The 275,141-nt window shown below is 38.1% G+C and overlaps 6 protein-coding genes and 1 long non-coding RNA gene across 48 annotated transcripts; 6 read left to right on the top strand and 1 right to left on the bottom strand.

The window, feature by feature from the left end:
* Nucleotides 1–9,305: 9,305 nt before the first annotated feature.
* On the top strand, nt 9,306–16,682 carry lactbl1a (lactamase, beta-like 1a). The gene is made up of 6 exons (XM_053240865.1): nt 9,306–9,946; nt 11,188–11,297; nt 13,137–13,294; nt 13,531–13,766; nt 14,358–14,463; nt 14,897–16,682. The coding sequence occupies exons 1-6, from the start codon at nt 9,841–9,843 to the stop codon at nt 15,873–15,875; spliced, it is 1,695 nt and encodes a 564-aa protein (XP_053096840.1). The 5' UTR covers nt 9,306–9,840; the 3' UTR covers nt 15,876–16,682.
* A 2,242-nt stretch (nt 16,683–18,924) lies between these two features.
* LOC117599234 (guanylin) lies at nt 18,925–21,401 on the top strand. Its single transcript, XM_034311714.2, has 3 exons — nt 18,925–19,080; nt 19,925–20,117; nt 21,014–21,401. The coding sequence occupies exons 1-3, from the start codon at nt 19,012–19,014 to the stop codon at nt 21,076–21,078; spliced, it is 327 nt and encodes a 108-aa protein (XP_034167605.1). The 5' UTR covers nt 18,925–19,011; the 3' UTR covers nt 21,079–21,401.
* A 3,269-nt stretch (nt 21,402–24,670) lies between these two features.
* On the top strand, nt 24,671–60,928 carry eif4g3b (eukaryotic translation initiation factor 4 gamma, 3b). 12 transcript variants are annotated; one of them, XM_053241007.1, is made up of 35 exons: nt 24,674–25,317; nt 31,180–31,252; nt 37,205–37,381; nt 39,713–39,805; nt 40,148–40,180; nt 41,687–41,707; nt 44,337–44,516; nt 44,980–45,094; nt 45,218–45,324; nt 45,418–45,543; nt 46,473–46,611; nt 46,985–47,728; nt 47,815–47,894; nt 48,315–48,531; nt 48,615–48,739; nt 48,836–48,955; nt 51,438–51,593; nt 51,734–51,931; nt 52,145–52,291; nt 52,524–52,760; nt 53,635–53,739; nt 53,844–53,979; nt 54,108–54,196; nt 55,197–55,299; nt 55,414–55,525; nt 55,651–55,865; nt 56,051–56,166; nt 56,269–56,441; nt 56,834–56,959; nt 57,073–57,154; nt 57,237–57,335; nt 57,845–57,991; nt 58,116–58,197; nt 58,355–58,501; nt 60,239–60,928. In XM_053241007.1, the coding sequence occupies exons 1-35, from the start codon at nt 25,157–25,159 to the stop codon at nt 60,418–60,420; spliced, it is 5,163 nt and encodes a 1,720-aa protein (XP_053096982.1). In that variant the 5' UTR covers nt 24,674–25,156; the 3' UTR covers nt 60,421–60,928. The 12 variants fall into 12 exon arrangements, 11 of the variants coding, with proteins under 11 accessions (XP_053096982.1, XP_053096985.1, XP_053096984.1 ...); XM_053241010.1 differs by having other exon boundaries at nt 31,153–31,252; nt 37,205–37,312; XM_053241009.1 differs by having other exon boundaries at nt 31,153–31,252; nt 46,527–46,611.
* A 608-nt stretch (nt 60,929–61,536) lies between these two features.
* Nucleotides 61,537–107,905, bottom strand: phc2a (polyhomeotic homolog 2a (Drosophila)). 8 transcript variants are annotated; one of them, XM_026921022.3, is made up of 15 exons: nt 107,731–107,905; nt 93,315–93,577; nt 90,177–90,317; nt 88,784–88,861; nt 87,080–87,244; nt 85,744–85,896; nt 85,337–85,652; nt 71,443–71,771; nt 71,189–71,357; nt 66,370–66,584; nt 64,706–64,835; nt 64,437–64,551; nt 64,219–64,342; nt 63,848–64,133; nt 61,537–62,664 (listed from the first exon to the last, which is right to left on the bottom strand). In XM_026921022.3, exons 1-15 carry the CDS (start codon nt 107,903–107,905, stop codon nt 62,510–62,512), a joined length of 2,814 nt encoding a protein of 937 aa, XP_026776823.3. In that variant the 3' UTR covers nt 61,537–62,509. The 8 variants fall into 8 exon arrangements, with proteins under 8 accessions (XP_026776823.3, XP_026776824.3, XP_026776825.3 ...); XM_026921023.3 differs by having other exon boundaries at nt 71,452–71,771; XM_026921024.3 differs by having other exon boundaries at nt 85,744–85,830.
* Nucleotides 85,649–87,625, top strand: LOC128320758 (uncharacterized). Its single transcript, XR_008304341.1, has 2 exons — nt 85,649–85,819; nt 87,095–87,625. It is a non-coding gene; the product is annotated as an uncharacterized LOC128320758 (long non-coding RNA).
* Nucleotides 107,906–126,333: 18,428 nt separating the features above from the next.
* On the top strand, nt 126,334–139,641 carry slc2a1a (solute carrier family 2 member 1a). The gene is made up of 10 exons (XM_026921248.3): nt 126,334–126,598; nt 131,566–131,661; nt 133,858–134,018; nt 134,127–134,367; nt 134,524–134,686; nt 134,797–134,984; nt 135,429–135,533; nt 135,759–135,860; nt 136,521–136,724; nt 136,829–139,641. The coding sequence occupies exons 1-10, from the start codon at nt 126,581–126,583 to the stop codon at nt 137,027–137,029; spliced, it is 1,479 nt and encodes a 492-aa protein (XP_026777049.1). The 5' UTR covers nt 126,334–126,580; the 3' UTR covers nt 137,030–139,641.
* An 11,881-nt stretch (nt 139,642–151,522) lies between these two features.
* On the top strand, nt 151,523–274,935 carry rap1gapa (RAP1 GTPase activating protein a). Of its 24 annotated transcripts, none has more exons than XM_053240592.1 (28): nt 188,426–188,594; nt 207,789–207,824; nt 215,968–216,036; nt 238,653–238,746; nt 249,937–249,972; nt 251,679–251,726; nt 252,104–252,142; nt 252,235–252,420; nt 252,842–252,945; nt 253,433–253,511; nt 253,700–253,753; nt 255,195–255,278; nt 256,414–256,514; nt 257,896–258,025; nt 260,225–260,380; nt 260,684–260,755; nt 260,887–260,973; nt 261,631–261,771; nt 263,916–264,065; nt 265,875–265,952; nt 267,642–267,751; nt 268,630–268,725; nt 269,966–270,082; nt 270,569–270,704; nt 270,864–270,975; nt 271,113–271,210; nt 272,034–272,078; nt 272,798–274,935. In XM_053240592.1, the coding sequence occupies exons 1-27, from the start codon at nt 188,548–188,550 to the stop codon at nt 272,040–272,042; spliced, it is 2,469 nt and encodes an 822-aa protein (XP_053096567.1). In that variant the 5' UTR covers nt 188,426–188,547; the 3' UTR covers nt 272,043–272,078; nt 272,798–274,935. The 24 variants fall into 24 exon arrangements, with proteins under 24 accessions (XP_053096582.1, XP_053096586.1, XP_053096567.1 ...); XM_026920399.3 differs by having other exon boundaries at nt 188,427–188,594; nt 269,963–270,082; XM_053240607.1 differs by lacking the exons at nt 188,426–188,594; nt 215,968–216,036 and adding an exon at nt 151,523–151,750 and having other exon boundaries at nt 269,963–270,082.
* The last annotated feature ends 206 nt before the right edge of the window (nt 274,936–275,141 follow it).

Below are 275,141 nucleotides of genomic sequence, written 5' to 3'. Positions count from 1 at the left end.
GAAATTTGTGATTAGAGATTGGTCCAGGAAGTCCTCAGTAGTGACCCATGATCATTCTTCAGGACCATATCCCTCCCAGTCGACTAGATACCACAGTCGCAGGTCCTGGCATCTAGAATCAAGCAGCCTCCATACAGGGTATGCAGGTCCACCCTCAAGGACTAGAGGGAAGAAGGCTCAGCTCGAGATGTCTGCCCCTATGATGAAGAAAAAGCTGGTTTCTGCAATGGGATATGGAAGGTGGGTGTAATTCTATAAACAGTGGGAAATTTTAATAAGAAACAGGGTTACATTTTCTGAGAATCTTAAAAGGACCAGTGTATCATGGACTTAGATTTTTCAAGGGAAGTCAAAGTTTGAAATCTTTTGTAGATAGCCAGACTACTAGGGTGTATTGGCAGGTGAGCTCTACGACATTGACCTGCATGGAGCTTCTGGCACCTGATGGTGCTCTGTAGTCATACGTGTGCCAGTTCTGAGGGTTGTTCACTCCTCCTTATCCATTCATCAACTGGGAGTACCTCTGCAATTCAACAGACCATGGGAATAGGGAAGTCAAAGTCTGGTATACTGTAGTTATCCTTGTACACACTGAAATGGAGTCAGCCATGTGGGTGAATGTGTCAATCAATTTTGTGCATATGTGGCCCATGGCAGATATCATCTCCAGTCCTGTTGCTTGAGTGAGCAGTAGGATCTCAGGAATCTTCCTATTTCCTGATTGACTCTGTCTATTGGTCATTTGATTGCGAGCAATACCCGGAGGGAACTCTAGCTGTTGACAGAACCCTCTACAGAATTGTGACATGAAATGAATACCATCCCTCCCCCCACCTGACACCATAGTAGCTGAACACTTCAGCAGTGTAAGACCAGGGTCACTGTGGCATAGCCAGGGCCTCCAGTAAGGCTCTAGGTAGCTATTGAGGGGTTCTAGATTGTGCACCAACTTGACAAGACTGTACAAAAGGTGTCACACCATTATTATGGAAGGCCACCACAGTTTGGTTTTTACAAGATGAATGACTCTTTGAATACCAGGATGTCAAGAGCTTATTGAAGTGTGTACACACTGGATAAGTTGATCTTTCATGTTACTTGGAACAAAGAACATCTTGGAAGTGCAGGTTCATCTGGCTGTGTACAGGTGATATCATCCATGATTTCACATCTTATGGATGCAACAATGCTCAGACAGGATAGTTTGTCCAGTGGGAGTTTGAAGGTCTCCATAATAAATACTGGATAGTGCATCAACTGCAGTGTTGAGAAAGGGGCGTTCAGCACCCTCTAGCCAAGCCTCCATTCCTTAAAGGCTGCTTTGATGGCTAGTAATTCCTGCTTTCAAATTCAGTGGGGTTGAGTATCCAGGAGGAGAATGTGAAGGGATACAGTTGGTGGTTTTCCATGGCATTGTGATAGGACGGATCCTATACCAGTTTCAGATGCATCCACCCCCACAGTGAAGGGCAGCAATGGATCTTGTGCTGAAAAATGGATGCACTAGTGAATTGATTATGGGGGCTTGGAATGCTTGCAAGGCTGGTTCTGTCCATTTCATTGTCTTGGGTTTACTGTTTAGCACAGAGGTGAGTGGTGCAGTGACTGAACTGAAACCTTGCATGAATCTCCTATCGAAGTTTGCAAATCCTGGGAAACTAGAAAGTACCATTACCTTGGCAAACTCTGACTTATTCTTTCATCATGGAAGTGATGAGGTGTAGTTTTTGCACATGGGATCCCAACTATGCACTGCATAGTTCCTGCACTTGGACTCGATCCACAGGTAGAGGCAAAACCATCTGTAACGTGGGAGGCTCAGACAACAGATGAGGACCCATAAGCAACCAGGTACCAGATAGTAGAGAGATCAAGGCCAGAGGATAACCCAGAACACAAACCAGGAAAACAAGAGTCATACACAATGAGGCTAGATAAAATAATCAGCTCAAAATTTACACAATAGGTAATATTGAACAAAGCTTGACAATGACTGGCAGTTCATGAACTGCTTATGTAGTGGCAAACCAGAAAATGACCTGGAAGTGTGTGCAAGTGTCAGAGGTCCTGCTCCCCGAAATATGGCCTCTGACACTTCCGGGTCACTTCTTCATTTACCTTCATAGAAACAGTTTATGCTGTTGGGGAGGGGAAATGTCCATTGTCCTTAACACAAACAATCAAAAGCATGTAAAATGTAGAATAAAAGTACAACAAATAAAATTATAAAATGATAACATTCCAGTAAAAGTAAGGAACATAATAAAAGCTAGTTAAATTCTAAATTGTAAAACCATGTCTTATCTGTTTAATGTCACAGATTTAGTAGAGGCAGTGGATGCAAATGCAGATTTTATTGTAGAAGGTGCAATACAAACACCCAGAACAGTGAAAACAAGAACTAAAAGCATAAACAATGACTACAAGGGAAAAACAGGCAGATTATGATCAAGGCTGTGGAACACACAACAATGCATACACACAACAACGACAAAAGCTTGACAATGACAATGTGAAATATGTGACATTTTGTATGTAGTTTATCAGGCATTCAGAGATGTATGAAGGTCCTACATCATTAAGAGTTTTAAAACTAGTAATAAGATTGTATAGTTAATTCTAAAGGAAACAGGCAGCCAGTGAAGTGATGCGAAGTCACATTTTCTAGTATGTATAAAATTCTTGCTGCTGCATTTTGCACAAGTTTGTTTGTTGTAGTTGAAGGATATTCTACGAGCAATGCAGGTGAGAAAAACAAGATATGGGTCAATTTCTTGCCATCTTGTAACCAGAAGTAGAGTGGCATCTGTGTTATATTCCTTAGATAATAGAATTCACTTTCAGTAACATTAATAATGTGTGGTTTAAAAATTAAATCAGAGTCCAGAATTATACCAAGATTTCTTTATAAAGCTTTTGTAGAATCATTTGAAGCAATTGCGATACTTTTTAAACACTTTGTTGAATACTACTACTAGTACTCTTCATGCTCGTGTTGCGATCTTGCATCAACAGTGCCATCTGGAGTTTACAGAAGAAACATTTTGATTGACGGAGAAGAGGAGGGTATTCTGTGTTGCTTAATCAACCATTAAATCGTCATTTCATCCTCTTTCGCCCCTTATCACAGTGAGGATTGCAGATGACTGACAGACCACTCAAAGCAATGATATGAGGAAGAAAATTGGCCTACTTCTTTGTATCTGTTCACACGGTCTTTGACCCCTATGTGTGAGGCTTTTACATGGTGAACACTTGGACGTGAAGACCTTAATACTTGGCTTGGTGCATTTTGTTAACCATGCCAGCACCCAAAGGCCGGAAACATTTATTCAGTCTAGTTGTGTTATTTCATAGTCAGCCACTGGGCATGGTAGGGCCTGAAAAGGTCATGGATGAAAAATCTTTATGGACAATCTTTATGGGCCTCACCGCACAAGCACAATTTCTGCATACAACAATGCTTTACAATTTGTTTTTCTAAGCTGCTATATATATATATATAAAGTAAACATATGGGGTATGGGTGACAAGGCACATATGTGGTTGATTTTTTTAATCTAAAACATATTTTTTGCAGAATTTTATAAGGGTCTGTAAAGCTGGGGCTGATGTTTAATTGGGAGGAAAATTCTTGATGTCTGATGCAGAAGTACATCATAAATATATGCCACACCAAAGCAATATGCAAAGCTATGAGCAAGAGGTCAGAAAAACTAGGCAGAAAGATAGAGAGACAGGAGGAAATAGAGCAGAAGGATATGGAGCTGACATAAAGGAATCTAGGATAATTCAGCCTCAAGATGAGTGATGGCTGAAAACCAGCAGACTACAAGATATGGGGTCGTTGCCATGGAAACCTTTGCCCAGAGAGATCGGCGACCCTCCTGTCCCCTAATGTGAGCACAGTACAAATTGTAGGTCACATATGCCACCAGCAACCCAATCAGGTCTAATCTGTCTTGACTCGTGGGTCATGGATTGTACCACGAATCTGGTCTATTCTGACATGTAACACAGATTAATTCATGTAAAGCAACATGTTTCTATTTATTTATTTTTTTTGCATTTGTAATATTATAAATATAATAATACAGATGGTTCACAACAAAATGAGATGATTCTTAGGATTAATCATTTAATTATTAGACTTGTTAGGAAACAGACTACTCTTTTCACATTGATGTGTGTGTGTGTGTGTTTTGTGTCAGTGGTGTGCTCATAGGTCAGCCCTGGAGACTGGAGAGGTGGACTGGACATCAGCGCAGCTCTTATACTCAGGTGCTCATGGGAACAGCAACCTCCAGTGTTGAGTCATGTCATGGCAGGAGGGTGGTGCAGAGCAGTCTGCTTTAACATGCAAACATCAGAGCAGATAAATGATTGTTTATGCTCTTATATAGGCTGCCAACAGGGGGCAGGGGTCAAGGAATAATTGGAGTCTTCAACACTGGCTCGGGAGGAGGCGAGTACATATGTGCACCTGTATATACATATAAATATAGTATATATTCATATTTTGTTTTGTATGTTTATAAAATAAGGAGAGATTGTGAGGAATAGTCAGAAATCAACCTCTTATATCCATATAACATAAAATTTGCATTTACACTGCTTTTCAAATTAATAGATAATAAGCCTTCATGGAAATATAAAGAAGAAAAAGAGGTTAACTGAGTGGAAATCGAGGTACTGATTTCTCAATTTAAAACTATTTGGAAGGCAAAATGTCAAAAATAGTGCCAGAAAAGTGTCCATTAATATGTTGGCTAAACCATTTTGTGTCTTGTCTAGTAACATGTGGGCTTCCAAACTGAAACTTCTTTAGATGTGATAGATGTGCAGTGAGATTGATTTTGTACTAAACCAGTTCAAAATAGTCATGTATTAACAATGCTTTGCTGCTATTTTGCAGAGTTTTTTCCCCCCGTATCTTTTATTGCAGGAAGAACAGAAAAATTTACAGTATACAATATGTGGTGATAAACACCTGAAGATTCATACTCCTTATAGCCCAGGTGAGGGAGTCGTAGAGTATCGACGATCTAACCTTCTGACAGATTCAATTAAATCATCCTGTTTCTGTTTATGTAGCTTACAAAGAGTTGAACTATATGAAATTATTTCTCCTCTGATAGTCACTTTAAGTGTCTCCTACAGTGTGGATGCTGACACTGATTCTGACCTGTTGTTTAGTAGGAAATTATCTATAGCTGTTGATATGAATGTACAAGATGCAGGATCTGATAACAAGGCTGTGTTTAGTCTCCACATGGAACGTTGATTATACCTCAGATTACAGATAAGATCAGGTTGCGAGGGGGCGTGGTCTGATTCCACAATAGGTAAATATTCTATTTTTCCAACAAAGGGAAGAAGAAGTTTATCTATAAAAAAAAAATCAATTCTTGGGCCATCTTAGAGATGGATAAAAGATTTGGGATTAGAATGATCAAGGGCTGGATCCATAACACAATTTGGTCTATTGTGCAGTTTTTAAAGAACCCTGACTGTGGATTGATTCACTAATTAAAAAAGGCTCAGGAGTAACTGTCCTTATGCTTGCAAATTCATAACAATTCACACGACTATACAATTTGTCACCTCAGCATAACTTGTTGCTATTGGTAGGTTGCATCACAGTAACTTTCAAGTATTTCTCACGTAGATCTGAAAGGCTGAACTTCCCACTTCAGAAACCTTTATTTGCTGAGGAGAAACACACTTGACACCCAACTCTACCTGCCTCCTACAGGCCTTTGATATTAACACATTGTGAGATGTGGCTTGTCTTCTTTTGCTGCTGATGTAAATTGGAAAAATTGACCTTGCACAAAGAGGTGACATGGGGTCGCTCTGTCTGACATTTCCAGGCCGTGGCGTAGTTTTCTGTTAAGACTGCTAAGATGCCTGGAGGACATGCAACTATTTCATGAGTAATTTAATATGTGGAGCATGGACATGCCCCCGTGTGAATAAGACCCTGGAAATAGCAACTGATATGGAAGACTGCACAGCACCTCTAGAGTCTTAAAGGCGGGCCAGGGTCATCAACACAAATAGACATGAGTGGGGGATAGAGGCAAAAAAAAAAAAAAAAAAATAGGGTCGCTAAAAATGAGAAAAATAAGTATGGCTGGTTTGTATTAGTGCCCCTTGGTGCACTTCATCCATTTGGAAATGACAAACTCTGCTGCTCACCTCATTCATCACACTTGGGTACAACAAAAGAATCAGTGCTCTAAGGATATGAAAAATGGAAAATTTTGGTCAGAGCATTATTTTAATTATAACAAGCACAGATGGTGCAAGACTATCACTGTCTTGAACATATGCTTTGCTGAGCTTTGGCCTTCCATGTCTTTTCAATACATTATACTTATTTGTGTTCAGTGTAACATTTTAAATCCAGTGCTGTTGAATTGTCGAATCTGATTGGTCAGAAGGTGTTAATTAATTTTCTATAACAGCTAGGCTGTGGGAGAGCGACTTCTATAAGACTAAAAAATAAGTAGATTTAAAAACATGTTATTTAACAAAGATAAAGTTTAATGGTACATGTGCTGAAAGTTCCTGTAAGAAGATATATATTTAACATTTAACATCCAGTACATTTTCTGCCATGCAAAAGTCTTCAGGATAGAGGAATTTGTACTTTCAAGAGAGAAAATGAAAGAGAGGCTCAGGAATGACTGTTTATAGCTGCTATAATGTAAGTGTAGACATTCCACAACATTAAATGTAACTGTAAACAGATAAAAAGTATGATGTATTGTTCACTGATAAATAAAAAAAATGGCAATTTTTGCCAAATGGCTGCAGTATAAGAGGAATAAAACACTTCGGGACATGTTGCTATAGGAAGATAGTCTACTTTGGGCACATCATTCAACCCCAGATTGATTATTTTAGAGTGTTAGTAGATTATTTTCAGTAGATTATTATTTCGGTAGATTATTTTCCTGTAACAGCATACCCCATCATGTTTCATTCCTTACCTAACAGGCACAAAGGCTGCAACATGAGTTTTACTATGTATATAAGGTATGATGCAAAGCTTTGGCCTTCTAAGTCTTTTCAATACATTACACTAATTTGGGTTAAACTAGTCAAATGTTATTTAAGCAACCATAACTCTCTTGAATCCCATTTGTTGCCTGACATTTTGTGGCATTCTTTGTATTTCGTGGTGCATCAATAAAGCTTCAACATTAGGAGCTTCACAAGGCTTGTATTTTACATTTAGATGAAGGAAGTATGCAGAAGAATCTGGTGCCCTCTTGTGCTGTTTGCTGTATCATTGTATGAATGCCTAGTGATCAAAAAATGTACGAAAAATATCCATGAAATAAAGTATACAGCTTGGATAACAGAGCAGTGGTGCATGAAATTATGTAATAAAATATAATTAAACAAAATGCACCAATGTAATCTAATTCTTCTAATAAAGACTGATTTTTCAAGCATGATTAGTCAGGAAATGAAGATTAGGGCTGCCAGAGCAACTCCCTACTGTACAAAGACACTGAGATGTTTTCTAAATAAATGAAATAAAAGAACAAGCTGCCATTATTTCATCTTCTTCAAATCCTGTGCGCATTTTTGCCCTGTCCAAGCAGCCATCTGTTAGAGATGACAGCTTTATACCAGTGTTGTGTTCAGAGATCAGGAGGTACAAGTACACATTTAAACTTATGTACACAGGTGACTCGTGAATAATGTGTAGGATGAGTGCATATTGTATTTCAAACCTGACACTTTGATAGCTTCTTTGATGGTAGGGGAAGTAACAGAAAAAGGGAACAGATTTATCTGAAAGAACAGATAAAACATATTTTTTGTCTTTGTTTGTCAGCAGTACACCAGAGCAGATCCAGATTAAGAGTGCACATGAGCTTTTTATTTAGACTTGTGTCTTTGGCACGCTAGTCAGTCAGTAATGTAAAACTTTTCAAAACAAATAACTTGACAGCTTTCCAGCTTGCTCACTGCTTTCTGCTTTGCTCTGCACTGCTCATGACCACGTACACACACGATCAGCTCACTGCTCATAAAAGAGCTATCACATTCATATACAGTACAGTGGAAAAAAGCACTTAGGTGTGCCATGTTAGTCAGTTAGGGCTGCCAAAGGAACTACTACTACTTGTTAGCTTGTGCCCCAGTCACCACCCTCATGCTAAACCATACCCTCCCACCTGCTACATATACATATTTGTAAGAACTAAATGCTCCACTTCTTGCAAAAATTATGGAAGCCTCAGTAAAATCTGGTATGGTTTTAAAAGCCGCCTTATGGTATTTAGTACAATATTATAAAAATGAAACAAAACCTATAGAATTGCAACATGTAAAAAAAAAAAAAAGAATAAACAAAAAATAAACTGGCTGGTTTAAATGCAGGGCTAAGCAATGCTAAGCACCCTTGTCTTTCAAAACAAAAATACATCCATATAAGGTTTCATTCTTGGCATCTACTTCTGATTATTTTATTCATTCATTCATCTTCATTAACCACTTTATCCTTATCAAGGTAGCCGGAGCTGATCCTGGGAACAAGGCACATTATGTGCTGTGACAAATATTTTAAGGAGGATTATTTGTGGAACCAAGCACTATAGCACCTCTAATAGTTGTAAGAAAAATATACATAATGTTATGAGGAAGTAAGGCTGGGGCTGATTTCTTTCTAGCCCAGACTGTAGATTCATGCAGTCATCAGTGACATTTGAATTAGGTCAGGTGTTTACACAGAGTGATACTCCCCCTAGATTTGATCAACATTTGGGCTGATATTTTTCGACCCACTTCTCTGACACATCTGTAACACATAGAATGCAGTAGAGCATTCCCAACCTGAAAAACTGAAATCACGAATGCAGCTGTCTATCTGCCTTTAAGTGTGTAATCATTCTTCTTGCACTTAGAACTTATGATATAATGCATTGCTCAACCCTAATAGTTTCATTGTTAAGCTACTGCTAGATATTGATAGACATTGTAGCCCTACCATCTAACCCCTCAACCAGACTGCCAATTAGAAAGCTGAAATACAGCAGACACACTTAAAAACTGCTGTATCAATAAAGCACTTTCATGGTTTTAATTCACAAATGATCCAAAAGTATGAATATTGGTGTTCTGTGCACAATTTATCAGTCACATATCATCCCTTCAATCTTAACATCTAATATTTCATATTTCAGTGATGTACAAGGTTGTAGGCTTCAGTGTCTGTCTTATTACAGATATAAGATTAAAAAGATCTCTTTAATTTGTAAAATGCAGCTTATATTAAACAGACATTGTATACATAAGCCATATAGGAGTAAGCTGAATGGACAGAATTCATTTGTATAAAGGATTCCCCCATGGGTGAAAAGTGTGAGGACTTAGACGAGGATATCTCCAGATTATGACGTGGAGTGGATAGTGAGAAGACAGAGAAAGGTTGGGATTACATGACTGATGAGCAGACGCTAGCCACAGTTGTACCTCCTGCCTGGTAGCTTAAATCTTGAAAATTTCTGACTGGAGCAACAGAGTAGCAAGAAGATCCTGAGTGGTACTGCATCATGAGGTTGAATCTCTGACATTGAGTACCTCAGCAAATCATACTTTGAGGTAAGGTACACTAAAGGTTAGCTGATGGTAAAGAATAATGGATCACTGAGTTTGGAAACTTAACAATACCATTACTTGACTAGTGGAAAAAAATAATCATACAATAAAAATTGCTGTCATGACAACATAACACTACTTGGATATTGCTAACTACAGTCTTGATCTCTTTAACTTCTCACGCTTGCTATACCAGTGGAGACAAATTCAACCTTCAGTATGAAGCTGAAGTGGACTAATCTAGCCATCCTCTTCTTCTTCATCCTCTCTCTCATCATGACTGGTTGTTTTATATGGCAATATAGGCTTCCCAAGGCCAAACCAGGTAAGAGAGTAAATAATTGCAGAATCACATTTGGAAAAAGGTCTTTTCAGTAATGTCTGGAGGTCCATTTGAATGTTTGACTTTCTGATCTCCTTATGCTTAACTGATTGCTTGTGGGGGGAAGCCAGAGGATTACACAGAGCTTGACATGGAGGATCACAGATTACTTAGGACAGTAAAGCCTGATATTCACTTGGAGGTGGTGCTGTCAAAGGAACTGAAACACTCTATAATAAATGAGTACATCACCCTAATGCAGCCCATTTCACATTCACACTGCATTACATTCAACTGCAGATGCATATGAATATTTTATGATAATAGCCCGGGGTGAATAATGTGACCAACAGTCCAGATTGTATTTCGGTGATAGATGTCATTTTAGAATAACTGACATTTTATGTTATATCTCAACCAATAGAATAAAAGTGCTGTCTGTAATCTGTAAATGTAAGGATTAAAACACAATGTGGCATGCTGTTTTAGGAAACTAACCAATGATAGGGTGGCGTGAAGGTCATTACCACCCTGAAGAATAGTGATTATTTTCCTATAACTGCACATTCATAAGTTATTTATTCCTCTTATGCTACAGCAATCTGACAATACATTTTTTAGATTAATGAACATCATACTTTTTAACCATGGAGTTTCATTTAATGTTGTAGAACATCCAAGCAAAAACTTAGTTCCTGTTATCACTTATGTTATAACAGCTATTAACATTCTCTTACCAGCCTCTCTTGTTCCACACTTTTGAAGCTAATAAGACAAAAATCGCAAGAAACTGGAAAACACAAAATTGTCCATCCTGAAGACTCTCCCAGGACAGAAAATGTACTGACTGTTAGAAAGCTCTGATACATGAGACTCCTTCCATATATTATTTATTATGGTTATATATTATGGAGACTCCTTCCATAAATGTTATATAAATGTTTCCTTACAGAAAACCTCACAACATCAATGATTATATGGTTTTCTTTGTTAAAATTAAAAAAAAAAAAGTTATTAGCTGTAGATTATATGGAGCATCCACCATTCAAGTCTCTGTGAATGAGCTGTTACTATAGAAACGATAATGTAATAGAACAAGTGCGTTAATATAAATTTATGTTTAAATTTGTCCTTACAAAAACATATATAGTCCTTGTTTTACCTATCAGCATTACAGAAGTAAAGCATGTTTTTTTCTTTCAATAGGTACCTCACTCATGTCCTGCAATTTTCCCTTGTTTTAGTGGCTGAAATAAAAGTCCAAGAGGTGAATGAAGAGAAAATGTGCCCACGTTTCCCAGAGCCTGTGCCTCTGAAGCATCCCATACCTGTCCTAATGGATGCTCTGGAAAAGGTTGGTCCAGCTATGAAAAAGAAGTAATAATGGATGACAGGATCAATAATATGCTCCGCAGTACTTTGTCATGGTGCGTCATGCGTGATCTATTTTGTTAATTTAACCCCAATACAATATTATTAATATAACAGTACACCATAGCTGCACTCTGTAGATATACTATTTCAACCTCTACCCCATTGCTATTCACAAACCAATCCTCTTCCACATCCAGCATAGGACCGCTGCAGGTTATCAGCTCACTCTCATGTTTGTGCTTTGCTTATTTGTATGTTTCTTCATGGTCATCTGATTCTTTCCAATTTAAATGTCATCTCATAAATTACTTATTAGTTCCTTTAACAGGTGTTTATGTCATTAACATAGTAATAGGATTGTAACATATCAGAGCCAGAAAGAGAGAGAGAAAGAGACAGAGTTAGGATCCATGGACAAAGCCACTTTACTACAAAAATCCAAACATAGAAAAACAAAATTACAATCCAGATGAAATTCAGTAACAAGGAAGTGGCCAGGACACAGGAAATCACAGGGCAATCAGGCCAGAGGATAATACAAAAAAGAAAGGGTCAAACAGCATAAATGATCAGGAGAATAACAAGGCTCAGAACCTCACAACTGTAATGTTTGGCAAGACGTCTCAATGAATTAATGTTCTTTGCGTATATATTTACTAGATCAATGCACTAACTCAAAAACAAGTTGGCTTACAAATAATGTCACCTGGATTTACTGTGTTCTGTTGGTGGAAAGTCCAGGATTAGAACCACAGAAACACTGCTCTGCATCATACCAGCACCACATACACCACCACACCACTGTCAGTGATGAGCAGAGAATGGTCCAATATCTAAATATTTGGTCAGTGGTGGTCCTATGATGGTCACTTTACATCAGTTGATGAAATAGATGGGGTCTGATCATTTGAGTAGAGCAGCAGGGCTACAGTCATTATCTGGATGGGTGATTATACGATTAGGGTGCCACTTGTGTCTCACTGATATTACATTTACCAACATGTATGTAAATTAAAAGACATTTTAAACATAAGTAAAGTGTCCTTCATAGCAACCTATGTGCAAATTTACTTAAAACATTAATAAACCCTCTACAGCACTTACAGAACAGAATTTTTGTCTCCCCAGCCCATTACAGCTATACTTTACCTTGAAATTTAATCATTAAAGTACTTCAAAAATCTTTTCTTTTTTTTTTTTTTTTGCATTAATGTTTAAATCCATTTAACAGCTCATGGTTGCAACATCCGTTTCCATGAGTCCATTATGGGTTATGAAAAATGTACATTTTAGCCCCCACAACATTCACAAATTCTTTTCTAATTATTTTCAGTGATATTGTATGATGAGGTCACTTTGAAAGTTCAACCATGTTATCCAAATTAAAGATTTAAAGTAATGTATTAATTAAAAAATCTATTTTAAGTAAATCATTAAGTCCTTAATGTGTTCATGCCATTAGTATGGATGCTAGTTAACCACATTTGGTGTATTTGATAATTTTATCAATTTTAAGAGCAAAAGGCAATGACTGTCAGGAAAGAAACCTTGTTAAAAAAATTAGATATTGTTACCTGAGATGGTGTAACATATTTTTGAATAGTTAAATTCACGCTTCCCTATTAGATTCAATGATTAAAAAAATAGATTAAATGTTTTTAAGTGCTAAATGGAAGCCAAATCATATAATCATATAATCACCCATACTGTATATCTACATAGTGTGCTTAAGTATATCTGATAACATGGCCAAAAATTGTAAATACAAGTAAGGTGTACCTAATAAGCCGTATGCCTATAACAACAAAATATTTTTTAGGTGGATTCTCTTTTGAGGACCAGAATTGATGCAACAACACTGCCAGCAATTTCATGCATTGTCATCTATAATGACTCAGTGCTGTGGAATGGGAACTTTGGCAGAAGAAATGGGAGTGACCCAAAGTCTTCACCACCAAACGAGTACACAGTGTATAGGTGAGGAAATGACAGCCTACACTCTCTTTATCTACAGTGGCTTTGCATGTTTGTATGTCTCATAATCTCATAAATTACATATCTACATCCAGGATGATACCCTTTCACATGTATCCAACCCAGTGACTTTTGTACAAAGCAATATCTCTAGAATATACACAATATTCGGCATGTCTTATTGAGCCTGTTGTTATGATGGTTATAGAAAATACCACTCATTCACATTTTTACACCAGAATTGCCACTTTATCTAAGATCTTCCCCACTCTGATGCTATACAAGTTGTGGGAGGATGGTAAAGTGAACTCCTTGGATGACCCTCTAGAGAAGTATGTAAAGAACTTCACCATAAAGAACCCTCTGAGAAAACAGATGGACAGAGAACCAAAGTCTGGGGCAGCATTTACAAGAAATGGCAGAAGACAATTCCATTCCTCTATCACTCTCAGAAGAATGGCCAGTCAACTATCAGGTACTGAGATCTAGATATGGGAGGCCAGATCACTGTCACGTTTAGTTTTAGCGTTTGTTTTGACCGATGTAATTTAGCTTGATAATTAACTGATTCGTTGAATTGGGTATGTCAGTTGAAAAGAAATGTTAAAGTATAAAATGGAAAAGTCCACAAAGGAGGAGCTTGATTATCTATGACTTGTACTGATCATAAAACTTCAGTCAAAATTTACACTAGACACAAAATAGCTAATTGACCTTGATGACATTATGCAAGTGTGTTTTTACTTACTGAAATTCTAAATAAGCTGAGACTATAATTTGGTAAATTGTGTCTAAATAGGGAATTGCCTTGCTGTAATACGTTTCCACCTGTAAATGCAATTCAGAACATTAATCATCTCAGACTCGTTCAGCCTATGATTCAGTATTTGACTGACATTATCCTTAAATGACTATTTGGTGAGAGTATTTTGGATTGATGCCCGAAAAAAATGGAATAAAGACACTCCGGACTAGATGCACCATGCCGTTTAACTCAGTGATAAAGTAATAGTAATAATTATATCATTGTTTATTGTCTAACATAATTTAATATTATTGACTGCAGGATTGCCCAGGCGACTTAGAGGAACCAGCCTACTCTGGAATGGCCAGACTCAAGAGGCAATTGATTTACTGCAAGATGATATTCTTGTGGCAGACCCTGGAACAAAGTAAGATAACTAATTGTATGACAGAGTGATTTTGAGCCCCAGATCTGGGGACAATATGTACTGCACATTGTTTGTCCTTTAACACAGCTCCTAAAAGGCTCAATATCAGCTCTTAAAGTGTTTGTTCATTACCTGGTGAGAATATTCTGGCATGTCCAAGTACGAAGTACATGAAACACAGTAAAATCACCTTGCTTCAGCAGCCCAACAAATATATCTGGCCATAATGGGACATAATGACTAGTGAATGTGTAAATAAATGCTAAGTAAATGCTAGATAAATGCCAGCATAGACAAGATTAACTAGATCAAGTGCCTGAGATTAAATTAGGGATGATGCAAAATCTCTTAGGACATCAATCTCCAGGGCAAGGTTGGATATCCATGCAAAAGACTTTCCCAGACAAGTATTCTTCCACCTCTCTGTCCCCAGATGCCACTACAGTAACCTGGCCTTCTCCCTGCTGGCCCACGTCATGGCAGACAAAGTGACAGGAACTGATTACGAGAGCTGGGTATCCAAAAACATCCTCCAACCAGTAGGCATGGAGGACACTGGCTTTGACATCACCGCAGAGATTAAGAAAAAGATGGCAGTGGGGGTTTACCCAAGTGGCCAGCCCACGCCTCTTTATGATCTTGGCTGGTACCGACCCTCGGGACAGATGTACTCCACTACGGCGGACATGGCCAAGCTGATGATGGTTCTCCTGGGGGCATATAACCATGGAGTGGTCCGGGTGGACACACTGAAAACCCTGCTGACGCCTATTTTCCACTGTGACACCAGCTACTTCTCAAACCAAACAGGCACACCTTGGGAAGTGTACGAACAGCTGGAATATGAGATTATCCGTAAAGATGGAGATCTGGATGGGTATTCGGCTGTGCTCTCACTTGTGCCGCACCTTAAGCTGGGGTTGGTCATTCTGATGGCTGGAACTAAGCCTGCTGATGAAGATCTTGTAACCAAATCCTACAGTTATCTCATCCCTGCTATGGAGAGGGCCTTTAGAGATGCACCTCCTGTCCTTGTACCTCCTCCTGATCCAGCTCCTTATATGGGCCTCTTCACCTACAGTAACATGACCTTCTATGAAATCAAAGCAGGCTCAGATGGCATACTGTCAATGCAGCAGTTTGGGCCACCTGTGGATGAAATGGTCCCTTTGGAGTATAGCACTTGGAGGCTGAGTTATTTAGAGAAGAGGGTGTTCAAGGTGGTGTTTGAGAAGGAGTATCCATGTCATCTGAAGATCAGGAACACTTCTGTTTCAATGGAGTCTCAGGATAGGCAGCTGTTTAACTTTTACACATTCAATGAGAATGGCCTTGCACCTGGATTTGATGTGCCAGGCCTGAACACTTACAATGTGATGCGAATATCACGCAGACCGATTTTCACCAACTGAGGAGGTACTTGAAAAAAGAAACTAATAACAAACAATTTCTCTTCTCTTGTATTCTTAATTGTGAAGCCTACAAATGAAAAAAGACTGTGTTTTTTTTTTTTTTTTTGCCAACTAACTTGGTACATGAGTGAATGAATATTATGTAAGGAAGAAAACTCTAGGCTCCCACTGGTGGAACAGAAAAGCGTTTGGAAGATTGGCACCGTTTGGAAGATCATTGGAAGATTGTTTGATTACCAACGATGCTCCAGCCGCTGGGAGACCAAGAGAGCAAAATTGATCATGCACTCTTGGTGGGAGTGATGGAATATTCTCTCCCCCCGTCAATCAGAGTGACAGTAAACAATCATGGCCGTCTGTGAGCTCATGTATGTGGAAGAGGGTAGTTGGCACTTTCCTCCAAGTGTGTTAAGCTGACCTGTGACATGAGCATGAGCAACAGTGCAAAGAGATGCATGGCTAGCTTTACTGGTCTTGGAGGACATCCTAACTGGTAGCAGGCATGTGATAGGAGAGAGCTGGTTAGTGGGTGGGAACTGGTAAATGTGTAAATTATTGCAAATCTGTGCTTTGTCTTGCTGTCAAAGCTGCTGTTATAAAATGAATCAGCACCTTGTGACCAATCAGAATCGAGAATTCAACAGCACTCTGGCATAATTCAAAGAAACATATTTTATACTGAATGTCTTTATTGTAAGATAAATTATAAGTGCCTTAAGGATATGGCTACACATCTACACAAAAAAACTACATTTACATACAAAATACATTTTCCAACAATTTTTTTGTTTGTCCATATACATTTATTATTTGTCCATTTATTATTTGTTTTTTGTTTCAGTATCTATTTGAGCAATTAAATTACTATATTATAAATTAAATGATTACACAGTCTGCTCACTACTGAAAAACTATACACATATGAAAATCTATACTTTCTTACAGGTATTGTTAATTCATGACAAATTACAAACAAACAAATAAAAATGTATATTTAAAGTTCTGTTAAATGCAAAAGTTTGTGCACCTCCCTTTTTTAATGAAGAACTCAACAAAGACATTTAATGCAAGTTTTACAAGTGTTCCTTCATTATCAGTTACAGTGTCACAAGTGGATAAGTACTTCACTAGCTGTGCGAAAGGGGTGTGAAAGGTTTTCTGTTTTAGGTTTTGTGATTGCTGTATTCTTGATCCTGTTAACTGCTGATAGTAACAGGCTTAGAGCTTTGAGCCTGCTTGAATTTTTCATGCCTTATCAAATTAAAATAAATTGTTTTGTAACTGTAAAAAAATAAACACAGAAATAAAAGGGTGTGCAAACTTTTGCTCTCATTTCTATGCATGCTCCATATATTTTGATAGCCAGGTATTTGGTTGCAATTATTTTCTTTAATTAGAAATAGAGTAGGAATCACCATGTGTAGACTTAAGTCTCACTGTAGGGCAAAAACTTTCTGGAACATATGCTTTGCAAGAGTCCTGACTGAACTAACTAAAGTGTAGTGTTGATACTGCATGTCCTGTGGGAACCCAGTGAAATCCACCATAAAAAGTTAATTCATACTGCCTTTAGCGAAATAAACTCCTATACACGTAATCATTAACATGCGCAACCATCATTAGCCTATTTTGAGCTATATTGTGCAACACTAACACTCTGCTGATATAAAAACAAATGATTTATCAAGGTTATCAGAGTTTACATTAGTTATCTTTGTTATTAAAGAACATGTCATAAATATCAGGGTGAAACAGGGCATTACACATGAAGACACACACGTAGCATATGTGTAGCATGTGTAAAGCTGAGTCTGGGCGAAAAAAATCTTTTTCAGCAGTATTTATACTTAAATTAAAGTGTATTATGTGCATAGAGCCTACTGACAAGCACAGCCTGCGAATCATCCATGATCAAGACATCCACAGCATTATTGGTAATAAGAAGAAAAATAAGATTAAGATTAATACAGGTGAGCATACAGATTTTCACACTCTGCAGACAAAATGAAGAAGACAAGGAAATTTAATTTATACCAACAAGACACGTTTCACACATGATGTTCCTACACTATCAGCTAATTTAAAGAAATGGTCATACAGTGTACTGTATTTTAATATTAACTAACACACCAGAGATTTCTGGAGACTAAGAGGGTCAGGACAAACATTTTCAATTTTTTTTTCACTTCATTTTCAACATCCTGGAATTCTATTTTTGGAAATAAATGATAAAAAGAAGTTTCCCTTTTAAATGTTTTCCCTTTTATAACTACAAAAAACATGAAGGATTTGCCCACAACTGTAATAATAATAATAATAATAATAATATACATTGTAATAAGACAAAGAATAATAATTAAAAGAAAAAAATATATAAAATTAATTTCCAACAAAAACTAAAAATACATCAAACAACAGAGAACAATCAATATAGAAGTAATAGGAATAAAATTTATGAAATAGAAATATACACAGTGAGTGGAGTTTGTATGTTCTCCCCGTGCTTCGGGAGTTTCCTCTGGGTACTCTGGTTTCCTCCCTCAGGCCAAAGACATGCAATGTAGGCTGACTGGCATTTACAAATCGTCCATAGTGTGTGAATGGGTTTGTGCGTGTGTGTGCGTGTGTGTGATTGTGCCACATTCAGGGCGTCCCCTGCCTTGAGCCTGAGTCCCCTGGGATAGGCTCCAGGCTCCCCTGTGACTCTGTGTGGGATAAGTGCTACAGAAAATGGATGGATGGATGGAAATGTACATATCTATAAAAGTATGATTATAAAATGTGACCATAAATAATACCTGCTTTATAAAAAAAAGTAAATACACATGTACATCTATCATTTTTTTCTAAACAAATGCTTTAAAAAAGTCACATATCCATGTTTTCTCACTGAAAGCTACTGAAATACAGCTGTGATACTGAATTGTTTGTCTTCGCACTGTTACGCAGAGCAATAAAAAGATGTTTTCATCACTACCGTGCCAGTCAACCTGCAGTTTATTAACTAACATATCCACAGGGTGGAGATGACAAAGGGCTGTAATTATCTTTGAAGTTGTGTTTTAAAAGGAACAGCAGAGGCACGGGATACAAGAACGTCAGAAGACAGTACATATAGCCCAGGGTTCAGCTGAAGATGAAGGTCTTGCCAGTCGTTCTACTGATTTTGGCCTTTGGCCTAATCTCAGATGCTGTGATTGTTCATGTAAGTGTGTTTACTTTTATATTTATTATTTAGAAGATGCTTTTAACAAGTGAGACAGTATCCAGTGCAGCCATGTATCTGAGTTGAAGGACCAGGGTCTGGTTTCAGGGCAGAACAGTTGCTCTGTGGCAGTCGTGGGATTTAAACTCAAAATACTATGGTGACTGAGCTAGCACTGTTAAATTATTATCCTCAAATTGAACTACTATTTCAGTTATAATATAATATAGAATTAATAATAGATAATAGTAGAGTAATAAATGTACTAACTCACAGAGAAGGAGAAGGAGAATGTACAGGAAAAAATGTTAGAAATGTTAGAAAAATGTTAGAAATAGAAATATGCTTAAGAATATAAATGCAATTTGTTTTAAACTATTTGAGCAGAACTTCTTTGTGTTTGGCAGATATATTACACTCTTATGAAAAGAAATATAAATGTAGTTTTGCCTTATTCTACTTGAGGAAGCCTTTATGTTTCTATGCAGAAACTTACAACAGAATGTTTCCTTATTGAAGGAGGTTTCAAGAGGAACCGTTTTACATCCCTTAAATAAACATTTTTAAGGGTGTACTATAATTCCTGCTGGTGATTTTTTTTTATCTGCTCACGACCTACAACTGGGATCAATGTACACATTGCACAACAAAATGGCAAATATTCTGGAACTATATATAGGGTGTGGTGCCTGACTCCAAAGTGTCCGTAGTACTGTGTCTAAATTACAGCATGTGTTCATTTTACTATGTTTAGCAAAACAGTTTTAAACATATTTTGCAATTTGGTGGAAGACTGCTCTTGTTATACCAGTAGAACTGACTATTTTTATTTTTTTTTATTCAGGAAGGAGAATTTTCTTTCTCACTCGAATCAGTAAAAAAGGTTTGGGACATCCTGGCTAATGAAGAGTCAACCAAACAGACCAATCCCTTAAGCGTGTTCAGCGCTGTGACAGTGTGTGAAAACCCACTCCTTCCTGAGGAATTTCAGCCTCTGTGCCAAAGCAAAAATGCACAATTTCATTTTTCCAGACTTGGTAAGCAATGTAGAATAGAATAGAATAGTTTGGTTTGCAACTCCAGGAGTATAGAAAAGACTTAAAATACACAAATCTAGCTATAAAAATAAAGGAATATACACTCACCAGCCAATTTAATAGGAACATCTTTACACTTCGTCATTCATGTATTTATCCAATCAGCCATTCATGTGGCAGCAGCACAATGCATGAGAATGGCCAGACTGGTTAGAGCTAACAGAAAAGCTCTGGTAATGCACATAACCCCATTTTCAAATCTTTGGTAAGCAGAAAAGCATCTCAGAACGCAAACTACATCAAACCTTGAGGCAGATGGGCTTTAACAGCAGAAGACTACATCGGGTAGGAATCCAAGTGGGCACAGGCTCACCGAAACTGGGCAGTTTTAAATTGTGTAAAGACCAGGCAATGTTTTTCCAATCTTCAACTGTCCAGTTTCTGGTTTTTGCACCAGTCTGTGTAAATTATATTGTTGTGTGTGAAAATCCCAGGAGATTATCAATTTCTGAAATACTCAAACCAGCCCGTCTGGCACAACCATCCATGCCATGGTCAAAGTCACTAAGTTCACATTTTTTCCCCATTCTGAGGTTTGGTACAAACATTAACTGAAGCTCTTGACTTGTATCTGCAGGATTTTATGTATTGTATTGCTGCCGCATGATTGGCTGACTAGATCGCATGAATGAGCAGTTATACAGGTGTTCCTATTAAAGTGGCCGGTGAGAGTATATGATAAATCACAGGGTGGAGGGGTGTGATGTGAAGGAGTTAAAGTTATATTGAAAGTCACTGAAAGTTGATGTGAGGTTTCAATTACACTGAACTACTTTCTTATCCTCTGAAATTACTAGTGTGAACTGAAAAGACATTTCTTTTTGTGTTACCTGCAGCACTTCTCTCCGGGAAAAAGGATGTATGTGAGATCTGTGCATTTGCTGCTTGCACTGGTTGCTGAACATGACTCAGCATTATACTGATACTTCAAGATCTAAAATCTTACTCTTTTTAAATTCCACTTATTTTTATTAGTTTGACAAATTCATTATGCATACTTGTATGTAATCTGTCTCTGTGTTGTAATCATTTTTATCTCCAATCACTATTTTAAAAGAACTTCAAATTCACCTGGATTAAAACTCTGTTATGATAGCTTTAAGATCTAACACTTTGTGGTAGAATTTATGTACAAGTTGTTTCCTATTTTCTATGTGTTACTTACTATCAGCATTTATTATATAGTACAAACCCAAGGCAAAATTAAATATAATAGAAATCTCACTAACTAGTCTTGATCATTGATATGCTGTGTCAAAGCATTTGAAAATGTGGTAATGTAAGTGTGAAAATTTTAGATACAACATATCTAAAGGTATATACACTCACCAGACAATTTAATAGGCTGGTGAGTGTATATACATTTCGTCATTCATGTATTTATCCAATCAGCCATTCATGTGGCAGCAGCACAATGCATGAGAATGGCCAGACTGGTTAGAGCTAACAGAAAAGCTCTGGTAATGCACATAATCTCATTTCTACAACACTGATAAGCAGAAAAGCATCTCAGAACGCAAACTACATCAAACCTTGAGGCAGATGGGCTTTAACAGCAGAAGACTACATCGGGGAGGAATCCAAGTGGGCACGGGCTCACCGAAACTGGGCAGTTTTAAATTGCGTAAAGACCAGGCAATGTTTTTCCAATCTTCAACTGTCCAGTTTCTGTCTTTTTGTTTTTCGCACCATTCTGTAAGAATTATATTGTTGAGTGTGAAAATCCCAGGAGATTAACAATTTCTGAAATACTCAAACCAGCCCATCTGGCACAACCAACCATGCCATGGTTAAAGTCACTAAGTTCACATTTCACATTTCAATTTCACATTTCACAATCCCTTTAACATTTCCACATTTTGTGGTGTTACAATCTGGAAATAAAAATGGTCTTAATTTGGTTTATACATCACCAATCCTCACAAAATAGCCCATAATATTGTAGTGCGTAGGGACGTCTATATGTTTTGAAAAATGATTTACAAATTAGACAAATTTTATTCAGATAAATAGGTGACTTCTGATGGTTGCACCAGAACTAATATACAGGTTTTGCAGCAACAGGGATGAGTACTTATGCAATATATAATTATGTCTTGTATGTTTTATTTGTAAGTAGTTTGCAAATTATACTGATCCCCCGACATACACACACATTAAGATTATGGGATATTTGGTATAGATTCTTGATTTCCAGGTTGAAACCCCTGCTGGAAAAAAAAAAACAACAACCAGGGAAAGTTAGCTGGTCTTAGCTGGTCACTAGCCTCAGAAGGTCAGGCTGGTCAGGTTTTATGGTTTTAGAGGCCTTTTGGTCACTTTCAAGATGTTTCTAGTTGGTCAGGCTGGTTCCAGCTGGTCATGTTTAATGGTTTTGGTCACTTTCAAGATGTTTCTAGTTGGTCAGGCTGGTTCCAGCTGGTCATGTTTAATGGTTTTGGTCACTTTCAGGCTGGTTATAACTGGTCAGTCCGGTCAGTTGTGATCATTTAAGAAGGCAGACTACACAATTTGTAAAAGTTAAATACTTGTGCAAACCACTGTATGTATATAAACAGTGTGCATAATATTTTACAACTCTAACCGCTCATCATTTACACTGCATGTACAATTATTAGGCAAGTCAGTATTATGATCTGAATATTATTTCTATGCATATTATCCAACTATTAACCATATAAATCTGAATGCTAACTGAGTATAATTATTTTCATGTGAAGTTTAATTGTTTAATGGGTGTGGCTTAAAGTGATTAACATGCTGTATAAGGTGCGCATCATTATTAGGCAGCTTCTCTACGTCGGGAAAATGGGACAAAAAGAGATTTAACTGAGACTGAAAAGTCAAAAATTGTAGAATGCCTATCAGAGGGATGCAGCACACTGTTATGAATACTTCGTTATGAATATTCAACAGGGTCGCAAAAACGTGTGGAGAAGAAAAGGCGCAGATTGACTGCAAGACTTAAGAAGAATAAAACGTGAGGTTACCAGGAACCAGTTTGCCTCCCGTGCCACCCCTGATTTCAGAAGTGCAACCTTCCAGGAGTGTCCAGAAGTACAAGGTGTCAAGTGCTCCGAGACATGGCTAAGGTATGGAAGGCTGAAACACGACCACCACTGAATAAGATTCACAAGCTGAAGCGCTATAACTGGGCCAAGAAATACCTAAAGACTGATTTCAAATGTTTTATGGACAGATGAAATGAGAGTGACTCTAGATGGACCAGATGGGTGGACCCATGTGTGGATCACTAATGAATACAGAGTAGCAGTTTGAGCAAAGCACCAGCAAGGTGGAAGTGGTCCTGCTGTGGGCTGGTATCATTAATGAAGAGCTAGTTGGACTCTTTTGGGTGGAAGATGGACTTGCTGAATGTTTATGACTTCTTCCTGTACGACTGCTTGAAGAAAGAACCTTCTAGTAACTGGTAGTAGGTTTGGGTGTTGATTTTCAGTCCTTCTTCAACCCCCAAACCTACTGCCAGTTACTAGAAGGCACTTTCTTCAAGCAGTGATACAGGAAACAGTCAGAAACATTCAGGAAGGCCATGATTTTTATGCAGGACAATGCTCCATCGCATACAGCAAGGTACATAACTTCTTGGTCAACCAGAAAAGGCATCAAAGATGACAGAATGATGACTTGGCCCCTTTCCTTACCTGACGTAAATCCTATTTGAGAACTTCTGGGCCATTTTTGTGAGAGAAGCGTGAGATCTACAGTGAAGGAAGACAATTCACGTCTTTGAACAGCATTTGGGGGGCTGTGGTGGCTGCGTCAGCTAAAACTGATCATGATCAGATCGAGAAAGTGACAGATTCTGACAGATGGATGGAAGGCTCATGGCAGTTATTGAAAAGAAAGGAGGCTACAAGTATATTCATCACTGAATAGTTTTGAAGGGCCAAAATAGTTTTTTGTTAATTGGTATAAGTTATTTTATGTTATGTTAGTTATCTGTTAAATAATACTTTAAGACTGAACAATAAACAAGTCAAAAAAATGAATTGAAATTTAGTTGCCTAATAAATGTGCATGCTGATAATTTCCCCTGAGAAAGACAAATCTCATTTTTTCTTTGTTAAACATTCTATAGTGATGTGAAATAAACATCAAATGAGGGATCAGCTGAGACCATTGCATTTGTTCACCAATAAAATGAATCTGGAGAAATACCATGTGCCTAATAATTGTGCACGCAGTGAACGCATGAACTGCACAGTTTAATAAATCACGCAAGATGTCAGTGTAACATCATAAAACAATTCAGAGACGCGCTTCACTTAGAAATTACGTCCGAAACAACATCCTACCGCACTAAACAGGGTGTTAAAACCACTGGTAATTAATATTGGTGTAATGTTTTGAGATGTTAAGTGTGATAGTATGTTTGCGCTTTTGGCGTGTAGCCTGTACCTTACTGTTTTGATCGCCACTTAGGCTCGTTTAAATTCCATTGTCCGAAAGTTGCCGGAAATCTCCGATGTAAGCCGAAACGTCAGTCCTGTAGGACTGCTGGAGGCGGCCACATCGCCATGTTGAACGAAGTCATCCTACTCAGTAGAGAGCTACTCGTGAAATAGCAGTTCTAAAGATCAGATATTATTAATTTAAGAAAGGGCACGTCGTCGAGATCGCCCTGGCAAGCAGAGACGAACTGGATCCTCGGACACCCCGAGCGGGGAGGGGGAACAACCCCCCTACCTTCAGCAATGAAGACAAACCCCAATAAGCGCTAGCTAGCTAACGTTAGCTTGCTACTGTATCAATAAGCTAGCTAGACTGTTAGCTAGCTAGCTAAAGCTTTCTGTCTGAACTAGCTTTTCCGCCACCGGCAACTTGCTCGTTTAGGGCCTGCTGCTGGCGCAACTTGCTGGCTAGCTACATTTTATACGCGTTATTTTTAAGCTACCAGTCTACATAGCTAGCTATTTCTGTAAATAGTCGCCTTTGGTTTTTCTTTCTTTTTTTTTGCAATGAGTTTGCCGCAGAAAGCGGTGCCGAAGTCAGCCGCTCCCGCCGTCGCCGGACCTGGACCCGGGCCGGCTAACTCCTCTCAGCTGCGGACTCCGCTAGCCACAGTGCCGCTGCCGGGGCCGCCGCTCGCCCAGCAGCCTCCCCCGGTACCACCAACGCAGTATCCTTCACTGAAAACATACCTCTGTCACTTAGAGCTAAAGAATTCTCCTGTTTGTATGCTGTGGCTTTGTTGGGCTTTTTGTTTGTGTGGTGCCGGCTGTTTGAGTAACATCATGAACTGTGGTTGTTGTCAGTTTGACCACAGCAAGTATATAGAAATGTTGTCTGCTTTGTGTTAACTGTTAACAAAAAATATTTAACTATTTAATTTAATTAGTTTTTTTTTTTTTAGAGTGTCAGTTGCCGAAGTACAAAGCTTGTCAACACAAGGCTAGCAACTATCTCTCATGCTAGGTGGCTAGGGGTGTTGTTAGCTAGCTAACTAAGATGAGTAGCATTCGAAGCTGTATGTTGTGTATTTAGCTTTTGCTGTGATATCGTGTTTGGTTTGGTTGTTTCGTGTGTTCTCACGAAACCAGTCGGCTTTTAAACAATAACCGTTAAAAGTCGTCGTTAGAGAGTTTGTAAAGGCATACAAGTAATAAGAAGTCGGCAGCGTATACCGGCTGCTGCTGTGGGTTAGCTAGCTGTGCTAGGCGGGTGGGTGTTGTGGATGTGGACGGTATTCTGAGGGCCCCTGTAGTTTGACATCTCTCAGTTGATATCCACATCTTTCCAACGTTTTCCATAAAACAATTGCTCAGCCCCTTTCAGCGTAGAGTCCTGGCCTAATTTTATGGAAATGTCTTTCAGTTCTTTCGCAGGGTTTCCAGTCTGCTGTACCGCAGTGCGTATGACACTTGTACACATGCTATTTGCGGATGTATATGTAGTACATCGTGATATTTGTATGGGTGGCCTGGGAAAAACCCTTCACACTGGCAAAACTGGGACATTTTCTCCTATGGTTCTGAAAACTACAGACTTTTCTACTCTCCTTTTTTGCATCTACCTCAACCAGAAGTAAAGTTGTAACATTTTAAACACTGGTTACCTGCAGAAGTAGATAGATAGATAGATAGATAGATCACTTTATTCATCCCAGGGTGAAATTCACCCATTTCAGCAGCACAGAGAGTTAAAAGAGAGAGTTAAAAGTAAAAAAGGAGAGAACTACATTTCAAGATTCTACTCAAATTTCTACCAAAAGATGCCACATCTAAATAAAACACCCCAGGACATAATGTTTTATAGGAAAATAATCAATGCTGGGGTGGTGTGGATGCAAAGCAGAGGTTTGTTACCATCACAAAGTTGATTATTGTCCAATAACAGCAGGTCCTGAAGTGTTTTGTTGCGCTTATACCACAAGAATTTCCCAGCAATTTCAGTTTTTTTTTAGTTCTTTATTGTTACTTATATAATTATAGTTACCTTTGACGTTCTGAAATGTTCTGCAATACAAGTGGTAGCAGCTATAAACATTCGTTCCTTCACCAGCCTCTCTTTTCTCTTTGTCTTTGTTAATAAGACAAAAAATTGGAGCTTGTCGTGTTACCGAGAAACGAGAAAGTGTAAACATATTTGTCCTGAAGACTTCCCCACGGTGGAAAACATACTGACGGTTACAGCACACTGACACTTCCATAAAAGTTAAATAAGGATCTGTTTACAGAAAGCGTGACCATATTACTGATTATACATTTATCTTTGTTAAATAACAACAAGTTTGTTAAACAGTTAGTTAATATTGTTTGATTATGTGGAGCGTCTGCCATACAAGTCCCTGTGAATGAGTTGCTACTATAGCAAGGATAAGCTCATTAATATAAACCTGTCGTTAGCATTACATCGTGAACATTTTAACAGCCGATATGTGGTTACAAACAGAATTCTTTAGGCTTATGTCACTTTTCTCTATGGCACATAGCTATTCAAGAACAATTGATTGTGACATTTAATCAAGTCAGCAATTGCTTGTTAAACTAGATTTGTATCCTTTATGATTTTTGTAGGCAGTCGGCCAAGGCAAGGTTATTAAGTAGCTTAACTTTAAAATATTTTTTGGCTGTTTATATGGCAAAATAACCGGTCTGGCTTGGTCAAAACTTTTTTTTTTTTTTTTTTTTTTCCTTTTTTTCCCCCCCATTTTGGTCATTGTTGGCTGTTATCCAGATTTCAGCCATACTGACATTCGATGGGTTTTCTCAGACAGCCACACATTTGTTGTGTCAGTGCATCACAACTGGGATTAGTTTGAGCTAATTTTCTCCTAGATGCAGTGTCATTATGTCTCGGTGGATCAACCAATACATTGCTCATCATTTATGCTGTTAGCGCTGAGCCACGTCCACCGACACGTTAGGGTTTTTGTGGTAGGATTATGTTTCTTTGCCTGCTAGGACTTTCTTACTATCAGTGTTGGTAGCTCTGATAAAGTGATTTTTTAAAGTGCCCTTTCAGTTTCTGTTTATATATCATCCTGCTTGGCAAACTTTTATTTTATCTTCATGCTGTAAATGCCAAGCACCTGTAAATGAATGACACCATATTGAAGAAAAGTTGTCAAGTTTCATGATGGAAGCGTTGACCTATTTTCAGCAGTACTATAGTGACATGTTTCTTTAATTTTCACGGAGCTCCAGGGCGGGGTATTGCTCAGGAATTAGCCGGTTGAAATCTGATAACCTGTCATATAGGGTCACAGGGTAACGTGAGAGTGTAGATCCTATTTCTTTTAAAGACGCCACTTTGTATCTATTGATGAATATATTGTACATATGTTACACAGTGAGTCTCTCAGGGTTAAGTTCTCAGTCTCTTTCTCTTTGTGTTGTGTATTTTAACCCTTGATTAGATAATGCAGTGACACAATAAATTTCATTGTTATTCAGATGCCATTAGTTACTTTCTAGGTCTGTCATAGATCATTAACTGAATTTTCCAGGATTTAAACTCCAACTTTTAAGTTAAATCCTCATGAAATCTTGCTCTCATTGAGCCCAAAACCCTGCCTTTCAAATTTCCTGTTTTTTTTGTTATTAGTATATCTGGATTACACCTTAATAAATTGCGACTAATTTAGCAGCTAGGGTCTTTGCTACCACCCAGTGTGTTCATTCATGGGTCTGTTCTTCATCAGTTGCACTTGACCCACTTTATCTATGAGCTACTGCACCATGATACATGCAAACTAAGGTCTTCCAGTACAGATCTACTGCTGGACCCTAAGGCCAGACTAGCCACTGACAAGGCGCTGGTTTCTACTATATTCTTAGCTTTGGGTGTTTCCTGAGCGCAGCATAAATATAACAACCATGAACAAAAGTTGTACTTGTAGTATTGAACATATATTACAACTTTCACCTGTGTTTTCTGATCATATAACTTCGCAGTGGATGTTAGCTAATACTGTAATTTGTTGCAGATGCTTAGTTCACGTTTTCATTGTAGTGATGGAATAACACGTTTTTTTTTTTATCATGGAGGTGGGCGGTACAGTGGAATGAATGTGAAACTGATACAACCACTTCTTAGTTCCAGATCAGCAGCTTTTTGTGGTATGTGACAATTTGAGTTTAGGCACCGGCACCTTGTCAGTGGAACATGCTTATGTGGACTTGCGTTTCCCAGACTTTGGAATTCGCCCACTCCTGTTGAATAGTATTTTCTACCTGCGACACGAGGACAGAACACCTCAGCTCATCTAACGATCTGCTTTGCAAATGCAATGTGCTAATAATAGACTAGTTTGTTTCCATTTGTTGTTATATTGAATTATCTGCTACATTTTAGCCTAGTGAGTTTCCAAGCAACCAAAACATGGGACTGGGCAGCACACTGGAGCTTTTATTTGTCTGGTGGGCCAAATAATGAATTTATCGTTTGTCCACTCCTGCTGTTTCAAGTCTCAGCTGAAAACCTACCTTTTACTTCATCATAATCACGCCTCATTCTCCATTTGTTTTCTTTTTTGTATTTTTTTTGAAGCTCCCAAACCACCTTGAGTGTGAGAATTTTTTAATAGGGCAGCTGTGCAATACAAAACAAGGTGTGCAGATCCACATCCAGCAGGTTAATATAAGGACAAAGAGTTGCCCGGGTGTCATGTTGACTTTAGCGTCTGCAGTTTGATCATCAGTTTCCTTGTAAACCCTGCTGATTGACATTGGCCTTCCTGCCAGCACTGCTGTAGGTTTGCAGCAGAAGGGCAGGGGATTCCCCAAAACTATTTACAATTGTCTTTAATTTTTCTTTCTCTTGTTTGCAGTGCCTTATGAATCTGTACAAGCTTACTGATGGCACCATGTGCTGATATATATCATCAGGCAAGTAACCGGCTTGCGTTGAGGGATTCTGTTGGTGTTGAAAGCTGATGGCGCTGTGTGTTCAGCCTCCACTTTGTTCCATTGACAAAGACAGTGCTGTTTAGCATGCTGGCCTGAGATTCAGGGAGTGCGCTCAATCATAATTCTCAGTCTACTTCTTCAACCCATTCATCTCAAGAGTTGTAAAACAGTGCTGTTTTACAAGTGGTTCGTTTCTTTTTTTATATAGCTGTTTTTTTTTATTCTGCAGAGTACATTTTGTACATTTACGTAAACCAGTGCAATATATAACTTCTGTATTATAACTCTAAAGAAACGGTATGTAGTCATCCTTCTGTGCAGTGTTAGAAGTGAGTTCAATTGGGTTATTAACTAGACCATAGCACTAAAAATAACCTTTAACCTAGTGACTGTACTTTATCATTGACGTTTTCATGGCACTGCACCAAAAGGAAGTTGAAACCAGTGGCTCTGAGCTGTTCTATTAATCTACTTACTGTAAATCCTTTATATTATGAGAATACTGTCTGAATCTGATTGAAGTGCAGCAGTGGAGGAAGGATTCCTCCACCCTTCTAACAATAGCCTTGTTTGTGCTGCGCCCAGGCTTTTCTGCACTGCTGCTGGCGTGGAGATGGGAGAGGCGTCTCCGTCCATAGGAACTCCGCTGCATTAAGAGCCACACATTCAGTCACCAGTGCTCCATTTCACACGCACCACCATTCATCGAGATATTGCAAAGACCTGCTAACTTTTGTACATTTTGCGTAGGAGCTCCATTGGTGTACACTGTTAGGAGTTAACACTCAAAAATACTCCAAAAGATCAGTCTTCTTTCCCCCAAATAAAAACCGCAGATGAGCCCACTGACATACGAATGCGGATTGAGCGGGTGTTTTGAACTCTCCGATATTAACTGACCCCCTGGAAGTCCCGCTCCCTTCCCCCATCTTGCATTAGTAGCCTAATGTTTTTGGTCATTACGCTCGTTTTTACGTGATTTTTTTCCCACTTGACTTTGGCCCCTTCGCTTTCTGTTAAGATAAATAGAGAATGTTTTGACTTCACTAATGTGAAATAAAATGTGTCACTATGGAGTTAAAAGATTTGATGTGTTTTAGCTCATTATCTGAACCTATTATTAGTCCTGACATAACAGGTGATTATTTAGAAATGAATCTTAAAATGCTTTGAGTGCTGCATGATTACATGGAGTTTCTTGCCTGCTGCACCTCAAAAGAGCAGCGGTGTGGTTCTCTTAGTTTATATACTAATGGGAACAGGCATGTCTTGACAACATTTTGAATTCCAGTCTGCGCAGCACACACAGCTGCCTGTCTCGTGTCTGCAGCTCTCTAGAACTGTCTGTGCCCAGCCACAGAGTGAGAGTGGAAAGTAAAACAAAAGTTTCCTCTTTTCTTTTTGTAAGAGCTGATGACTTGTCATTTCTCTCTAAACAGGAGATCCCTTTCTAAGTAATGGAAAAACACTATGACAGATTTCCTTCAAAACCTGTGATCATGATGATGTTTTTGTGCATGAGCAGCTTTATCTGTCACCTGCCTGTGTCTTGTTTGTCCTTCCACCTTGGTGATGTGTTTAGCCTTAAATGGTTGCTTCTCCAGAGTTTTCCTTAATGCGTTGCACCCCAGGATCCCCAGAGTGCAGCCGCCGCTGGACGAGCGAATCTTCTCCACACAGCCCGGCGTTGCTGCCGTCTACAGTGTGAGTGACACGCTTCTCTTTTGTCCTTATTCTTATGCAGATCACAAATCGTTACTCTTAAACATGGTTTATACTTTGTCTGAAGTGTGTCTAAGAACCAATGGGAAAGAACTTCTGTATGTCTGAAGCATTTATGGTTTTCACAACAGTAGGTGAATTTTAGCTATATGAAGGCTGCTCATTAAAGAAGAGCAAAGAAAACAGTGCACCTTGTTTCTAATTTGGCTATGACATGACTGAAGCTCAGGGTTAGGGAGAGGAGGAATGAGAGAGAGAAAGAGAGAAGGAGGCAGAGGCCTCTTTATAGTTTTGTCAGCACTGCTTCTGAGAGTCAGCTGAAGCAAAACTTAGGAGGACTTAGCTGTCCATCAAAGAAGGGGCCTGATAGTAAACACTGAGGCCTGATTTGGGAAAGCACATGTTTTATTGTTGTCCACTGAAATAAAATGGCAGCACTTTGACTGATGAGCATGTTGCTGTTTTTGCTGCAGCCTCACCTGAGGATGATTATAGAGAATAATAGGAATGATTCTAGACATATGAACATTTCTCAGAGTGCTGTTAAAGTGAAGTTTTCTGTATGATTTGTCTCCAGCTGTCCCCTTAAATTTGTGGAAAAGACTTAGATTCGACTTAGATTTTGGCAGGTTAGATGGCTAAATGTTTCATTGAGAGTTTAATTCAGCCGTATGATTAACTGCCTTTGTGGTGACTCATGATGCTTGTTACAGTGTAGTCGCTTTTTCACAAATTATTTTTCTAATTTTTACATTCTTTATCTTCACAAATAGACAATAGAAAACATTGGTATTCAAAACAGAAATAAATGTTAAACCTGCAAAACACTGTAGCCTCATGAATTGCTGTTTAATGGTACACTGCACAGCGAGTGTCTCCCTCTGCACCCTGCGCATTCAGACGCTGCTAGAGATGCTCTATTTTTAGCTTAATAACAGTGCAATTTGGGGTTATCCATTATTGCTCTAACAATTTTGTGCATGTTTTTGGAGAGAACCTGTGATGTTATTGCATAGGCAATACCGACTTGCCTCCCAAGTCCCAACTGGTTAGTACTGTGAGGCTTAAACACATGATTTCAGAATAGATTAAATGGAAACATGTTTGAATTATTTACTTAATTGTTTTATTTATTAAAAGTTTTGTATTCATAAAAAGGAGGGCCTATAGCACTAACAAAATTTGTGTGTTTGTGTTTTCCCATTTTGTTTAATTGATTGTGATACTTGATAATTAAGTGTCACTTTGTTAGAAAGTGTCACAGTACTACAGTGATACCACAGTGTTGAGAGTGAAGTCACAATTTTGGTATCCTGACAGGTGTGAGCATAGACGCCAGCTTATGAAATTCATTGGGGGGTAGAGGTGTTTTTAATCCCACTCACGCCTCCCACTCAATCCTGTCCACTCCTGTAGAAAGTTTGACCAATCAATCCCACAATCTCCTGCACAAAGTTTGATCAATCCCACCTTCACCTGCAGATAGTTTGACAAATCCCACCTGCAGAAAGCTTAATTAGTTCTCTCAAGTTTTGTTTGTACCTGATAACAATAGTGTCAGACTGATTTGAAAACCTTTGCTCTTTGCTGCCGCTTGTTAGTGGCAAAAACACAGGTGCTCTTCTTTTGGGGTAATCAACACATCAGGCTCATAGCAGCACAGTTTCAGTAGCTGATGTAGGCCAAACTGCATACCAGTGTACTGAATAGTATGTCAAAATTGTATGGTACTGCATGGTGTTTTTGTGGGGCAGTTGTGGCCTAATGGATAGAGAGTCGGACTTGCAACCCGAAGGTGAACCTGAAGGTCGTGGGTTCGAGTCTCAGGTCCGGCAGGGATTGTAGGTGGGGGGAGTGAATGACCGGTGCTCTCTCCCACCCTCAATACCATGACTGAGGTGAGCATGGCACCTTGAGCAAGGCACCGAACCCCCAACTGCTCCCTGGGTGCCGCAGCAAAAAAGGCTGCCCACTGCTCTGGGTGTGTGTTCACGGTGTGTGTGTGTGTGTGCGCACTTGGATGGGTTAAATGCAGAGCACAAATTCACACAAGTCCACAAGTCACTTCACTTTACAGTATATAGTATGCTAGTTTGTGTTTTGGCAGCATTTAAATCAGTATAGCTGCTTTGTCACGTCACGCTGCTCACGTGAATGAGTAGTATACAAGATTTGGCCTAAGTGGACCTAAAAATAGTAATTGTTAATTGAAATATTGGGCTTCTTGAGCTCCAGAGCACCCACAGATCTGGTGCTTATGGGTGTGAGGCAGATGCCCGAGCTCCCACTGGTTTCCACCACCATTTCATTCACACGTCTCTATGAGAAAATCAAAGTGGAGGTGGGCAGGCAGTTCAGACTCATCAGATTTGAAGAGCAACCTTTCTGATCTTCCGATCTACTCCGACCTATCCGTAGTGTACTTTCAATACTCCAAAGGTGCTGAAAGCCTATTCGGATAGAAGTATAAATGAAGTGCTCTTAGAGAGAGAGCAACGCAGCAGAAGCAGCACACTATATGTTCATTACACTGGGTGCGGCTCATCTGTTTCGGTTATGACTGAGAGTGGAGAGTTTGTTTGTGCTTTCTTGCATGGTTTAATAAATATAATGTGCAGATATTTGTACTAAGCGTCAGACTGCTATAAACATGCGTTAATACTGTATATGATCACAAAGTTTGTTAATTCAACAAGATTTTCACCCACGTTGTAACTTTGACAGTTAGAATTTTCACAAGGGTTTTATTCGGAGCCAGGTCGGACTCTGTTGTGGTAGTACTACAGCTCCCTCAGACTCAGATTCAGACTGTTTATGACTGACCGGTGCTTGAGTTTTTAGTGTGGAGCTGCACGCGTCGGCCCAAAAAGTACTACTGATAAATCTGTTTTTCTTTCCCTGCAGTGGTCTTTCCTCTTGTATGAGAGTCATGTGAATTTTCTTACTACAACACACTTGTATTCAGTGTTTTACCAAGAGTACCTGATGGTTGTGAGACCTGTATGATTTCAACTTGCATCCACAAAGCAGTCTTTGCCCTGCAGTCTGTATGCTAAATCAAATATGAAATGTGTTTAGAAGGAATACTTATTTGTGAGACAGATGTTTGAATTAATCTGGATCAGTCATATGTCCAGAGATTGTAGCTTTAATGAGCATGAATTAATCTGGAAAGCTGTAAATTAACACAGAAGATTATAACAAAAATAGTTAAGTAAATATTTTGATGAAATAAATGGAACAGTTCTTTCAACAATCAGAGGAAATGCATACAAACATTTTAAGAGGCGTTTCAGGAGTCAGTCAAGGAGACTGGTGGCATGAAAAATGAGAGAGAGATGAGTGTGTGGAGATGAGGCATTAGACCCCAGTACAGTCAGTCTGATGCAGGTGATGAGAGACATTAAATCGGACATTAAATTAAATAGTGTTAGTCATTGTTATTTGTAATATCTACTCAATATTCATTGTACTGAACCCACCTCCTTTTCCTTGGAAATGGAATTACATTAACGGCTCGACATTGGGTCTTGGACAGCTGCTCCTCAGAAAGGCTCATCTCGTCCCAGCGTTGTCTGAGTTGAACATCCTGTCCATGAGAGTGACATCCCAACTACCTCTGAAGTGCCTTTACAGCCTTTCCTCGAAAAGGTTTGGAAGAGACTGTTCAGAAGCAAGCATGAACCAGTCTTTGATTACCTTGTTTATAATGATTTCCCTTTGGTCACATTTAAAATAGAGTACCATCCAGTAAATGTTACATTTAAACCAGCTCCGTGTCTAATGCAGAGAGAAGCAGAGGACAGGTGTGTTGTGTAACAGTTGTGAGGACCAAAGCAACCAAGTTGTGAGGACCAAGTGTCTTGTGGCTGTAGAACACCTGAAAGAAGAGGGTCAGTAGTGTTTGGGTACTGAGGGGGAGAGGACAAACTGGATACTTCTGTGTCGATCTGTACTTTGCAGTTGTATCAGTGTCCTGCTGCTGGCCTTGTGATGCTCTGGCTGCAGGGCTGCAATTAGGTTCATATTTGTATGCACTTTATTCATCTCTCACTTTTTAACACAAGCCCCCACCCTGGAGGAATAAGAGCGGTTAAATAAGCTACGTAATCCCTATTCAAGCTGTATAAAATGAGTTACTTTGCACGTGTGAATACAGCTTGGGAAAGTACAGTTACTGTTGTGTAAAAGGGCAAAAGCAGAGCTTGCAAGTGTTGTATGCAGTTTAGCAACCAGGTGGAATGACTGTTATTGCATTTTTGTGGTATGTAACTAGGTCCAGCTATTTGTTAGGACAGTCCAAGCCAGGGCAAGCACAGCACTTAAACGTAGTTAAGGAGGTAAAACTGGTGAGTGTAATTTGTAGATTTGATTTGTTACACAGAATACAGGACCTCACGTCATGTTTTTACCAGGTTACCGAGACATGCATGCTGCAGCATCTCCCGGTGCAGCCAAGTTAATCTCATTATCAGTTACACTGGTGCCTCTCCAAATCCAGCTTCCACTGGCCGTAGTGCAGGACTGTTCCACATTACCTTTCCAGTACAATGTGCTGTGGCAGGCCTGGTCGTAAAAGTAATTCACTAGACACTTGGTTTGAGTCTCAGGCAACTGATACTTCAGTTTACAGTGTTTGCCCGGAACATAGTTATGTTTGGGTGGGATTAGGGGTTGACAATACACAAACGCAAGTTCGATACAATTTCAATACAGTGGTTTCTCAATATGACAAATTTGATGCAACAAAAATAAGGCACATATTCCAGCAAAGCTTTGGTTTCCATTTTCAATTGATTAGAACATTCAACATTGGTTCAATACAGAACAATTACAAAACAAATGATGTGTATTCGAAAGAAATGGAATTAAACAGGGGTGGGCTGTGTTTGTGTGTTTTTCTTTTTTTGGGGGGTGAATCCTCCCAAACACCAAACCTTAAAGATCTGGGGGAATCCTCTAGCTTCTGCTTGTTGCTGAAGGTAGGCTCTAGTATGTTAGTATGCTGGCATATTCACTCATGAAAAAAACAGTGAATTTATTCAATTCTTACTTTACTGTAGCAGACTGTGGTTGCTCTGTTTCCTAATGGATGTTTGTGAAAGGTTACTTGTCTGCATTTTGAATTTGTACTCTTGAGCAAAAATAGCTGCCAATTTGTATAAAACCGTAATCATATTAAGGTCCAAAAAGCAAGTCAAAATGAAAACAGCAATATTACCATTAAATAATCAGTTGTGGCAATGTGTCTGTTTTACTGCTTATGCAAGTCATAAGCCTCTTGTGGGTGAAAATGGGTCTTGACAGACATTCTCACAGAGCGTAATTTGAGTGAGACGACACATGCAGCCATGACTCACTGGCTTCATTCATTCATTTAAAGCTTTTTTAGTTATTATTTGTTTAGTAATAGATATTTTGATATTCTGTATATAATATTAAACAAATCTATTGCCAAACAATCTTTCCATATTAGTAACATTGCCGTGAAATACATTTATGACACTGAAAAAGATTAAAATAACATGCTAATAATAAAAATTACACCTTATATTATAAATCCTGATCTGCATTATTGCAGTGGTATGGTTTGTTGTCATTACAAAATGTATCTATTAAAATTTTGTAGTTTATTTGTGTCGATGTTATCTTGTGAATCCTGTTTTGTGATGTCTCGTATCATGGCTTTAGTGTATTGTCTCATGCCAGTCCCTAACCAGTGTTTGACCCCAAGAACTGACTTCTTCATCCTGAGAGAAGTTGCTACACTTGACTAATAATAAAGATGCTGTTTTCTGTGGTTTTGCTTCTTCTCCATGAAGACGGACTACATTGCTTCCGTTCGTGGAAACACAGGGTGAACGGGGTGTTGTGGTGTTTTATTCATTCCATACCTTGTTTTTGAATTTGTGCTTTCCATTTGGTGGGTTTCAGGTCCAGAGACCCCCTGGCCCTCCCTACACAGCCCATGAAATCAGCAAGGGACACCCGAACCTTGCGGCCACACCGCCGGGCCACGCCTCCTCGCCCGGCCTTTCTCAGGTATCAGTTTCCACAGTATCCACTGCGCATCTGTATGGCCACCCTAAAGCCTGGGAGGCAGGAGGAGGGGTGAGTGCACCCATGCAGCTGCCTGACTGAATGTGTGTGTGTGAGCGCGTATGTTCGTGTGTGTGTGTGTGCGCACTGCTTATTACGAAGGGCGCTACATTCAGTTATATTTTGCTGTTTGAACATAAGCCTGTCAATGCTTGCTGCATTAAAATCAAGTTTGGTATTAAAACTGCCTCAAATCAAATGAGCCGCAGAAATTTCCATCGCGCATGCTCAGATGCTCCCAGTCTGATGAGTCACAGGTGTTCCCTCAGAGAAAGCAGTAATTTGAAATCTCTGTTCATTAAAATTAATCATCACAGTCGCAGTGTGATTCAGAATAGTGAACCCTATTTTTGTCATGCCTGTTCTCTAATATTAGCAACGTTCAAAGCTTCCTGTCTTTTCGTTTGGGAGGGTGGTGATGAGTAAAACCCTTTCTTAAGGAGCTGGCAAGTTCAGTGTTTGTAATACATACATTGGGCCTCATTTATCAAGTTGAATATGAACGGCTTTATTCATAAATCATTCGTACGAGCATATGCCCAAGAAATTTGGTATTCATGAAAGTGACATAAATTCAGAAAAATGTTTGTGCTCCTGAGTGTGTGTAAATTTATGCGTAAGAACGCTAACTAATGTAAATGGCTTCAAATCATATTATTTGTGATGAATTACTCCATTTTTGTATATGAATGTATATTTTATGCTGTCAGGTTTACATACCTTGTGTATTTCAGTTACACACACAAATGTAGTGAAACTTTTGTGAACGCTAATTGTAATATTTAATGTGAAATATTTAATGCGGTAAAAAAAAAATTAAAGAAAGCAAGTCAACATAAATTTGTAAATAAGATCAGTCATTCAATTAAGAATGCCAACGTATAAAAGGAGGATACACTGCAATGACTCAGCGTCTAAGCTGGTTCCGTTTGCCACGGCATCTTCGTTTAACACTGTGCAACACTTTTAGAGCCAGATCTAAGTGACCGATCTGATATGTCTCAAGCTGCAATGTGTCGTATACTCCCTAGTGTGTTGCTTGACTTCCTGTGACGCCCTCCTGCTCTTCCATCACTGCATCAGGGAGGGCGCACTAGAGTGCAAGAAATTTCTGGCTGAGAGTTGTCGAGACACATGGCTTTGAATGAGAAAAAAAAAAAAAGCACACGAAAGCAGTTTCCCTGTGTGATGTGCTTGGTGTCCACGATCACCTGGGTACGGTCTTTTTTTTTCTCTCTCCGTTTTTATGTGAAACCATTTTCTTTTCACCTCTCTTTATTCACATCTAATTCACATTTTCCGTTATTTGGCATAATTTGAGTTTTGTGGGCGTCGACTAAATGTAAATCAGCTGTTCCGTGCACACACGTGGTAATTTATGGAAAATCAACCTTTCGGAAACTTGTAAATCCGGAGGAAAGTTTTTGTTCGGTTTGGCTTACAAAAAAACATTTGCATACAACTTTAATAAAAGATTGAAAAATCAGGCCCATTTTTGCTAAATAATGAGTTTTAGTGCAGGAATTGCTTTTCATGGATCGTTATTAAGCTCAAAACAGCAGTGCATTTGAAAATGGCCTTGAATTTGCTTGCTTTGTTTGCACTGGGGTTTTTAACTGCGCTTGTGCATGCTGTGTGTCCTGTCGAATAATTTACTTTAGTTTATCTAAAAACAAGTTGTCGTGTACCAGGTCTGCCTATTCTTATTACTGATGTTTCTGTGTACACTGTCTGCTCGCAAACATACACTCAAGCATAAATACTCGGTACGCCCAGCTGATTGTCACTAAAATAGAAAGTCAGTCATGGTGACTCAGCTGTTCTGGAGCTTGTTCTGCTTCTGAGCCGAGTGCTCGGATTTCCACACTCTACGCCTGCACAGCTCTGCCCGCAAACTCTGCTATTAATAGTAAGTCCAGTTTACATGCTCCAGAGGCTAAACTTTGATCATGCAGAGCCACCTCTGAATGGAGAGATGAGGAGTGATTGAGGGTTACGCTTACCTCTGTTGCTCGTCTGCCTCTGTAAGCCCTGTGACTCCACTGTCTGCGCCTCTCACTCTGTCTCTCCCCCTCTCACTCACTCGCTCTCTACTGAAGGCAGAGCTGAGGAGATGGCAGATTTGTCAGTGTCAGCAGACCGCAGTGTACTCGGAGGCAGGGAGTGGGCTTTCTTGCGCCGTCACCTGCACACTCAGAAGCTTGCACAAAATCAGGCCAAACGTGGTCTGCTGTCAAAATTCTCACAGAGACTGATTTTTCTCTGTTTTCTAACCACTCTGTTCTGTGCTTCTTCTATCATCCTTTTCCACGTCCTTCGTATTGGACCCCTGTGACGCTGCAGTCGCCATACACGGCGGGTCAGAATGCCGGTACAGCCCCGCTGGTCTACTCACCACAGACGCAACCAATGAACGTCCCACCTCAAAGCCGCCCGGTGAGTATGTCCATTCCAGCAACATTTAAAAAAAAAAATAAAAAATAACTCTCTTTACCTTCAGTTAACTCAGAAAGGCCTGAATACCTCTGAATACCAAAGATTTTCTCCTACTGCTTTAGCCTGTTGCTATTGCTAACAGCGCAGTTAGTCACAGTGTTGTGATGCAAGTGAAAACATGCTATGCTTTAGCTTTAGGCTTCAGCTCAGACAACTTGGCCGTTAGGAACTACCTGCCTCTCACAGCTTGTGGTTTTAAAGTGTTTGTCAGTGTGTTTTCATCTTTCTCTTTCTCTCTCTTCCTTCCTGCCTCTGCTCTCTGCCATGCTCACCCCTGCTCAGTTTGCCCCAGGGCCTCGTCCTACCCATCACCAGGTAACGTACGCCGTTGCAGCGCAGCACCTCACACTATAAACTATGCTATGTTTTTGTAGCTAAAGCTCACTAAAGCATTGTGCTGTTGCCAAACTTCCCTTCTTCCCTTTACTGATATTGATTGTTCAAAGCTGAATATTTGTTCTCATTCTCTGACCTGCATGCACCCACTTAGATCAGTGTCTTTTGTGAATGACTGTAGCTTCGTAGAGGTGCCTGAACTTTGTGTATGAAGATGAAGCCTGGTTGAAGTAGATGAGACAGAATGGCTGACTGCACTCTAATTTAAGACTAGATCAGTATAAATCTTGCTCACTAGCACATGCACAGGATCTGCACAAGTCCTTTCAGAAGCAGGAACCTGTAGGTATGTGTAGACACTGATGAAAGTGCAGCACAAAGCCTTAAATAAATCGCCTGTTAGCACAATAAGCGGTCACCTCATGGTTCAACATATCGAGAGGGAAGTTGCTAGCTACACGCTGGTCAGCGACTTGCTGAATTTTTGTTGAGGGTGTAGCCACGATGTGCTACATCAGAAACTTTGTTAGAAGAGAATAGTCCATGGGTAAGTAAAGTCATCTCCCTGTACTTGTTTGTTTCCCGTAGTGTGTATTCATTCACCAAACTAGCTAACTAGCTCCCCATACATTACTACCTTACGTTAGCTGCCACTTTGTTAGGCTGGTCAGTTAGGTTTCCAGGCAATCAAAACATAGGACTGTGCAGCACATTGGAGCTTCCACTTGCCTTCTGTGTTAGCTGAAGAATTTATCATTAGCCCACCCTTGGGGTTGTAATACTTGATATTGTTTTCTACATTGGATGCATGGCTGCACTATGAAATCAAGAGTAACATGCTGTAGTATTTGTTTAGTTCCTTTCTGTAGTGAAGGTTACTTACTGGCTCTGGCATTTCCTTTGAGAAGGGCAACATGGTTCATTCAGTTGTTCTGTGAGTGGATTAGTCAAGACGAGCACTGGAAAAATGTGAGCACTGATTTCTGTACGATAGCGGGCTTCTTTGCCACTGCCTTTTCTTTTTGTGTATGTTGATGTTCCAGTGAATTATGGTGTGATTTTATATCGAGAAGCATGCCATCAGTGTAGTCGCCCTTCTTGTAGAAATGTGAAAAGTGACTTAAACGTCCCTGTCTACACTTTGCTCTCTTGCACTCCAGTTGGAGAAGTTTCAGTGAGGAAGTAGCATGCTTAGTTGGCGGTGTTTATTCTGAATGGGGTTAGTGGAGCACATTTGCTCGAGGCCTCATGCGGATGATGACGCACTGCTTCCTTAACAGCACACTGCCTGGTTGTGTAATAAAAAAAAAAGAAGAAGAAGCCTTTTCCTGAAAGCAGAGCTGATCAGATTGCAGACTCTGTGCATGCTTTTAATGCTACTGAGCTCCTTTGTATGTGTGTGAGTGTCTTAGTCTCTCTGTCCCTCCATACCGAATAGTGCACAGTCCCATTAGACTCTCTCTTTTTCCTGCTTCAATTTTCAAGGGAGGATTCAGACCCATTCAGGTAAATTGCAGTCTTAAAGAAATGCATGGCATGAAGTCCCTATTCCACAGTGAAGCTTAGTTATCTGCTCCCCTACCTGTGCACTGCAGATGTGCTCGTTCCTTTTCCCCTACCCTAGAGGAAGCCATTTTATAGGGCTGCAACAAATATTCAATAAATCAGATCATTAAATTATTTTGAAAATGGGAAAATAATTTGAATTCTTAATAGTTTGCTTTTAAACCACTAAATTCCATAGACTCAAATGGTTGCCAAACAGTGTGTTCTACCTTCTCAAAGTGGCGTGGCGCCATCAAAGTCTTTTTCCTCACAGCACTTAAGTTTTTATGTTCCACTGTAGAAGAGTAGTTACATCTAACTCTCAGCATGGAACAAAATCAAGTCAGCTTGCAAAACCTCATGAAAATATCCAAAATTTGTAAAATGGTAATGTTAAGCATAGTCTGTGCCAGGATTTCTCAGACTTTTTTCAGCAAAGGAGCCATTTATTAAATTCCACAAACCCCCTCAGCACAGTTTTATTAAAGAAATATAAAACTATTCAAATATTTGGCTCATATTTGGCTCAAGTGTGAACAGTAATAACCTGTTTTTTTTTGTTGTTTTTTTTTCTTTTTTCTCCTCTCGAGCCATAGAGTTTTAATGCCTGAACCTTGCACTGACAGAACACCTTAGTTCCAAGGGGACATTATTTATAGGCCTACATTAATCCTACTGGATTAAACCCATTTTATTCAGGTTAGCAGTCAAACAGGCTAATGACTATAAGAACGCAAAAGTTGATAATGATGGGTTGTGATTTCCACCACTGTAGTGCGCGCACAAAAAAAACTCAACATGATATGCTTCATGGACCACTGGAGGTTCACGAACCTGAGAATCACTGGTCTTTGTAAACATGAATTAGCCTGGCAAAACTACACAACCTGCTTGTGTAAACACCTGAAGAGGAAACATTCCTGGTTTAATGGAAATAGTTGCTGTATGACAAAATAATGACAGTTTAGGGTTTTCACAGTTTCTGTTATAGCAGCTGTGATACGTCAGCTTTAAATAAACATAGCCATTAGTAAAACTAAGTTTAACCGTATTGAAGGCTTGTGCAATATAAATTTTTCTCTGCTATTATTATTACTACAATTATTTATACGACAAATCTGCCATTAATGTGCAAGGTACTCACCACATAAGGATGTAAGTAACAGATATTCTGAGCGGTCCAAAAAAAATGTAAATTTAAAACTGTCATTAGAAAGTAATTTGATTATTCTCTATAATTTTTTTGTAATATTTGTTACCTCTGTCATTTTCTTACTTAGTAACAATTATCAGCTATTTCAAATTGTAAGAGGTTCTGAAGTGTGAATTTTTCTAGGCAGCTCTTACTCCTTAAAGATGGATGAGGGCAAAGACATGAAATAAAACATATAGTCTGCTGGAAACAAATTAATTGTTTAAACTAATTGTTTAAGTTGATTACAGAAATTAATTTTTTATTTATTTATTTTTTTAAGATTTAGGATTTAAACCTTTATCTTTTAGATAAAAGATTTAAGCATTTCACTTGGCTTTAATGAGGTGATATTCCACACAGAATTTTGTATCCTGCTGCTGTTAATTTTTTTAAGTCATTAAAATAAACTAAATCTTGAATATTTCTTACTATTATACAATATTCGGAGCAGTATTCGGCAGAACATTTGAATAACAATATAACGGTTGCAGCCCTACCATTTTGTGGTGTTTTTTTTTTTTTTTCTCTTTATTTCCTCCAGCCTCCAATGCTTCATAATTATTTTAGACATGTTATGGCTTCTCCATTAACCCTTCCTACCTACATTCAGAGAGCATTAAGAGAGTGTAACCGTCTTTTTCCTACTTTGCCAAACGCAAAGTAAGACAGTATTGTTCCTCCAGTTCTTGGGGGAATATCCATAAAAAAGCCTCGTCTCTGCTCACCAGCTATGTTATAATTTTGACCCCGGAACTAAAAGTGAGTCTGACATCAGACAAGGAGCCTAGCAATAGAGGGGATTCTCCATTAACAGTACCTGTCAGAACAGAAAAATAGAAATTGCCCTTTTACCCAAAGCCACATTTAAAGATGATTAAATGGACATTCACCACTGTACTTTTCACATGAGAACAGCCAAACAAAGTGCATTGTGTCTGCAGTGCAGTGGCCGATTTTCTAATAGCTCTGTCATATCAGTAAAATGAGTCTGAAAAACAGTGCAGTGACAGTCACGATTTATAGTGAATATTCTCATCACTCATGTTTGTAATATTGGCTAATGCAAACACATCAGACATTTGTTTTGTCCACTTCTCATCCTAGTTTAATTGCCCCTATAAGTTTTAGTGCATGTCAGTTAGAATATATGAAATTTTTTATTTTGTATCTTGCATGCCTTAAGCACCTGGTAAAAAGAATTTTTAAAAAGTGGTACAATTGTCTCCCAGCACATTCTCAGAACAGCTGGGTTGGTTTCGCTCTAGTGTCTACAACATGTAAATGAACCACTGATGATGACCAGGTCCTGCAAATTGTTGTAATTCACAGTTTGTTCACTGTCCATGGGTGAGTGTGTCTGTACCTGACTGTTCCACTTGCTTTCATCTCTCCCAGTTTTTCCAGAGGACTCAGATGCAGCCTCCACGGCCCACCATTCCAAGCAACAGCCCTTCAATTCGACCTGCCTCTCAGGCCCCAAATGCCACTGTATACTCGCCAAGCCCGCCCATCATGATGTCCATGACGCCGATGCCCTTCGCTTCCCCCCAGGCTGCCCAGTACTACATACCCCAGGTCTCACACAGACGCATACACCAGATAGATATTACTTTGCAGTTGCACGAGTATAAACAGGGTGGATGCAGGGCACTGAAAATACCAAGCTGAACTTTATGCTGTTCCTTGGGGATGGTAATAAAATGAACACTAGCAAGAGTAACAACAGAATGCTGAACATAAGGCAGTCAGTAAGACCCATTTAACAGTGCAGCAAACGTGACACACAGCAGCATTGTGTCCAATATTCTTCTATGTTAATCAATATGGCCTTTTAGCAAAGCTTATTTTTCCTCAGTTTACCTCTGTACCTGAGGTCAGGGGTCATGTATGTACCATGGTGCTTTGCATCAGTAACACTGTATGTCCTTTTATTTCAAAACAGCAATAGGTACCAAACGTAACCATATCAACCTTAAAAATAGCTATACGAGTCGTTTTGTGCCACGCTTATAATTGCTCTTTGCTGTATCTATTACAGTATCGCCACAGTGCTCCTCCATATGTGGGGCCTCCTCAGCAGTACTCAGTCCAACCCACTGGACCCAGTACCTTCTACCCCGGACCTACTCCTGGAGAGTTTCCTCCAGCATATCGTAAGTTCATCCTGCTTTTTCACTCATACTTACAAAAAGCGTCTTTCTTCTGGTTGGTTGTTAATCCTGACTGTGTACATGTTGGTCTCTAACTGAAACTGATACTGTTTTCATTACCGCTAGCTGCGGGGACTCCATACTATCCTGGTCAGACCATGTACCCCCCGTCTCCATCCATAATAGTGCCTACACCGCAGCAACCTCCACCTGCCAAGAGGGAGAAGAAAACAGTGCGTGTGCTTACTCATTGCTTCAGTACTGATTCATTTACTGAGTAACGAGCTCGTTTGTGTTTGACTCTGTGCTATTTATTTCCCATTAAGATCCGTATCCGAGACCCTAACCAGGGCGGCAAGGACATCACCGAGGAGATCATGTCAGGAGTGGGTGGGAGTCGGAACCCCACTCCGCCAGTGGGACGGCCCTCCTCCACCCCTACTCCTCCACAGGTAACATATCCAATCACACACATGCAGAGATGAAGCAGCTTCTTCACGCTAATAGCTCAGCCATAAAACATTGATGCAGTAGCTCTTTTGTCCTTATAGTAGTCTTCACCACAGATATTATTTATTACTGAACGTGATAATGGCCCCATGTCTGTGGCCTGATTTTAACTTGCTTGTACTTTATTTGCTTACCAGTCAATGAGTAAATCAACCTTCTGTTACTTAGCTACAGATAACCTTTCTCCTGTGAAACAGAATGAATTGATGCAATTTATCTGGTGCCATCTTTGTCAGTTTTCCAGTAAATGTGGCCATTATACCACTTTAAAATATCTTTTTGGATTTGTTTGATATTTGACTTGCCTTACCTATTCTTTCATCTGCCTTCATCTTAGTTCTGCCTCACAGCTGTTTGTCTCATTCTGATTTCCCATGCTGTTCTCTATACAGAGATAGCCCAAGCAAATGCTGTGTAATAATGATGCTGCACAAGCTTAGAATCACAGCTACTCAGAGGGAAATCTCTCTCTGTAAAGGGAACACTCACTATTGCGTTGTTACTCTTACTTTGTGTCTTCTCTCCCTAAATGTTAACAGTGTTCGTCTCTCCTCTCTTTCCCCATTTCTCTTGTCTGTTTGTCTAATCCCCCAACCCACCCCTTGTGTGTGGTGTCTTTGTCCCGTCACACCACCGCCCTCCCCAATTTATGCCTGGTGCTTGTCTCTTGCTTTTACCCTCTTGTGGCTGTGTCCCTTCATTTTCTCTTTCTCTGCAACTCTTTTTCTACCCACTCCTCTATTTATGCTGCTTTTGCCTTCTCTCCGCTATTTGCCCGTATTACCATTTTCTCTCTTCCACTATGTCTGTTTCACATGTGTGCAATCTCGTTTTCCTTCTTTCTCCCTTCTTTCTATTTCTCTTTTGCTAGTTTTTATGTCCACACCCTCATTATCCTCACATTTTCTACCTCAAATCCCAGCAGCTGAACCAGGTAGTGGAACATGGGCATGTCATCTATAATGTGGACAGTGCCCAGGTCCTCCCTGCTCCTGTCGACTTGAAACCAGGTCAGTCCCTTCCTTGCTGTTCCTTTTACCCCTTACATGCATGACCATTCATCTTGCAAATGGTCAGTGATCTTGCACTTCCCTTCCTCTTTTTCTTCTTTTTCACTGACCTAATAATTGTCCCTGTGCACATCTGTACAGATTGTGCCATATACATTCTCATATATATGTATATCACAAATATATATATATATATATATATATATATATCATATACATGCATACTCTTTTTTTCATAATAGTAATACTAACACTAATAATTAGATGATGATCGAGTGCTTGATTTTTTTTCTCATTCTGTATCTTGACACTTCGTTTTTAATTAACAGTGTCTCTTCTGTGATTTACCTCTCTGTGTCTATGCTGGCTACAGATGACAAGCCAAAGCTTGAGAGTGCTGTACTAAAATCTTCATCACCAGGACTGCGTGCTGTGGAGCCTCCCGTGCAAAGGCGAGAGCCTAGCAGCCCTGCCCCTGACCCACATCCCCCAGAGAAATCAGAGCTTCCTCCCTCAGACCCAGAAGTGGCCCAGAGTGTAGTTCCAGCCTCAGTTCCCTCTCTCAGCCCCTCCAAGCCCATCTCAGCAGTGGATACAGCAGAAAAGCCCACACCTCCAGCAGAGCCCAGTCCTGCACAAGCTGTCACACCAGAGCCAGATAAACCAGAGCCTGAGCAAGTGCTACCAGAGGTGCCAGCTTCTGCTGCACAGGCTGTAAAAGCCGTCAATGGGTTGGCTGAAACAGACACCGCTCCTCCTCATGACGACTCAGATTTTCTACCCCTGTCCCAATCATCCACAGAGCCCAGTACTATCGTGGAGACATACAGTTTGGATGTGAAGGCTGCAAGTCCTCCAGCTTTGGAAATTGTTTCTTCAGGCACTATGACCCCTTCCCTGCCCACCACCATCGCTGCTGCTGCTGCTGCCGTTAGTGCTGTTCCCGCACCTCCTCCAGGTCTCACTCACCCAGGCCAGGCTCCTGTAGAGGCAGGTCCAGCCCAGACAGCCTCGACTGGGCCAGAGCTCAGAGATGCTGAAAAAGAGGTAGAGGTTGCCCTGGAAGAGAAGGTGGAGCCCACATTACAATCCAACCTTAGACAAAGTTCAAGTCAAGGTACATACCAAATTCATGAGACATGGTAATAGGATAGTAACCATAAAGGCTTGCAGAGTGGGTGATTATCTGTTATGTTTCTGCAGTTACATCTAGTGTACCAAAGACCTGGAAAAAGCCAAAAGAGGATGCTCTTGTGGAGCAGGCCCAGTGTCCTGACAAAGAGGTGAGTTTAGGACACTTTGTTGGCCCTGCATTGCATTTTTATTGGACAAATTCATTTACAATTTACTGACTAAATTAAAGGAGTACTCCAGCATTTTCCAGTGTGTTTCTAATTAAGAATGTGTCTTCTGTCTAATTTTAATGTTCAGATATCTGTAAGTGTTGCACGCCATGGCAGTGCTGTTCTCTGCATCAAAATATTGTCAGATGTGGCTTTTTATCCAACCTACAGGAACTGTAGGTAGAGATCGGGTCAAAAACACTGTAGTGCTCCTTTAATTAGCTTTATATTTAGATAAATGTTGTCCCTCAACTCAAGTGGAAGTATGGAACCTAGCTTTAGATTAGAACTTAATAGTAGTCCCAGATGGTTTTATTCCAATATAGACAAGCTTAAAGTAAGTGTGTGTGTGTGTGTTAGGATAAGCCTGAACCAACTGTAGAAGCTACAGTTGAGAATTCCAGCCTGTCGTCTGTGGCTGTGGAGCATCGGGCTTCAGCTGAAACACCAGTAGAAGAGAATGGAGAGCAGGAAGCAGAGCCGCTGAAGAATGGACCCGAGCACAGCTCTGAGGCTGAAAGCAGCGATGGAGTCCTCACACCTGCACTCGAAGAGCCCAATAGCAACACAATTCAGAGTGAGACCCACTTCTTCTGATAGCTCACTTAAGAATTCTTTTCCCTAATTTTCACCTCTGCTTTTGCTCACTTCCTCCCTCAGAGCCGGAGCTGAAGAATGGGAAGAGGCAATACAATAGAGACTTTTTGTTGGGCTTCCAGTTCATGCCTGCCTGTGTGCAGAAGCCAGAGGGGCTTCCACCCATATCTGATGTGGTACTGGACAAGGTAAAACTCCTGTGACATGGGCTTTATTCAAAACTTCAAAACTGTGTATAGCGAATAGGGTTTGACAGATTGTTGCTTGAATCTCTGCTTTTACAGATAAACCAAAATAAGCTGCCCCTACGGCCGGACCCACGGGGGCTCATCTCCAGAGGCCCAGACTTCACCCCAGCCTTCGCAGACTTTAGTAGGCTGATTCCTGCAGGGAGAGGAGCACCGGTGAGTTTCTGCTCTCCCCTTCCCCCCTTCCTTTTTTTCTTCCACAAATACATGAGTGATGTATTAGTATAATATTAGTGATGAGTACATCTAACTAATCAAATACTTGTTATATAACAACTTAATTGATTGCTAAGAGAACTCTCTCTCTCTCTCTATCTATATATCTATATATCTATATATATATATATATATATATATATATATATATATACACACACACACACACACACACAAATAGTTTGTTACTGTTGAAATGTGTGTCTTTGGCATAGCCTGGTCACTATTACTTTATAGAGCAAACTATATACCATGAGAGAAACTGATGTTATAAATAGTATGCCTCATGTGCCAATATTTTAGTCTTAGTGTATATAGAATGTTGAGTGTAAATTTTATTAAACAATGTTAAAATACAAGCTTGCACTACAGCACACTGTCACCAGAGTCCTATTAGTAAATTCTGTCCACTCTACGGCCAACTTGGCAATGTTCCCAGGCAGTTATTTTCAGTCATACAAAACCAGGGTCCTTTCTACTTGAATGAAGAATTAAAAGGTTACGTTTCAAGCACAGATTTGAAATGGATGTTAACAATGTGATTCTTTTTACTGAGATTCAGGACTTATAGTGGATATTAAAAGTCTACACACCTCTGTTAAAATTGCAGGTTTTTGTGATGTAAAAAAAATGAAACCAAGATAAATCATGTCAGAACCTTTTCTACCTTTACTGTGAAATTGCAACATATAAAAATCAAATGAAAAACACCCAGAAGTTTTAGGGCAAAAAAAAGAAAAACAAAAAACTTCCAATACCCAGCTTGTGTAAGTGTGCACACCCAACTAGAAAAGCCATGGGCCGCAAAGAGCTTACAAAGCAGGTACGGGATCTCATTGTTGAAAAAGATCAATCAAAACGTTTTACAAAAACATTTTCCAAGGCATTGTATACACCATGGAGCACTGTAAAGACAGTAATCAAAGTGGAGAAAATATGGCATGACAGTGACATTCCAAGAACAATAGATCCATCTAAAATTGATGAGTAGACCATGAGAAAACTGGTCAGGGAGGCTGCCAAAAAGCTTACAGCAGCAAGTACTGGTTGCTCCCTACATGTGACGGCAGTCTCCCGAATTCTTCATATGTCTGGGCTATGGGGTAGGGTGACAAGACGGAAGCCTTTTGTTACCAAGAAAAAAAGAAAAACATCCAATCTCCCAAAACTGCGTGGCATAATGTGTTATGGTCTGATAAAGTTTTTGGCCATAACACCAAAAGATGTGTTTGGCTCAAAAAAAAAAAAACAAACAAAAAACACAGCACATCACCAAAAGAAGACCATTCCATAGTGCAGCATGGAGGCAGCAGCATCATGCTTTGGGGCTGTTTTTTTCCCAGCTGGAACGGGGGCTTTAATCAGGGTGGAGGGAATAATGAATAGCTCCAAATACCGGTCAATTTTGGTACAAAACCTTAAGTTTTCTGCTAAAACACTAAAACACAAGATGATGAGGAATTTTACCTTTCAGCATGAAAACGACCCAAATCAAACCTCCAAGTCAACAAAGAAATTCACCAAAACAAGATCAAGGTTTTGGAATGGCCCAGCCGGAATCCAGATCTACATCTAATCAGAAAGCTGTGGGGTGACCTGGAGAGGGCTGTGCACAGGAGATGCCCAGCCAATTTGTCAGAGTTAGAATGCTTTTCCTAGGAGGAATGGCAAAATATTGCTAAGTCAAAATATGCCAAACTGATTGACTCCAAACCAAAAAGATTGAATGGTTTCATAAAATCTCAGGGTGCTTCAACTAACTATTAGTTTAGTTGTGTGCACACTTCTGCAACCAGGTTATTGTACTTTTTTTTTTTTATTTTTCACTTTTTTCTCTAAAATGCTGCTTATTGTTTTTCACTTTAATGTATAGGTTAAAATATCACAATAAAGGTAGAAAAGGTTGACATGTTTTATCTTGGTTTCATTTTCTTACATCACAAAAACCTGTCATTTTAACAGGGGTGTATAGACTTTTTATATCCACTGTATGTCATAGCAGCTATGCTGAGCATTACTCACTGCCCCATTCATATTTTAAGCAGTGGTCTCTCTCTTCTCATACAATCTCTGCTGTCACTTTGCAAGCTGACTTAAAGGCATGCCTACCACACAAATCTCAATCGTCATTGTTCTGCTGGGCCTGTAGTGCCGTATGCGCAATATAAAAAGACAGCAGACTGTCTTGCAATATTTCTGATACTATGACACTACATTTATTTGGCTGTCTGATTTTTTTCCTAAAAAGAGATATGTCCTCCTGTTATTAACTTGTGTCACGCATGTGTCAGACTCTTTATTTTAAAATTAAGTAATCGATTACTTAATTTTTATGTTTCTTCAAGCAGTAGACCACAATTAAGTGCCACTTACTAATATAAAATATTTTGTTTAGCCATAATTGCCATATTTGCTCTTTTAGCTACTGAATGTAGGTCTGAGACGGCCTCCTCCACGCAAGATCATCATGAATGTGTCTGTGAATGATGAGGTACAGCTGAAGAAGGCTGAGAATGCCTGGAAGCCTGGCATGAAGAGAGAGAACACCACAGAGGACCCCGAGACCCAGAAAACTCAGGTTAGCGCATTACTCTGCAGTTGCATGTTGTTGTGGCAGAAAAACATATTTCACACTCACTGTCTGTGGAATAGATTGATCTATTGGACGCAGATATTGCCTTGGATGCAGTCATGCTGATTTCCATATGTGTTCTTCAGGAGCTTTTCCGGAAGGTGCGGAGTATCCTTAATAAACTGACGCCACAGATGTTTAGTCAGCTGTTGAAGCAGGTGACAGACCTCACCATCGACACAGAGGAGCGCCTTAAGGGCGTCATCGACCTGGTTTTTGAGAAAGCCATTGATGAGCCCAGCTTCTCTGTGGCATATGGCAATATGTGTAGCTGTCTGGCTACGGTAAGTAACACATTACACCACCTTATTGTTGCTATTTCACATGTATACCAAACCATCAGTGCAATTTGTGGTTCAGATACAATTAATGTCTGTGATTAAGGCGTGCTACAACCCTAAACTAGACTGGAGCTTTGTTCCAGAGTTTGGTTTATTGTGCATTTAATCCTAGTTGTGATTATAACTGTGAATTTATTTATTTATTTATTTTTTTAGTTAAAAGTGCCCATGGCAGACAAGCCCACCAGCACTGTGAATTTCCGAAAGCTGCTGCTAAACCGCTGTCAAAAAGAGTTTGAGAAGGACAAAGCAAACGATGATGTCTTTGAAAAGAAACAGCGGGAACTGGAAGCAGCTGCCTCAGTAAGCACAGTTCCTCTCACTTGAGGCTTTCCCTTCATTTTTCAATTTCCATATCTCACAGATAACAAAAAAACTGCTGAAATTGCAAATGATGCTTCAAGTCAATAATCTGTTATCAGGCGTGAACCAGTCCCTCTGCGGAATTTGTCTTTGGTATATTTATGTGGAATATTTATTCCTTCAGTACATGGATTGGCTCTTTTTTTTTTTTGACTCTGATTTACCTTTTCAGACCAGTGAGCGTGAGAGGCTACAGGAGGAGCTGGAGGAGGCTAAGGACAAAGCCCGCAGAAGATCCATTGGTAACATCAAGTTCATCGGGGAGCTATTTAAGCTGCGAATGTTGACCGAGGCCATCATGCATGACTGCGTGGTGAAACTGCTGAAGAACCATGATGAGGAAAGTCTCGAGTGCCTCTGTAGGCTCCTCACGACCATCGGCAAAGATCTGGACTTCGAGAAGGCCAAGGTAAACAAACCCAAACCCGGCTTTTAAGAGGATTTTCATTATTTGGGATTGTTATAATTACCATCCTGCAAGAGTTGTGCACCATTCTACCTTTAATCTACCATTTTGATTATGGATTCCATCTTTTGTTTTAGGTCTGGCATTTATCAATTAATCATGATAATCAAATTTTTGATAATTATTTATGTTACATGTCCGATTTCAAATATTTGTTTTTATATATGGTTAGAAATAATGGCTTTTCCTAGGTTTACTTGACTGAATCATGAATCAAAAAAACCATGGTCAAAGTAGTAGAAGGTGTTATATTTGATACAGCTAGCAGGCTGTGCCATGTCAGTGGGATTTAGCAGTAGTAGTAACATTAAAGTTTGTGTGGTTTAGTGAACTTGTTCCACTGCTTGTGTAATACTGCTGCTTGCGTAATGTTTCGTAAAGGTTTCATGTAGCCAAGTTAAAGCCCTTAATCTTTAACTGACCATGTGTTAAGAGGGCACTTGCTTATGATTTATAGACTAATCTAAAGAGGCTTGGAGAAATTGCTGTAGCTGTATTACTCATAAAGTCTGTCTCCTGATGTTTAATGTTGGAACTAGCTGTGCCAAGTGTAAGTGATGATAATGTTCATGAGTATGTAACTACAGTGAACAAATAGGTGCTTTTTAACACTTGTATGTGTCTGGCAGCTGTATTCTCAAAAGACCAGTAAATGTCTTCTACTGACCATGATTCCTAAAAAGTTTGACTGAGGACTTCACTGAAACTTCAGGGTAGCGACAGAAAGGCGCAAACCAAAATAAATAAAAACTGTCAGCAGGATAGGTATTGGAGCATTGGAGGTATTCTGTGTCTGATCTGCTTTTCTTTCCATTAGCCACGAATGGATCAGTACTTTAACCAGATGGAAAAAATAGTGAAGGAGAGGAAGACTTCATCACGCATTCGCTTTATGCTCCAGGACGTAATTGACCTGCGCCTGGTTAGTAAATTTGTCTGTTTGTGTGCTAGATGTGCATCTCTGTGCTTATATACATATGAAAATTGTTGAAACAAATGGATAATATGTATGAGTCCTTGTTTCAGCACAACTGGGTATCACGGAGAGCTGATCTGGGGCCCAAAACCATTGAGCAGATCCACAAGGAGGCCAAAATCGAGGAGCAGGAAGAGCAGAGGAAAGTTCACCAACAGCTGCTATCCAAGGACAAGAGGAGACCAGGTCAGAGAAGGCATATGTGTTATAGGCTAATCCTCTTTACAGCTTAGTCTCCTTTCTCTGTGAGATGTGTGTTACAGCACTTACCCAGTGCACTGTGTCCATTGTTCTTTTATTTGTTTATTCTACAGTAATTCCAAGAGAGGAGACCTGGAACACTGTGCCTGTGCCTAAAAACAGCAGAACAATAGACCCCAACAAGATCCCCAAAATCACTAAGGTAGTGAGTTTACATGTGGAAGGACATGTTTTTGGCTGCCTTACTGTCTTAAATGATGAAACTATGCTTGATCATCTTTACTCAACATTTAAAGCTCTAGATGTAGATTAACTAAAAGATTTCCATCACAGATATGTTCATTATTTGTTTTACCAAACAGGCCCAAAAGCCCCACCTGCTGGTGAAAGTTTTTTGCTTCACTGACTAGTATATATCTAAGAGTCGTCCGAAAACTTCAAAAAGCCCTAAGTGTCTATGGGTTTTCAGAGCCATAGGTGGACTTGATTTGTCTATTAAACAACAAGGCAGTAAATAGCAATGAGTGATGGTGAAAATGCTGTGGCATCTTATGAGGAAGACTGCACAGAGTCTAATGGGAAACATTCATGTGAAAGCATGTTCTCGTTAAACTGTTGACATAACGTACAACAGTTTTACTTATTAGCTAGGCTATTACTTGACTTGAGGCTTTTGAATTTCGCTCAGACTTCCTTTAAAGTGGAATTACAGTCCCTAAACATTTATAATAAACTGTTGTGTTGGCATTGACTTGAAAGAAAAAGGTAGCTCTAATGTACCGACAAAAAATAGAAAACATTTTTATTAGCTGAGTAGTGGAGAAACAATGATTAACCCAGTTGCATGTTTATAATTGCTGGTGTTTATTTAAATAAACTAGAATAAAAATATACTACAGACTACTTGACTTAAAAATGAACAGTGCTTTCACTTTCCTGTGTGAAATGCAAGTGAAATAAATTCAATATTGCACAGCATTGCTCTGTGTTAAAATAAACGTGTTTGAGAAGAAGAAGGTTTCAGACATGCAGAGTCATGCTGCTGCAAGGTTCCTCCTTCACACGAGGAGGGAGACCAGTTCATTTCGGTTTCAAAAGGGGCACTATGAAGGATTGAGAAGCATGTTCAAAAGGATGCATATAATCAGGCATATGGCATATCTAGTAAACCCGATTTAACGACACCCTATTTGTGTGTGTAGTCAACAATAGATGATAAGATTCAGTTGGGACCGTTGGGACGAGCACAGCTCAACTGGATGAAGGGCAGCAGTGGAGGAGCTGGAGCCAAGGCCAGTGAATCAGGTTAGAAGTAAATACATTATACAGTAGTCTGTGTCCTTTCCTGGCTCTGTCATGTGCTTGTCCTTTCCGTGAAAAATAAAAAGCAAGTTATGATTGTAGGTGTTGTTCTCGCAGATATCTTGCGCCCCAGCAGCCTGAACCGTTACTCACCGCTTCAGCCCTCAGTTTCAGCCTCTGCCTCCACTCCATCTGCCTCCCCTGACATTGACTCTAGAGGAGGCCTGAGGTACTGTGCAACACTTTCAACATCCATTGTTTGCTAATGTAGCCTGTGAAGTCCCATTAAAAACAGTGCATCTATTTTAATGGTGATTACTCATTCACATTGTGTGTTCATTGTGTGTTTCCCAGTCGTGGAAGCTCAGGACGCGAGCGCAGTGATAAACCATTGACTTTAGGTCCTTCGCGGTCTGGCCCTCTGTCTTTGGGCGGGCCAGGGAAGGAGGCCGCTGAGGAGCCTCTGCAAGAAGAAGTTCACAAGGACACGCACATCCCCGACACACCCAAACTGCAGCCCAGTGCAGCTAGCAGAAGCAAACTGGAGCGCAGCCAATCCAGGGAATCTGGTGAGCCACTGATTTGGACCCACACAACCTTAATACGTTCACTCACAAAAACAGACAAAGCACCTGCTCCCTTATTCATTCAGAAAAATAACACATCCATACACTGATCCAAATTTGTATGTTGGCTGTAACTCAGTTTAATGCATGAGCATTATTTGTGATGAAACTTGTCCCCTGTGTGGCAGTAAAACTTGAAGCAGTGCCAGGCCCTACTACAGACAAGCCTGCGTTATCAGAGGAGGAGATGGAGAAACGGTCCAAGTCCATTATTGACGAGTTTTTGCACATTAATGATTACAAGGTTGTTCCCTCATGCAATGTCTTTAACGTGGATCACATTCTTTTATTACACGTTGCTATTATATTGTTACTGCGTCACATCATTGGGTGTGTCCGTGTGCAGGAGGCCATGCAGTGCGTAGAGGAACTGGAACAGGCCACAATGCTATATGTTTTTGTGCGGGTGGGTGTGGAGTCCACGCTGGAGAGGAGCCAGATCACGCGCGACCATATGGGCCAGCTGTTCCATCAGCTGCTGCAGGCTGGGAGCCTCTCCAAATCTCAGTTCTTTAAAGGGTGAGTGTCATTCCTTACCACACAGCTCTGTCTAATTGTGCCTCCCACTAGCACTAGAGGCACAACTGTCTGATTCATGAGATGTTGACAGCTTGATGGCATATTTATGTCCACAGTGATTTTTGGTAGTATTATTATTAATGGGGTTGTTTTTACAGTTGCCCATCTTTATTATTTGTGTAAAGATAAATAGTTGAACGTGAGCATCATCTTTCACTGCTGACTACTAATCTGTTTTTTTTTTTTCCTTAACCTGGAACTATTAGAGAATCATAATCCTCATCAAAACATGTTGTTTCCTGTCTCTTTTTTTCTCTTCTTTTCCCTCTTCTTCATTCTTTTCCTTTTTTTCTTTCCTTATCCCATTTTCTTGCCTTTCCTTGTTTACACAGGTTTTCAGAAACCCTTGAGATAGCAGATGATATGGCCATTGACATTCCTCATATATGGCTGTACTTAGCGGAGCTAGTTAATCCTGTGCTCCGGGAAGGAGGAATCTCTATGAGAGAATTATTTAGGTATGGTTTTGTTTATTTGGATCTCTTTGGAACATAATGGTGTCTGGTTCTATTAAACCATAGTCATTTTTGCTGTAAGGGATGTTAGTGTTTTCTTTATTGCTTTTTTGCAGTGAATTTAGCAAACCATTACTCCCTGTGGGAAGAGCTGGCATATTATTTTCTGAAATATTGCACCTTCTATGCAAACAAATGGTAAGCTAAAAGTTAAACATGTGGTCAGTAATCGAATACTGTGGTGATCTTATAGTAATAGCTGTGTTTTTCTGTGCTTTAGAGCCATAGGAAAGTGGGGGCCTTATGGAGGGACTCTGGACTGAGCTGGGCTGATTTCCTCCCTGAAACAGAGGACGTGCACAGCTTCATTTCTGAGCAGGTGAGCTGTTGCCTGTGCTCTAGATGTTTACTCCACCGGAATATTTGAACTAAACAGGATCCAGTGGAACATGGGGCTGTAGCTGATTTTCTAAAAGCAACTTTAGTTGTAATAGTAAAGATGATTAAAAGCGACATCCTTATTTCTCGAAAGGCTTGAAAGAAGTGCTTGGATTACTATTGTTCTTTTGTCTGATCAGATCATTTGGCTAACCATATATTTGGCTGACTGTTAATGAAGGGTTTTAAAATTTTATCAGCAGTATGAGGAAAAATCTGTACTGTGAAGAAATTAATTTACAATTGTAAGAGCATTGTCAGCGCACCTCAAGTGGCAACTCGTCTGAAAACAAAGTATTTCTGGTTGTGCTGGATAGTCAGACTCTTATTTCTAAACCAGCACAAATGTTGCCTTTTGATGACACCAAGAGCATCAAATAATTCTTACATATTCTTACATATAAAACTGTTCCAAATTTTTACAACACTTAATTTTTTCACTTTCGCCAGAAACTAGACTTCACTCTTTCTGATTGCTCGAGTCCACCCGACATGGCCTCTACGAGAACACTCTCACCCGAAGAGCTGAACAAGCAACTTGAAAAACTTCTCCTGGAGGATGTGGCTAGCGATGAACAAATCTTCGACTGGGTAGAGGTACAAGGCCGTTGAAGTAATTTCATGCAGGGTTGTGGTGCTAACCTCTTACGTTACGGTGCGTTTTTAAAATGATATTGTTTTGTTATGCTCTGGTTTACTTTACGTGTGAATTCTCCATCAGGCAAACCTAGATGAGTCGGAAATGAGTTCACCACCCTTCCTCAGAGCTCTGATGACTGCTGTGTGTAAAGCAGCAGTCAAATGTAAGTGTCTATGTCTACGGAATAGTCCCTTTACTACATTCACACACACATAATGGCACAAATACCTTTCATCTCATTTCGCCTCTGATGCCACCAGTCTAAATGTGCTCTCTGTGTGTGTGTGTGTGTGTGTGTGTGTGTGTGTGTGTGCACACAGGGGAGAGCTCCTCCTGTAGAGTGGACACGGCCATTATCCAAAAGCGTTTGCCTGTATTACACAAGTACCTTAACTCGGACACGGAGAGACAGTTGCAAGCACTTTATGCACTTCAAGCTTTGATAGTGAAACTGGACCAGCCTCCGAGTGAGTACCAACTGTCTTTTCAGCTTTGTAGCATTCTAAGCCTGCGTTCACACTACCAATCGACAGGCGATCATTCGTTTTCTGTGTACATGCAAAACACAGAGCCATGATTTCCTTGGCAAGCAACATTTGAATTTATGGAAATCAGGTATGATCGGCTCAAATGATTTTTGGACCAATCCAATGACGCGTATGGTTTTTCATTTCATTTCTTTACTCACAGCGTTAGTTCCTCCCTGCTATTAGTTCCCATTTACTGTTTGATGCTCAAAAATGGAAGGAAAACCTACAACCGTGGTTTCATCTTATCTTGTCATATACGACCCTTCATTATAAGTGCATAGACATTACAAAGAATAATAAAGCTTGTAAGGAAGTTGCAGAGATCATGGGGCTGATGGTCAGTGTACACTATATTGCCAAAAGTATTGGGACACCCCTACAAACATTTGTGAAAGAATGGGTCGTACCATGATAGGTTGCCACCTGTGCAATAAGTCCATTCGTGAAATTTCCTCACTAATAAATATTCCACGGTCAACTGTTAGTGGTATTATAACAAAGTGGAAGCAATTGGGAACAACAGCAACTCAGCCACGAAGTGGCAGGCCACGTAAAATCACAGAGCGGGGTCAGGCCATGCTGAGGCGCACAGTGAGCAGAAGTCGCCAACTTTCTGCAGAGTCAATAGCTACAGACCTCCAAACTTCGTGTGGCCTTCAGATTAGCTCAAGAACAGTGCGTAGAGAGCTTCATGGAATGGGTTTCCATGGCCGAGCAGCTGCGTCCAAGCCTTACATCACCAAGTGCAATGCAAAGCGTCGGACGCAGTGGTGTAAAGCACGCCGCCACTGGACTCTAGAGCAGTGGAGACGTGTTCTCTGGCGTGATGAATCACACTTCTCTGTCTGGCAATCCGATGGACGAGTCTGGGTTTGGTGGTTGCCAGGAGAACCAGGTACTTGCCTGACTGCATTGTGCCAAGTGTAAAGTTTGGTGGAGGGGGATTATGGTTTGGGGTTGTTTTTCAGGAGTTGGGCTTGGCCCCTTAGTTCCAGTGAAAGGAACTTTTAATGCTTCAGGATACCAAAACATTTTGGACAATTTTATGCTCCCAACTTTGTGGGAACAGTTTGGGGATGGCCCCTTCCTGTTCCAACATGACTGCGTTCCAGTGCACAAAGCAAGGTCCATAAAGACATGGATGAGTGAGTTTGGTGAGGAGGAACTTGACTGGCCTGCACAGAGTCCTGACCTCAACCCGATAGAACATCTTTGGGATGAATTAGAGCGGAGACTGCGAGCCAAGCCTTCTCGACCAACATTAGCGCCTGACCTCACAAATTCCCTTCTAGAAGAATGATCAAAAACTCCCATAAACACACTCCTAAACCTTGTCTTTCCAGAAGAGTTGAAACTGTTACAGCTGCAAAGGGTGGGCCAACTCCATATTAAACCTTACGGATTAAGAATGGGATGTCATTAAAGTTCATGTGCATGTAAAGGCAGACGTCCCAAAACTTTTGGCAATATGGTGTATGTAGCTAGTATACTTTATAGCTACAAACATTTCTCATTTGAACTAAAAAAAAAGAGTGCAGGCCCACAAGAGATTGCAAACGACATGAGAGACTTGTCTTGGACTAGTGTGAACACAGGGTAATGTACAGATGAAAACTGAACTGTTCTTCAACCTGTAAATGTTAAGTACTTTGTTTCTTCTATTTCTTTCCTCAGACTTGCTCCGTATGTTCTTTGACTGTTTGTATGATGAGGACGTAATATCGGAGGACGCGTTCTACAAGTGGGAGGCCAGCAAAGACCCAGCTGAACAACAGGGCAAAGGGGTAGCGCTCAAATCCGTGACGGCCTTCTTCACATGGCTCCGAGAGGCTGAGGAGGAGTCAGAGGACAATTGACGAAAGGGGAAAAAAGGACACGTTTGTGGGCGTGTGCTGAAAAAGACAATAGTCGCTGAAATAATAACTGCATCTTCTAAAATGAAATACAGGCAAACTTTATGTATCAATGGGAAGAATGGAGCGCACCAGTGCAAATGGTACAGTTCACTGACATAAAGCGACGTGATGACTTACAATTGCTGGAGCACTAAAAAATACATGTATTATTTATAGTAATATTTCATTTAAGTTTTTAATTTCCTCTTTTGTTACTTTTTAAGGAAAAAAGACTTTAATAATACATTTATGTGCTATAATGAAACAGAAGCTCAGTTCAGACTCTAATTTATGATTTTTCCCCCCCTTTTTCTTTTCTTTTTTTTTTTCTATTTTAAAGACCTGCAGTTGTATTTAACATTTTGCAGATGGTCAAAATGAGGCATTGGTGGATATAGAAATAAATGAATGAATAAATAAATAAATAATGTTAATAATGATATTGTTAATATAATAACTGTTAAAGTTGTTTGAAAGGCTCCCTGACTTTCAGATTGTTCGGTTAAGGACAATAGCGTTTATTGGGGAAATGACAGGGATCTAGAGAGGATTGACATAGATTTACATCAGATTTTTAAGGTTATTATTGACATAGCCTTTCCCGATTTCCTTCTGCTTTAGCTTACTCTACATGGAAACGTCGAATCCAGCAGAACTATGCATTCAGAAGACTGCTGTGATTACGATCAAAACAAGACCTTTGAATGGAATCAAATGAGCAAATGGCAACTTGTACAAAGACACTAGAGATGTTGCTAAACCTAAAGTGCTTGTAATTCTTAATACTGATAGAGCAAATTTAAAACATGTAAATAAATTAAAACGCAAAAAAAAAATAATAATAATGTTAAAAAAGCAAATCATGGTAGAGTGCTATTTCTATGCATTCAGTGGTGTCAGAGTGGTCTGTTTGTGCAGCTGGAAACTTAACACTGAAATTCAGTTCAATTGTGAGGTCTGAAATCTAAGGAGTTTTTTTTTTTAAATTATTTTTTATGATAAATGTCATAATGATGAATGTCTGACTACTTCAAGATGCCTTCGTTTGTCTGAACGGCCCACAGAAAACAGATTGAGATCCTTCCCTTCCAGGTCAAATCGGACAGAAAAACTGTCCAATACTGACAAAGTTTAATTCTTCCCAAATACAAAACTCTACCACACACACTTTCTCTTAATAAATAGAATACTGATCATGTGAAAATTAGAATACTAACAACTTTGCAAAGAAATTAATTTTGGGCCACATTCATTTTAAAACAAGCAAAAGGTCAATGTGATCAGTAAGATCCTGTATCCTGACTGGTGCAGGCTGTAACACAGCTGTTCCTCAACTAGCAGTGAGCAAAAGCTGTGTCCATCTGTATGCTGAAATATTGTGTGGCTGATGCAGAAGGGTTGAAATTTAAGTCTTTGGGATGATAGGAACATGGCAGGCACATATTGATTATTTTTTCCTTTTTATCTACACACACTATCTCACATGTACTTACTCACACTGGTCATAATCCCAGCACTGTCAGTATAAATATAAGCAATGAACAGAGCACATGTTGATCTTTCAGATATCTTGTTCACTGTTTGCTACCACACAAGTTTCATTTTCATATTTAAAACAAATCTGTAAAGAAACTAAACTCATTGAACATCTGAACAAGTCCTTGGCATGTAAAATGTAAAAAAAAAAAAAGAAGAAGAAGAATCCAGTTCTAAAATGTAAACCTGAAATGAAATGTAAACCTGTTGCAATGATGCATTTTATTAACTTTTCCTGGTGTGCAGAATCAGCCACTTGTGAACATAATTTAAATCAGTTGCCTAGATATTTGTGCTTGCATTCCAGCAAGCTGATTGTTCCTCTATGGGGTCATGACTAGGCTAACCAGACTGAACGTCACATCTCGCATCCCTGCAAGCTGTGAAGAAAAGACCAGCCTTAAGCTCTTGGGGCTCTGAGCTATAGCACAGGTCCCCTGGATTCATAACCATAATGGGATATGAAGATAAATCAGTGCAGGTGTTTTGGGTGTATTCAGTCCCAAAGGAGAGGCTAGGAGTCTTTGAGCATACTGATGCGGGCGAAGATTTTCAGTGCAGGCCCCAGTTTGATGTTCATGGTGCTCATGAGATGGTCTTCTTTCAGTAGCAGCAAGGCCTGGCCATCGATCTCCTGAGCACGGAACTCCTCAGCTATCTCCTGGCAGCCTGGGAATGAAAAATTATCTCGATTAGCAAAAAGACTTCAGCAACCACACACTGCTGTTAAGGTCTTCATTATCAAGGGTAGACAAAAATACATTTATTACTAGTAGACTGGTAGAAGTTTCAGTGTGTTCCCATGTTTTGTTGCCCGGAAACCTAACTGACAAGACTAAAAAGTGGTAGCTAATATAATGTAACAACACAGTGAGCTAGTTAAGTGCACTAAGTAAGAACTATTGAAGATATGAATTCTTGTGAAGGGGGTGACTGTATAGCCATCGAGTTTACATGTAACACATCGTATTTGCGTCCTCGACAAAAAGACAGTGTGTGAATGTTTCAGCTATGAGCTGTGATCTCTCCTCACGCCACACATAAAAATATTATTCGAGTCTGGCTAGCATCTTTATTTTAGCTCGTTCTGTGTAACTGTCAAGAGACTGCATGCTGTGCTAGTGAGTTCTATGACAGCTTTGCACTGCAGGGCAGTTTTTTCAGTGTTTCCACATACCACTGTTCCTAATTTCGAAGAAAAAAAAAATCATCAGTCATCCATGCATAGTAATTAAACCACCTAGTAAAAATAATCCGACCCACCTCCAGATTGTGCCTGTTTGGGGGCCGTGGTGGCTCAGCAGTTACGGCTCTGGACTACTGATCAGTATGAGAGTTTGTATCCCAGTACTGCCAAGCTGCCACTGTTGGCCCTTAACCCTCATCTGCTCAGCTCAATTTTAAGTCGCTTTGGATAAAAGCATCTGCTAAATGAATAAACGTAAATGTTTGTAATGTAGCAGGTGGTGGGATTTGGAATGAGTAATATGCGCTATAGATGCAGCATCAAGGTGCATCACACCACTGTGATGCGATTTAAGTTTAAACAAATGAAAAAAAATGAAAACTTTCGTTTTGTGAAAGTTAATCAAGAGTATGGGTCATTTTCTTTCTCCACTGGGCAATTTAATAAAAAAAACAAAACAACAACTAATAGCCTGCACATTAACTCTGCTTGTCTCAGATGCCTGTGCTACTTATTTATCTCCTCTGTATAAATTAATGAAGGTTTGTGAACTTTTGCTGATTGCTGACACCCCACAGTGTGTTTGTTTTAATTTCACACAAAGCCTGTGAAACATAATAGCTTGCTTGTACTGACACTCCACACTTCAAGAGTGCCACACCCTACCTGGTAGTGAGCAGATAAACTCATAAACGTCCTCCACGTTCCATTTGGCGGGGTCGCTGGGCATGAAGTGCTGCGTGAGGAGGGGCAGCTCCCTGCTGTGGTTCTCGCCATGATCTCCTCCTCTCTCCTTTCGCAGCCTCCGAGCTCCAGAGCTGGCTATGGACACGGGAGATGGAGGTTCTTCATAACTCGACATGTCTGAACACTGGCTGGACTCTCCGTGACCCAGCTGTGAGAGACGTGGGGAGGGTCCTGAGCCCACTGCGCCCGTCTGACTGCTGGGATTCTGAACAAAAACAACAGAAAGTGAAAATCAGTTCATGCAGATAACAAAATGAAGCTGCTAAGAAAGAAACTTCTCTATACATTACTTGTTTTTTGGCCTCTGAACTAGTGTTGTGATGATGGTTACTGGAGGCTCTCTGCTTCTTGGGGTTCTCTGGCGTTGGCCGTCTTGGAAAAAGACCCATTCGTTTTGTGCATCCCACATTATATCTACAAATTTGAAGACATACATTAGTTAAGAGCCACATTTATTGAAAACACTTTCTAATTATCAGGATTTACAGAATAGATATAGTCTTAATACCTTTTTGCACATACTGTAGAACAGAACCGCTTTGATCTCTTGAAGTTGTAAGCGAAGTCGACTTTCCCACACAGTTCACACGAGAGCGTTGGTTCCTTCTCCCTGTTCTTTAACTCTAAAATGGGGGTGTACAAATGTGTTTTTACCATGAAGAAAAATAACAGCAGTCAAAACCATTTTGTTTGGAATTACCTGTTTAGACTGAATACTCAAATACAAGCTGTGTAGCCAAAAACGTTGGCACATAAGTCTATAATGCCTGTCCATACCTTGCTGTGAGAGATCCTCCATCTCTGAGTCTGCTGTGTGAGAGTCTTGAACCTTCTTCTCCATGTCTGAGTGAGACTGCTGCTGTTTGTGCTTTTTGACGTTCTCGAGGAGTAACGATGGCCGCTCCACCTGGAATTAACATGCAAAGAAGTGAAGACATGCACAACAAACTTTACACTGTACTTTTTTTTTTATATATATATATATATATTTGTAAGGGGAAAAGTCACTAGTGATCGGCACTTTTAGTAAAATACTATTCAGTGCCACGATATTATACACTATGAAGTGAGCAAACACAGTCAATAGGAAGCCATCTAGGATTCAACCTAACTAAAACACAAAAGGTGGATTTTTTTTTTTAACATGGATCACTAGAAACAGGTAAAACCTATCAAAATAAGTGGTAAGAAAATGTCTTACTGTGACAACATAAATACATAAACTTTTACCGCTTTTTTTTTTTTTTTTTCCCCATATACACTCACCATACACTTTATAAGGAACACATGTCCACCAGCTCATTCATGCAATTATCCAATCAGCCAATCATGGATATAGATCATGTGATATTTTCCAATTTTCAACTGTCCAGTTTTGTTGATCCTGTGCCTACTGTAGCCTCACATTAATGTTCTTGGTTGACAGGAGTGGAACCTGATGTGGTCTTCTGCTGTTGTAGCGCATCTGCCTCAAGGTTTAACATGCTGTGCTTCTGAGATGCTTTTCTGCTCACCACGGTTGTAAAGAGTGCATATTTAAATTACTGCAGCCTTCCTGTCAGCTCGAACCAGTTCTCCTCGGACCTCTCTCATCATCAAGGTGGCTCTGCCTGAAGAACTGCTGCTCACTGCATGTTTATCATTTTCTGCACCATTCTGTATAAACTCTGGCAAATCCCAGCCAAAGTCACAGAGACCACATTTTTCCTCATTCTGATGTTTAACTGAAGCTTATGATATGTATCTGCATTAATTTATGCATTGCACTGCTGCCACAATTGGGTGATTGAATAACTGCATAAATGTGCAGGTGTACAGGTGTTCCCCATGAAGTGAACAGTATGTGTATATACTTTATAAAATTAAAAAAAAAAAAATTTAACAAAATAAATAGGTGTCGGTGGGAATGCTGTACTCTCTGGTAGAAAAAAAACTAAAGCGTATAGAGTAAGAGGGGAAATTGCTAAGACTTTGGGTGACATTACTAATTAACATTAACCTAAACTAAAGGAGCAAACAACAAACATGTCTTAGCTGATTAATTATGCTTGGGGTAAATGACATTATTAGCTGAACTATTCCTTTGACTGCTGAGCTAGACTGTCCTAGATGTTACCCATGTCCATGGTCAGCTCAGGAGCTCACTAAAATACTTTATCTTATTTTTTCCTTCTGTCACTCACTCCAAACTTCTACAGATCTAGCAGTAAACATTTAATCTGTGGTTTAACACGTCCACTAGAGGGAAGCATGCTTCTATTGATATCTAGCTTTCAGGCAAAAATAGCAATCATGTGATATAGGAAACGCTTGACTTGTTATATTCTTTTGAGCAGGAAGGATGAAGACTTCGTCGATGGGGGAAAAAAAAAAAAAACACTAGACATTTAAACGTTAAACGTGACTTAAGCGATAGGAAAGTCCTAAAGTCAGGCACTCACGGGGAATGGCTCTGCTCCCTCCTGGATAACAAATCCCTCGATCACATGAGTGAGGATCTGGGGCTTGACGATGGCTTGTGGGGTTTTGCTGTGGCCGTTGTGCGGGGTGCTGCCAGTCACGGTGGGCGCGTTGTTCCCGCTGCCCGACGTCATGGCTGGGTTACCATTCACACACACCAGTGCAGCCGCAGGAACAGGAACTGCAGTGTCTGGGCCTGCGGGGTGACAGCGTGCATTACTCAATCAAACTGACAGGAGACTTCCGTAGTAATTGCTCACACAGCAACACTGCAAAGGATGAATTACTGACTAAGCCAGGTTGCACGCAAACTTGAAACGTATGAAACCGTACTTTTGGAGTTTTTCGGTTTTGTATCCAATCCAGAAAGGACTGTGGTTTATATTCAATGCACTGCAATAGGTTGAAACTATGTCCATAAACCACACCTCATTTACTATATAATATACTATTTGGAGACACTGAACATTTTATGGTTTTATATACAGTCGGGTCCAAAAGTCTGAGACCCCACTGTATGAGTCTGAGTAAAAGTTCTTCTAATTTGCATTCTTTTCTAATTTAATACAATTTTCATTACAAAGTATATTACTGAAGACAACTTGAGTGAACAGTAGAATCTCTGAAATTTTTACAGGAATTTCAGAGTTTCTTATTATTTGCTTTATCCTCTTTTTTGCTTTAATGTCAGTGCGCACTCGAGCTGGCATGGACTTTATGATCCATTTTGAGTCAAAACCTTATGATCCATTTTAAGACAAATCCATCAGAGTGTCGTCTGAACACATGCTTCAATAGAAGAGATTAGACATGAGGAAAATCTAACCTTTTGTACAAAACAGTAAACATGGTCAATATCACACATTTGCTTACATTTAAATAGGGACCTATAAATAGTGCTGAATCTTGAATATTAAATATTCAAAAAATTGAACATTTACTTTCTTTGTTTTAAATATTTAGAAATTCCAGAACCTTAGGTTTATATCTAATTTTAAATGGGGGGAAAAAAACAAACAAACAGATTTTCAATGTGGTCTCAGACCTTTGGACCCCACTGTGTATATCTATATCTATCTATCACTCTCTCTCATATTCACACTCATGGAGTGTATCTGATGCACTCATGATTTCCTGCAGTATGACTGGCCACACATGCAGTTCCCTAGCAGTTATATATGCTCATAATGCACTAAATATTTGGAGGGAATAAGGAGTGAAGCACCATTTCAGACAAGACCACTGAACTATAATTTAAGAAGATGTCTCACTGTTATGATCAGGATTATCTGGATACATTTACAGCTTTTTATGTCTAGAAACATTCCTGATTTCACAGGTGCAGATTGTGCAGAATTCCCATAATGCTGTTAATGTTTGTAGGGAATAAAAAATAAGGACTGGAGCACCATTTCAGTCAAAACCTATGGACTGTAATCTAAGATTAGGATTAAAAAAAAGGTATGATTAGGAATATTTAGATACAGTTACAGAATTTTAGGTCTATAAACATTTTGATTCTACAGGTTGTGCATAATATATATATATATAAAATGCAGCAGTTTAGAGGAGCAGGCTGCTAGAGAATTATTCTCTCCACCTTCGAGTTTTCTCACATGCATATCATGCCAGTCTGATCTGAGTACTTCTGCGACACTTCACAGACATGATCGATTTCCTTGAGATTAAAAAGAGCTAAGACAGCAACAGATGCACAAGTTGAGCGCGTGAGGTTTCTGGATTGCCACGCTTCCTCGTTCGGCTCGTGTGTTTACGCTAAGTGCGCTAGCGACTCCACTGTAAACAACACTAAAAACACAAACACCACGGCTAGCTAACGTCAGCGTTTTCAAGTTACGCGTATAAAATGAATAACTTCGTCCATTTTTCCTTCACACAAGCGTGTAGTAGAGCCAAACGCTCACATACAGCGTCTCCTCACAATAGTGAACAGCGTCCAGAAGCCACACGCCTTTGTTCCGCTCGGAGACTCCGGGTAACACTCCTCTTCCTTACAGCAGCTCGTAAAAACCAGCACAGTAAAGCTGGAAAGCCTCAAACATTCCCAAAACTTCCAGATATTCCACAGAGGTGCAGGCTCCCTCTGTAAAGCGCAGTAGGACTCGCAGGGTGATCCGCCTCAAACTTTTTTTTTTTTTTTTTTTTTTTTTTTTTTTTTTTTAAAAGGATTTGTTTGGTTCAAGCGACTCAGTGTGCGCGAGCGGCGTGCGCGCTCTAATCCTCTTTGTATATGGGGGAAGTGAAAAGGGAGCGCGCGCGCCCGAGAACGGGGTCGCGCACTTGGAATTTCAGCCAATGGGAAAGTGTATTTACAAGCGAGCGAGTCTCTGATTGGCTGAAATAATTAAGCGGCTCCAAAATGAAGGCACGGGAGCAGAAAAAAAGGATTAAAAGGCGTCTAGTCAGGTCTCGGATTAATCTTGATCTTGGGGGAAGTTTTAGCTATGTCTGGAAGGCTTAATTATTTCCCAAATACTCAAAAGGGAATAACCATACACTATGTACAACTATGTACCAGTACTAAAATAATCTTTGGTACTATGTAGCAAAATAAATTTTTGTTGTTGTTGTTGTTATTGTTTGTTTTTTTTAATCATAGCTATATGAGATTACACAGCCACATGACTATTCCAGTATGTTTTTTTTTTTTTTTTTATAACACCAGTCAAATTAGTTAACTGTGATGCTCATTAACAAACAAAACACAGCTGATTATAGAGCTGAGTGCAAAAGTTTGCATACTCTCAGGAAAAGTGAAAACAAAGCAATGTGATTTATACAAAGACACTTCGTATGTTAGATTTCATACATTTTCCTTCACTATTATAAGTAAAAAATAATTTAAAAAAGGGATTATAGTATATGTTACAATAATGACAGTGAAAATTCAAAAAGATATTAGTTTAAAAGTCATCCCAAAATCTCCCTGCTGTAAGTGATCACATCTTACCATCAATCCTACACTCATTCATTTTTATTCATTCGCTTTATGCTGGTCAGGGTCTCAGAGTCTATCCCTGGAACGCTGGGTGGGAGGCAGAGACACACCCTGGATGTCTATCCACCAGTCTGTCAAACACACATTTACACCTAGGGGCAATTTAGTGTAGCCGATTTGCCTACTAGCATGTTTTTGGGAGGTGGGAAGAACTCAAGAGAACTCATACGGACATGGGGAGAACATGTGAAACTCTGTAAATACAGTGAGCCAACCTCAGGGTCAAACCAGGGACCCTTGAGGTGTGAGGTGACAACACTACCTGCTTCACCACTGCACTGCCCCAGTCCTACACTCGTCTTCAAATCAGGTCTGGACACCAAGAGGGCTATGGCAAAATCTTTATTTCTACTGAATTCTTTCCAAATTTATTCTTAAAGACTGTTTGATACGTAGTTGCAGGATGCACCCACATTTCATTTCCTTGCAGATCCTTTAATCTGTACATAAACGGTTATATAAAGTTTGTAACATTTTCTTTTTTCACTCAGAAACAATGGGTCGAGCAAACTGTTGCACTCAACTGAAGCTACACTGGAAACAATACAGGAGCCGTAACTGTACACAGTATAGGCTGCAAAAGGTTATCAGATAGCCTAATCTATTGTCCACTTTAAGTAATAAGAGACCTGAAACAACTGTTCTGATAAGGGGTCTTGGCTTCCCCATTCAAAAAGAGAAAGCAATGGTGACACAGTATATGTATGGAAATCCTATCTCCCAGTAGATATGGAAGGCTATCTAATCCCACAGTCAGCAGGTGGGAGTCGAAACAGCACAGCTTGAGTTCGTGGGATTTAATGTGGCATGTTTTAACTATTAGTGAGCCTAGATCTTTACACCTGAATTAGTATTTTCTTATTATTGCTTTATTCAGACAATCTTTGCTGTAAAAAAAAATCTGTTTCGGTTTATCTCTTCAGATTAAAGTTTTAGTTGCAACAATAAAGCCATTTTCTGTATGCCTTATCTTCTTTAAACCTGAACTTGATCCCCCTCCCCCCAGGCTTAAATCTTTTACACACACAGCTTTGGCTGCACATTTCCAATCTTAATGTGTATCCAGGAAACATAACAGTATTCAAATAACAATGATATGTAATAAAGACATATATCGATATTTCAAACACAGCTTCCCTGACCCATGCCGGCCAGCTTGACATGATTAATGATATTAATCTTTTAACTGAATACACAAAAAAGGCCTTTTCAGACTATGTCCTAAAACAATTAGGGCTCCTTGCTTTCATAAAAGAGCAATTACTCATCATTCATAATTGAATGTCTGAATGCACAGGCCTCAGCTACACCTGCCAGACAGATAAAGTGTGTCCACCTTTATTCCCAGAGCCCACTGGGAATAACAAAGCTGCGCCCCTCACCCTAATTATGGCAAAAGCTGTCACATTCTAGCAAGTGCCCTGACTGGACAATAGACACTGGGGCGTGACAGATCTACTCTTCCACTTGAGAGGAGAGACAGAGCAGGGAGGGCTTTTTTGTTTCGCATGGCAAGCCTACAGATGGCAGTGACATAGTAGCCACCGTGCCTCCTGGCCATTTAGACCAATCTTGGCAGTGTCGTGATTTTAGTCTGGGCTTTTTCTTACCCAGATTAATGTGCTGTATCGGTTTTTTTTTGTTGTGACTTTATGATATGCATCAGGAATTGACGAAATCCAGGTTAATATGGCTGTTCCATCTTCATCTAATCAATTTCAAGTAAAAGTTTCATTTAATTCATAGATGATACTGGGCAGTAACTGAGAATATGGGACTACCTTCTGCGTTCACTGTCAGCTGGTTGTGATCATACAAGCATTGTTCAGTCCTGGCTGGCTCTTGCGTTGGTTGGGTTAGCATCTGCTGCCCACTTTGGCCAAGGCAGTCATCTCTAATGGCAGGAGGAACAGCGTTGCCCTTATCAGCATTATCCTGTGTCACTGCAGTCTGGAATTCAGCATCAGAAAAGTTAGCTCAGAGAGGAACACTAAATCATTGCAACATGTAAAAGTAGTCAGAAATATGTTTGAACCTGTCTCACTTGGGTTGGCGGAGCCTGGAAATGGAGGTTGACGGCTGTTAGCTGCACCTGTTTGACTTTGCTGGGATTTAACAAGGGAGACTGACCATTGAGCATCCTAGGACTCACAGTCGAATGGAAGATGGCGGCTTGCTGAGCGGGTGGTTTGGGCAGCACAGGGATGGCACACGGTTGGCCTGCTAAAGCAGGTTGGATGGCCACGGGTTGCGCAGCTTGGCCTTGGGGCTGGACGCTGGGCTGAGACACCTGGGATTGTTGCTGGATCACAAACTGCTGCTTGTGTTGCTGGAGCAGTTGATGGGTCTGAATTTGTGCATATGCTAAAAAATATAAAGGAATTAAAAATAGGCATTTATGTAAAATGAATTTTCATGTTCAAGACAAGAATTAAATTCTATTGAATGGTAACAAATACATAGTGAAGCCTTTTCAGATACAGTAGAAACTAAACAAATATAGTTAGTGTACCAGTGGAAGTTGTAGAATGTTCTTTAACTTGTAAAATGAATAAGACAAAGAAATTTAATTTATAGCAACAAGATATTTAGTATGTTCATTGTTAAAATTGATCAAATAAAATATTAATAATGAAAAAAGTTAAATGATGAAGCTGAATGACTAAAATGATTTTGCCTTTGTAACTGTCACCAAATCTGGTCTGGAGACCAAGTGGGCTGTTATGAAACTGATTTTTAAAAATATATTTCTCTTTATTTTGCCTCGTTTTTTTTTAAATCTTTGTCTTGTTGCACGATATACTCACATTTAATTTTTCCATTTTTTTCTGGAATTAATTTTTTTGTAGTTAAATTGTAAAACAGAGATGCATTTTCCTTTTTTCATTCAAAAACCATGGGGGGTGCAAACATTTGCACTCAACTGTAGCTCATTAGCCTTTGTAGTTTACCCCACCCTCCATTACTCAAAGTTGGATTTCCTCCTGAGGTTCATAAATAAATCTGATACTGAGGCCACTGCCACACACTAATCTCAGTCTTTCTCTGGGTGTACTAGCTGAAAGCAATGTACACCCTACTGCTTTCTAAACGATTTGGTTTCATTATGAGAGTGGTGTTTTAAGATCTATTCCTGCAGTGCTGAAAACTAGCTAACTAGTTACAACGGTAGAGATTTTAATGGAAGTCAAAAGGGCAAAGTTGCATTATGCTATAAAACTTATTCTTTGCTTTTCTTGTTGCCGTTCACTTAAAGCAAAGAAATCTCACTTTGAGAAAACAAGAAAAATACGTTAAAGGAGCAAGAAAAATATGTAATAACAAGAAAAATACGAGGTCTTTTTTTCTTTTTTTACCTGAGATGCTAGCCTTTGATGCGGCAAGTGAGAGCTTTGAATCAATATGAACAGGGATAAATTAAAAACGAGACAGAGCACTTAGTGCTGTGTTTTGGACCTGATGCCTGAGGGATCCCCTGAGGTGGTGCTTTCATTTTTCAGCAGTGTTGACTTTAGGTTAATGGGTTCATTTGGCAGAGTTTAGCTCTCTATACTGTCAGCTTTCTAAAGAATATCACATCCAAACACAAAGCACCAGGTGTATTGATTACTGTATTCGCCAATAGCACATTATCACTTCTTTTATTGTGGTATGTCAATCACATGGAATGTCAATCACTTTTGAATCACCTTAAGAGATAAATCTATCATATTCAAAATTATATTTAATTTACCCTTTGATTTAACCAGGCAAATAAAACCAATTATTATTTACAATGTTTGCCTGGTAGACAGCAAATCACAAAGAGGAAGGCACTAAACGAAAACAAATACATTATTCAGAATGAACAGATAAATAGTTCTTAAAAAAAAAAAAAAAAGTCACATGAGCTGGAAGCTTTAACTTTCAGATATGAAGCTCGCAGGACAAAGAAAAACCATGTACATTAACAAACAGTGCTCATTCATTCATCCTTAGTAACTGCCTGGTCAGGGTTACAGTGGTTTAAATTAGGCTACTAGTTTGTTTATATTTTAGAAAATAAAACCGACTAAATTCATTAGAAAATATCACATATTCTAGTGTATTGAAGCAGCAGTCAGAAATAACCACTTCTCTTGGTTTGTCGAAAGACACCTAGCTTGTGAAGATATACATGAATTAGCTTCAATTTGCACTCATTTGCAGACATAAAGCCTTCTAAATATCCTCCTCTGAGATGCTAGCTGTGTTTATACATGCCTCATACCTTTGATACAGGATGCGCATGATGTTCTAGATAGGATGTGATGTATCTTTGGACATGGAAGGCTTAAGTTGCATGAATGTTAATAAATAATTGCCTCCTGTTCTTTAGGCACCCAGCCTGGAGCCTTTTAATGAAAAAAAAAAAGAAAAGTCTGTAGGACTTCCTGATTCTGAAGAAAGATGCCAGAGAATAGAAATTAATTTTCGTTATATGCGTTATGTTTCAGCAAAGGTAGAAACAGTAGCAGTACAAAAAAAAAGTCTAGCCTTATAGTTTACCCTTGCAGTTGCACTAAGGGTCACGCTAGATTTCTTTACTAGTAATGCAACTAAAGATTAACACTGTTATTCACTGAGTACACAATGAGACTTTTAAGGGTAAAAATAAATATTGTTTTCATATAGACTTGATTGGGGCTCCTGAAGGTCTTGTGCTTCTATATAGTATATGGCACTGTAGTATATGAGTATACAGTATTTGATATGCTCAGCCCTTCCAACCCACTAAGCATGTTCACTCTATAGAAGTGTTCTAATATCTAGGCTTAGCGGGAATCAGTGCCAAAAACGTCTGGTCCTGCTTAGAGTTCACTCCAATCATAGTCCAAATGCTATAGTGTGGTTCATGCTGCTGGCTAAGTGCTTTTCATGTTTAATGAGTTCCTCATGAAGAAAATATGGGTTGGACAAAATGCCCCTTTCCACACACATCCCTGTAGATTCACTGTTTTAGTGTTTCTGAAGGCACTTTAAACTTAGTATGTGCACTATACTAACAGTCTACTTTTTTTGGTGCTACTATGAGCCAGGAAGGAACTGGCCTGAATGTATAATAAGTGTGGCTATGATATTGTAATGTAATTCACAAAACTACCTACTATACACTTTGTTTCTTTAACAAGTTAAATGATTATACATGATGACCATCCTTAAGGAAAAATCACATATTTCACATGACCATATGTTCAAATCGTATGTGATCATATGTTTTTCTCATGTTTCACAAATCGAAATGCTATTAATTTAACACTATTCATTTGTTTTACTTCATACTTTAAATATATATATATATATATATATATATATATATATATATATATATATATATATATATATATATATAACTCAATAAATGAATCACGTGGAAAAAAAAATCACATGTAAAAATAAATGTCCACTTGTGAAAATATATGAAATATGTCAATATGTTGATATGAAATGTCTAAAATGTGTACATTTCACATGTGAATCATGTGATTATTATTAACATGTGAAGTTCGTTTGACAGTAAGGATAAATGCACTCCTGAAATGCTGCTTTTGTTAAGAATCAATAAAGAGTATAACTGTCTAATCTTTTTAAATGTAGTAATCTGTCAGTCTGTAACTCATTAAGTTGAAATACTGTGCTCTTCCCTTTTTAAGTTTATTCAGCAGGAAATATGTCAGCATGATCCAGTACTTGCCACATGATCTGTAATGCTCACTCAAAAATAACACCTCAAGCCTGCTAGTGGTTCCCGTTTAGACTTGTTTGGTGGAGTGTAATTGAGGCCTGGATTGTGTTGAGTGGCAGCTCACTTCTATTAATATGACTGTGACTGATGATGTGTTATGAAGGTAATGGGGAGAGCTTATGAAGCAGGAAGCAAGGCTGTGGGATATATGAGTTTCAGGCTTTAGCTTAGTTTGCTTTGAGTTTCTGCTCTCAAGATATGATTGAGCTTGTTATGAGTTGGCCAGTTTTTATTACCCTTGAACTACATAAACCAATGTAGCTATTAACCTTAGAGTTTATTCCCTAAGTAAGTATTTCAGCTTATACTTATTAGATATTGCAAACTACATCTACACTTATACACACATCATTCAATATGTATATTTGGCACACACTTCTGAATGCTTCGGGATTATTTCCACAGTTTCAAGATATGCCTTTATTTGAGACAAGATTCCAATAGCTCCTTTCCAAGGGTTCTCGAACTTTCTGCAGCCAAGGACCCCTTTAATTATAAAATAAATTTCACAGACCCCTACATACAGATTTATTTTATGAAACAAATCCAATTATTCAAATTCAAACAGTATTTTCATTACATAAATGTGTACAATAATATTTTTGGCCTTTTTTATGAATAATGTTCCACATTAGGTTCAAGTCACATTATTTATAGGATTTATTTTGGTTTGGATTAAACAATTTCCAATAGTCAATTCAACTGACCACACAAACAGGCTAATAAATAACATGAAGAACTCAATAATAAGTATAACAAATGAGCAGCCCGTAACCTTAGTTTCTGGTGGGGCAGAACGACATTAAATAATGACATAGCCTCAAAGAAAATTTAGTTGAGAAGCTATCACACTTGACTATAGGCTGTGGTAGTGTAAGGGGGGAGCATATATGACAAATAATTAATTTTGGGAAGAATTATCATTTTAACAAGATTAATTCGACCCAAAATAGACATTGTACATTTGCTCCAATTCTGTAACAAGTTTTGGATCTCTTGAATAACTGGTTGAAAGTTAACCTGCATAATTTTTTCTAATCCAGGTACAAGTTTGATTCCCAGATAAACTAATCCAGATGAGACCCATTTAAATGGCCATTGCACTTCTAACATATTATTAAGGTTTTTAGAGAGAGGCATTACTTCTGATTTACTCCAATTAATTTTATATCCTGATATTTGAGAAAAGTCATCAATTAAAGAGCACATTGTGGGTACTGTTATTTGTGGGTTACTAGAGATAAGTAAAATATCATCAGCGTACAGAAGTATTTTATGCTCCTGCTGACCTGCCATAACACCTTTAATATTTGGGTTGCTGCGTATAGCTATAGCCAATGGCTCTAAGACCAACACAAAAATGAGGGGCGAAAGGGGGCACCCCTGTTTTGTGCCCCTATGTAATTCGAATCGCGATGACACTATGCCATTACACAACACTGAAGCTTGGGGTCCAGTGTATAGTAATTTAACGCATTTAGTAAATATTGACCCAAAGCCAAATCTTCTAAGGGTCTGGAATAAGAAACCCCACTCAACCCTGTCAAAGGCCTTCTCCACATCGACACCTCTAGAGTTCCACATGAGATGTAAAAGTCTTCTCATGTTATCCGTCGAAGACCTAGCCCTAATAAACCCAACTTGATGTATAATAGTAGGTAATAAGTTTTCTAATCTACATTGCTGAGTGAGATGGGCCTGTAATTTGCACAATGTTGCGGGTCTTTACCTTTCTTGTGAATAAGAGTGATTATGCTGGTTCTCATACTCTCCGGAAGTTTACCAGTTATCAATGCATTCTGAAAGATCATGAGTAATTTAGGTGCTAGAATTTTTTTTTTTATAAAAGTCAGAGGGGAAGCTATCTTCCCCTGGGGCACGACCCGATTTGAGATCACGTATGGCATCCTTAATTTCCTCTAATGTGATGTCACTTTCTAGAGAGTCCCTATCAAATGTAGATAAACAAGGAATCTGAAGGGAAGAGAAGAATCATCATATTTTTCAATGGGTACTTCCCGTTGTGATGTATATAGCTCTTGATAGAAATGTGTAAAAACCTTATTAATTTCCTTTCCATCTGTAATCAGTTTATCTTTATCATCAAAGATAGAAGGAATAAAGTTCTGCATGCTGAGCTGTTTGACTCTATGTGCCAAGTATTTACCTGCTCTCTCACCTTTTTCATAATAGTTTTGTTTTGTACAAAATAGGGCGTATTCAGCTTTTTTTCTGTATAATATCATTTAGCTCCAAACGCTTATGTAGCGAAAAATGCTGAATAAGCCTACCCATCAAGAAAGCCTTAAAAGCATCCCATGTTATACCAGGGTCAGAGACAGAGCCCTCATTATATAAGCAGTATTCATCCATTGCTGTTTGTATAAAGGAACGAGAACACCTTGTGTTTTTTCTATTGTTCGCGGTCATAATGACTACATCCACTGGAGCGTGATCTGAGAGAACAATATTCCCGATTGAAGCAGACTGAACCTGACTCACCAGTTGTTTTGAGGTTAAAATATAGTCAATCCTTGTGTATGACTGATGAGGATGGGAGAAGAATGTAAAATCTTTCTCTAGGGGATGCAGTGTATGCCATATATCTATCAGGCCACATTTATCCATCATAGTGTCTATTGCTGAGTGTAATATTGAGGTGATCTGTTTGTTACTAGACTTATCAAGGTCTATATTTCTAACTTGATTAAAATCACCACCTAGTATTATGTTATAATTGCCAATATTTCTAATAATATTGCAGATTTCATTAAAGAAATCTGGAGACATCACATTAGGGGCGTAGATATTCATAATAGTATATTTCTGTCCTTCTAGGCTAGAGTCCAGAGCTATCCATCTGCCTTCCTGGACATTATATGTTTTGTGGACTTTAAAGTCTAAGCCTTTCCTGATCAAAATAGCGACACCTCTACTCCTAGTATTAAATGTGCTTGAGTAGTGCTCCCCATTTAAATTTCTCAGATTCCTCAGCACTGAGGTGGGTTTCTTGCAGCATAGCTATATCGGATTTGTTTTGCTTGAGATATGTGAGAATCTTCTTACGTTTAATTACGTATTTAGCTATAGGCAAGAGGAAAATAACAAATTCCTTGACTCACAAAAGTATAGCATAAGATTACTTCAGATATATTCTGTCCAAGTTATCTGCAAACTGCAGGCAGATCAAACTAAAACTGAAACAGCCTGAAGGACTCCCAGAATCCAGGCATAGCTGACATTCCTTCGGTTAACAGCAATAGTCCTTATGTGATCTTCATGTCGAGGTTACACACCTGAAAAGTTCTTGACATTTAAATGCTATTGCAAGTGTCACTTTTCCTTCTGAGCAAGCACTTGTTTCTCATAAAGGTCATTTGCGTCGTCCGGAGTCTCGAAGATGAAGCTCTTTTCCTTGAACGTGACTTTAAGGCGTGCGGGGTACAGCAGCCGAAACCGAATGCCCTCCTCATACAACGCTTGTTTCACTGGGTTAAACGCAGCACGCTTCTTAGCAAGGGGATTACTCAGATCTGGATATACCCTCAGCGTAATCCCCTTGAACTTCACCTCATGTAGCCTGACCCATCGCAAGGTGAGCTCCCGGTCACGATAGCGATGAAAACACAGCACGAATGTGTGCGCGGGTTTACCCGCCGCAGGTTTAGGACCGAGAGAGCGGTGTGCTCTCTCTAAGGGTGGTGGACTTGTGAATACCTCAGGCATAACTTCAGCCAACATCTCCGAGGTGAATACAGTGGGATCTTTGTCCTTCTCGCTCCCCTCAGGGACGTTCAAGATACGCAGGTTAGAGCGGCGGGACCTGTTCTCCAGATCGTTCAAACGCTCCATTAATAAGCTGTTTTGAGCTTTAAGGGAGTTGATGGTAGATTCCGCCGCCACAAGATGTTCGAAGTTTTCACCAACAATGATTTCTGTTGATGTTAGCTGACTCTGGAAAGAATTTACCATGTCGTGCAAGGCATCCACCGACGTTTGCAGAGGTTTGACTGAATTTAGTATCAGGGTAGCCATGTCCTCCTTCAGGACTTCTCGTTGCTTGGCTAGTTCAGAAACAAGTTGTGTCATTGACAAGGAATCATCGACCATTCCCTCCGCAACTTGATTTTCTTCTTGAGACGATGTCGCCACCATGCTCGCTAATTTACTAGCCACGCTAGCCTTTTTAGACTGCGATGCAGCGCTTTTCTGTTTAGCGTTCCTCATTGTGCACAGGTTAATTTGGAACCTCTTCTTTATTTGTTTAATCGAATTTACCCCGTCTTATAACATAAAATTCACTGCAAAAGGTATATATAACGTGAAATGATCGGGAGACTATCCACTCTGCTGCCTATCACTTTCGTCACACCGGAAGTCCCAAATGGATTTTTTTTAAAAATTCACCTGTTTTCGATACCGCAGGTGTGTTTCCCATTGCCATTGTCACAGTGTGTGACACAATCACAGAAGAGGTAATATCATTAGCAGCCCTGTCTGCTGCCCCTTCCCCAGTCATAAACAAAACATGGGTCAGAGTGATTCCTACCCCAGTGGGCCTCTGTTAGTGTTTGTTGCAGTTCCTATTTTTTGACCATGTGATCAAAACAGGGCACTGACAGTGCTGCCCCACAATTGTGGAACATCTAGAAAGGTGACCAAATCAATGGGACATTGGCTTATATCTGTCGAATAGCAACACTTCTTAAAATTGTTGGTCACTCGGAAAAGGCAATTAGTATTTCAGCAGAATTTAAAATGTATGGGGTTGTGAATGAGGGCTTTATGAAGATCAATATTTGTTGAACAGCTGATACACAGAACTGGGGAAAAATCTTAGGCACATGCAAAGAAATGCTGTAGACCAAAGATGCCTTCAAAAATAATGAAATTAAATGTTTCTACATTAAAAAATACTATAAAGAGCAGTAAACAGTAATAAATGAAACAAAGTCAATATTTGGTGTGAAGACCCTTTGCTTTATAAAAATAGTAGTCTCAGGTACAATTAGTGCAGTTTTATAAGGAAATTTTTAGAATAAGTTTTACTGAGCATCTTGCAGAAGCAGCCACAGTTCTACTGGAGACTTTGACTGCCACACTTGCTTCTTATTTTTGCAGCAAAACCCAGCAGCCTTCATGTTTTTTTTGTCTGAAAAGTGGTCTTTTATGTAATATGCTGCTTTTTGCTGACAAACAAACTTTTCTTCTGTAACATTTAATTTTGTGCTGGAAAGCTAATGTTTGGAAAATGTTTTTGTACTGACTTGATAATGTAGAAGTCATAAAATATAAATCTATAATGAAGTTTGTACTAAAAAAATAAGACTTGCACATTACTGTGTATGGTTGAGCTCTGTGTCACATGCCCCAATGGGGCGAACTGCCACTTGTGGTTTGTGATTTCCCCAACTGCAAAAGACCAGAGACCCCCAGCTATGCTTAACAGACCCCTGGGAGTATCTAAACCCACTCTGACAACCACCGACATATACTATAGAGTTTATATTTAGGGCATTTGGCAGACACCCTTATCCAGAGCGACTTACATTTATCTCACTTATGCAACTGAGGGTTAAGGGCCTTGCTCAAGGGCCCAGCAGTGGCAGCTTGGTGGTGCTGGGGATTGAACTCATGACCTTCTGATTAGTATCCTAACATCTTAACCACTGGGCTACCACTTTAAAGAGATTATGTTCTATAAAATAAAAGGCATTTTAGTATTGCACACAAACACACAGCAGACATAAAAATCATTTTCACTGCAGACTAAATCTAATTTTCATTTCATTTTCATTACTCATTACTCCCTACACCTCTACTTCAGAAAACGAGGACAAGTCAACTCTAAAAGGCTGTTGGTGGCATGACTGTTCTCCCCTGACAGCGCTTTGCATGCTGAGGAAATAGAGAATGACGCAGCCCATGGCCACATATGCTGCTCCTTTTCTTGTAATGAAACATAGCATGGGTGTCAAAGTGACTCATGCTCAGTGGTGTAAAGTAACGACTTACAAATTCTCTCGTTACTGTAACTGAGTAGTTATTCTCAGGAATTGTACTTTATTAAGTAGTTTAAAAACAGTGTACTTTTATTTGAGTACATTTTTAGCGCTGTATCGGTACTTTTACTGCGCTACTTTCCCTCAACCTGCCGTCGCTACTTTATATGTTTATGTTTTTTCCTGTCAACGGTGATTGGCTAAGGAGAACAATCAGTCCCGTGATTCTCGTCGAATCAAATCGCGCATAGAAAACGTGCGTCAGACAGACTTCAAGTCAGGGAGGAAGTGTGGTGGATGCTTCAACATGCAGCAGCTCAAATATAGCACTTCAGCATCCTAGGCCACACCTGAAGCAGCTTTTTGTAGTGAAGGCGAAGAAGGGCAATTGTGTCATTATGTTATGTCAACTTTGCCTGCCTAGACCAGTTGAAATATCGGCATTCAAGAGTTCTTCCTCTAATTAAAAAAAAACACATCGAGGTAAGTTTTGAATATCTGCTAAATATCATGTCTTAAATATGTTCAATGGTATAATAAAAGTCACAACCAATATAGTGCTGGGGGCGTAAATGCGCAATTTTTCTGAGAAAGTGTATTCATGTAGAGGTTTTATGAGCCAATGTGAATTAGGGATGCACCGAACATTTAGCAAACAAAAACTAGCACAAAAACTGCTGGACACCCTTAGCTTGTTAGCCAGGGTTCAAAGTGCACCTGTCGTTAACCTCTCGTCACAGCTGTGTTTTAGCCTCTTACACAGGTTTCTCTCAGCATATAAACACATTAACCTGCTTTCTGTCGGCTTATTATAGGTGCATATATTAATGTAATGTGTTCTCACATGGCGATTTAAAATTGTAGTCCATGAATAGCAAGTAACTTTTTTATATTTTATAGTTTTATAGTTAAATCATGTTTGTTTGTTTTTAAATGATGCAAGCAAAAGTTTTTATCAGTGTTTTCAAATGTGAGTTACTCAGTTTTGAAGTGTATTCTTTTTTTACAGAGAAAACATCCATTGAAATTAAAGTAGTACAATGAATGTGTCTTGAAAAGAAAAACCTCAGAAGAACAGTGGTGTAATTCAGCTGTGAAAAAGATGAAGATTAAAGACTACTCCATGTCATGCAGGCAGGTTACTCAGTCCACAATTGACAGGCTTGTAGCTGAGTTTGTCTGTGAAAGCCTTCAGCCATTAACCATCAAAAATCTAATCCATACAATGCAGCCTAGCTGTACAGTTATGTCCAGACCAACTGTGAAGTTGAGAATCGAGGAAGCAGCCGCAAAGGTAAAAAAAAAAATCATTGCTGAAATGGCAAAAGTCAGCTCTATAGGTACTACTACTGATTGTTGGACAGCTCGACGATGGAGTTACATCGGTGTAACCGCACACTGGATCGATGAATCTACACTGGAAAGAAGGTCTGCTTCGATTGCCTTTAGACGCTTGAAAGGATCACATACGTTTGATTTGCTTGCAGCGGCCCTGGATGACATCCACTCGGAATATGGCATCTCAGGAAAAATAGTCAGAACAACAACTGATAGTGGATCAAATTTTATTAAAGCATTTAAGGTGTATGGTGAACAGAGTCAAGAGTTGATTGGTGCTGACTCTGCTGAGGCAGTGACACTGGAGAGTGAGGGAGATGCAGAACGAGTTGAGGTTCAGGACACCTGTTCTATTTTAAACACTAACAGTGGGTTGGAGTATCATCTACCCAAGCACCAGTGTTGCGTGTGTCATCTTCTTAATTTGGTGGCTACTGTGGATGCTTCCAAGGCAGAGGACAGCAGTGAGGTATATAAGAAGCTTACCCGTTCAACGTTTGCGAAATGCCAGGCATTATACGATAAAAACAGCTGGTCTGCCATCAATGCTGAGATCGTCCAAGAAGAATGTAAGCTGCAGTTCATTCAGCCCAACCACACAAGATGGAATTTGGTGGCAGTGCTGCAGAGAGGGTAATGTGGATCCTAAAGGAGCAGGGAGAAGCATCCCTATGTATGTGCAGCATTCAAAATGAAAATGTAAGTCTGTTTGCTCAATCTCACATTGTTCAAGTACTCCAATTAGAACATCCTTCAGTCTGAAACAAACACTCAGATGGGGTGGCTGCTTCCCACCATCTACCTTCTTGATTCCAAGCTCAAAAAGATGGAGGCTTCAGTCAGGTATGTCTTCCTCCCGCTTTGGGGAGTTTATGGAAGATCAGGAACTCATCAGTGCTGCAATTCTTCTTCCAAAATTCAAAACGTCATCGACAGACAAGGCCCACATCATAAAAGCAGGTAAGATGTTCCTAATTTGTACATGAATACAGATTGTCTGATGAAATGGATATTATGCCAATTTCTGTTAAAGAGTGAGAACATGCAGCATTTTTTTTTTTTTCCAGGAATCATGGGTACATTTTGCTTATCCCACTTGTAACTGTTCCACTACTGTGTATGGGTTTGTGTGGAGTTAAGCTATTGGTTCAATATTTATTTACATGCCTGCTGTAGCACAGTCAGACTGTGGAACAGTGTTAGAAAAGACAAGGGTATTGAGGGGTTATAGGGTAGTAAATGCAGCAGGGCTTATGTAGCAAGTGAACGGTTTTATTTAATTTCTAAACTATCCATGACAACCGCAATAGTTGGTCCATAACACACTAGTAAACATGCCATAATTTGTCTATCAGCATTATCCACAATTATTATTAATGTTTGTGTGTATGGTAGGTATGGATTACATCATGCATTATCTTGATGCCAGTAAGGGCACCCAGCAAAACGAATCACAACGTGATGCCTCTGACGAGGATGACGTCTTTTCTTCCATTAAGACTGTTCCATCCCCAACTGCATCTGAATTGGATGGATACTTGGCTTGTGCCTCAGAAGAGATGGGACTGCTTCAGTCATTTCCTTCGGTGAAAAAGCTAAGCCTCAAACTGAACACACCCTTGCCTGCCTCTGCAGCATGTGAGCGCCTTTTTAGTTGTGCTGGGCAGCTGTTTATACCTAAACGAGCAAGTCTGGACAGTACAAATTTTGAGAATCAGCTCATTGTAAAACTGAACAGCAAATTCAAAATATAGGCTCGTTGTTGACCCCTACGCTAAAATCGCTGCAAGCCTGCATTCATGTTCAGAGACTTGTCAGTTAATGCATGTTATATTCACTTCAGTGTAATTTTCTAATTTGTGCTACAGGCTCATCTTTTTATGTTAAATTGTTAATGTACAATGCTTTGCAACCTTTATTAACCTGCAAGAAGACCTCTACAGAATGGTTGTCATAAATGTTACCTGATTATTGGTTGCTTTATCAAATATTACATGCCTGGATTTACAAAAATAAAACTGTTAGAGAAATATATATATATAAAAATTTAAACTGAGAAACATCCATAAAAGAGTGACACTGTAAGCTACACTTTTAATTTGCAGGGTATAATGTGGATTTTATATATATATATAATAATTACATTTTTTGGAAAGTAATAGTACTTTTACTTGAGTATGCTTTTTCAGTACTCTTTCCACCATTGCTCATGACATAAATTCAGAATACAATCCCTTAACACCTATACATCTAGAGTAGGTCTAAAGTCAAACATCAAGAAGTCTTTGGTGTGTCTACTCATGACAGCTCATGCATTGTTTGTAAATGTGGAGGCTCGTCTTTTCCAAATGGCATGTGGGGGGAGATTTGTTCTCAAAGGTCACATAAGGCGGTACATCTGTCTCAGTGTTAAATGATATCCTTAGAGTGAGGATTGAGAGCCTCTCTCTCTCTCTCTCTCTCAGAGCAAATGTGCTGACATACAGCTATTGCTGCCCACCATGTCCTCATTCTCCTTCAACTCAGACCTCAATGCCAGCTGCTTTCCCACTCAGAGATTTTTCCTTCTTTTCCCTACTCTGTTGTTTCTCAGAGCTAGATATCTAAAACATGCCATCTTTTACTAGAAGGTCAAAGACTACTAGAATACTGGAGATTCCCTCTAATACAATATTCTTGCCAACAAATCATGTACCATAAAACTACTTCTTATGACATAGTGTACTTTCCCAAAAACTACTAATTTAGTTTAATTTAGCAGTAACTAGCAAAAAGAATCAGGATTGTAATTCTGCTTACTAAATATGAGTCAATATCTTTCTTACCAGTATTGATGAGGGGATGGTTGGTTGCTGTGCCCATGTTGTGGCTCACACTGATCACACGTGCACTCATCTCACTGACACCATCACTCGTCTTCACTGGCTCTGATGAAGCATCTGCCAGGCTGGTCTTCACTCCCTGCTGACCCAGAGCCTGAGAGCTGGGACTCTTTAGCTGGGGCACAGGCAAGCTGGGAAGAGCCATCTGAGTTGCTCCTCCACTACTTTGCTTTACACTGAGCCCGTGTAGTTGGGGCTGAGGGGTGGAGGAGGAGGAGGCCACTGCCCCCTGCTGGCTACACAACACCAGGTTCTGCATCTGAGATCAGTGTAAGAAAACACTTCAGCTTTGACACATGTTGTGTAGATATTTGGTGTAGTTGTGTGACGTCAACACAAGTTTCAGGTACCTGTGGGCTGGTTGACTGGAGGTTGACTGACTGCGATGAGGCCTCAGGCTGGACGGCAGTGACTGTGGCGGTCGGAGTGAGTATGAGCTGGGGGGACAAAGGAACAGCACGGCCTAGGCTCCTAGCTACTTGCACAAGGCTATTTTGCTGTGCCTGAAAATCATACCAAAAATGTGCTGTTTTTGTCTCTATATGAAAACGCCACAGGACTATTGTGTTTGGCGCCTGTAGAATAGAGTGGTGCAAATATTTTCTCAGTCTCGCCTTAATATTATGGAAAACATGGAATTATACCTGCTAAACTAGCATACACTATATAGTCATTAAAGAATAAGACCATCTATTTTAAAGATGCTATTTAAAGTGAACCACATCATAAAGTCAATAATAAACTGATGGGATTCCATTGCACATTCTGCCATTACCTATTCAGCCTTCATCCTCTGGGATAATTTTCCAAAACCTTGTATATTTTATTTCCTGGGACAATTTTCCCACCATCCAGGTTCTCATTTATTTTCTAAAATAGCTATGAGAAAGTGCTGGATTGAGTCAATGTGGTAAATGTGGTTGGCCAGCCCAGCTACATGTCATGGCTAAATTTCCACTATAAAATCAGAACATGCCTCATGGTACTTCTATTTCTACTCTCTGAGCTAAAAAAAAGTAGATTTACACACAGTAGATACTGTAATTTAACAAAAAAATATAAATGATAAATATCCACATCTACTATAACCTTATTGTTTAATAGTAAACCCTGGAATAATTCATATAATGAATCGCTATCTGCCTGATTATAAAGTACTTTAAAAACCTGATTTACTGAAGGCATGTGTAAAAATGCACAAGCTGATTTACTAACATGATTGATTGAATCTTTCATGTAAGCAGAATAGCATGTGTTGCCAATTATGTGTGTTTGCCTATGCAATGTAATTTACTAAACCTGAATGGTGACGGTAAGGGCACAGGATTACAACCAAGGGACAGGTATTAAATTTGTGGAAGCCTGTTTTCACCAGTTTAGACAAAATTACACCAAATTATGCTCATTATATTAAGTTTCCTAAAATGGTGACTTATTATAACACACAAAACCTCATTTAAATATTGATTCTGATGTCATTCACACAGTTTTTCTGTGTAAATAGATCTGAAATAAACACTAACTGCGCGCACCTGACTACGCATTCAAATTCACCTCATTTTTTTGGGCTCTTAGTAAATCAGGGCCTAAACATGCATGCCCTATCACCACATCTGTATGTTTCAGTGGGTTACAATAATATTATTAAGGTTACGTTTATGTAGGTTTGTGTGTGAATTGACCTACCATCTGTGCACGCAGGTACATCTGTGCTTGGCTGGCGGTGAGAGTAGGGGTGGATGAGTTCCCAAGGAGCACAGCCTGCTGGGTAATGCTGACCGGAGAGGGGTTCACCCCCTGGGCCCTGCTGATCAACTGAGCTGCCGCTGCAGGAGAGCTAGCCAGTTTGATCTGGGGAAAAAGATGAGTGGAAGCTTAGTGTGTCAGCATAGATCACATAGACAACATGTTAAGGTCCATCATTTCTAAGTAGTACCCTTGAGATTGAGTCTTGTTCTTAACTGTAGCCAGTTGTTATCTTCCTACAAATGGTTAGTTCTGCAGCACTTTGTATTCATGATGGCTCCTTTAACATCAAGCAAGTTGGGCTGTATTCCGCCTCACTAATAATTTGTTTGAGATCAGTGGAACATTTTTTTCCATCTGATGTCTATCTAGCATCACTTGTAAAAATTTTAAAAGTTTCTCTTTAATGAGAAAAACCAGTGAACACACTTAGAATGGAAGTCTAAGGTTATGTTGGGGCAATCAATAAATTATGCAAAAGAACAACACTTTCATAAATTCTTCAATCAAATGTATCTGTGAGTTTTAAAAATGTATAATTCAGTAATTTCTGAGACGGTCATGCATTAACAGCATATTTAACATGAAATATTTCAAACTAAACAAGAAATCCCTCAGTATCCATCTGAACACATAAACACAAAACCTCAAAAAAACTACATAAGAACATCTTTGGTAAGACTTTCTCTCTGTCGCATCCTAACTCCTTTATTGTTAGAATGTAACAGCTACAGTTTTGAATTGGCATTATAGAGTTGAACGTACCAAACAACTGCCCCATAACTGCCTTTGGTCTTCCATTAAAAAAGTGTTACTTTCAAGTCAACAAGTCAACACTAGAATATTCCGTGAAAATACCAAACATCACAAACTGTCTGGGTCTAACTGAAAGAACCAGAAATACCACGAATCAAAAACTACATTCTTCTCCTGTGTTTTCTCTGACTAATGTCCTCCTTATTTACTTTTGGTGGACGGCCTTCTCTACGCAGAGTCACAGTTGTGCCATATTCTTTCCATTTTTTAATAATGGATTTAATGGTGCTCTGTGTGATAGTCAAAGTTTTGGACATTGTTTAAAACCAATCCCTGATTAATACTTTTACAGAACTTTGTCCTGGAATTATTTTGATAGCTCCTTGGTCTTCATGATGCTGTTTAGGTATTTTCTCCAAAAATCTCTGGGTTCCTCTAGGAACAAGTGTATTTATATTGAGATTATGTGACACCTTAACTGCATACAGGTTGACTCTGTTCAACCTGTTATGTGATATGTAATGGCAACTGCTAGCAACAAAGCTAATTTAGGGGTTTCACACCAATGCAGGGTGAATACTTCAACCACAACTTTTGCACACTACATTTCCTTTCCCCCCCACTTCTATACTCTGGCCTATTTTGTATAGATTCATGGCATATAATCCCAATAAATCCATTTCAGTTCCAGGTTATATCACTGCAAAATGTGGAAAAGTTCAACGGGGGTGAATACTTAGGCAAGGCACTATATCATGTGTGGGCTTTGTACAGCTGAAATATATGGTTACAGAGCAGTGTGCTGGAATGGTATTGTTATTGTCATTTGCTCCAGGGAACTGAAAACTTGTTGAATGAAACATTAGTGGCAGGATTTATGATGCTTACAGTGGTCTGAGAGGATAAGGCCTGCTGAGATGCAGCTCCGCTCTGACTGCAGTTCTGTCTTCCTGCTACAATGCTGGCCTGAATACGAGAGAGAGAGGGTCATAAGTCAACTCCAGCCCTCATTAATCAACATAAAGGCACCACACACAAAGTAAACAAGCATGGCAGGAAACAGATCTCTTTTTCTCACGGCCTGGCATGCTAATCTACAGATCAAGCTAAATGTGAAATGTGTGATTATACAATATTGACCAGCTAAACCAATAAACTGACATTTTAGTACTAGATTTTAGAAACGGCAACATAATCTGTGGTGCCTGCGGCTTTACTTGTGCTTGATGATCTTACAGTAGCAGCAAATGTGAAGGAAACAATTCCGTTTGTACGTCATGGTAACTGTCTTGTTTTAATTCCAGAAGTACAAGATGTGGTTTTGCTAATACTAGTTGAATTTTTTATGTATTGGGTGAGGGAGAGGCTTTGGGCAATACACTTAGTGTGATAAACATCCTAAGTTGGCACAGAAAATATCTAAATGTATCAGTAAGAGCATTATAAATTTTCTTCAAAGGAGTTGTAATTAAACTGTATAACAGAGTCTTCCAAATATATAATTTATCTGTAGGGTTCAGCCCTGCTTTAAGCACTCTTTCAAGCTCAAACACATTCAGCTCCTCATTAATTGACTTCCTGTTTGGCAATCGCAGCAACTCGCAAGCTGTTTGATAGACCTTTGAGTAAAGATCCTACATGCTGAGTGGAGGTTAAAGGGAATTACTGATGGACTTCATCTGTTTGGGTTTCCTAAGTATAAGAGAGGGAATCATTGACTTTAGGAACATAATGGAAACATGTTCAGTGTAGTAATATTTCTCATGCTGGACTATGTTCATGTATGGAACATTTGCTGGAAAAATCAAATACTTGTGGGGATGTTTAGCTCCCCTCCTTAGGAAATTGCTTTTTTATTTCAGTTTATTTCAAATAGAAGGAAAAAACAATTAAAGTAGAACAAGGTTCTACTTGGAACCCTATCTCAGAGGAACAAATCTGGAAATTCTTTGGTTCCTTATTAGATAGGATTCCTAGGATAGGAAGACCTTAACTATCCACAGACCCTGTAAGGGACCCGTTTGTGTAGAAGTGTACGGTAATATATAGGTGAACTACAGTAAAACAACAACAATGCCATCATCATCTTTATGTAGCCAGTATTTTACATATAGAAGATCGCAAGATTTAACAAAGTATTTATAAAAAGCACATTAGTTTTTAGTAATTTCTACACATTATAAAAAGTATATAATACAGTTTAAGAGCTGAGATCTGAGTACATTTGAATCTTTATTTAAGTGTGTGTACGTGTGTGTGTGTGTGTGTGTCAGTGTGTGACCTGTTGCACCGCAGCTAAACTCAGGTGCTGTTGCTGGAGAGCGGCGGTCTGCAGCATGAGGTGCTGCTGCTGTGCTGCGTACATCTGCTGCAAGTACTGAGCTGCAGTACTGGGCTGCCTGTGCAGGGCCTGCTGAATCACCTGACATACAAACACACAAACACACACACAGAGAAGAAGACAAGCCCACATTCATTCCTCATATGACTCTCATAATGTGCTATAAATAATTGACAATGCATATCATGTTGTAATGCAAGTGTCACTATTCATATAATTCATTCTACAGTATGTTCTGTATTCATGCAGTATAATGCCACCTGGTGTACTGCACAATGTATAACTAAAATACCACGTGAATAATTATAAAGCAACTGTTATAATTGTTAACAATCATAATTTTTTTAACCTTTTTTTTTTTAACCATCATTGAGTGCTTCCAAAAATGACAAGTATGTGGCACTTAGCTTCCTGTCCCTCCAAGGTTAAGTACGTGCTACATACTGCATGTGTGTTCTTGTCATGTTTGGGTGTATTAGAACAAAACAGCCATAATTTTTTGTAATGTGCCTTTATTATTTAAATTTTCCAACTTCAATAATGTGTCTGTATGTGGTTTTGTAATTAATGTGGAATTAAGTGTTAAATTCCAAAATACAAAAATAAAGTCAATAGTGTCTTACAAATGACTAATAATGAGGAATAATTAACGTTCACTTTACATGAATGTTCACTTTACATGAAGTACGTGATGTCATTTTAAATGTTCATAATGTTTTTATAATTGTTGGTAAATATTACAGTTGCTTATTAAATTATTCGCAGATCTTTATGAGTTATAAAATTGTGCAATACACAGCATGGCATTAAATTGAATAGTGTTACTTGCATTGCAACATGATTATAAGTTATCAGTGAATTGTTTATAGCACAGTACTAGAGCTTTGTGAGGCATTATTAAAGTTTATAAAATGCTTACAAGGAACCTCTAATGACTTGCAAAGAATTGTATCATAGTTACGCTGATTCGTGAATATGGGCTTCATAGGAAGTATTACTGTTTTTTTAATTATTAATGATCAAGTATGCATAAGGATATAAGGTCTAGTACAGAGGTGCTGCATTGTACCACCGCTGGTCTAGTAACTGAAAAATTCTGAGAGAAACCATTTAAGCACTAGAACTTTTCTATTTTCTTTCCCTTAGGAAGTAATCAATCAAAGCTTTCATGTATACTACTTGGTAAGCTTTAGGAAATGCCTTCATTGCTGGAGAACTCAATGTTGAAACAATGAACTCTAGACACAGACACAGTTACAGATATGCAACTCTGTGGCATGCGGGGTCACTGCCATCCTTCACAACAGATCATCAGTCAGAGTAGACACAACAAGCCTCTGCACTCCAAAACACACAGACAGCTGTTTAAACTGTAGTGAAACTGTTCACTTTTCAATTTAACATTATCAGATCAGATTGTTGAACAGTAGCACAGAGTGTGCAATATGATCATCTAAAAATCTACTCAATAATAATTACCTTAATATATTAAATATGAATTTAACATTACATGAAATGTGATGTGGCCTTTTATTTTGCACCATTAAGCAATAAAAAATATTGCATGCAGGCACAATTTTGCGTGCATTTTCTTTAAATTTCCTGTAAATTTTTCAGAAATAAGTTGTACTTAATAAAAAGACTATTGTGTTATCACTAAACTGGAAAATATGAAAAATAAATAGAGAGTTCTCCAAATTACACTCAATACCTTTTGGAAATAAAGCAATATAGCTGCACTATAGTATATACTATATTACTTGATAAGCTACTTGAATTCAGATGTTTCAGATATAAAAGACAGCCCAAATCAATTCTACAAGTCAATCTCAGCATCACAGTAACATATAATTTTCTTCAAAACTGGCTCAATGGGTCACCCAAACAACCAGAACTGAAACCTGTGATGCCAGAATACATTTCCCACTGAATATCTTTAATAATAGAACAAATACCTGGAGCTTGATGCATGACCTGAAATAGCTCAGCAATCTGTTATGGCTCTTGTTCAAAATCCCCATAACGGTATCTGAATGCAAAGCCACTTCCTTAAGGCATACTGAACTGATCTTAATATTTTACAGAGAAATGTCCAGGCTCAACCCAACATTCAGTTTCAATCTCAAAAAGTCTAAGATTTGTGATTATTAAAAGTAAGGCAAAATTCAGATATCTTAATAATGATCAGAGCAATTCCACTTTAATAAAAAGAAAAGAATGATCAATTAAATGTAAAGAGAAAAATACTATGAATTGTATAATTTGTCATATTATTTGACTATTATTATTTTACTTGTCTTATTCTTTGATTATTATTATTTGACTTATAATCTTATAATTTGACCATTACCTGACTTGTCTTATCATTGGACTAACATTTGACTTGTATTTTTATTTGACTACAATCTGATTTGTCTCATTATTTGACTTATGTTATTATTTGAGAATAATTTTACTTGTATTATTATTTGAGTTGTCTTACACTGATGTCTGCACACTCTTTATAAGTTTATATATCTGTTTATAAGGTGCTTGATAGGTGGACCTAATAAATCTAATGCTGCATTATTAACACAGACTAATTATAAAAATAACAAAAGGGAAGAGTTGTGAAAAAGTAACCTGCTCATATATTTTTTTCCCTAATACTTGCTGTCGTCTGATGCTCCACTAACATTAAGAGATGGAAAACTAAAGAGTAATGTTGGTTGTCTGCCTGTAGAGGGCAGTAGAGGAGCATAGCATAATGTTGGTTACTTGCAGCATCCTTCCTTCCTAAAAGCAAACCTTTTTTCTGACAAATATAAATGCTTGATGTTGTCTTACGAGTAGTGTTGGAAAAGAAATACAAGTTCAGACACAAAGTTGCAGCACCTACATGGAGAAATAAGAGGAACATGCATACAGCTGAACTTGAGGCTGAGAATTTAACCTAAAAGCATTCAGCTTCCCATTTTGAACAAACCACAAGACCAAGGTTCAGAACCATGGTTCTAACATGAAACAACTGCCTGTACTATTGGGAAATCTTTCACTCATGAGTTTAGCTGAAACTTAAGTGAGTATAGTGCACCCTACCTGTACTGTCTGCCTGTCAGGGATTCCCCCATACACTGATATCTGTGGCAGAGTCTGCTGTCTGCTGCTGGCACTGACACTGGAGCTGACACTGGAGCTGACACTGGTCATTCCCTGGCTGTTGCTGTTGGAGCTGGAAGTGATGATGGGGTTGCTGGGGGCAGGTGCACTAGAGCCGGAGCTCACAGAGGCCTGCGCCCTCTCCATGGCAGCTCTACGCCCTCCTGGGCTCGATCCACGACTGCTGCTTCTCTGTACAACACCTGACACACACACAGAAGAGACACAAGCATGAGTGGAGACCTTGCACTTGGGCAACTGCTGCATGAAACATTGACTGGCTTTTGATTAAAACCCAAATTCGTCAAGCAACACACTAAATGAACAGAATGAATGGTGTGTCCTCTGGGACGCAATTTAACTTAACAATTTAACCAGGCACAAAGGCAAGTTGTTTTGCGAATGTAGTATCCAGTCAACATTTTCTTTATAGAAAAACATCACCACCCCAAATTTAACTGTATTGTACTGTAGGTGTTAAATTTCTAGAATATAAAAATAAATAAATGCATGTATCAATTCATTCATTCATTCATTTATATTCAGTAACCGCTTTGTCCTGGTCAGTGATTAAGTTTGTGGAATCCAGAGTCTATCCCAGGAATAGTGGCTGTGAGGCAGGAATACACTCCAGTCCACCATGCACACACACACACATTTACGTACTCATTTACACCTAGAGGCAACTTAGCATAGGCAATATGCCAACATGTGTTTGGAAGTGTGACACAGGGAGAACATGTCAAACTCCACACAGACAGTAACCTGAGCTCGAGATCAAATCATGGACCCAAGAGTTGTGAGACAGCAATGCTACCTGCTGTTCTACCGTGCCACCTTTAACATGCAAGAAGACTACTATAGCCATGTATAAATAGTCTACATTTATAGACTACACAACACTATGTAGTATGCATTCTACTGATTTTAACTTCCTCATTTTCACCAACAGTCTTGACAAACCTTTAGCTTGTTAGCTGGGCTCTTCACAACTTTTCACTGAAGCATCTTGGGATTTTTTCCCCCTTTTGCTCCTCATTAAACATTTCACACTCATGCTGTTTTTTTCTGTCACTGCTTGACCTGGTATTTTCACACCAAATGGTTAAGCTAAACTAAGCGAAACTAAGAACAGATGAGCCAGATAAATCACTTTATAGCTATGAGATAAACCAGTAGGTAAACTTAGCCAAATAAACAAAACACACAAGACAATTGCTATAAGAAGCAGACTGGTTAAAATAGTATAGTGTGTACAGACTCATTTACTGAACAGGCAAGAATGTAAAAATTCTAGCCAATGTAGTTAAATTAATAGTTAATATTCCTAAATGTATCCACATCTGGCATGCATTATAGTGCTACTTTCAAACTCTACGAGTGAGTATCAGTTTTGTAAAGCCCACATGAACCATAGTAAATACATATACGTAACAAACTTATTGTAAATTTGCAAAAAGTCATATTTACAGGTGCACAATTCACATCCTGGATAATTTTGTTCATATTCCCGCACAGTTTGTTGACTTCAACAGACTACACTTCTGATCAAGCAACAATAATTTATTATCAGTTAAGTGGTTGTGGACTCTGTGTCTCCAGATCTGCACTTGAGTCTGCCTGATTTAAGTACAAGTATGGTTTCTTTTCTGCCATCTGGCTGTTTAGGCTCAAAGGAGCTGTTTTCCTGCCATAAAACACAGCAAGTGTGTTAATGCTTTGACTGTGAGAGTGCTAACCCCTACTCTCCAGGCTGACACCTGAGATGAGAGAACCCAGACTCAGGTTACCAGCAAATCAGATGTTCTGCTGTCACTAGAAGGAAACTTGAGCTGCATGAATCACAGGTCTCTACCACCTCTGAATCACGAAACTCACACAGTGAAAGGGGTGATAGACAGCAAACAAGCAGTTTCATTTAAACCAGGGGTTCTCAAACTTTTTGCAGTCAGGGGCCCTTTAACTCTAAAATAAATTCAACTGACCTCCTCAGTACAGATTTATTTCATGGATGTAATCCATTTACTCAATGTGTACACATAAAATCCATGGAGCTATGGAGTTTTTTAATTCATGAACTTTTTAACCTACAGAACACATTATGTCTAAGATGAAAATATTTATTGGCTGCTTGTTTTTGAGTTCTAAACTTTAATAATGGCAGCTTGTGATTTCCACCCACACCTTGTTCTGGTGCTTTTCTCTTGTATCATAATGTGACAAATACATGCCTTGGGTTGCTTAAATCATAATCAATTAACATAGTTCTATAGAAGTGTTTGTATCCAAGCCAAATCCAAGCTGAATTAAATTGTTCAAATACAGGTGCAATACAGGTGCTAGGTCAAGAAACCAAAATGATGCAAATTTCATACGATTTGAACGAGTGATGGCAATGGTGTTTGTTACACTATCAGAAAATAAAGTGTTCCTCAAGGGTTTTTTTGTATAGTTAATGGTTCTTTGTTTCCTAAAGTGGTTCTACTTGGACACCTCTCTGAAATAATATCTCTGTTGTTGAGTTCTACATAGAGCCATTAAGGGTTCCCAGAGAGTAATACCAAAAAAAACTATATATAGCTCTAGATTTAGATTTTTTCTAAAATTATAGAAAGTCCAAAATACCCATAATGCACTTAACCACTTGTAGGGCATATGGAATGAATTGTTACAGTTATGTGTAACAATTATGTGAAAGATGATAGATTGCTTTTAGCTGTTTATTCTGAATATGTAACTACATTCTGAAGGTTTTGTTCACAGTAACATAAACATTAGTAATGTAGCTCCTACTTGGCTCTGGATTCAGCACAGACGACTCGCCAAATGAAGTTGCAACAAAATGTACGACTCCTAACCCCACCCCTAACCCTACACTGAGGCAGGATACAACTGAGCAGTGTAAGGGTCTTGCTCAAGGATCCAACCACACCAGGTTGGGATTTAAACTCATAACCTTCTTATCTGTAGCTCAAAGCCTTAAACTTAGCCTTAGCCATTAGATATCCCAATAAGCATTGGGTTATTGTGGTTATTGGGTGGTATTTTACTGTAAGTCAATGCACTGCCCAATCATTTACAGTGCAATCCTGTAAAATAAAAAAAAATTACTGGAAAATAAATACTGCAACCTTCCAGCAATTTTTACAGTATATCCTCAAAACCTTTGTAACCCTTGCAACCTTTCACTCAAACTGAATTCCTACAAATTTTTACTTCTACTATTTCTACCATGTTGACTTCCGCTCTTCGGCGCAATCATCTAGCTCACCAACACTGAAGGTTGCATGTACACTAAAGAGGCTTTTGATGGAGTAGCAACAACTGTGATCGCATTTGGGCTGCTTTATGATGTATATACAGCCTTCACTATCACCCCGAAGGTCCTGATCAAAAGTGAACTCTGACAGGTGCAAACAGGACCATTTCTTTGCCTTGATTTGTCAAGACTTCTCAGAAGACGCTTGAGTCAACAGGATTCGTGACTCAGTCTTGTCTGAAAGGCAGTAGTGCATACTTTGTTACACTGCTTTGGTATGCATTTGGCATTGAAATGTTCTTTACAAAGGAGCATGCAGCAAAGAAGATGATTGCTCCACTGAGAATCAGTCATACATAACAGACATTCAGATTCATTTCAAAGTTTTATTGTATGCGTTGGTAGGAGTTTCTTTGCATAGCCAACAAGGAGACTTTGTTGTAGAGGAATAAAATATGGTGTAATTGATGAAGTACAATGTAATACAGCAATAAAGACAAACTCAAAATCGTTTTATTTCTAGGGAGGTTAAAATTGTATTAATTTCCACTAACAGTGACACACATGAGTAGAGCGTAACTGTCTCAGTAGCCAGACAGCCTTTCTTACATCCACTCACTCCTCATGGCAGATCAGTTGTGTGGAGTAAAATCCACTCCCTCATTCTCTTCTGATCCCCAACTCCTCCCATTACAGAAGACTAAGACCCTGTGTAATCATTATGTAAATGCACTTCAAAAACCAGCATGGGTGCTGAAATGAGGGAAGTTGAGGTGGAGCCGATTATCAAAGAAAACTACAGTTGGTGGGTGGGTACACCAGACCAAGAGCCCCTTTTCTTTTATCCACTAATGTACCAGCTAGACCAACATCAGCACTCCAAACGAGCCAAACGGGAATGAATGTCTTCTCATATGAGACTGTACACCTGCTAGGACATGTCCAGATCCTTCCAAAATCCCCAAGTCCCATGACCTCAGACATATAAAAACTTTAAAAGCTGCTTTTATATCCAGTTGGCTTATTTGAGTTTACGGTCTATGGACACAGAGCAAAGAGTAATGAAGAGTAATACAGGGCTGAAGTAAGGTAAAGAGACAGGCTTTCTCTCTCTCATCTCTAAATTGAGACCATCAGGTCATCAGATTTAATTAGTGTCAATTTATTAAAGCAATTAAACATGGAAAATTTCTTAAAAGAGACATGCATCTCCTCTCCATCTTTCTTTCACTCTTTCTCTTCATTATTTTTGGCTGGCTGGCACTGCAGACTGCACATTATTCCAGTCAATTTGCCCTCTAGCCAGCATTAGTTAATGGTCCACCACAGACATTTATGGCAACTGAATTATGTCTTTGTCCTGCACAAAAAGACACTGGAAAAGAACTGCCACTCACCTATTCCAGTTGTTTACAACCAGAATCACTGAATCAAACCTGATGTCACTGACAATGATGATTTCTGCATAGGGAGTTAGCATATGTGTTATGTGTTTGTCACACTGCAACTTGCTGGTAGTGTGTCAAGCTAGAGGGCCAAAGAGGGGTTACAACAGAGATGGGTAATTAGCCAAGACCACATCAAACAGACAGGGTTTCCTCAGGGTGGACTGACACCAGATGGATGAGACATCCAATCTGTGCCTGCCTGGACAGGCTAAAGCTGCACTCTGCCTGTTAACCAGCTAACAGGACAACTGCAGAAACATAGATATTATTACTGACTAATATCTGGCCACCATCCTGGGTCTCAGCATCTACCTGGTTCTCCAAATGGTCTCCCAGTGAATGCTATATGTGTATTATATCAAACTCTGCTTTACACAGTGTGCCTGAACACACTGTTAATAAGTTCCACATCTCTGATACCCCAGTGAGGAAATCAGTGGACCTTTTTGTGAATGGAAGCTTGTCCTCACCAATTTAAGTGCCAAGCGTCATACAATTAATAAGTACCAGAAGAATTTGACAAGTTTTACCATCCAAGTAAAATCCTTCATTGTCTATACACAACAAAAAGACACTGACAACTGGTATAGCCAAAATGGCACAATTTTCACACTTAAACTATTAGGGAAAAACCGTTCATCAAGTGTCCTTTGAATTGATAACTTTTCTTTGTCCTTTGAATTGATAGCTCCTCTCCTATTTTTATTGTGTGATTACCAATAAAAAGATTGTTTCTTCTTCAAACCATTGATTTTTCTTTGTGTCAGTATCTAACTTTGCTATTTTTTCAGCAGTAATCCAGTTAAAATTTTCAGTGCTGTTCATATATTTTGTAAATGATGTCACCAGTTCATATTTCCTGTACTGGAATTAAATCTGCTTTTGCCAGAAAAGAATCAACTCTCTTGAAATGGAAAAGCATGTAATAGGTCAGATATCACGCACTGGCTCTGGGACTAGCACCCACCATGGACAAAGGCTATGAATGACACATGGCTAAAACTAATGACATGACAGAAACTAGCATGTGTTCCTGCCCAGCTAGAGGGTTCTCAGACACCCTGCTCTCAGGATATTAGATCGATCACACCTGCATCACGTGCTGTCAATATTGACACTTCTGTCAATTGTGAACAAAGAGAAATGTGAGAGAGATAGAGCTGTGGTTCTATGGATACCCCAGAGATCAATACTGGAGTAAAACTAGCAGAACATACCATACTCTGCAGGTCAGGAGGCAGTATCGCTCAGAGCTATAGGAGCTATGAGGTTTTCCGTAACAGCCAAAGGGCCTTTGTCACATGTTGTTCACTTCTTAACATGCCTGCTTAGTGTAAGTCAGAGACAACCTGTCATAAATCAGGAGAGGGAGGGGTTGGAGGGAGGGGGAGAGAGAGAGAGAGAGAGAGAGAGAGAGAGAGGAAGGACTGGTCACACATTAGCTGGTGTATCAGAGTCAGCAGGGTGTCGGTCAGAAACTGGAGCGCAATAACACACCCCAATTACTCTCAAATAGACCCCATAACCTCATACTGGAGGGACTTAAGGAAGTCCTCCTCCTTTTTTATGGTTTTTGTGGTACACTGTTTTCCCACATGTTGGAGACAAATGCAAAAGTGACAAAATTTGTGCATTTTTTAAAAGACTTATTATAACAACTGGACTAGACTCACGAACCTAAACTATGGCAGCTTAGCAACCGCTGGTAACTAGAAAGCATAACGAAACATCATTATTCCCATAAAGGAAAGTGAACAAGCATGGTACTAATAAATCATTCACTGGTCTCTGTTTTCCATTTACTGTTAGCAGCAGTCAAAGTAAGATGTTTGTCCTCTCTTACCGCATTTCTCTCTTTTGCTCTCCATCATCCTCCACGTTAGTGCATTCCCTGCTTTGTAGCATCCTGCCAGACGAAGATTTGTGGCCCTAATTTCCTTAAGATCCACCATAAACCTGCCTGCTTTGTCTGCAGGGGGACTACCAGTTTGAAATACGGCCCCTGCTGTCATGGTCTCGCTGATTGAAGAACACAGCCGAGGGAGTCTGTGATCGTAATGTTGACATACTTGTGGTCAATGTCTGGTGTATATCATAAGAGTTTTTTCATGACCAACGATATGGATATGAAGGACCATATCTCTCGAACATTATGAAGGTACTATTATAAATGCATTGAGTTCAGCAGGAAATTAAATTGCGTAGGTGGCTGATTCAAAATTCAAACATTCGTTTCATTGCACCATTTCAAGGTGACCTTATAGCCATAAAATAGGCATGAAAATAGCCTGATGGGGAGAAAATGAATAAGTAGCCATCTGTGCATGCACGCTTTTTAAAAGAAGAGACATCAAAGGTAGAGTTTTTTTATATAACTACTCTCATCAGCAGCGTGAACTGCATGTAGGTGTAATTTCAGATTAATTTGGAAAAGCGCACATTTGCAGGAATTGTTTATCATGGACTCATTAACATATAAATTACTTGCCCACACAGCCAGATCATTTGGGGTTTTAAAAAACATAAAATGAGATAGGTAGGACAGTAATAGTCCAATTTCACTTGTTTGTGCTAAACAACCATGAATTCCCTTCATATTGTTTTTGAAATGCCTGTGGAGTTGAAGCATGAAATGAGCTCAAAACAACATGCTCAGTTTCCTCAGTTTTCCTGAACACCAATAACTACTAGTAGCTAACAGCTCCCTTATCTTTTTATCCCATTATATGTCTTCTCAAATCATTGTTCACATTTCAGAGGTTTTCTTTTGCCTTATGTTTTCTTTTGGTTATTACTGTAGTATTTTAATGGTGCATTTTAAATAAAGTGTTCATTATTGATTGCTCAATATTGAAATCTAAGGTTATTTATTATGATTATTAAGCCAATTTAGGACCAAATTAGTGTTAATCATGGCACTTTTGAATTCTCCAATCTGACTGATCAGAAGGTGTTTCTTAATTTTCTGTAACAGCTGCTCCGAGAGTAGTGCAGCTGTGTGGAAAATCACAGGTTTATATTATTGTGCTCTTTATAATATATTATCACTTCTATAGTAATCTAATTCACAGGGACTTGTATGGCTAATGCTCCACATAATCTAAGTAAAATAAATGGATTAAATTTGTTAAATTGTGTTGTAAATCAAGAAAAAGAAACGCATAATTGTTGACAGGGTGAAGTTTTTGGTTAGGAGATGTTTATTTAGCATTTTTAAAGGAATCTCCAGGGTCAGCACTTTGTAGCAGTCAGAGATAAAGCTGTATCTTTAAGTTTTCCATCAAAGAAAGTCAACACAGAGGATGTGTTTTGCATTTTCTTTGTAACAAGCTACATTTTCTTGCATTTACTAATTTCAGGAGAAAGTGAAGGGGCGACTGTTTACAGCTGCTATACCGATAATGGCGACTAATTTGTTTTGCGAATGTTCCATAGCGTTAAATGTAACTGATAAAAAGTATGACCCGTCATCCTTTAATAAAAAAAAAAAATTGTAATTGTTGGAAAATTGTTGTGGTGTAAGATGAAAAAAAAAAACACTTAAGGATGTGCTGTTATAGGAAAAGAAACAATTTCGGGGTGGTAACTTGCATCAATCCGCCCCTTCATTGATTATTTTCTATAACCACATGCCCCATTGTGGTTTATTCCTTACTTATCATTTTAAATAAAAGCAACATAAAACATGCCTATATTCATTTGAACATGTAAATATTTGAGTAACACTAACACCCAGAGTCACATGGAGTGGAGCTTTTAAATGCTAAAATCTAAACCTGGTAAAAATCTAAATAAATATACAAATAAAAAAAAAAATCAAAGCTTGCAACCAAACTGACTGTTAAAATATTAAATTTGACCTTATGATTTTAATATGCCCAAGTTAATAACTAATGTTGGCCAATTTGCCCATCACTTTTGCAGTTGATTATGTTTAATTTACTAAACATTGTCATCACAATTAAAATACAATCAACTGTGGTGTATTACATTTGGGGAAAACAAACTACACCAATAAACTGTTCTAGCTGAGGTCAGTAAAGCAGCATTCATTTGGTATATACTGTAGCAGCTCATTTGAATAGGAAATGCCTTATAGCTTGCTGCCAGCGTTATCAGATATGATACATGCAAAAGCTGAAGACACCAGCATGCTGTCTCTAAATGAAACCCTGTACACTGTATTAGACTCCATCAGTTGACTAGAAAGAAACAAACTCTGTGAACTGTGCACAGCTGCCTTTGTACCAGCACTGGCCATGTGTACTGAAATCAGCATGGGCCACCCTGCCACACATCTCTCTCTCTCTCTCCCTTCTCTCTCTCTCTCTCTCTCTCTCTCTCTCTCTCTCTCTCTCTCTCTCTGAAACACTCAGGCAGTCGTAAAGCTTCAGCTTGACTGGGAGAGAAATCAGAGCCACACGCGCCTCGGGGGAAGCACCTCTCACAAAGGGCCTCAAAGCCTGCCAGGCCGTGACTTACGGCTGGGAAAGTGTTTAGAGGGCACAGGTGTAAAGAGCTAATTAATGATACCATGATTTCTTCAGAGAGCAGTCTGAAGAAACAGCATATATGTTAAAATAAAGCTTATTAGGTAAAACAGGTTCGTGACGAGCATCACGACCATAGCAACAGTGATGGACATTTGGTGGACGCATTTCTGTCCAAACAAATGGTGACTCCTGTGCAGTTTGCCAAACAGAGACGGTTACACAGGCAGCCGAACACCTGAGCAAACTCTCATCTCAGGTCAAACAGCCACCTGTTTCAGACCACTCAGGCATGAAGTGACAGGAACCTCTAAACAAGCACAGGACCGAGGAGTTGACAAACTTTGTATGCAGTCACATCCATCAATCATGACAAAGTAGAGTCACTGCTGAACAGCGAGACAAGATTCTGGACAACACTGAGCTCTATAAAGTGGAATCTCTTAAATGTAGCACAGCTTGGACTTAAACTAAATCATTTTTAGAATAAATTGTGCAATATTTGCAGCAAAGGGTGTTTCAGATATGGCACCCATTTCCCAAAAGTATCATTTTACCTGGAGAAAGAATGCTCAATGAGATGCTTGCTCTAATGTTTAATGATGATCTTTATGCTGCAGTGATTTTCAAGTTATGAAAATTTAATGTGGCTGTCCGCATACAGTGCAATAAAATCGGCCTAGTCTGATCCACTGATGCGTTTTGTGCCATGAAAATGAAATCGAGGATAGGACACAGGTTGTACATCTATGTTGTCCATATGACTCAGATTGTCTTGATGCCTATTATGATATTATGACATTTTGCTTTACCTACTTGCAAACCATGACATTTGTAAGAGCTTTTTTTGTCAGCATTATATGAAAAATGGATAATGAAAATTGAAATTTTTGCATCCTTGCCTTTTAAAACTGTCAGTAACATTCATTCATTTATTCATTTTCAGTAACTGCTTTATCCTGCACCCAGAGTCTATCCCAAGAACACTGGGTGTGTGGCAGGAATACACCCTGGATGGGACGCCAATCCATCACAGGACACCATGCACACACTCCTTCATACCTATTGGCAATTAAATCTAGCCAATCCACCTAACTGCATGTTTTTGGGAAGTAGGAAGAAACCAGAGAACCCTGAGGGAAACCCACATGGACATATGGATAAAACGTGAGACTCACAGACAGTAATCTGAGCTCAAGTTGAATTGGGGAATTTTCAAACATGCCTTAAGTATGATTGTGTACTTGTGTAGCAATGAACCTAATATTTCTAACACAGGTAAGAATATGGGTCAGAAATCATTAGTGTCCAAATTTCTGAATCTCCTAAATGAACATTATTGGTTGTCTGTCAACATTTGAGATACTGACAAAAAGAAAGAGATGTCTGCACTCACTTTAAAATAACTTACACATGTACTTGTGCATGTACACTGTAATGTAATAACTCCTGATTTAGCTTGTCAAAACTTTTTTGAATGGTTAAGAGAATAATTGGGTGCAACATGTACGTGCTTGTAAGACTCACACACATAAAACAGCCCTGAGAACATTCCTTTGGGGTCAAATGTGAGGTTTCTGGAAAAGAGAAGATGCGCTGAAGAGAGCTCAGCAAATATACTACCTGATGACAAATGACTCATTTGGACAGGTATAATGAGAGAATGAGTGATACAGTAAGCTGCACTGAGTTCGTCCTCGTGGCTGGGTCATGTCAGGGAGAAGATCAGGAGAATGTCATCACAAGTGCAGAGCTCAAGATTTTGTGCTTAGAGATTCTGGAGTAACCAAACGTCCTTTTTAAACACATCAACATGTTCTCTATGATTTAAATAAAACAAAAAATACACATTTTGCAGTCCAGAGCTTACAGCTTCTCAGCATGTTTAGAAACTCAAAATAAATCATAAAACTAGGTTCCCAAATTTGGCCAAAATTTTGTGGACACCTGACCATCACTCACATTCTGTATGTGGTTGGAGTGGAAGAACTCTAGTGTTCTGCACAGATCCCTGACCTCAACCCCACTGAACACCAGTGGGATGAACTGGAACGCCAACTATACCCCAAGCCTTCTTGCACAACATCAGTGCCTGACCTCACTAATGCTCTTGTGGATTAATGGGCAAATCCTGACAGCCACTCTCCAAAATCTAGCAGAAAGCCATCCCAGATGATTGGAGGTTATTATAAGAGCAAAGGGGGACTAACTCTGGAATGGGAAGTTCAAAAAGCACATATCATACACATCTTGCTGTAGTTTTAATAATTGAATATTATATTAATGTACATGACATATGTACACTATATACTTAATATGTATATAGAAGCAAATAGTTGAATACTATATTAATGTACATGACATATGTACACTATATACTGAATGCGTACAAAGGAGCTGAATGATTTAAATCAAGGTGATGACATGACAGGGCAGCACGGTGCAGCAAGTAGCAATGAAGCTTTATAGCTCCAGAGACCCTAGTTCAGTTCTGAGCTCAGGTTACCGTCTATGTTGAGTTTCACATTGCCCTCTGGGTTCTCTGGTTTCCTCCCATCTCTCAAAATATGCTAGGTGGTTTGGCTACTCTGTATTGTGTGAACTCTATACTGTGTGAATGTGTGTGCATGGTGCCCTATGATGGACTGTCATCCCACTGAGGGTGTATTCCAACCTTACACCCAGTGCTCCAGAGATTGGCCCCAGATCCACTATGACCCTGTCCAGGATAGCGCTTACTGAAGATGAATGAATGAAAGAATTTAGGCATGAGTGCAGGCAGGTGACTTGCCGCCCCACAAAGTGTAAGTGTAAATGTAAATTGCTTTGCTAAACACTATTCACACACTATCACAGGTATTGTAAGTACATTTATAGCACAGACTTAGTAACGAGTAGCTAGTTTGGTGTAAAAATCAGTCTTTCCAATCATTTTATTTTACTTGTTTTACGCAAATATAAACAAGGCCATCAGCAGTATCTAAATATTACAGGCAGGTCCAGTTTTCACATGGAACCGGGATATTCTTGAACTTTTTTGGTTCACAGGTGGAAGGTTTAGCAGTGCGTACATACATTAGATGAATTATGCTTATATTACAACTTTAAAACCCATATGAATATTAAATCCAAATGTTATACCAAACTGACCCCAAGATCATCTCAAACACACATTGCCATGGAAACACTCCAAAATTCTCCACATGTGCTGTATATAAATGAATTGCACTACTCTCTCTAACAGCTACTCGTTATTTATTTATGACAATATATGGAGTAATATGAGGCCATTTTAGGGCCTTGGAGAAAGAATTATTCAGGGTAATCAGCATGTATTAATATTACTTTGTTCAAAATATTGCACTTTACATTAAGGCTCCCTTAACAGACATTATTCAACACACTACTTAACATGAACAAACCACAACCATCAGCACTAATACACCATAATTACCGTAACAAACTAACACATATTAATCAATGCTTTTTTTAAATGATAAACCAAATAAGCCAAAAAAATCAACACTTCCATTAACAAATGTTCATACCATCAATGATGTAAATGAAGCCCACAATGATCAATATGAGCCAGTACCTTAATAAACATGTTTTAGCAATTCATCAATTCAGTAAGTTATCACCATTCAGGAACATGCTGTAATGTAATTTTTTTTGCCAGTTAATGTGGAATTATTTTTATTTCATTAACATTCAAACAAATGTCAATTCATACGTGTTCATTTGCTTTGTTCCTTTGCCTTTCGTTACATTACTTACAGTTTATTAATACTGAAGTCCATATTTTGTTAATGTGAACTAATGAAGTAAATAATGTTAATTAAGAGAAGTTTAATGTAAATCGTTACCCTACATTTATATATTACAATATATTTGACATAATAATTGTTGCTGTAATTTAAAAGCAGGGTAAAGGGTTGGAAAGGGGCAAATCTTTTACTGGGCTAGTTTTAAATAGCCATTGAGCTGTTTTTGTCACGCAAACCCGGCCACCCTGGTTGTAACTAAATCCTTCAGCGTCATAGATATTAAAATTGGTATTAGACAAACTTCCACCACTAGAACTGTAGGACTTCACTTCTTCTTTCCTGTGCTTTAGGTGTGAATCAACACTATAAAAGGCGCATGTATTTCCTCTAGAGCTTGCTATGACAGTGGATTGTAAAGATGTAAAGATTTAAAATAGATCATGTCCTTCAACCCTGGTTTGCACTGATGCACAGGTGACTAATTTTACATATTTGAATATAAACCTTATGCAAAGTAAGAGTGCAAACAGGTTTGGGTTTGCTGGGAATACAAATATCACTCACTGCAGCTCATAGTACAGTGGAAAAATCCTAAACATCAAGGGCTAGTTTATAAGATGATGCAGACGGACGAGAGAATGTACACAAGTGCAAGGCGAGCATGGCTCAGGTCTGGGATTTTGTTTACAAAGCAGGGGGTAAGACCAAAGTGTGTGGAGAGGGTGCAGATGGTCATGTTATTTGAGATGCAGTGTGGTTAAACACGTCATATCAGCACCCCACAGGTCAATAGTGGAACACTCTTCCGGTGTTCAATGCGCCGTCTCCTCTTGGGGATTAAGTGGGGTCTAGAAAGGTTTTTAATGGTACAATTTCTTAAGTGAACAAAAAAGAAAAAACTTCGCAACAGTTCGATAGGGAAATGGACATCTAAAAAAAACTGCTTTCCTGTGTCACTGGTTGTCTCAGGTATATTCATTGAAAGAAACTCTGAGCCCTGCAAACTGCCTTTGAGGGAAATATTTGTGCACTTTGAAACCCAGCCAGATCACTCAGTCCATCTAGTAACCGTTTGTCCATTGCAGAGCAGAAATTCAACACACAGCAGTAGAGTATGTGGTGGAATCCAACTGAACAAACAGTCATGTTTAATAAGAAAACACATGCACAGAAAGACATTTTCTCTTATACATGCAAACACTGATACTGTATGTACAATCTCTCCCTCTCTCTCTCTCTCTCTCTCTCTCACTCACTCACACACACATACATACACACCCACATATATACAGCCAGAGGTAAGAAGTAGGAGGATTTCCAACCTAGCAGCATGTATAAGCATATAAAGGCAGCATGCAAAGTGCAGAAAGCAACAAATCTCCATGTCCATACCTTCCACATAGACCTTGTCCTCTTCCCTTGCTTCAGTGTCTCGTTCCTTCCCTGATATCCTACACCATTTCTGAGTGCGGCTCTGTCCGGCAGGACAGACTACACCAGGCAGTGAGGAGGAGCTCAGGAGGAGGGAAAAAAATTCAGCATGAATTAGCATTCCAAAAGCAAGCATGTGACTGTTTTCTCTCCAATCACAGGGCAGCATGTCACTCTGGACCTCCCTGCACTGCTCCCACCCTCCCTCTCTCCTCTCTTGTTCTCTTCTCCAGTAGAATAGCTGTGACAGAACTGTAAGACATCTGAGGTGTTGTTGTTACATAAGGAACATTGTATTTCCCATTCACATTCAACAACAGCAAGATTATTCTCATCTTAATAGTTTGTTAGAAGCAGTACATAAGGACCTAATAAATCAAAGCTTTATTTCTATAATGTTTAACACTTTGAACTTATAAAACTTCAGACTTATTTATTCTTTTTCAACAACGGCTTTATTATGACCCAGATCCGGAGTGTATCCCGGGAACACCCTGGATGGGATGGGATGGCAGTCCATTGCCGGACATCACGCACACATACACACACACACACACACACACAATCTCACACTCATTCACTCCTAGGGGCAATTTAAAGTTGTCAATCTTGGAGGAAGTGGGAGGAAAGTGGAGAACCCATAGGAATTCCATGCCAACTATGGGAGAACATGTGAAACTCCACACAGACATTATAAACTCAGGACCAAATTAGGGATCCTGGAGCAACATAGACCCACTACACCACCATACCACCCACCTTACACTTACAGTTAGTAAACCTGAACAGAGCATGGACAGAAACCAACACAAAATTCACATCAAAGTGACATTTTCTGCCATAAATCCGCAAAGTCCACAACAGGACATTCACAGGTGCAGCAGCTGGGCTACTGAAAACAGTGTTTTATCCCTTAGCACACCAAACATCTGTCCTCCAAGTGCACCCTACACTTCATCTTCCTGAAGCCTTTGCATCTCATTATGACTGGTGCTGTTTATAGCAAAGTGGCCTACAGCACACTTCTGCTGCGTGACCCGAGCCACCCCGGCTTTACAAGCCCTCTGTGCAACAAGTGTTAGAAAGCAATCACTGCTGAATGTTGAGCACTTAAAGAGCCATGATTAATCTGTAGCGTTTCTTGGTCGGGCCATACTCAGATATCAGTGATTTGCTTGCAACCGTGGCATGGGGTAATAAAAGTTTTCGGAAATGAAACTGGATGGTGCTGCTCTTAAGGCTGTTAAGTGATGGAGGTTATAATAGTATGAGACTCACAGGTGCTGAGGCAGCACTGAGATAATTAGACAGGTCAGAGAACAGCAAGGGAAATGAAGGAGGTGATTGTGCTATTTTCTGCTCTGATAATAAGTTCCTTATGCTTCCCTTACATGTGCTAGGAGAGGAGGAGAAAATTCCCTATAAGGAAGGATAGAAGGATGAATATTGTTAACGCGGTAGATTTTAAAGTTGTCCAACACATCGAAATCACCGTGTACAACCTGCATGGCTACCTGGCAGACGTATGCACCAGTTTCACATGGTTCCATGTCCAGTAGTCCTACATTACACGATCAGTGATTGTATACTTTTACTTCCTATACACATGACCAGCTTAGCATGAGACGTCTAACCAGTGGAACCAGTTCATTCTTTGCAGTTGTCCTTTATAATGAGTTATAATGGTCATGTAAAACCCTGCAAAATCTTGCTTTATTCAGTCTCTGTGTAGCAATTGACATGCAAAAGCCTTAGGGACATGTAAAGAAATTATTTGAGCACAAAAATGCTTTCAAAATAATGAAATTATCAGTTTCTAAATTTACTATGAAGAGCAGTGAACTGTAAAAAAAAAAAAATCAGATTTATATTTGGTGTGGCCATCTTTTGCCTTTAACATTGCATCAATTCTCTAAGGTAAGCTGTAGTACAATTTTTATAAGGAAATCAGCTGGTAGGTTGTTCTGAGCATCTTAAAAAATGATTTTCCTCTTTTTCACAGTTCTTCTACAGGCTCTCTTAACTTACTTTTGTTTTTCCAGGTCTCAGACAGCCACCATGATCTCAAATGTAGTCTATTACTTCATTTATTTCAAAGATTTCTGAAGATTCTGAAGATTAAAGATTTACATTTTTTATTTAAACTATTAAATTTAAACATTTCTAAAAATTTAGCTTTTCTACTGATAAAAGTATAAAATAAGAATAAAAGATGAAATCATTATCATATAGGGTGTCCAAAACACATTACAATTGCACATCACTTTACATGATGATTCTCTTAGCTAATATATTTTAGATCATTAGTCATGAACAAACCATAAACCACAGCAATAAAAAGTGTTAAGTAATGCTTGCCACATACTTTTTGTGATTACATTTATCAGATTATCAATATTTAGTAGCATGACAATTTAAGTATTTAATATTTTATTTATGATGTGTGTTAAAACACTATATGTAGACCTATTTTTAGTCCGAGATGAAATAAACATTGGTTAAAACGCAGGTGATTATTTAGCTAAATTCTTATGGGCTTTTTATATTCTCTTTACCTCACAGTTACTATGAATTATTTGATAATAATTAATAATAATGATAAGAACAGTATGCAGTGACAAGAGTGAGGAATATAAGTCTGGTTTAACTAATGCAGGAAAATAACCTGACTTAAGTGCATAAGTACATAAATCAGACCTTTTCCTTGTGTTTGGCTGTTAGCTATTTAAGTGTAAAATACCAAAGTTCATATTTCATAGCTTCATTTTCAATATTAAAGTACAGCTTTAGTATCAGAAGGCACTTTGTTAAAGAAAGTGAGTTGAATGCAGTGTTCAGTCCAGGTTTGTCTTACCTTCTTGCATCCTGATCAGAAACAGCAGGTCTCCACAGTGCTCCACCTCAGCTTCCTGGAGACTAATTTACAACTTCCTGTTGTCAGCACTCCTGTTGATACTAATCTCCTGCCTGTTACAATAGCAGTAGGGCTCTTAGAATCAGCCACTGTAGCCAGGATTAATAGGTACCTCGGGCTAAACACCTGAAGTGATAAATGGGCCTGAACAAACACGTGCTTGTTGTAACACTCTCTATTTAATGGGTTGCGCTTTGTAATATTAGCAAGTTAAAGCTTCCATTTGTGATGCTGTTGGTGGGGAGTAGGTATGCTGATATCCTTGGTAATGAACCTACATTAATTCTTCTTTACATACCATTCCAAAATATCAATGGAGACTTAACAGAAAATATGATTCTCAGAGTTGTGAAAGGACGGCAGAAGGGAGGAGTGGAGATGATGAAAGACAGAAGTGAGAAGTGAGAAAGGGTTGGTTTTTTACACCATCCATCCTAAGCCTCTGGTTTATGAGCCCCCCTCTTAATGATAGCTCATTCCAGTGGGTGGGATGGAGGTGACTTGCACAGAGGCTTATGGCTGAAGATCCATCACTCTTTATGAGGCTGTTGTCATGTGCAGAAATGGGGTAATGCTCCCACCCAGCTTTGTTTCTTTTCGGCTATAAACGCTGCACTGTCACTGTAATTGCCCCCATATATACAAGCGGCCCTTACCTCCCTGCTCTGGACTATAAATCAGTCACACCACAGTCACACAAAGGGACCAGGCCTCTGTCTCTTGTCTGTCCACCTCAACAAACTCCACAGTCACACCTAGAAACACAGGATTTACTTCAGGGGAGCACTCACACTCATAAACCTGCTTCCTGGTAGGCTTTCTAGTTATATGATTACTCCACGGGTCTTCATGTGGTTCCAAATGGACTGTGAAAACATTTATCGATACTATCAACCAACTGCCTGCACAATCACAGAAAACAATAGATGGAAAGGAGCACTCAATTAACTGACATTCACTACCAAGTTAACAAAAAAAAACATTAAATTGAATTAAATTAGATTTTAATGATAGACATTGCAACAAATCAGCTTTACAGAAATCCCGATGTAGATTTAAACCCCTAACGAGCAAGCCAGAGGGGGCAGCATCAGTAGAAACCTGGAGAGGAACTAGATTCAAAACAAATCCATGCTCTTCTGGGTGACATCCGATAGTGGGATTATGGATCATTACTCTTTTACAGCTCTATATTGTAAATCAAACAATTCTAAAACCTAACGCACTAAATGTCTTGTTGGTCTATCATACATTTTGTTGACGTCTTCATTTTGTCCTTAGGGTATGCAAACTTCTGCACTCATTTGCATATTACAACTTTGGGGAATGTCAACTCGTCCAGCACTGGAAGAAGCAAAATGTGTTGGGTGTATATGTCTTATAGCAACCAGTTACGTGCACAATCCTTTTGATCATTTATCTTTAGTAACTACTTTATGCTGGTCAGAGATCAGAAACACTGGCTGTGAGGTGGGAATACACCCTGTATGGGATGCCAGTTCATTGCAGATTGACACATTCACACACTCATTCACATTAAAGGTAATTTAGAGTAATTAATGCACCTAGCAGCATGGTTTAGAGAGGTGGGAGGAAACCAGGGAACCCAGAGGAAGCCCATGTTGACACAGGGAGAACATGCACATGCAAAACAACAAGAATAGATGGAAAGTAGCTAAATGGGTTCATTGCACACACACACTTCCACATACTGATCTAAGTACCTTAGTACCTTCTTAATACTGCTCCTGCATTTCTGGTTCTTTCACTACACTCGCAATGGTACTATTTTACAGTCAGCATTCATTTGATATGTAAGAATACTTGAAAAGACCCTTTAAGCAAGTCAAAGTTAAACACTGCCAATGTGTCATTGCGCCAAATTACAGGTTTCTCTGTCCTGATGAAGTCCCATTAGGCTGCAATGTGCCATTGGAGTTTTTCTTTTTTAATGCTGATGCAATTGATTTAAGTTTCCTACTTTGACTTCATAGTTAAATCAATGCTGGTCTATCACTGCTTACAGAAATATTACAAGAAGCTATTTTTCAGCATGGTCTAGAATAAGTAGGCCTATGTGACACTAAAAAATCAATACTATTCAGAAGACAAGATCAATATGTGCAATTATGACAGACATCATACATTATGTATGATGGCTTTGAAATATTAATGATAAAACCCACAGTTTTGTCTAACAAAGCCTCTTCGCCAAAACCTTCATTCACAGCGTGATCAAGTGTGAAATAGTTTCCTTCAATATGTGTGACATTTACATCTGTATCCAAAAGAGTTGTAATGAACAGTTCATAAAGCATGCAGCATATAAAATATGAGGGATGTAAGCTTCTAAACGGTGATGCTTGAATATTGTTTATGCAATTCATTTCTTTCTTGACTATGATTTGAAGGATTTGTTTCTTGCCAGGTTTGCATAGAAACATGTCGAACCTATCGAGTCCATCTACTGCTGCCATCTTCTGGTCTTTTTTGTAGTAAATATTTTGTAAGGCTTGAGGCTTGCAGAAAAATCTACACTACCACTACTCATCATCATGTTACACTTAAATGCAAAAGTTTTCACACCTCACGAATTCTGCACGAAAGTGTTCCTCTCTTAGAATATCAAAAAAATGACAAAGTAGTTGGATGCAGTTAAAAAGGCTGCAAAAGAATGAATGTCAACTGTTTGTTTTTTATCTTCACAATCTGGTATCATCCTATCCCCTAGGTTCTCCCAAAGTCTGATGTGGAATTGTATCACAAGTGAAAATTATGACATTTATAATGTAGTTCCACTTCAAAACATATATTGTAAAATATTTGGGTTGTTTTACAAATTTGGGTAATTTGGGTTGTTTTACAAAATTGTAAATTTTACTTTATTTTGTTGCCTAAAAATGAAGCAAGTACATGAAGATTTGAAGAAGTGTAAGGATTTACAGAAAAGATTTTAGGTGAAAGATTTAAAGATTTAAATTACCAGTTACCTATGCAGTATGAATGGGAAGAGTGGTGACAGTGTGTGCGTGTGTGTGTGTGTGTGTGTGTTATGAGTAGGAGCTTGATGATGCGGTGTGGGAGTTATCAGGAAAAACAGGCAGCTGCTCACACCCAGCCCTATCCTTTCTCTCCATCTCTCCATCACTGTCCTTCTTTCTTTCCACTCCTGGCAACATCATGAGTGAGACAGACCAGTCCAAACTGTCCATCTGCCACCCTTGTGAGACCACCAGTTTGGTCAGTGGATCCACTAACAAAGCGGTAAGTTTTTTAGAGACTCTTTTATGTCTATTTACTTTACCCCTGTATTTATTAGTGCACCCACCTGTTCTGTTGATGTTCTGAAACCTTTTCATTGTACCTGCATGCAGCTGACAGAGACATACTGAGATGACTAGTGCAGGTTTGTCTGCTTAACATGCCCGTAGGAGCAGACCGGGCCTGGCTCCATGGTATAATTAGATTATTATTTAGCACTGCGAGTACATGCAGTGCTTTAATCCTATTTAGAAGTGTTTGTTTTTCCTAGTCAAATATCCGGTTCAGTCCTGCCAGTGTAGCTGTGCTCTTTTGATGTTTGGTTAAAACTCTGACATTACATTTACAGCACTGCTGTCTCACTATTTTTTCTCGGATTTGCATTCAGATTATTTAAAGATCGCAGGTGGAACTGGTTCCAACAGTAAGCAGGTTACAGATATGCAATAGCATACAATACAATGCAATACAATGCAATACAATGCAATACGATACAGTGCATAACAGACTTCACAGTGCAGTATAGTTATGATTACATAATTACAAATACATCCTCAATACAGAAGACTCAATAGAGACACATAGACAGCAGATAGAGAAACAAGCAGGAGGCAGTAGTGCAGGGAAAATATGCAGAAATTACATGGAAAACATTATTTTTCTTTCTTCTTCTTCTTCTTCTTCTTCTTATTATTATTAGCAGTGACCTATAATGCTTCCTAGAGCATTGTTGCTGCATGCACATAATTAGGTTACTCATTAGCTGCTGCAGTAAAGTAGTTATAAACTGATTGCATAAATTATTAACCTTAAAGAAAAGTCACACGAATTTCACACATGAATAATCTTATGATTAATGTGAATTTTACACATGTGAGTTTTAATCAATTCACGTTATAATTCACACCTTTTTTCACGTGTCAGCTTTTCACATGCAGTTCATATTTTTCTTTTCCACATTTGACTGTTGCACATGATTTCATTATTTTGAACTCTTAACATAGGGCATGAAGTTAATTTTTTTTTTCTTTAAATGTGATCCTAGATTCGCATCACTTAGTGAATTCACATGTGCAGCTTGAGGACATAAACATGGTGAAACGCATTGGCCTACTTATTCTCATAACTAGTATGATAATGCACTGTAAATAATTGTGAGTTTGGTACAGGCAGTGTTTGGGTTGGTTTTGACTTGCAGATGCTGTCTCAAAGGGCAACACCTGGAAAATGGGATCTAGGTATTATAAGCTTCTATCTCCCATTCAATCATAACCCAGGGAACCTTATAATACTAAATCTCATTAGATTAGATCTCCTAGATTTGCAGGGATTGAGGCAGAGTCTTTGGTTGATGGGACTTGGATAGATACTTTAAATGAGTTGTTGGCATTGTGTTTAAAATTAACCTGGAAGGTTTGTCCATACTGCTCTATCTGATGGCTTGGATGGGGGTAAGGAAACAATCTAGATTTTCTAAATAGAAATGTAGCAGGAATTACACTTTCAGAAAGAAAGGATTCTAAACTGTACCATTCCTTGTTGCTTGTCGCTCAAGTGTGCAACTTTTGGACCTTAGCATCTTTTTCCAAGAAAGGTGCATGTTGAGAACATTTTATGCTCTACTCTAAACTGTAATTATGGTCCAATTATGGACCTTAAATCATTTTTAAATATACACTATGCCCACAGTTTCAGGTGAAAGATACAATTAATGGTACAAAAAGGAAGGTTATGGTGTAGTACACTTTATTTCTGACAGTATACAGTTTCTTACTCTACATTTCTGAAGTTATTCAAGGACCCAGTCTTGTTTGGGCTTTTTTCTTTATTATTACTCTGTGCTGTCCAGCTGAGGTTATCACTTATGTAAATGCAGAGAAATTTAATTAAATATTTTAATAATGGATATGGGCATGCCTTAAATAAGTATATATTTTTTTTTTTTTTTTTTTTTTTTTTTTTTAAAATTTAGTTTTCTGGACTTGCTACAGCTTCAGCTTGGTCATTTTAGTAGAAGAGGAGGTGTGCCACTGCACTTACTGAAACAGGCTAATTGGAAAGTCTTTGTTGTGTGGCCCTGTCAGTGACGCAGAAGGTCCATTATGTGTATGTCAACAGTGCTACCGTGTGGACCTTTCAAAACAAATGACACACAGAGTAATTGTCATGTTGGCCAGATGGTAAGCAGGATGTACTTAAAGCTCTTATTAGAAGTGCTGACCTATAACAAAACATTTAACCCAAGTGTTCCTTCCCTGGTGCAATATACAAATCATGCGAATAAGTATGTATAATGTACATGGGTGTTGAGTAGAGCCTGTTGATTTGCTGTCTGATTCTGCAGCGTGAGCCATGACAGGGCAGGAGTTTGTTCCCAGCTGTTTGCATTTAAGTGGCTCATTGCACATAAATCAAAAAAAGGTCAGCAAAGGACTGGGGTTAAACAGAGGCGCTTGTGTTAATACAATAAAGCTTGTCTCAGCTTCACTTTTCTCTCTCTGGAGACAGTTATCCTATTTCTGTCCTTTACTCAGGGTCATAGCAAAGGCTCCTCAGGGATTACTGGCAAGTTGATTGCCTGTGACATGAAAATTTTGAGCTGAAGGGAAAACGAGACGACACTGATAGATATTTGTGACTCTTGCTTTATTATTATTATTTTTTGTGGGTTAATACTATGCTTTTTTTATTGTTTAGATAACAGATTTTATTTCCACTGCTGGGCTTACTGTGATCTGCTAGGATTTTTATTTTTCCACTTCTGATCTTAGATAATTAGAGTTTAATCTGGTGTATTAGAGAAGAAAACCATCAATATGGGCAATGGATTAATAACAAGCAGTTTACTTACTCCAATTTGCAATTTGATTAAACATGATAAGGAGAGAGAGAGAGAGAGAGAGAGCAAACAGACACTTAACAGTCACTAAAACATAAACATCTACTCGAACTTCCTGTTTGTATTGTCACATATATCACAGCTTTAGCTTTCTTTAGTTTTCGTATACCACAGTGCTGTTGCATTCTCGAATCTGATTGGTCAGAAGGTGTTGATTGGCAGTACAGCTCTGACAGTATTGCTGGCTGTAATTCAAATCACAAATGCACTTGTTCTATTACATGATCAATTCTGCAATATTAGCTCACTCACCTGAATAGCAGATTTTCCATATAATCTAAGGCTAATAATAAAGTGTTATTTAACAAAGAAAACTGTTGATATGATGGACCTTTTCTGTAAGGAGACATTTATTTAACATTAACGGAAGGAATCTTCAGTGCCAACACTTTGTAAGAGTCCAGATTCTCTGTAACATGACGACCTGGGATGTTTGTTTTATTAACTTCAAGGGAGGGAGAAAAAAGAGAGGCTGGACAGATTGCTTATAGTTGCTATGTGGTTAATGAGTTTATTTGTGGTATATAGTTCAAAAGTGAAAAAAGTGAAAAATCGTTGTCATTGGAAAATAACCAACTTTGGGGTGGTAACAGTAACTCCACTTTACACTGGACCACCTCACACTATCTGTGATATTTTCCTATAACAGCACACCCTGTTGTGCTTTCTTCCTTATTTTATTTCATATCGTCTCTGTGAAAGCGTGTAGCTAGGAGGTACTATTGTACAGGAGAAGAGAATTTTCTGAAAGCAGGCCATTACAGCATGTTTTACACACGTGTGCTTGCTGGAGCACATGGCCAGGGCACGGGTCAATTGTGTGTTCCTGGGAAAGTCACTAATTTATTCTTGCTTGCCTATGATTTAATATGGTGATAAAAAACTAAATGGCTTTGGCTATGTATTAAACACTGAGTCTTTATACGGAGTCCATGGTGACAGACAAATAATTGGCAGAATCTGTGGAATATTGTTTAGTCAGTAGGTCAATATGACATGAGACTAATAAATTTGTTAGCACCAGAAAACATTAAACAGCAAACACAAATACATCTATGTAGGTTATGGTGTGTTGGGTGATTTTCTGCCTGTTGGGTTACTTTGGGTTGGATTATGGGTAGAAATCTCTGACGTTTCCATAAACAAATAGCAGTCCTATTTTCACTGGCTTGTATTATATTTAAGCATATTAATCAAGTACAAAATCAAGTAACTCAGACACTTATAAAAACATTGACATTAATTTAAATAAATTGTTCAAGTGTATAATATAACATTTGTTTTAAACATTCTTAAAAGAACGAATTTGCGAGTTGGTTTTATGGATGATTAAGATCATTAGAAAAATGTTTCTGGTGATTGTACTGGTCATGCTGCGCTCATTATCCGTGCTCATCTAAACTCTTATGTCTTTTTTCACTAGATATAGACTGTGTCTTATAGCTACATACTGGAGATTATTTTAAATAGAAATCTGTGTATTAATCCTGACATGCAGTAGGGTCCAAAAGTCTGAGACTGCATTGAAAAGCTGGGTTTTTTAAAATTTAAAACTGGAAATAAACAGAAATTTTGAAAATTCTAAAACAAAAAAGGGAAATGTGAAAGTCTTGACTATTTAATATTCAAGATGTTGCACAATTTCTTGTCTATTTAAATGTAACAAATTTGTGCTATTGTCCATATTGTCCATGTAAACTCCTTTGTACAAAAGGTCAGATTGACCGAGAGTCTCTTCCCTTCCTACCAAATACTAAGAAATTATGAAATTTATGTAAATATTTTTAAGATTTATTTTTCACTCAAGTTATTGCTGATTATGTCATCTGTAATAAAATGCTTTGCGATAAAATGAAAAAGAATGCCAAACAGAAGCATTTTCACTAGTGAGCTTGTGAACCCCACTGTGCATATAAATAATATTGTATTGTAAATAATAAAATTATGTATAAATAATTAAATAATATTGTACTGTAATATTGTAATTATATTGTAATATAGTAATATTTATATTGTAATATAATATACATTAACATACAGAGTAAATTTGAAACTAGTCAGGACATCTGAAATGCGTCTCTATTCAGTTAAGTGTAGTTGTTATCACTTATTTGTCCACTAGGGGCAACATAACATATTAAATATTTAATATAGTATCATCTGTGTGACAGTTTCCCAAACCTAGTTCTCAGGGTTTTCCACATTCCACAAAATATTGCTTTGTCTCAGCGCACAACACACCAACCAAACATTTAAGAACACTAATTCCTCAGACCAGGGGCCCCTGTAGAAATATTCATGCCCCAGGTAGGTTAATAAACTGGACCCCATATACCAAGGCCAATTTTTATTCATCTGGATGAATGGTTCCCTAAAGTCAGCATCAGGCATGTTGACTGCTTAGGGTTCCTGGAATCACCTCTTTACAGCAGCCTGGTGTTGTTGGGATCAAAAATTAAAAATTTAACAAATGTATATTGTGAATGGCTGTAATAAATAGCCTGAATATAATTGCACAGATTTAATTCATGAGCCCCATATTTGAATAGTTGGATTCTGTTCGTAAAATAAATATGTACTGAATATATTTTACAGTTAAAGAGGTCCCTGGCTGCAAAACGTCTCAGAACCCCTAGTCTAAGAGACAGAGGATGGGAAACAATGCTATGAGCAACATAAAGTTCCCAGGATTCATTCAGAATTCAAGCCTTGAGACAACACGTGCATTTTAATACTTGCTTGTACCCTGTTCTTGCATCTGTATGTTACTCATGGAATGGATTTGATTTTCAGTTGTTCAATGATCTAGCTGTCTACATGTAGACTTTTGCGGCATCTTTCGCTAACGTTGTGTGATAGTCCACTAGGGGATGCTGAAGTGTGTCAGCAGCAAGTCCCTAGACTCATGAGGAGTCCTGCTCCTGTTTGTGCTGCTTCGTGCTGCATCCTCCGTCTCAGCAGGGTTCATAACAATAACATTATTCTATATAAGTCAAATAAGGCACCTAGCCGGGTGTGTGGACACGTCTCATTCACAATAGAGAAGCAGGAAGGTGCTCCTCCCTTACTACGTATGTCCGCTGCGAAACAGTTTACTTCATCTGCAGGTCTTGTTTTCATTCTTGGTACATTCCAATACTTTCTGAGATGCGTCATCTTGACTTGTACTAGACAGGCTTTTGATTATTGTTCTCTTTTATGAACTTTTCCCATCATTCTATGGTTCCCCTTGTGTTCCCTCTTATCTGTCTAATCGCATTGGTGTTCATCCCACCTTACAGTGTAGAAGTAGGACACATTTTTCATGCAAGAATGAAGTAAAGGATTAGTGGTATTACTTGGACAAAATGTCATGTGATGTAAGTCACATACACAGTGCTTAACAACACCAGCAATGCTTCAGCAATCTCTTTTATAGTTTGCTCACACTCAGAAGTCAGTGGGTCCATCTGTATGTTCAGTTGCTACTCTTATAGTTCCTTCTCTTTCTCTCTAATATTCTAAGCACTAAAAAAAACCTAAAGTTGTTTTAGTAATCTCTTTCTCTGCTTTTATCTCTCTTTCTCTCTTCCATTATCAACCCTATTCCTCTTTCTTTCCAATCCTCTTTCTTTCCGATTCTATCAGCATCTTTCCCTGGTGTAGATGTATTATGTGAGTATCCAAAATGGCAAGACCACATAGATGCAGAATGAATTCTTTAAACAAGAAAACACAACCCATGGGTTATTTATATACAGTAAAACAGATATTTAGAGTTTCATTTTTACTGATTTTCAGTAGCATTTTGCTTAAGGGCAGTATTCATAGGGCTACATGAAACTTTCATATACTGTATACCACGTGTGTGTGTGTGTGTGTGTGTGTGTGTTTGTGTGTGAGCGAATGTTTTGATATTGGTTATGTCATGGGGTGGCACGGTGGTGCAGCAGGTAGCACTGCAGCCTCACAGCTCCAGGGTCTCAGGTTCAGTCCTGAGCTCAGGTTACTGTCTGTGTGGGGTTTTCCATGTTCCTCCCATGTCCATGTGGGTTTCCTCTGGGTTCTTCAGTTTCCCTCCATCTCCAAAAAACATGCCAGTAGGTGGACATGCTAGTCTAAATTGCCCCTTTGAGTGTGTGATGGTGTGTGCATGATGCCCTGTGATGGACTGGCATCCATCCAGAGTGTGTCTCTGCCTCTTACCCAGTGTTCCTGTGATAGACTCCAGATCTGGATGTTTAAAGGAAATGGATTTTTAGTAACATTTTGCAAGGGCTACATGAAACATTTATAAGCCCAGCATGAACATTTATCTTTTATAAAGGCTTATTTGAATAGATATTTCTCAGAAGTCAACACCAAAGTCACCCTAATCTCAAGTCAGAGGGAATACACAAAACTGGTATTACTGTTTCATGGCATTGCTATAGATATTTATAAGAACCTTATAAATAGTACTTCAGTTTACTTACTGGGCCAAACAAAGTATATTTAAATCTATTATTACAGTGTCATGACACCTGTTTGTTTATATATAAAAAATACAAATAGTGAAATGAACTTTATTTCAATTAAGGGCCGGAGAAAACATTTACAAACTCATTAATACATAGTATTATTAGTGTTAATACAATATTAATACAAATTTTACTTACAGAATTATGAGGCTTGTGTTACTTAAATGACTAAAGAAGATACAAGAAACTCTGCCATTGCCTTATGGCATTGCCATAACTACTAAGAAATATTTATAAGCAGAATTATGAAGCTCAACCAGTGAAAATGTGTATAATTCTGTTGTTATGGTGTAATGATTGTCTCGGTAAAAACCTTTACTCAACTTCTGATCTTTCCAGTTAACCTCATTTGGAAACTTATATCTCATCAACACTGTTGTGCAACTCTGACATATCAGAAGTACAGTAATTCAGTTTTCATAATGTTGACCATTAGCACAGTGTATCACAACAGTATGTCATGAATAAATGAATGAATGATTAAACAAAATAAAACAAAATTTTGTGTTACTTGACATCAAAACAACAAAAGCGGTCTTTATGACAGCTGGTATCTGTTGGAATAATCCTTTAAGGCCTGTAAAGTGTGGCATGTCACTCGTTGAACAGTAAAAGACATTTGGGACAATGTGTTGCTATGATGCACAACAAACTAATTATACTATATATAATTACATAAAATGATATAAATTGTTTATGATAGATTTTCTGCTATCTCTACTATCTCAGTAGTAACACAGACATCCTATAACATAAAGCTCAAAGTTATATTTATTATTGAGTTCTGGTCACTTGAATTGAATGGGTTTAATCCAAACCTCAATAACTCAAAAACAAGTCCATTTATAAATAACAAATCATGTCAGCTTGGACTTAATGTGTTCTTTCAGTGGAAAGTCCAGGAATAACAAGCTGTATATGTATCTATCCACAGCTCAATTCCATAGGCAAAATATTATTGTACACATGAATTATGTTATATATTTAATGGCTAATGTATCTACATTTGGTTCATTTGTCTGCATTTTTTGTCCATTCTGACTTCATTTTATGTCATTGCATATTAGCTGTTCATTAGTGTTGCCAGGTTTGCAGGTTTGCCAAATTGGGCTAATTCTGGAGCAAGGTTCTGTGTGGAAAAAGCAAGTTAATGAGTGGTATTTTTGGGGCTATTTTGAAAATAGTCTGTGGCTGTCAAGATCTTATTTAAAGCAAATTAATCTGAATTAATTCTAATCTATTTCTGCAAAGGGATGTGTATATTCACACCATTTCTGTCATAAGACATATAGCAAAGATTGGGAAAGGGAAATTGAGATTATGGAATTGATAATTTTTGTAATAAGCAATGACACAAAGGCATATTGCAGATATTGGAAATCAAAAAATTGTGCACAACACGGTGAACTTGTTTCCCCACACAAAAACTCGATGTAGTTGAGCTGGAAGTTTTGCTGAGACTTGGCAACCCTGCTGCTCATGCTGAGCCAGTACCTGAACAGAGTGGCAGTGTTCTGCTCTCCATGACAGAGCTCATGCCCACTGCACAGAACCTTTCAGTCCAGGCTTCAGATTAATGCTATGTGATGGGCTCATTGTCTGTTTCACCTAGTTTGAGATGGAGACTGAAGCCAACACTTCTTAATTAGACCATTTGAATAAAAGGGTGCTGGATCCCCCAAAGGGAAAACTGTCCTCATAGCTGTACTGGACCTCTCAGTCTGACAGTGTCCCAATTCCAGTGCATGGAGAGTTTGATTAATCAAACTCTGTGAAGATGTCCTTTGCTATATGCCATGAACTTAAAAGCCTGGGTCAAAGAGACAAAAGAGATGGGGATGTGAGGGGATGATGATGTAGTTTGTTTAGATTGGTCACATTCTGATGTACCCATCTACTTTCCACTCAAACACTGGTGCCTCTGTTTAATGTGTGCGATTGCCTCAGCTCTACATCCTAAGACAAAGATTTCTTTCAGGAAGTGTCAACACTGAAGAAAATGATTTTAACGTTTTCAGACTGACCAGTGTGTAAAATGATTCATATTGGGTAAATTGTTATTCAGTGTTTTGCCTGTTTCTTTATATTTAAAATCCATTTAGGGATTATATAGAGCAGGCTACTTGAAGTATAGGCTGCATCACATCGCACCACCTCGGCTGCATGCTCTCTCCTAATGACAGCTCAGTTATTTCATCCTCGCGCAAAACCAAAATGAGATGAGATGAGTTTCCAGTCATATCAAGGTGAGTCAGTGTGGGGAGTGCAGACAAGCACGTTCCAGGAGACGCTGCTACTCGAGTCACATGACCATGCAGATTACTGAGTCACGTCCCTACGCATACTCATCCTTCAGGAGTGTAAGGCAACCATCAGCTACATACCAAGGCATGTGGTGTATTTTTTCTTTTACAGAGACTAGATGTCTCATTTTATTGATCCAACCTTTAAAAAGCAAAAGGTTGCCATCTGATTTTAGTCACAGAGTACACTCTCTTGCTCTGATCTTAAAACAGAGCACGACCTTTTCCCTTTAGGTCTGTTTAGTGTTAATAACTCAGTGGCAGTAGTGTTGACACCTAGACTATGGCACAGTAATTACAGCCATTGATAAGTTTAAAAATAGCCAGTGCTTTCAGGAAGAGATATTCGTTTGACACTGCAGTAGATTAGAAACCTCGTCTGCTCTGCTGGGAAATCAAAGGATGTTTTATTGTCACATCAATCCATCTGGAAAACTTTGTCTCTAGTGTGTGTAACTTTAAGTCCAGAACATGTTCATATTTTTTTTTAATCTTGTTCTAAGGCCTGTGGAATGCTCTGTCTAGGTTTCTTCAATGTTTTCAAAAGGTACTGATGTCTCTTGAGATCATGTTGGATTGCAAATACTTAAAAATTAATTTCTGCAACATCCTGCTCCCGGATATTTGTCCACAAGGATTTAAGATAGCAATAAAGTCAGAAAGGCACAGTAATGCATACCTATAAAAGAAAAGAATAAAGCTGTAAGAATAATAAGAACAAGGCTAAAGGAACAAAGGCAAGCTCTTGAAGCTTGCATCAACTTTATGACTATCATTAAAAACTAATTATAGATAAGTACTAAGATAATTACAAAAAATGTATAATTATTGTAAAATGATGTATTAACAGTGTATATATACATATGTAACAGATCCAATCTGACATAACATAACAGATCCAATCTAAAATCTCTTATTTTATGCGTAGATGACAAAGAAACAAGATAACATTATGAAAAGAGGAGTTTTTGAAGACACAGTACTATTCTGAATGAGTGTAAATATTTTTTGGAAAAGAAGGTTGAAATTCATAGTAAATCAGAATCTAAAACTTTTTTTAGGAACCATTGGTTCTTTGAATCATTGAACAATACCAGCCTCTTTAAACCCACCCAGTCCACCCAGACTTTGATTTATAAGGGTCTGTTTTTGTTTACAATGATTTTCAAAGAAAACTGATTTAATCGTGCGGAACCAAAAGGGTTTTCCTCTCACTTTTGTTTGGTGAAGGTACATACGTATTTTCCTGAACCATACAAAAGAACAAAATCTTCTTTATTTATGTTTAGAATTTCACAGGATTCACCCCTGCAGCAGTGAACAAAGGTTTAGGATGTTGCATTAGGATACTGTGACAATAACATCTTCACAGCTACCCATTATAAAACATACATTTTGAATATAGCTAAAAGTGTACTTAAAGCCTCAATATTAAGACTTTACTAATTGGATACATATAAGTTGTGAGTGTTTAGTGCTTTTAGACAGTGCATACATACAAACATAGACTGTGCACTGGAGTTAGAGTTGGTATTAACATGCCATGCTGTTAACTAGGCTATTTCCATATTAGAAATCAATCAAACTGAGCACTGCGACTAGGCTTTATTGACTGCCTCTTATTTTTATCGGTCACACTGTCCACAGTGGCATTCACAATGAAATGAAATCTATTCCGTATGTTTCACATATCTCTTTGAGACTTCAGCATTGCACAGTCTATTTTAGATGTTTAATTTTGAGTCTATAAGAAGATGTACAATAACTTCATATTTAGCTATTTTCTGACTCATTATTGACATAATGGAAATTCAGATGGAATGAGTGTGATAAGGCTGGGGTGACTTCTTTAATTGTTTTAACTGTCTATCTAGCTATTAAAAAGAATTCCATATTCCATGTGGCTATAACATGTAGCAAGAGATCTGATTAATCTGAGATTGCTAAAGTGTGAGTGTTGCCTTTTTGGAGACTAGTAAAAAAAAAAAACTGCATAGTGAGTGTCCTGACATGGCCAATGACATGCTCATAAGTTCATAACAGAGATGTAGTGTGTCATGATCAATATTTTATGGCCTCTATAACAGAAATTAGTATTTTATAACATAGCTGCTGGCCCATTTTAACATAGTAGATAAAATATATATATATATATATTTCAGCAAAGAGACAGATGTTTGTGGAGAGACAGATGTTCGGTTTATTAGTTCAAACCAAAACTGAAGTTAGGCACATCTGGCCCTTAAAAACTTGGGTATGATGTAAAAATAATTTTTAATGAAATATATGCAGCATAGAATGATAGCTTAATAAAAACACACAATTCAAAGTAATTCATAGTTAATTTTATAGATTTCTTTGGTAAAAAAAAAAAGGGGGGGGGGGGGGGTCTTAGTTTTCCCTATACAAAGTTTTGAACTAATCTTATTGTGCTCTAAATATATCTCAATTTTTGCTAAGTCATTTTTTTTCCTATAGTTAAATAATTACAATGTTTATATATAAGTGGCAAATATGAAACATCTCAGAAAGAACTGCATGAAAATGCGTCACCTGCTTAGAGTACGTGCAGCCAATCACCGCGCTCTTGATTGTCGACACGCCTCCCATCCATCCAATCACAGCTTCAGATGTATGACGTCTAATAGCCGGATCTGCTGTGCTTACAGTAATAAAGCACTGTAAATACACTGCAAGTCTCATTCAGAAGCAACTCCTGAGACAGGAAGAAACTTTTCAAGATGATGATGGAAAAAAAATGAATTAACGGATACTGATTATTACATTTCTTTATTGTGCTTATTTTAAAGTTTTAGCGCCGGTTGCTTTGTGCTGATTTTATTCTACAGAAGAAAGCTATAGGACTTTTTGATTTTTCAAAGAAGAAGAAGAAAAGGAATCCTGTGTATTAATTTTTCCTGATAAACTCCTCACGATGGACTCGAACAGAAAGGTAAGTTAAAGTAAAGTGATGTTTCTCTCAGTGTAAGTGATGCATCCATCCAGAAACTGCACTTACACCCACACACACCCATCACCTTGTGTCCATTAATGTCTGTCTATTTATAACTAAAACCTACTACATCCTTCAACACCACATATTACACTTACTGTGTGACTTTACACCTTTAAAAGCAAATGCAGTTTAAAATAATATGACTTTAAACATCACATCTGTGCCATCAAACACACTACTAGAGTATTCCTACACAAGCAAAGAAAATATTAAAGTGCAAGAAACAAAGGGTTTATTTCCTAACCTTTAGTCTTTTAGGTTTGTATACATACATATCTCTTTTACATACAAAATATTTTTCCTTTAATAGACATTCTTTTTGGTAATCTAAAACTTTGTTTTACTGACATAATCAATAGTAATGTAATATTGATTATGTCAGTAAAACAAAGTTTTAGATTATAAAAAAAGAATCGTTTTTGATATTTATTTATATATATTTGATATTTAAATATTTTCAAATTATTTTTAATAATTTTGTAATTGGAAAATATACCATAGTTTTTACATTTTATTTATTTATTTTTAATTAATTTAATAATTTTTTAAATTTTAATTAATCATTAAAAATGTATTTATTTATTATTATTTTAATTATTTTTTAAATTATAATTATTATTTTATATATTATACCCTAATACAATCGTCTAATAGGCCACTACAGTTTGTTTAGTTTCCTAATCAGTAACTTATATGACATTAAACAATCTGTAAATGTATGAGTAGACTACATCTATAATCTGATATCAGTGACAGAGTCTTTGTGTTCGTGACATGCACTAGAAATACATCACACACGTGGGTGTTGATTGTCACAAATATTGTTTAACTTTGTTATAATTGAGAAGATAAGATTCCTACGAAATCTGAAAAGATAGCCTGGGATACAATTAAGCGAAATATCAGGATTAACGCATTGTGAAGTATGTGAATCAGCACTAGTTAAGGCTCTTCATATCCATCTAATGGACCAATTACAGTTTGTTTCGCTTCATATCTAGTATCCTATGTAAACCAAGCAAACTGTATATTTAATAAGATATTCTTTGCATATCTTAGTATTCTGGTATCAGCAGTGATAGAGTCTTGGTTGTTCTTGATAAGAATCAGAATTCATACAGCACATCGTTGGGCCAAAATCACACTCTGTCTTGCTGCAAATTTTCAAATCTTATAATTGCAATGTCAGGACAGTAGTGCTCTTCTAAACTGACCCTGACTGTAACAAGCAAGAGAATCCTTTTATAATCTCAGAATTTTCAAGATTTTTTTCCCCCTAGACTTGTGTGCTTCCCAGAGAGCTAAACTGGAATATTTGAGCTCACTGTGTCCTTAAGGACAACTCAAGAGGTGTGGGCTGCTCTAGATTGTTTGGGGGAGAGGTAAAGAACTGGCAGATTTCAAGGCTGCGTATGTCCGTCTCAGAGAGACCAAAGGGCCTTGGAGGCAGTACATTTAGTGTGTGTGTGTGTGTGCGTGTGTGTGTTGGTGTGTGTGTGTGTTTGACCCCACACCCCACCTGATAATCAGCAGCTCTTACAAAGGGCCTGCATATTATTCCTCCTCATGTGTATTCTCTGTGTCAGTTTTATCCATGATTTCGTAACAGTATCATTTCAGTGATGCTCTTATTTGGGCCACACTGTGAGCCACATTGCGATCAGGTTGGCATTTAAAGGACCAGTGTGACTTCAGGTGTTCATTCGAACAAAGCAGAAGCACATCTAAAAACATCTAACAAAGATGCATTCAGATGCACTTAGCAAACACCACTTGTTTTTTCATTTGTCATTTCTGACACTATCTGTGATTCATTGATAGTTGACAACCATGGGAAAAAATAGTCTTAGTTTGTCCTCAGGATGCCTGTTGAGTGGAAGGTGTGAGTGTATAAATAAGCAGCAGGTTTACGTGGAGAGAAACAAGATTACGGTGCTATTAAAAGGCCGCCGCTCAGCTCTGGAGGATACCACTGCTGTAGGCTTTGTGTAACGGACTGTATGCTGCCTTCATATTTCTCTGTGGTCCAGTCCACATGTCTTACTCCTGTTAATGAACGCTTTAATCAGTCAGGGTTTATTGCAGAATGGCAATCCCAATTATTGTATGAATCTTTAACAAAAACCATCCTGTCCTTTATGGAATTTATAGAATGAGTTTTGTTTGGGCCAAAAGAACTAATTTAAATGTTTCCAAAAAGTGTATCAATACTTTGTATAGTTTTTTTAACATAAAGATTAATATGATTGCCGTAATTTCATGAATTCTGCATTCATAACGTATTATAAATTTATTTATAATCAGCAGTTAGATGTGATTTTCTCACTTGTAAAGAAAGCCTGTAATGCTTGATTATGTAATCTATATTAAAATAAAATTCACAGTATAACTACAGAGTACAGAGTACAGATATTATATCAGAACCTGTGTTATAATGTAATACTGACTACAGTGTTCTTTTGAAAAGATATTATAATCTCATATGAAACCTGACATCATGAAGTCGTATCCTCGTGCTTTGTAAAGTGTTATCAGTGTAACTATGACTAGTGATGAGCAACTATACAGGATTTTGCCAGGAGCAAGATATTATGTATGTTATATAACATGTTACCAAAATGATCAAACAGTCGTATTGATGGTACATGAGAATGACACGGTGAAATAATAGTCTTTAAAATGACCAATTTACATTCCAACTTGTGTGCACACCTGGCATCAAGATGATCACCAAGCACATGAAGATTATTTGGTGCCAGTTTTGATAATAATTATTTTGCTGGTAAGTTGAATAGTTTTCTGTAAACTCTAAAGAGATTGCCTGGGCTGCTGGTACATCAGTTGCTAAGTAGTGAATAGAACATCTTGAATCTTTGCATATATTTTATAAATGATGCATATATTTTACTAAAACACATATTATCCTGAGGACTGATGACATGGAGAACATTAATCAGAGATCTTGATAACCCAACAGGCTAAATTTAGCCCAGAGTGACATGTGGTGTAACTCAGTTGTCAGTGCTGTCAGTCACATCTGCTTTGAACGCAATTTACTTGGCTTGAGTGTGTTAAGCTCTCATCATCAAAACATTGCATCAGGAGGAGTGCTGTATGTGTTACATAAAGGCTTAGCTTTGTGGGTCCAGGCCAATGGGAGAATAATTAGTGTTCGCCTCAGCTGCTGTGTACGTGCATGTTTGAATTTAGCTGTTCCCGGATCCAGTAATAAGCTTACACTTAGAGAGCCACAGGTTTGCCTCATTAACAGAGAAAGCCTTATTGACGAAGATTATGCAATCATGTTTGAAAGCAAGACTGACCTGAATGCCCTGTATTATCTTCTGTAAGCATGACATTTTTGTGCTTAGTCATGCGTTGCCAAGCTGTTTAATTTCTACTGAACACATCAGATCTAAGAGCTGTTTTACATTTTAGAAATGGTTTATTTTGTACACTACATTTTAATTAAAAATTGCATTAGTGGCCTTACTCAAGACTGTAACCAGGATAAAAAAAATTAGTGAGGTCCACATTGCAGAAATGTAGAAATGCAGAAATGTGCCATAGTTAAAACATCACAACGCGTAATACGTACAGCATCAGTTACTAATTTTTAATAACTGGTGTGTTATCCTTCCATTCGACCATGAACTGCTCTGATTCCAGTTAGACCGTTTAATTTTTTTAGTGAATTCCGAATTGTGTTAATTAAACTATGCTATCAATACAGTCATTAATAATGTACTTTATTATAGTATGTTATTAATGTGTAACATAAGACAACATCTTAAAATATTAAATCGCAAAATATTAACAATCATTAAGTGGTTATTCATAACCAACAAAGGAGCCTAACCTGATCATTAGTGCAAATGGAAAACTGATTTGCCTAGGAGTACAAGTAGTATGAATTAATTAATTAATTCATACAAGTAGTATGAATTAAAGGTATTATACAAGATGTGCACTGGGTCCCTGGAGGACTAGTGGTTAGGCAGCAGCGCTCTCACAGCTACAGCCTGGGTTCGATTCCCAGCCAGGGAACCACCACCAGCTACTGGGGTTGTGTGCAACAGTGTGTTGTCTGTGCCATTCCCAAGCCCGGATTAAATTGAGGAGGGTTGTGTCAGGAAGGGCATCCGCCGTAAAAACTGGGCCAAATCAAACATGCAGACAAATGATCTGCTGTGGTGTCCCCTAACGGGAGTAGCTGAAAGAGGAACAACAACATATAACCTGTGAGCTGCCCAATTAAACATTCGCATTTATATCATGTGTTCTAGCATATTCTCACACATTTAAGCATTGCATACCTCTCATAAAGAAGCTAAAGTTGGTAGTGTGCCATCCCATGAGAGCTAAACATAATGGGTGATTAAGTCTAGAGGTGCTCTGAGGTTAGCTGAGAACTAGTCATCACTGCTGTTTGGTTAGTATTGGAATGTATGTTTTTTTTCTGCATAGCAGATAATACTACAGTATCATTGTAAATAAGAAGTTTTACAAAAAGACAAACAAACAACACAATGGTGAGGACTTTGGATGATTTTTGATAATCCCAAACATTTTTTTTTTGTTTGAATTGACTATCTCATCTGAATTTAAATGTATCTGGCAGTAATTATAAGTCTATATACATAGATACTTTTTTCCCCTTATTGTTTTTGTCACACTCTCGCTAATACATGGATTATACCTCATTGTTCCCAGTGGAAATTTAGCTAAGAGATTAACTCCACTCAATCCAGTGGATATGTGCTTTGCTAGGCATAAATATGACTGTGTTGAAAGTTCTGGCTCCTGTTGTGTGAAACCCTTTGAAATGGTTGAACGGTTGAAATGCTTAATAGGGTCATATGATTTGTATTAAAAGATACTTTTCTTCCGTTTTCTGTGTGCAGCATGTGACACTGCAGCTAATGGTGGCTGTTGGAACAGCAGTAATCGGCTCCTTACAGTTCGGCTATAACACAGGAGTCATTAATGCACCTCAGACGGTAAGGACAGCACATTTCTTCAAACTTTCTACACAAAAAGTCCAAATCAGGTAAAAAAAATATATTTTTGTCGCTCCTGAGTTCAAATCTCAACGATGCAGCAGCCATCCATGGCAGGGAGTCAAGGGAGCAAAACTGGCTGTGAACTCTAGGTGGGAGGGATAACATACTCTCTCTCCCCGTCACTCATCAACACTAGACAATCGTGGCCATCTATGGGCTTATATATGCAGAATAGGGCAGATAGCACTTTCCTCTGAGTGAGTTACTGTGATGCAGCATGAGCAGCAGTTTGAAAATCTGCAGCTGGCTGGCTTCACAGGTTGCAGAGGAAGCACATGTTAGCCTTAACCCTTCCCAGCTGGGAGCTGCCGTATGATAGGAAAGAGCTATCTTATGGGTGGGAATTGGCAGTTGACCAAACTGGGGAGAAAATGGGGGGAAATAAATAACAAAATCAGATAGCATACAATTTTAAGTTATCTTAAGAATGAATAACATAAGAGTTATTTTAAGAATCTGGAGTTTTTAAAAATGTATGCATAAAAGGTTTAAGCTTGAAATTGTCTTTTTCTATTGGCAGATAAATTTGCTTATTTCAATCATTTATGTGTAGAATGAATACAAATGATCTGCCAGTAGGATAATGCAATTTGAAGTGTTCATTTTTCTGCTTTAACATGCCTACTGAACTGCTGAGATGAATCAGGTGACTTTGAGGAGACTTTCCAGGACTGAAACTGTGCCTTCTGGTTTAGGCTGATTTTTAATTTCCTGTTAAAATAATGTTACAATGATGATGCTATTGCAAAAAGTTGGTTTGTGAAGTCTGTAATATTTCACTAAAGTTCCCTGAGGTCAGCCTACTGTACAGATAATATTGTAGGAACACACCACAGATAAATTCATAATATTTTTTAAATATATATCATATCTTTGGGACATTGTTTAATTATTCCATTCCCATACAAAGAATACAGATTAACATCGCAAATGCATACATACAAATGTCATCTCAGTGTGTCTCAGCATTTACTAGTGCACAGGACAGCTTGTTTAAATCTGCAAGCATTCTTCTAAATCAGGGCCACTGATGCCACTTTAACAATATGGACGCTTTTGATAAAACACAGAAGGTCCTTCTTTGAACTTTGAACTCCAGTCAAAGGTCACATAAAGGGGGATGATATGTGGTCGAATTTTGCTCAGTGTTGTTCAAATGAAGATGAAAGAAATTGTACAAATGCTATGAAAACTCTAAATCTAATATTAACCTCTTTTAATATAAGCAAATAACTATAAGTGTGAGTCCATAATGGTCCTGATACTGTTCAGTAGAACCATAAACCAAGTCTTGTCTTTCTAATAGTTAAAAAAAAAAAAAGTCTGGACTGGGTTGGTCTCACAATGATATATGACTTTCTCTGACTACCTCTGAGGTATCATGTCTTTTAACACTGCAGCAAAAATGTTCACTGTGTTTGCTTAATGTGGAGTCTGACTCCCTCTGCTGACTCAAAGATAAAGCTGAGATTCTGACAATTCAACCCAGCCCAACAGCTGTTCAAATACTGAACCACTGGCTAATAATCTAATTCAAAAACCTAGAATCTGACCTCCAAACCATATATTAAACCCCCAAATTATGACCTTATTTCTAATTATGTATTTACTACACACATTTTACCTGTAATGCATTACATGTTAAGCATAATCATGGCCCACATAGATAGATAGTAACATATTTATTTATCATTTGCTTTAAACCTCCAGCTTAATCCAGTGATTGGATTGTCGAGCGTTAATACAATTAATCTAATTCCAATTTCACTGAAAAATAATGGGCTATAACTAAACTCTGCAATTCTGTAGCCTCACTAGCCACTTTAATAGGAACACCTGTATCCCTATTATCCAATCAGCCAATCATGTGGCAGCAGCTCGATGCAAAAAAATCATGCAGATACACGTCAAGACCTCAGGAACTTCAGTTCACTGAAACTTGACTTGTATCTGCACAATTTAATGCATTGCACTGCTGCCACCTGATTGGCTGATTGGATAATTGCATGAATGAGCATGTGTAATAAAGTGGCCAGTGAGGTTTCAATACTTTCAGGTATCATTACTTTTAGTAGCTCCCTTGTTTAGATATATTGTTCACTGATTGTTTATCAATTTTCTCCAATTCTGCAGATCATCGAGAGCTTCTACAATGAGACGTGGCATGATCGGTATTCAGAACACATCCCTCCAAACTCCCTCACCACTCTCTGGGCCATTTCTGTCTCTATTTTTTCTGTAGGAGGTATCTTCGGCTCTTTCTCCGTAGGACTGTTTGTCAATCGTCTGGGCAGGTGGGATTTCAGAAGCATACTCTCAGCCTGCTGAAATCTGTGCCTTTCACTGGTACATCACTGGTACTGGTTCAGTACTCATCTCTCCTCTCCTCCGTGTCTCTGTAGGAGGAACTCAATGCTTGTGGCTAATATCCTGGCATTTGTAGCAGCCGCTTTAATGGGCTTCTCTAAGCTGGCTGCATCCTGGGAGATGCTGATCATTGGTCGGCTTATTGTGGGTCTTTACTCCGGTCTGTCCACAGGCTTTGTGCCCATGTATGTAGGCGAAATTGCGCCGACGTCTTTACGTGGGGCACTGGGCACTCTGCATCAATTGGGTATTGTCATAGGCATCCTGATGGCGCAGGTAATGTGAAGGACTTGTCATTAACCCACTCATTGTCACTGTATATTCACAAAGAGTAGTGGGCTGTATGCTACTCTGTATAGTCATTGCACCTTGTTAAGTGTTTCTGGTTACTCTATATCCAGTTTCCTTCATTGCTTCTGTCATTTCCTGCAGATCTTTGGCATTGAGTCTATTATGGGAAACGCAACAATGTGGCCTTTCTTGCTGGGCTTCACCTTCATCCCGGCCTTGATTCAGTGTGCACTGCTGCCTTTCTGTCCTGAGAGCCCTCGCTTCCTGCTCATCAACCAAAATGAAGAGAACAAAGCCAAGACTGGTGACGGCTCCTTAAGCTGCAACACACCATCGTTCAAACACAACAAGCATACATGTAATATAATGTCAATTTAGCTGATTACAAATGTACAAATGGAAATGTTCTGGTAGTTCTGAAGAAGCTTCGTGGCACTGAGGATGTTGGAGAGGACATCCAGGAGATGAAGGAGGAGAGCAGGCAGATGATGAGGGAGAAAAAAGTGACGATCATGGAGTTGTTCCGGTCTCCACTTTACCGCCAGCCACTCCTTGTCGCTGTCATGCTGCAGCTATCGCAGCAGTTCTCCGGCATCAACGCTGTGAGTTTACACCATGTAGAATCTAAAGCAAAATCTGAATTTTTATTTGCCAAATACAAGTTTAAATAAAAAAAAAAATTATTTTGATGTGGTATTATAAACAAAAAAAAAAAACAAGACAATACACGCAAAAAAATACACACAAATATATCACATGCATTTTTACAATATACAGTATAATACACTACAGTGCAGAAACGCAGTAAACAATATGATATATGAATACTATCAGTATTGTAAATGCACAAAGGGTGCAGTAAGGATTATACAGTTTTATTTTGTTTTGTGCAATTATGCTGATATTGTTATTGATTTATTGATTAACTTATCATTTGGTAATTACTTATCTCTATGAAGGAAAATGCTAGAAGAAAGAGGCTGATCTTCTCCTCCCTTTTACTTCCCTGAGATGCATATAACCCTGTTGATTTTACTACGTTGTAGGTTTTTTACTACTCTACTAGTATTTTCAAGAAAGCAGGAGTGTCCCAGCCGGTCTATGCAACCATTGGTGCTGGAGTTGTGAACACTGTATTCACCATAGTGTCTGTAAGTCTCATTTGCATTTCCTATATACAATACGCTGCAGGTCTAATTGAAGACCTAGCTGAAGTTCTAAGTTTTACGTAGACTTTTGAGTTGACGATTGAGTTGCGGATGTTATTTCAACGTCACTGACTGCAGTGTGCTATCATAGCTTAATTAGCTGTGGTATGAATATGCGACCTTTACCTGTGTGTGTCTTAATGGATGCAATGTCTCACACTTCTGCAGCTCTTTGTGGTGGAGCGAGCAGGACGAAGATCTTTGCACCTCATTGGGCTGATGGGAATGGCTGTGTCTGCTGTTTGCATGACCATCGCCATGGCACTGACTGTGAGTGCATAGTTGACCTTTTCTCTTACTGTTATATTAATTTTCCTCTACTTTTTCCCCCTCCTTTTTTTGATTATGACTGGGGTTAACCAAACTAATTTCTTGAGAAAATGTGACAAATTTGGAAGTGTTAGACAATGTCGAGGTTAATCCTTACATACCACAATATATTTTAATGTCTATTTTGAAATATGTTAATTTATGTACTTTATCAATGTAGATTGTAGTTTATACTACAGTGCTGAATTCTCAATTCTGTTTTGGTTAGAAAATTCATTTCCTATAACAGCAGCTGCCAGTAGTGCCAGCTGCAAGTTACATAAATCACAGGTTTATATTATGTGCTCAGTCTAATACATTATTGTTTGTTGTGCTGTTATTGGAAAATAACTTCAGTGTGGTAACGGTAACTCCGTTCACGTTCTGCTATATCACATCATCCCATCATTGATTATTTTCCTACTCACTCTGTCATAACTCTGTATTCTGTTGTATTAGGATAAGATGACTTTATATTTTTTTGGAAATAACTGTTACAGCTAAAAGGTAACAGATTAACACAATATTAAAGTTCACACACACTGATGTTTCTATAAGGAATGCCTTGCACAGTTTGAATAACTTTCCATGGCTTGCCTATTTTCATCCATTCCTTTCTAGGAACAAGTCCCATCCCTTTCATATGTCAGCATCGTCGCCATCTTTGTTTTCGTGGCCTTCTTTGAGATCGGACCTGGTCCTATTCCATGGTTTATTGTGGCTGAACTCTTTAGTCAAGGTCCACGACCTTCTGCCTTTGCTGTGGCCGGTTTCTCCAACTGGACGGCCAATTTCATAGTAGGAATGTGCTTCCAGTATGTGGAGGTATGGAGAAATGAACAGAATTATTCATATGTGCTGTTTCTTTATGCTTGTACTGTATATTAGACACTTCAGTAAGTAACCATTTCTTTTGCTCTCTTGTTTAGCAACTGACAGGCCCGTACGTCTTCATCATCTTCACCGTGTTGTTGCTCATCTTCTTCGTCTTCACCTACTTCAAGGTGCCTGAGACTAAGGGCCGGACGTTTGACGAGATCTCAGCAGGGTTCCGTGAGAATACAGGCTCCGGAGCAGAGAAGTACGGCCCACATGAACACAACATGCTGGGCGCAGACTCACAGCTCTGAGCCCTGCATTTTCCTCCCATGCTGCCTCAGTGGCTCTCTATAAATCTCTGATAACATACTGTAGAGTGTGCTGCAACACCCACTTTCAGATAGATGTGTTTATCTATCGACAAGATAGGAAGCCTGTGGCTGACTCCTGTTTGTGTTCTCTCTTTATTTCCTAGAAGAATGAGAGTAGCTACTTTGCGGGCCACTTATCATTATTTTATTTTTTAACAGTTGCACTATCACTATGCGATCACTGACCACTTGCATTGCCTGCTGAAAAAGATATACACTTTGGATACACTACTGCATCACACTTGTTTATTTATACCATTCCTCCTAAATAATGTCTGAATGTCTCTTGCTTTTATTCATTTATGGGCAGGAATGTACAATGATACAACAAGTCTCATCTGAAAAAATATATATAATAAAAAGATTTTAACTAATGTGGGCTAAGACTGAGCCTATTAAGAAGTCAGTTATGGCAGTTTCACCACTGAAGCACAAAAATCAGCAAAAAATATCTTAACAAATGAACACATCTTGAATATCCTTGTGATATTCATTCATTCATGTACTCATCCTGAGTAAGCGCGGAGTTTATCGTGGTCAGGGTCATGCTGGATCCGAAGCCTATCCCGCGAATACTGGGTCCATGTTGAGAATACATCCTGGATGGGACTCCAGTCTATCATAAGGCATCATGCACACACACATTCACACACTTATTCACAGCTAGGGGAAATTTAGCATTGCCAATACACCTATCAACATGTTTTGGGAGATGGGAGAAATTTCCACTTTCTAGCCATTTTTTACTAATTTCATGTTTGAATTTGTATTATTCTTTTGGCAGATTTTCTTGTTTCTAAAATAAATGTATGAAAATAGGTAAGAAATTTCTAGAAGTAGACCTAATAATAATATTAATATTTTTATCTTTATCTTTTTTTATATTATATCTTAAATGTAGGTGAATGTATGCATGCATGTATGTATGTATGATATACAGCATATGAAATATTATTATTAATATTAATAATATTGATAATAATATTTCATATACTGTATATCATACATACATACATGCATACATTCACCTATATTTAAGATATCTTATATTAAGATATTTCTTGCAGTTCCTGTTTCCACCCAACCAAGTAATTTCATTGGTTTATTGATTTATTGCTCAGGATGTTTATGTGGACATAATACAAGCAAGTTTTTTTTGGCAAAGAATCTTTTTTTTTTGTCCAAGGAATTCTGTGCATTCTAATATGTTGCCAATTTAGCCAAATCGCTGAAATGTCTTTCATATTTCACGAGTGTAAATTTAAAACGACATCCTACTGCTGTTGTAATTACTTTTTCCTAACAGTAGCCTCAGGTGCAGTAGAGAATAAACTATGTGTTAGCCAGGTAACTATAAATGTCCCCAAAAAGAGAATTTTTGGATTTGATCCATCAGTATAAGTAGTTTTGTTGGAGATCCATACTACTACATTTACACAAATTAAATCATGATGTACCTTGAAACGTGATTTATTCATGAGGAGGCTGTTAAAAAAAATCTAGACCGGCTTATGCCATGATATACCAAAAACTGTGCTACTGGGTTTTATGGTTATTATTTTTTATACCACTTCACCCCTCTTTCGTCATGCATTGAATAAAGTGCAGGCAATTTTCCTCTGCTACTGTGCGACTGAGAATATTTCTCAAACATGCTGCTTGAACCTCTAACACACTGAGCTTCACCCACTCTATGAATTCCTTTTGCATTTATTGAACTCCGATCAAGCAGAATGATGCCGACATTGACATGGAAGCTATGCTTAATGAATTTATATTGTCGCATGATACCTGAAAGCACTCTGTACATTTGGGAAACCTTATGACGAGGTTAAATGATGGGTTCTAAATGCTACAAATCTACACATGCCACTGAAGTCTCTCTTGTTGCTTTGCATTTTTATTTTTTACTCATTTGGACCAGGCACCCTTTGCCCCATGTTTATTTCATTTTACTGTAGTTTGATTGTCTATGTTATACTTCTTTTTCTTCCCCAGACTTGTGTATTCAGAAGAGTAAATGTTCCACACATTTAATACACAAAATATCTCATCATATGTCTCTATATACAGTATATATTTTATTAGAAATGTGCATTTATTAAATGTGATATAATTGTTTATTTATTGCACATTAGTCATCATCACTGTATGTAATATGCATCTCTAGATGTTTAAGCACAGCCTTGTGTTTGATGGTATGTGTTTTCATATTTCAAATAAATATTTCGTATTTATTTTTGGACATTTTATGCGCTTTGATTACTGAAGTTGACTACTGAAGCCCTACCACAGTGTTAGAATACTCTGCACAAACCATCAAATATCCAGTACTCTAAAGCCGAGTGCTTAAAGAAATTAGTATTAAAAATAAAAATAAGCACACTAAATATTGTATATGTACAGAATATTGAAGGATATAGGAGCAGGTTTATGAAGCTTAACAATGTGCCTATATACAGTATATATACCACTCTCCCGATAGCTCTTCGTTTTTGTAAATTATGCTTTGAAAATTGGAATTGAAATCAATAAAATAAAATTTTAAAACAGCATTGTGTCCATCTTATTATTTGTTAGATAGTGTATTATATATGGTATAACATGTAACATTAATGTTCCCTCAACACACATTGTGTACAGCAACACTATAAATAATGTTGACAAGCTAATCAGCACTTGTATTAAACTGATATTGTTTTTAATAATGGACCCAGTAAGCTAAATCAAAAAGACCTGAATTACGCAATGTTTAATCTGTAATAAATATGAACACAATGGATTAATTAATGTCATGAAATTCAGGTATATTGGGACATCAGATAAATTGAGATAGTTATTTATACACATATTTGTGATTCATATGTAGCACATGTTTAGAATTTAATTATTTTCAAGATGTGCCAAATTACTAAGCTTTTGGTACATGACTGGTTGTGTGAAACACCCTGTAATTATGGTTTAATGATGCACTGATGGATTTTATGTGCCTTAAATGTTATTTTTACCAAACATTTTAATAAACAGGGGAATAAGGTAGACTGAGAAATATAGAACATTATCTAGGCCTCCTACTGAGTATGCAGAAATTTTTACTTAGTATACAGGGTGCATATGATTTTAGAGAGTGTTGATGTTTATTCTTTAACCTTTTGTCTTATGCTGCCAGTGCAGGATACTGCATTATTATAAAATGTTATTTACCTTTTAGTGGTGTTCTAATGTGATTATTACTTAATCTGTTCATGCTGAATGTTAGAAAATATCGTATGAATATAGAAAATATTGAAGATTTTTTTAAAAACTCTGTTATTGTTATTGCTGTAAGAAATGAAATACAAAAATACTTCATGTGAATAAGTAAGCTACACATAAATAACATTTTAAATGTGTCATTGGAGATGAATATAAAGGCCTGAACCAAAGAAAATATGTGTCCCAAATGACCAAACATTAAAAATGTTTTTTAGTCTTGAAAAAAAGGGTAAATATGCTTTTATAGAATATAATATTACAGAATAGAAAATGTTTCTTTCACACATAGATAGTCAACACCTTAAAGGTTTCAGAAATGTGTCATGTGTTCAGGTATTTTGTTTTATTAATGAAAAGAAAGCTTGGAATGTGGAAATTTCAAAAACAATATGTCTTAATCCACAGTACTGTGGTGGAGTCCAATTAAATTTATTATCAGAATTTAGCATGCTGTAATTTAGTTTACACAAATACTCATTTTCAGGCTACCATTTAATAAACATTATTTCATCCAGGTGTTTTTAGTTAACATCGAAACAAACATGAATGTTAACTTTGTGCTTAATATTAAATTTTATGGTTTGATAATATTAATGAGTGTTTTAAATAATGTCAGTTAATTGAACATTAATGTAAAGCGTTACTCATATAAATCATATGGGCACATTCGTAATGTTTGCACTCAAAACTATCCAAAGAAAGGCAGTCATGTATTTCCACATAAGGGGGCAGTATTACTCTCCATTAATCCATAACTAATCCCAGCACAGTCCAAGCAAGTGCACAGCATGACAATCATAATACCTTAATACATTCACAACTGGCCAAACAGATAAAAAAGAGAAAAAATATAACAAAAAGTTAAGAATCTGATTCAGAACACTGGCCCTATTCAGAATACTGCATTTCAAGTCAAGGGTGTTTTATTTGTAATTCTCTGGCCATATTTGGTTTTCCAACCTGTGTGGGAAATCCTGCATAGGAGAATGTATTAAAATGATATGTCAGGGGTATTCATATTATACCTTTCACACTATACATACCTACAAAGCAGTCCTTAAAGTGAAGGAACAGTTATTCTAAAATAGCATGTAGGAGAAGACCCACTGGTGGTGGAATAATAGACAAAGGTTTCACAGATCAAACTCACAAAAGTAGGATTGAAGCAGGGGATCTTCATGGTACTTCCAGTCACATGACTCCCGTCAGTTATTTCTTCTGATGATCACAGACCTGAGACTGTGGAGCAGTTATTAGAATAATATACACACTCACATAGGGCTAGGGCTTAACTAGACATCTGTGAACTCTAGTATGTCTGACGTAAAAGAGCACGTGGTTCAATCACCTTGCTCAACAGCCAATTACTTTCTTGAACACTGATCCCTCTATACCAAGGCTTTATACACATGAAAAGCTCAAGTACGCTTGATGCCTACTAGGCATCAAAGGATCAAAGTCCGATTTGAAGTTGACAGATGAAAAAGAGAAGAGAGCTGTCTGTGGCCTCTTTTTCCTTTGCTTGAATGCATGCAGTTATATGTAAAAGTTTGGGCAGCCGTGGCCAAATGACATATTTGCACTGGAGGCTGATGGTGATATTAGATGGGAGGGCTACAGTCTAAAATCTATCAATAGCTCGACAGTTAAAGTTTTATGGTTGACTAATACATTATATCCTGAGCTCTCATTAATAATAATAATAATAATGATAATAATAATAATAATAATAATAATAATAATAATAATAATAATAATAATAATAATAATAATAATCATCATCATCATCATCATCATTATCATCTGTAAGTTGCTCTGGATAACAGTGTTTGTTAAATTCTGTAAACGTTAATAATTTTGGGGCAAATTATTTTACACACACACACACACACACACACACACACACACATATGTACACACACTCTTAAAGGAGATATGGGAGCAGCATTAGTGATTTATATTTTTTGTCTTTCAAACCCATAATGCTTGACTGGGTTCATGCTGCATTTCCTCTGAATGACAAACACAGTAAACAGAAAAGCTTTAACCTTTCATTCAAGCCAAAAAAGAGAAAATGAAGAAAACACAAATTTACAGTTCTGTCATCTGTCCTATTGTGTAATTTGTATTTTGATTAGACAATGTGTGCTCAGTCTATCAACTTTTAGCAACATATTTTAAAAATAACATTTTTCTGCACCTGTGAACACACAGTTACTTTATATTTGATGAAAATTAAAAGCTAGAAAAAAAATTGTAATTGTGCCACGTTTAACTCTCTTAACTCTTTGAGCTTTATTTGACTCATTAGGACTTTTTAGGCAGGTCAAGAATTGTCATTAGGAATAACAATTCCAGAGCATAATAAATTTCCTGCTCCTCTAAGCAGCTGACTGAGCATCTGAAACTTGAAGCTAATTAATGCGTACAATGCAGAGGAAGGATATAAAAAGATATCAAAGGGTTCCAACTCACAGATTCCCCTGTCGGAAATGCCATTAGGAAATGGCAGTTAAGGGGAACTGTGTAAGATGAGGCAAGATCTGGAAGACAAACCAGAGAGAGAGAGAGAAGAGAAAACTCTTAAACAGAACTGCCCATATGCTGGCCAGAAAGTCAAAGCAAAACCAGGCAAATATGCCAGTAAGGACCTGTAGGATGGTTTAGCTGACACAGGAGTGATGGTGCACTTTTCTTCCCTGAAGCACTGCTTGTGCAAATGTGATCTGCATGGAAGAGTCATCAGAAGGAATCCTTACCTTAGCATTTCATGAAAAGAGCATCTTGCCAACTATTAAACAGGGGGTGGATCTTAGCTTTTGGCTTTGGCATTGTGTGACAGCATTGCACAGGTAGATGGAGGTAAAATTGATTCAAGTAAACATCGGCAAATTCTAGAAGCAATGTGACACAGAGAGTCAAGAACCTGAAAAGACATTGGCTTCTACAACAGGACAATGATCCATAACATAACCACCATGAACTACTTCAAGAAATGGAAGCTGAAGCATTTGGAATGGCTCTCACAGTCCCTTGATTTGAACATTATTAAAAATATGTAGGTAGGTTTTAAACATGCTGTGCATGCAAGATGGCCCAAGAATATCTCAGAACTACATGCATTCTGCAAGGAATAGTGGGTGAAAATTCTTAAAACAGACATAAATTGACTCCTAGCTAGCTACACAAAGTGTTTGCAAGCTGTAATGAGGTGTTACTAAATACTGACCTAGTAGAGTGTTCAACCTTTTGTACATGCCACATTTCTATTTTTTTTATAAAAATATAAGGTAACTGTGCAGTAATATTTGCAGGAAAATGTTTTTTTAATAGTTTGCTGCAGAGATTATGCGTAATTCTTTTCAAAATGCAACAAAAATATCTGTCCAGGGGTGCCAAAACTTTTGCATACAAATGCTTGACATTAATGGATTATAAACAGAATAAACATATGTAATGCTTCAAAAAATATGTATAAAAGTTAGTTTAAACTCTATAGGAACAGTGTTAATGAATTATTTGATTAACTCTTTTAAATTTTAAGAGTAACACTAGTGACACATGACACTAGTGATGGATGAGACAAACAGAGAAGTGTGGAGAGTTCTTTCATCTAAGTCCTCTACAATTTGCCCCCTGTAAGTGTTTCAGCTGGAGAATACTTGACCTAGATTTCTCAGAATGCTCCTCAGACTGGCCTTCATGGCTCTACACAGCTATGATGATCATCTATCAGCTCAGATGATCACTGATGAAGAGGGCTTCATTAGCATTATGTCTCTGTAATTAGAGTACAGAGGGCTAGAAAGAGGAAGATGTGGCACTTTTGATGTGAGAGGTTTTTGTTAATAATGTATTTCAAGGCATCATAAAGCCACATTACACTGTGTTTCAAGCTTATTAGTTACTAGCGTGTTATATGTAATATACTGAAAACTCAGAGTTTACAAATAGAGATATGTACACTATATATTTCCTTTCGTTTCCTTTGCCAGTTTGTTGGTAATAATAATATAGTAATTACCTTCATATGTTCACACAAGGACAATCATTAGCTCTGAGCAGTCCTTTAGTACAAAGTCTGCTTTAGTTCCTCTTTATTTGGACACTCATCGGATCCTACTTTTATTTGAACAACTAAAGATATTTCTTTTTGGTTACTGAGATTATGGTTAGATTTAAGTGTATGCTTAGCATTAATTAGCTGCATTAACAATTATGTAAGCTGAAGGTCCTCACAAGGATAGTAAGACAAATATGTGTGTGTGTGTGTGTGTGTGTGTGTGTGTGTGTGTGCGTGTGTGTGTGTGTGTGTGTGCTTAAATATTTGATGCTGTTTTAATATTCACAGCACAGAAAGGGAACAGACTGTCCTCTCTAGGCTGAATTCCAGCAGGAAAAAAAAATCAAATCACAGAGATTATTTTAAATAATCACAATATAATATAAAAGAGACGTCTGTTGATATTCAGCAGTACTTTCCGATCTGAGCTGGACAACAATCTATGGATTTAAATATTTCTGAAAGGTCAATATATCTGAAAGACCAAATTAATATTCATATTAATATTAATAATAAATTCATATTAAGTAGCTACTTGTGTGAATACAAAGTTTTCTGACTGATCACCTTTATCCTATGATGAAACATTTCTCTCCTGATGGGAGTGGTCTCCAGGATGACCCTGCCCCCATCCATTCACTAAATGGTTCGCTAAATGGTTTAATGAGGATATAAATGATGTAATTCATATTCTATGGTCTTCGCATTTACCAGATTTCCACCCAATTGAACACTTACGGAAAATTTTGAATCGTGTGTGTTAGACAAAGCTCTCCACCACTATCATTATCAGGGAATATCTTTTGGAAGAATGATGTTCAGTGCTCCAGTATGGTTCCAGAGACATGTTGAATCAAGGAACAGTGAAGCTGTTCTGTTGGTATTTCCTCTAATATGTCACCCGTCTGTATATAGCTATAAGTAGTCAGGTAAATGTTTCGATTTCAGGTCTGAAGCAATGCACTTGTTTCATCATGAACTGTATGCTTGTAAATGAGGTTCCTAAATTGCATCTTTGCTTCATCTGAAGATGTTCTAGCAATGACAGAATACGTGAAACCTTTTTTCCAGTTTCTAACCATTCTATAAGGTTGGAAATTTAAAAATGCACCATTACCATTTTATTGCTTGCTTCCTACTTAATGACTAAGTTCATTACAATCAGGAATAATAAACAGAATAGTAATCTATTCATACAGATATAATGTAATGTAATGTAATGTAATGTAATGTAATGGATAATAATCCATGCATATGTAACTGTGTATATATTTGTATTTAACTGATAAATACGTTAAAGTAAAAAATTATTATACAGTATTAGTAATATATGAAATAAAGTTGATATTTAATTGCTAGTTAAAATAGCTATTTATCAAACTGCAGTTATCATATTGAGAATGTATGATATATTCTCTTTGCTGATGACTGCAGATGTACCTTTAATAACCAAATTAGTTGAGCCTAGCTTTCCTTCCTGGAATCCCATATATTGAGTATGTACTTTTGACTAATGCTGTGCCTTAAAAGCTCCAACTCCACTGGCCTTGTGGGGAAAAATCTCTCTCTCTCTCTCTCTCTCTCTCTCTCTCTCACTCTCTCTCTCTCTCTGTGTGTGTGCGTGTGTGTGTGTGTGTGTGTGTGCGAGTGCCACTGAAATGAAAAAATGAAAATTTCCTTTCCTGTCTCCTGTCTTCTTCTATGAACAATTCATGCTGCAAATGCTTTTATTTTTGATAAAATATACATAAGGACAGGCTGGACTGTCTTGGAATGGTTGGCCTTCAGAAGCTCCCGGTTACAAATGAACCTGGCTTGAAACCAGCGGCTTCAGAAGCACATGACAAAAACTAGGAGTGACTGACTTTAATTTTATATTCTTTAGTTTAATCTTCACACTTTGGGGGGTTTATGTAAAAACTGCTAGGCTGCCTGACACACTCTAGTGACTCCACTATGCTGCCAGCGTATTCCTGTTCCACTTATTTTTCACTGATAAGAACAGCATGGTCTGACCTGACAAGGTGAGTTTCTCCTCTTTAGACAGCAACAATTATGAGAAAATTTGTATCACCCATTCTGGCCTTGTTCTCCATAGACAAACTGCTGTGTGCTTATTACTGAGTACTTCCTTATGCTGTGCAGTGCTTATAAAAAAGAGGCTTATAAAGAGCTGCATGCATTATTTCTGACTTTATACAGCTCCTTTATGAGTCTCCTTTTTCAGCCAGGAGGATTGGCTTGAAATAAATGATGGGTGTGTGCACAGTGAGATGTGGGATGCTTGCTGGTGTGAACTCCGCCTGGGGCGGTAGTCTTTGATGTGTGTTAGGGACTGAGTGTTGAACTGCTGTGGGGGGACTAACGTCGAGTAAAAAGGCATGGAAGGATCAATAGCTTTCATCATCTTACAAAAGCAGGCATTATGTCTGGAGGAAGACAGGAGTCGGATTCTGGAGGTGATTATTGTAACGGCTGTGAAATGATAAGACCATCGATTGTCGGCTATATTGCAGGAAGAAAAATAACAATGGTTTCACATTAAACCACTGAGCCTTTTTATTTAATAGACTAATCTAGTAACTAAGAAATTGGTGCCTTAAAATAACAAAAATGCAAATACTGGCTTTAATGACTTGTGTAACAATATAAATAACGTAAAATAAGGTATACACTGTGCCAGTGTCTAGGGGTAAAATCTGTCTAATTTATACACAGCACAAAGCACTAAAAATACAACATAAAGCCCTGAGTGTCATGAAATAAACTGTGCTATACTTATGTTTTCAATTCTATTCATGATGCTATTCATATTTCTGTGTGGCTGTAACAGCTGCAGGGTGACACATAAATAATACATCAGTTAAAAAATGACACAACATTGTGTCTTCTGTGACTTTGAGTGGTCATATTATACGTGCATGTGGTTCTACAAGAAGAGAGAAGAGGATATATCATGGCACTTTAAAGACAACAAAAAAAGCACAGCCGGAGGATGAGCATTATGATTATGTGGGCAATTATGAGCTGGTGTGTCTGGCTACAGAACTTGAGCCTTACAGACCCATGGCTGCCTGAAGGCAGAGAAGTGTCAAGTTCTGTTTTTACAGGCCTTTATGTGCAATTTGATTTCCAAGTACTTTAGTGTGTGGTTCTTGTAATGGCTATATTAGTTTCATCTTCCAATGTAATTAATCTACTAATCTAGCTTCCAAGACAGTTTTCTGACAGTAAAACAATTACAGCTGGTCGTCGAAAGTTTTATGACTGCACCAGTCACAAGAGGTCAGCTGACTGGGCATCTCTAGGAATCTCTAGGAAGCCACTTCCATATCTGTGCTATATACCTGTGATATAAACCTCTTTAACCACAGGTACTCTGATTAAACTTGTTTTAGAGGTGTTTCCTAGAGCCTTAAAGGCTGCCCTTTATCCTCTGACTAAATCAAACACATTCTTATGAGCTCTTACTATATAACTTATGTTCATTCTTGGTTCGCATAACGATGATGCTTAATCTCCTTCCAACTTTTCCCTGCTCTGCCTAACATAAGGAGATATATTTTGCTCACTATTCAGGATTCAAGATTAACTTTATTGTCCATCAAAGGATGAAAATTTGCCAAGTGGACCCCAAACAACTCAAACACAGAAAACATCTCCAAGGACAATCCAATGACACACAAAACAATGTAGGGTGCACACAGTAGTGCAGCAGCAGTTGCCTCACAGCTGCAGAGTCTCTGGTTTGAACCTGAGCTCAGGTTACTGTGCAGAGATTCACATGTTAACCCAGTATCTGTGTTGGTTTGCTCTCGGTTCCCTGGTTCCCTCGCATCTCCTAAAAACATGTCAGAAGGTGGATTGTCTATGCTAAAAAAAACCCTTGCTAAAAAAACCCTTGTTTTTTTTATCATGAGGAAATGGTTTTGGTAGAGACTAAAAGCACTTCTGTAAATCACCCTAGATGAGGGGACTTTGTCCCTAGATGTGTGAGTGTGTGAATATGTGTGTACATGGTATCCATCCGGGGTGTAGTCCCGCTTCACATCCAGTGTTCCCGGGATACACTCCGGATCCATCATGACCCTGAACCCTTACCATGATAAAGCAGTTATTGAAGACGAATGAATGAATAATAGAATTTAATCTATCAATTATAACTTTTATGTGTTAATATAAAATAGAATTTAGTAATATAATATTCAGTATTCCAACATCCCATACAAAGCATTGCATCCATATTAGTATTGTACAGTGTATAGTACCCTAGTAAAGGGTACTTCCTTTTAGGTAATGGCTAATTGCAAGTGGTACAAATTTGTTATAATTTATGACTGGCATAGAAATATGGAAAGCTCTGAGTTTTGTGCTGCCAGGAGGAGGTATACATTCCCAAAACAGATGGTGACCTGTTCTGGATGCAATGTGACAGCAGGACTTTATCTATTTATCTCTGATGAACTGTGCCATTCTCATATTTGATGCCCTGATGGGTTTTGTCACAGCTGGGTATTGGCCTGTCATTAAAACAGAATGCAGCCAAGAACAGAATACAGACTGACTGTTGGGTAAGATGAAATACACGGGCTTGCAAATGCATTCAGACAGAATCCAATTCAATTCAATGTTATTTTCATAGCACAAATGAGCAAGCCAGAGGCAACAGTGGCAAAAAAAAAAAAAAAAAAAAACATGACGACATAGAGATAGAAATCTTGAGAAGAGCCAGAATCAAAAGGGACACCAGATTGTGGGATTATGCACATTATAATATACAGTTATATACAGAAAAGGCATACAGTACTGAATGTACTAAAAGGATATGGAATGTTCAGTATAATCATAGTGAGCATAGTAGAGTCTTTATGAGTCATAGGAAGTCTACAGTATCCAGATGAGATTATTCACTGAAGCCAGAAGGCATAAAATATTTTTGGAAGTCTGTATCGTATCCATGTGAGATAATCCACAACTACAGGAGGTGAGTCACAAGTACAGAAAGCTTCACCCACTGGAAATTTCACTGGGAATAGGGGCAGATGTTAGAAATGCATTTTAAAAAAGGACTCACGTGAGGCTGAAGACATCTGTGCTATTTGTGAATTACAGCATTTCTGTTAACAGCATTGTGTTCCCTATGTACTCTATTACCAGCTTTAGGTTTTTCTATATAATTTAGATTTAAATCTTTTCACAATCTAATGTAAGTTACTGGTTCGTTTAATAGCATCATACTTTTTCTCTTTAACTATAAGCCTGCATATCTGTGTCAATTCTTCGAATCCAGTGCAAGCTTTTTCCTGCAATTATTCTGCAATAAAAAAAAAGCATAAGGAGGAATTAGCACTGCAAAAAAACGAAAAAAATTCAGCCTTAATGTAGTCTCTTTTGATTACAGGCCAATACCCTGGTCATTTCAAAAGTCATCAGGACATCAAGTGTGTGAATTGCCTAGTATTTCACACAAAATTTTCAATTAAAAAAAAAAAAAAAAAGTTGTGATTTATGTAACAAGAATTGTATGTTGACTTGTTTTCCAAGGATTCTTGTTTATCAAACAAAATGGCAAGGTGACTAACGTTTTTAATGTGCTCCATCTTTTTTCCAAAATGCAAAAAAAAAAAAAAAAATGGAGAAATAGCAGACTTAGAAAGCCCCTTTAACCTTCAAACCTTTCAAGCCCTTTAACCTTCAAAATGTCTGAGGCTGTAGGTGGGAAAATATGTTACTGAGAGTTCCAGAAAGGAAAGAATTTTATAAACACCTGAATTAAAACTCAACTCTATTTTCAAGGAAAAAAAAGGAACAAAAAAAAAAAAATCCATGTATTTTGATGTGATGTTAAGGTCTTATACTGGACATTCCTGAAAATAAACGATTGATACTGAATTTATGACTGTACTATTGCTGAAACAGAAGAAAGAAGTAAAGCAGAGACACATAAATGTCATGAACGTTAATGGTATGTGTATTTTGGGGGAGTATTTTCACAAATGAAATGAACAAATAGGCAAAACATCTGGAGTACATATTGTCAGCTATAGGGAAAGTCTTTCACAGATGCAAATGATAGTCTTGTAGCTGTCCATTACTTTGCTGTACACTGAACATAATTTCCCATAATTGTCTTTTCTACTTACCAGAGAAAATGAGCAATAATATATTTCGAAATGGGAGCTTTCCATTGGACTCGAATCATAGAGCAGTAATATAACAAGGGCTGGCATGGAAGTGCAGTGGTGAGCAGAAAAGCATCTTAGAACGCACAACACATCAAATCTAGAGGCAGATTGGCTACAACAACCGTAGACCTGAGCCTGTGCCCATGATATACATATTCCTGTTCTAGGAAGACAGGAGTCGAACCCAATATGGTCTTCTGCTGTTGTAGCCCATTTACTTCAAGGTTTGATGTTTTGTGCGTGCTGAAATGCTTTTCTGCTCACCATGGTTGTAAAGAGTCATTATCTGAGTTACTATAATCTTCCTGGCAGCTTGAACCAATCGAGCCATTTTCCTCTGACCTCTCTTATCAACAAGACATTTCCACCCACAGAAGTGTCGCTCAGTCAGTGTTTTTTTTTTGTTTGTTTGTTTGTTTTGTTTGTTTTTTGCACCATTCTGTGCAAACTCTAGAGACTATTGTGTGTGAAAATCCCAGGAGATCAGCAAATTCCGAAATACTCAAACCAGCCCATCTGGCACCAACATCCATGCCACAGTCACAGAGATGACACTTTTTCTTCATTCTGATGTTTGATGTGAACATTACCTGAAGCTCTTGACCTGTATCTGCATTGTGCAATTGTGCTGCTGCCACATGACTGTCTGATTAGATAACTGCATGAATGTGCAGGTGGACAGGTGTTCCTATTAAAGTGGACGGTGAGTGTATATACTGGCAACTGTGTGCACGTGTTAATGAAGTTTCTAAATGGTTTAATATTCCATGCATTCTGTGACTGCAAGCAGAATTTTGGGTCTAGTTCTTGTTCAGTGTATGCAGCACTAACAGTGTTGTTTATGTCGGGCGCGCGCAGCGGCGCCGGTAAGTCACGTGCGTCTCCTCGGGGTGGACTGAGAGAGAGAAAGAGAAGAAGGCTGTAGTTAGATGGTGAAGGCTGTAGTTAGATGGTGAAGGCTGTAGTTACTAGCAGCTCGGTGTGTGTTATGCTCTGAAGCTGCAAACCGCCACACATCACATCAGCTTCAGTTTGGAAGCGACTGTTTTGGTAACTAGTTCACTTCCTGGATCAAGTGCAGATGTTGTAGTGACCAGTGCACACCCAGCTTCTAGCTGTTTCGACGGTGAGACAACTACAAAGCCACAACAGAGCAAAGTAAGTCGCGATAATCTGCAAACCGACTTCACACTCACACGGACGTGTTTGTGTCCGTTAAGGAGATGCGCGAGACGCAGCTGTGTTGCGCGCGCGCGCTTAACGTGAATGCCATTAATATGTGAACATGTGTACTCTGTTATTAAATGATTAAGTGTAAATCAGACTGAATTAGCTGATTATTCTGCTGAAAAAAATAATAGATAATAAACAGAAACCCCTTATAGAATTTGTAATGGTTTTAATGGTTATAATGTGCACTGTATTGTTTTAATGGAAACTCTAATGGTCCCTGTAGGTCTCTACTGGTAATCTGTTGCCTTCTGTTGGTGGCATGTTATGGCTAATGGATACCATTAAGGACCAGTAATGGTAATGGTTTTAATGGTTAGCTGATGATTTGTAATGGTATTTGTAATGGAAACTATTAGAATTTCTTTGAGGGTTTGTATTGTTTTTTTTCCATGCTGATTCAGCATACTGATTTTTAAGAATTTAAGATTAACAAGACAATAACATTGAACAAGACAATAACACAGCCTTTGCTTCACAAACTGAGTAGTGTTTCAGGTTAAGAAGATAGTTCAGATGTTTATCATGTTTTTTAAAGGTGACCGAGCGAGTAAACAAGCTTAATGGAAACTACTAAAGTCTTCATAAACAGCAGATTTCATTGTTGCATGTGTCTCTGTTTAAAGCAACACTCTACAAGTGAATAATTAAAAAAAAAATCTTTGCAATTAGAGTAATTGGAACTTTTCCCAAAATGTACATTTATTTATCAAATAAGGCTGCATCTAACTAAAAATTTATACTTTTGCATACTTAATAAATCCAGTAATCTAGGCTTTTTGTTAATGCAGTTAGAATTAAAATGCTTATTTCACTATGAAGGCACTCAATAGAAAGACTTTTACAGGACGGTTTGATGGAAAATCTTTTTTTTATTTGTTTAATCAAGAAAATATGTGCTTTTATGAAATAAATATGTATATTTTATGTGTAGAATCTAACATAAATCCAAGAATAATCAATATTTTGGGACATTTTTCCATAATATTCCTCTAATTCGGGTTAGTAATGATTTAATGATTGCAGGTCATCTAGAAACAGAGGTCTGAACATAGAAAAAACTGATTTTGAGGAAAATGGATTTAAAAATACAACATGGTTTTATTGTGTTTCCACTCTACTAAAATGTGGTTTGCAAGGTTTATAAAGTATAAATATATATATGTGTGTGTGTGTGTGTGTGTGTGTGTAGCTAACTGAGCCAAGTGCCAGGAGCTTAAATCCTTTTTTAAAGTTACTAAGTTTCAGATAATGCAGTGTTTGTGACTGGATAAAAACAGTGAAAGTGACACTTTTCTGCTGAGCTTGGATATTTTTATTAATGCAGTTTAAGATAAGACATATTATAGCACATACCATTATAGATATTGTGAGATTAAAACTACAAGGATGCTGTATAATTTTATTTTAATTGGTGTTAATCAATAGAATAGATATTATGTTACAAAATGCCTTACATTATGGGCCTTCAAGAGCTCACAAAATTATTCATACTTTTTCATTTGATCACACTCCCCTGACTCTGCCTTACAGCCCCACTGTTTCTCAGATGTTAGTGTTTGGTCAGCTCTTTGTGAGCTAGTCAGCTTGATGCCCTGATTGATATCCACCCTTTCTCAAACACTGTACAAACTGCCATCATCAGTTTTCAGTGGAAAAAGAAAAACCATACATTCATCAGTCTGCCCGTTCCATAGTTCCTACCGTCTCAGTAATAAGCGGAAGGACAATTTAGAGGGGTATGTTTTTTTTTTTGTACTAAAGAAGGTATGATCTATTCTGTGAGATCAAAGGCTACAGGTAATAACTAGGGATGCAATGATGATGCCAATAAAAGAAAAAATAAAGCCACACAGCTGGCTATCAGCCGTTGGCCACAGCCAGTTGTTTAGAACCAGTTGATATTCAAAGCCAATTGTTTCATGTCAATCAAAAAAGAAAAGACATAATGCCCAGAATGTCTCAGGCACAGGCTAATCATTAAGCGAATTGTCTTCTGTGGTGACCTGTTTCAGCATATGAAAAAAACATTTTGCAGTATTCAAATCAGGATGCCTCGCTCTGGAGAAACACTGGCACCACTGTAACACTGTATTTACATTATGATTGCACACAGAATACAGCGAACTGAATTTTCCATGATTTTCATTTGAGCAGCAATCGGAAATCAAGGTTACTGTATTTAAAGCTCAAGCACTGCAATAAAAATTAAAAATGACTGATACAAAGTGAAACTATTTCATATTATTTCTCATGGAATAGCCTGCACATGCACACCTATTCTAATGTTAGTTATTTCAATTAGCCAGCACTGGTAAAGGTGCTTGACAAATGATAACCAATTTTGAAATATAAGTGGATTTAAGGTGATCAGTTGTACTGATTTGTTATGAAGCATACAGATATGTTAGCTACATTCTATATATGTCATTTCGAGACTGGACTACTGCAACTCACTCCTGGCAGGTCTGCCTCTGAGTGCCATTCGTCCTCTGCAACTGATCCAGAATGCAGCTGCACGACTGGTTTTCAACCTTCCTAAATTTTCCCACACCACCCCATTGCTGCGCTCCCTCCACTGGCTTCCTGTAGCTGCCCGCATCAGATTTAAAACACTGATGCTCGCCTACAAAGCCAAAAACGGACCAGCACCCACTTATCTCAAAGCACTTATCACACCTCGAGCGCCACCACGCTCCCTCCGATCCTCTAGCACTGCTCGACTGGTCCCTCCATCTCTCAGGGTACAAGGAAGGCATGCATCGAGACTCTTCTCTGTTCTGGCACCAAGGTGGTGGAATGAACTTCCCCTAGATGTCCGAACAGCTGAGTCACTGGCAGTCTTCAAATGATGGCTAAAGACTTACCTCTTCATAAAATACTTAAATTAGCACTTTCACAAAAAAAAAAAAAAAAAAAAAACCTCCCCAACAGAGTTTTGGACTGATGGTATTCCTAGTTTGTGACCTACCGAGCCAATATCAGAATGTATTTTTGATAGACTTCAAAGCACTATTGTAAGTCTCTCTGGATAAGGGCGTCTGCCAAATGCCATAAATGTAAATGTAAATGTAAATATATGTGCAACGTATGATGCTATCATCAGGGTAACATTTGCATATATGTGTGCTACCTTTGGTCATCCATCATCACACGTATACAGCAGTTTTGCTATTAGACACAATCTGACAGCCAACATGTGAACAGAGCAGAAGTGTCGAGTAACAGATGCTCATAACAGATATATAGATATGTGTAATAATTTTTATTTGGCATGTCCCTTTAAGCATCGGTATGTACCCCTGAATCATAGTCAGTCTAACACAAAAAATATGTTGTATAAATCAAATGTATAATTAAAAAAGGCACTGAAAGGCAGAAAACAGAAAGGTGTAATGTTTGGGGTCAGATGTAGAGGTATGTATGGGACTGTTTTTTTTTTTTTTTTTTTACTCCCAGTCCAGATTGCTTCCTGCAGAAAGTTTGACTGGTCATACCCACTCCCAAAGTTATGGTGTGTAACTGGCCACAATATTTTCTAATGAACTTAATTGGTTTTAAATATCGGGATGGCTTATGTATTCAAGTGTTGGACTCAATATCTTGTCTTATTATTTGTTTAGACTTATATGTTATTGAGTTATTGGCTATCATTTTGTGCCATAATGAAAAGTAGTTGCAGAAATAACTCTTAGTGTTATTTTATATGTACAGCTAATTTCAGTTCATTTGCGATATCACAGTTATGTTTGGTGCTTACTGGATACATTTAAATGGGCTGAACTTACTTAAAATTTGTAGTGTTAAATATTCAAACCCTGGAAAATGCTGTTTGGACCAGCCCTCTTAGTCACAGTGAAACCACAAGAAAATAATGCGTGTCTTTACAGTGAGAAATGCCTTATGCAGCAAGTTTTAGAGGTAGAACATGCCATTTATTATAGGATGAACAATGCTTGCTGCTTTGAATATCCTAAAATGACAGCCAGGCAGACAGAAAACTTTAGGAACTTATGTAAACTTTTTTTTAACAAGGGCAAACCAAATGTCTTTTCACTCTCCAGGCTGAATTTTTCTCGTTTTCCCACAGCAGATAAATTCAGGTCAGTGGCTTGCCCTCCAGGAAGCTGAAAGATCTGTGTGTAGCCTGCAGGCTTGCCGGTTTAATGGTCATGATGACTGTACCACCTCCACAGTACCACCTGAGCTCCAGGCATTTGTCTGGAATCTAGATGGTACTAATATTGCATCTTATACACCACGCACTGTGTCCATTATCAAGGCTATATCATTAGGGCTGCAGTCCAACTTGTGGTCTAATATAATCCATCTTTTATGGCAGTTGAGGTTTGTGGTAATTTGGAAAATGCTAATCAACTTGACAGTTTGCCATTTTGTTGTATATCCTCTCTACATCAAAGCATAGTGCAAAGAAAGAATATGCAGTATGTGCTTCATATACACTTATCTTCCACTTTAATAGCCTATTCATGCAATTATCCAATCAGCCAATCATGTAGCAGCAGTACAATACATAACATTATGCAGATACAGGTCAAGAGCTTCAGTTAATGTTCATATCAACCATCAGAATAAGGAAAAATGTGATCTCAGTGACTTTGACAGTGGAATGGTTGGTGGTGCCAGATGGGCTGGTTTGAGTAGTATCTAGACATTCTCATGCACAGCAGGCTCTAGAGTTTATACAGAATGGTGCAAAAAAACATCCAGTTCTGTGAGCAGAAACCGCTTTCTGATGAGAGGTCAGAGGAGAATAGCCAGATTGGTTTAAGCCGACAGGAAGTGGACGGAAACTCAGACAACCACTCTTTACAAATGTGGTGAGAAGAAAAGCATCTCAAAATGCACAACATACCAAGCCAAACCATGAGCCAAGACCACATCAGCTTCCACTCCTATCAGCCAAGAACAGGAATCTAAGGCTACAGTGGACACAGGCTCACTGAAACTGGACAGCTGCAGATTGGAAAACAACGTCTGGTCTTATTCCAATATTCAGTTGTCTTGTTTCAGTGAAACTGTTGCTGTTGGTCCATTATACTTTTTTTTTCTCAAACTGAGTGTCATTCATGTGTGGTCTTGATTGTTATGAGAAAAAGAACATCATTTTTATGTGTCTTTGAATCAGCCAAGAAAAAATAAACTCATAATATAACAAAACCTCATTCCTTGATCTGTAAAACAAAAAAAAAAGGCAATATTAATAACTTGATTTATCTGTCCTCTTTACATCCAAACCTGTGTGTATGTTTGTGTGTTGACATGGTGTATGTGCTTGCATACGTTCAAACGCCTTGATCCTGAGGCGTCTTTCATTTCTCTCCTCCTGTGCTCGCTTGTAGTGTGGTCAAATTGAATCAGTAGGGAGACTTGTTCTGTTCTCAGAGGTTGCAGCCTCTAGACATCGACATCGACCACACTGACTCTTTACAATTTTCCAATATGGATTAAAGCTACCCTCTGGCATTAAGCTGCATTGAACCGAGGTGTGTGCGATTATACTAGGTTGTGTTATAGTGCTAATGCATTGTGTTATAGTGCTAATGCATTATGGATTAGGGATTTGGCGACGGATTGTTTTCCATCTGTCTCTCATGCTGTGAAAGCTGATTCAAATATTCCATTAATAGAGGTTGTTAAGTAAAAGTTCTAGAAATGTGTGTTATAGCTTTACACCATATACTGGATATTTGAAGTATTAAATTGCCTTAAAATGAGGAATACTGTTCCTCAGTGATTTTGACATGACAGTACACAGGAATTAAACATATGCTGTTTTGAACTGATTTTGCATAAACACTCACCTTTAAGGATGGAAGTAAGCTGAAATTGAAATGAGACGCATAAGATAAAGCGATTCTTGTTTTCATTTGTGAAGAGATCCCAAGGCTTCCTTATGCATTGTATTTCAAATCCTTTTTTATGATAATGATATCCAGGTTATTCACAGAGGACACAAAACATGAATGTTTGTTGTTTTTGGCTCATCCATGCCACAGAAGTTGGTAATAGTCTTTTGTGGGGTTCCTCTAAGACTGGACTGGACATATGAGCCTGTGTCTCAGAATATGCTGGCTTTCCAGTTGTTAAAACTTATCAGTATATTCATATCAGTGCCAATAGTCATGTCATAATTATTGGGACCCTTCAAAAAATGGCCAAGAAATTCTGAACTGAACAAAATGACACTGGAAGTAAATTTGGAATCTATTTTTGTGGTCAAATCAAATGAAAATTAAAAGTTTTGACTATAAGCACCATCAGCATGCTTGGTGGATCAGTTACGCTTTTGGGCTGTTTTGTGGCTTCTTCAGGCCATTATAAATTACACAATGTACCACAATATTTTAGCCTAAAACCTGGTTGCCTCTGCCAGGAGGTTAAGTTTCAGTGAAGACCAGTGGAACGTTTGCAAAATATTAAATGTAAAGTTGCATATTAAATGTTATAACAATGTTTTTGGGGAAAAAACACTACTTAACTTTTTTTAAAAGCTTTTTATTTAAATTTATCATTTTATATATTCATTTTTGCTCATTTTCATGATGGATGCATATACATTTAGTGTTGACTGTAAATTCAATTCAATTCATTTTTATTTGTATAGCGCTTTTTACAAAGGTCATTGTCTCAAAGCAGCTTTACACAAACAAAAGTAAAGTGAAGTGTGTGTGTGTGCCGTCTCTGATGAGCAAGCAGGGCGACGGTGGCAAGGAAAAACTCCCTGAGATGGTGATAGGAAGAAACCTTGAGAGGAACCAGGCTCAACAGAGAACCCATCCTCATATGGGTTTACACTGTAGTGTGCGTGTGTGTGAGCACAATGTGTGTTGGTGTAGTCCATGGAAAACAGCTGAAGCGTTTTCGTGGCAGTATGAAGCATTGCCAGTGGACAGGTCCAGAGTGAAGGGGGGGAGGTCTGGATCACCGGCAGCTCAGGAGTGTAGCTCGGCAGAAGGAGAAGGAAAGTGGTTAGGTACACTCACAGTCACTGTGTGGAGATAAAACTCAACATCCACGAGTCCCCCAGATCTACTCCTTTGATAAAAACACTAGTCGCTAAATGCTAGGTTAAATAAATAAGTCTTCAACCTCGACTTAAACACTGAGACCGTGTCTGCTTCACGTACATTAACTGGGAGACTATTCCATAATTTTGGGGCTTGGTAAGAGAAAGCTCTGCCCCCTGCCGTGGTTTTGGCAATGCGTGGTACTGATAGACAGCCTGCATCCTTAGAGCGAAGTAGGCGCGGCGGAACGTAAGGTACTAACATATCGCTTAAATACTGCGGAGCGAGACCGTTTAATGCTTTATAGGTTAGGAGTAATATTTTAAAATCGATGCGGAATCTTACTGGGAGCCAGTGTAATGTAGATAAGACTGGCGTGATATGCTCATACTTCCTAGTCCTAGTCAGGACCCTCGCTGCTGCGTTCTGAACTATCTGAAGCTTATTTATGCATCTAGATGAGCATCCAGATAGTAAAGCATTACAGTAATCTAATCTGGACGTGATAAATGCATGGACTAGTGTTTCAGCATCACTTAGCGAAAGTATATTTCTAATCTTAGCAATATTTCTGAGGTGGAAAAATGCTAACCTGCTTACATTATCTACATGCGCCTCAAATGAGAGATTAGAGTCTATAATCACACCGAGATCTTTTACTGTTAGACTACTTGAAACAGAGAGACCATCTAAAGTAACAGTGTGATCTCTAAACTTACTTCTAGCGGCTTGTGGTCCCAGTACCAGAACCTCTGTTTTTTCTGGGTTTAGCAGGAGAAAGTTGCTTAGCATCCAGTCTCTTATGTCTATCGCACATGCCTCAACTTTCTTTAACTGGCTATTCTCATCTGGCCTAGCTGAGACGTATAAATAATTCTTAACAAAGTTTAACAAAGTTTGATTATTTTTCGAAACATTGTGTAAACATTACTTTTATGAAAACACAGAAAAACATATGAGCTCATTGTTTTCAGGGAGGCTATTACACCTGCTAAATCTAGTAATACTGGAGATTTAGAGGACAGATGGACTGTGTCTTTGCTGTCAGTCACATATATATAGCTTGTGAAGAACAACAGCAGTACCCTCTTGGAAACTGATCCATTTCTCCCGTCACAGAGGATCACAAAAAATAGACGTGGTTTGGCCCAGAAGGACAAATCATTTTACAAAAGCAGTGGTACAGACAGTCATAAATAATGTCGTCATATTTCAGCCCTTTACTTATAGCCTGTGTAATGGCATTTCTCCAAGTTTTTAAAAGCAGTGCTGCTATTTTATTAAGTAAATGTGTCATTAATCTTCTCTATGGTTTAAATCACACTCTTTCAGTGACCTTAGTTTCTGCATGTCAGACAAAGTCACACACTCCACAGCACACACAGTCCTGTTCACTGATTAAGACAGCACTTTCCGGTGTCACCTTTTGTCTTGGTATCAGAGTAGCTAAGGTTATTTAAATGGAAAGGTTAGCAAACAAAACAACTTTTTCCAACCTTCATGTTCAGCACAAACTTGCAAATAGAGACAAATGGTGTGAAGCTAGAGTCTGCCTCATACATAAATCACACTCCTTAAATTGTAGAATATTATTAAAAACTGTTTGTGGTTTAGTAATATGGTGACAGTGTGGAAGAGGCTTTGGTGACACTTTTTCTGATAACTTTCCTTAATTATTAATTATCATTAACATCTATGAACAAATAATTAGTTTTTCACAGTTGGACAACTAACAATTGCTTATAAATGACATATCGTGTCATGGCTAATGTATGTATACACTATTAACTAATCATTCAATTGTTATGATCAAATCATTATTTAGAATTTAAACATTAACACATTTTTATAAGTAATTCTTCATCTAGTTGATAATGTGAGGATACACTATTATTGGAGCATTAATAACTATGAGCAAAAGTTATGCAGATTGTGAATATTAAGAAATGTTTATGTATACTTGTATACATATGTTGTATACTGTATATTTTCATACTCATAACACATTCTTTCATTAGCTGTAAAACAGCTACTACTGTCTAGAAGTCCCTGTAGTTCCACCTGAGAGCATACAAGGCCCCATGTACTAGGGTCTCTTACATTCAGGAGTGTCTCTTGACCCGCTGGGTTGCAGATCTCAACCTGCCTAAGTGCCATACTGAGCAACAGAACAATTCGTAGCTACTCAGGGACAGCGCATGAATGGGAAAAAAAAACAGTAGCTGCAAGCAGTCCAAGCAGAACCATTATATACAGTAATATTAAAATATAATTAAATTGAATAAAACAGCTAGGCTTCATGTTTTTTATTGGTATTTCAGGTAACAGCCCATAGCTTGTACATTTATGTTCATTTGGTTGCAGTGTGAGGAAGTTTCAGTTGCTTAGTCCAGTGGTTCATTATTTAAATTGCAATACTTGTTCTAGTTCTAGTTTATAGAAGTGTCAGTGATTGTGGGACAATATTCAAGATTCAAGATCTTTACTGTCATATGTACTTTGGTACAATGAAATTCTCATTTTGTTTTTTTCCTCACGAGAAAGACGGGGTAGAAGGGCAACAAACAATAAATTACAAAGACAATAAAAATACAAAAAAATATGCAATAAGGAACAAGGCAGGAAGAATAATAAAAATAAACAATACACAATAGCAAAAGAATAATAAAAATAAACAATACACAATTGCAAAAGTCAGTTTACAGTATGAATAAGAGAAGCAGTTTGCAATAAGAACAGTTAACAGTAAAAAGGTTTAAGAGTATTATGTAGCAGTGCAAGTAACAATAAAGTGGCAGTAGTGTAAAGTGTCAAGTAGTGATAAAGTGTCAGTGCAAAGTGTAGTGTTTAAAGTGACAAGGATTATTAATCCAATTAGTATGAGGTGTGTGTATGATGGTAAGGTAAAGTAGTAAGGTGCAGGGGGGCTGATCTTATCCTGATGACCCCGGTGGAAGCGGTAGTGAATGATGACTATTGATCAATCTAATGGCCTGGGGATATAAACTGTTCCGGAGTCTGGATGTTCTGGCCGCAGTACTCCGGTACCACTTGCCAGACTTCATGAGGGTGGAGAAATTGTGGGTGGGATGAGTGAGGTGGCTGATGATGTTGCTAGCCCATTTGTAGGTCCTTTTATTGAATATGTCCTGCCGTCCCTGTGATTTTCTGGGCCAGCCAGAAATATATCACCAGGTTTGGCTGTACAAAATGTTCAAATCCATTCTATATGGCCGTTACGTTTGACCCCTACAGAAGGGAACCTTCAGAGTTTTCACTGTGAAAGGTGGTGCAGTCATGATCACTTCAGAATGAACCGTAGCCATTACAAATACCTTTCACCGATTTTTTGTGATTGAGTTTATTTTTAAACCTGTACTAAAGTTTTAAAGTTCATTTAGTAATTAAGGAATATATCATAAAACATGTACCTTGTAATCATGAACATGAACTTTTATTGATGTATTAATGAAAGTGTTACCAAAGTTTTAAACCATCTCTTGAGCTCTGTATCTTTTTCTCAGCACAGATGAATGTATAACTTCAAACCCGTTTGTGAAAGTGGGCTCAGTTTATGGCAGGTGGATGAATAGGACAGTCTGGCTGATCATTAGATAAAATAGAGGTCCATTCTTGAGAAAATCTACTGTGCTGCTGTATCATGACTAGCCTGAGGAGCGCTACAAATTGGCTGTTGTATGTCTAGTGGGACCTGACCTGTCAGGAAGTCCTGAAACTTCTGTGTGACTCTTATGCCCTGCACACCTCATACAGCAGCTTTCACGGTAATAGTGCCTGTGAGTTTGGAGGTAAGCCCAGCTTCTGCCTGTCATTAGTAGTCTGAGCCCATGTTTTTCTGCTTTTCCAGGAAAGCTAGGTAGGACCGATATTCTTTCCATGCCTGAAATATATGAATAATTTACACTGTAAGCGTTCCTGGGCTGACGTCAGTTAAATAACATTTTGCTTGTACTATTCTCAATAACAATGCATCAGCATTACAAACAGTGCTGTTTAGGTCTTCACTTTATAGCAAAAGAAATCAATACAGAGGGCTAAAATGACAATGGTGCATGACTGACTACATTCTGTTATGTGATCTTTTCTTAAAATTGCAAAACTTTCCAATTAATTCTTCTCAAACTGAACCATTTAAGTTTTAAGCTGGTGCAACCTGATCCATCTGTTGTCTGTTAGAGTGCTTTATAGAGCACAGAATGAATTTTAACACATTTCTGTTGAGCTGCCAAAAGTAAGTGTGAGTATTGATAGCACTCGTCCGGCACTTCAGATAAGTGGAATGGCTTGAAAAGTCTCTTTGCTCTACAATTTCTTTGACATTGTTTGTTGACACTATTTGTTGTAATGGACACGCCAGGAAAAAATAAGACACAAAATTATTCTTTACTGAAAAAAGGACTAGAAGGTCTTTCTTAGCATTCAAAGCCATAAGCAAAATACAAATGTTAAAGGATTTTAGAAAATTTTAGACAGCACTGCTAAAAAAAAGAAAGAAAAAAAAATCATGTCCACATTATTACAGGTGGTATTGTTGATTAAATTAAACTTTATGGTCATTTGTGTAATATCAACTGAATTGTATAAAATTGTATCAGGAAAAATGAGATAATATATATAAAGCTTTTTTTATTTATTTTTTTTTCCTAAATAGATTTGTACTGGATTTGTCCAGATGTACTGCATAAGTGTCACTGAAAAATAGTTAAATATTTATAAATTTGTCTGACAATGTAGATAATCTCATTTCCTCTTTTCAGTTGTATAATGAAAGGCCGTCAAACGTGTGCACGTGCACAAAGACAGACATATGAACAACAGGTTCCTTACACACAAGAGGATATGAAAGTCATTAATAATCAATCATAACACTCCATAGATGCAATGCTGATGAAACCCAACTGATCTCCAACTCTTAACACTTAAACCTGTGCCATTTTTGAGGGTAAGTGCAACTTTTTCTATCACAAGCATATCAGAATTGCATCGTAAACAAGCATATCAGAATTACTTCAAGTACTTTTTGTTTTGGATTTTATCTCTGAATATCTTCAGATAACCATTTTTAACATTTAGTAACTCTATCTGATAGGAGAATGACATAGTCACCACTCTGGGGTATTTTTCTTCTAAACAAGAAGAACAACAAAATTAGAATCTAGTAATTTGGAATGATTTAAGTTTACATTAACTTACTGAGTAATTTTAAGATCATAATTAAAATCAAAGTTTGATTTATTAAAAGTTTTTTTTTCATAAAAACATATAGATATTTGTTTGTTTAAATGCAAATAATAAATATTTTAGTAAAATCCACTAAATTGTTGAATTTTTTTTTTTTTTTTTTTTTTTTTTTTTTACAATATAGGACTGTAAAAACATAGACCTCTTTAGAATAAGGATGTCCTTGTTTCCTAATGTCTGCCAATGTTGCAAATTTATTATGATGTATCTGGGTGGATATAAGGATATATTTAAGTGGACTACATCCTCCGATGTCCCCTTTTCGTGCCATGAGAATTCACTGTAAATATACAAGGCCATTGTTAACATGGTTGTCCTGATTTAGAGCCTGCCCGAAGCCATACTTCAGTATGACCGATGTGTCCTCTTACACACTTCTCAGTGTAGCTGACAGTGTTATCATTTCCACTGGACAGGGGCATCATGTGTATAACGTTTAAACGATTAGACAGTTGCCTTTAGAGTACTGTCTGAAAAAAATCAATTACAGCATTGTTCACTAGTAAGCAAACGCTACTCGTGTTCCAAACCACTAAATGTTGTGTTTCTTTTTCATTGCTAGGTCTGTTGCCTTTGTGATTAGCAGGTTAAACATGCCTATTATTGTGGTGCTGTTTACAGAAGCCAAGCTCAGCTTTAGCTGTATGGTTGAGGTCATAAATTAGTGATTAGCACAGAGTGTGATGTGACTGTCAAGACAGCCAGAAAATAATAGAAGAAGAGCAAAAAGAAAAAGAGCAGTGCAAATAAAAATATCCAAAATGGCATCTGATCATTTACGCCCTCTGAAAATATATGAATAGTATTAATAACCAAATAGATTATAGTTTTATTAAGTTTCTTTGAAGTGTTTCTTTACACAGAAATGTAATCTGTCTAATATATTGACCATTATTCATACTGAGCTTATTTTATTACTAGAATAGGAATGGAAAAGCACATAATTAACATTTAAGATGAAAATAAGAACATTAAAAATATAGTATGTATATTAAAATATATTTTATTATATATTGATAATATTAAGTAAAAGTATTTTACTACTAAATTAAATATTTAAATATTGACTAAGAGAATATGAATGCATGAATATTCTCTTAGTCAATATTTAAATGTTTTATTTAGTAGTAAAATACTTTTACTTAATATGGAATGCCAGTCCGTTACAAGGCACCAAACACACACATTCATTCACATTCATTCATGCACCTACTAACATGCCTGTGGGAGGAGGGAGGAAACTGGAGAATCCAGAGGAAACCCACACTGACACGGGTAGAACATGCACAGAAACTCTGCAAAGACAGTAACCACAGAAACTAAATATTAAAAGACTTCCAAAGCTTGCATCATTTCGTGGATGTAAGCTGCAAAAAAAATGTAAATTATGAGCACAATTTCTTTCTCATTTGTATTAGATTCAAGAACGTTGATTCATCGATTCAGCAGCATTTGCACTCGCGCAAAAATTGCATAAAACATAGTGCCACTATTCCTTATTTACTGTGACCAGTGACCATAGACATGAAGTACAGTGACTCAGCTGCAGAAGAGAAAAGGGAAGAAACAACATCAGAAAGCTAGACTGTGACTGAATTCTAAAATGACCTAAATACATGCTTGCAGTAAGAAGGAACAAACTGGCCCTGAACAAATATTTAATATTATATACAGTATTGTGCAAAAGTCTTAGGCACCCTATTGTTTTTTTAGTACAAACTTTGTTATAGATTTATATTTTATGTCTTATACATTATTGAGTCAGTACAAAAACATTTTAGATGCAAAAATTAGTTTTCCAGCACAAAATTAAATGTTACAGAAAAATGTTTGTATGACAGTAAAAAATGTAAAAGACCACTTTTCAGACAAAAAACATAATGAAGGCTGCTGCGTTTGGCTGCAAAAATAAGAAGCAAGTGCGACAGTCAAAGTCTCCAGTAGAACTGTGGCTGCTTCTGCAAGATGCTCAGCTAATTTCCTTATAAAACTGCACTAATTGTACCTGAGACTACTATTTTTTTTAAAGCGAAGGATCGTCACACCAAATATTGACTTTGTTTCATTTATTACTGTTTACTGCTCTTTATAGTAATTTTTTTATGTAGAAACATTCAATTTCATTATTTTTGAAGGCATCTTTGCTCTACAGCATTTTTTTGTATGTGCCTAAGACTTTTGCACAGTACTGTATATAGAACAGGGATGTAACGATGCACCTCAACCCCACTGAACACATTTGGGATGAGCTGGAACACTGACAGCACCCCAGGCCTCCACACCCAACATCAGTGCCTGACCTCATTAATGAAAGGGCACAAATCCCTACAGCCACGTTCCAAAAAATCTAGTGAAAAACCTTCCCAGAAGAGTGGATTATAATAAGAATTATTATAACAGCAAAGGGGACTAAATCTGGGATGTTCAGCAAGCATATATGGGTGTGATGGTCAGGTGTCCACAAACCTTTGGCATATAGTGTATTTCATCAAGAATCATGCAGCCCTATTTGAAAATAATTTATCACATTTTTTTTAGATAGTTAGTACTTATACTACTATCTGATACCCATCTCTTCTATGCAATAAGTTTGTTTCAGTTGCTTTAGTACACTATTCATAATAATCAGATATGATCCAATTGTGAATATTTTGCACCTGAAACACATAAAGTAGAGCTATGACACTGAATAAGCCTGTCAATTACATTAAAGTATACTGCTCAGTATTTTTTATTGATCAGATAAAATATGTAGCAGCATTGCCACTAATAAAACTTGATATCTAATAAACTCTTAAGATGTTCCATTATTAAGGCTTTCATTGCATCAATACATTTGCAGTCTGCACAAAACCCTTTAATCATTTATCAGGTCTGGCATGCTGATATAACTTATATTGCCTCCAAATCCACTTATTTTATTGACTTCATAAATGTGACCTGTCTAATTCTCTTAAAGCTTTGACATCTGTAGTCAATTTCTTGTGACTTTACTGAGGTGAAGCAATATTCATGCCAGCAGCACACTCATTTATATTTATATCTAAAGCACATAGACTGTACCTTACATTTGAATTCACATGACTTAGTTTCATTGTAATTTATATGTAAAGTAAAAAAAAAAGACAAAAATGAATCTGTTTTGCTTCTTCTTGAATTTTGGTTACAGAATAAACACTACCATATTTTCAGATAACAGTTTCACTGGAATGTAGCAGCTGTGAAATTGCATTTAGTATTATATTGATAAGGAAAGTTCATTTAGATAAATAGTTCCTGGTCGTGACTAAGGCTTTGTCACTTCCTCTGCTGCAAATTGAATAGTGGACTGTAAAATACATCTGCAATTTTTTTCCCTGATTCATCTGTGGTTTTAAATTGCTGAGCATCCAAATCGTCCTACATTTTATCACTTCTAGCAGAAGATTCCAGAGCATCTGGGTCACTATTCCCAGACTCTGCAACCCTGAGGCAATCAGGCTCACCTTTTTATCAACATTACTACTAATCCCACATGCACTTTATACCTTATATCATCTGGGCTGTACTCTTATCACTACAGATGTTATGTGCGTATGCTGCTGTATTATAATTTACTAGGGCTGCAACTAATAATTATTTAAATAACAGATTAATCTAGCAATTTGTTTAATTTTTTTTTTTTAATTTTGATTGTTTAAAAAAGGTATTACATACTAAAAATATTTATTAAAAAATATTCTTTGTAGTATTTGAATCAACTAATAATACTACAGAATTCTTAACTAGGCTTAATTAAGTAACAGGTCACTAACTGCAATGCAGCATTATTGATATTCATCACATAATCTGTCACAGCATGAGAATATTATCAAGTGCTTATGTCAACTAAATGAGACACCCAAACTATTTTTTTTTACTGGTTCCACACATTTCTCATTCAAAATAAAGGTGAATTAAATATCTGCTGGCTGTCTCACTAACACCGCACAAACACTCCACTGTTAAATTCATTTGGCTTGCCGTGTGTGCGTGCACAAGGGTAATCATTTTGTTGTGTGAAATAAGCACCAAAGTTTTGGCGTTGACTGTTAATTTTCAACGCCTGGAATCAGTCAGTTGACTTTTTTTGGATCAACTTTGATGTGAACTAAGAGCAGGAAAGCAACTTGATGACTTGACACATAAGATATATTAAACATATATATTGTGTATGCTAAGAAATGCTACGCTACTGCCTAACACTACTGTATAATGCACATGCTTCATGACAGGATTTGGGTTTTGAAGTGAGAAAATGTTTGTCTCATAGACTTATCATTCATTTGAGGTCATGCTAAGTCATTTTCACACCATCAAGCTGTCATTCAAAAAGTATTGACATTTTGCAAAGCAGCACAAGTTCATGTTTTCTGACAGGGCAGGAAAGATTGATAAATATGTCCATAAATGTGCAGTACAGCTAGAAAACTAGATAAGGTAGGACAATTCAAAAAAACACACAGCAGTTAATAAGCATGATTCCACTATCGACTTCCAATGTTTCTCACATTCCCACAAACAAAAGATTACAAATCGAAATACCACTTACATGAAAACAAGATATGTCATGAGGCCAGTAGTGTAGTGAAATGTAAAGTGTTTTCATACTTAACCGATACTAACCGATAATAAAATTCTAACCAAACTATTTATCAAATATCGTCTATTTTATTGAGTTTAGTTGTTACAGCTCTACAGCGTACATTCTGATATTTTTATACATTTAGAAAGTAGCACATTCATATGCTGCTATTTAATTCTACTTAACAGTGTGCACGGTTTTGCTCAGCTCTTGCACAGTAGGCCGTTTAGTTCATTGACACAATGCTCATCATGTCCTGTATAGTGCATTGTCCCCCTAGTCAAAAAAAAGTATACTTTATTGTATTTGTAATATATTTCCTGTTTCAATAGTACATTGCAAATATACTAACAAAAAATTGTACTAACTTTAAATATATATATATATTAAATATATATATATTACTACCATGCTTTTACCTATTTTATTCTCTTCTGGGGAAGAGGCAGAAACTCGGTGAACAACTTGACAAAAGGTTTTACTGCCAACGGCAACAGTAACAATTGTTGGTCAGTGATGAGGAGCGCGGTAAGTGACGGGTGGTAGCAGGCCCGGGTTGGCTAATCGGGAGCAGCGGGAGGATTCCCGGTGTTGTCATGCCACTGGGTTGAAATACAGATGTCTGTTATTGAAGTTACATGTTATTTATTGTAATGACCCTGACAAGAAGTGCATTCAGCATTGGGGAAAAAATGAGCATATTTTTACTCAAAAATAATATATTTATGGTATATTGCTTGTGTGTTTTGAAGACACTCTTAATTAATTTGTAATGTACTTGTAATACAAAAAAGTCCACTTTAATATCACTAATCAAGCATGCAATTATCTTATACAGGCATATATTTAAATTGTACTAAGTATACTTGAAGTTGTTCCAATTTAGCACATAAAAGTACACTAAATGCACTTAAAGTTATGCTTTACTACAATTTAATTACAACTAAAATATACTTAGCACAAAATTATTTGTTCCAAAATAGCACACTTCAAGTTAACTAATCATTAACACACATAATGTATACTGACAGTTAGTCTGGCTGCAAGTATACTTAGCATATTTTTTTTCACTAGGGCCAGTGTAGTTGTTCTGTATATTTATTGTAATGTGATACACTGCCTTATTTATTGTATTTGTACATGTCTTCCTCTGTCACACATTGGCACTTTAGCCCTTTGTGCCATGCTCCTGTATTGCTGTATGTTGCACATTTCCTTCCACAGTCGACTTGACTTGATGTACACCAGTGATCACAGCAGCTGGATACTCTTCCAGCAGCTGGATATATTCATCCAGTGGGAAAATCTTTTTCCCACTAATTTACCTTCATAAAAATTTATGATGGTTTATTTACAGGAAACTGAGTTTCATTAAATGTGGGAATATTTTATTTTATGGTAATACTTTCTTCTGTGAGGAGAGAAACATAAGGAGAGATCCCTAAGGCACGTAGCGGTGATTCTGCAGTGTGGATTAGTACTAAATTGAACCAGTCTTCAAGCAATAAATTTAATATATAAAAGCAAACAATAATAATATTGATAATAATAATAATAATAAAAAGTAATAGGAATAGCATTTACCATTCCCCCATCAGTACTGCTCAGTGAGAAATGTTCTTATCCATTAACCAAATACTATCTGTGTAAGTAATTCATCTGCAGTTGAAAATAAGATAATTAAGGGAACATAACAAACTGAATCTAGGACACAGTGTACTACGCAGTATGGTACAAGGTGATACATAGGTAAAACACTGAAAGGAATAAAAATTATGAATAAATCAGCAGGCTGGCTGAGTGGGGATCATTGGCTTTCAAGCTGGGGTCAAATGCAGCAGGGACAAGTGGGATTTTGTGATCTGTTTGATAAAATGCAGAAATGGAGCTTCCTTGTCATCTTCCAAATACTTGCTAGTATTATTGTCACACAATAGTAGGACCCAATAACACATTTCTTTATAAGTTTAAGTCATTTTTAATTAAATGAGCTTCAGGCAAGGGATTTCACAATAAAATTTAAATGAGTGTTTTTGCTATATTTTTAATATATTGACATGAAACACAATGTCACATTCACGCAAGCAGGAAACAAGTCAGCTGTGTCACTTGTAGTGGTTGTGTAGTGGCCGGTACTGTTGCAAGGTGTGCACTGTGCAGGGTTCTGATGACAACAAATGTTAGTAGCTAAAAATCTGTGGCCTAGAGTTTACTAGTTTAACACAAATTATACACTAATGGGTGTAAAAATTGATTGCTTTATTTAAATGTTTGTTAGCTTTGTTAGCAAATGAGCAAAGCAAGTTATCAGTACTAGCTACATACACTCACCGTAGACACCACTGATCTCTGCTAAGCTATATTTTTCTTCATAATGTCTCTGTACATATTTAAAAGAGGTTTTATGACAGGATGAGATGAAACCACGGTTATAAATTTTCTTCCATTTTGCGAGTCAGACAGTAATGATGAACTACTTGCTGGTTGTAAGTTGTGAGTGGGGAACTAAAAAACATCAGACCACATACATCATAAGATTGGTTCAAGGAATCATTCCGAATTGTCACCTAATTTGCATAGACTTGAGAAAATGTCATTTCAAATGTCGCTTTGCCACGGTTTCGCTTTGTCATGCTGTCACTTGCCGCTTGCCGCTGTTGCTGAAATCGCGTCTTCTTGTCATGCACGTTCATGGAAAAGGAATGGTCGCCTGTGACTTTGTCGCTTGCTAGTGTGAGCATTGGGTAAGACATGCATCCATCATGGAGCCCGACCATCAGCAATGTTTACTTGTCTGTTTCTGTGTCAGTCAACCTGTCAGCACCTGGCTCTCCAAGGTAAAGCTCAAATTCTCGTCTCATTAAGTATCAGGGATTTGCGGAAAATGTCTTTAAATTAGGTAGACAGTGTGCAAATGCCAACATTGATTTTTCTGTGGAAAATCAGAGTAAACAAGGAAGACACACATTGTCGACTCGGAGAACACTGCACATAAATATTTTGGAATGTACATTTACAGAGTATCCTGATGTCATATTAGTTAGCCACCTAATATACTTAAGAGTTTAATGGAATCAGTAAGTAAACCCTTTGTTTTTAAATGTACTGGTCCCTTGTTCTTCTTCTTCTTCGGCTGCTCCTCTTAGGGGTCGCCACAGCAGATCATTGGTCCGCATATTTGATTTGCGCAGTTTTTATGCTGGATGCCCTTCCTGATGCAACCCTCTTCAATTGTACCCGGGCTTGGGACCAGCACTGGGAGTGCACCGTCTTCCCTGGGCCGCAGCGGTGAGAGCACCGAGGCCGTACCACTAATCCTCCAGGGACCCGAAACGTTCTGGTCCCTTACACTCCATTTATTCAAATGATACGTGTATGGACCGTCTAGTTCAGATTCCTTGTGGTTGTGATATCATTATTGCAAACACATTCATATACAGTCACATGCATTCATGTATAACTGTCTATCGAATGTTGGACCTGATAGCAAACTCGCAACCCTGATGTAGTCCATTTAATTGAAACGTTTATATGTTATTGGCTGTTCAGTATTAACACTGATTCTGAGACAGATTTATTTCGGCTCAGGCGTGCCATTAATAATGTGCTAACTTTTTCTTTGTTAAAGTATTTTCCAAATCTTTATGTTAATTATCTTAACATCCTCATGCACAGCTTAAAATTTTGTTGAAATACTAATTAGGTCATTTGAGTGACCAGTTTTTTTTTTTTAAATGTTGCTATTTGACAGATATAAGCTAATGTGCAATTGATTTGGTCACCTTGTTGTTGCACAATTGTATGTCAACGATTTAGCGCCAGAGTGTTATTATTACAACTAGTGGTCAAAATGGGAACTGCAGCAAGTGCTGAAACAGGCCCATAAGGGCAAGAATCACATTGCCCCATGTTCTCCCTATGAACATTTTCAGTGGAAAAGGAGCAACAGATAGGACAGGTGACGGCAGTATGTCTGTTTTTTTTTTTTTCGTTTCTTTTTTTTTTTTTTTTTTCTTTACACCAAATTGGACTAGTTTAAAAATAGTCAGTGCCCATCAATATGTTCTATTATAGCAAATAATCAGAAATAATTAATTAAGTTTTTGTGAAGGCAATGTGTAAGTATCATATTAATACAAAGAATCTGACACATATTAATATACAATATAGACTAAAATAAATATTAAGCTTAGATTATACTAACTGAAAACTGAACTTTTGCCATTAGCAGTTAATCATCTCAGGTCAGGCATCATGCACACAGTAATATCTCATCATGTGTCTGCTACTGAGACTTGTACTTAACTTTGCACACACGTATCACAAAGCATCCAGCTTAGCTCACACAGCAGGAGTTTGAAGCAAAAAGGATGAAATTGGTTTTAGCCGAGCAGGAGCCGCAGTACTAAATAATGATTAGTGTGTATGTGCATGCTTCCACGAGTAGCAGTTGGAGTCTCTGTCATAAGGAGGCACAAAGATAAGCAGTGTTTTAATACCTAGACCATCTCTCTCAGCTGGATCACCCGTGCAATACTGCGCCCTGATGTGTTCAGCGAGGCTTAATGTACAGGCCACATTTATGATCTAGAACAGTCCAGTAGGTCCAGAAGGTACAGTACAGAATGTCCAGTTACAAAAAATTCTTTACTTACAAAGGTTCAGATAAGCAACCAACATTAGTGAATGGTGAAAACAAGTTCACTTTTAATGAGTAACCATTAATGATTAGTTCGTGGCTATAATTAAGACAATTCAAAGTGGTTATGTCTTGCTTTGCACAGATGCTTCACGTTACCACTTTTGACCGTGGACTCTGAAATAGAGGACTCTGAAATTAATCCCAATGCCAGCTGATGACCCCTGATTTAGAAGATAAAAAATAAACGGAATGAATAAAATAAATAAATTAATATAAAGAAATGAAAAGGTGGGTTATGTTATACAGTATATGGCACTTTCAAATTTATTTTATCATAACTGAATATATGTGAAAGGTTTGTTAATACTGCAGGGCAGTGATGTGAGACTTAAATAAAAGAGCAAATAGAAGCAGACTTGAAGTGTCACACATGGCTACACACAGTATTAGTCAGTTTTTACACACATCAGTCAACTGTCTCCATTTTTCCTCTATCCTGTGCCCCAGTATAACTCCTTTTAATTAGCTACTTAGGGCACTAATATAGTTATAACTTCATTCATCTTCATTTATAACTTCATCACAATGTCATTTCTGTTTATGTTCCACTAGCATTATTAACAGTCCTACTATGCTAACCTGAAGTAGGTCATGATAGAGAGCCTCAGCCTCTTTCTTACTGTCTTTTTATGCACATATCCATGTTGTCAATCACACCACTGACTTGGCTTTCTGTCATTGTACGTTGACTTGGCTCAACAGAAACGTTGTGCTCAGTAGGATATGCCAGAGCAGGTCTTGTAGAAGTGCCCTGACGGGTGAACTGTTTCTACAGTATACATGATATGTCATTGGGTTGCTGAGATGCAATGAAATTTTTAAAGTGAGGATATTGTTTTATTAAAATGGTCTGTACACATTGTTCAAAGCTGCCACAGAAACTTCTGGAGCTGAAGTCTTGAAAGTAACTCATAGTTAAAAATATGTCTGTATGAAGTGTTGTCATGTTGAAGTGTAGCTGGAGGAGCTTAGTTTTCCTCTTAATCAAGCAACAAATATATACTCTAGCTTATCACAGGCAAAAAGTCTGTATTACTTATAATTTGAAGAGAGTGATACAATATGACACCCAATCTAAAAAGCTGTAGTAGATAAGATGTCATAAAAAATGAACAAGGATTGAAAACTAAAATTTTGTTAATGCTGCTGATATTTTAAAGCTTACAGTTTAGCTGGAATAGATATATACCGTAATTTAAACAGTTATATTTAGTGGCATTTTTGTAATAGTATTTGTTCCTCATTATTTCTAATATTAACCTTTTGACCCACTGAGCAGAGTGAAACCTGTTAATGCAAAGGAAGAAGTTGTTAAATGACTGAAATTACTGAACAGTAAACTTGTATGAATAAAAGGAAACTGTGAGAGTTCTATGAACCAGTAAACAGAAGAAGTTTTGCTAACTCTTCCTGTTCCCAGTGTGGTGCCTTCCCCATTAAACCAATTCCTCATGTCAGCAGTGAAGCCTTGTGTATGGAGGTCAGTCTTTCTTATAGGTTCCCTGTTTAAGGGAATATTGGGATATGTGGTTAAACTATTTTCATTACAGTTACTTTATAAAAGGGCAGAGCAAGCATTTTGTATCTGCAGTGGGAGTGTGTGAAGAACACTACCATAATAACAAACATCATTGCCTGGTGGGATTATAAGAACAGCAGTATGCACTGGGCAGGTTACAGCACATGCTTTGCTCTTGGGCATTGCAGTACTCTATACACAGCCTTCTGTGTCTTTCTACTCTGTGTGGTATCATTTTATGTATGTGTATCTAATTTTCCTGTTGTACAATTAGCTCCTATTCTTACTGCCACAGCGGAGTCTGAGTTCCAGATAATAGCAAAGAAATGAAAGTGCTAATAAATAAATAAATATATATATTTCATGCAATATGTATACACAGTTGAGTGCAAAAGTTTACTGTTAGGACAACCCTGTGTTAGGTTTCACAGATGTTCCCTTATTATCATAACAAAAATTGTGAAATACTTTGTAAATAATTTATGATATCTCTTCAAAGGTTTGCAGCGTTCCTTTTTAGTGTGATATAAATATTCTCAAATAACTTGTATGCCAATGCTTCGTCTTTATAACTCCCTCTAACCTGTTTTCTTTCTTCTGAACAGCTTTTTGGGTCGGCTTAGTTGAAATCGTACCTGGAGACGTAGAAGATCCTGGCAAAACCTCTTTTCAGAATATTTTTTCCTGTTGAGTTTGCCTTGTGTTTTGGATTGCTGTCTTGTTGCAGGAAACAGGACGACTCTTAACTTCTTGGAAACTTTTTTTTTTATTTTTACATAAATGAAAGAGAGGAACATTTGACTTTTTTCATCTGTTCATTTAGCAGAATTATTATCTTAATAATATATGAATGTCTAAATTTTTACCATGAGAAATCAGGGGATGGTGGCATGGTGGCACAGAGCGTAGCATTGCTACGTCATAGCTCCAGGGTGCTGGGTTCAGTCATGGGCTTGGGTTACTGTCTGTGTGGAGTTTTGCATGTTCTCCCTGTGTCCATGTAGGTTTTATCCAGGTCCTTCGGTTTCTTCTGACCTCCCAAAACATGCCAGTAACTGGATTGACTACAATAATTGCCCTATGAGTAAAATGATCTGCAATGTACTGGCATCCCATTCAGGGTGTGTTCCTACTTCAACCCTGGCCAGGATAGATGAATGCATGTAAAACTGTTGTTGGTTGTTGGTACCAGATGGGCTGGTTTGAGTATTTCAGAAACTGTTGATCTCCTGGGATTTTCACACACAGTAGTCTTTGGAGTTTACACAGAATGGTGCGAAAAACAAAAAACATTGGGTGAGCGACAGTTCTGTGGGTGAAAATGCCTTGTTGATAAGAGAGGTCTTAGGAAAATGGCCAGATTGGTTCAAGTTGCCAGGAAGGATATAGTAACTCATATAATCACTCTTTACAACTGTGGGGAGCAGAAAGGCATCTCAGCATGCACAAAACATCGACCCTTGAGGTGGTCTTCTGCAATTGTAGCCCATCCACCTCAAAGTTTGATGTGTTGTGCATTCTGAGATGCTCTTCTGCTCACCACAGTTGTAAAGAGTTCTTATTTGAGTTACTATAGACTTCCTGCCAGCTCAGACCTGTCTGGTCATTCTCCTCTGTTTTCTCTTATCAACAAGGTGTTTCAGCCTGCAGACCCTCCGCACAAAGGATGCTTTTTGTTTTTTTGCACCATTCTGAGTAAACTCTAGAGACTGTTGTATGTAAAAATCCCAGGAGATCAGCAGTTTCTGAAATACTCAAACCAGCCCATCTGGCACCAACAATCACGCCATGGTTAAAGTCACATGCTGATGTTTGATGTGAACATTAACTGAAACTACTGACCTGAATCTGCATGATTTTATGCATTGTGCTGCTGCCACGTGATTGGCTAATTAGATAACTGCATAAAAGAGCAGGTGCACAGGTGTTCCTATTAAAGTGGAAGGTGAGTGTATTTATAATTAGGCCACATGTATAGAGCAGAGCCTGATCCTCTGTGAATGGTCTGCTTTTTCTTAACATCACTCCCTGACCGTACAACCTGTGCTTATACTGACCACAAGAGACAGTCAATAAATATAAACTAGTAAAACCCAGCTATGACCTTTTCCACAGACATGATGAAGCATTGGGTGCTAGACATCAGCTGACTGAGACATTCCAGTAGACATGCAATTATCCAAAAGCAATGCTGTACTTCTCATTACTGTCATTTAAGTCCCAGATATTATTTTTTCTCTCTCTTCCTCTTTTGTTCACTCACTCTCTTTCCTTTTTTTCCTTTATCGCACCTAGAGCCTGAGTGGCTCTGAGTCTCAGGTAGTATTAATGTCAGCGTCATGCTGTCAGAGAAGGTAATTCACACAAAATGCATACCAGTAATCACTATCTCTATATCCTCTTCTCTTATCCTCTCATTCCCTCTCTGGTTCTGCTTCTGACCTGAGTGCAGCCTCATTAGTGTTAGATTTTTTTAGACATGCTGGCAGGCCTGCTATGTGGATGTGGAAGAGCTCAGATATAGAGCATTAAAGATTGAGGGATAATAGATATTATAAAGAACATATGAATACAGATGGTCAGCTGTCTGTAAGGGAGAAAATTTAGAAATCTAGGAAGCTTAGACACATTTAAGCACATTTAACACATTTTAAACTCTTTTTTTTTGTGAGACAGACAAGAAGAATCTATAAAATGTGTGGATTTGCACCCAGTATTAATAATTAAGACACCAGTAACAAAATTAATAATGATCATACCCATAAAAGTAATTCAATCTGACTCTTGCTTTCTTGTTGTCAACATTAGTTTTAAACTTTTTTTAATATATGTATTTACAACAACTATTTTACAGGGAAGATGCACTATAGATGTTAGGAGAGCAGTGTAAGAGAGAAGGATAACTAAAATAGGTTTGTTATTCCATTAAAAATTATAACAAAATAAAAACTAACACCAGCCATGAGAATCAATCTGTCAGCTCCATAAAATATAGCTATACAAAAGTGAGTCATTTTATGTAGGATTTAGCAAATTTATTCAGCTGTAGACGTAAGTTTTTTTTTTTTATTATGTACATTTTATTAACCAACTCTATCCAGTTTTCTATTGTGAAAGGTTCAAGAAGTAACCAACATCTAGTCAAAGATTTTTTACCAGCAGCTATCAAAACATCATATGTATCTGTTACACCATTCCTATTAAACATTCCCTAGCTACAATCGGCAAAAGTAAAGATATTTCGGTACTGAAGATATCTTTTAATACTTTATGTATCTCTTCCCAGAAATGCCCTGTTTCTATGGCATTGGCCAGCTTCCTGACGTCCACATAGTCTCCAGCATTTGGCAGCTTCCCCAGTAAAATATGTCTTCAATCTTGGGGTAATTAAAAAATACCAAACCAAAACAAAACGGACATTAGTCATCTGCATTGGAAATCAGTGTGTCCTTAGACCACTCCTCATCTGAGATAATGAAATTGCCCCTCTTTTTCCCCTTTTATTTTTAATGTATACATTTCAGCATTTTATTCATATTTCATGAATTTGACTCATAATGCAAGTACACTCAGCACAAATCAGTGCAGTTTCACTGTTTTCCAATAGGGGGCAGTATTGCATGAGATTATCACACTAGTATACTAAGAGTAACTATAGAATGATATTACACTTATTTGTAATTGAATGTTTGTATTTTGTATTTTTTGTAGGGGTCCTCACTGAGGTGGTGTTGTGTGGACAGCTTTGTAATTAGCTTGCACTGTCTTTGCAGTCTGGTATTGACCGTAGGACAGGGAGACAGAACTCAGAGCTGCCTTGTGGTCATAGGGTGACATCCATCAGAGGATGAGGCTCCATTAGAACTGTAATAGATCTTTACGGTTTGTCAATGCAATCAATGTGTATGAAAAATACTTGGCCAAGCATCTGTCCATGCGTGTAAACCACTTGCCAAGTCAACCTATTGATCCAGCTTAGACTAAAAAGCTTCATTATGGTAATACTGAAGGGAGATTGGTTGCAAGGTGAAAGATCATGTTACTATTTGGAAAGTGAATTTGATGTGATGGGTTTGCTATCAAATGGACTAAACATCTCAATGGAAATGCACTCACTGGCCACTTTAATAGAAACACCTGCACCTGTATCAAGCAGTCATGTAGCACCATTGCAATGCTTAAACAGGTCAAGAGCTTCTGTTCATGCTCACATCAAACATCAGAAGGGGGAAAAATGTGATCTCAGTGACTTTGGTCAATGCCTCTTGGTGCCAAGACCAGCTTGTTTGAGCATTTCAGAATGTGGACAGTTGAAGATTGGAAAAAGGCTAGGTGACATTTTTCCAATTTTCAGCTGTCCACTTTCAGTGAGCTTGTGCCTGCTGTAGTCCCAGATTCCTGTTCTTGGATGTCTTGGAACCTGATGTGGTCTTCTGCTTTTGTATCCCATCTGCCTCAAGGTTTGATGTGTTATACTTCTTGAGATGCTTTTCCACTTACCTTGGTTGTAAAGAGCGGTTATTTAAGTTACCGTAGCCTTCCTGTCAGCTTGAACCAGTCTGACCTTTCTCTGAGCATCCAATGCTATGTTATCTAGTTATTGACCTTTTGAACAGCTGAGCAGCATGAGACCTATTATTGCACAGGAGGAAGTTGTCAAATTACTGAAATTATTGAACAGACAACTTTCTGGTACAGAGACAGGTACAGCTGTTCCTATTAAAGTGGCAGATAAGTGTATGTAATGTCATTCTACAAGGCAGGAAAATGATCACAAGATGATTGGGACTTGGTACTTGTGTACATAAATGTTCTGTTGAACTAAAAATTCTCAAATAATGTGTCCATTCTTCACTTTTATAACCGTCTTCAACCTCTTTTGTTTCTTCTGAACAGCTTTTGGATGCGCTCAGGTCAAATCATGCCTGGGGATTTAGAAGGTCCTGGCAGGAACACTATTATTTGCAGAATATTTTTCTGTTGATTTTGCATGTTTTGGATTGTTCTCTTGGTGCAGGAAACCAAATAACCTTAAAGAGATTTAGTAACTGGCCTAGCATTCTTATTGAGCTTGTCTTCAGTCCAAATATGCCTTATGAAGTCAGAGACACTAAGAAACTAATTTGGCTACGTTATCCCCAGCACACATTAACAGGAAAAATATGTATCTTGAGTCTGTGTTTGTGTAATGTACAGCCTTTTTAATGAGACCCAAATACAACATCAGGTCTTGAAGGACAGCAGAACCCTTCTCACCCAGAGTGTTGCAGCAACCAGAGAGGTTATGTAAGAAGCAGCTCTAAAAACATAGTCACATAGTGTACTTCACATGTAATCTAAAGCTTAGTTCACATCAGTAAATGAAAGCCAAACAGATTGCTGTACTTGGAAACCATTCACTGTATGAGATCTGACCCAGCTCTCACCTCAGAGATGCAGTGCATACACATGTTCTGCTTTAGCATGGCAGTAGGAAAATGAAGACAAGAAAAACAAAGCATCCAGCGCTCAAATCTTCAATATTTTCAGCACAACTACCCTTTGAATATTACCTCTCACCCCATGTTTGAGCCTCCTCCTGCATTCTAAATATGACCCAACCTGGCTCTCTTCAATCGAGCGTCTGTGCTCTGGCTGGCCTTGGGCAGGGTGCTCATCATGGTGCAGTGTAAATATTATCATGTAATTAACCCTCCTCTCTGAAGCGTAGTAAAGAACCTAGCAACCTTTTACAGATCCTGGATGAGCAACCCATAAACAGCTGCTTCACTGACTAGCTTTACAATTTGTGCACAATGAAAATTATTACTCTTGCTGGAACATTTGCTCTGTTCTGTCTCCAGTCTTGGGCAGTCTGATCAAGTACTTTCCAGAACTGTTCAATTCCTGTTGTTTCTGTGTGCACGCAACATCTCCAGAAGGCCACCATTTCTTCTAAGTCTGCCTTCAGTAAGGTTGTTGATTTCACCTTGGAGCTTGGCAGCTTTTCTGTAAAACCAAAAGCTAACATTACAAACTTTGGTGTAACCAGTTAATTCATTTGTTATTTACTTTAGCTGTTTAATTAAAGCAATATCACATGAGCAAGAGTGCAGTTATACTGAATATTGACACGGCTGTGATTTGGCGTAGGCACGGAAGCACAGGCTGAGTGACGTAGCTAGATTTTGCTCTGCAAGCGCAAATAGATCCCAAAGAAGCTACAGTCACTTTATAGCCTGTCAGCTAGCTGGCCAGCTAGCTCAAATTGATTTGTACATTCCCGTTAAAGGTGCTTCCAGTGAAATTGGCTCCCCTTCTTCCTTTTCATCTTCATCTGACAAGCTTTCATATTTAAGTGAAAAGTTACATTTATGAAAAATGTATTGTTTGCAGTGTCCACTGATTATGTCGCTAACTCTACTGTAGTAACCGTTTCAAACTAGGAAGTGGAAATTTATGTGGCGAGCGGAGAGGATACAAACAGTGAAACATCCCAGTGTGGTTAGACCAAACATAAGCACTCTTGTAACGCCACTCGACTAATCATATTAGTGTATGGAACTAACAGATGTGTAACATGCTTTATAATAAGTACACTGTTTTTATGTTTTCAGTAGCTCGTAGCATTGCTGCCTCACAGCTCCTGGGTCCCTGGTTTGATCCTGACCTCGGGTTACTTTCTGTGCAGAATTTTGCATGTGCTCCCCATGTTCACTTGCCTGAACAGACATGCAGGTAGTCTGATTCGCTACACTAAATTGCCTGTAGGTGTAAATGTGTCTGTATGGTGCCTTGCAATGGACAGGTGTCTCATCCTGGGTGAATTCTCCCACCTTGTTCCTGCAGCAGGCTCTGGATCCACCGAAACCCTGACCAGGCTAAAGCATCTACTGGAGATGAGTAAATGAACAATCTCCCTTTTCTTTGAGTGTTCCATTTTGGGGCCTGCCTCATAATGGAAGGAGGCTTTTTTGGGGTGTATCCTATCCATCACTGTTTTCTAAGAATTGCAAAGGTTCTTGATCTGTTGTCTCCCACAGGTCAGGGTTGTGCATAGGCAAATTTTGTTCATAATTTTTGAGTCAAATTGAGTTCATCATATTGCAGATATATGAAAATATGTTTAGTCTTACATGTGTATATGTGTAGTCTTACATCATCGACTTTTAATACATGCCTTTATTATTCTCTAAGCCACAGAGAATCACCCACTCAACAATGGAGAAGCCTGACTTCAGTTGATGTGATATTCATCTAAAAATCCAGAGTTTCTTCAGGGTGATGAATGTCACTTTGGCCTTGTCAGTTCTAGCAGTAAAATTTTCATCAAAGGTGCTAATTGTCATTGGTGCAGAGCAGGACAGCTGAATTATCAGTGGGGGAGACGGAGGACATCGTGAAAGGCTCTGCTTCCTCCAGACGATGTTCTCTGAATTTGACAGCACTATGATTTGTAGTATTAATCTTCACCATCTTGCTTTCTGTGAATGGTTAGTACTGTCTTCTGCTGAAGTTGATGTCGGCTGTGTGAAATTAAAGTCATCTGTGAAGTTCAAGTCATTCAGATGCTTACAGTGGGTCTACTGGGTACTCACTTTCTTTCCATTTGTGGTTTTTTGCATAATTCAGTTGACAGCAAGGATAAAAAGGAAGCATGAGAGCAAACCTCATTGCGTTAGACTTTGAATAAATCTTTTAGCTGTCCTCCATGGATGCCTCTACACATCATTTCATTTTATGTTTTATGTGGAGCACTCTGGTGAGTTACAACCTGATCAGCACAGGATTCTTTGCAGAATATGTTGTTGATGACCACTTTCAGCCTCTTCATGATGATTTCGTTTATTAGGACTTTTCTTAATAAATGATTGCAAGCAGCATGATACCTTCATAGTTGTTAGAGTTTTGTAGGTCACTTTTTTGCCAGGGTTATCCAAAAAGCCTGCAGATGTTGAGGTTTTTTTTTTTTTTCTTTTTTTCATGGATATCTTCACTAGTGTTATTCCAAGCCTCTTTGAATTTTGTTTTGTTTTCTTTATTGCTCATCATGAATTCTTTATGAGTCTGCACTCTGTTAGTAGGTCCACACTGGAGCTCTATCTGGTGTTTCTTGAGGTCCAGGGTTTCTTTATCTGCAGCTTAAACTCTGCACATATAAGGTAGTGATAGGAAGCTGCATCTGCAGGAGTACTGATGCTAATATGTCCTATCTGGCTTTTAGTTTCAGGATTAGATGAAACCCTGGTGGCCTTGGATTCTTCTTGTGGAATGTGTTCCCTCCCACCAGTTTGTTAGTTGCGTATAGGTTAGTTGCACATACCCAAACCATGTCTTCATATGATCTCTTAGTATCCTTTATTGTCTGTAGCATTTAGGGGTGTAACACAGTGTGTCAGGGTTATGCTGGAATCGGCCCTGAACTACATTTCCCATCCACCACTGCACCTCACTATCACATCACATGACTGCTTGCACCTGTTTCACATTTCGAGTCTAATGAGCACTGGTATTTAATCCTGTCTTGCACCACACTCATTGTCTAGCTTTTTCTTTCGTTGCTCGTGTTATGTTCCTGACTTGATATCCTAGTTTATGTTTTATGTTTCTAAGTTACATTATTTATGTTGTTTGCTTCTATATTAAACTACAATCTGCATCCACCTTCGCCTCCATTAGATGACACAGTTATTATTATTATTATTATTGTTATTATTTTTATTGAAAGTGAACAGGAAATTGTTTTTCCTTAACACAATATATAAATTTATTAAATGTATTCAGTAACATTTTTTTAGACTCCAGCAGAGACATGCAGCAGTGTGCCCAGTGTTTGGTTTATGTATGGAGGCTATATGGAGCAGTGGCTCTGCAAAAAAGTGTCAGTTTTAAAAAGGAAGCGTAAAACTGAGATCATATTTGAACACGTGTCATGCACAGTGAGCATAGGCAGAACTGCGCTACAGAGGTTTGAGCAGCCCTCAGCCGTTCAGACCTATGGTACCAAAGAGTACAAACAGAGAGTTAAAGAAGCTGAACAGAGTGAACCTCCATGCTATTCATGAAAGAGACAGACACGCCTTTGCACTCAATCCACAGCCACCTCGTATTCTTATCTGTAGAACACATTATCTGTTTAAACCAAATAATGATTTTTTTTTAAAAAAATTACATCTCTAGTACCAATGTTTGCATTAAAGTCATAGATCAGTACATTTGTCTTGTACTTTTTGCTGATCCACAATGTCCTATAGGCTGCTGTAAAAGTTGCATGGTAGCTTCTTCCTTGTCATTTCTTGGATCGTAGCACAGCATAATGTTGAGTTGGATGTTTTCTTAAAATGCTTCTGGGAGCTTTTCCCCCAGTTGTGTGTAATATTAGCTTCTTTGGTACCTCAAAGCTTCACCACCTCCCCCATTGACAGTTTAACTGTCCTGATATTCATCAATGACACAAGCTATAATAACCTAACTACACTTATTAGAGGGTGTTTATTACATCGTGGTCTGCGTGATAAATGAGTTTATTGGGTTTTAAATCAGATTCACCTCATATGTTTGTTTAAGATAATTGATAGCTAAAAATATGTCTGTGAAAGAACTATACTTTGGAGCATTTTTGGAGAGCTTTGAAATTATGGATTGTTTCATAGTGAAGCTCTAAAAATAGTGTCTTTTTGGCAGATAGAAATCATAGAAATAATTCTTTGGTCATGAGTCAAGATCAGTGGTCTTAGAATGCATATTGTAATGTGCTTCCTGGCAATTTAACAATTTAAGTTCTGACAGTGTCAGAAAGTTTTAATTAAAATCTCTGAGTGTGACCGCTGCTATGATGCTCGTCTAAAAGCCACCAATAGGAGGTGACATAGGATGAAATGTTTGAGCTAGTGATTATTTAAAATACTGACTAGCTCACCTGATATTTGGTGAATTTTAGGCACTTTGAATCTGAGATGTCATGAATTTCAGTATGAAAGGAAACAAATCTGTGGAATCATCTGTATATATTGTGATGAAGTTTGACTTAAGCTGCTCATGATGCAGGCAGTGTACTACTTGCTGTGTATTTACTCCCTGAGGAGTCAGTGTGAAGTGCATCAGCACTATCCTATATCAATCTCCACTAGCATTTTTGCTGCAGTCTCCACTCAGGGTCTCTTAAATGAGGTGCAAGTCTTGGCATTTATAATGGACCACATGTATTGGTAGAAGAAGTATGTATAGCTGCTTCCACATCTGAGCGAACCATCTAGTAGTCATTTCTAATGGCATTCCCAGCAAATGAAATGTTGCGCCTTGTGTATATCACACGTGGTCAGCTGAGTGTGTGTATAATAAACACTGTTTCATTTCTCTAGTACAGATATGGAAATTTGCTTTTGCACCCTTGAACATTCATAAACAGTTTAGTATTAAAGTTCCCAGTCTCCATCTGAATGCCAAACACCCCCTCCACCTACCACCCCCACCCATAAGGCAGAAAGGAAGGCCTGTTCCTGAGGAATCTGAGCTTCAGCATCCTTGTGGAAGTCTGTCTGCCTATCTTTCTCTCTGATAGTTGGGTAAAAAGGATGCCAGTGAGAAGCAAGCAGGAAGTGCTCGGTCTTGGGTTTTTTGTGTAGAGCGAAAGTGTTGGGCTGGTATTTTGGGGGAAAGACGTAATGCGGTAGAAGAAAGAGAGAGAAATAGACAGAGAGAGCAGTGTTGGACATTATGATTTACGTTATTAAGACAGTTCTTTCTAACTACCGATTCATTTGATTCATGAAATACGACACAGATTATCATATTTTATTATTTTACATTTATCTAGCTAAGAGTCTTTCATTTATGTGATTATCTATCATATATATATATATATATATATATATATATATATATATATATATATATATATATATATATACTGATCTTCATCAATGACATAAGCTGTAATAACCTAACTACACTTATTAGAAGGTGTTTATTACATTGTGGGCTGCCTGATAAATGAGTTTATTGGGTTTTAAATCAGATTCACCTCACATGTTTGTTTAAGATAATTGATAGCTAAAAATTTGTCTGTGAAAGAATTATACTTTGGAACATTTTTGGTGAGCTTTGAAATTATATAATAATTATTATGAAATAATAATTGTTTCATAGTGAAGCTCTAAAAATAGTGTCTTTTTGGCAGATAGAAATCATAGAAATAATTATTTGGTCATGAGTCTAGCTCAGTGGTCTTAGAACGCATATTATGATGTGCTTCCTGGCAGCCAATTTAATGCCACTGCAACCAAAGACAGCTGACGACAAAGTTCTGAAAGTGTCAGAAATTTTTAATTAAAATCTCTGAGTGTGACCGCTGCTATGATGCTCGTCTAAAAGCCAACAATAGGAGGATGACATAGGATGAAATGTTTGAGCAAGTGATCATTTAAAATACTGACTAGCTCACCTGATATTTGATGAATCTTAGGCACTTTGAATCTGAGATGTCATGAATTTCAGTATGAAAGGAAACAAATCTGTGGAATCATCTGTATATATTGTGATGAAGTTTGACTTAAGCTGCTCATGATGCAGGCAATGTACTACATATATATATATTTATATATATATAAAATTCATCTCAGTGTACCACCTTTCCTCATTATTACAATGTAATAATCTCTCTAAGAAAGAAAAACAGTTACGGGATACTATCTTTGTTTCCTTACGGTTTTTGTTATATATACAATAGGAATGTAACCAAATGTGAATACATTGTTCAGGTTGTCCAGATAATATGTCCTAAATTAATAAAAATATAGATATGAAGAGTAGGCGGACTGTTTTATTTTTATTTTATTTTATTTTTTTAGGAAAGCTTGCCAAAAAGCTTCAGACTGGGTGCACTGGGACTGGGATCCTGCAGCATGAAACAAAAAAGTCACAAAACACAAGGTTTTTATTTTCTTGTGGAAGCTTACCAGGTTTCAGCAAAGTCTGACCCTAACTACAGCTCAAAAGCTGTTCAAAAAGACTTTCAAACTAACCAGAATGATCAGGGTTTTTTGTCACTGGTTTGCTCCAGTAGCCTGACCTAAACACTGCCTTACCCGAGCTCCATATTTCTGTACAAACACAAAAAATAGGTGTAAAATAGGCGTATGTTTTCATTTATTGACCCATCACTCCATATAGCCAATGAAATACCACTAAAAGGACCCCATTTTGTCTCGCAGCAGCACTGCGTCCCAGGTTCATAAGTAGATTCTCATAGTGAGTCCAGCAAACTGGGATGTAATAAACCCAAAAACTGAAGTAAATCTGATCAAATATTATTAGATGGCTATTGTTGTCAACTGTAAATAACAGTTTTTTTGAGACTTTTATTTTTGAGAAAGACATCGTTGTTTTGAAATGTAGTTTCTCAAGCACATGATGATAGAAATCTTGCCCGAGAGTTCCACAGGGTGTCTGGTTCAGGAGTTGAGTAAAGTTATTTTCTTCAAATTGCTTTTCATTGTTAGAATTTGTGAGTGAAACATTACTTCTTCTTCCAGCAGCCTGTTTTTCAGTGTTTCTCAGTGTTTCTAGGGTTTAGTGAAAGGCTTCTCAGAAATGTAAAAGAAAAAATAAAGAAAGAAACAACCTTCTGGTATAGACCACACCCACTTTCGGTTTAAATCTGAATATGAAAAAAGCTACGAATATTTTGAGCACTGAACAAATACAGATACAGATGCATTGTCTTATATCCTTAATATACGAGGATGTGCAAAGAGACTTTTGAAAAAAGATTTTGTAATAAACTTTCCTCCACTTGTGTGTTTTTAAACAGTTCATTTAAAAGAAACTGTTTTTTTATATCTCACTATATATAAAACAGCACAGATTACGAAATAATAAACAGAAATACTTCCACTTTCCTCTGTTCCTGGTTGATTTATTGTAAATGAGCAAGAGTAAAGGGGAAATAACGGCCCACAGTGACTGTGATCAGTGATTTGAGAACTTTATTTAGCAAGGCAGTGACTGCAAAGGAGGTGACAATTCCCTCTTCCTGTGCTTGTTCCTCTCTTTTGTTTGGCCAGCTGTTTTTTTTTTTAAATGATTTTTGAATATATCACCTTTGTCTTTCATGTACTTTTGATTTTCTGCCTTTTCTCTTTAAAGGCACCTCTGTTTTCTCTACTTTCGGTCTGTTGTTTGTCTTCAGTCTTGGCATTAATGTCATTAATGGCAGCAATCACATACATACTGGAACTCTCATTTACATTATCAAATGTATAGCTGCTTCCACAGCAAAGTCGAGTTTGCAGAGTTTCTACAAAGTTCATTTTCAGCTTGTTTACAGATCGGCATGTTAAGTGATCACCTATTGGTTACCGGGGCTGAAAGTGGTCAGTAGAGAGAGAAAGAGAGGAAAGGGAACATACATACAAAGAGAGGTGGAGAGGAAGGCAGGAGAGAGAGAGGCAGACAGGGAGGGAGGGAGGGAGTCAGGGGAGTGGAAGAGAAAGGACACACACACATACACTCACTCACACGCTTGGCCACTCTCGGTTCAGTCCGGTGAGACTGACATAGTGCCTCCATCTCAGTGCGAATCTCTATTACCGTCTGTGTGTCTCTAATGCTGAGCTCAGCCTATTTACCATGATGCCTCAAAGAAAAAGGAGTTTTACTTTTGGAGCATATGGAGGGTAAGAAAAACTGGCATTTTTGTTTTCTAATTCATGTTTTCACTGTCTGCTCACACTTTGTGCATGCTATGGAGTATAATAATGGCTGTCTCCTGTCACTGTCCCGAGATTATTGGCTATGCTGAGGGAAATACCATTCCTGCTTAGCTTGATTTAACATAAGATTAAAGACACTTGTACCAGTCTTACTGGGTCATCAGTGGCAAACAAGCACCCTTCTAGCATGTGCTCTAACGCAGGCCGTGTTGATTGGCCATCATGTAAGGAAGAACCTCTTTAAAACCCATCACAGCAGTGGGTATAATTGAGTCTGGATTAAATTAGTCTACACAGCTGTTTGCAGCAGATACTGACATCCAGAAAGATCTGCTAACTGGTCAGGGAGCGTAACACAATCACGTGCTGTTTACCTTCTCAGCCAGCCCATCTGGTTTTGATTATGTCCCACTTGAGTTGCTTGTTAACTCACCAGAAGAAGGCATCGTAAAGTGGGATTTGAGATTGACACATGTACAGACACCAGGAGACATTGACACATTAGGAGAGCCTGAGCAAAATTCTTCTGTCTGCTCATCTGTGGAGGAATATCCCACTTGAGTCAACAGGTGCAAGGCTACCGATTCTGAATGCTGTCTCATCAAGGACAAGTGCTGTCTGTTCCTGTGCCTGTGGCTGTGGCTGGAATGCTGACGAGAGAACAGCCACTGTCCCAACCGACTGGCCCTGAAATACAGAAAACATTACTGCCTGTGAAAGGGCAACTCTTTGTTCTTTGGGGTTTTTGCTTCAGTTGCCAGACATTTTTTGGGCAGAAGATCACCATATTGATTCTCTCTCTTTCATTTTCAAAATTCTGTCTTTTGACCTTTAATTGGCACTTGTTATTTCCAGTCCCAGTGGGTGATAATGTCATCTTAGAAAATGTCATCTCAGAAAATTGCATGCCGTTATAATATATTTGGTGTCTAATATACGTGAAGTACAGTGTCTTGACTTAAAATTAGCTGCTTTCATCCACTTAGAAGCTGAAGTAAAACAGGGAAGACATTTTTGTATTAAGAAACTTCCAATGCAGAAGTGAACTCGCTTGCCAACTTTCATTAATTCTTAGTGTCTGGGTTCATTCATATATTTAAAGTACTTGCCATTTTCTGTTTATATGGCCTATGAACTCTTAATGGAGCTACATGAAATAAACAGTGTGCTTAGGATTTGTCCCAGACCCAGAAATGCTCAACCCCCACTTTCTCTCTCTCTCACTGTAGCATAGCACCTAGACCAGGGCCAGACAGTTTGGGCACTGGCCGACTGGTTGACTCACACCATGTCTTTGTCTGCTGTTACTGCCACAATGCCAATGGTAAAAAGCCCAGCTCTGTGTGGACCTTTTTCAGGAACAGCCTTGTGGAAAAGGACATTTGTTGTGTTGAATCTAGTGTAGCCAGACAATCATTCTAAGAATTCAGCTCATGTTTTATTTGCATATTTCAAATAATTTTATTCAGGCAATGAGAAATACAGAATATAGTTGTAAAGACCACAATCAGTTGTTACTGGCAGTTAAGTTACAGCTACGTACAGTATACTGTATGTGTTAGGCTTTAATCTAAAAGGTCCTCCTATGAGTTCTCCTATGAGTTGTTAGTTAAATACCTTCCATTTTTTGTTTATTTCTGAGTATATTATTTTAGCCAATTACTTATGGTCACCTAAAATGGTGCTATTTAGGTGTGAGAAATATAGCCAGCATTTTATATAAAATTAAGATGAAACATTTTTATGAAAACTCTGTTGGATTTTCACAGTTGTGGCCATTACTTTCCCAAAAGCAGTTTATGCACAAGTCTTACCCTTGCTTCAGTGGATACTCATGCTGGATACTATACACTTGTAACTGCTGCTGTAATCATAAAAATTATGACACTCATAATGAACATCCTTTCAACACACTTCATGTTGTTTAACTTTTATAAGAGTAATGATTGATAATCCCAATATCCACTGTCACCCAGAAGAGGATGGGTTCTTTCTGAGTCTGGTTCCTCTCCAAATGTCATAGTTTTTCCTCTCCACTCTCGCCTCTAACTTACTTATTAGGGATCTACATCTGGATTTATGCAAAGCTGCTTTTTGATAATGTCCAATGTCAAAAGTACTATACAAATAAACTTGCTTTGAACTTTTCATATTTATTTTAATTTCATAGATGTTAACCAATTCACAATTTATCAAGTCATTTGCGTTGGTCTGAGGGCATTATCTGAGAAATTAGACCGAGTTAGGCAAACATTATAATACTTAATTTATACACAAAGCAGAGTGGAACTTAATTAATATAGCCAGTAGGAAATGGCAGTATTTATTTGTTAAGATGCTGTGCTAGGATGCTAGATGCTTATTAGGTATTACAAAAAGTATCACAGAACAACTAGGCAAGCTCAGGAAAAAAATATTATATTGGCTGACTTCTTGTAACTAAGAATTAGTAACTAATCCTAGCAGTGGAGGTAGGATTTGTTTTGGGAAAAGTATTGGGTAGCTCCTTGCAGCTCTTCTTCTCATTAACTGATTGATTACTGGCCCATATGTCTTAGTCGTACATGCCACTTACTGTATTGATGACCCAAAGGAATCCTGTGCATGACTGTTTTAAAAGTGAGGTATCAGAAAGTCAGTTAGTTGGTCAGTAAGTGATAAGGCATTTTCTGTGTATAAGCTAGTAATCCAGAACCTGTCTCTTCAACCCATACCTCCCTCATCTTCCAACATTGCCTGTCAAGAAAAGTGGGTATTCTTGCTGTTTTTTTTCACCCAGATATTTAAATGCTTGGTAAAACTGCTAGCAGGTTAGTCAAGAAATTTCACTAGCTAATATTAAGGCTTTCATCACTAACACTCAGTATTGTCAGCTAGCTACTTAACTAGCTAGCTGCAACATAAAATACCTTCCATCGCACTTCTACCTCCTACGTTGAAACGGCTAGCTAGCTAGTCACATAATTTCACTAGCTAACATTAAGGCTTACATCAGTCACATTTAATATTGCCAGATAGCTAACTTACCTAGTTAGTTACAACATGAAATACTTTCCATCAAACTTCTAACTTCTTCATTTCTGGTATATAGCAACTGGCATATATTCTAACATCCAATAATTGGGAAATGCCAATATGATTTAGACACTCTGTACATACAAATAGTGAAAAAGCTTGTCTTTCTTATGCAGGATTGAGTTAGCTTGCGTTGTAGACGTGGCCTAATCATGGTAGATGTGTTATTTGTAAATGTGTACCAGCTGACAAATTTTTACTAGTGTTTCATTTTTACCAATATATCATCTACTGCTCATTTGAATTTAAAATGCGGTGATTTCTACAGGACTACGTTATTATAATAAATAACCTTGAATACAAGGTTGAAGTTCATTTCAGATCCAGCGTACAGGATTACAGAACCCAATAACTAATATTTCCAATTCACTTACTTATAGACTACTCCTCATATCTCAGTGTTAGTCCAGAGACATATTGTTTTGACTGTTGATTTTTGATAGATTACAGTCAAAGAACAACAGCTCATGGGATAAGGGATTCCTGAAAGCATAGCTACATTTCAGCTATTCTAAAAATGAAGTCAGGCTCATCACTCAGTGTTATCTGAGCAGCATAGGCACATGCACATAACATTCTTTTTGTGCTTTTGTGTGACAGGTGGCAATGAGTCTCAGGGACACTCGTCCTGTTGCGCAACATGGTGTTCTGTTGTGTTAAAAGTCAGTGTCGGGGTCAAACACCAATGCAGGCTGCAAGTCTAGTGTAACAGCATGAAATAAATACTGGTATGATGTTTAGCAGCATTTATTTATGTGGCTGTTATACTGTATTTATTCATCTGGCTGTGCTACTGTGGGGTCTAAGCTGCTACCGCTACATGTGAGTGTGTGTTATTTGTATTAGTAGTGCAGCATACTGTGTCCACTGTACTGAGGTATGAGTATGCACATTCATGTTTCTTCATACTCAGTGACTGCATTCAGCAGACGCTGACCGTCTGAGCCCTCAGGTCATGCTGCACATTATGGTCTAGTATTTGGAGTGAAAATACACTTAATCCTCGTGATATTACTTAGCTACTTAGTGATGCATGCACCATTGACTCAGGCCATGTCTTTTGATTTTTTTAAAGAATTTAAAAATAAAATATCCCATATATCTTATATGATTCATCTTAGTTTTTAGAATTGTTTATGGATGAAAGACAAGTCTGTACAGATGTGAGAGATGGAAGAAAAACCTGATTATAGTTAATATACACAAGACTTTTCATGGTATTTGTCATTTTTTTCACTTTTAGTAAGAATATAAATTTGATCATTCTGACCCAAACAATTTAACCTATCTTTAGTTATTATATTTATTTCCTAAAGATGAAATATTAACTTTTACTATGTATTAATTTTTATGTGAAATGTGCCTGCATGTAAAAATGACTTACGATAATCATATGATTTCAAAGGCACCATGGAAAAACTGTTAAGTTTCAGTATTCTTTGTTTGTCAGTTTGGACATCAAAATGATGTTAAGATGTCTTCTGGGTTTTTTCAAGTACACGATAGAGTAAACCTTTAAAGCAGTATGAATACATTTTCTGCTTTAATCATCAAATTTCTGCACACAGCCATTAACAGGTGTCTTGACTAGAAAGTGCTAAAAGAATTTCTCTGTTAAAAAAAAGTGTGAAACTGTATTACATAATTCCTACACTATATGGCCAAAAGTTTGTGGACAACTGACCGTCACACTTATACTTGCTTTTCGAACATCCCTGTCCAGATTTAGTCCTCCTTTGCTCTTCTGAGAAGACTTTCCATTAAATTTTGAAGTGTGGCTGTGGGGATTTTTGTTCAGTTCAGCCAAAAGAGCATGAGGCTGATGTCGGGCAAGGAGGCCTGGGGCGCAGATGGTTCATCCCAAAGGTGTTTAGTGAGGTTGAGGGTCAGGGCTCTGTGCAGGCCACTTGAGTTCTTCCACTCCAACCTTGCCACTCTATGTCTTCATGGACCTTGCTTTGTGCAGAGGGACATTGCTGGAAGAGGTCTGGGCCTCTTAGTTCAAGAGAAGGGACATTTTAATGCTACAGCATACAGTGACATCTTATACAATTGTGTGCTTTCAACCTTGTGGCAACAGTTTAGGGGAAGATCCATGTTTGCGTGTGATGGTCAGGTATCCAACATTTTGGCCATACAGTGTATTCTTATTACCATAATGCCATGCTGTGATTTACATTTCCGTCACATTATCCTACTAAGTTTAGCTCAGCTTGTTATTCACATAAAGCAGTGGTGAACCCACTGCTCATAAGGCATAAACGTTAACACACTAGCTGAATGATGTCAAAAGATTGTGGTATACAGATTGTGGTAATTCAGTACTGATTGAGAAAAGCTGTATGGTGCAGTAAGAGCCAAAAGTAGAGTCAATAAAATTATTGTGTTTAAGCAATGGAAAGCACTGAAACTAGCAAGGGGACCCAAAACACATGCTAATCTTGTGCATCTTTTGAACAGATGAGCCAAAGTAACTGAAGTTACTTTCTACTGAGTAACTGATTTTGTGTTAAAGGTTGTGTTTATCTTTGTGTTGTGAATGTAGCTTTATGTTGTACATGTTGCTAGTCAGCTAGTGTGTCTAGGTAAACTAAGTCTTAGCTAATGGCTACAGCTAACTTTAAGAAGTTTGTCATTATGCTATTGTGCTTTCCATAGATATCAGCAACACCCAAAGAATCTGTTATGGGTGCTAATGTTACAACCCACTGATATACTGCAGACTAGTTACACAGATAAATTTATCTCAAAATGGCTTGTAATTTGATTAAACTTCATAACATAGCTAGCTACCTTAAAGAGGTTGGTAACATACTAGTTGGGTCTGCTAATGCTATAGGCAGGTTATCTCTAATTGGTGCCATAAATAATGACAGAGGGTACCATATAGCTTAATAACAAACCCTTCATTGTTTTCACATGCCTCCTTTTTCCCCTTGCAAAGGTGCCAACATTGGTGATAAGAAAGTCCTAGCTAACAGCATAAATCATATTTAACTGCAAACTGCTGTTTGGATTTAAACAACCAGATAAGCTTACTCATACAATTGGTACAAAGTTCTTGCAAACACATGTTAGATATTTTTATATTTTGCACATAATAATAAATTATATACAGTAAGTATATAATTAATTAATTACTATATATAATAAATTATATACAGTAAGTATATTTATCTGCATAAGAAGTATGCAGACTCAACCCCCCAAAATCCCTTGTCTTTACACCGGATTATAATGGCACGTTATCCCCTCTGTTTTTATTATTGAGTGACCTGCTTATCGACATAGTACTGCTGGGTAATATGATGATGTAATATCGATATTGTGATAAATTATATCACAGTACACTTTTCTTAGATATCATGGATATCACAATATCTTTTTTTAACTACATTCTGTTGTTAAAATTTTGTATTTAGTCTTTAAAATTGTAGACAAAAAATATTATTAAACAACCTATTATTTTTAACTATAAAAATGTTAATTTTTAAATATAAAAAAATTAAAACAAAGTTATTATAAATTTGTTTGGCTGTGTTCAGCATTGAAATTATTTGTGATGTCACTCCACAGTAGTGTTTAATGGCTCATATGTAAGTAGACACTCGGAGCTTTAAGAATTTGCAGTGTTTCTTAAGTATTTCTTTTTTTACCTAGCCTACTAGGTTTAAATTTTATCATTTTATTGTGTCAGTTGTATAAAGTGTTTTACTATCAAAAAGCAGCTAAACACAGAGTCACGATACTCTACACACAGAAACCCAACAATGTTCTGAATAATCTTATAACAGACTTACAGTGATTAAATAATTCATTTGTTTATAATGATTCTCTGATAAGTCGATTTCCATTCCGCCAGCAGAATGGAACGCCAGTGTACTGCGAGAAAGAGTTAAATGAAAAACTACTGTATTTCTGGCAGTCTGTAAGCAAACCTATATATCATGTTACCCATTGTGTAGAGTAGAAATGCCTTCAAGAATCATGATATGATTTTGTTGTCATCTTTTTATTGTAATTTTCAGGTAGTTTTTGATGTGATCTTGGTTACGTCAGATATTGCTGAAACACAGCTTTCATTATTAACAGAACGGAACTTATCAAAGAGAAGCAAGATGTCTGAGTTCCTCTTTTCATTTACTCCTTTCATTTTTTAGGTTTCGTGTGAGTCTCACTTACAGTGTGTTTCTCTGGCTGAAAGAGTCTCTCCAGACAGGACCTGTATACCCTGAGTTGTGTAGCAATTATCTTGTTTTCTTACCCTAAGTCATACTTTGATCTTAAATGTATTTATCAGTATTTCTCAACAACTTTCTAGAGAACATAATTTGCATAGAATAGAAAAAGAAAGTGTAGAAGAAAATGTGAAAAATGTATCATATGTATTGCAGTAACTGATTCATTATCTTGTGTAAAGCACATGATATGTCTCTGACCTTCTCAGCTTGGTCTTGTTTATTTATGCTGTGTTCATGCGGATAAAGAGATAACATTACTAAAACTACCCACAGGCAAAAACTGAATAGTGTTCACCACGGGACGAAAGTTTTTTTTTTTTGTTTTTTTTTACCACTTAGGCCTGTAACAACTCTGACAAAGTTTAATAACTGTTATATTTTTTTATTTGTAATTTAGCTTTGGTCTGTGAACTTTCTTTTGTCAGGCAATACGGTAACATTTAATGGAGCTGTAACTTAGCTACTCTTGCTCTTACCTGTTAGTTTTGTGTTTTCCCAGACAGACTATGAAACCCCTTCGTATTTTCTACTACATCAATTTTGGAGAACTTCAGGTTTTTCTGAACTGAAATATGTTTCCCTTTTAAAGAGATCTCATTCACAAGTCAAGGCACAGCATTTTAAAGTCTTTCTACCTCCGAAAGTGAAAAGGAAGAGAATTACTTTCCTTACCTTACTTAAATTTTTTTCCTATTCCACTGAAGGACACAAACTCACGGATTATATAAAAGCAACTGCTATTAATTGAATTCAGGAACTTCATTTAATATGTAATACATAAAATATGAAAACAATAAATATGACCATGAAAACTATCTATGTCTATCTTTATACAAGCCTATATACAGAGCATACAGACCATTACTAAATACAGCAGTCATTCCATGTGTAATAATATCATTTATATCACAGCGCTGTTGAATTATTGAATCTGATCAGTCAGAGGCTGTTGATGAATTTTCTATAATAGCAGCCAGCTGAAATTCAAATCAGAGGTTTATATTGATGTGCTTGTTATTGTTTCTATAGTACCAACTCATTCATAGAGACTTGTATGGTAAACAAGCTACATAATCACATTTTAGTCATAATCTAAAACATAATCGAAGTCTAATAATAAATAGATTAAAAAACTTTCTTTAACACAGAAAATTGTATAATTGTTGACATGGTGGACATGTGATATGTTTATTTAAGATTTATAGAAGGAGTCTCCAGTGTCAGCACTAGATAGTCTTCAGAACAGAGGACTTTGTGTTTTCTGGTTTCTTTTTTTTTTTTTTTTTGTCTTTTTAACTTCAAGAGACAGAAAAAAGAGCACTTGGTGAGGGGATGACTGTTTATAGCTGCTACAATGTAATTGATAACAGAAACTCAAATCACTTCACTTCACAATACAGAATCATTTCTACTGTGTAAATTGAGTGTAAATTGAGTGAAAATACTTTGGAACTCTTCGTGTAATTAAAAAGAAGGCTATGTTTTATATCACATTAAATAATATCAAATTATTTATATTTTCCTGCAAACCTGAGTAGCATAGTAGTGCAGTGGGTAGTGTTGCTGCCCCAGCTCAGGTTACTGTCTGTGTGGAGTTTCTGTGCATGTTCTCCTCATGTCTGTGTGGCTTTCCTCTGGGTTCTCTGCTGGTAGGTGAATTAATTAAACCATACAAAATTAACCATAGGTGAGAATAAGTGTTTGTGTCTGTGTGTATGGGATGTGCTATGGACTGATATCTCATCCAGAGCGTATTCACTCCCTGAATACACACACTTTGTATCCACCACCCCCTGAACAGGATAAAGCACTTACTGAAGATGAATGAATAAATTAATGATATTTTCATCTAAATTCTCATGTAACGTGAATAAAACTACTTTTATACACATTTTTTGTATAGACTATGCTTGACAGCTGTAATCTCTTCATCCTCAGAACCCAAGCTGCTAAATCCTGATCCCTCTTTGTTTTATTCGCCTGTGTGGCAATGAAGCGCTATGCTTAATGTATTTAATTAATGTCAGTGCGGAAGCCAAGTAGGGCACTCCCTTCCTCGATGGCTTCATTATGTAGGCACAAAGCACTTGCTCCACTGGCCCAGATAAACCAGGTTAAGGGTTCTCTGAAGGCTATACATCACTGCTCATGCCATATGCCACTGCGCACTAATGTCCATTTAATCTGGAGTCTCTACTGATAGCAGAGATGTGGAGCATACAAGTAGTAGCTTATGCTAGGTTTTAATAAACACCTGGACAGGGGCAAAATTTAAAAAGCAACTTTTGGGAAAACATGGACTTGCAACACTGATTTGCAACACTATGATTTAGGGATGCATCAGTACTGATACTGCTATTGGGTGTTGGTCTGATACCATGCTCATTCACTCATACTAGTACTCAAAACATTGCTCCAGTACCAACATACGATAAGTAAGCCTACTGTACATTGTCACTCTAATGAAGAGATGACACAAAATGACAGCGAACTGAACGTATTTCCAATGAATGATAGGTCTGAAATCTGTGAAATATCAAGAGGAGGGACTACAGCATCTTCGTACAAGTAACCAGATAAAACATTTAGCATTAGAAGTTCACTGCTACCATACAGCAGAAACAAATCCTGCAGCAAACGCTTAGTGGCAAGAAGAAATGTCCTCAGACAAAGCTAGATGAGTAAAAATTACAGTGTTTACACAGTATATTTTTTGACAGTCGTGGACAATTCACCACCATGCCACCAGAGGCACCCGCCTGTGAATTCTGAACACCTCCTCATTGAGCATGCTCAATTCCTGCCATAAACATATATAAAGCAAATGGACACTCATGATAATTGCAGGGTCTTGTCGCTTGTTTATCACTCAAGTAAGTTCTGAGACGTTGTTTCTCTGATTGATCTCTGTGTTTGACACTGCCTCGCTTTTCTTGTTCAGGTTTCCTTCTGTGTACCCACTCTGGCCTGTGTTTGTAACCAGGATTTTGGCGTTGTCTTTTGGATTGTTTTTCATTGAGCCTCTATTGTGTATGACCTGGATCTGCCCCATTGTTTGTGATATTTGGATTTTGGACATTGTAATAAACCTCTCGCACATGGATCCTACCTATCATCCCGAGTCCCCTTTGTTACAAAAGGCTTTGCTGAGTAACATGGATCCAGCAGAGGTTTGTGATCTCTGTTCAACTCTCACATCCTAAGGTCAATTACTGGGTAATCACACACAACATTAGCAAATCTCCACCAGTATGGAGGAGTTCACCCAGGCCTGTACAGGGGAAAACTTGAACACCTCTGCCTCAACATTCCAATTCCAGCATGTGTAACTCAACTTCCTTCACTAACTCAGAAGTAGACTGCTTCTGCCATTGTCTTGTACAACCCTACAAATATGATGGATCTCCAGGCAAATGCAATGTGCTACTTTGTTTGCACCCTTTGCCTTTCCTGGGTCTATCCTGCTTTTCAGGATAGCACTCACCTGACCCACTGCTACTTTCAACCAAACGATGCTGAACCAAATATTTGCAGAGTTTGAAAGGAATTCTGAGAGGTTTTTCGATTGGCCAGTCTCAGGGCAGAGACTCCTTTCCCTCAAACAAGGTAAACAGCCAGCAACCAACTATGCACTAACCTTTTGTACTTTTGCAGTGGAGCGTGGATGGAACGAGCCATTGAGTCATACAATGCACCATTCCCCTTCAGGTGCACACAGGCACCTTACACATTAAAACCCTCACATTCTTGGTAACCAAATCACCTCACAACCCGGTTGTCTTAGGAAAGAATATGTCTGCCATGTACACCTAGTTCTCAAGAAGCTCTTTGAAAAGCATTTCTCAGTGACATTGGAAAATGTTTCACTGCCCCTCAGTTCAGTTCCTGGGTTACATAATAGATGAGTATTTAGTGGAGATGGAAAAGGTGAAAGTGGAAGCAGTCATCTCCTGGCCATAGCCCCGAACCAAAGATTCCTAGGATTTGCAAACTTCTACAGCTGATTCATCCAGGGATTCAGCACTGTAGCAGACCCTCTGACATCACATCTAAAGGGGAAACCTTTTCTAAGTGGTTAGAAAAGGCCACCCAAGTGTTCCAGAATCTGAAGAAATGCTTTACCAGTGCTCCCCTCTGGGGTCCAGACCCCTCACTCTCATTAATAGTAGAGGTTGACTCATCTAAAAATGGAGTGGGATCCATATTATCTGAACACCATGGTAAAATTGCCAACCTGCACCCCTGTGCTGCCTTCTCTTGGAAACTAACTCCAGCAGAACAAAGCTATGATGTGGGAAACTGGGAACTGCTCACATTTAAGGCTGCATAGGAAGAGTGTCAGCATTGGCTAGAAGGGCCAGAACAACCATTTCTCATCCTCACTGATCACCAGAACCTAGAGCATGTCAAGTCAGCAAAAAGGTAAAGTCCAAGCCAAGCCAAGTGGTCTCTGTTCTTTACATACTTTAACTTCAACATGCTATAGACCTGGATCCAAGAACTCAAAAGCAGATGCCTTTTCATGTATCTATTAGAACTCTGAAGTATTGAATTCCCCAGAAACCATCCTGCCCAGGTCATGCATTGCAGCTCCTGTCAACTGGGAAATCATGGATTATTTTCATAGAGCACCACAAGATCACCACATCTCACCTAGGTCCATACATCCCCACATTCAACAACCATAAAGGTTAGTCGAAAAAAAATTCTGGTTTCAGTCTTTGGCCCCCAGTTTGAGCAGTTTCTCAATGCAAATGTTTGTGCTTAGTCTTGCACCTCACATCAGTTACCAGCAGGTCTTCTTGAACCTCTACCCATCTCAAGACAACCATTGTCACACATCGCTATCTATTCTATCACAGATCTCCCAGTTTCCCAAGGTAATACTACAATTTTGACCATAATTGACCATTCACCACCACACCACCAGAGGATACCCTCCCATAAATTGTAACTTCTTCTTTGTTGGTCAGGCTTATTCCTTGACATAACTGTATATAAAGCACACAGACACTCATGATAATTGTGAAGTCTTTTTGTTTACCATTCAAGTAAGGTTGAAACTGATGTTTCTCTGATTGAGCTCTGTGTATGACCCTGCCTTGCTTTTCTGGTTTTTCACATCTTGGATATCCCCTTGTTCTGATTTATTTTTGATCTTTTGTGCATCTACTCTTGCCTGTCTTTGTTATCATGATTTTGGATCTGCCTTTTGGATTGTGATTCTTCGAGCCTCTATTGTATATGACCTAGATCTGCCCATTGTTTGTGGTATTTGGATTTTGGACATTGTTTGTATTAAACTTCATGCACATTGATCCTAACTATACTCTTGAGTCTCATTTGTTACACAGTATTTATATTGAGGAGTATCAAAAAAGTCTCAGTGTGAAAAATATTTGTATTGATGCATCCCTACTCTAATGTCTAATTATATTTGAAGCTGTAGAACCAATATTTCATACCAATTTAAACTATCTTCAAAATTGTATCTTCAGTACACTTTCAAAAAAGCCTGTTGCCATTTAAAATCATTCAAATGTCACATCAAACATCAAATATTGACACATCTGGTACACTGACAGATAATGTATCTCAGTCAGACAGAGAGAGACACTGAACCAGCAGGATAAAGTGTGAATTGTCACTGTGATGACTAAACACACTGCATATATTCAGAGATGTGGGAGTGCAGCTTTAAAGTAATAAACCAAGTTGTTTTTATATAGGTGTACAAGAGAAGGTCAATAACTCTCTCAAGGGAACTAATGAGCACTACAGCCTTTGTTAGATTCCCCCCCAGACACACACACACACACACGCACACACACATACACATAGACACAAAAACACAAATGATGCTGTGGATCCAGAGCCTGGGAACAGTGGCCGTGAGGAGGGAATAGAAGGCACCATCACAGAGAACCATACACACACCTTGACACACTCATTCACACCTAGGGGCAATTTGTGACAAATTAGGAGGTAGGAGGAAACCAGAGAACCCACATAGACATGGGAAAAACATGTGAAACACCACAAAGACAGTAACCCAAGCTCGAACCAGGGACCCTGGAGCTGTGAGGTGGTATATCGCTATCCAAAAATTAGTATGTAAGGCAGTGAATGGCATGTTAAATGAATTTCTAATGTATCTTTTATTTTTAGTCATATTTTCTTTTCCCATTTTCAATATGATACCTATGTCAAAGGCTCAAGGTTTAATACTGGTCTATATTATAATGATGTACGAATCCCATTTTGTATTTTCAATACAGTAATATCAGTGTAGTGTCTAATTTTGACATCCTCACAGTAATTGACTCTCTGCAAGCTTCTGGTGCTGACTAATGTCCGTGCCACACTAGAGGATAATTAGACTGATTTTTAGACTGAGATGTCTCTCCTGATGATCACACAAGGTGTCCTCATTTTAGACTGGTTTTAAACAATTAATTATCCAGATTATCCTGTGAAATGGGGCATGTATAATCTTCTAATGTCTTGTAGTATGGGGAGAATGCTGAGTGTCTTGTGTGAAAGACTACTAACCAATCATATAGCCGAGCCGAATAATCTATGTTTGTCTTGATCTAAAATCACATTTGTTTGCAACAAATTTTGCGAGATCCCAGGCTCCTGGAGCTCTGATCATGAGCATATTCATAAGCATAGTTCACAACTATGTTGTGTTGTGAGGCTCATTCTGCAGTCATTATGCAAAATAGCATAGGTGTGATGGCAAGTTATGTCCTGTGCTCATGTGCATGAACTTTGTGGTGACTGTAGATTGAATAGGAAAATATGTAAAATTGTAGATCCAGTGTTTCCAGCAAGTGTTGGTTGGACTACTGGGTTTGTTTTACTGTCTTACGACACCCAGGCTGTATGACAATCATGTGCCTCCACCTTTGTGGCAAAAGCTTGGGGAAGGCCCACATATAGGGGTCATGGTCAGGCATCCATATACTATTGGCCATATAGTGTACTACCCAGACATTTTTGAAGCTTTGAGATATGCCTTTAGTTTCTGTGTGTGATATCTAAAACACACTTACAGCTTCAATGTGTTCATATATTGTGATCTGAAGTATGCTTGTGCATTTTAAACAGCTGTTGTCTTTCTGTGCTCTTGAGCCGTGCACATGTTATTGATATACTTTTGCACATCCAATATAAGACCTATCAAACATGATAGGATAGAATGGCAATATTTCTCTGTAAGCTATACAAAGGAAGGCAATATCCTCTTACCAAATCATTCTGAATGCATATTTCACTCAAAGAGCACCCAGTGAATGGCAAATAAAACACACCGCAACAGCTGTAGGTTTTTTATTCCCTGGTTGTGCAGTAATTGACAGTGAACAGATATTACATATACCATTGTAGTTTCTGGGATCCAGTATCTTCCAGTGTAAGCTAACATATGAGGTCATGCATGAAGTTGCTTTAAACCAGCATTTTAATAGGGCTGCAGAGTATATTGTTCTGTAATCATCGCTGCACTATTGGCTTGGGGAGTACCGAAATCTGAAATTTGCAAATGAATCTACAAATAACATATTTGGTTTGAGTATCCTGACCCAACCTGATGGATACTAACACATTTGTTGGTATAATTCAGGGTATGTATTTTTAATATACTGTGATGCACAATGCAATCACAATATATAACAGTATAATTGTAGTGTAGTACTTCGTCTTTCCCAAGCACTCTTTATTTACAACGATGGGACAGACTGCATTCTTCATTCCCTAACAAAATGTTACTCCATCTGGTGTTTTTGTTATAGAGACAAGTGAATTTAATTACAGTTGCTGCATTCTGTAATGTTCCTGTTTTCTTTAAAAGCCATCAGGGACCTGCTTCTTCAGTACATAAATGGATTAAACACACAGTCATATTTTCATAGCTGAGCTATCAGGCTCTTAGATGACTTTAACTGTTGACCTTAACTGCCTCTGCAAAGAATCGATAAGACAAAAGCAAACATTACATGGAACGTGTTTTTTAAAATCCATACTAAAGACATGGGTTGCCGAGAACCTCTCTGTCTCTGGAGCATTACAGCTTGTAACAGGTTGTACTGTTTGTCAGAAATAATAAGGTCTAAAGGTTAACCTATACCAAAGGATGCCACATTATCAGCTGTTTATGCTTTCTTCAAGTTCCTCTGTGTTTTCTGTCTGTATTCACAAAATGCATTTGTCCCCTGAAGGACATTCACTATTTCTGTAGCAAATGACATGATCAGACTTGAACAGAGAACGCATTATAAATACAAAGTAAAATAAATGCAAAGCAGGATATTCTTAGAGTTGTATTCTTGAACTCTGTGAAACATTGCACTGTCAGAGGAGAATCAACGCTTGTCATATATCATTATGTACTGCTGACAGAGCTTAATAAAATTTTCACTAAATGATACCGGACATAGAAGAGCAATAAATATGGTGACCTGTAATTGCAAAAAACCTTACACATAAACGTAACAGCAAACCCAAAAACAAAAATGCAGAACTAAAAACACACCGGCAAATCCAAAAACACGTCCGCGAAACAAAAAACACAACAGCAGATTTGTAACTTACTACAGTAGCAACTTCTATAAGACTATAATAAAGTAACTTTGCATTAAATTGTTTTTGTTAGGCTAACTAGATATTGGACTGAAATGTGATTTTTTTTTTTTACTCCTTGTGATAGTCATATGCAATCAGGAACGAGCATGTGATGTTCAGTAAGGACGTGCTCTGCCTGGTTTTCAGTTAATGTTGATGTGTTTTTGGTTTTGCTGTTGTGTTTCTGAATTTGCAGTTGCATTTTTGGTTTGCAATGTGTTATGCAGTTACAGGCCACAGTAAATAAAACATTACTAGGAACGAAACATAACACTCAACTATGATGAGCCTGTATGTAGACAAAAGGAAGTTAGATAATATGCAAAACCTGTAAATGCAATCTACGATTTAGTTCTTCCATATAAATCCCACCTCTAGTTCTAACATGGGAACAGGAATACTAGAGCTGTTGTCAGATGGTGGTTAAATAATATGCAAAACCCATAATTGCAATCTACGATTTAGTTCTTCCATATAAATCCCACCTCTAAGTCTAACATGGGAACAGGAATACCAGAGCTGTTTTCAGATGGTGGTGGATGAATCCGGTGAATATGCAGCCTAATCCAGGACAGAAACATGAGGAAAAGGACTGGATTCCCAGAGCAGCCCACTCTCCAGTCTGCCTAGGGACAGGGGGCTGCCTGTTCAAAGCAAAATGCTATTAAAAAAAAAAAAAAGCGCAGATATGAAGAGAGACCACTTAGCAGCAGGAGTGCTGAAATATTGAGCAGCTGGGTAAGTTTTGTTGACATGACAGACAAGTGCGCTTGTATCTCTATACAGAAGCCTTATTGGGCTTTGCAGAGGATTGTTCCAGAATACAAAAATGGATTTCCAGCAGAGTTCAATCCAAGGTCTTGCTCTGTGTCCAGTGTTCTTCCACTGCAACCCTGACCAGGATAAAGCGGATAAAGCGGTTACTAAAGAGGAATAAATGAATGAAATTTCATTTAAGCCCGCACTACTTCTCAAAATTACTGAATTATTTCAAGCTTGTGTGTGGACCATCATTTTATGTTGTATGATAATCCTGAAAGGGTAATTCAATTTTCACATCAGATTTGAGAAAATTATATGGCTTAAAGCACACCTTCAGGTATCTTTAAATCTCTGATAACCATTTCTTACCATGCAACTAATCAAATGTCTTCATATCTCTGAATGCTTAACCAATTTTAAACAGCAAATGTTCCATTGTGATTTGACCAACAATAACATGCAATCTAAAATGAAAACCATTCTTTTAATTCACGACCATCCTTCTGTCTTTGGCGTGCTATGATGTCTGTAGTGAAATTTTTTCAGCAGCGCTTGTATATGAGTGCTGCACCACGGCTCCATCTACTGGCTTCAAAAGCAACTTCTCTTATAAGAGAGAGATGAGCGTTAACAGAATATGATTTATTCACAATAGCAGCAGCTGTTTGGGCTGTACATGCTCTGGTTTTTGTGTTTATGCTGCTGAAATGTTTATGTAACACATGGATTCAGGTTGCATTTGTAATCATATAACGCTGCGACAAGATTAAAGTGGAAAATGAAAAAAAAAAAATCTATTAAGGTGGACAGCATGGAAGAGCAGTTACACACATCAGTGATCCATGACTATGCACAGCCCATTAGCAATTATATTAAAACTTTAAATTCTTCAAAAATTGAGCCAGAAGTTTGCATGAGGACATGTCTATCAGACAGGAGAGGCTATTGGGAATCCTGTTCCCTATCGGGATTACTCTTTTGGCACTCTAATTGGGAAGCTGTCCCTGTGCTCAGGGGCTGAGGGAGTGGGTGGGTACTGAGTCATGCATTAGCAAGCTGAACCCCACTGTGTGTACAGTCAAATGACTTATCCCCAATAATTACTCCATATGCTTTACAGACAGCAACACACTGAGAGATCGGGAGTGCGTCTGTCCCAGTTCTGACACATGCACTCCTGATGTCAGACTAGCAGTTCAGTTTGTCGATATCATTGTGACTGTAGCTATAGTATTAAGTAGAGTAGGATTGAAAAGTTTTCAGAGATGTACCAGCCAAAAATAGCATCAGATTGGACATGACATATTTTCCGATCCAGTGAAAGGTATGCTCCAATCTGAGCATAGGCAACATTTTTACTAAAAAGTAATTGTTTCATATATATATATATATATATATATATATATATATATATATATATATATATATAGATATAGATATATAATAAGTTATCTAGAAAACCAGGCGTTCACTTACATTTGTGAGTGTATTCACTGTGGTCCGCCATGTTTCACACAGATTTGTGGGACTGCATACATTCAGAAGGACACATGATCAAAATAAGCACCTCACTGGTTAGCAGTTTTATGATGGGGAAAGTTCTTATTTCTGCTCAAAAATGCTGCCTGTTTAGGGATTTGCATTCTACATATACAGATTTTGCACATGAACAACTGGCTCTTTTTCCATTATCATGGTGTACAGGAAAAAAATCAAGGCATAAGACAGGCATAAAACAAGGCATTGTATATTTTTAGTATTATTGCATGTGGTGCAAAGTGGCACAGTTTTTTTTTTAAAAAAAAAAGGTTTGAGTAAATGCATTATCAGGAGGTGTTATTAAGCATGTTGCTGTGATATCTAATCAGATCGGCTCCTCTCATTCTTTATAAGAACCGATATCACAGATTCCCCCTTCGTGTTGTGGTTCCCATGGCAAAAAAGCACCATGTGCTTATGTTTTGGTTTCTGTTTTGGTCCTGTCTCACCCTCGAATTCAGTGTTATTAAGCCTGTCTATTAAGCCTTTGTTTTGAAGAAGTTGAATATACAGATATCAGGATAATTGAAAGGTATTACATTCATATTAACACCATAAAATATACAGAAACTTTCACATGCATCAGAATATTAAAAAAAAAATCCCACTACATGTGCAAATTTGAATCTAACAACCCTTTTGCACCACCCCAACCTGTCAGAGCAGCACATTAATTTGTGACCACAAACAACAACAACAACAGCGCAAATGAAAATAAGGGATTTTACTTGCGTCAGCATGAAAATAGATCTCAATTTGTCTTAAAGAACACAGTTTGCACTGGCTTAGTTACTGTGAGGATGTGAGTGGGAATGATACTTCACTAGAACTCGTGCAGTTTGAGCTTTCTTTAAAAAAAAAAAACTGTAAAAGTGAAAGGTGCTCTCTACAACTGAAACTTTTTATGTCCTTTCAGAGTTGACAAGACATTCTCCAGAACTCGAAGCTTATGGTGAGTATTTAACTCCTCAACCATTTTATTTGCAGTAGCTTTGTTTGCACTTATTGGGATTGAATAATGCTGTGAATCTGTCTGTGGATTAGTCTGAGTTCAGTGGCAAAGCTTGCATTTGAACAAACCCGTCTGATCCATACCTGGATACTCTTTTGGCATCTTGTGATGCATAATATAATCCATTTACAAAGGAATAAAGTGATTAAAATATGAGTTCTAGATTAAATCTTAGGTTTTATACATTTTTTTGCCTCATTTGCATGACAAGGGTAAGCTTGCTTTTACCAACCTTTTCACTGCTGTCCATCTCTAGATCTGTCCGAATGAATTTCACTCTCTGAATGCTATTTTTTATTAAATTTATGTACTGAAAGCAATGAATATCTTGAATGTTTCAAATTTTTAAAAAAAATTTATTATTTTTTTTTAATTATCCCTATGAAATTATCCTTAGCATTATTTTCACTTCTTAAAAAGTATGTATCAATTTTCTAGTTTCTAAAATAAAAAGTGAACAAATTATATGGTGGAGTACCTGTAAATTATACCTGAGCATTTCCAACCAGAGAAAGTCTTCTTCAATGGCTGAACTTTGCCATGTAGTGAGTACATAAGGGTCTATTTATGGGAATAGTCATCCATATCCTCATGTCATATACAGGTTACATGGGAATTTCTGGATGGTCTTTTATTAAAATGTGTAGAATTTGTGTAATGTGTAGAATTTGCACCAGTACGACTGTCAGGATTTTCTTCTGTAGAGCAGTTTATTTGTGCTCATTTATAAAGAAAATATGCCCAAGTTTTAATTGCTAAGCTGACCAAGCATTCGTTTGAAATGGTTAGCGCTCGCTTTAAAAAGGTATAGATCCTAATTTTATTATAATAATTAATGTAGTTAGAAAAAAAAAAAAAAGAAGTATTGCATCCAATACTAGGTCTCCATCATGCAACATTGCATAGGGGTTTGGTTTGTATTCCACAGTTGTTTGGTTTGAATACAGTGTATTCGCATTGTCCAAAACATGAATGTCAAGTTTAAAATATTGTGATTACAAACAGTCCGGTAAATCAATATCACGCAAGAAAACCAGACTTACATTCAAGGTAAAAAAAATGTATGACTCTGAGACACGCCTCTGATTTGGGCAAACTCTGCCCCAAATTTGTATCATGCATGCAACTGTCAGAGCATCACTTAAGCCTGTAGTTAATTCTGAGGTCTGAATAGTGATGTATGCAGTTTTGTTTTTACACTGCAGTACTGTTGATTTCTCGAATCTGATTGGTCAGAACAGTAGTACTCACAGTATTGCCATCTGCAGTTCAAACGATGGGTTTATATTAATGCGCTGGTTCTAATGCGTTATCGTTTAGATAGTAACAACTCATTCACAGGGACTTGTATGCCGGACAGTCTACATAATCTAAGGATCATAATAAATGAATTTTTTTTAAAAATGTGTTGTTAATTAAAAAACATATTTAACATTTAAATTTATGGAAGGAGTCTCCAGTGTCAGTACTGTGTAACAGTTTTCTGCTACAGGAAAGTCTTCAGGACAGAAGACTGTTATCGTTTTCTCTATAAACACGAGAAGGTTTTTTATCTATTAATTTTAAGAGAGATTAAAAGTCAGAGGCTGGTGAGGGAATTACTGTTTATAGCTGTTGTAACATAAGTGATAACACTAACTTATCTCTGTCAGGTACAGGGAGTAGAGACAGACGCAGGTGCAGTAAAAGGCAGGCAGACGAATCAAAAACTTGAATCAAGATCAAAAACCATACATGGGCAGAGGTCGGGCGATGAGCAAACAATGATACGAGGGATGATCCAAAGAGCACTAGTGAGGAAACAGAACAATATCAAGAACCGGAAAATCAGGGCACAAAACAAAGGTTCGGTAAAGACAGGTAAACTCTGAACAATACTTTGCACAAGACAAAGACACATTAAAATGTTAAAATATACAAACTAATCAAGGGAAAACTCAAAACGGGTGCAGGCAATAAGGACACGTGAGGGAAACAACCAGTGACAAATACAAGGGCGGAGACAGGATATGAATCAAAACAAAAACATGTGACAATGTAAGCAAAACATAAGACAACGCCAAAGTGCTGCGGGCGTTTATGCGCACTGAACGCCTCTGCATGCTGCGTTCTGTGGGGGAGGGAAAACTCTGACAGTTTCACAGACGGACCACGTCATTAAATGTAACTATAAACCGATAAAAAGCATGATGTGTCGTTAATAAATTGCAGTTTGTAATTGTTAGCAAATCGCTGTGGTATAAGAGGAATAATACACTTTTGGGGTGCAGTATCCACTTCGGTGTGGTAAAAGTAACTCTGCTTTGTGTTGGGCTGCATCACACCACCCTGTCGTTGATTAGTTTTCTCTAACAGCATGCCCCAAAGTGCTTTATTCCTGAGTTATCTAGTTGTCAGTTACAAAACAACATTACTTAATTACTGGGTAAAAAAAACACATCTGGAACATTAAAGTCTGTAATAATATGACACAGTGTTCCCTTTTATGGTTTATGCAATCTAAAAAGCGTATGAAAACAGCTAAAATAATAGGCTAATTAATATTTGAATAATATTTATTATTATTTATCATAACCTAATTATTATAACCGTATTATTTGTCATAGCGCGAATACGAGTGTATCTGGTTATATTCTGTCCTATTTTGCTCATAATGTATTTTTCTTTGTATATATGATCTACAGTTTTTGCATATTTACATAGTTGTATATTTTTATTTAAATATTCTTCTGCTACTGTAATTTCTTTTGTCTTATATTCTTTACTGTGCCTTGTCTATATCTTATATTATCTTAATATCTTAAAATGATTAAATATTTGAATTGTAATACAGTTTTGTTAAAGAATAATTTGGCATTCCTAATAGAAAATCTAAATACCTTCCTGTTTTTTTTTATTCATGACGATTTCCCCAGTAGTCTGAAAGCAGAGGCAGTGCTGTATCCTGAGCTAGATTGCATGGCCCTGTGCACGTGTGACCATGGCACTAGTGAGGCAGAGGCAGACAGAGAGCGGTCCCAATACGAGCCGAGACACTGCAGCCCCGCTGTCTGGTTGCCACAGTAACAGTAGACAGTTCTGCAGTGTTGGCAGGACAGAGCGAGTGAGGTGCAAAGTAGGATGCATGCGTGAAAGTGTATGTGTGAGTTTGCGTGCGTGTGTGCATGCGTGCTCGCGCTGACAGGAAGTGTGTGAAGGCAGATGGACAGTGAGCTCATCCAGCCCTGAAGGTCAGCCTGCTAGAGCCTCTATCAGGTTTCTGCAGCACTGGGCACCGGCGTCTTTCCCTCTCTGAGCCTCTCTAGCTTCTAGCTGTCCTAGGAAACAGGAGCCTACCGCAAACACACTCGACTCCTCCTCATCGCACTGACCGTCCGCTTCGGAGAGGATACAGGGAGTGCTACCTACATAGCATACTTACACCAGTGGATTTATTGCTGTAGCTGTGGTTTGTCAGTATTTTTGCTGTTAGCACATGATGACCTTTTTGCATGCAGAATATGATGCTGATCAGATCACAACAGTGGCTACAATGTGTCTGGTATGAAGGAAAGATTCTGATCTGGAAGATATCATTTGGAAATTTTAAGTAGTAATATTAGAGCTGAACAGTTACCATAAGCGTTCATTCTGAAGGATGTTAATGTAGAACTTTTTTGATTTAAGTTTAGCAAACTGTTATTAGCTTATATCTTAGATTTTCATATGTTCATTTGGAAGGCACTTTTATCCAAAGCAAGGAAGAATGCAATCTAGATTTTATAAAAACATTTAGAAAAGCTTTCCAACGTGAAGTAGCTTCACACTATTGTGAGGTCGAGCACTAAGCTGTAGCCAAGGCCTTGTATCTCTTTGAGTGTATGATGTAGGCCAGACTAGTAGTCAACTGTGCTAATCTCTGGGATTTGAGAAACACAAAAAACTCTATAGGTCTGACAAGAGAGGACCAACATGCCTTGCTCTCCATTCCGAATCGGGAGGCCAAAAAAGTTCTGGTGAGTTTTGCATGTAGCAATGTCATGTAAATGTTGTGACATTTGAATTTGAATGAAAAGAACTTTGCTGACCAAGAGAGGACATTTTTTGCTGGAACATCTGTGTGCTCTTCAGAGTCAACAAAACAGGAGAACAATTCAGCTGCGTTTCTCACAAAGCAGAACACAAAAAAACGAAATGTACGCATAGCCCCTTATACGATAAGCTTTTCAGTTATAGCATATTATTCAGTATGATGAATTATTCAGTTACGACTGTGAAAGTAATAGGAAAGGTATAAGTTACAAGAGTGAGGCACTGGCAGATCCTTGGTGTTTAAGAGGTTAAATATTTATGATGGTATATTGGAAAAATAGCATATTACTTTCTTTCTTATTCTCTCTCTTTACCTACAGTTTTTAAGAGTTATGTATTTTTAGCATCTAACAAATGAATAAATGATGCTAAGAGACTGACACTAAGAGAGTCACATCTCTTTGGGTCATTTACATGTAGCCAGGAATAACTTTTATAATCAAAATAACAATGATTTTAACATGAATATCCAGATTTATAAGGAATTGCTTTTACTCTCATCTGCAGTTGACATCCATTTGACCCACATCATCCTTTTTCTATTCTATATCATCACAACTGTAAAAGTTCTATTAAAATCCCTCATATAATTCCTCCATCTTTATTGTTGTCATGTAAAGTGTCATGAGTAAAGATATGAGTGTCATGTAAAGATAGCTGAGACAGATGCAGTTGTAGGTAAGGCAGAGTTTAATAAAGTTCATGCAAACAAATCCAAGACGAAGATCAATAATAAAAAAAAAAAACAGGGACAGGCAGAAGGCAGGTGATCAGCAAACAGGATGTCAGAGAGTAGGCAAAGAGGCATAGAACAAAGAACAAAGTTAAAGTCAAAACCAGCAAAGATCATGCAGAGAATAACAGGCATGGGAACATCACAGACACAGAGGAATGAAGCGTATAATTCACGAAGTTCTTGTGAATGAGAGTCTCTTATATATGGTGGCTGTGAGTGTGTGTGTTTGTATTTGCGTTCAGGTGTGCACAATCAACAGTCCAGTGACTGAGAGTGAGGCAGTGTGTGTGTGTGTGTGTGTGTGTGTGTGTGTTGTGGGAAATGGAGTCCAGGGCAGCCATGTTTAGAGGCCTCGGTGTATGTTGGGAACTGGAGTCACTAGACTGGTTTGACCTGACAATGAGCATTGCATAAATATTTTGTAAAGCAGTACTGGAGGATTTATGTAAGGATTTACATCCTGTTAAATTCTCAAATCTGATTCCTTCCCTGAAGAAGTATATTGTTTTGTCTTTACATGAAAGGCAAATAAAAGAAGAACGTTAACATTAAGAGTTTGAGGCTGTTGCATCAGCCATTTTTATAATTATTGAGAAATATTTTAGAATTTGATTTGGTGTGTTGAGGTGTAGTTACTGTATCTACTTCTTATAGGAGCATGGAATTAGAGGATCATTACTTAAGAGCTGGTGGTCTATTTCTGTTTATGAAGCATTAAAATTATGATGAAATATCATACCAATACAAATTCACTTATTTACGAAGCACATATGCCAGCAAAATTATTCTCTTTACTGCTCTCAAACTGAAGTGACAATTAAAATGTCATGAAAGTGCTGTTAGTAAAAACAAATTAATACGAGGCAACTGGATAAGATAGGATATATATCTTATATAAAAAAAAGAAAACCAGTCTTCTATTAGTCAACAGAAAGCGATCATTATGTATTGGCCTCTCTTCTCTCTAACAGATGTCCCAGAAATACCCAGATTACCTCTCAGGGATCAATAAAGTACATCCAAACATCCATCCATCCAAACATCCATCCATCCATCCATCCAGCTATCTAAATGTCACCTCACGAGTTTGGACATAAGCCTTTCATAAATTTCTGCAGTGCTTATGAATGAGTTACAGCAGTCCAGCATAGATAAATAAAGTGTTACAAAAGTTTTTTACATTTGAAGTAAAAATGTAAACTGGAAAGTTCCTGAATGCTGCAGTGATAATGTGTTTACCCTGTTGCTGGGAGACTTGAGTTTGAATCCCATGTCCGGGAGGCCAAGAAAGTATTAATTGGCTCTGATCTCTGAGAGAGATGACATTACTCTCCATCTCTCTGTATATGGAAAAGCTCAGTTAACACATCCCCAAGCATGTCCAGCTGTCCTATGGCATTGTATGAGCAGCATTCTGAAAAGATCCAGTGGATAGCTGCGAGAAGGCAGTATTAGCTCTCACCATCCCAGATTAGTAGCTAAAGAGTGATAAGAGGCAAATCAAAGAGTGGGTTGGAATTGTCAGCGACTAAAATGGGTCATTTAGACATGAGCAGACCATAAGGGTTAAAGCCAGTGCAACTTGATTAATGATGGTAACAGTGCAGGGAACAAATTAATCCATGTTTGGGTGCCAGGTGGCCTACTCAAGACACCTCTTATTTAGTCAGGACAGACTTCCCACTAAACCACGCGCTAGATTTTAACCACTGTTTTGACACTGGAACAATATTTGTTTCAGCCAAGAGCCATTTTTAGCGCTCCTAAATTGCTTCTCATTGTCAAGTTTGAATCGAGAAACAGTTTGGTGACAATAGTGAGGATGAATAAATAGGGGAAGTAATTACACTTCACAAAGACAGGATCAGACAGGATAATAAATGCAATTGTTCACCACTAAAGAGCAAATGCACAGCTTTTTTTTCTCTGGAGTGGTAATAAATTGCTGCATACTGTGAATTTGTTTGTGAGTTTAAAGTGCACGTGAGTTTGTTTTTTCTGAACCAATTTTGTAACAGCAATGAGTTTTTAATATAATGTCTTTGCCTTTTCTTGGATTTTTATGTATTTTATGTATGGGTTTTATTATTATCATTATTAATTACATCCTGTATATACAGTTGAATACAATCAGGTTCGTGTGCCATTGATGGTCATCAGTATGAACTCTAGGTTTAGGCTTGCTAGGAAACAAGTCCACCACTAATTCCCTCCTGTTGCTAATCTTCATCAGAAAGCATGTTGTACTTATAGCAGTGATATCTAGAGCTCTTCTCCATAAATAAGAGTCGTCTAAAAGGAGCCAGAGCCAGGGCCAACGGTAAATATGGAAGCACTAATTCATCACGCATATAGCATAGGACGTAACAGAGATGCTTCTTCACACTTTTTTGTCTGCGTTGTTGTCTGGCAGCGGGACTGTCATTAATATTTGAACTTTGACTAACCTGCGGCCATGAAAAGGCAGCTGTGACATTCGGAAGTGATATTTGAAAGCAATCAAGTGTCTCTCTTGTCGCTGTATTGCTTCAGCCAACATCAAAGCGACATGGCCTGCTTTGATTCGGCTCTGGACACTGGCAGATATGCTTAGCTTGCACTGCTGCGAGTGAGACTGCTCGTTCATTATCACTTAAAAAGAAGTTGGACCATCAGGTGATTCTTTGAACTGAACCATTGCTGTTTTAATTTATTTATTTATACAAAGCAATCATTGGAGACACGGGCTGGTTTTCAACACAGCAAGAACAAACGATGCATACTATATACTGACATTTACAGGACATTTGGAATATAATTTAATTATAAACAGAGCTTTGTAGACAATAAAGCAGGTTTGCTATTAAATTTTCACTAGTTTGTTATTTAAAGGCTTGATTTGCACACCCATATGAGCTCTTTCACTTCATCACTTTCGGGTAGATAGTTTTAAAAATGTGCATTCCCCCTCAACAGATATGTATAGCAGATGAGATTATCTAAATTTAGCTCTTGATCTGTATAGTTGTGAACTAGGCTCACGCAATATAACGATTTAATCATCTCCACAATATTACACTGCCACGATATCCAGTGATGCTTACTCTAATTATATTATGTAACCAGACCTGCAAAGGTTTATGCAGTTTGCATAGACGTCTGCAATTTAACATCAGAGTACAGTAGTATGTGTTACCTTTTTCTCCCCAATAAAACGGGAGATGAGGCAATAAGCACATGAATCTGGAATGATTTGCGCAGGTGTTCTCACTCTCTATTATTAACTGACACCAACAGGAAACCCCGCTCCTGTCCCCCATCTGACACACTCTCAGGACTCACAGGACGCCCTCACTTTCTGATAAGGTAAATGGAGAATATTTTGAGTTTATTAATATTGAATAAAATTTATCAGTGTTAATCAAAAAGATTAAATAGGACTGCAGTGAAGTGTCAGATCTAACACTTAAAAATTAAAAAATAATGTTAATGGAGATGATATGATAATCAGAAAGTGATTTCACTTTGAGCAACAGCATCAAGAGTGAAAAAGTTTTACCAGTTTTAATTATTTATGGTAAATCGTGACCAGAAAGGAGTCAATATCACACAAGCCCATTGTAAGGTTCACATTCACTGTTCTGGCATAAATTCTGTCTCAGCGTATAACTGTTTCTTATGTAATAAGCACAACAGTGAATCCCAAGTTATATATTTGTGTTTGGATGATTGTGATAATGATTGTCCTTTTGAAATGAGGAAATTATTATTCAAGCACACTGGCATATAGCAACACATTAAAGGTTAAATAGGCATGACTATTCATTTTTACTAAATGACCAGTAATAAAATAATAAGTTGTCAAGAACTGATTCAGGACATTATTATTTTAGGCTATATTATTAATATTAGAATTAGTCAGTTTTATACTGATAAACAGCAGCTAACCACACTTCATTTAAAAGCCATATACAGGCTACACATTTCATTTCCACATACAGGTTTTTTTAGTCCACACTGTTAATGATTAAACATAAATAAATGAATGCAATATGTATATCATATAACACAAATTAAACCAATTCTTAAAACACAATTGTGTGGACTGCCTAGAAGCAGAAGTGGCTTAGCAGACCTCATTGATGCTGAAACTGAGAGCACATTAACAAAGCCCTGCTTATAGCTCAATGACTGGCCATCCTTGGATGTAGGATGCTCTGTCTACAGCAGTGTCTAGGAGGGTTTTGTTTAATGACCCGGGGTTGAACCGTCATGCTCAACTCCAGTCTCATTAGCATCGAAAAATGAGTCTGGCTCATCCTGGGTTAGCTGTCATTAGCCACTCTAAACTAGCTGATTGGGATTGGATAGTGGCTTTTGGATTGGATAGTGTTTTTTCCACCAGCCAGACTAGTCAACATCTCCACAGCGGCAACTAGTAAATATATTAGTGTATTAGTCTGTGCATTGCCTAAAGCCATACCTGAGATGACCGGGGAGCTTCTTAAATAAGACAGAGTGAGCCATTGAGATAGAAATCTGTTGTTCCAGATGGCCATTAGGGGAGGTAATAGAGTCTAACTGACTAAAGATCTACAGCTATTGTTAGCTCTTGCAGTGTAGCTATGTGGAAATCTAACTGCTGGATAAAACTCTGGCAAGGAATTGAGTGATGGTTTGGAGTGTCACTGATTACGGATGTTGCAGGCCTACAGTATATGTATTTAAATATACTGGGGGTTAAATGGACATTAAAGAACTAAGAGGGGTGATTGATGTTTACTAGTAGATAAACACACACATGATTTTTAAAGCTGAAACGACTGCAATCTGCAGCCTTCAGTACTCACAGTTTTGTACTGAGATGAACTTTAGTTCATTAATGACTTGGACAGATGTCCCAAATGTATTATTGAGTTTCAGATAGAGCCGGGATGCCTGAGGTCATGTGTCCTCTAGCAGGACGACATTTGGTACTTCTCAAGCTGACTTCTTAGCACTCCTAAGAACTAGTTATGTCCAGATTATTTAGGACATAATACAAAATTCAGAGCATGTGTCAAATTGTTAGTAAAGTTCTTAAAATTCATTATTTCCTCTCAAATGTCAGTCTAGACTTACTCTAGAAACATCTAGAGAGTATTCAATTTATATTAAAGTTATATTCAGTTTCTCTGAATTTGATCATATATATATATATATATATATATATATATATATATATATATATGATCAAATTCAGAGAAACTGAATATAACTTTAATATATATATATATATATATATATATATATATATATATATATATATATATATATATATATATATATATATATATATATATATGTAGAATGAAAAATAAAATAAAATGTATTTTATATGTATTTTATACTCGGATTTGTTCATTAACAAATTGTTGATAAATATGGGTGAGTACTGAGAAGAATGCAATTTAATATAAATTGAATTGGTTAAAAATACATTTTCTTAGCTCTCTGCCAGTGTAATCGGTGTTCTTACATAACAAGCAAAACATGGCTGTGACGTGGAACTTTTTGCAATGTGTGGCTATTTTGGATTTTAGTTAATTCTGCAGTGCAAGTTTATTTATTTATTTTTTTTGCTTGAGTTGTTGATGCTACTTTTCCTGCCATCTCAAATCCAAATTACATTCGAAAATTCACCTTCAAAATATAGGATGTTTCTGAAAAAACATCCTACATCCGAGTTTTGTTTTGTTTTTGGTTTTTTTCATAGGAATCATCAATGCCACAGATTTCTGAATGACTGCTGTACAGCCTGACATTTCCTTGGTCATTCTTGTTAATGGTTTTCAGCAGCTTAGGAGGCAAATGGCAACAATAATCAATACTTTCACCTTTTAACCACTGAGTTCATGTGCCATACACATTCCTTTTTTTACTCCATTCATAGAAGACTTGAATGAAAAGTGCTCCTGCAGTTTAGACTTCCTCACTCATGAACTACAGCTGTTGTTGTTACCTCTTGCAATGTAGCTATGTGACAGTTGGATTAAACTCTGCCTAGGAATTGATTGATGGTTAGGAGTGTCACTGATTAGGGACGTCGTTCCTCTTTCGGCTGCTCCTGTTAGGGGTCACAAACACGGATCATTGGTCCGCGTATTTGATTTTGGCAGTTTTTATGCCGGATACCCTTCCTGACACAACCCTCCCCAATTTTATCCAGGCTTGGGACCAGCATTGAGATCGTAATGTTGCATGCAACCCCAGTGGCTGAGGTCGGTTCCCTGGCTGGGATTCGAACCTGGGCCACAGTGGTGAGAGTGCTGTGGCCTAACAATATATGTATTTAAATATATTGGGGGTTCCCAAACCTTTTGGGCAAACAAACCCAAATGGACATTATGAATTTTCTAAGAAAGGTAAGAAACTGTTCAAAGTGTCAGGAGGTGTGTTTGAAAGAGTGCATCTCATTTCTGCTCTCACATCCAGCTTCAAACAATATGTAAGAGATAAAACATGACAGGGTGTGTTGTTATAGGAAAATAATCCATGCCAGGATGGTGTTATATGGCCTGACATGAAGCAGCGTTACTGTTACCACCCAGAAGTGGATTAATACAAGAGCTCTGGTTTCTCCTCAATATTTACCATCCCACTTCAGTAAACCCGCATTCAGTAAATGTTTCAGCATTTTTTTTCTTGACTAGACTTGTTCCACTGAGTCAAAGGCACTCGATGTCCTTTTTTTATTGCTGAACTCCTACATTAGTGCAGCATGTCAGGATAGTGATAAAACTAAAATTGCATATACACTATTGTGGCTTGTTTGAATGCTGCAACATTTCAAAATAGTAACACCCAAAATCTGTTGCCAAAGTTAGAATGATAGTTGTAATATTAATTTACAATAAATTAATAAAATGAAAGAGGAGATTGTAAGTTTTTGTCACAACCCCAATTGTAAATCAAGTGACCCCATGTGGGGTCATGACCCCAGTTTGGAAACACTTGCAATATACGTGAGTGTGGGGGTTGGGGGGGGGGGGGGGGGTTATGTCTTGGTAGGGACCAACTGTGCTGACATTTTTGACCTTGTGGGGATATTTGGTTGGGGATATTTCTGTTGTGTGTGAAAATCCCAGGAGATCAGCAGTATCTGAAATACTCAAACCAGCCCATCTGGCTCCAACAGCCATGCCACGGGTACAGTCTCAGAGGTCACACTTTTTCCCCATTCTGGTGTTTGATGTGAACATTAAGACATGATTAACTGAATATGTGTGTGTGTGTGTGCGTGTATATATATATATATATATATATATATATATATATATATATATATATATATATGGGGGGGGTGTCCTCACATAGGTCCTCACAATGAAGGATAGTAAGACAAATGTGTGTGTGTGTGTGTGTGTGTGTGGCTTTATTGGGTTCGAAGAGTTTAACAGAGGGAACAGAGAGCTGTCACACTTAATCAGCTCCGACTGTCTGCGTGTGTCACCTACATGCCACAATCTGACTAAATATAGCAGTGAAGAGACAGGCTAGTGTCTAACTCTCAGACACTATACATCCAAACATGAACCCATCCAGATCACACAGCCATAAGCACATGTAGAAAAGCATGAAGCTAAAGTCAAGTCTGACAAAGCAGCATTAAACTGCGACTCTGTATAAATCTCTTCGTCTTATCTCTTTTTTCCTCCTGGGGCTGTTAAAGTGCTCTTACGTTAGGAGGCATTAAAGTACCTGCAGCTCGGTTATGATTGCTATGTCAGTGAACTGCATAGAACCAAACTGCTTAATAAATCATTACATTACACACACACACACACTTCTCTCAGTGACTAACTAGCAAACAAATCTGTCAAATCTATCTACTAATGATTTCCATGATAATAGTGTTGCACAGTAATAAGTAGGTTGTTGACCAAGTGGATTGATCTGCTCTGCGGAGAGGATGTGTGTGCGTCTGTTTGTGTGGGTGTGTGTGTGGCAAACCAGATGTTACATTATTTATTAAAGCAAATGAAAATTAATGTCAGCACTAGCACTTTAAGACGGGAATAATAGAGATCAAAATCTATCTCTCACATCAGTCTCTTTGCATAATTGTCCATATTTTGTGACTTACCGTTGTGCTTATAATGGTGGCACAGGACCATATGGCACTATCGTCTGGAAAATGAATCATTTTTTTACTTGACAATATGCCGCATAATACGGACAGTGGTATTAGTAAGCTAATTACAGCCGTTTCACCTGGTTTAAACAAGTACTCCAGACTGTTTCAACCTAATCTCTATTTACCATATTTGTGGCAAGGACAAAACTTTTGACATATTTCCATTTACTGGGGAAAGAACAGAAAACCTGTCAACTCGAAATTCACTTATAATGCAAGTCTAACAGCAGTTGTTAAATTCTACCCTTCGAGCTCATGTGCGGTACGTATCAATGAGTTATGAAGGCCCAGTTTAGGTACATTTACATTAAATAACCATTTATTTAATAATAGGATTGATTGGTCCTATTATTTATAGAACACTTCTAAAGCTTGGCATTGTTAAATTCTCAATTCTGATTGGTCAGAAGCTGTTGATCAGTTTTCTATAACAGCCAGTTATAGATTTGCAGGCTATTAGGAGAATCACAGGTTTATATTAATATGCTCATTCTAAAATTTTACTGATTATATAGTAACAACTTACACAAAGACTTGTATAATAGATGCCTCACATAAACAGATTTTTAAAAAAAACATACAGTTTCTGTGAGGAGATGTTTATTTAGCATTTTTTAGAAGAGTCTCCTGTGTCAGCACTCTGTAAAAGTCAGATTTAAGACTCTTCAAGTTTTCAAGCCAGAAAGTCTTCGGAGAGACGACTTCAGACAAGCTACCATTTTTTGTCTTATTACCTTCAGTAAACATTCCACACAAATGTACTTATAAACCTATAAATGTACCTATAAACAGATAACAAGTATGACATGTTGTTCTTTAATTATTATAATATGCTTGCTTGGCATATTGCTGTGGTATAAGAGTAACATCACCTCCTTCATGTTTTATTCCGTACGTTTCCTGTAACAGCACCCCATCATGTTTTATTCCTTACTTACTGAATACAGTTTCAAGAGAAAGTAAGTAATATGACGGTACAGCATCGTCTAGTCTGTCAGTCCTCTAAAAAGCACTTCGTATTCGCATCATAAGACTAAAAGGATCAGTTGTAGATCCAGAACATTTCTCAGAGAGGCAGACAGTTTTTCTGTTAGGGGAAGTTTATTTAACATTTATGGAAGGAGTCTCCAGTGCCAGCGCTGTGTCACAGTCAGTACGTTTTCTGACATGTAAGAGTGTCCAGGACAGAGGACTTTGCACTTTCTGGTTTCTCAATAATACGACAAGTTATGTGGGTTTTTAAAGTCCTATTAACTTGAAGAGAGAGAAAAAAGAGGGGCTAATGAGGGAATTATAGCTGATAAAATGTAATCCATCCATCCATCCATTTTCCATACCACTTGTCCTACACAGGGTCACGGGGAGCCTATCCCAGGAAACTCGGGGCACAAGGCTGGGGACACCCTGGACAGGGTGCCAACCCATCGCAGGGAAAAAATCACATATCCATTCACACAGTATGGACAATTTGGAAATGCCAGTCAGCCTACAATGCATGTCTTTGGGGAAGGAAACCGGAGTACCTGGTGGAAACCCCCAAAGCCCAGAGGTGCGAGACGTGCAAGCATGCAAACCACTAAGCCACCATGACCCCCGCTGTAATGTAATAATAACAGGAACTATTTAATACGGACATATTAAATGTAACCTATAAAGCGATCGAAAGCATTATGTCATTCATTAATTAATTAAAGATTGTAATCATTGGTAAATTGTTGTGGTATGAGAGTAATAAAACAGTTCCAAGCATGCTGTTACAGGAAAATAATCAACTTTTGGCTGGTAATGGCTCTCTGCTTTGCATTACACCACTCTGTTGTTGATTATGTTCCCACCATGAAAAAACAAAATATTCTAAGGCACTCACATGGTTAAGCGTAGAAGGCCTTTATTAAATTGGGCTAAATCATAAAAAACATTAAAAAATCGTTGATCAACGCATTGATCAACCAGATTATGTAATTCAGTTGCAGGATATGACCAGTAGAATTCGACAGAGGGGGTATGACTTGAAAGTGTTAACAATTGCTACAGAAAGAGTTAAATCTATTGACAGAAAGCAATTATTGCAGAAAAGAAGAGCACAGCAACACCTCTTAAATAATTCAGATCATGTTTTCTTTTCGATGACTTACAGCCAGGAAGCAACACAAATTAAACGCATTGAAAATTCCAACTGGGATATTATTGAAAGTGATAGCACGCTCAGGGCTGTTTTTCCAGAAGTACCAATGGTTAGTTTTAGACATGCGCCTGCTATACGAAACAAGGTAGTGCATAGTTATCTTCCTGCTTCTGAAAATAAAACATGGCTTGGTTCTTTAGTGGGTAATTTTAGATGTGGAGGGTGCAATCATTGTGAGAATTTGCAAACAGTTAAAAGAGGACAATGGACAATTTTGTGGACAATGGATGTGTATCCTGAGGAAGGCTGTGTTAAGCCGAAACTCGTTGATCAACAATTTTTTTTTAATGTTTTTATGATTTAGCCCAATTTAATAAAGGCCTTTTATGCTTAACCACGTGAGTGCCCTGGAATATTTTGTTTTTTCGTCTGACATTTACCTCTCATATATCCAATGAGCACCAGTGGCCACACAATTGTTTATACCCCTGTAGCACCCCCAGTTGTCTTGTTTTGGAAGTATGTTCCCACCATCTTTTATTCTTACACTTGAAGGTTAATAGAAAAGATTTAGTAAGGGTGGTTGTGAGTAATGAAGAGGTGAGCGTAGTGCAGGCGGTCCTCAAGTGTTCATGGCTGAGGTTGGAGTGCTTTAAATGATGCCCTTTGGGTCTAATGTTCAACATTCATCATTACTACCCTGCAGCTCTGTGCACTGTGTCATACAGTCAACAATGAATGAGAGAGAGAGTGCTTCTGTGTGTGTGTGTGTGCGTGTGGGGTTGTGTGTATCTGTGTTTCTGAAGCTATGTGCTTCTTTAAAAAAAACTGAAAGTGTAAAACCATGTGTTGTGTTTACTGATGTTATAATTACAAGTAGGTAGTTACATATATACAATATACATCTTACATATGTCTATTCCTATTTTCTGATACGTCACAAAAACAAACATATAGCTTGGGGGAAGGTGAGGCTCTCTTTCTCTGTGTGTGTGTGTTGTGTGGATTTAATTCATGTTCCAGAGAGCAGACCTCCATACTCTCATGCTGTCTTATATTCAGCTGACCTTTCTGCTAGTGAAAATCCTCGTGATATTTGACAGCTAGCAAAGCAAGGTAGCAAATTAATGTACAGTGGTGACAATCTGATAAAAAAAGTGATGTAGTCAATCAGTCTTATTCAGGATTTTACTTTGAGCAACTAGCTTTGATAATATTCAGAGTCATTCTTAATCGAAATCCTACAAGGGTTTATTCTGCTAAAAGGAGCATGAAGCATGGCTGCAGAATTATGGTGGTGAGATCACACTGTCTCCTGGCTTTAATGAATGTGTGATGTCGTAGGGAAAGAGAAATGGCAGGGTGGTATGATTAGAAAGCAGGGGGTTCGACCTTCGAGAAGCAGATAACAGTTCAGATTGCCACTATCAGATTGGAAGCAGATTAGAAAAAGATTAGAGAACACAAAATGCGAGAGTGAAATGCAAGATGCATTGTTCACATACAAGCCTGCATACTTTATCTGCATCTGGGGATTACAAGTGACATTTTCAGAGCAAAAACATCCCTGTCCGTTACATTTCTAAGTCAAACTGTTGAACTTCTGGCAATTTAATGCACAGTGGTTTTAAACACACTGACAAGCTCTGTCTCTTTTAAAACTTTCTGCCATTGTCATGACTGTTGTCATTATCTGCATCTCAGATCAAAAGCTATGACCTTACATTTGAATGTATTTACTAATCTAGAAAACTGGTACACAAGACAGATACTTCGGTTTGTTTTAAAGGCTATGTGGGAGGTTTTTAAAATTCAGCCGCTAGCCTTACACATAAGGATGAAATGGGAATTCAGATACAACACTAGTTTATTTGCTCACAGTGTCACATGGTGCTATACTGCACCCACTATGTATGTTGCTATTGTACTAATTTCTAAAGATGAGCACTAGCAATACTCCAAACGAGTACAAAAAGCATGTATATCCAGGCTTAAGGTTGAACAAAGTCATTATTCAAAACCAAAAACATCAAAGTACATTCATTTTCAGTGCTGTCTATATACCCAGAGGGAGGAGGAGTTAGAGTTAAGGTCATGTAATTTTTTCAGCCCAGCTAGAGACTTTTAATACATGATTTCTACTTATCTGTATCCTTTTTCTCTTTCTGAATGCTAGTGTGGGTCATTTGGGTTTGCTCTCTCTGAGAGTTGGCGGTCTGAGAGATGAGCTCCAACTGTGCAGTAAGTATTGGTTTAGACTGGCTCGCACTGAAAGTCTCTCTGCATGGCATCAGTTCTTGCACGTGCTCATTAGGCCAAAGCTGAGAGTGAAATTCACTGTGCTTTGAAGAGAAAAATGAGGGGGGTGTTGTGGGTGTTCATGTCTTTGGTCCTTTTTATAAGAGCATCTTGTAATATTTTGCATACACCTGATTATTTGCACTTAGGAATGCATCGATGCTGATACTGCAATCTGGTATTGGATACTGTGCAAAATCAATGTTCTTTCTCAGGTGTGTGTTTTAAGTAAAATCAGTGTTCATATTGCCATTCTGACAAACTCAAAGCACAATTCGGGTCACATGACCAGAGCCATTTTCTTCTGTCATTGCCGCTGAAATGTTTCACTGTCTGTTCCAAGACAGAGCGCTGCTTAACATATAAATGGGGCAGCCGCAGTATTACAAGTCATGCCCCTCAGTAAAAAGAAACAATTGCTTTGTTGATAAAGCGCTTAAAATGCCTGGTCTTCAGATTCTTACACTGACATGGGAGCAGATATAGGGTGCTTTACTCTAGTTATTCAGCTGCAGCAACCTGGAAAAAATTGTCAAATATTTTTTGGTCAAATTTTAAATTTGTGCTTGAAACATCATCTTATTGATTCAATCCTGGGTCTCTCCCTATTAAACCAAATAAGTTCCTGGTCTTAGAAAGTAACCGTCCAGGAGCATTGCCAGGGTGGCCTCCGAGTGGACAGACTTACCAAAAGGTCTTTGCGGAAAATCAGTAGTTGGAGGTAATTAAGTATACAAACAGACTGACTGCACCTGAGCACTTACCAGATGGAGATTCAGTACATTGGATCTCTGTCTGTCAAACACCCTCTATACTGTCATTATGGGTTAGTCCCACAACATCAGCTGACACCAGGTAAAGACCCTGGCACTATGGTTTCAAATGTTTAAAATGTTTTAAAAAATCTTTATGATACTAAAAATGTATCATTTAGTTACATCCATAACTAAGATGTAATTAGAATTATATACAATATCCCTAAGATTAAATTATAACTCAAAGCTACAAAATGTCCTACTTTCTGCCTGATCAGACCTGTGTAGGCGTATCAGATATCACACAGAGCTAATGTTAGAAAAGCGTGTAGGAATGACAGTGAAGCTCCCATAGCTTTGTTTTTTGGCTTAAAAACAGAATAAACATTTTTCTTTCTTGTGTTCCAACCCCAACATAAAGTAACCAGGTTTTTACCAAAATGAAGGAAATTTATTACCTTTTTATTTATGAGAACATAGGCGTAATATAATCAAATAGGAACAAACTTTGAACAAAAAACATGTAGTATCCTATAAAGCTTAATGGCTTTTCTGGCTCGAGTCTACTTTTGCAAAGTTGCAAAAACCTGCCCATTTTAATGTATTATTATTTAAATAGGCTACACTTACTTAGGATCTCTTTCAGTTGAATTGGGGCTGTAATTCTTTCTTTTTCTCTTCTTTTCTTTTTTTTATAAAAATGATACGCTGATTGAAATCACACGAGACATGACATTGATCCAAAATTATTTGTACATAAGTAGATAATAAGCTAGTAAGAATAATAATAAGCTACACAGAATAAAAAAAAAGAACCAGTTATTAACCAGTACCATAAATTTCTGTTCTGGAACAGTTAATGATTATCACATTTTTGTTCCTAGCAGAATACCCTATATTTCTGGTTTCTGTGTTTGTTCCTCAAACCAGATCGGAATCATGTTATTTACTCACAAGTCATGAGTTGTATATGGTGTGTTTTACTTACCCCTAGTGACTGTGTGCTCATGGAAGCAGCAAATTAAGGTAAGATTGAGGTTTGGGTGCAATTCACTGTTAATTCCCCTCTTACAGCTAGCTAAGCCAGTTTAAAAAGCTAAAATTGACCAGCAGAGCATGTTATTGCAAAATGCGTAGGCAGGTCACATGTCATGTCAGGTTTAATAAAATTGATTAAAATGAGTTTTAATGTCCTTTCATCTAACCGCCTACTCTCACATGGCAGAAACCACCTTATAATTCATTTAGGGTTGTCAGCTTTGGTGGTGAAGCTCAACAAGATCAGATTAACTTTTCTGTTATAATATTGTGATTTTATGATGCAAACATAAGAATAATCATTCTTTCAATCATGTAAGTAATGATACAAATGTGTTAATTTGATAAAAAATACAGCTAGGTGAAGATCAGGATTGTAGTGCAGCCACTCTGCTAAGGTAAAACTACTCACCATTACCACACATGAACTACTACACTAGAACTGTGGTTGTAAAATGATAAAAATGTAGTTTTGTTCACATGCAGGCACAAAGAGGCTGAGTGAACAGGAAAGAAGTCATTTTAGCTTCTGTGGCTAATTCAGATCGGTACCAAATATAGTCCTTCCCATCTCAACCTGGTTGAAGTAAATCACAACAAAAGACATTCAGCAATCTCTTAACTGACTATACTAACATTGTTCATTCTTTTCCAGATGATGGTTAATTCAGAACAGAAGCTACAGCTAATAGTAAAGCGCTAATTATATACGTAGGTTGACAACTGGTTTGAAAGTGATGGATAGTCATTTAAAGAGAAATGCTGCTCCAGTTTTTCCTGTATTGGCGTTTGGCTGCCATGACTACTTTACTGAGTGCATACTTGGCTGTTTGTATGCAACTCAGTCACCAAACCTGCAGTGGAAAATCAGTCTTCTCTCACAGCTGTGTACTCATGCTCGTAGCTACCACTGAGAACACTGATGTCATGTTCTCAGTATTTTTTCTGGTGGTTTTGATTTTTTCCATGGAAACAGATTCTTTGTGAATAGTGTTGTGAATAATGTTGCATGGTCAGAAGCAAATTAATTCTGTTCAAAAACAGTGTGTTCCACGAGGTGTGTATGTATTTAAAAGAACTAGTTTTTGATACGTGTGCGACCTGAACAATAGAGTTTTCTCACAGTTCATGAGAACTCCAATGACCATGTGACATTTCTGAAACACCACACACAACTACGACTTACAGAAACAAGTGAGTGACATGAGATTTGACCATCAGTTTTAGCCCATTAATGCCAATGCTGGATTGTAGTCTATTTTATAGCACAATTTTCATCTATGTGTTGCCACTGAAATAATTTTCAAAGTGATTACTGTTGCTCTCGAAATGCACTAAAATACATAGATTAATACTATAGTCTTCAAAAATCTCTCAGGTAGGCATGTCCCCAAACCTCCCTGGAGGGACTGGGATTCATGACCATGATATTTAAAAAATCCTGGCTAGGGCCCTGGCTATACTGACTTATGTAAGGATAAAATTGGTAAAGGTTTGCTTGCAGATGTTTATACAACTCACTCCCCCCAGCTGGATCCATTTGAGCAGCTGTTACTGTGTATTAATTGGAAATCAGAGTGGCGATGTAATGGTTAGAGCTGAACTGATTACTGATATTTTGCAGCTATGACATAAACCTTGGGAAGAGAAGTTGGAGAGAGTGATTTACAGAGACCACTAGGGGCTGGTAAGGTAATATCCAAGGACACGCAGAAAGAGCTTCTGTTTAATTTTTCCTTGACAGAGTGTGAGCTACTTTTTTTTAGCTGCCACCATGTTGTATGAAGCAGTGCTTTATATTTACGTCACATTATTATTCTGAGCCAGTCAGAATCCTTTAATACACTATACGGCCAAAAATTGTGGTCACCGGTCAGTTAAGCCCATATGCGGGCCTTCCCCAAACTGTTGCCACAAAGTTGGAAGCACACAATTGTGTAGAATGTCTTGGTATGCTGTAGCATTACAGTTTCCCTTCACTGGAACTAAGAGGCCCAAGCATGTTCCAGCATGACAATGCCACTGTGCACAAAGCGAGGTCCGTGAAGACATGGTTTGCCAAGGTTGGACTGGAAGAATTCGAGTGGCCTGCATAGAGCCCTGACCTCAACCCCACCTAACACCTTAGGGATGAATTGGAACGCTGACTTCATCCCAGTCCTCCTCATCCAATATCAGTGCTTGACCTCACTAATGCTCTTGTGGCTGAAAGGGGAAGAAATTCCCACAGCCACACTTCAAATTCTAGAGGAAAGCTGTCCCAGGGGAGTGGAGGTTATTATAACAGCAAAGGGGGGATTAGATCTGGAATGGGATTTTTACAAAAGCACATATGGGTGTGATGGTTAAGTGTCCACAAACCTTTGGAATACTTTTGAAGTACTCATTGAGCTGAGGTGGAGAGGTAAAGTGGTTCAAGAAGTCCTCATGCTAGCATTCTGAGCAAGAAGATTTAGACTGTCAGTCCCAAACCAGTTTAGACTTAATTCAGTGGAACACTCAGAGAGACATTTTCATTTCTGCTGTATTTGGCCATGTAGACTAAGGTCTGGGCCATTAGCTTTTGTGGCCATGTCCTTGTTACTAATTGTCCATTTGTGAGGGAAAAAAAATAAAAGCAACCTTTTCTCTGAGGCTTTGCTCCGTACTTAGCCACTAGTCCTTGGACTTTATGTACTCTCAGTTGTTGAAAGTTGCTAAGCTGTTCTCTAGCTCTGTGGCCTCCATTAGAGCAAGTTTGCGTTGGCATTGACAATGTGATAGATCAGACATTCTGTCCTTTTGGCTAGTGAAAAAGATGACACTCACACATTTTCTCTGAGTGTGGCTTTAAGAGCCTGCTGTAAGCAGTTGGAGTGGTCATTATGATCATTTGATGGCTAGAGATTTGAAGTGATTATGATTAGCTGGTTTGTTGTTAAGGAGTACATTAATGAAAGCTCATCACATTTTCCTGAACTCAGACATGTTTCCTGAGTGAGGGTCCTTGCGTTAGCACTTAAAGCTCAGATTTAAATCTCCTGCCATTGCCTTTTTTTAATAATTTCAACAACATTCACACGGTCAGAGTTACTTAACGATTAAAAAAAATCATTTGCTGAGTTATTTCTGAGTTATTACTCAACACAAATTACTTATTACACTCATAAGACAAATGCTTACAGCCAGGATATTTTCTTAGATTATACAAGGGTGTCCAAATGAATAATTTGTTATCTAGCCTGTTGGCGAGTTTTGGATTAATTGAAAAGGCTAAACAGTGGTAGCTATTGTAATGTAATACAATGTGATAAGCTAGGTATCTAATTAAGTGCATTAATACAGACTAACAGAGGAGTAGATTTATTCCCATGGAGGGGACGAACTGTGTAGCCAGAGCCCTTATCCACTCCACAAAAAGTCAACAAAACCTCAACAAAAGGTCACCAACTCATTAGGCAGTGTTTTAGCCATGAGCTGTGGTGTACTGTCTGTACATTGCACATACAGTATATGATATTATTTGAGAGACTTTATTTTGTCTATATATATTTAATTGTGAGATGACTGTTACTCATAGCAGGACAGGTAATCAACAGCTTTGTTTGACTTCATTTTGTGCTGTTTTGTTGTTTCCACATACCTGCATGTTCCTGATTCTGAAAAGATCACATATCACATGATCATCTAGTAGAAATTATTCTACCATTATTCAGATCACATCTTGGCTGATGTGTGTAGTGCAGCAGGTGGAGGAATTTGGAAGTAGGTGCTGTAGTTACAGCATAAAGGTATGCTGCACCACCATGAAGCTTATCAAGGTAAACATGCATACTGAATGAAAACTTGAACCTAGGTTGTAGCAACTAAAAAATAATAATAAAGAGAAGACTAATAGCCCTGACATAAAATCTGCTTGTTCTAGATGCCTGGGCCACTGATTTGTTCAGCCCTGATTATAGATACAGAGATGCCAGGCATCTATAAATGGAAGTACTGAATAGCTTTTTTATCTAATTGATTTACTTGATTAAGGCATCGATATATCGTGGTTCGTGTTAAGGCATGGTTCACATTTTCGGGTTCTTGTCTAGTGATCAGAAGGTTGTGAGTTCAATTCTCAGGACTGACAGAGAGCCAGTGATGTACTTCAGCCGGAATGTGATGAGCACTGGCACCTATACCAACTGTAAGAGAGTGAGGGCTATAACATGCTTCCTATGAGATGTGCAGCTTTGCTATCACAAGCTCATGCAACAGGGCAGCTGAGCACACTTGGAGGAGAAGTTAACTACCCTGTTCTGTATACATGAGCTCACACACACCCATGATTGGCTAGTGTAGCTCTAATTGACAGAGGAGAGAGGAATCCCCTTCTAACCACCCAGAGAGCAGGGGCAATTACCGCCAGTCATGAAAGGCCACGGCACTGCTGGGATTCTATCTCGTGATCTCACGGCAAGAGAGAGATTGATTTTCTGTTGAGCTACTCAGAAGCCCTTTCAGCATTCATTTCTGCATGAGAATAAATGTGAATGTAGAACATCCACAACACGGTATTAAGATCGGAGATTACAGTGATTACAACATGCCTCTTACTTGGTTTGGGGATTGCTCATTAATCCTGTGTTATTTGTATGAATGTGGCATATCCAGCTCGACCTCGCTCCCATGCACTGCATATTGATTGCTGTGGCTTGTTTTGCCTTGGAAAGGTCAGGAAGGGGTACATGGGCTTTTTCCACTCTCAGAGCTCACTGTTGGGCAGGGCGCAATTTGCAAACCAAAAAATCTCTTTGTGTAGCTTATTGACCTAAGCTTCCATTTGTTTCTACGCAGGTCAGCTGCGTTTGAACTCAACAGAGTAAAGGAGCAAGCTGCTCTAACCTATGCTACATATAAATGCATATAAGAGACTGATGTTTGTTTCTAAGAGATAACACAGTCAGTGTTGACTTGAACAAAATTGTTAATGTACTGGATTTGTGAGGTAATCTAGTAAACAGCACTGTTTCCATGGTTTCCTAATCATTCTAAGAGGACGGGTTAAACCTTAGAGGAGAAAGCATATGGATGTAGTAGATATAAACAGATGTAGCCATGTGGGTGTCTGATGGACAGACAGAGACGCATGTATATTAAGAGAAAGAGATGTTTAGGAGCGAGTTTTATTTTCATTACTGATTCCAGTTACCTAAGCAACAGTCGCTGATAGGGAGATGCGTTTAATTATGGCAGAGCATAATTAAATGCAAAGTACGGCTGCATCAAACAGCTTGGATGAGTAGCGCTCAGTCTCTCAGCAGCATTCTGGGGGAGAGAGAGAGAGAGGAGAAAGAGGGAGGGAGGCAAGGGGAGGAGCTAGCATTGGAGTGGAGGGAAGGAGAGAGGGGAGGGGGCGTAGTGAAGGGAGGATGAGCACAGAGCTGCTAGCAGGTGTGTGGCAGAGTTGAAAGCAGCACCAGAGATTGCACTGCCTTGGCTGGGGAAACACACAACCACTGCTACTGCTGCTGCACGGTGAGTAACTTCTTCACCTCATCTGCTTTAATGTTTGAGCTTCAACATCTGGTGCACTGTGATGATGCTCAGCTTGCTGGTGTTATGTTGTTTAGATGAGACTGTAATTTTCAGTTTTGGGGTGACGGAACAAACAGAGAAGCAACGCACAGGCTCGGAACAGATTGTTACAAAGCTAGTTATTCAGGTTCATTATGTGTAGCTGACAGCTGTTGTAGGGTTTTAAGCAGCACAGGCTGAGATCATACGCATGAGTCTGGTGCCTGTTTGGAGCATGATGTGTAACCAGATAGCCCTTACACTCCTAACCCTATGTTGTGCTCAGTGACCTTGCACAGTTCAATTCAATTCAGTGTTTTTTTTATATATATATAGTCCCCACTGCCATTGCTCTCTCTTTCACACACACACACACACACACACACCCCTACATAGAAGGAGGCTGGCAGATTTTCCATAGCAGCAGTAGTACTTGTATCCAGTGGGACAGACAGATCGGTGAGCAATAACAAGGTTCTGTTCACGCCTCATTAGCTGTAATTAAGTGCTCGGATAATGACGTGCTATATCGGAGTTCCTGTCAGACAGAGAAATGTTTAAGTGTTATTTTAGGACTTTCAGCCTCCATGAGGTGCAGCTGTCAACCTTCCAGCCCTAACTCCAGAATTTCTGTCTGCATCAATTTCACTTCCAGACAAATTTGGTTGGGAAAAAAAAAAAAAAAAGATCATGAGCGATGGGTACATCGCATTCGAAATGTGACTCACTCTGTCTGTCTCATTCTGCTGTGGAGAGCTTTTAATATCTCATTTGCTCTCTGTTGAAGTCTCTTCCGGAAAGCTGAGTTGGTCTGCTCAGAGGAAAATGAGAGAAAGAGCAAGACAGAGCGAGAGCGATTACTTATTTGGATCTGCAATCGAAAACAACAGAGAGTATTGTAGCAAGTCTTGCACTCTCTGAACAAGATACAGAGTTCATTAATATGCTGTCAGAACCCATTTAGCTGAAATATTAGAGATAAACTAAAGAAGCATTCAGTTCAACAGGCTGCTGTCAGTCTAAAAGCGTCTCTCAGTCGTCTGTCTCAGTTTTATTGCCCATATAAGTTTTATTTTAAACAATACTTTGATTGATTCTATTTCTGTAATGCATACTACTCATGCAACTTAAAATTGCTTTACATTGCAGGTCTAGAGTATATTTCTTTAATTTGTGTGCATGCGTGAAGAGGAAACCCCTTAGAGCTCTAGTCAAATCACGCAGTTCCAGTTTTTATACTCTCTTATATAAACTTGATTAAAACTTATGATCTATAACAATGTTATTATTGTTCAGCATGCGGTCTCTGTATGGTAATTACATTATAATTACAATATACAGGATATTCCCTGTTTCTTTTAAGACAACAACTGAACCAACTTCTCCAGAATCAACTCCATGTTCTATTAATATTATTGTACATTTGTTCAGTCAAACCGCCTGATAAAAACGAAGCAGGCTGTTGTTCTATTAATGTCTGTTGCACTTAAGGAACAGAACTGAGTCACCTACACATGTGCTGCTTACGTGTGGTGAATTCTAGATAAGGGTCTTTTGGACTCCCAGGAGAGAGGAAAGATCAGGATTATTTAGTCAAATCCTAATTAAATTGGTGTAGATTAGTGGTTTCTGATTAGCAGGGCTCTGATTACTGGCTTGCCTGCTGAAAAATCTCTACTGGGTAATTTAAGTTCTGAAAAAAAAAAAAAAAATGGAAGGTTACCTGATTATTCTGCAGTTGAGGGCTTGTGCATCATTAGCTTTATTATTGGCTATACTGTATGTTTTTTATTAATTATAAATCAAAAACTGTCAATTAAATGTTATAAATTTAAGAGTGATGGTATTTTTTAAAGAAAACTCTTTATCTGATATTATTCCCAGTTCACAGGAGTGCATTAATCATGCAAGAGCATGTCTAATTTTATTGGCAGAGGATGCTGACATGTTCACCATGAGGAAATTTGTTATTTAGTAACACCTGTTTACTGCCTAGAGCAGTCATAATATATGCACGCCTCCAATTACGGAGGCATAACAAATTGGAAGGGTTGTTCCCCTCACGTTTCCATCTCATTGGCTGTGTATTATATATGCTGTTGATCACTGATGATTGTGATAATAGCAGTGACGTGTGTTTAATGAATGCAATGTGCTTTTGCTCAGTGAAGCTCATTGTCTATGGAGCATGGAAGCTGACAAAAGTTTTGAATGTGTAATGTAATACAATGTGATAAGCTAGGTAGCTAATTAAGTGCATTAATACAGACTAACAGAGGAGTAGATTTATTCCCATGGAGGGGACGAACTGTGTAGCCAGAGCCCTTATCCACTCCTGAGAAACTTTCTGATGTAGCACATCAAAACCTCAACAAAAAAGTCACCAAGTCATTAGGCAGTGTTTTAGCCATGAGCTGCGGTGTTCTGTCCGTACATCGCACGTACAGCATATGATATTATTTGAGAGACTTTATTTTGTCTATATATATTTAATTGTGAGATGACTGTTACTCATAGAAGGACAGTTAAACAACAGCTTTATGGTTGACTTCATTTTGTGCTGTTTTGTTGTTTCCACATACCTGCATGTTCCTGATTCTGAAAAGATCACATGTCACATGATCATCTAGTAGAAATTATTCTACCATTATTCAGATCACATCTTGGCTGATGTGTGTAGTGCAGCAAGCAGAGGAATTTGGAAGTAGGTGCTGTAGTTACAGCATCAAGATATGCTGCACCACCATGAAGCTTATCAAGGGTAAACATGCATACTAAATGAAAACTTGAACTTAGGTTGTTGCAAAAAAAAAACCCTAATAGCCCAGACACAAAATCTGCTTGCTCTAGATGCCTTATTTGTTCAGCCCTGATTATAGATACTGAGATGCCAGGCATCTATAAATGGAAGTATGAAACAGCTTTTTCTATCTAATTGATTTGCTTGATTAAGGCATTGGTAGCATGGTTCGCATTAAGGCATGGTTCACATGCTTTGGTTGATACATTGATTTTCATGCTTTGGTTTAATTCAGCATATCATAATATCATAATCAAATCATGATAGTGCTAATAGTGAAAGCTTGAAGTCACATTACAAAGGACAGTAAAGAATAGAGTAAAGAATTCCATCTGTAGCCCACAGGGAGAGGAGCAGCTGAAGCCTTTCTCCAGTAATTACCTTTTCAGTGGACTGTGTGCTACAAAGACACCTTCTCCCTTCCCACAGCAGGGTGTTATAGGCTGTAGGGAAGCATCAGTGGAAAACCGGTTATTGCGCTCTCTTGGGAGCCTAATGGGAATTTCTACCATGTCAGAGCAGGATGAACAGGAGGAATTAATAACCCTCTTCCTACTACAATGCATGATTTCAAGTGTGCATTTGGCAGAATATCAGCTATGACACTGATACACGAGTTATACATTTTGTATTTACTGTATTATCTTTTGGGGTAAATTGGGAGTTAACGTCATGGTACCTCAAACATGATACATTTCTTTCATCATTAGTCATGGAGATGATGATCAGTAAATGAGGATCCATTTGGCAGGCTCTGCTCTGCTCTACGATTAAGACTCACGGCATTATGAAAGATGGAGGCAATCTGAAGAGTTTGTTTTGGCTCCTGCCTGAAGTTCACTCAAGGTCCATGCCTCATTCTGTCTGTCTGTTTTAGCTCAGTGTGCCTTACGGATTTTATCCAAGTGCCTTCATTTAAAACAATATATCACAATAATGTTCCATAAGAAATGTATTTTAAAAGCCTGGCTATGAAAGCAGAAAGATGGTATTATTTAACAGAAAGCCCCTTATGTGCATTATGAGGGAATTTGAAAGTTAATAAAACCTGCATTGTATTCTATCCTACTTGGCATTTCCACAGCTATTTATGATAATGAAGGTTCAAGAGGGTACAACCCAAAGGAGGCATATCGGAGAGTAACCGAATTTCACTCGAAAATGCCTGTCTGTTCCATGATGCATGGGTTTGCCAGGCAGGGAAGGTTTAATGAAACTGGCGTATGAAGTGCAACCCCCTAGTCAAGACTTGATCCCCAGAGATAGCTTCCTTAAGGTTTGTTTCCAAGCCAGATTCCAGTGCTGCAGAGCACAGCAAAGAGGATCAGATAACATTAATATGTGGAAGTGGAAAAAATGATAGCGCTATAAATTGGTTTATTTGAGATAAAATCATTTTTAGGTTGTTTCAGGTTGAAAATGAGAAAATCCAATCACAGAGCTGTTTGAGGAGTTAACAGTGACAGTGACACAAGTGCTGCAGGACTCTATTTCCAACAACTAGCCAAAAACAAGTGCCAGATGGCTGTAGAAAGAACAGAAAGAGTTCCAACTAAAAACATACACACACACTATAAAATTAACGCATTTTCATACTTTCCCATTTTTTTCGGGGACAGACAGTTCAATGTGTTTGGTTGAGTATGACACTTTTCTAATCCAAATGCAGTAAAGTAAAATCTGGGGTCTGATGATCCAAGATTCTCCTCAAGTGAATTCATGTGCGGATTGCATCATGATGTAATCTGTGTGATATAAGATAATATTTAAATGAAATTTTTTTACATGTCTGGGTGAGCTTGATTTCAAAGACTGGCGGAAGAGTACAACTGAAACATGTCATACATATGCATAATTTCACATCGAGTATAGCGCTACCTAAAGGCTCAAATTACTAAAAAGCTGTTATATAAAATATGAATGCAAAATTGAAGAAAGTAGACCTGATCAAAACATATGTAAATGAAAACCCTTTCACAGGCCCTGTTCAAATGCTGTTGGTTTGGAGGTGCAAACGTTAAGTGTAATACTAAATATAAAGCCAGTGGTAAGATTAAGCCATAATTTCAAGGAATATTCTTGTTATTTTGACTGAGACATAATAGTTTAATTTAGTCATTACATGAAAGAAACAGGTTTACGCAAATGTAATACCAGCCCTTCGGTTGTCTTATTCTATATATACGCACAGTAATTTCAGGCTGAAGTCACGAAGTCACTTTCCAAAGATTGCATCTTCATTAAGGCAAACACAAAAAAAAACCCTGACAAGACATGCTATTTTACTCATGTAAGAAAAGCAATCGTGTGCAGACCCTGATAGTAAATCAGCTTGAACACTTTTATGTCTAAATAGACATATACACTTACATGCACTCAGAGGGAAAGTGCTGCTTCATCATAGCTCAAGGACTCTAAGAGGATCTGAGGTAGAATGTTGCTCTTTTTACTCTTCAGTACTGACTCTGCCAATGGGTACCAGTGTTCATTTGTTCCTTTCCATACAAAATAATGTATGGAATTGTATTTATTTAAGTTGGAATTAGAAGTTCTGCATTTAATTCTGGGTCAATATTGAAATGAACGGTGTGTATTTGTATTCAATTTCTATTAGCTCAAGCAGTGTTTTTGCAGTAACCTCATTTGTGCTGCTTGATGTAGAAAAGGCTTGATCCCTTGGAGAGGACGTCCAAAGTGCTTTAGGTTCCTGCTGAATTAGAGGCATATCTTTGGCCAGATATCTTTCAGCCTGAGGATCATACCACAGTTGTTTTATGATGGGAAATTGAAGGTCATTCTTCAGCAGCTCACTCACATTGCCACCGAATCATATTTAGCCAGCATTGTAATACAACCTGTTTTGTCTCAGTCTCAGAATAATGGAAAATCTAATTATGACCAGATGTAAAAAAAATAATAAAAAAAATAATAAAAAGGCAGAAGAGAGAAGAACTGAATTGAATTACTCATCCCTCCCCTGCAGCAGATACCTATTGCTCATCTTCCCCATGTGAAGTACTCATACAGATCCAGGAATCTGCTAATGAAAGTGCAAAGACTGCTGGGAGGTGCTTCCTACACAGCTGTATGGAGTAATACAAATGTCAACCCCCAGGCTGCCACATTGATAAAGCTTCCCCTCCTGTGACCTCACAGTCTTTGTGTTTATGTGTGTATACACTATGTGTGTGTTTGTGCATGAGAGGTGATGCGGTACTAAACGGCACTGCATCTGTCTCTCTGTTTTTGCAGGAAACAGGATGGAGGAGAGCCGCGTATCTCTAGCACTCTAGACGCCACACTGCTCCAGGCTCCCCTGCCCTACACTGCCCCTGCATTCCTGAAGGTACTTCTCAAGCTCTGCACTTCTGTAACACACACATCGCTGCCTTTAACACTAAGCCTTAAATCCTCCCTGCTGCCTTCCTTTAGCTTTGCCTTTTCCTCTTGAACTTCAATCTATTCCCTGCTACATTACCAAAAGTCTTCATACGGAATGGCTCGGCTTTTGAGGACAGTCTTTGCCATGGCATGAATTGTGTAAACTTTGCTAGCTTGATATTAACAACTGACACAAATGACTGACATGAGAGTGAGTTAATTCACTGCTGTGTGATGTTTTTTTTATTTAAAAAACATCTGTCTTGGTTTTAGTCAGGATTCCTCAGTCACACTGTTTGTTCCTGGAAACAAACATGTGATTGTTGAAATAATGCACATTATAAAGCCTCTTTTTTCACACCAATTGCTTGGCAATTTGCTCAGAGCTCTAGGGATCCGGCTGTTTTATAAAACACATTTCCTGCTTACTAACTTAAGGCCCTGCAAGAGATCCACTAATTATTGAACTGTATACGGTGCATTGTATGTGTGTTTAAATAAGCGGGAAAAAAAGAAGTCAAAATGGTTTTTCACCCTTGCACGTTAGAACTTGTTAGCACAAAATATAGTACAAAAAGAGCGCAAAAGTTTGCATGCCCTATGGTTTGTGGGTGAAAGAAGGAAAATAAAGATCTCAGTAAAAGCTTAACATTCACAATTTAGTTACTTTTGGTAACGAAAGACATCTGTGAAATTTAACGCACTTATGCCCTTAGGCATGAATTACTAAGATTGAAAATAATGCAGGCTAATTCGCATGTGCAATGGGATAAATCGATTTTTTCTTGATAGTTAAGGCAAGTTCAGATCTCAAAGAGAGATCCAGAGAGATGAAATGGAAACTGAGCGTCGACATACGCATATCCAGTATAACAGCAATTACAGGCAGTGAGGTCTGTTGAAAAATTGTTCATGATACACCATTATGCAAAATAGCCAAGTGTCTTTTTTGTTTAGAAGGTACATGTCAATAAAACCTTTTCACGGGCTTTGTTTAAGTGCTGCTGGCATTGGATGTGCAAACATGTTGTGAAGACCTAATACGAGACCATCTTGGACACCTCTGTTCTGAGGCACAATCTTGATAACCATTCTCATTATTAAATCCTACTGAATTGTGTAATTTTGTCTTCAGCTGGTTTTTCAGGTGATAAATTAATCTATTTGTATGGAGTCCTGCATCATTTTGCTACTTTTGGGTAGACACACCCCAAATTGCATATACGTTAAGGCAAACATGTAAAATGGACCAGACGTAAAATGTAAAGCTTGCGCGTGTTTACATACACAAACCTTCAGTAAATCAGGGCCTTAATGTCTTGTTGGTATATGTTTGTTTTCTCTCTCTTCGTCGTTTTGTCCTAAGGGTGTGCAAACTTTTGCGTTATTCTTTATATCATCTGCTCACAGAAGTGCTGTGGGATCAGACTTTTCATACAGTTTTATTTACTGGCTGTGTTTAGGTACAGTGGCGCAGAGGGCAGCACTGCCTCACAGCTCCAGGGTCCCTGGTTCGATCCTGAGCTCGGATTACTGTCTATGTGAGGTACCTCCCCCAGCTCCCAAAATCATGCCAGTAGGTGGATTGGCTACTCCAAATTGCCCCTAGGTGTGAGTCAATGTGTGTGTGTATGCACGGTGCCCTGCAACTAACTGCTGTCCCATCCTGGGTGTATATCTGCCTCACTCTCAGTGTTTCCAGTACCTACTATATCCCTGACCAGGATAAAGCGATTACTGAAGATGAAGGAGTTTGTTTAATATAGCCTATGCAACCCCAAACCAAAACAAAATACGGAGGCAGTCATCGAATACGGACTCAAACACTCGAACGTCATCATTATCCATTCCTTGTTTTTGTGTGTGTTTATATTTCCAAATGCTTCCAATGCAAGTGAACAGAAGGTAACCCACAGACCTTCTAATGTATATTTTACACTCAGCTGCCCACAACTCCAGACCTCCATTTGACGCACGTCCATGGACAGGTTTTTATCAGGCCAAAACAAAAAGTTTTGTTCAAATGAGTCAACATTGGAGCACAATATAGTCACAGATTGAGGCTCACTGCATCCTAGCCTCAGACGCTTTATATGTGTGTATAAGGCAAACCAAGCTGTTTCCAGGATGTTGCCCACATGCCTGTTTCTGTATTCACAATTGCTTTACCCTACAGGCAGGCAAAAACAATGGGTGTGGCTGATTATTTGCAATGCCAGTCAAATAGCCTCTACTGTGAAAGTAGAGAGTTCTTGACTGCATTGAGTGATGAAAACAACCAGACTCTCTAACAATAGCTGGAATTTTGCTTTGCGAGACTATATGGAAGGGGATATGGAAGGGAGTCCTGCATTATGGCTGAAGTGCAGAGACTGAAATATCCATGTGAAATCTGATACATGTGACTCTTACACTAAGGGAATTAAGCCTGAAAATTAACAGGAGAGAATAAAGATGATGTCAGGGAGCTTTTAAGCAATAAACTATTTGCTTTAGGGAGCTATAAATCACTCGTTCTCTAAAATATAGACAGTGATTTTCTCCATTCAACTACTCAATGAAGTGCTTTGTGTTTATTCTTCTTTGTTCTGCATTCTACACCATGTCACGCTGCTGAACTGAATTAGCCATGCCTCAGATTGTAATTTTAGTCAGTCAGTTAAAAGTAAGTCACATATGGACAGCTGCTACTAAGCTCTTGCGAAAGAAAATTTAACAATCATATTTGCTTTCTGCTTTTCTTTCTCTCCGGTCAGTACATGTCTCATGGCTGTGATGCCTACCTGTGAGCTCCCGTTGTTCTTCACTAGAAGGGAATTTCTCACTTATTCAGCCCCACCTGCCTTGGAAAGATAGCATGAATTGCTAGAATGGCACGGTCAGGGCCAGTTTGCTAACAGCCGTGCATGGAGAATAATAATGTCTGATATCAATAAACAAGCAGAGAGCATAGGCTGTAAACACGTTAATTAATGGCGAGAGAGCTCAGGCCAGGACCCAGTGCCCATGGGCCTGTCTGTGGCTGGAGGTGAAATAGAGTTTAACTTTAACAGTTTCTCTCAGGCCTTCTCTCCACCAGACACTTTAGCCATGATTAGGATAGAGGATGTCCAAAGGACAGTGCTGTGGTATCACTGATTTAATTAGTGCTGTGCCAAGGAAGGCCATGGAGGGGAGAGAGAGTGAGAAAGTGAGAAAGTCAGAGAGGGGACTGATAATCTTGACTCTGAAATCAGGTTCATCCTTAATTAATGATTCCCTGCATGTAATTCTTTATTCCCAGACCGTCCGTGCTATCTAATTATACACAAAAGACTTCTTCGTTCCCTCGCTCTCTTACATACAAGAACACGTGTTTACACTTCTGTTTACACTATTGTTGATTTTTATGATTGAAAAGACTTTTTGGTTTTTGGTAGTCATTATGGTTATTAAGAATCCCCCAACACTGTTTGAGCGAAGGACATGACAGAGTATGTGGTTTGTTTTATCTTTAAAAACTGTTTGGTGTCATATTCCTTCAATATTCAAGCAAGCAAAATGCTTATTTCAAAACGACCTTTCATGGAGAATCATGTAAATGAAGGGATCTGATATTGCAGATATGTCCCATGGAGTCATGAATATGGAATAGAGCAGAATGAGTGCATCATCATTCGACTTGAAACTTTAAAGTGTTTTAAGACTGGCTAAATTGATTTTCTGTTTTATACCCAGATATCCAACCCTGGAGCACCTATATTTATCAGCTCAGCAATTTCTGATGTTATGACAGACTGCTAGCAATTTGCTCCCAAGCTTCAAAGGCAACAAGACTACCATCTTAAATGTGTCGCAGAGCAGAGTTGGGTGCAAAACTTTAAAAGCCAGAAGAAAGTGAAATCTGTATTGCTTTTTGATTATGCTAATATTGGTCTTATAACATACAACATGCATGCACAAGTGAGAATAATTGGTGATATATCTCCATGGACTTTGCCAAACTTTCTCCCCTTTGAATGTAAATTGGACAATCTTAATCCAAAGTAAAGTTTGCATAGGTTTCCTCTTCGACTTGTCCTACCAGCATAACCATCAGTGGCTTGTGACCATAGATTTTGGTGGGGCAGGACAACAATAATGACATTAATTCAAGAGGCTATCACACTTGACTTATGCTATAGTATTATCTAGTGAATCGTAAAACCACACAAAAGACCTGAAACTAGCCCAAAAAATGTGGGCATTGGAAAAGAGTGCTTTGTCTCTTTTTCCCAGCCTTTGCATGGGAAACAAGGTCACCTTTGTGCACATGCATTTCAGATGTACAGACATTATCCACTCCATAATGCTCATTTCCCTCTCCCAGTCTTTGCAAGATATCATACAATGGTTCTTTACATCAGAGATACATAGTCTGCACTTACACTTTGCCTTTTTTGTGGGAATTCATTAGATTTAATTCCAATTATTGGCTTTAAAGATCCAAGATCTTGGATCTCGGAGACCATATTTTTAAGCTAACTCAATTTGGCAACTCTGTCATTCTATACTCTGCTCCTCTACTGAGCATGGGCCAACATGATTCCTGCCCCAGTAGGCCTCTAATCCCATTTTTGGGGATTAGAACTCTATGGAGCTACGTGGGGCAGTAAGCATGCTGCCCCATGATTGCACAACATCTAGAAAGGTGACCAAATCAGCAGAACATCCTCTTATATCTGTCATATTTTTTCATTTTTTTTAAATCATTGGTCACTCAAAAGAGGTAATTAGTATTTCAACAGAATTTTAAAAATATGGAGTTATGAATGAGGATTTTATGAAGATTAATATTTACTGCCACTATGGACAAGCCACCTGTGAATATGACTTCTATCAAAACTATGAGTCTGAACCTATAGAGAACATTGCATGATAAAGCAATCTCTCTTTTTTTATTAGTTTAAACTTTATGTGATGTTTAATACATCAGCCATCTTCCTATCATACAATCATATTTAATTCTTTACTCTTTATTCCCTTGGACTTTAAAGGACATCAACAAATTGTGATTGTGCATGACTAATGAACTACGACATTCTCCTGGCTTTAAGTAATGCCATTTGTCAGAGCACATCTCCGTGGATTACCTTTATCTAGTTAAATACAGACAGTCGGCTTTATTATCTCAAATGACATTCATGGCTATCCTGTATGATTTGTACTGCTGATATAATCTGACTAGCAGAAATTGTATAACCCCTGGCACAGTAGGACTCATTATTAACAAAAAACAGTTTAATTAAGGCAGTGAATTCAGTATTAGATAGAAGTCAAAACAATAGACAGTGATTTGCAGGAAAGATTTCGGGAGACATGAGACAAATGGAGTAACATAGCAATTAGCATGATACATTCAGCTGAGCAGCAAGACCTGTGATGTATTCTAGCACTTTGCACATGATCCAGAAGGCTTAACAATGCATCTTTAAGACAGATACAACATAGCTGAGGAGGTTTGCTGTGTCTTTGAGACATTACCCAGACTCCTCACAGTCACTAGGTAATTTAATCATTTCATCATGAAACCATGGGATTCTGTCTCTTTAGACCATAGGTTCTCAAGCTTGGGGTCCCCACTTGGATTTGACGGAGTTGATGGAGTTCTCTCTTTTTACCATTCATTATTTGTAATGTAGCGTATTCTATGTATAGAATTTAGACTTATGGAATATTGCATAATAAACAAAACTGTCAGATTATTATTATTATTATTATTTAAATTTCATTAGCATTCTTTCAATTTGGACCTCCTCTTAAGCCCATTTTCCACCAGTGCCATGTCCATCATGCCATTATGTTGATCCATGTGGCCTTCATATTGGCAGCTATTTAAAATACAAATTTTTGCATGGCATGGTGATGGTTTCTAGCTAGTAACACTATGTAATGCAATATTATGATCACTGTATTACCAGTGTAAATGATATTATGTGATCATATAAAGTGGTAGTACATGTTTATAATATTTACTGATATTTGCATCTCATACTGTATATATTAAACCACTGCAAGAAATTAACAATCCATGCCAATGCACTGTAAATTTTTAGAGAAGAAGGCCTATCATTTCTACTAATAACCACTAGGAATTATTAGGGGAGAGGTCCTGTGATAACTTGTGAGTTGTATGAGAATTTGAGTGGTTTCTGTATACTTAACAAAATCTGCAGGATCTGTAGATTCCATGATCTAAACCCAGATGTAAATTCTTGTTGTTGATAGTAATTAAAATGTCCACTATAGGGGAATTCTTGGTTGATGGATATCTCAGTTCTGTTTCTGTCAAGGTTGAGCTTGACATGAAGAATCTTCATCTAGGAAGAGATTAGGCAGTCTTATATTTTCTTAGAGATTTGGGGATGGATGGAAGAAAAGAGAAATAATGTTGCATGTCATGAGTGTAGCAGTGGTAGGAGAAGTCACGAGATCAAAACACTAAGCCCTGTGATTTAGAATATAGGAAAAACAAGAGTGGACAAAGAACTGATCCCTGGGGAACTCCCATAATAAGGCAGTGAGGTAATAAGGCTTCTCAATGGTACTTGGTGGGATTAGTCCTGTAGATATGATGGAAACCATATCATGCCTAAGTCATGCTAGTTTAATATAAGTGGTACTATCGAAAAAGATTTTTTTTTACAAAGACGTGGAAATAACATGTTCCAAGGGCTTACTTGTGCAAGATTGTGAGAGATTCTGGGCTTCAAATCATCCAAATACTTTAGTGTCTTCACAGTCATTGTACATTATATGAGAGATTTTCACCTACAGATTGTTGATTCACATATCTTCAGTATTTGGTACTCTGACACACTAGCTGTAAACATGCTAAATTATTTATTGATCACCCCGATGTCAATGTGCTTTACAAAATGGAGGCAGGCATCATTTAAAATGTTATGATTCAAAGATGATCTTTTATACTTTATGTATAAACAGTTTAAATTAACCCACATGCTCACACAGGTTACTGCTTTACCTATAACAGGTAATTTCTATTTTATGCACTACCCATGATAGTCAGTGAAGTAAGGAATGGGCTGTATACACCACAAATGACTGTGTGTACATAAAAATTGGCTCTGTCTTATCAATTAAGAGTGGATTAGATGGCTGTAGTGTACCAGTGATGAGCCTGATATTGAGCTGTACCCAGTCATCACTGTTTGTACAGTGCAATAATGTGTGTCTGTGTGTACTTTCTGACCATATCTATAACACAGGATACTCTCATACTAACATCCTTTTATGAGATGATTGCAGTTCCATGTTTCCACGGAACTAGATGGCCCGTGATAGACATCAACATTATGTTTATTATGGTCTTATTAAAAAGGTATGTTCAGCTGCAGGTGGAGCGCAGAATCTCATTGTGGGGAATCAATAAGCAGACACTGGGTTCTGTTCTGCTCTGTCATTGTTCCGTGTTAGTGTACTTTTTTTCACTCTGCATTTTATTTGCATTTGAGTTTGAAAAGCAAAAAAAGGGTTTAGCTTGGGTGGTGCAGGCAGGGCTGTAATCAGGTAAGGGAGCTGCAGTGTTGAATCCTTATTAGTACATGTTTCTTTTTTATGCAATGTCCCAGCCAATGTCTCAGCCAAGTGATTCATTTAAAGTGGCTGTAAGCAATGTTAGCAGTTCTTGCTAGCAGTTCATCTGCTTTCTTCATTCCTATGTATTCCATACTGATTCGTACACTGTTTGCATTTGTTTTTAGTCCATTTCGGTGCATTTATAATCTACATCAAAGTAAATAACACACATACCTCTATATATGTTGCCTGTATATGTTTTGTCTAGATAGTTATGGAGATATCTACTTATGTAGTTAACATAGTGGTATAATGAGTAGGCATAACTATTATACAGTTTCACTTTGCTTTCTAACATTAGCTGTCTAAATATAGACAGGTGTCAAAGGAAAACCAGTGGCTCTGTTATGCTGTGGAGGCATTTTGCTGCCATGTTTTGAGTTCACTTGTCCCCTTATTAGGAAAGAGTCACTGCAAATCAACACAAAACACCGAATCTCAACCCGACTGAATAAATAAGGGAGATTTTTGAGTGACGTGTTAGACCACGCTCTCCACCACCCCACCATCATTAAAACATCTTTTGGAACAATGGTGTTCATCACTCCAGTACAGTTCCAAAGACTCGCAGAATCTATGCCATGGAGCATTGACGCTGTTCTGACAGCTCCTGGTGGCTGATCACCTTAATAAGACACTTTATGTTGGGAAGTGGGGGTGCTATATATATATATATATATATATATATATATATATATATATATATATATATATATATATATATATATATATTCTTTGGGAGAATTCCAAGATATACCAAAACCTGTCAGAATCATAGGATTTTCAAAACTGATATTTATTATCATCTTCATTTTTTCAGTCACTTATTCTTCCTTGATGCTTTTCATTTCCTTTGGCTGTTTTGTAATGGGAGTTGTGGCCAGCAATGGTCAAAGCACGACTTTTTTTCTGAAAGTCAGGCTTCTCTGCCAATAACTTTAATTCTTGGCTTAACTGTGAGCCTCATGTTGTTTATTATGCTTTGATAGCAATACAAAAATCTATTTAAAAATAACCATTTTACCTTATCACCATTATATACGATATGCACAATACAAACAGTATTGATGCAAACAGCCCTTGGAGGCCTCTTTTTTCTCTGTGTAGCACTCATTTTCACTTGTTGACATTGTTGCCCTCAGGGCACATAATCTCAAGCAAGGTTCGTAGTGGAAAAGTGGTTTAGTAGTAATTTAGTCGTCTAATAATTCTCCAGTTTTAGAAAGACTTTAAAATGGGTCATTTTGACCTGAACAGAACAGAAACCTTCAGTGTTTTGATTGAGAGTCTCAAAGTAAGAATCTGAGCTCATTAGCAGTAAAGATAATATCTCATCATGCACCAGTTTCTCATATGCAGCTCCAAAGACTGCTCTAAATAAAACGCCCAGCACCTGTTGGTGTGGCACAGAGCATTAGAGCTCCATTGGGTGGGCTCCTTGCAGGCTTGTTGGAGTATAACCCGAGGCTCAGCTCCACCTCTATACCTCAGAGAGAGAGAGTACAAAAAGAGCTGCTCTGTGAGAAAGGAATGCAAGACTTGCCTTGCCAATTCCCACACCAGTCTGGAGAGAGGAAAAAAGAAATACTGGCTCTAACCTCATGCTCATACACACAAACACACATACAAAGTACACACCACAGAGCGGTGCAGTGCTCTCTATCAGAGGCTTTCTCACACTGCTGTGATGGGACACTCTGCTGGTTCTCACTTTGGACTTTTCTTCTCACTCGGGTGGAAACAGGGGGGTGCTGTTGAAGGCCCAGGAAAAACATTTCTGGACCTGAACTAGTCTGGACTGGATGTAAAGGATTTTTTTTTGTCTAAGAGACACTGGACATCACTTCAGAATGGCCACAAGAAGTCCAGTCCACGTGACAGTGGGACACTGGAAAAGGCCTGGGATCGTAAGTAAACCTTTGATGCATGACAGAAAAAGAGAGCAGAAGTGATATTGTTCATCTGAGAGCACATTGAATTATAATAGTGTCTGACCACTGCAGGCTAAAGATCAATTTCTAATTAGTCAGGTTGATTAAAAAAACATTTCATCCCATGCATCTCTGCTGCACTTTTTTTTTTGTGACATTTCACTTTTTTTTTAAAGTCTGCAAAATTATACAGAGCAATAAAGTAATGGTTACCATGAAGTTGTATCCGGGAGCACTTTTTATTGTTGTGTTCTTAGCTTTGTATTTGCTTTGTATTACTTTAAAGCAGCAAGTGTTCATGACTCAGGCAGTGTTTGCTGAAGGAGGATCCCCTGAGCTGAGAATCAGGGACAGCATATGGTGCAGAGTTTTACTATTAGTCTTTGATAAAGCCTCGCTGCTGGCTGTTTCGGGGTGTTGTTTGATAGCTGAGAGGTATGAGAACCCTCCATAGAGCAATACTAATCAGCCTTTCATCACACACTCTCTCTATTTCCTTCCTTTTCTCTACCAGCGAGATTGTGATATTGTTATTTTGCCAGGTTGAATTTCTCAGGTGTTTGTTTTCAAGGCAGTAGGGTCTGTTTGCATATGGAGGAGTAGCACAGTGTACTCAAACAATGCGAGACAGTACACAATCTGTTTGCCCAGGCGAACAGGAAGAAATTCATACAGACTTCATTCGACACACACCTACTGGAAATTCACTGGTATAATGTGAGCTGTCTAGATGTTACTATGTGTAAACTATGTGTGAGTGTTGTGCAGTCTAATGCACTATGACATTCAGTGAGTCTAATATGAAAAGCTATGAAAGATTCCATTCAGAATCTTTGGAATGAGGAAGTGATAACATATTATATAACCAACCTAATGAAGATGAGACACAGAACAGGTGAACACATTAGGGTAATCAACCAATGACAGGATTACAGCAGAAACAAAAGCCCACAGGAATGTAAACAAAACAAAAGAGCATGTGAGCAGTGTTTGTTGCTCTCAGAACCATGCCGCACACTGAGAGTGGGAATGACATGACAATTACTTATTAAAAATACATTTGATTCAGAAAATAAATACATACATGGACATTAACACTGTTGAAGTATGTGTTTTCAGTCTAGTGTGTTCAGACTTTTGACTGGTAGTGTAAATTCCCTAACTTTACAAAACACTCTTGTAGTATAATGATTTGATAGGGGTAATATAACACAAGTGATTTAATATTAACTCAGTGAATTAACACTAAAGATGGGGCCTTGCTGACCACTAACGCTGACTTATCGCTACTAACATCATACTCCGACAACCTCAGCACAAGCTCTTCCTGTTCTAAGACACTTCAGTGCTTCATTAAATAATAATTTGTTGATGTCATTTATAGAAATGAAGGCCAGAAAGGTCACTATGATACAGCAGCGCTATAGTGGCATAATCAAGTGAAGTAGAGTTCAGTGCAGGTAGCTGATTAAAAGAGCTGCAGTGTGTTCACTGTCTTCACTCTTGGCCTACTTAAACCATGTAACATAATTCAGGTCTCAGCTCTCACATGTCAGTTTTATCATCAGTCTCCTCACTCATCTCATTTCCTCTCCCCCCTTTTTCAGACTACTGATTTATTTGAAATGATTGAAAGAATGCAGGTAAAGTATTGTTTTTATTATCTTAATCTCGCTCTACCGTTCTTCATCTTAGATGTCTTCCACTAACCTCAGAACCGGCTCTCTGAACTGGTTACCTAGACACAACTTTTTTTCCTTTCCACTTCTTGTGAAGGACAGATTTGTAGATAATGAGAAAACCCTGTTTCAGTGTGTCATCCCATGCTTTCTAATGTGCAATATTTAATTCTTCTGCAAAGTTTATCTGTAAACTCAAGAAGAAGGCAGAATCAGTCATCATTGCAGAAGACAGCTTTGTGTAGCACAGCTAAGTAATTAAAATGATGATTAAAGCAGTTTCACTCTCAGTCACTCATTATCATCATTCATCTCTCACAAATAGGTAATAGACATTTGCATAACCATAACTATATTTTGCTTGACATTTTGTAGCCCCATTTGGATGTTTGTAGTTTTGCATCTTTTACAGGCTCCGTTCTCAGTGATTTAATTACCTTTCAGTTTTTAATCCATGCACCCTTGAGAAAATTCCAACGCACAATATACGGTGTATGGCTTTTTAAAACACTTGTATCATTTTAGTACCAACTGGTTGGACATCTGGTCTAATAACGGGCTAAAAATTTTAGTCCTGATTGGACAAACATCTGGTCAAATAATTGTCTAATTATTTTAGTTTTGTCTGTATAGATGTCTGGTCTAAGAATTGGTCTGATAAGTTTCTGATTTTTCTAAATTTCTGATTTTTATTTAATTTTCTGAGACATCTTTCTGATTTTACAAGCAGTTGTTTCTGATCAGAGCAGAACTACATTATGTTTATGTATGACACATTATGTTTAGTCATATTTTAAGTTGTTATGTGAAGAAAGTTTATATTTAGTCATATTTGAAGTTGTTATGTGAAGAAAGTTTATATACTTCCAGCAATTGTGAAATAATGTATGCTTTGGAAGAGTGTCATAGCATTTGATCTCCATACTGTCTTCACTGCGAGACCATTAGAAGGGAAAAAAATCAAAAAGAAGATCCTGCCATCCTGCAATCTATTACAATCTATTGCAGTGACAGCTACAGGCCTCATTTTATATTCACATTCAGTATGCCACACTATCATGATTGTAGTGTTTTGTTAATAAATTCTGGAGGGGGACCAAGGCTTCATAAACATGATATACCTGTAGTGAGGACAAAAAGAACAACGAATGCACACAAAATTTAAAAACAAGCAAAACGTTTTTGTGTATGTGCTCTTTTGGAAAAGATTTAGAACCCATAGTGGTTCTTTGTAGATACAATAGAGTATTTCCCTATGATGTTTGATGCTTATACATGCGAGTAAAATGCTATCAATATTTAATCTATTTAGCTATAAAATGTTCCATGATAACCATGCGATTCTGTTTGCGTGATGTTTTTCCTCCTCCCTCTGACTCCCTCCCTCTCTCCCTGCAGCACATTCACTGTTAACTGAAGTGTTTTGTTGTGTGTAATATTCAGCCTCATTATTTCCACCTGTCCACTTTTTGTCTGACCAAAGGTTATCAGCTACATCACCCAGCTGTAAATGCTCTTTGAATATGACATCATATTAATTACCCATTACAGCTTATAATCTACTACGATTTCTGTCTAATCTGTTACATTTTTTTTAAACTAGTGAATGAGACATGAACAGATTGTGTCAAAGAGGATGCTGATGTGCTGTATGTTTTTCGCTGTTTCAGAGCAACAGAATGGATGAACAGCGGTGTGCCCTTCCTCCACCCCTTAAAGTATGCCCTTCATACACACACACGCACACACACACACACACATGCACACACACATACTCACCTCACACACAGCCCCTATTGTTTCCAAGCCATTGGTTGGTGCTCAGACATCTTCAAATGGAAGGCGAGTTATCAGGCAGGCTGATAAGCGCTATGTTCCGACAGCAATAAGCCTTCTCTCAGACACCAACTAATAGAGTTGCAATAAAATTAGATGAATTGGTGCTGAGTAATAGTTTCAGGCCTGTGGCTGTTTTGTCTGAAATAATTCACACTTGGTTGTCCAACTTTATAATCAATTTCTGAATATTATAATGTTAATATGTTATGTGAGTAAATGACAACAGCATGTGTGTGTATGTGTGTTTTTTTAATAGACTGAGGAGGACTACATCCCATACCCCAGTGTTCATGAGGTAGTGTATAACCCAGAGACAGGTCTCAGTCACATTTCTTTTTTTTTTAATCTGTTGTCTGGCTTCACAGGTGTGTTTGCTCTGTTGGCTAGGTGTTAGGCAGGAAAAGCCCTTTTCCTCTGATCCTGCTGCCTCAGTTCGGAGGTTACTGGATTGAAGGCACCAACCACGAGCTGAGCAATGGAAATGACCTGGATCAACTGCTGTCTCCTACATCCCACATCAAGCTGGAAACCAACACTACAGCCAAGATCTACAGGAAACACTTTTTGGGAAAGGTAAGAACGTACTACACATTTCAATCCATATTAAAAAAGACATTTCTTTAGGTTGAGTCCTGAGTGTCGGGCTTGCACTTTGCATTTGTGCAAGACATTTGCATTTGAACAAACAAAATCTTCCCTTAGAGATTAGGAAAATCCATTAGACCAAACTAAGACACATGACTGGCGTCACACCGAGAAGGTTTATGCGTGTCCTTTTACGCATTTTAGAGCTTAGCTCTAAAGAAGACATATTAGTTTTGCCCTTAATTTGACATAATGTGTTTAGCTAATGAAATCCTCATAATGGATGAGTCTCGTAGTGTGACCTTGTAGCAGATACATGTCTGTGTGCATTTCTTCAATTACTGTGTATGTGTGTTGAAGGATGAAGATGAATGCGCTCTCACACTCTTTCTTCCCTCTCTGTCATTAGGAGCACTTTAATTACTACACAATGGACAGCGCTCTGGGCCACCTGGTCTTCTCAGTTAAATATGAAGTGATTGGGGACCAGGAGCACCTCCGTCTGATGTTAAGGTATGCAACATCACTCCTAATATCTCATCCATACCCTTTCATCTTAAACCTTCCTAATGGCTTTTTGAGTGAGGGATTAGTCTTTGACAAATATTCTCCTCCTGAGCTGCTTTGCTTTGCACTTTCATTTGGATTAAAGATTATTCTAGATGTGGCAGTATCCATTCTCTGAACCATGAGTCATATCCGGAGACAGTAATATCCCATTCAGTCACACATTTCTCTCCTGAGATTACATAGGCAGCACCTTCACAGCACCCTCGTTTCCAAATTAGACACCAGATGGACAATATGGGCCAGTGTGTGGGTGGAGAGAGACAACTGTAGGACATTGCTGACATCTCACCCATGTGACATAATTACAGAAGCCACGCTGACACCAAATAAAAAGAATGACTCCATCATGAGTCTGTACATCCATCAGTTAAAATGTAAGATTGAAATTAAATCCCATAAGCACTGCAGATTCTCTTTTGGTCTTTTTCAGGAGCAAATTGAAGACATATCATGACGTGATCCCGATATCATGTCTGACTGAATTCCCCAACGTTGTCCAGATGGCCAAGGTGAGAGTATGATTCAGCGTTGTTCTTTTGTGCCATTGTAATTTATCATCCTCAGTGTCATGACTGATAGATAGCCTCATCTCACCAGTCCTGACAAAAGCAATGGATTGATTTTTACAACAAACAAGAAGAACAAAAGTGGAAAAAAAAAAATCATTCAGCTTCTTTCTTTGTTTTCTTATTCCCAGCTTGTGTGTGAGGAGGTGAACGTGGATCGCTTCTTCCCAGTGCTTTACCCAAAGGTATGCAGGTCTCCACCGTACATGCTTAGCCTTTCGGTTAATATAATTAAACGCTTTATTTATATAGCACCTTTCATACATTTAAAATGCAGCTCAAAGTATATTATATGGGCAAAAATATGGGGACAACTGATCATCCCATATTTGGGTCTTCCCCAAAGTGTTGCTACAAATTGCTAGCACACAATTATGTAGTATGTCTTTGTATGTTGTATCATTACAATTTACCTTCACTACTACACAACTAAGGGGCTCAGACCTGTTTCAGCATGTCTGTGCCCCTGTGCATATATCAAGGTCAATCAACATAGACATGGTTTGCCAAGGTTGGTGTGGAAGAACTTGAGTGGCCTGCACAGAGCCCTGACCTCAACCCCACTGGACACCTTTGGGATGAACTGGAATGTCGACTGCACACCAGGTCTTCGCTCCCGACCTCATTACTGCTCTTGTCTGAAAGGGCACAAATCCCCACAGCCACAGTGGAAAGCCTTTCTAGAAGAGTGAAACCTATTTCAGCAGCAAAGGGGAGACCAACTCCCTATTAATGTCCATGATTTTGGAAATTAATGTTGAACAAACACATGGTGTGTGGTGGTCAGGTTTCCACAAACCTTTGTCCATATAAAATACTGTACAGTATGAAGTAAGAAAAAACAGAAATAAAGAAACAAAAGGTAGCCAAAACAAAAATACTACTACTGATAATACTACTGATACTATAATAATAATAATAATAATAATAATAATAATAATGATAATAATAAATAGTATGACTATAAATAATAAATAATAGTAACATGTATTGTATGTTCTAGTGTATTGTAGTATTGTTAAATGTTTTGCAATGAAATGTCAATGTAAAATAGCTTGTTTAGAAACAACTTCAGATTTTTCCAAATTTCCACTTGGGGATGAATGAAGTACATTTTCTATCAATCTTAAAAAGTGAAATATGTTGTATTTTAATGATGTTGTATTTTAGATTTTAGATAAGCCATTCAGAAAAATAGGCTTAATAGGCTCGAAATGTCTTTCTCTTCTGAGTTTATTAAAACTTAATAATTAACTTAATAGTTTTAATAATTAGTAATAATAATTAATAATAGTTAGAGATAAAAATAGCCAGACAGAACCCTTTTTAAAAGGCCTTACAGAAAAAAGGCTTAAACATAATCTTTGATTACTGTTTAAATGTTTACTGTTCTAAGAATTGCCCAAGAATTTGAAATGTGAAATTAGCTTAAAGTGCAGGCCTTTCTGAGCTGTAAATGTTTTATTAGCTAGCTGGAATGTCAAAGATTTGATGTCCCATATCTCAAAACATCTCTCTTCACCCTAATAGCTTGTATTCCAAATGACACAATGTCTCTCACATCTAGCATGCAACAGTTCTGGTGCTAAATTTTGAGTATGTCTCTATTATTTTATTCTCCCAAAGGCATCGAGGCTTATTGTGACTTTTGATGAGCATGTCATCAGTAACAACTTCAAGTTCGGAGTAATATATCAGAAGTTTGGACAGGTGAGTCCCACAGGAGCGTCTCTATCCAGGTCTGACTCACTGTTTCCTTTTTGTTGTCTATTTTGAATCTTTTAGGTGCCTACCTTCCAACAGCACCCAGGTGTTTCACGCACAGACAATAACAATAGCAGCTCATGTTTAAAAGTCCTCTTCACATTCTAATGCCTCCTCTGAGTGAGAAGTAATAGCAGCTCGAACATTACTTCTGCTCTGCTCTTCTTGAAATTATAAAGCCTTTGTGTGGTAAGGGCCTGGTAGAGAGGTTTGCTCACACAGCTCCTGGATCTTTAACTTGGACTAGATGAGTGGTAGGCAGAGGAAGAGAGCCTATGAAACCCCCCCTCACAGCATTAGCATAGAGAGGCTCCTAATGAGGCAGCCAAACAAAGAGCCTTTTCCTGTCACGTCTGTGTTTGTCATCACACACAAAATGTACTTGCTCTCTTCTACTCTATTGAACCCATCAGGAGACCAACACAAGTGTTTTACCTACACCTTATCATGGCATCAAGACAGCTCTCTCTACCACTGTGCACTCAGCACATACGGCTTCACTCAACAAAAGAGGCATGATGTTTATTCAGGAAAGCAATTAGCATTTTCATCAGGCTAATTGCCCCATAGGGAATCATAATGAACTAGCGCTGTAGGTTTTGCTAATATGAGAGTGTGCCAGGGTTTTTGTCTTTGTCAGTTGTTTGTTGAAGCTCTTCAGAGTGATTCGTTTTATTTAGCATCTTTTGAATTTTAAGCTTTATTCTGTCTAACAAAAGCAGGGTCATTACATTTTCATGTTATTGTAAGCATCTTGAAAACAGGAAAACTCCTATATCTGTTCACTGATTCAAATAATGAATGATGCTCCTGTGAATTATTTTTACTTTCTGTGTAGGCACTATTGTACAGTCAAGAACAACCAAGAACTTAAATGCAAATGCCTTGCATGTAAATATTCAATGTGGATCCATAACAATTTGCTCGATTCAATTTGTATGAAAAGTTACAAAGGTTAGGGTTAAAGCCATGGTTAGCATTCGTCCATTTTCATATGACTTCAATCTTATTAAATTGAATGAGATCCTAGTTGTGATATGAATTTAATATAAGTTGAAATGTCATGTCTTTGTGATTGTAGACGGTTGAGGAGGAGCTGTTTGGAAATAATGAGGAAAGTCCAGCATTTGTGGAGTTTTTAGAGTTTTTGGGTCAGAAGATTGAGCTCCATGATTTCAGAGGGTAAGATACTGAACACTGATCTGTTTTGTACCTTATGTGAACAGCTGCATATAATGATAGTTGTCATGTAGTAATGCACCAGTATCGAATTCGACGGGACAATACAGGCCACTGCCTCATTTCATCTGGCCAGTGTGACCTTGGGCCCATAGTTCACTAATACCCAATATTTTACAATTTGTTTATACTGGGGCAATATTACCTAGAACTCACACCAGACACGCTGCTTCTGTGCTGCATGAGCAATGTATAGCCACTGACTGTCCATTCCACACTGCATGTGTTCTGTCTATACCACTGCTGACAGCATACATACAGCTACATCAGTGAAACTTAACATGAGGGACGGACAACACAGTTCATTAAAACTAAAATTAAGACTGGGACAATCAGTATGTCAATAAGCTGCATGTTTTTGTTTATTCTGATGACCCATAAGTAAAATTATTGCACAAACACTGCAGCTACAGGCTGCAAAATCATGACAACATTATATAGCATAATTGTATATAAAGTTCACAGCATATAGAAAGAAGAAAGTGTGGTTTCAATGCATCATTATGGAGGTTTTTTCACTTAGTTACACAAAGTAAAAAAAGAGACAAAACAAACACAAAAACAGCTGAAAAAGGGCAAGTTGACTTGTGCTCTTGTGGATTGAAATGCCGCTTAAAGTGCTGGTGTGATGTAGTGACCTCCAAGTTCATAAAGAGTGAAACTATTTATGTGTCTGTTCATTAGCAAACATCAGAATGTATGATTTATTATTTACTGCTACAATAAAGAAGTTATAACATGAATACAATTTGTCATCATCATTATTAGATAAGAATTATATTTGTGTGTGTATACACACACATATATATATATATATACTGTATGTGTTTGTGTGTGGGCGTGTGTATTCTTTTATTTGGCTCACATCCAAAATCAGCTTATGCAATTAATATAATGTCAATAATAATCATTCTAGAAAATATACAATTCACAAAAATTTCAGTATGGACTTGATAGAAACTGAATATGACAACACTGTAATAATTAAGATAAGATTATTAAGATAAGATTATTATTCAGCTTATTTTTCAGTTATTCACTTTAAAGCAGTTCTCCCTGTGTCCACATTTGTTTACTCTGAGTTTCCTAAAGCTATCCAAAAACATGCCAGTAGGTGGACTGGCGACTAAGTTATTCAGTAACCGCTGTTAATTATTTAGTAAATACAGTAAACAGTAAACCTAACAGGAAACCTAAACCTAATATTTGGTGACCAGTGTGAGGAATGTAAAAGTAGACTTGAATTTAGAGGTTTTGAAAATTAAACTAAATGCCATTATGCTTGCAAATGGAATCTCACCATATGTCCTTTTGTTTTCTCTAGTTTTCGGGGAGGCTTGGACGTGACACACGGACAAACAGGCACAGAATCAGTCTACTACAACTTCCATAACAAAGAGGTCATGTTCCACGTATCCACCAAGCTCCCCTACACTGAAGGTGACACTCAGCAGGTACAAGCATCCTTCAGTTTTAACATCTGCTTCAGTGAACATCTGTGCTGCTGTATTCTTCTTTATTAGCAGACTAAACTGCCTGTCAATTATCTCTTTTGTGAGCAGCAAAATTGCTCCCAACCAGTTGGTCTGTTGTTACAACATCTTTATTTAAAATGATAGATAACCTATTAACTCAGACGAGACAGGCGTAAGCGGCAGTCCCCTCACCCAGCTGTCCTCTGCTGCCGTACTGGCAGATGACGTGCTGCGCTATGTGACCTTCTTGTCTCCCGGTGCCAAAAGCTTCCTCTAAGGAGCAGTGTTTTTCTAGACGCTCCTTAGGGACTCAACCAATTTTATACACACTCACACACAGAGCAATAGCAGCTGTTGCCGCTTGACAGACCGTAGGGTGCTTTCTGAAAGAGCACCATTATAGAACTGAGCTCTAGGTAAAAAAAAAATAAAATAAAAATCAGCAGCACCGTGTTTCCACTCAGCCCATCCAAACTCTACAGTTTGCATTATCATTGCCAACCATCTGCTGAGGGAGATTATCGTGACTTCAGCAGTCTTCCAGCCACAGGAGGTTACACATTCAGGCTTCCCTGCACTTCTAGCCATGATGCAAGTGGCACACTGGCCTGGTCATTGTGCATTGCACCAAAGGGCTTTAAGATATCAGAGCCACTCAGGAGACATGTTCTTAATTCTTATATGTAGAACATTTGACAATAATTGATTTCATCAGTTTTGAAAAAATGTGTGTCTGCAAAATTTGTGTTTTGTAGATGATAATGAATACATTTCTAATACACTGGCTAATTCTAACAAATTTAATTTATTTTAATGAACACATATTATGGGTTAATTAGGGTCTTGTTCTTTGTTCAGTAAACCCCAAATTAGACACTTGTAAATGGTTTATTCACTAAGAATTAGACTTTATTCAACGCTTGTATTGGTTCATAACCGGTGACCTGTTATGTGTAAATGTCTAATAAATGCATTATTAGTTGTGATAATGTCCAATAAATGCTTTGTTAAAGCTATGTAAATTATTGAGCATGACTTAAGCATCTAAATCCATCTCTTATTAGTTTATAATTGGTAACATGTTATACCTGTACATTCTAGGTAACATGTTATTGACCAGACAATTTTGTATCCCATATTCTAAAATCACGATCATTTCATGTCTTTATGCAAACAAAATAGGTCAGTACATGTTATATATACTTTATGGTATATGAAATAACAGTTGTCTTATCTCTGATGAAAATGAACACTATAGAGTATCACCTAAACAGTATTTGAATTTTATTTTTAAAGTATTAATATTGAAATGTATATGAAACTGTAATATAGGACGCATATTGTAGTACATAGTATTAGTGCTTTCAGAAGTCTACAGAAGTCACTTGATGCCACGTAGAAGCTACAGGTGTAGCATTTTGGAAATTATCTACTAATATGATGTGAATTTAGATAATTATTTCGTGCTCAATAATTTGCATAACATGGGCATTTAATAAATTATCACTAATAATAATGTGTTTTTTATTCATTTTCAAAAAAACATCCCCAATTATGAATTATGAAGTGTTGATGAGTAAAGTCTAATTCATAATGAGTAAACCATTTAAAAGTATCTAATTTGGGCATTATGAACAAAGAACTTTGTTTGTTCATAAACAAAGAACAAAGAATTACCCCCTAATATGTGTTCCTTAAAATATGTTTGCCATTCCTAACATCCATTTTGCCATTGCATTTTTAATTTTTTTATGTTTAATGAATGCTGCTGTCTTAGCAGAGAGACTGGAATACTGTAGCAGATGCTAGTGTTGTGCATGAAAGTGTTTTGCAAACAGGATTATCCCTCCCACATTTCATGCATTTGTTCTGGCAACTTTTTTGTTCTGCCTGAAAAAATGTTCACAACATTTCCTCTCATTTACTCTGATAAATTCATTAACTGGAAATTGTATTTTACACTTCAGAGCATTGTACTTGACAAAGTAGAAATGTGAGATAATCCAAGTACATTGTGAATTTGTTTTTGGAATTTAATGAAAGCAAATATGACAGGCATGAGAATGGGATAAAAAAAAGTAGAGAAACATGACTGATTATAGATCAGTGTAGTATAGAGTAGCGTATTATATAGTGTGTTTTCATTATTATTTCTATCCCTCCCTTTCTATGTTATAGCTGCAGAGGAAGAGACATATTGGAAATGACATTGTGGCCATTGTGTTTCAAGAGGAGAACACTCCATTTGTGCCAGACATGATCGCATCAAACTTCCTGCATGCCTACATCGTGGTACAAGTGGAGAATGCGTGTTCTGACAATGTCCTGTACAAGGTAGAGCATCCTGAAACAAACAACATCGGTGTTTATTACTTCACTGTGAAGCATAGAGTTGTCTTTATTGATCCTAAAAGAAGTTACAGTGTTATAGCAGAAAGTGCACAAGATGTACATGTACATTAAAAAAATCTTTGCTGGTGAAGACCTTTAGCAACCCAGTAATATTTCCTTTCATAATAATAATCATCATCATGACTGAGTTGTGATGAACTTGCTAACCTAACTTAATACCTTCTACTACCTTTATTTAAAGATTATTTCCAAAAAAAAATTAAAATTCCTCCTGTCATTTTGCAGGTGTCAGTGACTGCGAGAGATGATGTCCCATTCTTTGGACCGGCCCTACCTGATCCTGCCATATTCAAGAAAGTAAGCTGAAAGAAGTTGTGGCAACTTTACCATATTTAGTTAATACAAAAAAATGCAATATGCTTTTTCTTCATCTGTTTTTTTAGACAGTGCAGCATTAAACCATGGTTTGTGTTCTGTTTCTCTCTTAGGGACCAGAGTTTCATGAGTTTTTATATACAAAGCTAATCAACGCCGAGCATGCCTGCTACAAAGCTGAGAAGTTTGCCAGACTAGAGGTGATGATTGTATTTAAGGCAATGTACCACACATTAATAGCTTTTTTCTTTACTCCTGTTAGAATAACGCTTAAAGTGTTGAAAGTAAATAAATTAATATCAATATATCATTAAATTATGCTAATTTGCATAGCAAAACATCCATTTTTGACTAAATTAATTTTGAGATAACATATTCATGATTCATAATTCATATTCAGATAACATAATGGTCAGACTTTTAGATATGTCACTTTGGAAAAGTACACTGGAAAATCCAGAGTTCATCAACCTCCTGTCACTTAATAGATTTTTTTTTTAATCCTGGTCATGCATTTTTTTTGTTTGTACCTGACTGTGATATTTTCGAACGAATTTAGCTGATTCTTTTTCCCAAAATATAAACAAGCTAGTAGCCTAGTTTAAACCACCTGACCATACTAAGGACAAAAGAATAAAAAACAGAAAGACAAATATGAATAGTGCGCCTCCTATTTGACTGGTATTTGTATCTGGTTAGAACACAGAGTTTGTTCGGTCTGAATAACGCATTCGTATTCATTTACATCCCCACTGTCGAAGTACGAAGGTTATATATAGAAAATAGTTTAATATCTCTATCATTTATGCATTAATCTATCTAATGGATTGAATTGTCTGTTGTGTGTGGGGGGTCAGGAGCGTACTCGAGGAGCTCTGCTGGAGACGCTGTACGAAGAGCTGCATATCAACAGTCAGGCCATGATGGGGCTCGGCGGGGATGAGGAGAAGCTGGAGAATGGAGGAGGAGGAGGAGGGGGCTTCTTCGAGTCTTTTAAGGTAAGACCTTGCAACTTGCAGTCTCCCAAAGTGCTCCTAATGATAATCTGGAGGACAGGCAGTGATTCATGGGTGGCTGGGTCTGTCTGAGTGCTCCTAATAATAATCCTGCGCTGCTTTTGTGTAGGCTCCCACGGTGCTCTTCATTACAGGTGTGGGTGTGGGTGTGCTTGAGAGTGTGTAGCTTTTGTGCTGCTTTTACACAGTATGCCTGTGAGACTATTTTCCTTAATCAGATCCAATCACACCTTATTCATTAGGCACTTTTTTCCTGCCAGTTTTGTATCATTTTTTGTGAAATGTGTAAACGCCAGGTGCCGTCATCTTCCAGGATGGAGATATCAAGTCAGCCTGCTTATTACACCAACTATTATGTATCAGTGCTCAACAGATTTTACAGTGTTGTAATGAAATCATTCATTACCTTAATTAGCCCTAATTACTTCGGTTAGTACATGGAGAAATAGCAGTGCTCAAGCCTGTCATCTGATGATTACAGTTAAACATGTTTAATAACCCTAAATGAATTGATAGTACATGCGGTAAAAGCACATCCATATTTGCTACACTGGTACTTAAAAACCATTGACCAAAAAAATATGATTGGATTAGGTGTGAATCTATGGTCAACTCTAATATGTAAATCAGACTATTATTTATGTATAGTATAATTCATATTCTTTGCTTTCTTAAGGCCAGTTGTGTAGATACTGTTTATATGTACAATATTTGTTCAGTTCAATCCCCTTATCTTTAATCTCCTAAAATAGTTGAGCCCCCTTAACACTCATTAGCATGTTTACCATTTCCTCATTTTCATTCATATTGGTGTCTGAGTAATTATGAAATAATCCATAATAGTTACTGAATAATATGCTTTACTATGGATAACAAGCTAGAAGTCTAAGGGGTTAATATTGTGGCCATTATTTGGCTAAGTAGACAGCCATGTAACAATTTACATATGGCCACATGACCTATTCATATTGCCCAAGTTTACCTGAGGATTGAATTTGATATGAAGAGTGTTGGATTTGATATAGAGAGATTTGATATAAACACCTCCTTAAGCACATTGGCTTCAGTGATATCAAGGCACTGTTCATTTTTGGTGTTAGGGATACATCAATACTGACACAGGAATCTATCCGAATCTATACCGTGCTCGTTTACTTGTACTCTGATACTATGTGATGAAAGCCTAGTGTACATTGCCGCTCTAATGAACAAAAGGCACAACATGACAGTGATCTGGACTTATTTCACAATTAACGATGGCAAACAAACAAAACAGACAGCAAACTGTGCTCTGCAATAATATCAAGAGTTGGAACTACAACAGGATTGGTCATCTGAGCACATAGAGTAGTGTCAGCGAGCATGGTCTTTAAAGATGAGGTGCAAGGTGCTATGAATTGCATGCACACGAGGGTATTTGCAGGTGTGGAGCAGAGAAAATGCTGCATATGAGAGAACTTCAGTTCTACAAGCACTGAGACACACATGCTTTCTTTCCCCTTGCTCACCAGGGCCTCGAGTCAAGGTACACTCACAGCACCTTATGCTCATTTTTAACATGAACAAAAAAAAAAAAAAACAGAGCTAAATTACATGCTCAATGACATGCCACTGATTGCTTAATGCAAAGTAGGTTAATAAAAGTAGATGACTCATTTCGGCATCCGTATTAGTATAGACAAATACCAAAAAACATGTACTCAGTGTGAAAAAAATTGTATTGATGCATCCCTATGTACTGCGACTCTAAGAGAGTATAATTGTTTGTAATTGTTTAAATAACTTCTGTTAGGATTCTGGACAATCTGTCCTCTCCTCTCTGTACAGTGGCTTCAGTCTCAGTGGCTTCCCCTTGGCTTGAGCTAGCCTTGCTTGACTTCACTGTGTGTGCCTTGTCCATTCAGTTTCTCTACAGTCATTGACCTCTGCTCTGCTTCATCCCTCCATCACTGATTCATTTCATTTCTGATTCTCTTCTCATCTGTAGAAACCTCCAGGCCTCCTAATTGACTCAGGGTCTTCCTTTGTAATTGGCATTCAAAGCAGCGCGTTCTCCCCCACACACACACTTCTCTCCCTGTGCCCACTATGCCCCCTGGCTCACAGTGTTTCTCTCTGACCCCTAGCGGGTGATCCGCAACAGGAGCCACTCTCTGGATGCCATGAGTTTCAGTATTGGGAAGCGCGCGGTCTCCTCTAGTCACAGCGGCAGTTTTACCCACAACAACAACAACGATCAGCTGCACTCACCAGAGGCCCACAAATACGCTGGGATAGTAAGTAACACTCCCTCTGGAGTCAAACATGAGCCAAAAGAAGCCCTCACCCCATTCCCACCACCCTTAATCCCAATATTGTGCCCCTTCCAAATCCCACACTCACAAAGTTTTTCTTTCTCTGCCCACTTATCTTATATGATTTATACCACTTATTTTTCTATAGACAACCCGGTTAGTACAAGTACAAGCAAATAAAACTACCGATTAACAGTTATTCTACGAAAGACATAACATGAGAGGCCAGCTGTATGAATTCATATTTAACACTATCTTCTTATGTATGGATATAGCTTTTTACTATATCCATAATCTACTTCTATTCTCTTACTAATGACACACTGCCTCAAGCACTTCCTTAAAACACTCACTAGAGTGCATTCTCAGTCCTTGCTCATCACATCTAATGATAAGCTGGATGATAATGACATTTGAACCATAACGGAGGTTCAAATGGCCATCTGCTATATTAAAAGCATGTCTTATGACTCAGAGAAATAGTCCAATCCCTATTCAGTGTTATTCATCCTAGTCCTGATATGAATGTTCTGTTTTATGAAAGTGTCCATTTTGATGGGGTTCTTGGCCAGCTTTAAGGGTGTATGTGGTGTCCAGTGTGTGTTCTTACAGTTGCATATGGTTTTGAGGTGAATTTGTACCAGAATGTTGAAACATGGTTTCAGAGGTCATGCTGACAGTGTTGGAAAGAAGACCTATGCGAATATGTGGCATGAGAGTGAAGTGTGCATCACAACCTGCTGAGTGAGCTTTGTGTGTGTGTGTGCGAGTGCTGGATGTTTTTTTGCTGTTCTGGTGTTTTATCCACAGGCATGAGCTGATGATGAGCTGAGCTGTGCTTTGCTGTGTGTGGTGAGTATATGTGTACGCAGCAGGCCTGGGTCACACTGCTTGAGGGCAAAACTGGCCTTCTCAGGCAGACAGCTCACTCGCCTGCCTGCTCCTCTCTATATCACAGTGTCTCTTTGCCAAGCACAGCTGCTCTAATGGAGTTCCTGCCAGCTCTGGGGATTGTTGCAGCTGTCTGACGCCACATGAATTACGTCATTGCCCTTTCTGACTATGTTTACTCTGAGACCCCCCTCCCCTCCTCACAATCACAGGGTTTTGTCCACAAGGAGCAAATATCCTGGATCAGATAACTGTGTTTCTGCTGGTTTGTTAGGGACACCATTGTTGTTTTTTTCTCATCTGTGTTTTTACATGCTGTGTCAGTCGTATGGATATTCTGACTCTGATGGTTGAAGATTACAGACTCCTGTAGATTCCTGTACTGTGCATTTATCAACTATAATGAAAGTCGAGGGTGTGAAACAGGGCTTGGAATACTCTGAGAAATCCCACCCAAATTTCAGATATCATATCACGAAATTAAGAATGCGGGATATACAATAAACTTGCTAACAGTATGTATGACTGACCAATTAATTTCTTAGCATAAAACTAACCTGTATTAGTTTTCTTAACCAAAGACTGTGAAAAAACCTGTATGAATGTATGTGTGTCCGCAGTGTCTTGGTTGTCTCTAACAGTCTGCTGTGTGTGCTCCTTTTTCTCAGCCCTGCTCTCTTGTCCATCACAGGCCACCGTACCCAACCATGGCTCCTCAGGCTCCTCATCCGGCTGCTGTGTCGTTTCCATAATAACCCTTTTACTGTAGAATTATTAAGCCCAACAACTGCCCTGTGTGGTTTTATAACAACCTGCTGCATGACAGCTCATGGTCTCTTCCCTCTCCCCCTCTCTCCCTCTCTTTCTTTGTGTCTCTCTGTTTGTGTGGCCCCTCTGCAGTCATTGCTTGTTCCAGGGAAAAGTCCCAGTAAATACGGACGCCGCGGCAGTGCCATAGGGATAGGAACAATAGAAGAGGTTCATGTAAAACTCTCACTCTTTTCTCCATCTTTTGCTTCCACTGCATGACCTCTCATTAGCCACACACTACCATAGCACTGTATATGCAGACATCAGATCCCAGAGGAAGTAGCTTGGTTTCACTTAGTTTTATAGATATAATGATAATTGTTGCTTTCAAATTGGGTTATGTTCCCTGTGTTTACAAGATTCCATGAGAGAAGATTTTTTTGTTTGTATGTTTGATTTTTATTGGCAGAATCCATGGAAGTCTGGCCATACAGACTTCTCATAGAAATTCACAAGCACATCTGACATCTTTTTTTCAGTTGCTATGCCTTTACATTGTCTATATAAAAGACTTAACATTTTAGCCTATTAGCTAGCTTATTTCTCAGTTGCCTAGCAACAGTATTCTTATAATAACCACTCTAGCTATGAATGTATTATGTGTTTGTCTTATCATACCAAGATTTTAGTCATACACAGTCTTTTCTTAATAATTTGTCAACACATCTGAGGAAAATGTTGATATTCCAGACAATTTTGTTTGGTTTTCATTGTCAGTATGTATTTACATTGTCTGTATAAAAGACTTAGCAGCAAAATGCTTGCCTCGGGCATTAGCTAGCTAATTTCTCAGCTGCCTAGCAACAGTGTTCCCATGACGTGAACCATTTGAATAGAAAACCTATTGTGTTCACCTTCCCATGTTGAACACATAATTACTTAATCAAATCATTAGCAGCTATTTGAAGTAGCCTATATGCTAATGCCCTCTATAGAATTGTATTCAGCATATGGACACCATTCATGACCTGTAGTTCATGATTGTTTCACTAATAATGCATGGAATCTTGATAAAATTACAGCATTCTGTCATGCCATTAAAGGCTCTGTAGCTGCCTAAAGCATTTTTATCATTTGCATTTTTGCTTACTCAGCATAATGGTCATTGAGGTGTAAATATCAGTTCTCCCTTCCAATGTCCCGCCCTTCCAAATATCCTTCCATATTGTGTCCTGTATTGCTATGTTCCCAGTGTCTTCCTCCCCGTTTGTTGTGGTATATATAGCTCAGTGTATTTCGTTGCTCTTGTCTGGATATTGAATGGTATTTAATAGTTTGCTAGCACAGTACCATACAGGGGGGGGGGAGGAGGGGGGGAATTCAGTGTCTGTTCTCCCCAACACTTTTGAAGTCATTCTAGATAAAAGATATTTCCAAGACATATTTTGAAAGCTGTAAAGTGGGAGTAGTAAAACCCAGTAAATGGACTGTGAGAACAAAGTGGCCACAGTAAAGCAAACCTCATCGAAGCTCAGTAGTTCAGCCCCTGTCTTTTATCTTGCAGTGATGCATAAAACCTGGTGCTGTAGTCAGAGCCTGAAGCCACTTTAGTGATGCCAGTGAACCAGCATGTTGCCTCTAGCCAGATCTGGATCACATCAATAGCTTTCAATCTCCCAGACATGTCAAAGTACATCCTGTCAGAATAAAACTACAATTATGTGTGGTAAAAAGCTATGGCTCTGAGGCATATTTGGAGAATAAAATAAATAACATAAAATAGCTGTCCAACCCAATCAATCCGTGACATGCAGCAGACCATAACAAAACTATTTGTACTACAAAATGTGGGAGGGTGATGGTATGGTATAGTATTTTTATTATCGAAAGCTCACAGATGCCATCTCTCTCCTACAGTCTCTGATCATTCCTGGGAAAAGTCCGACGAGGAAAAAGTCTGGCCCATTCAACTCTCGCAGGAGCAGTGCCATCGGCATCGAGAACATCCAGGAGGTGCAGGAGAAAAGGTAAAGCGCTCAGTGACTCAGGACCTTCAGGAGCTTGAGTCAGAAAGCAATAGCACCTGTAATGTCTCAGGTCATGTTATTACTCAGTACAGTGGTGTTTGTCATGCTTTTTGTGAAAGTAAGACTACATGTGTACATGTACACTCACCAGCAACTTCAACAGGAAAATCATTAACCCTGTACAGTCATGCAGTTATCCAATTAGTCAATCATGTGGCAGCAGTGCAGTAAATAAAATCATGCAGGTGTAGATGAAGAGCTTTAATTTATGTTCACATCAAACAGAATGGAGAGAAATATGATCTGAGTGACTTTGACTGTGGCATGGTTGTTGCTGCCAGACAGACTGGTTTGATTATTTCAGAAATGGCTTTTCTCCTGGGATTTGCAGGCACAGCAGTCTTTAGAGTTTACACAGAATGCAATAAACAAAAAAACATCCAGTGAGCAGCAGTAGTGTGGGCAGAAATGCTTTGTTCATGAGATAGGTCAGAGGAGAATGGCTAGACTTGTTTGAGCTGACAGGAAGGCTGCAGTGTCACAAATAACCACTGTTTACAACTGTGGTGAGCAGAAAAGCATATCAAAATGAACAAAATGCCAATCCTTGAGGTGGATGGACTCATGGTTCCACTTCTGTCAGTCAGTAACAGGAATCTGAGGCTACAGTGAGCACAGGCTCACCGAAACCAGTCAGTTAAAGGTTGGAAAAACATCACCTGGTCTGTATAATTGCATGAATGAGCAGGCGTACATTTGTTCCTATTAAATTGACCGCAGAGCATATATTTAAATCCTTTGAACTACATGTAGAGACAAACAAAGAAAAAGGTCACTGATTGTGTGCCATTGTATTTGTGTTTGTGTGGTTACTGAAGGATTGCTGCGCTCTTGTCAGAGGACAGGACAGTGCTCTGTGTCTCTCTGCCCAGCGTCAGTCTCAGGAACGGCAGACTCATCATGGATTCCTCCAAGTAGAGATGCCGCCTTTGAATCACCTTATTAACTGTAGAAATGCCTGGCCCCTTTAGATATAACATAGTGGAATAGAGTGGATAAGATTATAAGCTTTTATGCACATGATGAAATTAGTCACGCGTGTGAAATGAGCACGGAGTGATAACATTTTCTCATTGTGTGTTTAATGATGCAGCTTAATTGACCTCTGTTATACTGTACGTGCTAAAAACATTAGTAACTCATGCACTAAGAATCTTGCTCTGCTGAAACATCTGTGATGAATAAAAGAGAAGAAATGCTGCTGAAAGACACAGTGCTTCCAAATAATAAGAATTCCAAGGCAGAGTCAGTGCACCAAGACTTTTTCTCACTGACAGTGAAAGTTTGCTTCACATAAACTTAAAGAGCTGTGTACTGTATATGTGAGTATTAGGGCTCTATTTTCATGCATAAGTGTTATAACAGATATATCACTGTCCAGTTTTAATTTTTGTGGTCAGAAATGAAAGCACTGATCAGAGTAGTTGAATCAGCGTTTTTGTAAATTCTATATAAATAAATTCATCGCAAACCCCAATGTTATTTTATTCATAACAAATAAGAACAATCAGCTTGGTGTTGTGGTAACTAAATTCCAATTATAGTTGATACGTCATCACACGCTGATTGTCATATATTCCATGCAAGCAACAGAATATCTAATAACAGAAAACATGCTGTATATTAATGTGAAATTTATACGTAAATTCTTATAGTCATTAAGAAAATTCAATGCGCTGAATACTCGGTTTTTAAAGGATATTTAAAGGAACTGTTTTAATTTGGATGCTGTAGTAGCTTGTTTAACCACATCAGTTTTTAATGTATTCATTCTAACCAAAGCTCTTCTCAAGTTCTTCTGCAATGTTGCTCCTGAGAAAACCCAAAATACTTCTGCTACCTGCACCATGCCATGAAGAGGTGCCTTATTTTAGCACTTGGATTACTATCACTAAAATAGAGCTCTTTATGTGATTATTTATATCAAACCTCAGAGCACAACTTTCACTCGCAGCAGCTCTTCTGGAATTCTTGTTGTTCAGCAGATTTTGTAGTGATTCAGCATGCTTCGTTCCAAATATAGATGTCTAACTGCTCTCATTACTAACGAGCAGCTTGGTCTTCACCTGTGCCTAACTGGAGCACTACGTTCAACTAATGTGGAAGAGAATTCTCCTGCTGCCCCCTAATGGTTAGTGTGTTTATGTGCAGCAGCAGGGAGAGTTCTCCGAGCACACAGAAGACTCCTGACAGTGGACACATATCACAGGAACCCAAGTCTGAAAACTCGTCCAATCAGAGCTCACCTGAGGTCCTTGTCACTAAGAACAGGTGAGGGATATGAAACTTGAAAATATGAATATATGATGAAACAGTAAAGCAGTAAGGTTGTATACAGGGATTCCCAATAATTCTTCATGCATAGGGGATTATGTATGTCAGCAGCACGTTGATTGTGTTCATCAGTGGATGTTCGTGGACGTCTTCTCAGTTGGTCCACAACACTCCCACACAGTCTTTTTGAATTTGTTAAGAAGTTGGGCAGGATTGTTGTGTGTAATGTGCTTGCTATGTTTTCAGTTAAAGTACATCGGAACCTTGCGACAGCTTCCCAGTCCAGCCATGAGAATGATTTCAATGCATTCTTCTTTTGTCAAAGGCCTAATTAAAGGCTATCTGAAAAAATTAATATAATATAAACTAATTTTGGAAGACATTTTGCTAAAAACGTGTTAACTTCCCCTATGTATGGAAGTTTTGGGACACTCTGTAGACATTAAAATGTGTGTGTGTGTGTGTGTGTGTGTATGCGTGTAGCTCAGCCATGTACTTCAGAGCTGCTTCTATCCCTGAAGCACATGACTTGTCACGCTCCTCCTCGAATGCGAGCAGCTTTGCCAGTGTGGTGGAGGAGAACGAGACCGAGGCCACTGAGGACTACGATACAGGCATGGTGAGTGTTTTAGAATTCTCTGTTCATAGCAGCTGACACACTCTAAATTAATCTAAATTTGGTTATAGCTAGAAGTGAGTCTAAAGTACATCTCTGTAGGTATGTATAGAGTGTGTGGATACATTTGAGCAGGCTAAAAGTGTGTCATTCTGTGTTTAGGAAAGTCTGTCATCAGCAGGAACACCACACAAGCGAGACTCATTCACCTACAGCACATGGCTGGAGGACAATGTAAACAATGTCAGTACCACCAGAAGGGGAAGCTCTCCTGGTGAGTTAAAACCAGCACAAGGTGATAAGGTTTAGCCATAAATAAGAAACTTTTTACAACAGTCTGATGTGTGTAATCAAGTCAGGTTGAGTAATTTCAAGTGTGTGAAAGCTCATTGTAGACTGTTCGTGCAACAGGTACAGGCAAACCTCCCGACGGTGGTAAAGGTAATGAGCAGAACCGGACAGACATCCGCATCAGACTAGATCGACCGCTTGATCATAAGTCTACATCGGTGAGAAGCATTCTCTAATGTCTGTTCATCTAAAACATTTAAATGCAGCTTTATTTAAAGCTCTATATAAATTTATTAAGGTAAGTGTAAGTATTAGACATAATTTACAGAGGAAATCTACTGTGGGGAAATCTTACCCTTTAGTTTACAGAATTAAAAACTTATTATAAAATATGTGAAAATTCTAACGAGTCTAATTAGTACATGCGTTGTACAGTAAGGAAACAGTCATCACTTGGTTTCTGTCTTCAGTTCATTATGGTTTTCTTCATAGAGAAAAAACCACCAAGGCCCTGAATGTACTAAGAAACTATACATAAAAGTCTCATTTAAAGTCTGCTCACAGGGCATGACTCAGGACTCTACATAGTGTATGTTATACATGGTTATACATGTTTATTTCTGAGCAGTTGCTGAGGATTTTTTTTTACTTTTTGTAAAGTCACCAGTGACTCCTTCTAGTAAAGAGGTCCACGTTTAATATTGGCTTGCAATATTACACTTACATAAAGAACAGCTCAAATGCCTAAAACAATTAAAAACATCATATATAGGCTTTTTAAAGTAAAAAAAAATGAAAACATTGGTTTAATGAGTACCCTATGGCTGCTTACAACTACAACTATATTACAGGTATCTATTGTGTTTCATACTCTGAGTTGCTAGTTTATTAGTGACTAGATCTTGGAAATGGATATTGCATCTGCTGTAAGATAAAGACATGAAAGTAAAAAAGAAATGTTAATCAAACACAAAAATACAGTATTTAGTGTTCCCTGTGTAACCATTGTGCTGTGTGTGCACATGTGTGTGTCCTGTGCAGAACTGCTAGCCTCTCTCTGATCGCATCATGGATCTCCATCAACAGGTCAGCAGCTTCATTCAACTATTGAACTTAAGCAGAGTTAATTAACACATATTTGTAAGAGTAATCAGATTTACTGTTACTGTAAAGGTAAGGTACGGGAAGATTAAATCAAGGTTTCGTAGTATGTAGCTATAGTATGTACGATTTTTGGTTGGGATAATGAGTCAAGAGAGAACACAAAATACTCTAATATATGACGTTCCTGAGATGCTGTGAGAATCCAGATCATAACAGGTATAGATTGCGTAATAAGATACACACAACAGAAGTGACCACAGTTCCCCACACTGCCTTTTAGCTAAACATCTAAATAAAGATAATCAAGTTATCTTGGCAATGTCTGTCTTAGAGCCAGCCACCCTTTCCCCTACAACATCAGTGCAATTTAGGCATCCTATTTAGTGAATAGAATTCAGTATGAGGCACAGCTCTGAAATCTCATTTACCATATACGCCTATTACTTGCCTCTCACAGCTGTGAGATTAGTTCCTGTGGTGGAAAAGGAAGCAGCACAGCCCACGTTAAAAAATGTTCCTGACTGAGATAGCATTTTTCCAATATAGAGGGTGAAATTTTAATTTAAAAAATCCAGTAGCTTCAAGGACAGAATTAATGTTACCTTCTAAAAAGTCTATTAAACAGTCTATCTAAAAGTGTGTTTAATATTTATGTTTCATAATTTATTCATATCATTGTCTACATACATCTCTCTTCACAGCTACCATTTCAGCATTCCTATAAAACTCATGAGCTCGGGTTTTCACCGTGACTGCTACTGCTGCTGAAGATGACGATGAAGATGATGAAAATAGCTCCAGCCTCCACCACAGTGACAGATGACAGGATTGTGATTATGTACATAATAGAGTGACTATGCCCTGCATCAGACTACTGCTTTACTGGTGGCCCAGTGAAGGACCGAGTGAGAGAGAGAGAGGCGGGAATGGGGGGCACAGGCTGCACGGAGAGACCTCATTTGCACTGCATCACTTTCCTTTTCATGGTGAATTTCTCATCTGGTTTCCACTCCGCTGAATTTGGCCTGTTCTGCTCTATCCTGAGTACCGCTTCTAGTCCATGTAGAAAATCAAGTGGTATTTTTGCCTGTTAAGCATAGACTGCTATCTGTTTCTCATCTTGGTGAATAGCTCCTAAAGCTGTGCCATGTTGAGCTCCAAATATTCCAAAAAAGCCGCATGCAGCAGGAGCTTATTCATCAGGTAAAGCTGACTGGAATGTTTCTCAGACATTGGCATGGGCATGCTGTTTTATTTTATTTTTATTACTATTGTTGTTATTGTCTGATTTTTGCCTTGGGTAATCACTACTGATACTAATATTGTGTTACACCTCCAGAAAAATGTACAGTCAAACATGCATTTCTATATAAAACTACTCGTCTACAATATCATTCCCAGTCTGTCAACAAAATTAAAAAAAAGACTGAGTTATATTCAGCTAGTATATATTCTTTAAATAGAAATTGCATAAAAATGCCTTACTTAACCCTCAGACAGGTGATTCCAGCTAAGTAGCTCCAGCATTCATACAACATGATTAACTGTGTTGTTATAAACCTCATATGTCCTGTCTATAGTGAGAAAAGCTCCTTTTATTGAGTCTTGGTTATTTCTGTGCAAGGGGCGTTCACCTTAATTATATACAACACAGACAACATGATATACAACAGACTGTGAGTTCTTTCTGTAACGCGCTCACTTGAGTATAAAATGGTGTCTTGGTTCTTTGTTATTGTGCTTGGACCCTAGATCTGTGAAGAATGCCACTTTAAGGTTTAACATCTGCCTAAAATATTCAGGCTTTCCCATTCGAATCCATGCCACTACAGAAATTGTCATAAATGGTGAGAATTTTTATTTCAACTGAAGCTAAAATATGTGTTGTAAAATATATTTTTTTCCAGACATAAAGATTAGTCTATTTAGATCAACTCTATATAAGCATAGGCCTAAACCTGACACTGTCTTTGAACCTCAGTAATGCCAAAAATCGCTGATCCTGTGTCCTTATTTAAAATGTAGATATCTCTGAGAATCACTGAGAAAGGATTACAGTGCATGTGGTTGCCTTACTGTAAGGAACACCGGCAATCAGGGAGGATGTCAGGTAGCTGAAGGTATAAATGTTGAGTAAATATTCAAGTATATATGTTGTTTTATAAAAAAAAAAAAAAAAAAAAAGATGAGTTTAACATTGTGTTTTATTTGTCCCAGTGGCCAATGCATGAGCAGAACTTTCTATTCATTTTTGTTGGTAACAAGCTAAAATGAGATTATGAATTAATCCAGTAAACCCTTAATCCCTTAAAATATGTGGTTATGAGAGAGATGAGTCTAAGTGTGGACCCAGTGAGGGGTCCTGGGAGTGTACGGGGAGTTTTACATACATCTCCCTGACAGACTTTCATATCAGGCTTGCTCAATAATGCAAGTCATCACTGTGTGAATATGAAGGACATTTTCAAAGTTCATAGAAATACTTTGAATGAAATGTATAAAAGGGAAAATATTCTGGGTTTTTTTTTTTCTGAAACAAATGAATTGCCTTTATCAGCCCTGCTTAGCGCTTTTGTGCCCCTCTGTGGTCAGTTCTGGTCTTTTTAAGCTAGAAGCATCCATACTGTAGTTTCAGTGCAAAAGTCAAATTAGGTAACAAAAAATCGAGCAGGAAATGTGTGCTGCTCAAAACAGGGTACAGATAAAGCAACGCTGCGACTGTTAGTGTGACTTCTTCATGCTTTTGTGGGCTCATTTGTGTAAATACAGCTGTTTTGTACATAGGCCCTCTGCCCAAAAAAAAAATAAATAAAATAAAGAGATTTGGGTGGAATATTTCTCTGAGATTTGACTGTCTGATTATTACACATGCAATAATCTGTGTTCATCTTAACTGATTTTCTATAACAGCATGAATTATAAATAATTTTAATAATAATCTCTGCTTTGTAGGCAGCTTAAAAATTTTTGCTAGATTTCCTCGCTGTTTTTTTTTTCAGCAAATAAGGCTCAGAGTTGAGGCCTGAATACCTGAATATAACGCTT

This window comes from Pangasianodon hypophthalmus, chromosome 16, assembly GCF_027358585.1.
Source record: "Pangasianodon hypophthalmus isolate fPanHyp1 chromosome 16, fPanHyp1.pri, whole genome shotgun sequence".
NCBI classification, from domain to species: Eukaryota; Metazoa; Chordata; class Actinopteri; order Siluriformes; family Pangasiidae; genus Pangasianodon; species Pangasianodon hypophthalmus.
This window is presented reverse-complemented; position numbering and strand designations above follow the sequence as displayed.

Bases quoted from the DNA above. Each gene is read 5' to 3' on its own strand.
- lactbl1a (XM_053240865.1), top strand. From the start codon at position 9,841: ATGAAGCTGAAGTGGACTAATCTAGCCATCCTCTTCTTCTTCATCCTC. The intron at 9,947-11,187 runs GTAAGAGAGTAA...CCCTTGTTTTAG, and splicing joins GCTTCCCAAGGCCAAACCAG to TGGCTGAAATAAAAGTCCAA. The intron at 13,295-13,530 runs GTGAGGAAATGA...TTTTTACACCAG, and splicing joins AACGAGTACACAGTGTATAG to AATTGCCACTTTATCTAAGA.
- rap1gapa (XM_026920399.3), top strand. From the start codon at position 188,548: ATGATGCCTCAAAGAAAAAGGAGTTTTACTTTTGGAGCATATGGAGG. The intron at 253,512-253,699 runs GTGAGAGTATGA...TCTTATTCCCAG, and splicing joins ACGTTGTCCAGATGGCCAAG to CTTGTGTGTGAGGAGGTGAA. The intron at 260,756-260,886 runs GTAAGCTGAAAG...TTTCTCTCTTAG, and splicing joins ATCCTGCCATATTCAAGAAA to GGACCAGAGTTTCATGAGTT.
- LOC117599234 (XM_034311714.2), top strand. From the start codon at position 19,012: ATGAAGGTCTTGCCAGTCGTTCTACTGATTTTGGCCTTTGGCCTAATC. The intron at 19,081-19,924 runs GTAAGTGTGTTT...TTTTTTATTCAG, and splicing joins CAGATGCTGTGATTGTTCAT to GAAGGAGAATTTTCTTTCTC. The intron at 20,118-21,013 runs GTAAGCAATGTA...TGTTACCTGCAG, and splicing joins ATTTCATTTTTCCAGACTTG to CACTTCTCTCCGGGAAAAAG.
- slc2a1a (XM_026921248.3), top strand. The intron at 131,662-133,857 runs GTAAGGACAGCA...CCAATTCTGCAG, and splicing joins TCATTAATGCACCTCAGACG to ATCATCGAGAGCTTCTACAA. The intron at 135,861-136,520 runs GTGAGTGCATAG...ATTCCTTTCTAG, and splicing joins CCATCGCCATGGCACTGACT to GAACAAGTCCCATCCCTTTC.
- phc2a (XM_026921022.3), bottom strand. From the start codon at position 107,905: ATGCTTGCTTTTGGAATGCTAATTCATGCTGAATTTTTTTCCCTCCTC. The intron at 71,358-71,442 runs GTTCAAACATAT...GCTGAATTCCAG, and splicing joins CGCCAACCCAAGTGAGACAG to ACTGCAGTGACACAGGATAA. The intron at 64,134-64,218 runs GTAATGTATAGA...GTTTTTGTTCAG, and splicing joins GTTCAGAGGCCAAAAAACAA to AATCCCAGCAGTCAGACGGG.
- eif4g3b (XM_053241005.1), top strand. From the start codon at position 25,157: ATGAGTTTGCCGCAGAAAGCGGTGCCGAAGTCAGCCGCTCCCGCCGTC. The intron at 52,292-52,523 runs GTAAGCACAGTT...TTACCTTTTCAG, and splicing joins AACTGGAAGCAGCTGCCTCA to ACCAGTGAGCGTGAGAGGCT. The intron at 52,761-53,634 runs GTAAACAAACCC...TCTTTCCATTAG, and splicing joins TGGACTTCGAGAAGGCCAAG to CCACGAATGGATCAGTACTT.